This window comes from Hemiscyllium ocellatum, chromosome 12 (genome assembly GCF_020745735.1).
Source record: "Hemiscyllium ocellatum isolate sHemOce1 chromosome 12, sHemOce1.pat.X.cur, whole genome shotgun sequence".
Classification (NCBI taxonomy): Eukaryota; Metazoa; Chordata; class Chondrichthyes; order Orectolobiformes; family Hemiscylliidae; genus Hemiscyllium; species Hemiscyllium ocellatum.
This window is the reverse complement of record NC_083412.1, coordinates 57168743-57457100: the sequence shown is the minus strand read 5'-3', so window position 1 is coordinate 57457100 and position 288358 is coordinate 57168743. Positions and strand designations below refer to the sequence as shown.

The following is a 288358-nucleotide window of genomic DNA, read 5'->3' as shown; positions in this document are numbered from 1 at the left end:
GTATGGGTAATTTAACACGCCCGAAACGTCCAATTTCCTGTTCCTTGGATGCTGCCTGACCTGCTGCGCTTTTCCAGCAACACATTTTCAGCTCTGATCTCTAGCATCTGCAGACCTCACTTTCTCCTCAAGGGTAACTGTTGTAAAGGACAGAAAAAACCTAACAAAGATACAATTCCCTATTCCTAGAACTAAACAAACAATGTGAGATTTTTGGAAATGTTTGTGCCAATCTTTGGCACAATAGTTGCCCCCCAATTATCATAAAGCAAAAGCAAATAAAGATATTGTGGTCCAAAGAGTGCTGAACAGCTTTAGAGAAGCAGAGAGCAATCCTAACAAATGAATCAGTATTTGATATCCCTGAAATCACTAAACCCGTTAAAATGGCAATTGATGCTTGTGGTTTGGGTTGGATTGGGTACAGCTTTATGACAAGAAGATGTACGAGTCATGGAGAAACCAGTAAAGTACTTTTTAAAGAAACTAAATCAACATTAAAAGAAATATTGTATAGTCGAAAAGGAAACCCTGAGACTATTACTGATTATTAAACATTTTAACGTTTATGTACATCATATACAAGGCGACACCTATATCGGCACAATTGTTTTCCGTGGTTTCAGTTACCCGTGGTTTGCTGCAGCCCGAACAGATTATAGGGAACCTTCCGGAACCAGGCACTGCAGGCTGCCAGAAATATAAATTTCCCATTGCAATGAATGGGTTCGCTCCTATCTGACAGAAACAGGGGAACATATTACGGGGAACAAAGAAATGGCAGAAGAGTTGAATTGGTACATCAGAGCTGTGTTCACTGGGGAAGACACAAGCAATCTCCCAGAGGTAACAGTGGCTGAAGGACCTGAACTGAAGGGAATTTATATTTGCCAGGAATTAGTGTTGGAGAGACTGTTAGGTCTGAAGGCTGATAAGTTCCCGGGCCTGATGGTCTACATTCCAGGGTACTGAAGGAGGTGGCTCTAGAAATTGTGGATGAGCTTGTGATTATTTTCCAGAGTTTCATAGATTCAGGATCAGTTCCTGTGGATTGGAGGGTGGCTAATGTTGTCCCACTTTTTAAGAAAGGAGCGAGAGAGAAAGCAGGAAATTATAGACCAGTTAGTCTGACCTCAGTGGTGGGAAAGTTGCTGGAGTCAATTATAAAGGATGAAATTATGACACATCTGGATAGGAGTGACAGGATAGGTCAAAGTCAGCATGGATTTATGAAGGGGAAATCATGCTTGACTAATCTTCTGGAATTTTTTGATGTAACTCTGAAGATGGACAAGGGAGATCCAGTGGATGTAGTCTACCTGGACTTTCAGAAAGCCTTTGATAAAGTCCCACATAAGAGGTTAGTGAGCAAAATTAGGGTGCATGGTATTGGGGGAAAAGTACTGACTTGGATTGAAAATTGATTGGCTGACAGGAAACAAAGAGTCGTGATAAACGGCTCCCTTTCAGAATGGCAGGCGGTGACCAGTGGGGTACCGTAAGGATCAGTGCTGGGACCGCAGCTTTTTACAATATATATTAATGATATAGAAGATGGTATTAATAGTAACATTAGCAAATTTGCTGATAATACAAAGCTGGGTGGCAGGGTGAAATGTGAGGAGGATTTTAGGAGATTACAGGGTGACCTGGACAGGTTAGGTGAGTGGACAGATGCATGGCAGATGCAGTTTAATGTGGATAAATGTATGGTTATCCACTTTGGTGGCAAGAACAAGAAGGCAGATTACTACCTAATTGGAGTCAAGTTAGATAAAGGGGTAGTACAAAGAGATCTGGGTGTTCTTGTACACCAGTCAATGAAGGCAAGCATGCAGGTACAGCAGGTAGTGAAGAAAGCTAATAGCATGCTGGCCTTCATAACAAGAGGGATTGAGTATAGAAGCAAAGAGGTTCTTCTGCAGCTGTACAGGGCCCTGGTGAGACCGCACTTGGAATATTGTGTGCCGTTCTGGTCTCCAAATTTGAGGAAAGACATTCTGGCATTTAAGGAAGTGCAACGTTGGTTTCACAAGGTCAATTCCTGGAATGGCGGGACTATCTTATGTTGAAAGATTGGAGCAACTGAGCTTATATACCCTTGAGTTTAGAAGACTGAGAGGGGATCTGATTGAGATGTATAAGATTATTAAAGGATTGGACACACTGGAGGCAGGAAACATGTTTCTGCTGATGGGTGAGTCCTGAACCTGAGGACACAGTGTAAAAATAAGGGGCAGGCCATCTAGGATAGAGATGAGGAGAAACTTCTTCACTCAGAGAGTGGTGGGTGTGTGGAATGCTCTGCCCAAAAGGCAGTGGAGGCCCAGTCTCTGGATTCGTTTAAGAAAGAGTTGGATAGAGCTCTCAAGGATAGTGGAATCAAGCGTTATGGAGATAAGGCAGGAACAGGATACTGATTGAGGATGATCAGCCATGATCATAATGAATGGTGGTGCAGACTCGGAGGGCAGAATGGCCTACTCCTGCACCTATTGTCTATTGTTTCGGGCTTTCGATGTAAGTCATGGAACGTATCCAAAATGGGTATGGGGCGGGGGGGAAGGTGGGAATACCATACACTATTTGGTGGAGTTTGCCAATTCGATCATTCATTTGCTGAAAAGAATGGTATCTTTGATACCAAACTATAAATAATGTAATGATGTTGGAATAGTTTACAGATGAAGATGGCGTCAATAAACTGCATAAATTTATATAATGACTAGATGATAATAAATACAAGTCTAATGTTTTGTGCTTTACATGGTATATCTTTTCATGGTTACATCATAATGAACCACATTTGTGAGTGATACCTCATTTCCCAATGATGGAAGTATGTTTATATGGGTATATAATGTCAAAACTGGAAGTTATGGAGCTGTTGGATACTTTCTGAACTTTTTAACCATGTGGGCTCTATAAAAAAATGGGTGAACAGTTTAATGTGTGCTGTGGCCCTGTTGTTTACAGAAAGTTAAAAATACTGGAGAATAAGATAAGCAAAACTTTCAGGGAGAAAAGAGATATGGTTGATGGCCGCTAATGTTGGAATACTGGTTTTGGAAAAGTCTTTTCTGATGGTTACCAGCAGCTGTTTCTGGAGTTGACTTCTGTTTTCACAAACCTAGGAAGGAAACCTCTCTCTCACTTTTTCGCTCATTAGAAGCTCTTGGGAATCTGATGAAGTTTCCAAATATTGGCAATTATGACAATTATATAAATAAAATCAAGCTCTAGCTACTTTTCTCATACTTGGATCCAATTTTATTTCAATCCAAAATGAAGATCATCAATGTACAGTTGACAGCAATTTTTTTTTTGCATGAATACCAATGGTCCATAAAATTTCATCAAATCTTATCCTTTGTTTTTAGATCCTTGGTCAACGGGGTGCTTTTCCTTTTTAAAAAATATCAAGTCTGCAGAGTTGTTTTGCTTTTTCTTTTCTGTCCAATAGTGCAACTAGCAGAGTAGTTAAGCTTAATTAGCAACGTATTCTTCCCATTGCAGTTGTAAGAAAGTGAATATCTTAATATTGTTACCAACTTTAACTGAACATATCAGGAAATGTGATCACATGAGCTCTTACCTTTAATTGCCTCTCCCCCAAAGACCTATATAACACATTTACCATCATCCAACTCCATCTTCCCAATGCTTTTCAATGTGCCCCAATTTTGACTTTTTAAAATCCAGTACCCTACCTAGAATGCATCCAACCAGGTCAAATGATTTCAGAGAGCTACCAACCTTTACTGTACCCTCATTTACCTAATTTCTCTACACCCAATATTTTTACAGTGACATTAATGGCATCCTTTTATTTTGTGAAGACAGGTTCATTTAGCATCAAAAGAAATCTGCTTTTGGTTTTGTAACTGGTTTCAACCATTCCTTTGAATATCCTTTCACTATTTGTGGGTTTTTAATACTTTGTTCCTTATGCTTTTTTTGTCCCTCTTATTTTCTTCTTTACTTTTCTGTATTTAATGTATTCTGTTGGTTATCTACTGTTTTCTGGATGTAGGTTTGCTCGCTGAGCTGGAAGGTTCATTTTCAGATGTTTTGTCACCAACTAGGTAACATCTTCAGTGCACTGCTGACGTTTCCTGCTTTCTATTTATATGTTTGGGTTTCTTTGGGTTGGCGATGTCATTTCCTGTCATTTATGTTATTTCATATGGTGATCTCATTTCCTGTTATTTTTCTCAGGGGGCGGTAAATCGGATCCAAATCAATGTGTTTGTTGATAGAGTTCCGGTTGGAATGCCATGCTTCTAGGAATACTTGTAAGTGTTCTCTGTTTGGATTGTCCTAGGATGGATGTGTTGGCCCAGTCGAAATGGTGTCCTTCCTTATCTGTAAGGATACCAATGAGAGAGGGTCATGTCGTTTTGTGGCTAGTTGATGTTAATGTACCCTAGTGGCTAGTTTTTTGCTCGTTTGTCCAATGTTGTGCTTGTTACAGTTCTTGCAAAGTATTTTGTAGATGACATTAGTTCTGCTTCTTGTCTGTATAGTGTCTTTCAAGTTCATTAGCTGTTGTTTTAGTGTGTTGGTGGGTTTGTGGGCTACCATGATGCTAAGGAACCTGAGTAGTCTGGCAGTTATTTCCAAGATGTCTTTGATGTAGGGGAGAGTGGCTAGGATTTCTGGATGCGAGGCGCACTGAATATTTTACTTAGTATGGTGACAAAACATCTGAAAATGAATCTTCCAGCTCAGCAAGCAAACCTACATCCCGAACCTCAACCTGAGCTACATAAATTGTCAAAACTCTCCAATGTCTTCATTTATCATCTAACAGGAAACCCTCAGCAACTCAGGTAGCAAATGTACAATGAGAAACATTGTGCCACTGAAGTCCAGTTATGCTTTATTTCTCCTGCCATTCTTTTATCTGAAGAAAGTAAAGCTATTCCATTTCCTTCTTTATCCTTTCTGAATTGGTTACAATTTACAATGTTTCCTTCATAGTCTTGATTTTCCTGCATCCATCTGGTTTCACCTAACACATGGTTATTCTGTTTCACTGTGAACATTGTGTGCATTGTTTAAACAAACATTAACTATCTTCTGAAAATCCAGTTCGATAACACTAATTGAGGTATTATAAAGAAAATTGATAGTGTGGAAATAGAGGATTTCTGAACAAGAAAACATAATCTTTAGGTTTGTCCATCTGGGATGTGCAATATTTTTCACATAAAAACGGTATTGGAAATCTGAAATTATCTTCCAATAAATTGCGGATGCTGGATCACTTGAATTGTTCAAACTGATGTTAATAGATATTTTGGTTAGGTAAGGAAATATGAGATAACAACAACTTGCTAGTGTAATAAAATGGTTCAATGGTCATCAGAGGAATGGTATCAGGCAAACTCTAACACTGGAGAAAAAGATCTGTGATAGGATGAAGGCTGGGCAGGAATGTACCATAGATCCTCTCTGTTCTTCTTACCTGTGTCCACTGACATAAAAATGCATAAATTTCTATTTCTTTTCAGGTCTGATGAAAGGTCATTAGCTGAAATTTCAAACTTATTTCTCTCCACGGATGCTGCCTGAACTCCTGAGTTTCCCAGCCTTTTTTTTTGTTTTTATTTCAGATTACCAGCATCTGCAGTGTTTTGCTTTTGTAACTTTAGCAAAAAATCTAGTTAAGAAAATATTAACATGGTTGACCTCAAACTGGCCAGAGATGGGTTTTGAGGAGCACCTTAAAGAAATAAAGGGAAATAAGTACAGGAAGGGAAGTCGGACAAAGGGCTAAGTGATATTCTGACGAGACACTGGGTGAGGTCTCCCAGTCTGTTACAGTTCCAGATGGGATACCAAATGTAGTTAAAGAGTCATGATCTCATGCATTCACCGAACAGACTGGAAGGGCTGAGTGGACTCACTTCTAGTTTTTTTTACCCCTGTTCCTCCCCAATCTATTCCACCCCGCTTCTTCTCAATTCACCTTATTTCATTGATAATTCATTCAGCTTTCATCTTACGTTGTTCCTGTTTTGTAAACACCATTCACAGCATCCAATAAATCAAGCAGGCGGGCAAGTGAAATCTTCCTCTGCACCGCAATACCCTCAACCATCATACACAACTGCGCAAGCGCGCCGCGGGCCGCCACATAAAACTTGGCAACCAGTGCGTCATGAGCTGACAGTTGTCTGCGTTGCCAAGGGACTGTTGCTATGCTAACTGATGGCTCGTGCCCGGCAGCTGTTGGGAAGAGAACGGATTTTGAACGCAGCAGTCGAGCGGCAGCCAAAGCGGGAGGCGGGCACACGGGTGGGTGGTCGCTGAGAGAGTAAGGGCAGCGGATGGTGCAGCGAGGTCGCCATGCACAGGTAGGTGATCGCAACACTCTAGCCCTATACTGAAGGGTGTTTAATGCCGCTCACTGCTGACAGATCGAAATTCCAGACTCGCCATTTTCCCTGTTCTCTTTGTGATACCTTCTAATAAACATATTCTGAGATGTTATTACACAACTCCAAAGCAAGTAGGACCTGAATCTGGGCCTCCTGTTTCAAAGATAGGGATGCTACCACTGTACCTCAAGAACCCTACTGTTCTCTTTTTGGGTCTTGCACACTAAATACGCAGCAACTTCATTAATTAATGAATAATCCAAATTATGGATTTTTTTTAAAAAGTACGCAAAACAAATGGGCAAACGATTGTTGTCATCTTGTGGGATATGCATCCATTTTATGTTTATTAATTATGGGTTTATATTTATTAATGGCTGCATCTGAATTCTCAAATGAGGTTTGACTGATTTAAAAAAGAATTGAAAGTCTTCGAAGACAAATACTTATCAACACGTTTGACGAATAAGAACCAATAACTGCGGATGCTGAAAAACAAAAACAGAAATTATTGGAAAAACTCCGCAGGTTTGGCAGCATCTGTTAACATGAAGCAGAGTTAACGTTTCGGATGAAGTGACTCTTTAGTCCTAAAGAAGGGTCATTGGATCTGATACATTAACTCTGCTTTCTCTCCATCGATGCTGCTAGACCTGCTCAGTTTTTTCAGCAGTTTCAGTTTATCAACATATTTGATCGGACATTGCTGTGGGTTGTCATATCAAATTGTGTTATTGAGTTATCTGTGAAGTTTTTTTAAAAATAATTATTTGCATATGATAATTACATAAAACAATTCTTTTCTTTTAAGATAATCCTAAATGGTAATATTCAAATATTGTGTTTAAAACATTGATGCATGACAATGGCCACACCATTTGAAAGTTAGGACATATACGGTATCCCCAATAGGGTTTTCTGACTTAGTTATCACTTTAATATTGAGGAAATGTAGATGAAGTGTAAATCTAGCTGAATACCGCTCTTCTGTTTGTAACTGTAGTTGTATGATTTTGTCTCTTTGCCTTCCCAGGTCAACGTTCCTTCCTGCACAATCATTCTAGTGGGGCTGAAATTTTATTTTTAGGTTATAACATTGTTCCAACCAAGTAGAGGAACAGCATCAGAGTATCATCCCTTTTCAGCATAGTTCAGACTTCTGATTTAAACATTAGTCACAATAATTGGTTTCCATTCCTTTTTACATACTTAATCTTCAGATGTTCATGCACATAACCTCAGTGATACAACCTTTGTTCAGCGCAAATTCTTCTAAAGCTATTGCTGACAGAATCCTCTCCATGTGAAACTTGAACTGTCGACCTTTACATGTTCTCTCTTCATTTCTTAAATTGGAGTACATTTTTAAAAGCAAATTACTGTGGATGCTGGAATCTGAAACAAAAGAGAAAATGCTGGAAAACCTCAGCCGGTCTGGCAGCATCTGTAAGGAAAGAAAAGAGCTGATGTTTTGAGTCTAACGGACCCTTTGTCAAAGGGTCCGTTAGACTCAAAACGTCAGCTCATTTCCCTCCTTACAGACGCTGCCAGACCTGCTGAGATTTTCCAGCATTTTCTCTTTTGGTTACATTTTTAAAAATTGCGTACATAACATGACTTCGCATTTTTTGTGAGATGATGACTAATTTAAGATTTTTGTTTAATTTCATAACCTTTATGGCAACCATTGTTAGTAAAGAAGATTTACAAGGATGCTGCCAGGGTTGGAGGGCTTAAGATATAAGGAGAAGCTGAATAGACTATTTTCTCTGAAGCGTTGGAAGCTGAGGGATGACCTTATAGAGGTTTATAAAATCATGAGGGCATAGATAGGGTAAATAAACAAGGTTTTAACCCTGGGGTAGGGGAGTCCAAAACTAGATGGCAGAGGTTTAAGATGAGAAGGGAAAACAACAATTTCAGACAAGGGTGGTACGTTATTGCAATAAACTGTTATTCAATATTTTATCAGCTTCATCTTTGAGCCAAAGTTGTGTGTTCAGAATATTGAAGAAATAATTTGGACTGATGCGTGAGTACAGTACTGAGGGAATTCTGTATTATCAGCATTGCTGTGTTTCAGTTAGATTTGAACACAGGTCCCTGTGTGTCATTCGCAATGGACAGTAAAAGTTCCAAGGTACTATTCAATGAACAGCAGGTTGATCTCCCAGTCTGGTCAATATTTGACCATCCATCAAGATCGCTAAAACATATGACTTATGTGGGAGCAACTTAGACTGGACTGTACAGAATCCCTGACACGTCTGACTTTGTGGTCAATTCCCTGGAATTTGAATTTACTGATGACAATTCCCTTGCAATTAGACCCCCAAAAAGACCATAAAGTCAGAGAATTCAAAGATTTTTGATGTAGTTGAGCTTAATAGATACCCAGAAAAAATTAAAGGATTTAAAACATACCCTAACAACTGGGTGAGTATTAACCTGAAGTCCCCACTCACCTCTGAGCACACTTCCCCCACCCTTGACACTCCCTTGGATCCCCTAGCAGCTACCCTCTAACCAGTCTACCTCTCCCTCAACCCGTAACCTAACTTCTCCACCTTATCAAACCTGACCCCTTAAGAAATGACACTTTCTCCCACCTGTTCAATTCAGCACTCCAGTCCTTCCTGGATCCCAGTCTCGCATTTCCACCCCAATGGACCCAACAATTCCCAACGCAAACCTACCATCCTCTGCCACCACAGCACCTGCTTTCCCCATTCCTCTCAATCCAACCCCTGGGCTGGTGCAAGCCTTTCTTTCCTCAACCCTGAACCGACCTGTACCCACCTGACAACTCCTTGATGGAATCAACAACTTCTCCACACCCCCATACCAATCTGTTTGCCTCCGGACATGATGACACCTAATTCCCTGCTACCTGGCCTCCTCCCTAGACCCAACACTCTGAATCTGCCTGAAGCACTGATTCACTTACCTGGCACCATTGCATTCTACTCACTGGCACTCTGCCTACATCATCCATCTGGTACCTTACCTCTTACACCTGGCCACCATAGTTACATAGTTAGCCTTTGACAGAGGCCACCAACGTGGCTGGCTGTGCTGTTGGACCCTTGAATTATGGAACATAGCAACTCTTTGCTGCAAACAGGGATGTTGGTTCTAAGAAAATTTTCTTTGCTGAATCGTAAATCGTGAAAAGTTTCATAACAGGAGGCCCCTGTCCAATAGTTTGCAGAAATAGAGTTACTGACCCTGATTGGAATATCTAGGCAATGGTTTTGTTTTATTTTTGTTTTGGAATCTTTTTACGTGAACATTTGCTCATGCATTTGCATACATTGATTATACTTTAACAATAACATGTTCATTGTGAAGCACTTTGTAAGGTCCAGAGGTTATGAAATGTGTTGTATAAATGTAGGTTCCTTCTGTCTTATTATCCCACTTAATTGGATAAAATAGGAGCGTAAATGAACGCAGATTTTTAAAACTGCAATATAGTCTCTTACATTAGTGAATGTGACAGAACTCTGGTATTGCTACACTATATTAGGTACTATAATTTATGGTTTTGAATGGACAAATAGAAGTTAAAACTAAGTCCCCACTCAGAAACTTTTGCTGAGTACATTTTAAAATACCTGATGTCCCTTCCCTGTTAACTAAACCAATTCCTCTGCTATTGTAGGAGTGAACAAATGTTAATGTTACTGTATTTTATGAAGCTTTCACTTTGTGTACACTTTGTTATAAGCATTCTGTTCGAGGTGATAGAAAATACTGACAACGTACAGTTTGACATTTTACATTGTATACCGACTAACTTCATGCCTCTGCAACTGTAGCTATAAGAACAATTGCTACAAGACTGCATCCATGTAAAAGATATTTCAATGTTGTATTAGTTATAATGAACACAAGTATAGGCATGCAACATAATAAATTATTGTGTTTACTTCACTATAGCAACCTCAGTATACTTCTATTAATTACTCCAACCTTGTGCTGAATTTTGGTTTTCAAACATAGCAAAATGTGTAAGCTGGCCATTTTCTGTGCCACAATCTTTCTGTGATGTACAGTCCTTTATTAAATCTTTCAATAAAAATTTCCTATTTGCATCAGTGACTAACTTGATTGAAATTAGCTGCCAGGTATGTACATAAGCAAGATGCTTGTGTAGGAAGACAAAATGCTCTGTGTCAAGATGGTTGATATGGTTGTGTCTTGTGTATACCTTCAACCTTTCTGTTATGATGATGCAATTGGTAACCACAGGAACTAGGGTATGCGATCAGGCATGAGTGTGAGGAACTATGTGACAAGATACTTGTGGTCTAGAAATACTTCAAAAATCGGAAGTACTTTAGAAAATAACCATATAGTTGTCAAGTCCCAGTCCCAACTCTTGTGAAGAATTATCTGGCATATGGAATTGCTCTGATATTTTCCAAAAAAGGGAAAACTGGTCAGATGCTCAATCATGTTTGTTGTCCTTGTTTTAAAGCACATTTATTCTAACTAGAAAATTGGATTAGACTCTATTATGATGCTCTCCAGTTTTATCACCCAACATTTTTCACATCCTGGGTATAAATATGAAGTTGTTTGATTGAAGACAAAATGATAATGACCTACAGAAAAGGTGAAGAGGGAATAAATATTTGGGTAGGAGCAATATTTTCTGTTTATTGCCTATTCCTGTATTTTCTTAAGAAGGTGCTGGTGAGCTCCTTCTTGAACCATTGCAGTCCATGAAGAGTAGGTACATCCATCATGCAGTTAGGAAGAGAATTGGAGAATTTTGACCTAACAGTAGTGAAGAAACAGTGAAATTATTCCAAGTCAGGATGGCATGTGACTTAGATAATTTGAAGGTGAGGGTGCTACCATATATCTATTTAATATCTGGATGTTATCACTTGCAGGTATTGAAGGTTCTGTTGAAGAAGCTGTAGTGAGTAGCTGTGTAATTTGTATATGGGTATATAGTGCTTCTTTGTGTTGGTTGTGAAGGATTGACTGTTGGAACTCATGTTGGGATGCCAATTAAGTTGGCTGCTTTGTCCTAGATTATGTAAAGCTTCTTGCGTGTTGTTGAAGTTTCTGTCATCCAGACATGTAGGGAGGATTCCATCGTACTCCTGACATATGCCTTGCAGGTGGTGAAATGAGTTTGGGGAGTTAGGAGGTGAGTTACTAGCTGCAGAAGTTATAGCCTCTGATTCACTTATGGAGCCACACAGTATTTATATGACTGATCCAGCTCATTTTCTGGTCTTTGAATGTCCAGGGGAAATAGATTCTCTGTCTTGGAGATGATCATGGCATGAGATGCAAATGTTACTTCTGTAGGTCTTGTTGCATATATACATGGTCTGCTGTATTCTTGCTTCTGCAAATATTTGTGCTGGACATGGTGCAAGCATCCACGAACATCCCATCTTTTGACCTTATAATGGAAGAAATCCAATGATAAAGCAGCTCAAGATTGTTGGGTCTGTATTGTAGGAATGGTTCATCAACCAAAGAGTGGCTCTAATTTGACTATGGGAAGTTTCTACAAAAGTCCTTATGTTTACATTGTGAAACATACTTTACTGTGAGGTATTCCTTCTATCTCTCTCTTAGACTGTTCCTTACATTTCCTCAGACTATGAGGAAACTGCATATAACGCTGTTAGATCATCAATCACAGTGTGGTGGTTGTACCACCACATCATCATGGAAGCTATTTTCAGTGTGAAGGTAATGCTTCATCTCCACAAGAACTGTGCACTTGTTACTATCATGAAGAGATACATTTGCAACAGGTAGATATATAAGAAAGAAGTCAAGTTGTTTCCTCTCTTGTTTGTTCCCTCACTACATAATGCAGAACCGTCTAGCAGATATGTTCTTTAAGACACAGGCAGTTCAGTTACACTGGTGCTGTTAACTCATCTTCGGTGTTGTCAGCAACATTAGGTTTTGTCACAAGCCTCCAGATAGTAACAAAGAAATCTTTGTCACATTAACAGGGTTAGGTTTGCCCTTGTTGCCTCTGATGCATATGTTGATTCTGGATAATCTATACAATTTCATTCCTCTCTTTAGCCTTTGTCGTGATTTTGATGCTGCCTGGGCCATTTCATAGGATAATTAGAGTAAACCACATTGCTGTGGATCTAGAATTACATGTGGACCACCCAGGTAAGGATAGCAGATTTCTTTCTCTAAAGGATATCTGTGAACCCAGATGGGATGGTCTCTACCTGAATTGGCCTGGTACCAGTATTCTAGTGAAAAGGATAAATAGGGTGGTCACTAGGACTTTAAACTAGTGAATCATCAGGAAGTATTATGGTAAATAAAAAGGGAAGCAGCAGGTTAACATGTGTGCAAAAGGATTTAATTACATGGCAGACGATAAAAGAAGTAAAAAGAAAGGATGACTGAGGAGATATTATTAGAGATGTTGGAATTGATAAAGAGGGTATAAAAGCTAACATAAGGGCACTTCACCCGAATGTTCGAAGCATTCAAAACAAGATAAATGAGTTAATGGCAAAAATTACCACAAATGAATATGATTTAGTAGCCATTACAGAGACATAGTTACAGGATGGTCATGACTGGGAGTTAAATGTCCAAGGGTATCAGACTATTCAAAAGGACAGACAGGGAAGTAGTGTAGCTTTGATATTTAAGGGTGACATCAGGGCAGTGGTGAGAGATGATATAAGTTCTATGAATTAGATTACTTACAGTGTGGAAACAGGCCCTTCGGCCCAACAAGTCCACACCGACCCGCCAGCCACCCATACCCCTACATTTATACCTTACCTAACACTACAGGCAATTTAGCATGGCCAATTCACCTGACCCGCACATCTTTGGACTGTGGGAGGAAACCGGAGCACCCGGAGGAAACCCACGCAGACACGGGGAGAACGTGCAAACTCCACACAGTCAGTCACCTGATGCGGGAATTGAACCCGGGTCTCAGGCGCTGTGAGGCAGCAGTGCTAACCACTGTGCCACCGTGCTGCCCACGGTGGAGAATAAGGTTGAATTCATTTGGGTGAAAATTGGAAATTCTAAGAAGTCACTGATAAGCGTAGTCTATACGCCACCAAATAATAATGGCACATTGGGGCAGGCAATAAACAAAGAAATAGCTAAGTCCTGTAAAAATGGTACGGCAATTATCACAGGGATTTTAATCTACATATCTAATGGTCGAATTAGGTCGGTCAGGGTAGTCAGAGGAGAAGTTTGTTGCATTCTCCACGATAGTTTTCTTGAACAGTATGTAATGGAACCGACGAGGAAGCAAGCTATCCTAGATTTGGTCCTGTGTAATGAGACAGGAACAAATTAGTGATCCCATAGTTAGAGGTCCTCTTGGAAGGAGTGATCACAGTATTGTTGAATTTAGAATACAGATAAAAATGAAAAGATAAAATCCAACACCAAGGTCTTGTGCTAAAATGAAGGAGACTACAATAGGATGAGAGAGGAGTTGGCTAAAGTAGTGATTAATGATTAGACTTACAGTGTGGAAACAGGCCCTTCGGCCCAACAAGTCCACACCGACCCGCCGAAGCGAAACCCACCCATACCCCTACATTTACCCCTTACCTAACACTACGGGCAATTTAGCATGGCTAATTCACCTGACCCGCACATCTTTGTGACTGTGGGAGGAAACCGGAGCACCCGGAGGAAACCCACGCAGACACGGGGAGAACGTGCAAACTCCACACAGTCAGTCGCCTGAGTCGGGAATTGAACCCGGGTCTACAGGCGCTGTGAGGCAGCAGTGCTAACCACTGTGCCACCGTGCCGCCCACTCTGGAAAGCAAAGACTTTATAGTGGGACAGTTGACAAACAGTGGAGGACTTTCAAAGCAATTTTTCAAAGTGCTCAGCACAAGTATTTACCAGTGAAAAGGAAGGACTTTAGGAAAAGGGGTAATCTGCCGTGGATACCTAAGGAAATAAGGAAGGCTCTCAAATTGAAAGAGAAGGCATACAAAGTAGCCAAGATTAGCGGGAAACTAGGAGTTTGGGAAAACTTTAAATGTCTTCAGAAAGCCATAAAAAAACTTAAAAAGAAAAGTAAGATAGATTATGAGAGTAAACTAGCTCAGAATATAAAGACAGAAAGCAAAAGTTTCTATAAATATATAAAACGAAAAAGAGTGGCTAAAAGTAAACATTGGTCCTTTTGAGAATGAGAAGAGGGATTTAGTAATGGTCTGTGAGGAAATGGCTGAGGCATTGAACAGGTATTTTTTGTCAAGTCTTCACAGTGGAGGACATGAATAATGTCCCAGTATTTGACAAGGAGACAAAGATGAAGACCCGAAAACAATCATTATTATAAAAGAGGTAGGTTAATGGAGCTAAAGGTAGACAAGTCTCCTCACCCTGATGTAATGCATCCCAGATTACTATAAGTGTTTACAGGAGAAATAGCAAATTCCCTTACGGTAATGTTTCAAAATGCGCTGGACTTTGGGGCAGTTCGAGTAGATTGGAAAACAGCAAATGTGACGCCACTGTTTAAAAAACTAAGCTCAACAAAAGATGGGGAATTATAGACCTTTTGCTGAACTTCTGTAGTGGGGAAAATGCTTGAATCTATTATCAAGGAAGAAATAGCAAGATATACTGATAGAAATTGTCCTGTTGGGCAGACACAGCATGGGTTCATGAAGGTACTTAACTAATCTATTGGAATTCCAAGACAACATTATGAGCATAGTGGACAATGGGAACTCAGTGGATGTGGTATATCTAGATTTACGAAAGGCATTTGACAAGATGCCGCACAAAAGGCTGCTGCATAGGATAAAGATGTAAGGCATTACAGGCAATGTATTAGCATGGATAGAGGATTGATTAGCTAACAGGAGTCAAAGAGTAAGGATGAATGAGTGCTTTTCTGGTTGGCGATCAATGACCAGTGGTGTGCCTCAGGGATCAGTGTTGGGATCACAATTATTCACAACTTATGTAGATGATTTGGAGTTGGGGACCACATCTAATATGTCAAAGTTTGCAAAAGATGAGTGGTAGAGTGAAATGTGCAGAGGACTGTGAAGGGACATAGGTAGTTTAAGTGAGTCTGGCAGAAGGAATACAATGTTAATAAATGTGAACTCATCCATTTTGATAGGAATTAACAGTAAAAGGGACTGTTATTTGAATGGTAAAAAATTGCAGCAAGCTGCTGTGCAGAGGGACCTGGGTGTCCTTGTGCATAAAACACAGAAGGTTGACCTGCAGATGTAACATGTAATGAAGGCGGCAAATGGAGTTTTGTCCTTCGTTGCTAAAGGGATTGAGTTTAAAAGCAGGGAGGTTATGTTGCAGCTGTATAGGGTGCTGGTGAGGACACACTTGGAGTACTGCATGCAGTTTTGGTCTCCTTGCTTGAAAAAGAATGCACTGGCACTTGAGGGGTTGTAGAGGAGGTTCACTAGGTTGATTCCGGAGTTCAGGGGGTTGGCTTATGAAGAGAGACTGAGTAGATTGGGATTATATTCATTGGAATTTAGAAGAATGAGGGTGGATCTTACAGAAACATATAAAATAATGAAGAGAACTGATAAGGTAGAAGGAAAGAGGTGGCAGGTGAAACTAGGACAAGAGAGTATTGCCTCAAAGTTAAGGGGAATCATATTTAGGACTGAATTGAGAAGGAACTTCTTCAGTCAGAGGTATGGGAACCTATGGAATTCACTGCCCAGTGAAGTAGTTGAGGCTTCCTCATTAAATGTTTTTAAAGCTAAAATAGATAATTTTTTTAAACAGTAAAGGAATTAAGGGCTATAGTGAGAGATTACAAAAAGATCAGCCATAATCTTATTGAATGGCAGAGCAGGCCTACTCCTGCTCCGAGTTCTTATGTTATTATTTACCGTCAGGAAGTGTGGTGTTGGAAAAGCACAGCTGGTCAAGCAGCATCCAAGAAGAAGGAGATGCGGCATTTCAAGCAGAATCATTCCTGATGAAGAGCATAGGCTGAAAGCGTTGACTGTCCTCCTCGGCTGCTGCCTGATCAGCTGTGCTTTTCCAGCATCTGCAGCCCTCACTTTCCCCCTCTTCTTATTTACCGACAGTTAATTATGGTTTCATGGTCACCATTATTCTAGTTTTTGGTTTGAATTCTACAAGCTCAGTTAGCGTGACAGTTGGTTTGCAATACAGAGTAATGCCAACCGCATGTGTCCAATTCCCGCACAGCTAAGTGTACCATAATGAGCTTCCTTTCTCTGTCTGTCCCTTTATCTGAGGTATGGTGACTCTCTGGTTAAATCATCCCAGTTGATTGACTGTCTGTATCTCTGTCTGTCTGTCTGTCTCTCTCTCCTCCTCTCTAATGAGCTAGCAGCCCCATAGTTCATTAAGCAACATTTCAAAAAAAATCAGTGAAGCACAATCACAGAGACCTCAAATTCAGACCCATTATAATGTAATTAAAGTTTCAAAAATTAAAATTATCATTTCAGCATCACTATCCAAATGAAATTTGTTACTGCAGGTACACAATCCTTTATCTGAAATCCTTGTGGTCAGTTGTTTTTCAGAATTTGGAATTTTTCAGATTGCAGAATAAATGACATTTTCACATTGAAATTTTTAAAAAATTACCTAACACCAGATGCACATGTGAATAGTACAAGTGCTGAGACTGAGTGACATGGTTCAAGTGGGTGTGGAATTGGGTCACCTGTTTGCACGCCAAAATGACGCTCCACGCTCCACACTCCACGAAAATTTGGAATTTGGATCTTTTCGGATTTTGGAATTTTTGATTAAGGATTGTGTACCTGTATTAGCTTTCCTTTTATCCCACTAAAGCACCATTCATGCAAATCACAATAACAACTTGAATTTATGTGACTACTTTGATTTGGAAAGTAGAACATTGTGCTATCTTCTTTGATGGGACCCGTGATGCAGGGTTTGGGGAGGCTAGTGCTGCCACATCTTGTCAACTTCACTGTGGACCTCAATATCTATACTGGTAGATCTTTCCAGGCTGAATATTTCTCAATTTAATATGCATCATTGCATTCAAGATGTCACTAAGGTCCTTTAAGAAAGAATGTCCTTTTCGCTCAGGAGGAATGAGCACTTGACTTTTCCCAGGTAGAGAACTTCCCAATGGCACAAGGGGCTATCAAGCATGCACTTAACTCTGCAGTTGCCACAAGTCCAATGAGTAGATATACTGCAACCACAAAGGGTTCCACTCCTTAAACATATGTGGTATGTGATCATGGATAGATTGCCATAAATCATGTTGCTCTTTCAGTAGTTGCCATGCTTTTACCCTATGTCAGTCAACCATTTCTGCCTCAAACCATCACATTAAACCAAAAGGTAGTTGCTCAAAAATCAGGACTACTGCTGTACATCTGTATAATGACCAAACTTGGATAGCACATCTCCTAATAAGAACCATATTGCTAAAAAAAATCATTAAGAAGCAATCTATTTCTAACAGAATAATTTTTGCTAAGGGATGTGTGACAAAATGAAATTTACACCGCTACAAATACTCTGGAGATGAAATTCCCTGAGGCCGTATTCATCATAGCTAGCAACTTCAACCTGGCCAACCTCAATAGAGTGCTGCCAAAATACCAAAATGTCTCCTGCCTTGCTAGAGGACCGAACATCCTTAACCACTGCTACGCAACCATCAAAGACACCTATTGCTCCATACTCTGTATCCACATTTTTGAAAATCATATCACAACCCTGTTCCACTTCTCAGCTTACAAGCAGAAGCTGAAACGTCTGAATCAACAAAACAGCTTCTTCAGAACTTGGAATCAGTGGACTGGACTATATTCAAGAAGACTGAACAACCTAGACGAGTAGCAAGTGCAGAGGACTGAGTGCCAAAGAAATCAATCTGTGTGTTACCCAACCATAAACCTTGGATGAACCAGAAAATCCATTGTCTACTAAAGACCAGGTGCGCAGCATTCAAGTTGCACGATCAGACTTATATAGAAAATCCAGATATGACCTTCGCAAATCCATCAGAGATGTCAAGAGGCAGTACCAAACCAAGTTAGAGGCCCAAACCAATGATACTGACACCTGCTGCCGGTTGTAAGGCCTACACAACATAACAGGATATTAAATGAAGCAGAGCAAGATAGCAGACAAAAACACATTCTTCCCTGATGTGCTTAATACTTTCTTTGCTCAGTTCACCTGCCCCAGCAGCCCAGATGCACCTGCTCCCTATGTAACCACTGCAGATGACAGATCAGTCTTCCTGAGAGACGTCCTGAGGAAAGCAACTGGCTCAGACAGAGAACTTGGCTGAGAACCATCTGGTGGAGGTATTTGCTGGCACCCTCAACCTCTACTTGCTACAAGCCAAAGTCCCCACCTGCTTTAATAAGGCCACCATCATCCCAGTGCTAAAGAAAACACATGCAAAGTGCCTTAATGACTACTGCCCAGTGGCTTTTAATGTCCATAATCATGAAGTGCTTTGATAGACGGGTCATGGCCCTCATCAAATCTAGGCGCCCAGCCTGGCTTGATCCCCTTCAATTTGCCTACCAGCAAAAAGGTCCACAGCAGGCACCATTACCCTAGCCCTACACTCATCACTGAAACATCTGGATAACAAAGAGCACCTACATCAGGCTCCTACTCATCGATGACTGCTCCGCCTTTGACACCATGATCCCATTTGGACCTAGGTCTTGGCTCTGCCCTCTGTAATTGGATTCTTAACTTCTTGACCCAAGACCACAATCAGTGAAGATAGACAACAGCACTTCTTACATGAAAATCCTCAACACTGGCACTCTACAAGGATGTGATCTCAGCCCTCTACTGTACTCTCTGTACACCCCTGAGCGTGTAGCCACATTCCAAACAAATGCCATCTGCAAGTTTGCTGACAACACCACCGTGCTAGGACAGATATCAAACAACGATTAGTCTGAATACAGGGAGGAGGTAAAGGGCTTGGCATTACGGTGCAGTGATAACAAACCCTCAATGTCAGCAAAACAAAAGAACTGATCATTGACTTCAGGAACAAAGGAGGAAAAGACCCTATCTACGTCAATGGAGCTGAGATGGAAGGGTTGAGAGCGTCAAGTTTTCAGGAGTGACGATAACTAGCAATCTGTCCTGGACCCCTCACATAGATTCGACAGTCAAGAAGGCACAACATGCCTCTTCTTCCTCAGGTTGTATAGAATATTCTGCATGTCCACAAGTACCCCTAACAACGTTTACAGATGCACCATAGAAAGCATTCTATCTGGGTGCATAACGGCCTCGTATTGCAACTGCTCTGCCCAAGACTAAGAAACTACCAAAAGTTGTGTGCACAGCCCAGACCTTCAGGGAAGTCAACCTTCCATTTATGGACTCCATTTACACTTCTCACTGCCACAAGACGACTGCCAAAATCCTAGTAATGCTCTCTTTTGACATCTTCCATCCATCAAGCAGAAAATACAGAAGCTTGAACACACATATTAACAGGTTCAATAACAGCTTCCCTGCCATTATTAGACGACTGAATAGACCTCTCTATTCAAATGATATTGATATTGCTAACATTTATCTTGCTTTGCGCACTACCTCTGCAGCTATAACTATGTACACCTTGCTCTGTCTAAGCACACAATGATCAGTGTATCCTTGTTTGCTATGATTTGCCTGTGTTGTTCGCAAAACAAAACTTTCACTGTACTTACATACATGTGACTACAAATCAAACAAGGTGGTGGTGGGTAAGAGATATTGTGGGAAGCCCTCCGTTACCTGTTGGATTATGTTTTGCAGTTCCAAATGGCACGCTGCATCCTATACAGTACAAGTTGACAATCATGGCAAAATAGGCTTCAGTGACTACCTCAGGAAGAGAAGGAAGGGGGGAGGCTCCCAAGGTGTCATTGAGGCAGATGGGTTGTCTGTGACATTCTAATAATGGCATCAAGTCTCCTTTTAAAAAAAAACCCATAGGTTACAGTTGCTCCACATTCTACCTTATCTTAATGGATTGTCATTGCATATGTTGGTCAAAAGTCTGAATTAAAATACATTTTAGTTGCAAAGCAATTATTGCCAACCAACTTCATCCAAACATCACTTCCAATAATACATGCAGTACTGAGTGTTCACTCTTGTGGTTTCTCTCAGTACTTGCCCTCAGGATATAGCTTTGACTGCCTTTGTGCTTCTGTAAGTGCTTTCTTTTAGTTAAATGTGGCTAAAAGAAGCCCTTTAGATCTAGTTTTGAACTGCACCACCTTGATAGTATCCAGGGCTGATTGGCTGGTGGTCAACAGCAAAGGTACTAATGAAGTGACTTTGGAAGAAGGAATCCTATCTCCCTGACAGAGGACTGGAGAGTTTTGCACCACTGAGTTACAACTGCTGTCTGAGCATCGAGGTTTCAGCAGCAGATGAACTGAGGTTGACCAAGGTGGAAAATATTACACAGATGGAAATATGAAGTCTGGCTGATTATGCAATTATGTGGTTGGGATCTCATCTCTGGATCAAATGGTCTAAGTTTCGAGAGTTTGGAGCTGGAAAAGCACAGCAGGTCAGGCAGTATCCGAGGAGGAGAATTGACTTTTCGGGCATAAGCCCTTCGTCAACACTAAGATTGCAATTTGTTTGATTTAGCCTCTGGTTGAGCAAGGGATAGACTCAGTATCAGGGATAAATGTTTGTGCTGGCAATCAAAGTTGATAGCATGTCTTCCCAGTATTAGTTGGAGGAAATTTCTGTTTGTCCAGTACTAAGTGTTAAACAATCTGATAATTTAGAGACTATGGAGGGTTAGAGTAGTGTAACTGAGGGGAAATCAAGGTGGGTGTCATCTGCATGCATGGAAACTGCCACTTTGCTTCTGTTGAGAAATAGTAAAGTGACCAAAGATAGCTCTTTTGGGCACACCAGATATAATGGTTTAGTAAATACTTTAAAAAAAAATACAAATTGTTTCCTACAACCTTTCCAGTCTCTGATCATAATGCACCTTTATCTTGGAATTGTATGTTAAATTACAGAGCTAGATTATTTGTCCATCAATGCAGCCGTCACATTTTCTTCATTTGAACAATTAGGTCTCATTTTATTTACTCGACAAAGACCTCACAATCAATCACTTTATATTTATATTTCCAAGAAAACATCATCTTATTATCTATAATTTCTTGTGTGAGACTGACTTGAACAGAATGTTTTGCTCAATGTGGAAATGCATATATTACCTGTCATTACATAAAAAACAGGGCATGCTTATTGTGGCAACGCAAAATGTACATAACTATTACGTACAAAAGTTTACATTATTGGGCACACAGGCATCTGGTTTCCCAGGAGCATGCTTCCAATGGAATGCCATGCTTAAAGTGATCAGAGTATCTCAATGGCGTGTGAGATTTTTATACCCTCAGGTTACTTAATGTAATGTACTGATAATATAATAAGCATTCCTCTTAAAGGCACATACTGATCATGAGATATATAACAATTTTCTAATTCTAATAAATTTGGTCAGTTAATAAGATCTTTTAGACACCCCTTCTCACATCTCAAAAACTTCTGTTTATCTTGCCTTATCAGCTCAAATACCTTGCTCAGAGGTGGCTAATGCACGAAATACGCTATTGGAAGAACAGCTAGAGTATGAAAACCTGAGAGCATTAGAGGTGAATGATGTAAAGGTAGCTATAATATTTGGACCTAACCAAACAAAGTGCAGAAAATAATCTAGTCCCTGACTCTTGTGTGTTCAAATGCATCTGCAAGAAACTACTTATTTCTGATTTCAAAGATAGCTGATGCTTAGTTTCTAATTTAGGTCTTTTAGGTTTCTTTAGAAACATCGAAAATAAGAGTAGGAGTAGATTATTTGACCCTTTGAGTCTGATCCACATTCATTATGATAATGGCTGATGATCCAACTCAACAGCCTGTTCCTGCTTTTCTCCTTGAATTGTTTAGCCCCAGTGTTATACGCAACTCCTTCTTGAAATCATACAATGCTTTGGCCTTGAGTGCTTTCTTTGGTAGTGAATTCCATAGGTTCATCACTCTGAGTGAAGAAATTTTCTCCTCTTCTCAGTCCTAAAAGGTTTATCTTGTATCCTTAGACTGTGACCCCTGGTTCTGGATTTTTCAGCCATCAGGAACATATTTCCTGCACCTACCCACTTACCCATTACTCAACTTGTCCAAATCACACTGGAGCATTTCTGCATCAACCTCACAGTTCACCGTCCCACCCCAGCTTTGTGTAATCTGCAAATTTGGAGATGTTACATTGAATTCCCTTTTCTAAATCATTAATATAAATTGTGACTAGCTGGTGTGAATTGTAGTGATTCCAGATCCCTGATACTCCTCTAATAATTACCTGCTGTTTGAAAGAGTCCCTCTTGTTCCTATGCTTTGTTTCCTACCTTCCAAACAGTTTTCTATCCATTTCAATACACTACTTCCAATCCCATTAATCTTACCTGCTAATGTATTATGTGGGACTTTGTCAAAAGTCTTCTGATACTTCAAATAAACCAATCGACTGGGTCCCCTTTTACTAGTTACATCTTTGAAGAATTCCAGTAACGTTGTTGAGTTTGATTTCCCTTTTCTAAATCTATGCTCACTCTGTCTGATCCTGCCACTGTTTTCTAAGTTCTATACTCTTAAAACCTCTGTAATGGACTCAAGCATTTTCCCTACTACTGCTGTCAGGCTGACTAGTCTATAATTCCCAATTTTCTCTCTACCTCCCTTTTTTTAAATAGAAGGATTACATAGCCACTTACCAATCTGTTGGAACTGTTCCAGAGTCTGTAGAATCTTGGAAGATCACTGCAAATGCATTCACTACTTCTAGTGTCACTTCCTTTTGTACTCTGAGGTGTAGGTTATGAGGCCCTGGGGACTTATTAGTCTTCAATATCCTGTGACACGGGCATATTCTGCTCTTATTTCTTCTGTGTTTCTTCTGAACATCTGTTTTGCTCACATCTGAATGATTTTCTTCAGAGTCGGGTCTTCCTTGAATTGTAATAAATCTGACCTAGACTGTTCAGAATTTCTTACTATAATTCCATCCGTATGAATCCTGAGTTGAAGTTACCATTTGTAGAGATCATTCATTAAGTTGTCTATGGATTGCCCTGGAATTTCGTTGACAATTGTCAAAGACTTTCAGTATCTCTTCAAAAAATACCTGTTGCTACTTCTACCTTTTGGTGAACCATAACGTCATCAACTATGTGCCCAATGTGTTTAGAAGTGTTTACTTTGATTCTAACTTAGTATCTAATTTGGAAGCTATTCTACACCCCAGAAATTGTTTTATTCAGGATGTCCAATTTTGTATTCTGTTTGGCCCAACATGTAAGGTGTTGAGAATGCAAGCTTCACCAACCAGCATCTTAACCCTGGCAGTGATTAGGTAACAAAAACTTAATAGTCACTGAAGAAAATTGTATATATCCCTGTAATTATCCCATCCCTTCTATAACTACATTTTTTTTAACTTCCTCCACTTGGATGCGTCTCTGACCCATAGTGCTGTGGGCAATTTTATCATCCCTACAATCCCTGTTCCTGTCCATACAAATTGCAGGACCGCAGATTTATTGGAGAATTGCAAGATTTGAAACTTGCCTATGATACCTTTTTAGATCTCCATGCCAGCTACATTCACTAAAGAACACCTCCTGTTCCTGACTATGGATTAATTTCAAAGTATCTAGACTGAACAGTATGACTGCCCCCAGAGCAAAGTGTATAGGTAACAATTACCTTCTCTGATGCATTGCAGCGTCTAAAGTTTAACAAAGAATAACTTTCACTCTGGGATTGTATTATTTCTTAACACCTAACCTGGAGAGGAAATCTACAGTGACCTCAGCTATTGTTTGGCTTTTTAAAGTAGTCAGAAGTACAAGATTTTATCATTCTAACTCCTTGTAAACTGATGGAAAACACCTTCACAGTAGTTTACTTTCTCAATGCAGTGATGTGTTCAGAATATCACAGTGGTGAGCTGAGATATTTGGTATTTGCCTAACCACAACAGAAAAACAAGTAAATTTTGGAAGCATATCTTCTGTTAAAATCTATACAAAGGCTCTGTCCTCTACCTGTGTGCCAAGAATGAGATTGAAACATTGAGCTTATAAAAGATACAAGCTGCAGAAGACTTTGACGTTCAGCTCAAACTCCTCTTCCTCTCTCCAATCCTCCTCATTTCAATTTCTTCCAATCATACATTGTACTTGTTTTTTTTTCTTAAGCTTAGCTAAAAGACCACCACATCATAATGACTTTTAGTTTTAAACTAGGTGTTATTAGCTCACCACTGGAGGATTTAGGGACATAAAGTAAATCACCTTATCTATTTATAACTAAAGAAACATAAAGATGTAACCTTGAGAAGATTGGAATTGTCCAAGGCTATCTTATGTGACGAGTTACAGCTTTACAATTTATTGACATTCTAGGGATTTGCCTGTATGTAATATGTGAGTGTTTTAGTTTTATGTTTTCATTATGGAGCTAATGTAAACTAGTATCTGAAGGGCTTATGCTCGAAACGTCGAATTCTCTATTCCTGAGATGCTGCCTAACCTGCTGTGCTTTGACCAGCAACACATTTGCAGCTGTGATCTCCAGCATCTGCAGACCTCATTTTTTACTCTGATATAAATTGACTATTTTGCCAGATCTTGATCATTAACAGGAAAAATGTGAAGATATAAGAGAGGGTACAGAAAAGATTGACAATAATAGATTCAGGATGAGGGATTTATGTAGTTTTGGTAGATTAGAGAAACTCAGCTGTTCTTCTTAGGAAAAAGAATAGTGCGAGCAAATTTGATAGATGCTCAAAATGATAAATCTGACCAGAGTAGATGGGGAATTGGGGGGGGGGGGGAGGGGGAGGTGGCAAAAGAACTAAGGACATTATGAGAAACATTGACACAGAGGGTCTAGGCAATGACATTAGTGCCACTGACTCTGTATATTGTAGTGACAAGACATACCGTTGTGAGATTCAGCCATTTCGCAGCCAACTCACAATCTCTATCAAAGAGATCTCAAATGTTGAACTGTTTTTAAGTTCTAATTATAAATCAGTTTTGCATATCTGGCATTAATATTACAAGCCATCTGTACACTTGGTGCGATGACAACTGTTTTCTAACATTTTAGAGCTTTGGTACACAATTCTCTTTGTACAAATATGCTGTGCATTCTTAAGATTCTTCTATTATCAAATGAATCATTTGATCGAGTGGCCACAGCACAGAAGGTAACCATTCAGCCTGTTATGTCCATGCCAACTCTCTGCAAGGTAAAGTCAGCTAGTCCCACTTCCCTGCCTTTTCCAAATAGCCTGTTATTTTTTAGTTTTAGATAACTATCTAATTCCCTTTTCAAAGCCGTAATTGAACCTACCTCAACCAGAGTGTCGCAGCATGCATCCCTTATTCTAATTATTCGCTGCGTCAAAAAAAGTTTCTCATATTGTCTTTAGTTCTCTTGCCATTTGCCTTAAAATTAGTACCCTGTGTTTCTCAATTATTTTGTCCATGGGATCAATTCCACACCTCCCCAGCCCTCCCCACCTCCCCCCCCCGCCCCAATTTACTCTGCTCACATTTTCCATATGGGAAATTTGCCTTTATCAGATGAGGCATAAAATTTAAGAGCAGGAAGGCTATGTTGGGATGATATAAAATGTTCGTTAGGCCACAGGTAGAATATTGTGTGCAGTTCTAAACTCCACAATCACAGAGGGATGTGATTGCAATGGAGAGGATACAAAGGAGGTTTACCAGAATCTTTTCTGAACTGGAGATTTTTAATTATGGAGTTCAGAAAGGCTGCTGTTATTTTCCCTGCAGCAGAAGAGACAGAGTCATGATTGAGATGTACAAAATCATGAAGGGGACATAGATAGGGCAGGTGGGAAGGAACTTTCCCTTTTTGGTAGAGGGATCAATGACCAGTGACTTAGATTTAAGTCTTTAAATGTGCATCCAGAGGAACCGCTTCTGCAGATAATTAGCTATACACAATGTAATATGTTTTGTTGAGATTAAGGGTATGATATGCAATTTGCTGTCATGTGTACTGTACATAACTTCAGTAAGTTGGCCTATATTGGTAGACACACACCTCTCGAAACCCTCTAACTCTTAGAATAAAAATTGCAATATTTAAGTGGTAAATCTTATTCTTACTATTCTTACTTTTAAATCTTAGGAATTCCTAAACAAAAATGAGTGAAGAGAACAGTGTTACTTCACAATTTGAAGAATATGAAGACGACTTTGAGAAAGATCTTGATTGGCTAATCAATGAAGAAACAAAAAATAGTGATGAAGAGCCAGAGGTAATAAATGAAAGCAGTTGTGTACACCATGCTAAATGCTTGTCTTGATACTTATGTGGCGTAACCACTTTCCCAGAGATGTAGACTTAACCTTGGTGTCAAGACATTTAATATATAAAAGGTTTTTTTTTTGTTGATCCAGCATAATAGAATTGACAGATGTGTTGTTGAATAAAACGATAAATATATGAACATCAATTATTCTGGTTTTTCAAAAAAAATAAGCATTTGCAAGAATGCAAAACACAAAAGGAAATGAATGTAGTCAGACATTCCAAACCTTTTTAATTGTGATCAGTTTAAAGTATTGTTTGAAGTAACATTTGTAATCATTTTTCCCATGTGTATTTCCTTAAATTTGGTAATCTCCTTTCAATTTAAAATTATCCTAACTTTCATTTCAAGTAATAGATTTAAATGCTTTGTGCATGTATAATTATACCTTTAAATGAACATTATTGTCTTGATATTCTCTGAGATATCATGTTTCGCCCAAAATCCAAATATGCAAACCTACATGGTGAATCCTATTTGGTGAAATTAACAAGCATCACTACTATAATTCAGTCTTTATCAGAACCTTACAATCGTGGAAATCTAACTTTTTTAAACCTATTTTTGCCATTTACTCTCTATTCCTTTCTTTCCTGCTACTTCCACCCTCTCAAACCTCACCTCCACTGCCCCTCCCAACTTCCACATTTCTACTTTATGCTCTCCCATTGAAGCTCCCTTTTCCTCTAGATCTACCCGCCCCCAGGATCTGTCTGCCCTTTGAATCTGCCGTACTGATCCAGACAGCTGATCAATCCTATTCTGATCCCTTTCTTTTGCTCCCTCTGTCTCTATCCACTGTCTTGAGTCCTATTGCCCTACCTGATTGTAAGTTATCTATATTTATCCTCTCTTTCCCTAGTCCCTTTCCACTAATCCACTCCATCCTCCCTCCCTTGCTCTAATTCCCTTATTTCTATTCTCTCTTTATCTTTTGTTTCCTTTCTCCCTCTGTCGCTCCCTTCTTTCTCTCCTTTGCCTCCCTATCTTACTTCCATTATCTTCTTTCCTTCAGTTATAACTTATTTATGTGTTTTAATAAACTGAACATTTAAGTTATTCAGTATGCCATATTTTAATCCTTTTTTTTCTACTGTTCTTTCCCAGAATGCTTGCTTTCTCTCCTAGCCTTCTTATTACTTTGGTCATTTGGGAAATATAATGCATGCTAGTTTTTTTTGCCAGTGGTTATGAAAAAAATCCAAGCTACTTGTGGTAAATGTTGTTTTCTCAAGGATAGTTTATACAGCTAGCACTAAAACATAATGTCTTTTTTCTAGATAGATGGTAAATTTCCACACTGTCATGATCTTTCTATAAAAAATATTAAGGTTTATTGAGATTCATGCTCTGATTTTCCACAGGTATATGAAGAAAGTGAAAACATTGATGCCAAAATTAATAAAGAGCTGGATGATGAAGAAAGAGAAGAAAATAAAAATTCCATAGATGAGAAACAATCTGCAAGCTTTGTAGAAAAACCATGTGAACGGAACAAAGATTTAATAAACCATGCAGAGATCGCTAGGGGAGAAGAAAATGTTATTGTCAATCAACCTGATCCTATATCAGGATCAGATAGTGAGGGTTCGTTTCATGAATTAAAGCAGGATGATCAGCAAGAAGCAGAAGAGCAAACAGAGGAAGTAAAACGCTATATGGTAGAAAAGATTGAGCAAGCCAACAAGAAGTTGCAGGATGAAGATCCTATAGATCAAAATCGAGAACGCAGATTGAAGTTCAAAGACCATTTGGTTGACTTGGAGGTCCCCCCTATCCATTTACTGGAGACAGAAAAGGGTAATGGAGAGGTCACAGGTCAAATGTCTGAAATGTGCATTTCAAGTGATGCTCAAAAGGTCAATGTTAATCCAGGAAATAAAGGTGATGAAGACAAAATCAAAGACAAAAAGGTGTTGATGGAAAAAGATGGAAAATTTGAACTAGTGAGTTTACAGGATTTTGGGAGTCAAGGTTTATTACCTCAGATTGCTGTAGCATTCAGTGAAAATGAAAGTAAACAATCTCACTGCTGCAATTCAGATAATCCTAAAGGAAACAACTTTTCAAGTAGTCAGACCAGTTTATCTCCAAATGAAATTCTTCATATTCCCAAACCACCAGATGAACCAAAGGATCGAGCAACTTCTGCAGCTAATATAAAGAATGGAGCTCAAAAGATACTACCTAGAAGGGTCCAATCTGCAATAATGTCTCCCAAACCATCTCCCCAACCGAACATCTCAAAGGAAAAGGAGTTGAATTGGCAAACCCAAAAGACAGGTCAACTTAAGACTGAGGTAAGCTTGGTATACTTTAGTTATGTAAACCAAGCTCTTTTGGAACAATTTGTTTTATTTATGTTTGTGAAGATGTGTACCATGTTCAATTAAAATATTATTTGAGGAAATAGAATATTTTGCTTTCTGTGTGGTGACACAGGATTATTAATTATCCAAAAAACACAGAAGTTTACTGTACAGACAAGAACCTTTGCTGTATCTGTGGCGGTTCTTTATGCATGATCAATCCCAAATTACCTTATTACTTTGTTTTCAGTGTCTTGTATCTTTGTATGTCTTGCTGATGTTGATAAATGTTGATTCCATTTTAACTTGAAAGAAAATGTCTGTTTCATCTCTGCAGCAAAGTATTTCATGCTCCAAGAACCATCTGAAAAAGTAGAAAAAATATGTAATGAAAACCAGAATGAACATGAAGGCATCTGACAGACAGTCTATTTAATACACCATGAATATTTGTGTGTTAGAATTTTATAAATGACAGACAAGTTAGATCTTTGTACTTATTTTGAAAAAAAAAGATTACCAAATACAATGATCAAATACATCTCAAGAATATGCCAGCCTTTATTAAAGTAAGGTGTAGAACACTAGTATACTCAAATTCAATATTGAAGAAGGTTTACACTAGAAGATTTGCAAATCACATTTATCATTAATTGACTCCTATACTCAAAAAATCACAAATTAGATAAACATGACAAAGTTTATTCAATCAATCTTACATCATCCATCGAACATGAACCTACATTTTTCTTAAATAATTTCAGATTGTTGCCTTCATGTCCAAGAGGCCACTTGACATATGAATTACTCATTTCAGTGCACCATTTTTTGCAGACAGGATTAAGCTGGAAATGTCTTGTTTGATTTTTCTCCATGTCTAGACTCGATTTCTACAGTATTGCCCAATATTTTTATTTCTGTTTTCATGTGACTAACAGTGTCATTACTCCTTTTAATTTTCATTTTCTGTTCTTCCAAGATCCACACAGCTATTTTCCTGATATTTCTGTTCTTTACACCAATTTCAGCTCTATTGTTATGAGATCATTGTTGTGGTTTCGAATGAGCATCAACATGACATTAGACTTTCCAAGTCATGTTGGTGTTATGTGCACTGAAACCAAGATTTCTGAAATCACTTCACACTGAGAATTCCAAACTTAATATTCTGCTAAACAATTGCTAAGCAGTTTTTCAACTAACTAGGATGTTATCAGTAAAATATAAAATTAACTGTTGCATTTAAAATTTAACCACTCACTGAATAGAACTCTGCATGAATATTCAAATACTCCCATGTCTATTGGCAGGGTGAAATGCAAATCCCTCTGATTCAAATCTATAGTTTAATGCAACACTATTTTATTCAAACTTACTCTTTCACCAGACTTCTGAAACTATGGAACCAATCTTCCTTACCTTCCTCTGACTTAGTTTTGTTCTCACAATATAAGTTTTATAATCAACAATCTGGTTTCAACACCATCTCTTAATTTATCCTTCTTGTTGATTGTGGTATTGGCTTCCATTATATAACTTGGTCTTTCATGTGAGGTTTCAAACTTAAAGAAGTCACTGAGCGAATGCATTTAATGTATCTTAATACAGTCTGAAAATATTATATTAAAGTGTATTTTAGGATAGCTGTGAATACTTAAATATCTCTAAGAAATTGTCCCATGCTTTGGAACCACTGTATCTGTGAGAGGAAGAAAGAGAGTGGAGTTGGTCAGGTGGTTTTGTCAGTGCAGATGGTGATTAACCTCCTGTGCATTGGTTAAGTTTGATCTGTTGTGTAGGTGGGGGTAAGAAAAACTGAAGAAGAGATGCAGAAGAAAGAAGAAAATAAAATGGCTTTTGGGATCTGGCTTCAAAAGAAGAAGCAGCAGCGCCAAGAAGAAAGAAGAATTCAATGTGCGAAGGAACTAGAAAGAAAGAATAGTAAGGTACTGTAGTTAGACATGTTGAACCTATTCTGAAACTTGAACTCCTAGCTCTGCATAACATATCAAGTTACACTGTAACACCATCTCACTTTGATTACAATAGTTACCATAAGCCCCTTTCGCATGTGAAGGGGATGGTATCCATTTTGTTTTGTCTACTTTTGTCAGTAATATTATTACATTGTTTTAATTTCTTTTTAAAACTTTTATGTCTATCTTTTCTCAAAATAATTTTCATTAAGTTTTCTATTTTGTTGCAGTCTATTATAAAGCTTTGCATTATATTAAAGTAAAATCACATTGATAGCTCATACATTTTATGAAATAGCATTTATATGCAGGGTATAACATTTTGAATGTATTATACCTTCCCCTGAGATCTGCAGCATCATGGATTTTAGTCTTTAAACCATTCAATTTGCTTCACTTGCCATCAAGAAACTTGATACTGCAAAGGCTATGGGCCCTGATAATATTCTGGCAATAGTACTGAAGATTTCTGCTCCAGAACTTGCCACCCCCTAGCCAATTATATAGCTATAAACCAGCAACTACTTGAAAATATGACAACTTGCATAGATATGTCCATAAAGATAAAGATAATAACATGGTCCATTAGCACCCCAAGTTGTCTACTCTCTACCATCAGCAAAGCGATGGAGATGTTGTGGACAAAACTATTGAATGGCACTTGCAATGGAATAGCCTGCTCACTGATGCTCAGTTTAGATTTCACCAGGGCCACTTAATTCCTAACATCAATGACCATGTTCAATTATGGAGCTAAGAGTTGAACTCCAGAGGTGAGGTGACTCCCTTTGACAACAAGGCAGCATTTGAACAGGATCATATTGCCCTCACAAAACGAGTCAATTTGCTAATGCTGCTTTTAAACTACATGTGCACAGACAAATAAATTTTGGAGGTGGGGAGGGGGGGGGAGCATACCGTGAGGGGAAAGGGGTTCAGGACTGAAGACAGAAGGGGAAGATCAGAACTCAGGAATACTCCATCCTCTTCCTGGGTCACAGTCTCCCTCTGTTCCCACCCGTCTGTACCTCTCCACCACTACCCCCCTGCCCTCCCAACAGGCTCTCCCGCCGGCCTGCAAAGGGGTGGGGAGGAACAGGACCCAAGTGTACCAGGGAAAGAACTGGAGATGGGAGCCCCAAGATACATCTGCAGGAGTTTCTCAGGGCAGTGTACAAGGCCTAACCATCTTCAATTCCTTCATTAATGGCCTTCCCTCCATTATCAGTCAGAAGTGGGGTTTTTCATTGATGACTGCACAATGCTCAGCACCATTTACAATCTCTCCAACTCTGAAGGAGTCCATATCCATCTACAGGCTTGGGCTGAAAAGTGGTAAGTAACATTCACCTCACACAATTGCTAAGCAATAACCATCTCCAACAAGAGATAATAAAACCATCGTCCATTGACTTTCAATTACATTAGGAGAAAGTGAGGATTGCAGATGCTGGAGATCAGAGCTGAAAATGTGTTGCTGGAAAAGCGCAGCAGATCAGGCAGCATCCAAGGAACAGGAGAAACGACGTTTCGGGCATAAGCCTTCCTGAAGAAGGGCTTATGCCTGAAACGTCGATTCTCCTGTTCCTTGGATGCTGCCTGACCTGCTGCGCTTTTCCAGCAACATGTTTTCAGTTTCAATTACATTACCATTACTAAATTCTCCATTGTCAAATCCTGGGGATTACCATTGCCTAGAAACTGAACTGGACAAGCCATATGAATACTGTGGTTACAAGACCAGGCCAGACCTGTTTCCTCTCCATTATCTACATGAGACCAGCACAGAAGCCTGATACCATCCACGTGATTAAGCCCCCCGTCCTCCATTCATTACCTTGAAGATTCACCTCCTTCACAAGATGCACAATGACAGCAGTATACGACACCTGCAAAGTGCACTGCAAGAACACACCATAGCTACTCTGACAGCACTTTGCGAACACACAACTTCTACCATCTACATGGGCATGTGCAGCAGATGAATGGGAATGCTGTCAGCTGCAAGCTCCCCTCCCAGCCTTACACAATTCTTATTTGAAACTACATCACTATTCCTTCAGTATTGTTGGGTTAAAGTCCTGGAATTCACTTCCAAACAGCACTGTTGGTGCTCCAACAACTTCAGCTGTTCCAACAACTTCAGCTGTTCCATAGCGATGATAATCTGCCTATGACATCGCCACAGGAAATGATATCACCAACCCAAAGAATCCAAAACATATAAATAGAAAGCAGGAATCATCAGCAGTGCTTCATCCGGAAGCTCACTGAAGATGTTACCTAGTATGGTGGCGAAACGTCTGAAAATGAACCTTCCAGCTCAGCGAGCAAATCTACATCCAGAACCTCAATCTGAGCTACAAATCTTCTGAAAACTCCTAACACCTATGGGCACAATATCCTAAAACTGGCCCGAAAATGGGAAACGAATGCCATCCGACAGAATGCCACCCACGAACAGCTGTACTTCCTGCATGATAACAGGGACTACCTAAGTGTCTTAAATACAAACCTCTCCTTAACACCCCACTAGCCAAAAGAATAGCAGAGCAAAACAGCTGCAGAATGAGGCGGTATATGGGACTATGTATGGGCTTAGAGAAATGATTAATGATGCGCACAACAGACTCCGTAAATACAACCGGGAAATTTTGCACCAAAAATCATTACTTCCTCATGCAACAGACCATGAATGGACTGACACAGTACAACAAGCCGTAGATATTAGACAGCGACAAACACAGAAAATAAAGAACAACTAGATCTACAGAAAAAAACTAGACAAACTTACACAAAGTAACAATACTGACAACATAAAAGCATGGATGAAAAACTTATCTGACCGACCCTTATCAGGCACTGAAAAAGCTATCTTAGTCACAGGATTAAATTACAACTTCCAGGATACGGGCAAGAAAGATTTCTTAGCAGCATTCAAAACAACACTGAAAGACACCCAACTCTCAGAAGTAACCCAGCAAACCATCAGACAGACAATTGCACCAACATTAAGCAGAAAAAAGGAAGGCAACACACTCAATACACAAGAAACGAAAGAACTAAAAACACTAAAAAAAATTTAAAAATTGTTATCCTACCTGTAGACAAAGGATGCTTGACAGTCACTTTAATTCAAAGAGACTACATTGAAAAAGTGAATGCACTACTTGCAGATACCAATGCTTACCAAGATGTGGTGATAGACCTGATCCCACAAGTAGAGAACAGAATCACAGCCCTACTCAAAAACCTTCAGAAATCTGGAGAAATAAATAAGATCGATTTCCAAAAAAAAATGAAACCAGATGGATCCAACACACCACGCTTCTATGGATTACCCAAAATCCACAAACCAGGAGACCTCTTTGACCCATTGTCTCGCTACCTGGAGCACCAACTTACAGATTGGCCAAGGAGCTACACTAAAGACTAAAACCCTTAGTAGGAGATTCATGCCACTCCATCCACTCCACCCAAGAATTCCTGAAGACCAAAGACACCAAGAAAGAAGATGATGAAATAATGGTCTCCTTTGATGTAACAGCCCTGTTCACATCAATCAACATCAACCTAGCCGAGAAAACACTGACTACACTATTAGAAGACCCAAAGTCACATACACCAAATACCAGCAACATCACCAGCAAGGACAATCAAGTTAGTGGACCTATGCCTTACCACCCACTTCACCTTCAACAACAAAACCTCAGTCAAACCAACGGAACACCCATGGGATCTCCAATATCGGGGTTCTTAGCAGAGATAGTAATGCAGAGACTCGAAAAAATAGCTCTGCCAACCATCCAACCCAAACTTTAGGTCCACTATGCGCATGACACCTTTGTCATCACTAAACAAAACAAATTAGAGGAAACCTTCAAGACCATCAATAATACCCTTACTGGCATAAAATTCACTAAAGAGGTGGAAAACACCAACAAACTGCTATTCTAGATGTCACAGTTGAGCTAACAGCCAATGGGGAATTTCAAACTAGTGTCTACAGGAAAACAACACATACGGACCAAATATTGAACTAACATAAGAAATCATCCCATCATCCACAAACGAAACTGCATCAGAACATTATTCTAAGGAGCCACCACACACTGCAGCACAGAGGAACTGCACAGAGCAGAGGAAAATCACCTATTCAGTGTATTCAAAAAGAACAGGTACTCAGTGAACACAGTCCACAGATTTCTCAGCAACAAACCCAAACAAGTAGACAAAATGCATCCAGAAACCCTAGCCACTCTCCCCTACATCAAAGACATCTCGGAAATGACTGCCAGACTACTCAGCCCCCTTTGGCATCATGGTAGCCCGCAAACCTACCAACACACGAAAACAGCAGCTAATGAACTTGAAAGACTCTATACTGACAAGCAAAACTAATGTCATTTACAAAATACCGTGCAAGGACTGTAACAACACTACATTGGACAAACAGGCATAATACTAGCCACCAGGATACATGAACATCAACTAGCCACAAAACGACATGACCCTCTCTCACTCGTATCCTTATAAACGAATGAGAAAGGACACCACTTTGACTGGGACAATACATCCTTCCCAGGACAAGCCAAACAGAGACACACACGAAAATTCCTAGATGCATGGCATTCCAACCGGAACTCTATCAACAAACACATTGACTTGGACCCAATTTACCATCCCTGAGAAAAAGAACAGGATAGGAAATGATATCACAGCAGGAAGCAACATCACCAACCCAAAGAAACCCAAACATATAAATAGAAAGCAGGAATCATCAGCAGTGCTTCTTCCCGAGGCTCACTGAAGTTGTTACCTAGTATGGTGATGAAATGTCTTAGAATGAACCGTCCAGCTCAGTGAGCAAACCTACGTCCAGAACCTCAACCTGAGCTACAAATCTTCTCAAAACTCGCTAACTTTACTTTACTCACAATGGATGCAATGGTCAATAACTCAGCTGAGAGATAAAGGGGCAATTCTCTTCAGCAACTCACTATGACACAAAAAATAATCAATGTCATCACAATATTGTATTTCATCAATACCAATCTAATGTGCTGGGAAAAAAAAATTGAGAGTACAAACCAGGAGTAATAAGAAGCAAAGTGACTATTTTGGGGGTTGTTGCAGAATGGGTTTCACAAGGAGAAGCATATCAAGAGGTTCAGAGGGAAAGACAAGGAGGTAGCTTTCAATGATCACCTCTGACCCTCTTCAGCCCCCCACAACTCCAGATTGGACAGATCACGTCCATCTCCAACCCAGCAGGCAAGCCCCTCCATTTGACTAGTCAGGAAGATTGACACTTTTCTCACCTGCTGGGACCACAGTTGATCAGGTGAATGACAGGATGAGGCCCTTAATTTATCGCTTAAGTAATTAAAGGATCATTTAAAGCTCTCCTGCCCAGAACAGTTTCTGAAGTTACAGGAAGGGGGTGGCTGTCTCCCTGGTGGCAACATGCCCAAGCATTTGTCAGAGAGAAAAAAACGGGTCACTGTGTCCAAATTAGGTCAAGTGAAATTGGGACGATATTCAGAACATTCTGGAGTATTAATTACAAGTTGATAAATAAGGTTATTTTTTAAAGGTTAACTTAATATTCACAAACTCATAACATTCACCTGTACCTTTGTTTTAGTTTTTGCCGCTGTTTACCTATTGTTTATATCTATGCTACTTAACTTTGTGATCTGCCTGGATTGCTCGCAAGACAAAGCTTTTCACTGTGCCTCAATATACGTCACGATAAATTCAATTCAGTTCAATTCAATTATACAAACTACCTTTAAAGTTTTGTAGCTATTCATGTTTTCAATATAGTGAATTAAACAAATACACTTTCTTACTATATTTGTAATACTGCAAAATGCATCTTCTCATCAAAATATTTCATGAATTGCCACACAAAAACTGTATTTGCTTATTTCACTTGGAATTGTTCAGACAGTTGTGCAGTTGAGGATCCACATTAGCTAATGTTGGGCTGGATCATTCCTACCTATGCCCCAGTTTATAGTATTAACCAATTTTGAATATCACAGGTATTTCCAAGTTATGGGCTATAAAATGGATTAATGTGGCTACTACACCACAACAACTACTTCTTAAACAAAACACTTCAGTTCGAGAAGAAATTTTAAAAAGATAAAAGGAGGACATTTCTTTAGTAATTTTCTGTGATGCAGAATGCAAATCTTCTTTACTGCCAATAATACAAAAAAGTGCTGTTGAAGTGTATTTCATATCTGATTCTTGCTTTATTCTAAATGCAATGCCTTTAGCAGCTTATTGTGATGCACTAATAACTTGTAATAAAGAATGGTGGACTAAAACTTCTCCATAATATCCTGCTTGATAATCTTTCAAACTTGTCTGTTACTACTGGGAAAATATCAGATGGAATAGAAACACTATCACGGAAAGGAAAATCAATTTCCTGTCAGTCATGGTTAATTTTAACTCTTTCCCTTAGCTATTTGCTGAACCACCAAAACAAGATTCAGATAAAGTATCTTAATGAGAAGGTAGAGCTAAAACAGGAAGAGACAGTTTAAAACAACATATTTATATAATTATTGTACTTCTACAATTACACTCAAACTCTCACAAAAGAAAATCTAGTGTTTTCTATATCTGCTGGGATAATTATGCCACTTTGTGAAACTGCTTATTTTTGTTTTCATAGGAACATCGAGATCCGAATGAAGCCTTCAATCTCTGGCTAAAGAAAAAACGGGAACAGCAAATTAAAGAGCAGCAAATAGAAGCCATGAGAAAAAGGGAACAAGATTACAACTCAAAAGTTCACACAAGGGAAGATTCTGAAAAAGCTTTTAAGCAGTAAGGAAATTTTAATACTAAATTCCATTTTGTGAGAAAGGATTGGTGACTTAAAGTGCAAACAAGTAAAAAGATCGGATGCCACACTCCAGCAACAGTTATGGGTAGTAATTGAATTGACTGTATCAATTGATGGCCTTTGCAAATACCTAAAGGTTTTGGAAATAGAGTTATGGAGATGTAAAGCATGGAAACTTATCCTTTGGTCCAACTCACCCATGCTGGCCACATGTTCTAAATTAATCTTGTCCCATTTGCCAACACTTCCCTCCAAGTCCTTCCAATTTATATACCCATCCAGATGCCTTTTAAATAAAGTAGCTGTACCAGCCTCCACCATTTCCCTTGGCAGTTTATTCTACACACACATCACCCTCTTTATGAAAATGTTGCCCCTTAGGTCCCTTTTAAATCTTTCCCCTCTTACCCCAAACCTATGCCCTCTTGGTTTTGACTCCCCTACCCAGGGGAAAAGACCTTGACTATTCACCCTATCCATGCTCCTCATAATTTTATAAACTACCATGAGGCCACCCCTCAGCCTTTGATGTTCCAGGGAAAATAGCCCCAGCCTATTCAGCCCCTCCCTACAGCTTAAACCCTCCAACCTTGGCAACACCCTTGTAAATCTTTTTCTGAAACCTTTTCATATTTAACAACATCTTTCCTATAGCAGGGAAACCAGAATTGAATGCAGTATTCCAAGACATGGAACATGGAATCCCCACCCCAGGAAAGAGACCTTGCCTATTTACCCGATCCATGCCCCTCCTGATTCTATAAGGTTCTATAAAGTCACCCCTTAGCCTCCGACAATCTAGGGAAAATAGCCCTAACCTATCAGCCTTTCCCTACGAATTCATCCCTCCAACCCTGGCAAGTTCCTTGTAAATCTTTCCTAAACCATTTCAGGTTTCACAACATCCTTCTGATAGGAAGGAGACCTGGATTACACACCAAACTCCAAAAGTGGCTGAACGAATGTCCTGTACAGCTGCAACATGATCTCCTAACTCTCATACTCAGTGTAATGACCAACAAAGGCAAATGTACCAAACACCTTCTTCACTACCCGACCTGCAGCTTCATTTTTGAGGAGCTTATCTTTGTAATTAGTTAAATCATAAAATATGAGAAGCAATATGAGAGGTGTTCGGTTTACAGGTGTAATTGTTTACTTTTAGTTTGCTTAATTCAGCAAGAATTTGATTCCATCATTTTTCTTTCTTTCTTCTGAATCATTGCAGGTGGCTAAAAAGAAAGAAAGCTGAGAAACGGGCAGAACAATTGGCTGCAAAGGAGCGATGCAGGAAGTTTCTGATGGAAGCTAGAAAAGTTAAAAGAATGCAGACTTTACTATGCACCCTTAGTGAATCTAAATCATTTCAGTTTGACAATTATGGTTACAGGTTCTAGAAAATCATGGTTATGACATCTTCTTTTCATGTTTTAATGCCTCATTGCAGAGTTCAAATGAGCAGAAATCTTTCAATGGTTTGCAAACCAGACTTTCAGTACTATGAGTACATCTGAGGAAACTTCCACAATACTATTCTAATGTGTAATTTTAACATGCTTATACATCAGTGTTAACATTTGAAAAACATCTGAGCATTCCACAACACATGATTAGGTTGGAATAAATTATCTGCACAATCTGTAAGCTGTTAATGTTTTCTTCTATGCCAGTTAAAAGATTTTTTTAAAGTATTTATGTTCTTTTTGTTTTAATAGGCTGAAGTATACCAGTGTTAACATTGATACTTTCCACAACAAATCATTGACAGTTGTTAAAAATAAACAAATAATTAGTGTTTGTGCGTGACATGGTGTAGTTCTGTATATGCAAGCAATGAGTTAACTTTCACCCACTCATGTGAGCTAAACCTTTTAAACTTGGGGATATATTGTTTGACTATCAATCAGATAGCATTATTATACCTACAACTCATTTTACAGTTAAGTTTATAAGTTTCTCTCCCCTTTGAATTTTTGCATCCTTTTTAAGTAAAAATGGGTGGATGCCCAACTCTGTTTTCTGGAATTGTTAGTCAACAGTGTTTAGAAGTATCCTGCTGATTTGCTGCTTTCCATTTAGAGATTTCCCAACCTTATATACAGTTCTTCCGTGATTATCTGACTGAAATTGGGAGTTTGTGTCATCATATCTAGTCCAGGGACGCATATTAACGTGTTTTCCCTTCTTCAATTGTATGTAGTTTCTCTGGGGCTTCTGCTCTTCTGGTATAATTTTGAATGAAACTTTATTTCTGCCAAAGTTACACTAATAAGGTGTAAAAGCTTTGAGGAAGTTCCGAGAAATACTATTTTTTTTCTTAAATACCTGTCTTCAGAGCTATTTACCAATAAACCTGCCTTCTTGAATGTCATAGGATTCTTTGGATTTCTTTGAATAGTGCATAATAATTGTTTCAGTTGTACCATGTTTCATTCAGATTCTAAGTAGACAAAATTTTAATAGCAGAAGACTAATCGTAATGAGAACAATACCCAATATAATTTTGTTATACAGCTTTGCGTTATCATTGAAAACTGTACAGAAAAAAATATAACAAGTATGGAATTTGACTGTTCACTTAGAAAGTTTCTTTCAAAAAGGAATTAATGATGCTTGGTCAAGGTTAATGATGCGTCAGTGTTATTGCATTGCTGCTGTATCTACATAAAATTATATGTAGGTGTTGGAGGTAAATGTCATGACTTAGAGGAAAATGTGTAGCTTGTGGACATAAAAATGTTTTCCAAGAATTCAACCAATATTTATGAATATGAAACAATGCATAAAGCTTTGTTATAAAAGAGTTTTGCTTGTGACATATAATGTCATCCAACCAATGTGTTTTTGAATTTTATGTAATATTAAAAATATTCCTACTTTTATCTTTAGGCTTTCTTTTTGGTTCCAACAATAGCTTTCTGACAAACAAACCTGAAATCATTTAAGACATCTTTTGATATTTTTAGGATTGTGACTAGTAATACAAAAGTAAGCTCGTTGGCAAGTCTTTTTGATCCCTGCCCCTCATTGGTGGAAATTAAAAGTATAGTGGAGAACCAAGATCCAAAGTCCAGTTGAGGTCAAAGGGTTGCCTTATTAAATCACAAAAAATCAAACCATTAAATGCCTGGTCATGATTGACCAATCTGTAAGGAATATGAAAGGCAATTGGCCAGCTGCTTGTTCACCATACCAATCCTTATTCAGCATGGTAGCATACTTGCTCATTTTTCTCATTATTATATTTGAGATTGGGGTGGGGAGAAAGGTACCTTGAAGAAGGAGTATCACTAATCATTGAGCTTTACATATAGTTAAAGCATAGAGATGCCAATATGTTCATTGCCCTTACCCTTTATCTGGATGCTGTTCAGGCTGAACTGCACTCGTTTGCATAAGGTAATGGTTCTGAAGTGTTAATGTTGGAGACTGTATTAAGTTCCACGTGATCTGTTAATGTCGTATATACTTGAGAGGAGAATGACACAACATCATAGCATCTAATGGGGTGGGTGAAGGTCTATTTCCCCATGTCTCCCAGTAGTCTTGGGAGCAATGTTTAACTTACTAATCTAACGTACTTAGTTGCTACCATGTATTAAATTACATCTTGCTTAAAACAAGAGCTTTGTCTCTTTAAGACTTAATAGTGGATTTCCTCTATCACTGTAAACTAATTAGGCTCTCAAACGTAGTCAAGAAAAAAGGATGTTGGCAGCAAATTAGGCCAACCACAAACTGGTAATGTTGGCACATAGCAGCAGTGGGCATTATTATTCAATACCACAGGGTAACAATGAGAATTCCAATAGAACCAAGAACTAAGAATTATAGTGGACCCTAGTAGCAGTTCTGGACATTCATGGCCTTTATGGTTTTAAAAACAACTTATGTAGATATTTGGCATCTTTGAAACAATAACCAGGATAATCTTCCAATTATTGATAAGTATGACTTGAGTATTTTGCAGTTTAAGTTAAATAATTTTAGAAGGACTTTCATATTTAAAAGCTCGCTTTACAGCATAAGTAATTGTCCTTTGCAATGTTTTTAATGTGACTAAGAATGTAGTTCTTAACATTCTTGTTCATTGATTATTCTGCAGTAAAAAATATTTTGTTTTAAACCATTAACCTTGTAACTTCGTTCTTTGAATAAACACCTGGGTTTTCAGATTCCAGAGAAAATTCTAAAAACTGGTGTTGACCGAGATCATAACAAAATAGAGACCAGACCTTCGTATTGTACTTTTATCGTAAGGACTAATTAAGGTTTAATACGAGTTTAACAAACTTTTGCTTCTATTCTGGTTGTATCAGCATTGCAAACTAACATTTATAATCTATCACCATTTAAATTATATTAAATTACTTACAGTGTGGAAACAGGCCCTTCAGCCCAACAAGTCCACACCGACCCTCTGAAGAGCAACCCACCCAGACCCATTCCTCTAGTTTACCCCTTCACCTAACATTACGGGCAATTCAGAATGGCCGATTCACCTAACCTGTACATTTTTGGACTGTGGGAGGAAACTGGAGCACCCGAAGGAAACCCACGCAGACACGGGGAGAATGTGCAAACTCCACACAGACAGTTGCCTGAGGTGGGAATTAAACCCGGGTTTCTGGCGCTGTGAGGCAGCAGTGCTAATCACTGTGCCATAAGGTGAGTTCTAGCTGAACCAGACATGACCTACTGACATGGTGGTCCTGATATAAAAAAAATTATGGTTTTTGTCCTTAGGAAAAATGATTGTTGATAAACTGTCTTTAAAGATTGTTTGAATGGCTAGCTGTGTTTTATTATTGTAGGAGACCCATAGGTATTTGATTCTGTCAATTCTCCCTTATGCATTCCATATTTTAAGGAAAGTGTGATCAGTTTACTTTCTCTCTCCTTTGCTACAATAATTCCGTTTCCAAATGTCTTACTACAAATGTCATTGTTCGGTGGTCTTTGGGGTGGGGCGGGGGATAAGGTTTCCAGGTTAAGCTACTCACAAAGGAACACTTCATTAACTGGGAGTCAGGAAAACTTGAAATTGTTAAGGTAAAACATTCCTTGAAGATACTAGCCTCTGTGGAGTTATTTCAGTGGCGATGAGAGAAAAGCACACTACTGAAGAAATGTACTCGCAACAGTTGTCTGTGAATTGTGGTATGCATTTCTGGCATCATGCCATATTTGGTAAGCTTGACTTGTTCAATCCCACTGTTAAAGACTGAGGCCAATATGCGGAAAGAACCTTTTATTTTCCAGGCAAATTACATTGGGGCAGATGAAAAACAATAAGTAATTCTCCTGCAAATTTATGGACCTGCAGCTTTATTGGTTAACTTTCCCTGAGGCAGTAGATACTAAAACATTTCAAAAGTTGATGTATTTAGTTAAGAAATATTACAACACCAAGCCTCCTCTAATTCTGAGATGCCATTCGTTTTACTTGGCAAATTGAGATCCAGGACTTTTGGCAAGGTTAGGATGACTGGCAGAGATATGTGACTCTTATTTAACCCTTAATGAGATGCTAAGAGACTGTTTGTTTGGTATGTGGGATCAGTGATGTAACCAAAAAAACCAGCCGACTAACTGAAACCCAACAGGACTTCAACAGGTACTACAACTATCATTGGAGAATGTGGCAAGTGGAGCATATGATTTGCAGGGTATTCCAATGGTAGTGGACATCCACCCCAGTCCGACTGAGCTTGGGAACACCACTTGAGTGAAGGCAATTGCATAACCTCACTCAGGCCATATCCTGAACAGAGTAACTCTAAATCATTCCACAATCTAATCCTAAAACAAAGCTAGGATTCTGTGTAATCCAAGATGGAGGATGAGAAAGGTTTCTGGGTATAACAGGCTGCTCCTTTTTTGAAGTATTTTAAGTCCTGGAAACTGAGTCCTCGAATTCCATGAGCAGCAATTACTGTTTTATATGCTGTTGCATTGTTTTGGAACTTAGAAGAGGAAAAGTCAAAACAACAACACTTTTAAAACAGAGAGGAACAGATAAAGGTAGCACACGGGTTGTGCGGGGGGGGGGGGGGGGGGGGAGAGAGAGAGACCCACACTGCTAACTGACTTAGCAGTGAACCTGCACATTACTGCCTTTGCTGTTGCAGTCATGTATTGCTGGACATCGGAATGCAACAGTGAAATTCACAACTGATCTTGGGGGAACCTGCTTGGGAGAAGTCACAGCACAGAAACAGTTAAGTGAATAGTTTTAAGTGTGGCCTTGGGTCCTTGCTGTAAGTCTGAAGTAGTGAATAAAGTGGGTTATTTCTTGATTATATGTTTTATTGAGATGTCTCTTGACTGAACTTAAAAATATAAGCCATAAGTATTATATTAGCCTGGAGCAGTGTTCTGTAGAGGAATAAGATTGTGCAATTTTCTGGGTCTGCAGATTGGAAAAAGCAAAAATGACCCTTGGAAGAGTGATATTCTCTTCTTGTCAGATGTGGAAGTTTAGGGAGAGTTTACGTCTTACTGAGGATTATATCTGCAATAAATGCCGTTGGTTACGAATCCTATCAGATCAAATGGAACAGTTGGAGTGACAGTTCGAGGCAATGAGGAATTTACAAGAGCAAGGGGATGTGATTGATTGCAGTTATGAGAAGGGGGAAAGTTGCAGATACAGTCACAGGGTTACCTCTAGGAAAAGTAAGAGAGCTAGGCAGATAGTGCAGGAGTCTTCTGTGGCTATTCACATTTCAAACAAATATGCTGTTTTGGAAAACTCTGGAACCAATGACAGGAAGGGAAAAGTTTGAGATTCTGAAGGAAAAGTACAGAGAGTTAGGCAGGAATTTAAAAAGGAAGTCCTCAAGAGTAGTAATATTGAGATTACTCCCCATGCTACGAGCGAGTGAGGGTAGGAATGAGAGGATAGAGCAGATAAATGCGTGGCTGAGGAGCTGGCGTATGGGAGAAAGATTCACATTTTGGATCGTTGGAACCTCTGCTGGGGTAGAAGTGATCTGTACAAGGACAGATTTACCTAAATTGGAAGAAAACTAATATACTGGTAGGAAGATTTGCAAGAGCCGCTCGGAAGGATTTAAACTAGTAAGGTGGGGGGGTGGGGGCGGGGGGATGGCAGTAGTGGTGGTGGTGGTGTGGGACCCCGGGAGATAGTGAGGATAGAGGTAAATCTGAGACTGGTACAGTTGAGAAAAGAAGTAATTCAGTCAGGGCAGGCAGGGACAAAGCAAAGAACAAGGTAGGACTGATAAATTAAACTGCATTTATTTCAATGCAAGAGGCCAAAGAGGGAAGGCAGATGAACTCAGGACATGGTTAGGAACATGGGACCGGGATATCATAGCAGTGACAAAAACATGGCTCAGGAATGGACAGGACTGGCAGCTTAATGTTCCAGGATACAAATGCTACAGGAAGGACAGAAAGGGAGGCAAGAGAGGAGGGAGAGTGGCGTTTTTAATAAGGGACAGCATTACAGCTGTACTGAGGAACTGGCTAACTGGTCGAAGTCAGAGAGTGGTGGTAGATGGTAAATATTCAGCCTGGAGCCCAGTTACAAGTGGAGTTCCACAGGGATCAGTTCTGGGTCCTCTGCTGTTTGTAATTTTTATTAATGACTTGGAAGAGGGAGTCAAAGGATGGGTGAGTAAATTTGCAGATGATATGAAGATTGGTGGAGTTGTGGATAGTGAGGAGGGCTGTTGTCAGCTGCAAAGGGACTTAGATATGATGCAGAGCTGGGCTGAGGAGTGGCAGATGGAATTCAACCCTGTCAAGTGTGAGGTTGTCCATTTTGGAAGGACAAATAAGAATGCGGAATACAGGGTTAACGGTAGGGTCCTTAGTAAGGTAGAGGAGCAGAGGGATCTTAGGGTCTATGTTCATAGCTCTTTGAAAGTTGCCACTCAGGTGGATAGAGCTTGTAACAAGGCCTATGGTGTATTAGCGTTCATTAGCAGAGGGATTGAATTCAAGAGTCGTGAGGTGATGTTGCAACTATACGGGACCTTGGTAAGGCCACATTTGGAGTACTGTGTGCAGTTCTGGTCGCCTCACTTTAGGAAAGATGTGGAAGCTTTGGAGAGGGTGCAGAGGAGATTTACCAGGATGTTGCATGGAATGGAGAATAGGTCGTACGAGGATAGGTTGAGAATGCTAGGCTTTTTCTCATTGGAACACCGAAGGATGAGGGGTGACTTGATAGAGGTTTATAAGATGATCAGGGGAATAGATAGAGTAGACAGTCAGAGACTTTTTCCCCGCGTACAACAGAGTGTTGCAAGGGGACATAAATTTAAGGTGAAGGGTGGAAGGTATTTGGGGGGGGGGGGATGTCAGGGGTAGGTTCTTTACCCAGAGAGTGGTGGGGGCATGGAATGCGCTGCCTGTGGGAGTGGCAGAGTCAGAATCATTGGTGACCTTTAAGCGGAAATTGGATAGGTACGTGGATAGGTGCTTAATCTAGGATAAATGTTTGGCACAACATCGTGGGCCGAAGGGCCTGTTCTGTGCTGTAATGTTCTATGTTCTATGTTTTATTCCCGGAAATACATCCAAGGAAGCTATTTAGATTGAATTGAGAAATAAGAAATGGATGATCACATTATTGGGATTGTATTATAGCCCCAATAGCCAGCAGGAAATTGAGAAACAAATTTGTAAAGAGATCTCAGTTATTTGTAAGAATAATAGGGTGGTTATACTAGGGGATTTTAACTTTCCAAACATAGACCGGAACTACCATAGTGTTTAGGCTTTAGGTGGAGAGGAATTTGTTAAGCATGTACTAGAAAATTTTCTGATTCATTATGTGGCTGTAGCTACTAGAGAAGGTGCAAAACTTTACCTACTCTTGGAAAATAAGGCAGGGCAGGTGACTGAGGTGTCAGTGGGGGAGCACTTTAGGGGCATAATTCTATTCATTTTAAAATAGTGATGGAAAAAAAAAGACCAGATCTAAAAGTTGAAGTTCTAAATTGGAGAAAGGCCAATTTTGAAGGTATGAGGCAAGAACTTCCAAAAGCTGATTTGGGGCAGATGTTTGCAGGTAGAGGGATGGCTGAAAAATGAGAAGCTTTCATGAATGAGATAATGAGAGTCCAGAGACAGAATATTCCTGTTAGGGTGAAAGGAAAGACTGGTAGGTATAGGGAATGCTGGATGACTAAAGAAATTGAGGGTTTGGTTAAGAAAAAGAAGGAAGCATATGTTAGGAATAGACAGGATAGATTGAGAGAATCATTAGAAGAGTATAAAGGCAGTAGGAGTAAATTAGGAGAGAAATCGGGAAGCAAAAAAGGGGACATGAGATAGCTTTGGCAAATAGAGTTAAGGAGAATATAAAAGGTTTTTACAAATACGTTAAGGACAAAAGGTTAACTAGGGGGAGAATATGGCCCCTCAAAGATCAGCAAGGCGGCCTTTGTGTGGAGCCGCAGGAGATGGGGGAGATACTAAATGAGTATTTTGCATCAGTGTTTACTGTAGAAAAGGACATGGAAGATATAGAATGTGGGAAAATAGATGGTGACGTTGAAAAATGTCGATATTAGAGAGGTCGAAGTGCTGGATGTCTTGAAATGCATAAGTGGATAAATCCCCAAGACCTGATCAGGTGTACCCTTGCACTCTGTGGGAAGCTAGGGATGTGATTGTTGGCCCTTTGCTGAGATATTTGTGTCATCAGAAGTCGTAAGTAAGGTGCCGGAAGACTGGAGGTTGGCTAACATTGTGCCACTATTTAAGTAAGGACAAACCAGGGAACTATCAACTAGTGAGCCTGACATCAAGTTGTTGGAGGGAATTCTGAGGGACAGGAAGTATATTTATTTGGAAAGGCAAGGACTGATCAGGCATAGTCAGCATGGCTTTGTGCAGGGAAATCATGCCTCAAAAACTTGGTTGAATTTTTTGAAGTAACAAAGAGAAATGATGAGGGCAGAGTGGTGGATGTGATCTGTCTGGACTTCAGTAAGGCATTCAACAAGGTTCCCCGTGGGAGGCTAGTTAGCAAGGTTAGATCTCATGGAATTAAGGGAGAACTATCCATTTGCATACAGAACTGGCTCAAAGGTAGAAGACAGATGGTGGTAGTGGAGGGTTTTTGAGGTTGGAGGCCTGTGACCAGTGGAGTGCCACAAGGATCAGTGCTGGGTCCACTATTAAGAAGAGAATGAAATTATTCTGCGATACAGCAGGTACAAGATGCAATCTACTGTGCTTTACACACCACGTGAATCAGCGGCAAAGTTGAAATAACTTGACCCAGTGCTAAAACAGCCCAAGAGGAGATATGAAAAAGAACCTGCCTATGTCCTCAAACTTTGAAGGGGAGAGGTGTAGTGATTGTAATGAGGTCAACTAAGTGGACAACAGAATAAGAGTTCCTTGATTAGGGCTGTCTGGTCCAATCAGGAAGCCTTGTCTGACAAATAAGAACAAGCCTACATTGCCCTTTGATGTGAAGGGCACTGCTTGTCACTGGCCACTCGAGTGTTTTCCTATCTTCCTGGTGGTGGAAATTGAATAAAGATTCATGCACTTTGTGTCTCACACCTGCACACACACACCATGGGTGCTGGGGAAAAAATAAGCATTACCGCAGTTAGGCAGTAGTGTGGGGATTTAAAAAAGAGGCGTCTCAGGGATTCTGTTCACTCTGAAAAGAAAAAAAGGAACAAACATGCATTGCCCTTTGATTGAAGGGCACTGCTCGTCACTGGCCACTCAGGTGTTTCCTTTCTTCCTGGTGGTGGAAATTTGAATAAAGATTTGTGCATCTTGTGTCTCTCACTGTGTCTCACACTTGCACACATACAGTTAGGCGGTAGTGTGGGGGATAAACAAAGAAAAAGAAAACAGGGGTTCTAGACATCCTGTTCAAGAAAGAAAAAAATAAACAAGAATGTCAAGGTTTTGTCCACTCAGCTCTGAGGGAGCTGGATCAATGTGTGCACACCCGTAAGGACTCTCCTCCTTGACTGTGTCTGAGAGGAAGGGGACTGTCCCTGGACCAGCTGCCCCACATCCAGAGAGCTCTGAGAAGAGGGAAGAAAGAAGGAAGAAGAGGAGGAAGGAGGAGGAGGCAAAGACAGAAGGAGGTGAGAGTTCTGAGTCCTGGGACTGCTTTTGGAGATGCAGCCTGGGCCTCATCCAGGTCAAGGGAGTGTTGCTGCTGACCTGGGGCCCGCCTCACTGCTGCTGCCTGGGACTCACCGTGGGCCCCTCCCAGGACCTCCACCACTGCTGCCATTTGCAGCCCACCTCCACCAATGCTGCCTGGGACTCACCTTGGGCCATTTCCCAGGACCTCCACTGCTCCTGCCTTGGGCCCCTCCCAAAGACTGCTGCCACCCTCAACTGGACTCAACACACACAGCTAGTTCCTGGGCCTGCTGCACCCACTGACCCCCACCCTGGGGGGAACCACCACTGCTGCTGCATCTCCTGCAGCAACTATGTCTCTGATAAACCAGGGGTAGGGCAGGAAATGACACAGCTGACCCTGGCCACACCACTGCCTTCCCCCAGTCAATAGTATTCTGAAAAAGGCTGGGGGGGGGGGGGGGGGGGTGCAGGACCTCAGGCCCCATGACCACCAAGGTGGGCGGGGAGGGGAAGGTCTATAAATTCCCCCCGCCTCTCTGGGGAAGTGGTACTGGTCCTTGTAGAGGAGAGATGGTCTGGCAGTATGCTGGTGGTAGTGCCTAATCCACACTCTCTTCTGCTGACATAACTCCTCATGTCCCTGGGAGGACTTTAATAACCACAGGGGCTGTGGTGTGGGTGACAATGGTGAACTCTGCTGGATAGTTGAGTGGTAGAGGGGAGGAAGGTGTTATCCTCATTCCTCTCTCCCAGACTGTTTGTTTTTTCTGGGGGCCTTTGCCCTGCGGGAGGACCTTTTCCCTGAGGAACTAGGTGTTCTGGTGTTGGGAGAAGAGTGGGGCCCTGAGCCTCTGCTGCCTGATGACCTGAACTTGGGGCATTCTGGGTGTGCTGAGGAAGGTACTGCTGGTGACCCTGAAGATGGGGTCACCAGGGGTTTGAGGCCAGTTGGTTGTGCTGGACCAGCTCCCATTCTCTCAGTGGGGGAGAGGTCAGTAACTGAGGGTGACCTCCCGGAGGAGGGTTCAGGATCGGTGGTGAACACTGGGGACGATGTGGAGTCTGTCTCCAGAGACTGAGTCCCAGGTGCACCTCATCCCCCTCGAGGAACTCTGGGAGTTTGTTGAGGAAACTCCGGAGTCGCCGGGATAGAGCCCAACTGGCACTTGACCACTGGAGCTCCTTTGAGAGAGTCTATTGGTCGGCCCTTGCTGCTTGACAGGTGCCTGGGCTTGACGTGAGGGTGAGGGACGTCTGTGCCCCACTCTTGTCCTCCCAGTAAATGTATATAGTTTTTTTAACTGTACCAGTGGTGGTTGCACTATGCTTCTGACATGAAGACAACTATAGCTAGCCTCAACATCAACAGCAGCAGGAAGTCATAGCGCAGATTCCAGACCCCCTTGGTCCTTCAGGACGGGAGGTATGGAGTGTGTTTCCTGCAAGAAAACTACCTCAGGAGATGAAGCCACCTGGCTCCTGGAGTGGCGAAGGGGGGGGGGTCTACATGAATCACCTCACCCGCAGATCTGGTGGGGTGGCTATCTTTGTTGGCCCCACATTTTCAGCCGGAGATCTTTGGGGTCAGGGAGCCTGTGCCAGGCGGTTTGCTTCACCTGACGGTTTGGTTGGTGGATGCGGTGCTTCAGTTGGTGAACGTCTACGCTCCCCTGGCCAGGTTGAGGCAAGCAAGCTTCTTCGGAGAAGTGTCCGCTCATCTCTCCTCCGTTGACCAGTGTGCGTCCTCAGGTGAGATTTTAACTGCATCCTCAAGGACAGGAACCACGGCAATGCCCGCACAGGTTGGGCGATGGGGGACTTGGTCAAGTCCTTCGACCTGGTGGAATCTCCATCCTGACTCCATCGCCCTCACCTTCGTGAGGCCTGGGGTTGGAGCGTCCAGAATTGACCGCCTGTATCTTTTGCGGGTGGGCGTACGCAAAAGATACAGGCGGTATCTTTTTCTGACCACCTCCACGTGGCAGGTGTCATGCACAGACCATCACCTGGTGTGGGTGGAACTCCTTCCGTTCGGCGCCAGGCTCGGCTCCACGCACTGGCACTTTAACAACCTGCAGCTGGAGGACGAGTGGTTCCGGGACTCGTTTTGTCATTTCTGGGCCGGCTGGAGAAAGAAGCAGGGAAGCTTCCCCTCCGAGGCTATGGTGGGATGTGGGCAAGGCTCACGTCCGCGTTTTCTGTCAGAAGTACGTGAGGGGGTCGACAAAGAGGCAGAAATCCAGAATTGGGGAGTTGGAGAGGGATATGCTTGAGTTGGAGTCACGCCTCAGTCAGCCCGACGCGGACCTGGCCCTGCGCAGGGTGTACGAAGACCTGCAGCTCGTTGGGGCTCGGGGCGCATACGTGAGGTCGCGAATCCAGCTCCTCCAGGACCTGGACCGTGGCTCTCCCTTCTACCCACTGGAAAAAAGGCGTGGCATCCGTCAGCGGCTCCTTGTGCTGCTGGCTGACGACTGGTTGCTCGTCTCGGATCTGGAGGGTATCAGGGCCCAAGTCCGAAACTATTATACGGCTCTGTTCTCTCCAGATCCGTCCAGCGAGGATGCTCAGAGTTCTGTGGGAGGACCTGCCGCAGCTTGGCCCGGAGGATGCCAGAAGGCTCGACGCTCCTGTCACTTCAGAGGAGCTGACCGGCGCCCTCGACCAGCTCTGAGGGACAAGTCCCCAGTGCAGGACAGGCTGACTGTGGAGTTCATCAGGGCGTTCTGGGATTCCTGGAGAGCGACTACGCACAGGTCCTGGGGGAGTGTCTAAATGCCGGAGAACTGCCCCTTTCTTGGCGCAGACCTTTTGAAGAACTAGTGTCTGGTCTCCCTCAGCACTGATTACAAAATCTTCACCAGGCTGTGGTCTTCTCGCCTGGCTTCCGTGCTGGCTTACATGGTTCACCCGGACCAGTCCGGAGGATACACAACACGTCCACCTGGTCTGGGACCTGATTCATTTCTGTCAACAGGCTGGTCTGCCGAGCGCCTTCCTGTCTCAACCAGGAGAAGGCATTCGACAGGGTTGATCACAAGTACCTGCTCGAGACTCTGCAGGCATTTGGGTTCGGGACACAGTTCATCGCCCAGATCTGACTTTTGTACACCCCTGCAGGGTGTCTGGTTAAAGTTAGCAGGTCCCTGACAGCGCCCCTTCGCTTAGGGAGAGGAGTGCATCAAGGCTGCCCCCTGTCCAGCCAGCTGTATTCCCTGTGTGTGGAGCCTTTCCTATGCCTCTTGCGGAGGAGGTTGTTGGGGCTGGTTCTGTGTGGTGCGGGCACAAGGGTGGTCCTTTTTGTTGGCGTAGGCAATGTGCTCCTCACTTTCACTGATACGGCTGACCTGGGGAGGATGCACAAGTGCCAGGCCGTGTACTTGGCAGTGTCAAGTGGGCGGCACGGTGGCACAGTGGTTAGCACTGCTGCCTCACAGCGCCGGAGACCTGGGTTCAATTCCCGACTCAGGCGACTGACTGTGGAGTTTGCACGTACTCCCCGTGTCTGCATGGGTTTGCTCCGGTTTCCTCCCACAGTCCAAAGATGTGTAGGTTAAGTGAATTGGCCAGGATAAATTGCCCGTAGTGTTAGGTAAAGGGGTAAATGTAGAAGTATGGGTGGGTTGCGCTTCGGTGGGTCAGTGTGGACTTGTTGGGCCGAAGGGCCTGTTTTCACACTGTAAGTAATCTAATCTAGTCTTCTGCCATGATCAACTGGGCCCAATGTTCCGGCCGACTGGTTGGTCCGTGGCACGTGGACTCACTGCCGGAGGAGTTACGGGGGTTCAGCTGGAGTACCACCCATCTTCTCTACCTGGGGGTCTACCTCAGCCCGGCTGAGGAATCCTGGCCAGCAAACCGGCAGGAGCTGGAGGCCAAAGTTTCAGCTCGCCTAAGCCACTGGACAGGACTGCTCTGAGCCGAGTGCTGGTCATAAACCAGCTGGTGGCAGCCATGCTGTGGTACCGGCTGGTCACTTTGGTCCCTGACATCCAGAGAACGTTGGTCGACTTCTTCTGGGACAAAAAGATGCACTAGGTCGTTGCGCAGGTTCTGAGTCTCCCTATTGAGGAGGGCGGTCAGTTGCTGGTGTGCGTCTGCACCCAGGTTGTGACATTCTGCCTTCAGACCTTGCACCCTTACCTTTACATAGAGCCTCCTCCTAAGTGGTGCGCCCTGGCGACATATTTTTTTCCACCAGGTGCATAACCTCAACTACGACACGCAGCTCCTGTTCGTCGACTGACGATTTGGAGGTAGCCTGTCTTTTACCAGGACCTGATCACTGACTGGAACATGGTCGAATCGTGCCGTGCCTACCCTCCAGCAGGAGTAGCGGCTGTCGTCGGGGAGCCGTTGCTCAGGAATCTGCACCTCTGTACTCACGGGTTCAAGTGGCTGTCGGAGGGGAGGGCCGTGATGGCAAGGGTGACCAGGTCAGGGATGTGCTGGGGGTCTGGCTGGACACTGCCGCAGGCCATAGTGGTGGTAGGCGTCCGGTACATGGCCACCGCCATCCAACTCCTTAAAATGGCGGTGCTCGAACCCGACGTAGTGCACCAGTTGGAAGATGCTCAGCTGTGTGGTGGGATTCAGTCCGTGCTCACCCCAGCCCGGATGGAACTTCACATTGGCCCTAGGGTCCCGTACTTCCCGCGGGAGCCTGTGCCCCACAACCTGAGCCGCCTCCAGAACTTTCATTTTGTCCCTTTTTTAAAGATGTAAAAAGGCGGGCCCTGTATAGACTACTGCTGCACAGCGTCCACCTCTTCTCCCTCACCCACCATCCGGATATGCCTTGGCATACCCATTCCCCACGGGGTGGTGGGGATCCCCAGTGAAGGGCTCTCTGTGCAGGAGTCCTCCCCCTTTCTCTCAGATCTGGGGTAGAGGGTGCTGCACGCAGCAGTCCCCTGCAACTGCAGATTGCGGTGGTTCACAGACTCTCAGCCCAACTGCTTGTTCTGTGGAGTCTGTGGACTACGTGTATATGGGGTATGGGCGTTTGCACTCCCTTTTTGATTTTCTTAAAAACCTCCCCTCCTCTGCTTTTGGTTGCACTTCAGTCCCATGCTCCTGATCTTCGGGCACCCGATACAGAGGGAGGGTTGGTCTGAAGACTTCCTTGTGGGTCTGCTCCTGGGCCTGGCCAAAAACAGTTCCGTGAAGGGGGGTAGTTAGGGCCGACTGCCTGCCCCTCTTCCATGGTTACGTTAGAGCCCAGGTGTCCTTGGAGAAGGAGCACATGGTCTCCACCAACACCCTGGAGTTGTTCAAGGAGAGGTGGGTGCCGCAGGGAGTGGAGTGCATTATTTCCCCCTCCAATTCTATTTTGATTTAATCCCTACCCTCCCCTTCACTGTTTGATCACACAGCATTGCCCTTTGATATGAAGGGCACTGCTGGTGACTGGCCACTCCACTGTTTCCTTTTTTCCTGGTGGTAGAAATTTGAATGAAGATGTGTGCACCTTGTCTTTCACTATCTCACACCTGCACACACATGGGTGCTGGGGAAAAAAAAACACTACTGCAGTTAGGTGGTAGTGGGGGGGAGGTAAAAGAAATAAAAACAGGAGTTTTAGACATCCTGTTCAAGAAAGAAAACAATTAACAAATGTCAGAGGTTTTGTTTGCTGAGGGAGCTGGACCAGTGTGCATGCAAGGACTCTCCTCAAAAAAAAGCCTCCATTGGCCTTTTGATGTGAACTGCTTCTCACAGGCCACTTAAGTGTTTCTTCCTGGAGGTGGAAATTTGAATAAAGATTCATGCACCTTCTGTCTTTCACTGTGTCTCACACCTGCGTGCGCACACAGCATGGGTGCTAGGGGACAAAAATAAGCACTACTGCAGTAAGGCAGTAGTGTAGGGGTAGAAAAAAAAGTGTCAGACGTCTTGATACTAACAGCTGTTTTTGAGGAAGGTAGATAAGTGTCAAGGACTTTCCACATGTGAAAATAAAACAAGCCTCAAGGCATCCTGTTCACTCACAGCTGGCTCTGAGATAGCTGGGATCAATATCAAGGACTCTCCCCGTTAAATAAAGGGTGACTTGGTTACGGGATACCAGCACTTACTGAGTTGTTTCAAATAAGATTCGAGATTGATTGGTGTTATTTGGAACAGTTTTTTAAAAAAGGCTTTTAAGCAAATACTTTGAATAAACACCAGATTAGCCATTCTAAGCAATCTTTCTAGACTGTAAAAGACTACTCTCTCATTTCCTCTTTCTTTCACTACATTCTTTTATAATCTTCCTTTGCAAGTACATGTGAAAATACTTTTTAAAATTGTGACAGTCTCTGCCACAATGGCCACCTGCATGCTTTAATAACCTGTGTGAAAAGAATTCGATTTTTCTCGATAGGCGTGTTAATCATTAGTCTGAGAACTTCAAGTCTTTGTTCTTTTAGTGTGTAATACAACATTCCATTCAATTAAACTAAAGAATGGATGAACAAATTTTACAGTTGTATCAAATACAGAATGATATATTGCTTTAAAAATTGAACACACCGACTTGTACAATACTTCATGGGTGACAAAGTGGTTCATGCTGATCTAATTGGATATTTCATCAATACTTGATCAGATAGTCACACTCAACTCTGCACTACATCAAGAAATAGAAAATTCTGCTTATACACTCATAAATACACATTAAAGCAGAAACAAGTGGCAGTACAAATACACTCATTATCATAATTGAATGAAACTTGAGGTAAAGATTCAGGCAGTTTACACAATGAGAGAACTTAGTGATGAATACATCACTGTGCTTCTTAGACCAATATATAACATGCACATTTTTCTCAAAAATATATGCAATATGAAAATAAAACCTTTGAATATATAATGACTGCTTCAAGTTATTGCCAGTTTTAAATAGTCAACAAGAAACAGTAGTAATTGTGTATAATCTGTTCATGCCAATGTAACCTTTTCATTAAAACTAGGTCACAACACTATTAACTCTCCTGTGCATTGGTTGCAACAATTAAAGGTGATATTTTCATATCTAGTATATGGATGGAATCGTCCTATGCTGTCTTTTTTAGAAAGAAGCAATGACGGTGAAGTATCACAAAATGGTACATCTGTCATTCCTTTGCTGCACAGTGTAGGATCCAATATGTTTAAAACCTGCAAATACAAGGAAAAGAATGAGTACTTAACATGCCAAGTCAGCTGTTGGCAGTTCTTACTGAAGCAGTAATGACTGCAAAGTAACATTCAGTTTATTCCAATAGTCAAAGCACAAGGTAACACAAACTTGCAGTCTGCAACAGTAAATAAACAAATTGTTGTAATTTATTTCCACATTAAAAATGTCTTTGTTTAAAAAACTAAATACTTGGTTTAATTAACACTTGGATAGTTCACTGTATCTAGCTTGATATCTGCACTAAACATAACTGACTTATGTTTTTATTATGAATCCATTGTACATTTTGCAAGAAAATTTTGGTTTCACACTTGTCAACCAAGTTTGAACTAGGTCTTTCATGAGCAGCCTCATAGGTCTTACAGTGAGAACTGATTCTAAAGAAAGGGCACTAGACTTGAAATGTCAGCTGTTTTGTCTGCAAAGATGCTGCCAGACCTGCTGAGTTTTTCCAGCAATTTCTTTTTTAAAAAAAGAGAATCAGAATAAATGTGTCATATTGAAGTTGGCAAACTGTAACTAGTTTAACTAACAGGGAACAGTGTTGGGACATGGAACATTTACAATCTATATTAAGAACTGAGATGAAGGGACCAATTGTATTGTATCATTAGCATATTTGGCTCCATAGATGGTAGAAAGCATGTGGTGAGGAGTACAGATGAGTCTGCAACAGGATGTACAAAAAGTTTGAGTTGGTAAAAAGCTGGCAGATGGGAATATAATGTGGGAAAACGTGAGGTTCGTCCTGGTCTTTAGCAGAAAGGACAGAGGAGCAGAATGGTATCGAAGTGGAAAGACACAGAAGGCTGCAGTACAGCAGGATCTGGGTCTCATGAATTTAAAAAAAGGACAGCCTGCAGGGAAAGGAGGTAATTAGAAAGACAAACCAAAAGAGAGTCTTTATTGAAAGCGGGAAGTGGAGTATAAGAGTAGGAAAGAGTCTTGCTAATACCATACAGGGCACTGATGAGACTGCACCGGGAGTACTATTTTTGTCTCTTTATTTAAGAGAAGATTGGAGGCTGATTCCTGGAATGAAGTGGTTGTTTTAAAAATTATGGATCTCCCAGTTAAGACCAAGATAAATAGAATACTTTTCTCTTAACAGGCTTATTCTGGTTTTGAATTATCTGTTATAAAACAAGCAGTGGAAGCTGGATGATTATCCAATTCAGCTTTAAATATATTTAGAGCTTTTATTGACAAGTTGGTGAGGTGGGGTTATGAATGACACACAGGAAAGTGAAGTTAAGATTTCTGTCAGATCTTCCTAAATGGCACAATAGGCTTACTTCTAATGCTCTTATTTCTCACTCTTACAACATGTTATGTTCCCTTTGGTGTTCCTGGTGTTCAATCCAGGAAGCAGTGAAGTCAGTCTTAATCAGATAATTAAGTACTCCAAAATAAGGTACTGAATAGATTGTATTAGATAATACAATAAAATTAGAACATTATTAAAATAGTGGGAGGAGATTCAAATGTGATAGTCAAACAACTAATTTTAATAATGACTTCTGAAGGGGTAAAATTTTCATGACTGTCAATTTGTCAATTTACATGACCATTACAATATCCATATCAAAGCTTATGTTAGCACATAGGAGTAAGCAATGTTGCTCCTCTTGGCACTGTTTAACTTTTAATGTCGCTAAGTTTTAGGACCCTAAATGTCAATGGACATCATGACATTCGTATTAACTTGAACAGTACTGCATTACCTCCTCCCAACCCCAGTATTTCTCCCCTTTCTTCATCCTCTTATCCAGCCATGAACTGTTCTTTCCCCTCAATCTTCCTCCCTATCTCTGACCCCGCCCCCCCCCCTTCAGCCCACTCTCTTTTGTCCATCCCATCCTCCTCTAACCCCCTATCTCCTTTAGCATTCCCTGGCCTTCTTTTCCCTCCCCATCATCCACCACCCCCCTTCCTGAAGGAATCGTATAGTACCTTTTCAGCCATCTTTTCAGCTGGTGTTTTGCAGAATTCAATCTGTTGGTTGGTCTTTTGGGCATTACTTGTGCTCAGTTTTCCAAGAAGTTGAGAATTAATAGCCTCTGCTAACTTAAGGTTGACAGAAGCAAGTTCCACAGTGGTACGTGGTTGTGCATTGGGATAATATGTTTGTTGTCGGCCCCATTGCAGAGATACCAAGAGCTCCTTGAGGAATCTGTGAAGTATAATGAAAATGAGTAATTTCATACCCAGTCCTGTGCAGGACTAAGAAAAAAGCATACAGCTTGTATAGATAAGTAGTAATGCTTCCCACCCTGTATCGAGAGAAAGAGAGCGAGAGAATATCCAGGATGGCCTCTCTTACTCCGCACCCCCTTTCTGATCTCCCACTCCGGTGCCCGATATCCTCCCCTGCCAATTCTCTCGTCCCAGATTCTGATCTCCCCTACTCCGCATCATTTAAAGTAGTGCGCAGCATGCATGCATTGGTGTTAGCAAATGTAGTCTGTAGAAACGTACTTTGTATCTCGAATGTTTTATGCAATGAAGTACTCTACAATTTATTTTGATAGAAATCACAAGCTATTGGCCTAGTGGTATTATTGCTAGTCTATTAATCCAGAAACCCAGATAATGTTTTAGGGAATTTTGGGTTCAAATCTCACTACAGCAGATGGTGGAATTTGAATGAACTTAAAAATCCGGAATTAAGGGTATAATGGTGATCATGAAACTGCTGTCAATTATCAGAAAAACCCATCTGGTTCACTAATGTCTTTTATAGAAGGGAACTCTCATCCTGCTCTAGCCTACGTGTGATTCCAGACCCACAGCAATTTGGGTGATTCTTAATTGACTTTGCGGGAATTAGGGATGGGCAATAATTACTGGCTTAGCCAGCAACACCCATATCCGGTGAATGAATAAAAAAAATTATCAACATCCATCCTTTCCCTTCCAGTGTTCAAGTTTAAACATCTCACTTTCTTTTGACTGCTGAATCAATAATTACCAATGCATAGTGTAGAATCTACCTAACTTTAGGATTTTTCATTTACAACCACTGTAGCATCTTTCCAAATCTAGAGGGGAGAAAAAAAAACTGCTGCATTAGGTTTATGAACCATCACCCCTGAGGAGATATGTTATCCAAGCTTTGCTGCTTGGATGCAATGGTGGCCAAGAGAAGGAAGAGGAGTCATTTTAATCAAAGTGGGCCTCCTTTTCATTTCTTATTTTGGTATAACTCTTGACCCAGATTTTGTAGGAAGAACGATGGTGAGACAGTCAGTGTTCATCACTAAGGGTAAATCAGACAGCAACATCTGGGTATTGCACATGCACAATTAAAGTTCAGAAGGTAAGAAATTTATGTCAAGTTGCCCTGTTTTTCCACAAGTTTTGCTGCACTGGTACCTTGCTGACAGATAGACATACATGAAAGGCGAGGTACTTACCCAGTAGATGCTCCCTTATATGTTAGGAAACATTAGGGTCTGTCCAGCTCTCTGCACTGACCTATCACAATTACCTCTCACCTGCATCCACCTATCACCAACCCACCTACCATCCCCACATTTATGTCTCAGCCCCATGTCCTCTGCATATTCCTGATGAAGGACTTTTTGCTTGAAACGTTGATTCTCCTGCTCCTTGGATGCTGGTTGACCTGTTGTGCTTTTCCAACACCACACGTTTTCATTCTCATTCAAGTGTAAGTGCAAGTGTAAACAGTATGACTTAAGCTACATTGCGACAAATTAGTTTAGGAGTGGTTTTAATGACAGTTTGGACCCAATATCAGTTTAAAGGTTGACAGTGTATTGCATAGTAGATAAAATTTGATCTTACTGAACCAGATGGAAACATACCCATGGGATTCAACCATATCCTGACGAAATTGCTCACGCTCACTGAGAAGATCTTGTATTGCACTTTGGGTTTCCCTGACATGACGCTGCATTGATGTTCGAACATGGGCTAGTTCCTCTGTCATCACTCTGCATAGAAGGAAGGTTAAAATAAATGAATTTTGGCAATTACTGTTAAGAATGTATAATTTTTATGCATCACAGAAATGCCTACAATTATAAAATGAGAAAATATAAGAAAGCCTTAACAAGGGCCAAGAATCACATTTTATAGTATCTATAAAATACATGTTAAAAGAATTTAAACTGCACTATACATGTTTTGGTAAAATAAAATTGAAACACTTAACCAACACCAAAATACTGGCTAAAATCTATTAAAAACTAGTAAGTGCACAATTTCAAATTAGCATTCAAAAATTGGTAAATTTCAGTGAAGTAAATTTTAAGTATATAAGTTTTTGCACCGATGATATTCTAGTGATTTAAATTTGTCTCAGCAACTAAAACCAATGTATATAAAAGTCTAGGTTGTAGACATTTATCTGGTTTCTTTTATATATTAGACAGAACATGCAGCACAGAATGAGCAAATCAGTCCACGCCAACATTTTTGATTTAATAAAACCTTCTACAATCCTTCAACTCGAGTAATGCATCTAGTTCTGGACACCACATTTTAGGAAGGATGTGCAGATATTAGAAAGATGACAGAACAGATTCACAAGTATTGGTCCAAGGAGGAGGAACTTCAATAATACAGAAAGATTACTGCAGGTTATTTTCCTTGAAAGTTGAAAGATTTGATGAAGCATCACACGCAGACTGAAGTAAAGTTATTGTGGGGAAGCCAGCAGAGAAAAAAAACTAAATGAGGAGTTGAGGCCACAACCACATCAATGATCCAAGTGGTGGCACAGTCTTGAAAAGTCAAATGGCTTACTTGTGTTCCTAAATTCTATATTCCTTCGACAGAGGCTTGTGGCAATAAAATTAATCTTTTACAGAAAAGGAAAGATTTACATGGCTACATAGAAAAGGGAAGGGGCTGGCACTAGGTGAATAACTGCACCAACGTTGATGTAACAAGCCAAATGGCTTCCTCTTGTAATCATTCTTTGTTCCCATTCTTAACCTAACTTTATAATTATAACCCGAGCTCTGTTCTCCCTAGTAATAGTTATTTCTTAAATGTATCTATACAATTCATCTTAGCTGCTCCTTGTGGTAGCAGGTTTCACACACAAATTGAGTTTCTTTTGAATCCCATTTTAACTTCTTGAATCTCAGGCTGCACATCTTTGTGGCAACCAGATTCCAAATGTGGTCAGGGTTTCCTTATTCTTTGTCTTTCAATTCTGTCTTTTTAGAAACAAATTGAGTATTTGATTTAAATTTGCTATGGCCTTACTGTCTCAACTTTTAGATGGCAAGTGCATTTATAGTTTCAAATCAATTTGACTTTTCCCCCCCATATCAATTGGATTCTTATTTCCAAGTTGTATATGACCTAATTTCCTCATCACTGTAATGTTAAAATTCTGGGGGTTTCCTGTACTGAAACTTATGTGCCAAATAAAAACAGAGTCCCTGGGTTTGTTAATGCCTTCTTAAAATTTATTACAATCTTCTTTACTCTAGTCTGCAACCCCACCATACTATTAGGTGAAATGTTACAAAGTCTGAATCCCATACATAAACCGTTAATGTAAATTTTGACAAATAGTGGCCAATGTCCCAATTCCCACTTAAAACAGTCTAAATAATTAACTATCAACCCTTTCTGAAATAATTAACTGGAATTATTTATCTGGATACCCAGGATTCCTTTGGAATTATCATGAGAGACAGAGACTTGTGATCTTAGAAAATATATTATTTCATTTTTTAATATATGTAAACTTTGTTGCATAGATTTACAAAAAGTGATGAAACATTTAAATACAAGTTTCAGATACAAGAATTTGCCACATACATGAAAAGGGCCTGTAGTGCAGAATGACACTAGCATTATCTGTTATCACCACTTCACATCTGTATACAATACTAACAATAACAGTCTTCCCTATTGTTATATGTGGAAATAAACACATAGAATTAGAAAGTGTTAGTAAATTTATAAGCAGAAAGACATTGTCTAAAATGAACAGTCTTTTCACACAAATAGTTGTAAAAGTAGACAACCTGCTTGCAAGGAACTTGCTGCGCCATACATCACATTGTATAGTCATCCGCTCCAGCTGCTCAGAGAGTTGAGCTAGATTTTGATTCAAAGTCTCATTTTCCAGGATTAATTGATTTTTTTCACGTGCCAAGCGCTCAAAGTGATACTGAAGGTCATTGCCAACAGAAGCTACAAGTAACTTTTTGAGTTCACGATTTATCTGAAATAGATTTTTAAAAAGTGCGGTTAAATATATTTAAGTTTTTTTATACACATAAAATCTACCAATTACTGTTAATTCTGCAGAGTTCAGCTGGATTCTACCTACTATTTGGGTATCATGCTTGAAGACTGTGGAAGGTTGGCAAGATGGCTTAGAAAGGTGCAAATAATGTTTGCATTACCTTCCAGATACCATGCTATCAGCAAGAATGATGGCATTGGCCCTCTCATTCAGAACCGAGTTTAGTCAGTCTCTGCTGACATTTAACCAACAGTGGGAGTGAAGCATGGTGCTCAGCCAGGTAGAATGATTACCAGATTAACTCTAGTGACTTCCTGCATGCAGACCTGATAGACAGCCTGATGCCACTTGACCTCAACAACTCCTTACTTTCCTGACTGGTCCTTCACTCCATTACCTGGTTGAAAGCATGCAGATCCATTAAAGTGACTGTCTCCTCCAGCTGTAGCCCTAGTAATGGCCACACTCCTAATAGCAATGCTGAGTTGCTAAGCTTCTGGCTGGATTCCATTAACCATTACCTCCTATTTCCATTCCTGGTGCTAAGACCGCTGCTCCCATCAATAAATCTAGTCCTTTTTTTGTTACAGATTTCAATATAAATACCCATTTCATAAGAGAAAAGCAACCCTGCTGAAATGATTTGTTGATTTTCTCACTAATATTTGAAGAATGCCACTTCGGTCCTCAAGTTTACTCAGTCAAAAGCACGATGTGAAAAAGTAGTATGAAGACTTAAAATTTAAATTGTGTGCACAAAGTTGAGGGAGTGCATAATTGTTCTTTCATTCCATCTATAGTTTTCTTTTGCTTGAGTGTGACTGATTTTAGTTGATACATTCAAACCACTTGAGATGATGGTTTGCATTATATTGTTTTTCTGTTAAGCAATCTGCAAGTTATTCAACCCATAACGTGATGCAAATATGATATAAAAACTAAAAATACTGGGAACACTCAGCATCTGTGCAGTGAAACAAACGTACGATAGGTCAACGATACGGATACTATCGGAATTGCTGTGTGTTTTCAGCAACTTACTTTTATAAACATCTCATTTGTGATCACAATGTATATTTTTCCCTTCTCTACACAGCCCAAGCTCACCACACCAATTGTTTCTCTCTCATTTCGCAATTCAAATGTTTAGCTTGTTTTTTTCTGCTCACAGGTGAATACTGATGTTCAGTTTATTTCCAGCAACTTTAACTTATAGTTAACAGCCAGATGTGAACACAAGATGAGAACATGGTTTTCAAGTTACTATAAAACAACAATAACTTTTAAGTGGTCTCACCTCAGTCTGTACCCGGATTTGGCTGGCCAACCCTTCTTTATCCTGTAGGAGTTTTCTTTCTGAACTTTGAGTTTTTTCAATGGAGACTTTTAGTTCTGTCAGTTCTCTCTTGAGTTCAGCAGTGTTTTCTGGCTGACTTGACAACTCACATTTATGAGAACCTGCAGAGTCATTTAACTTTGTATTCTTTGTGGGAACTTCATGAATTAAAGCAGCTTTGGGTACTAAGATTTTTATTGCTTCTACCTCAACTGCTTGGTCAGGCTGAACCGTCCCAAGCTGAAGAACACCAGGCTTAGTAACAATTTGAGAAGAACTGGATACTATATTAGCTCGTGGAATGGGATGACATTTTTTATTTACTACTGTGGTATTCTCGATAGGCTTGGCTGGTTCTTCTGTTTCCATTCCATCTCCAGGTCCACGGACAGGTTGTATTTGAACTAAAATGTGAGAAAGAAAAGGCTATGAATACAAAATTAACAAATTTAGCTTTGGTGGCTCATGATATTACTCTAGTTTAGATAATATTGTGGTATTGGTCTATGCAAGCTACAGTGGTAATTGTCTATGCAAGGTGAAACTTTATAGATTTGAAATGCTATGGATAAGAAATCATTAGGGCCTAATATCTTTTGAGTTAGTAAGAATGCTACTAAAGATTAAAATTGTTATTTGAATCACAGTAGTCTATTTCCTAAATTATACTATTTGTTTTTGAGTATCACACAGGTTAACGTAGAATGCTAAGAAATAATTGAAGCAAACAGTTTGAGTCTACAATGGAAAAACAAGTCACCCATATAGTGAACAGTAAAAGAATTGTTACTGACGAAACTGTCCCAACCATTAAGTAACAGAATTGTAACATACTTAATACAACCATGTTGAACAGATATTGCCCAACTCACTTTTTCCTCCTGTCACAGACTTCCTACCACTGATCTTCCAAATGCTCGGAACATTCTTTCTTTCCTGCCAACTTCTTCTAGTCCACCTTCTTTCCCATTCCTCATCCTCCCTAAACCCTACTACTATGTTTAAAGATAACTCTGAGCCACAAATTAATAATGAAAATATATTATTCAAGAAACTACGTTTGCAGCTCAAAGGCTGCACCTTATGGGATTGAATTCAGGCAAACTTCTGAGTTGACTTGATTGCGCCCTGGAGTAACCAGTTCTAAAATTGGATAAACTTCAGAAAATTCTTTATGCACTTAGGTTAATTTTTGTACTTTCTTGTTTGAAAGCGTTCACGCTTTGTGACCAAAAGAGCACAGTCATACGACAGGGACCATCTGCATCAATTGCAGCTGATGCACCTACATTCTTTTGATCTCGGCAACTCGTGACTTGTATAAAAATAAATCTGATTTGGAAAGATTTTAAATTAATTAAATAAAATACCTTTAGTCTCCATCCTGATGACTGATGTCAACTTTCCAACAAAGTTTTGAATTTTAGTTCAGTCACTAATTTTCATCTAGAAAAAAAAAATTAGAATTACTTTGCTGAACCTGTTGCCAGGTCAGTACATACAATGGCTTATTAAATCATTCTAAGTAGTCTGAAGTGACTGCAACTATGGGACAAATTTTTAAAGACTGTATATTACATGATTCATAACTAGTCCTTGTTCATTTATAATTAAAGACATTAAATTACAGTTTTAGTTTCTAGCCTTTTAGAACATAGAAAAGTACAGCACAGAACAGGCCCTTTGGCCCACGATGTTGTGCCGAGGATTAATCCTAATGTGAAATATAGTAACTTAACCTACGCACCCCTCAACTCACTGCTAACCATGTGCTCTTTTCCACCAAAATTATGCTATTGTTCTTTTATTATTTGAATAGATTAGATTATCATAATTTGTGTAAATCAGTTATATTACACTGACTTAAATCATCTCTAATTCATTGCGGACGCATAACATGTCAAATGTTTGGATTGGAGAAAAGGACAAGAAACATTTGTTACATCTTTAAAAAGGATTAGTAGGATTGGATCAAATACATAAATCTTTTAAGATTGGAAGGTGATTATAAAGTTTAAAAATGTGAATGAGATCATTTGCCTATAATTAGTATAGCCTTTATTGTCACATATACTCATGTACGGAAGTATTGGAGTGCAGTGAAAAGTTTACAATATCACCCCATATGGCGCCACCCTAGATACAAAATACCCAGGTACAGATCAAAGATACAATTTACAGAAATAACAGGAAAAAGTTTCATTACTTACAATTTTTCATAATATAAATTGATGTACAGAGAGCAAAAAGCAACAATTGACTGCCTTACTCAAACATTAGTTTAGCCATAATTAGAACATTGTGCCCTCATTTGAAAAATCCTAAATTAGGGAGAATGTCAAAGCAATTAGGAGGGTACAGAAATTATGACGATACCAGAGTGTTATGAGAATTATGATTAAAGATCACAATCTGAAATGCTGTTTTCTCTCTTCACAGATGTTGCCAGATTTGATGGGAATTCCCAACATATTCTGCTTTTATTTCAGTTTTTCAACCATAAAATATAGAAACAGAAGTAGATTAGATTACTTACAATGTGGAAACAGGCCCTACGGCCCAACAAGTCCACACCGACCCGCCGAAGCGCAACCCACCCATTCCCCTTAGTGGGCGGCACGGTGGCACAGTGGTCAGCACTGCTGCCTCACAGCGCCAGAGACCCGGATTCAATTCCCGCCTCAGGCGACTGACTGTGTGGAGTTTGCACATTCTCCCCGTATCTGCGTGGGTTTCCTCCGGGTGCTCCGGTTTCCTCCCACAGTCCAAAGATGCGCAGGTCAGGTGGATTGGCCATGCTAAATTGCCCGTAGTGTTAGGTAAAGGGGTAAATGTAGGGGAATGGGTGGGTTGCGCTTCGGCGGGTCGATGTGGACTTATTGTGCCGAAGAGCCTGTTTCCACACTGTAAGTAATCTAATCTAATCTAATTAAGTAGGCCAACCAGCCCATTAAGTCTGCTCTGCCATCCGATCATGGCTGATATATATCTTGATCCCACTCAACTTCTGCTTTATCATGGTATCAGAATTGAGATGCTTACATTTAAGATGACATCAGAGGAATTGTGGTGGTCTTAAAATATAGGTTGAAGATCTAATGTTGTTTTTCAAACTTATAAGGTATCTTCACCAAGCAATTGGGAGAATCTTTTCAGCTGTATAATTTGGTACTTAAGAAACATGAGTTTATCACAAACAAAATAAGTTTTTTGATTAAAAATATTGCTTAGAAATGAAATGCTTTAGTAGACATAGCTGTGGATATAGAATCCACAAGTTTCTTTTAAGAGGAAGCAAATAAAGATGTGAAAGATGAGACTGGATAGATAGCTTTTTCAGAGAACTGGGAGAACACAATGGAATTTTAAAAAAAAGCTTTAATATATAGTTCCAAAATACTCAGGACTGAAAATTGTTTTATAAAAAGCAGCACAACAGAACTGGAGTCATAGAGATGTACAGCATGGAAACAGATCCTTCGGTCTAATTTGTCCATGCCGACCAGATATCCCAACCTAATCTAGTCCCACATGCCATCATCTTATCCCTTCAAACCCTTCCTATTCATATACCTATTCAAATGCCTTTTAAATGTTGTAATTGTACCAGCCTCCACCACTTCCTCTGGCAGCTCATTCCATGCACATACCACCCTATGCATGAAAAAGTTGCCCCTTAGGTCTCTTTTATATCTTTCCCCTCTCAACCTAAACCTATGCCCTCTAGTTCTGGACTCACCCACCCCAAGGAAAAGACTGTCTCTTTATCTTATCCATGCCCTTCATAACTTTGTAAATCTCTATAAGGTCACCCCATAGCCTCCGACGCTCCAGGGTAAACAGCCCCAGCCTGTTAAGCCTCTCCTGATAGCTCAAAACTTCCAACCATGGCAACATTCTTGTAGATCTTTTCTGAACCCTTTCAAGTTTCACAACATCTTTCCGATAGGAAAGAGATTAGAGTTGCATGCAATATTCCAACAGTGGCCTAACCAATGTCCTGTACAGCTGCAACATGACCTCCCAACTCCTGTACTCAATACGCTGACCAATAAAGGAAAGCATACCAAATGCCTTCTTCATTATCCTACTTACCTGCAACTCCACGTCCAAGGAACTATGAACTTGCACTCCAAGGTCTCTTTGTTCAGCAACATTCCCTAGCCCCTTACCATTAAATAAGTGTATAAGTCCTGCAAAGATTTGCTTTCCCAAAATGCAGCACCTTGCATTTACCTGAATTAAACTCCATCTGCCAATTCCCACCCCATTGGCTGATTTGATCAAGATCCTGTTTACATCCGAGGTAACCTTCTTTGCTGTCCACTACACCTCCAATTTTGGTGTCATCTGCAAACTTACTAACTATATCTCTTATACTCGCATCCAAATCATTTATATAAATGACAAAAAGTAGAGGATCCAGCACCAATCCTTCTGGCACTCACTGGTCACAGGTCCTCAGTCTGAAAAACAACCCTCCACCCTCTGCATTCTACCTTTGAGCCAGTTCTGTATCCAAATGGCTAGTTCTCCCTGTATTCCATGAAATCTAACCTTGCTAACCAGTCTCCCATGGGGAACCTTGTTGAATGCCTTACTAAAGTTCATGTAGATCCACATCTACCACTCTGCCCTCATCAATCCTCTTTGTTATTCCTTCAAAAAACTCAATCAAGTTTGTGAGACACGTTTCCCACGCACAAAGCCATGTTGACTATCCCTAATCAGTCCTTGCCTTTCCAAATATCTGTAAATCCTGTCCCTCAGGATTTCCTCCAACAACTTGCCTGCCACTGACATCAGGCTCACAAGTCTATAGTTCTCTGGCTTGTCCTTACACCCTTCTTAAACAGTGACACCACGTTAGCTAATCTCCAGTCTTCTGGAACCTCACCTGTGACTATCGATGATACACACATCTCAGCAAGAGGCCCAGCAATCACTTGCCTAGCTTCCCACAGAGTTCTAGGGTACACCTGATCAGGTCCAGGGATTTAGGTGTTACATTGTAAAATTTAAAAAGCAGACTAATTATTTAATAAGAGTGGTTTTCAGCAACTTGGAGATTGTGAGGACTGCAGATGCTGGAAAGTCAGAGTCGATAAAGCTGGAAAAGTACAAAAGACCAAGCAGCAGAGGAGCAGAAGAATTGATGTTTCGGGCAGTCCCTTGAAGACTCAAGAGTATCTCTCAAACAATAAGTCAACCAGCCATCTTCCCCTAGCTTCAACTGTGTAATAGAGATATTGCGAGGACTGCTGTGGCTCAAGGAAAGATCTGCCACCGCAACTTTTTGAGGACAACTAATGTAGCTTTGCTATTCTGCCACAATTCTAAAATTAACAGAAATAAAATCATTAAAAAGTACTGTTACATCTCTCAACTGGTATAAATTACTGTAGAACGTGATTGAATAGTTCAATCATGTTACAGGGCTGAAACATTTAGAAGAAAATAACATTTGATCTTTATAACCACACCTGATAGGAGGAGGAGGAAATCAACCCAGCCAAAACTGCAATCAAGAATTTTTATTTCAATATAATATAAAAGACTGAAGTGTTCCACAAAATGACCAATTCACATCTGCTCTTTTAAACATAACAGCAATTATATAACAAGCTTGAAGCAGTGTTTTACCTTTTTATTAGACTATTGCATTTTTTCAGAGAACAGCTGTTGACAATAATTCTGTAATTATTATTTATACCTATCATTTGCTTGTCCTTGATTTACCATTTCATTTTTGCTTTTTTTTACTTAATATTTCCTGCCTTCCACCCCCAAAAAAGACCTATTTCCCTCCATTTCCACCCCATAAACATCCTCTATTTGCTTAAAACCTGCTTCATTTCTATCTTTCCTAGTTCTAATGAAAAGTTAAAACATCAGATGAGCTTGCTTCTTTGCCACAAATGCTGTCAGAGTTAAGAATCTCTTAAGGGAGATAAGAGGTTGTTTCCTTTGTAGAAGAGTCTAGGACGAGATAGCGTAATCTCAGCGAAAGAAGTTGCCCATTTAAGTTAGAGATAGGGAGGACCTTGTTTTTTTCTGAGGGTGAAATTATTTATCTAGAGGGAGGTCAACACTGGATCATTAAGAATATCCAAGGCTAATAAGACGGATTTCTAACTATAACGGGATTGAAGGCTGTGGGTATAAGGTAGGAAAGTGAAACTGAGGACGATTAGATCAGTTATGATCTCACTGAACGACAGAGCTGACTTCATTTGCCGAAAGACCTACTTATGTGGCTGCTTTTCACGGTTATATGGAACTTGAGTGCATCCATCATTGTCCATTTTCAATGTAAACTTCCAACATATTATTTGCTATTGTCTGAATTTATTTTGCCAGTTGTGGACAACTCAAAATAACAAAAAAAAGTTAAATAAGAAAGCAAATCCACTGGGGTCGTGAGCCCAATACTACAGTTAACACGGCGGCGTCAGTGAAATTTCCCACCAGCTTAATTTGGATTTTACTCGAACACTGGAGCGATTGACAAAACTGGATTCAAACACGAAAAACTTTTAAGAGTAGTACAAGTGCCAGACATCACTCACCCACAGTCACCATTATCTTCCTGCGTGGCTGTTTCAGCCCACCTGACAACACCGAGACGCAACTTCCGGTGACCTTTGACCCACTCCCCAAATAACCACTTCGATATATAAAAAAGAGAAATTATTGTCCTCTTGCAGTCCTGTGCAATCGTAGACATGAGAAATAAAATGTGTTGCTCTGCTTTAAATTAAAAAAAAGCAAGAAGGTGGATTGACATCCTGTGCTCGAGGGCCGTTGCTATGGGCCGTTCAGCTCAACAGAACCAGCGCGAGCGGCGGAGCTGGTGGCGCTGATTGAGGGCTTGTCAAGATGGTGAGAGCTGGCTCCTTGTGGACATCCTCAGATAGGGGATGTTTCCCTTAAATGTAGATGTAAACTATCCTCCAGGTGACCCCTCAGAAATCTGGCAGGTCATCTGAGCGTTGCGCGTTTACCCTGGGCTCGTTTTAATTCATTTCCTATTTGCTCGTCAAAAACAAAACAAACTATGCGAATACAACGTTACGGCTCTTTTTCTTTTGAAGACAAAAAAAGGGATTAGGAGGGAGAACAGCCATCGATTTACAGCAGCACCGTGAGAATTTACAAAAGGGTATCGACATTATATCCCCTGTTTTGGAAATGGGATGGCTTAGGTCCTTGGGATTGTTCGTTTATTTTTGCGGTTTATTTTGCTTAACCGTGTCAGGGGAAAATCATTTGTGAAGTTCACGTTAATTGACACTTTGGGAGCAGTCGACTTCACGGTCGTTAAATATGCATTTTAAATACTTGGTAAACTGCAAAGATTCCACAACCCCTATTAAAATACCGTATTTTGAATTCCAAAACAGCAGAGGTCATTTCTGCATCATCTTCGCCTTTTCTCTCCTCCTTCAACTTACTGTGAAATGTGATATTTCATCAAAACTATAACATAGAAACAAAATTTTGTCTTATGGACTCTGCAATTGTGTGTTCTCAGCCCATTTATCCAGTCTGTTTTCCCCATCCGTTTAGTTTAAAATATTTTGCTGTTTGCAATTTTTGAGAAGATTTGTAGCCCAGGTTGATGAAGTATGTAAGTTAGCTTGCTGAGCTGGAAGGTTTGTTTTCAGACATTTCATCACCATGACTAGGTAACATCATCAGTGAGGGTCTCCAGTGAAGCTAGTGTATGTCCCACCTCTCTATTTATTGGTCTTGATTTCTTAAGGAGGGAGGTGGGAGGTGATGTCATTTCTGGTTCTTTTGTTCAGGGGAAGATAGATGGGATCTAAGTGGATGTGTTTATTGATAGAGTTCTGATTAGAATGCCATGCCTCTATGAATTCTCATGTGTGTCTTTGTTTTGCCTGTCCTAGTATGTGCATGTTGTCCCAGTCAAAGCGGTGTCCTTCTTTGTCTGTCGGTATGTATGAAAGCTAGTGATAGTGGGTTGTGTCTTTTGATGGCTAGTTGGTGGCAGGTTTCCTGCTTGTTTGTTTGATGTAGCTTTTTTTTTACAGTTCTTGCATGGTATTTTATAAATGACATTAGTTTTGCTGGTAGTATCTAATAGATCCTTCAGGTTCATTAGTCACTGTTTAAGTGTGTTGGTAGGTTTGTGGGCTACCGTGATGTCAAGGCATCTGAGTAGTCTGGAAGTCATTTCTGATATGTCTTTGATGTAATAAAATGTGGCCATAGTTTTTAGTTGCATCGTGTTTGCCTGTTTGGGATTGTTTCTGAGAAAATCGGCAGATTGAGTTTATTGGGTACCTGTTTTTCTTGAAACTGTTGTATAAATATTTTTCTTCTGCTGTTTGTAGTCCTTAGTTGCTGCAGTGTGATGTAGTTTATTGAAATACATTGTGAGAGTGTTGGATGATTGCTTCTGAAGTTAAGTCTTTGTTGCTTTTCTTTAGATGTTGGTTTGAAGTTCTCCGTTAACTGTATGTTCAACTGTCACGTCTTGGAATGGGAGACTGTTGTCATTCTCCTCCTCCTCTTTTGTGCATTTAATGCCTGTCAGGATATTGTTGATGGTGTTGTACGTTTCTTCTAATTAGTTCCGTTAAGTGATGACAAAGGTGTCATCCACGTAGCAGACTCAAAGTTTGGGTTGGATAGAAGGGAGGACAGCTTGTTCATGTCTCTGCATTACTGCTTCTGCTATGAGACCTGATATTGGTGAACCCATGGGTGTTCCTTTGACTTGTTTGTAGGTTTTGTTATTGAATGTGAAGTGGGTGTTGAGGCACAGGTCCACTAGCTTGAGGATATTGTCTTTGCTGATGAGGTTAGTGCTGTCTGGTGTTTGTGGTCCTGGTTTTCCTAGCAGTGATGCCAGTGTTTCCTTGGCCAGGTTGATGTCAATCGATGTGAAAAGGGCTGTAACGTCAAAGGAAAATATTATTTCGCACTCTTCTATCTTTTCACAATAATTAACATCGATCAGGCCAAAGAAACACTGGCATCACTACTAGGAAAATTAGGACCACAAATACCAGACAGCACCAACTTCAACAAAGACAACATCCTCAAGCCAGTGGACCTGTGCCTCACTACTCACTTCACATTCAATAACAACCTATGAGCAAGACAACGGAACACCCATGGGAGCACAACTTTCAGGTTTTATAGCGGAAGCAGTAATGCAGAGATTTGAACAAGCTTCCCTCCCATTTATCCAACCCAAACTTTGGGTCCACTACTTGGATGACACCTTTGTCATTACAAAATGGAACAAATTGGAGGAAACATACAACATAATCAACAATATCCTGACAGACATAAAATTCACAAGAGGAGGAGAACAACAACAGACTCCCATTCCTAGCCGTGACAGTTGAACGTACTGTTAACAGAGGGCTTTAAACCAGTGTCTACAGACCAAGACTTAACTTCAGAAGCAATCATCCCAACACTCACAAACAGAGCTGCATCAAGGCATTATTTCAGTGAGCAACATCTCATTGCAACACCCAAGAACTACAAACAGCAGAAGAAAAATATCCATACGTTTTCAAGAAAAAAGGGTACCCAATGAGCACAATCCGAAAAGACCACTCCCTCCGTGACTCCCTCGTCAGGTCCACACCCCCCACCAACCCAACCTCCTGGCACCTTCCCCTGCAACCGCAAGAAATGCAAAACTTGCGCCCACACCTCCTCCCTTACTTCTCTCCAAGGCCTTAAGGGACCCTTTTATATCCGCCACAAATTCACCTGCACCTCCACACACATCATCTATTGCATCCGCTGCACCCGATGTGGCCTCCTCTATATTGGGGAGACAGGCCGTCTACTTGCGGAATGTTTCAGAGAACACCTCTGGGACACTCGGACCAACCAACCCAACCACCCTGTGGCTCAACAGTTCAACTCTCCCTCCCACTCCATCAAGGACATGCAGGTCCTTGGACTCCTCCATCGCCAGACCATAACAACATGATGGTTGGAGGAAGAGCGCCTCATCTTCCGCCTAGGAACCCTCCAACCACAAGGGATGAACTCCGATTTCTCCAGTTTCCTCATTTCCCCTCCCCCCACCTTGTCTCAGTCAAATCCCTCGAACTCAGCACCGTCTTCCTGACCTCTCTGCCCCCACCCCACTCCGGCCTATCACCCTCAGCTTGACCTCCTTCCACCTATCGCACCTCCAACGCCCCTCCCCCAAGTCCCTCCTCCCTACCTTTTATCTTAGCCTGCTGGACACACTTTCCTCATTCCTGAAGAAGGACTTATACCTGAAACGTCGATTCTCCTGTTCCTTGGATGCTGCCTGACCTGCTGCGCTTTTCCAGCGACACATTTTCAGCAATGAGCACAATCCGCCAATTCTGCAGAAACAAACCCAAACAAGTAGACACAACGCAACCAAAACCCACAGCCTCATTACCTTACATCAAAGACATATCAGAAATCATTTCCAGACTACTCAGACTCCTTGGTATCATGTTAGCCCACAAACCTACCAACACACTCAAACAGCGACTAATAAACCTAAAGGATCCATTCAGTGCTACCAGCAAAGTGAATGTCATTTACAAAATACTATGCAAGAACTGTAAAAAAACACTACTTGGAACAAACAAGCAGAAAACCTGCCACCAGGATATACGAACACCAACTAGCCACCAAAAGACCCAGCTCACTATCACTAGTTTCCATACATACAGACAAAGAAGGACACCACTTTGACTGGGACAACTCACACATCCTAGGACAGGTGAAACAAAGACACACACGAAAATTCTTAGAGACATTGATTCTAACCAGAACTCCATCAATAAACGCATCCACTTAGATCCCATCTACCTTCCCTTGAAAAAAACAACTGGAAATGACATCACCCACCTTAAGAAACTATGACTGATAAATAGAGAGGCGGGACATAACACCAGCACTTCACCGGAGACTCTCACTAAAGATGTCACCTAGTCATGGTGATGAAATGTCTGAAAACAAACCTTCCAGCTCAGTGAACTGACTTGCACAAATTTTGCTGTTATTCAGAAAAGTTCTTTCCAGCAATTCAGATTTTTTTCCAATAATTTTGTTCAAATTTCAAATCTCCTCACTTTCCATTCCACGCTAATCTCCTTCCTTTCTATAATAGCTCAGTTAATGTGAGAAATGCCATGTGAGTTGTGCTAGTTAAGATATAACTGTGCATGTAGATTTCAGTTGTTTATCTCTTACTTTGGATGTTTGCTATTATTTAGAGTTAACTTTGAAATCAAATATATTTGGGGATTGGCATTACCTTATCTGGATTTCCTATCAATATGACACTTTGCTTGCTTAGCAAGACTTTACAGCCTCTATGTCTCAATACTGAATTTGAGAAATTCAGAACCTGACCACAGTGTGTCCTCCATTTTTTTTCTTCCACTATCCCACTCCCTCAGCCTTTCTTGTTTCCTTTGCTCTTAATGGAGAACCATTTGCTCCTTTTCATACATTTTTCTCTTTCACGACCATCTAACAACTGTTTGACTCTTGCACTGAGCCTCGATCCCATCTGTTCTCTTTGCCTCCCTGCCTCTGTCAAAAGTATTTTAAAAAAAGACATTTGCTAACCCCTCTCAATTCTGAAGAAGAGCCATACTTGACTCAATGATAATTCTGTTGTTCTCTGTCCATAGATCCTGCCAGACCTGCTGGTTCACCAGCAGTGTTTGCTATAGTACACTAGATTTTGTCTCGCCACTTCCTTGTATAATTGAAACATAACCTCTCTACTTTTCTATTCAATTCCCTTTTGCAGTAAATTGTAATATTCTGTTAGCTTGTCTAGTTATTTGTTGTAACAACATATTAGTATTTTGTGACTCATGGACCATGATATCCACATCCTTCTGCAACTCTGAACTCTGTACTTTCTCACCATTTTAGGTTTTATTAGTTCTTCCTGCTAAGATGGACTAAAGCCGCATAGTATATTGTTGCATCCTCACAGGAGTGACAGAAAAGTTGATTACTTGTCACAACAGTCTGCAACAGATGTGGGAGAATAATGTCCCTGGTTATGGGAGGTAGAGCAGATGTTTGCATGATTTCATTGTCAGGTTAAAGTTGGGCTCCTCCATGCTCCTTGGCACAGATAGAAAGCTGTTTGGCATGCCAATTAATGCTGCCACTATCTTGGTGTGTATGCCCATTCAACAGCCTTCTGAGTGCTGTCCCATTTAAAGTTTTCATCTGACTCTGATGCAGCAATACTCTCTACAATCTTGCCTCTGAGTTGAACCCATCCTGAGTTGCAGCCCACACCAGTGACTCATTATGTGCTAATCCTGACTCTATATTAACTTCTAGGGTAAATTCAGTGAGTGTCAGGTGAAGCAATATGGTTTTTCATCACTTTGTGCTGTTGCTCTTTTTCTTACTCTTTGAACTGCTGTGGCACCAGTTTTTGTTTGCTTGAAAGAAAAAAAAACAGAAAAGGAAGGTACTTGTGAAAGAGTGGATAAGTGGGTGAACTGAGGGGTGCATGTTTACACCATCAGCATCTTATTCCAGCCTACCAGATATCAGAAAGAGTTGAGAAGAGGTGTAAAAGGCAGAATGATGCTGTCATACTCAATGTTTTCGAGGACTTGCCATGACCCCACAGTATCTTCTAAATCCACAACCCGACCATCTAGAAGAATATATGCAACAGAGGCATGAGAGCACCACTGCCTGCAAGTTTCCTTCTAAGTCACACACCATTGTGTAACTATATCGCTGTTCCTTTTTTTTTGATGCTAGGTAAAAATCTTGGACTCCCTAATAGCATTGTGAGTGTACCTAACCATCATGGACTAAGAAGGTGATTCATCATCACCTTCTGTAGGACATTCCGGGAAGGACCACAAATGTTGGCCTAGCCAGTGACACTCCCCTTTTGTGAAAAAATAAAACAATTAGGTGCAGTACTGACTGGATTTAGTGGACAGTTACTGGAAAATGGAATAGGCTTTGGTTGGGAGAAAGTAACATTTCGTGCAAAGAGAAGGCTGAGTAGATTTAAGGCTGATAGTTGTGGGTGGATGCTTTGAAACAGGGGATAATGATATGAAGGGACCAATACCTGAGAAGAGTGAACTAGTTGTAATGTCAAAAAGAATAAGGTATAATAGGGAGAGTTGAATAATCAACTCTTTTTTTTGTAAAAAGAGCAAGCGTTAGGTCATAGATGAGTTGAGCTTGAAGGCAGGAGACAAACTAAATTAAAATGAGAGAATAAAGTCTGGAATACAGTAGTAAAAGTGCTACAATTTTACATAGTTATTGAGAAAGGAGAACTGTTCCAGAGGCAACTGAGCCATTCGTCTTTGTTTTGATAACAGTGGAGTTTTGGATTAAGAGGGTAGATGATGATGAGAAAGGAATTAAGGCTGTTGCTAGCAGTCAAGAAAGTCTAAGGATATTTTTACTGCCTTGCATAGTTGTAGATTAGTAGTTATTTTTTAAAGAGGACTGTGGCAAGTAACATTTGTGCCACACATGACGGGCATCGACCACCTCCAATAAGAGACAATTGAACCACCACCTCTTGATGTTAGTGGCGTTATCATCACTGGATCCTCTACTATCAACATCATTGACCAGAAACTCAACTGGACCCACCATATAAATGCTGTGGCACCAAGAGCAGATCAGAGGTTAGGAATAATGTGGTGAGTAACTCACCACCTAACTCCCTAAGTCCTGCCTGCCATCTACAAGGTACGGGTTAGCACTGTGATGGACTAATTCCCACTTGCTGGGATGAGTGCTGCTCCAACGATGCTAAAGCAGCTTGACACCAGCCAGGAGAAAGCAGTTCACTTGATTGGCACTAGATCTACAAGCATCCATTCAAGCGTGAGACCCCCTCGTGTATACAGGTCCAGTGCTGGTCGGAGGAGGCAGAGATCAACTGCGGTGCTGTCTGGAATCAGCTGATTGGGCCATGTTCAAACAGTCCGCAGGTACCTTGGACGAGTATGCCACCACATACAGACTTGATCAGCAAGTGTGTGTGGAGGACTGCATACCAAGGAAATCAATCCAGGTGTTCCCCAACAGGAACCACTGATGAATCAGGACATACAGAACCTGCTAAAAACCACACATGAGGCCTTCAGATCAGGAGACCCACTCAAGTATAAGGAATCCAAGTATGACCTTCGCAGAGCCTTACGACAGCCAAGGACCAATACCAATCCAAACTAGAGACACAGACAGACACTCAGCGACTATGGCAAGGACTGAATGATATCACAGGTTCTAAAATTTATTTGGTTCTGCTCCTGCTATTTCTGGTTGTCGCTTCTGGTTATTCATTGTAGTGGCCATATATTGAATCTAGGTCTTTATGTTTGTTGATGGATCCGTGGATGAGTGCTATTCTTCTAGAAATTTTCTGGCTGTCCTCTGTTTGTCTTGTTCAATGATTGTTATGTTGTCTCAGTCGCATTTGTGGTCCTTGACATATGTGTGTATGGTAACTAGGGACAGCTGGTCGTGGCGTTTAGTGGCTAGTTGGTGTTTGTGGATGCAGATTGCTAGTTGTCTGCCAGTTTATCCTATATCGTATTTCTTGCAGTCTTTGCATGGAATGTTGTAAACTACATTTTGTCTTGTACATGATTGATATAGGGTCTTTTATCAGGGTGAGTCTTTGAGTGTGGCTGTCCGATTATGGGCTGTCATGAATCCCAGTGGTCAGAGAGGTCTGGCTGTCAGTTCAGGTACTTTTTTTTATGTAAGGTAGCATTGCTAGTGAGTTAGGTCGTGGCATGTCCTCATTGCGTTGTTTGTCTGTTAGGCATTTATGGATGAAGTTGCAGGAATAACTTGGTGGACACGCTGTAAAGGCGTTGTTCTTCCTTCCTTAGGTCAGGAGTGCTGCAGTGTGTTGTAGTTCTTTTGATCAGGATCCTAATGCAGTTTCTCGTGTGTTCAGGTTGCTGTAGGACCTGATTGGTGTAAGTATGTGGCTTTCCTGTACACTTTTTGTGGTGGATTCACCGTTCTGTGTTCTTTCTATTATCACATCCAGGAATGGAAGCAGATTGTTGGTTTCCTCCTCTCTCGTAAATCTGATCCCTGTGAGGATAGTGTTGATCGTCAGGTGTGTGTACTCAATTTTTGTTCTCTTAATGATAACAAAAGTGTCGTCCACATATCTGATCCAGAGTTTGGATTGGATTTGTGGGAGAAATGTTTGTTCCAGTCTTTGCATCACCCCTTCTGCTCTGAACCCTGAGATAGGTGAGCCCATAGGTGTTCTATTGATCTGTTCATATATTTGATTGTGAATGTGAAGTGTGTCATCAAACATAGGTCTAGTACCTATGCAATTCTTGTTGATAGGTTTCCTGTTGTGTTGTCTGTTCTGCTTGCCCAGGAGGTTGGCTATTGTCTCTCTGGCTAGAGTTTTGTCAATTGAAATGAACAGTGCCGTTACATCAAATGAGACCATTGCTTCGTCCTTGACTGTGTTTATGTTCTTGATGTTGTCTAGGAATTCCTGTGATGATTATATAGAGTGTTTGGATCCGCTGATAAGATATTTTAGTTTTTGTTGAAATTCTTTTGCCAGTTTATGCATTGGAGTTCCAGGGAGTGCTACTATGGTTCTAAGTGGTATGTCTAGTTTGTGTACTTTGGATAGTCTGTAAAATCTAGGAGTGTTGTTGCTTTCTGGTTTCATCGTTTGTAGGTCAATCCTGGTTATTAGTTCGCTTTTTTTGTAGGTTCTGTGGTCTATTGTTTAATATATTGGTTAACTGTGATGTGGGGTCACACTCCCTCTGTAGGTGGATGTTGATATGTGCAAGTAGTTTCTCTGCTTTCTGATTATATTCGGTCTTGTTCATGATAACAGTTATTCTGCCCTTGTCCACTGGTACTATGATTATGTTCTTCTCATTTTTGAGTGTTTTAGGGCTTCTCTCCCTTTGGTATTAAGGTTGTTCATTTGTATTTTCTTTATTAGTAAAGGTACAATTTTTTTTTTAATTTCAAAAATATATTCATAAAATATTTTGATGATCTGTACAATTGGTCATGCCATACATACGTAACCATTCCATTTCTTGGCATACAGAGACAGAGTAATCATTCATATATACAGGTCTGTACGATTACTATCCACATATTTAGCAGGGGGGTCAGCGGAGCCCCCTTACTGCGTCGGACCTCTGTGCTTAGGCAGGCAGACTATACACGGTGATCTTTCCCCACCACGCTTTGGCAGCAGCTGTCCCAAGCTTCAACGCGTCCCTCAACACGTAGTCCTGGACCTTGGAATGTGCCAGTCTGCAATACTCAGTCAGGGCCAACTCCTTCAGCTGGAAGATCAACAGGTTTCGGACCATCCAGAGAGCGTCCTTTACTGAGTTGATGATCCTCCAGGCACAGTTGATGTTCGTCTTGGTGTGTGTCCCGGGGAACAGACCGTAGAGCACGGAGTCCCACATCACGGCGCTGCTCGGGACGAACCTTGACAAACACCACTGCATTCCTCTCCAGACTTCTGCATAGGCACATTCCAGAAGGAGGTGTGTGACAGTCTCGTCCCCCCGCAGCCGCTTCAAGGGCAGCGTGCATAAAGGATCTCACAGGCAGAGCCCTTCTCACCACCAACCAAGCCATGTCTTGGTGCTTGTTGGAAATTACTTTGACAGTCTGCTCAGGGAACTGCTCGATCAGATCCGCCCTCTCCTTTTCCTGAAGAGTCTCAAGGACACTATGTGTTGACCACTTCATGATGGACTTGTGGTCAAAGGTGTTTTTCTTCACAAACTTCTCCACGAAGGACAGGTGATACAGAACAGTCCAACTACTTGGAGCGTTCCGTGGCAGCAAGGCCAGGCCCATCCTTCGCAACACTGGGGACAGGTAGAACCTCAGTACGTAGTGACACTTGGTGTTTGTGTACCGGGGATCCACGCACAGCTTGATGCAGCCATACACTAAGGTGGCCATCAGGGTGAGGGTGGCATTGGGTGTATTGTTTCCCCCGTTGCCCAGATCTTTATTAGTAGAGGTACAATTGTTTAGTCTGACTGCTTATTGTGCCTCTTAGTCTGTTAGTTCTGAACATACATTCTAGTGCAGCTAGGATGTCTGTTATTTTTGCGTCCCTGTGATTGTAGTTGAGTCACTTGGCTAGTACGACTTTTTCATTGTCTGTAAGCTTTTTATCCAGTGTCTGTGATGTTGACTTCTCTGCTGTTGGTTAGCTTAGTCATTTTGTCTTATAGTGGCTGTTCTCTTTCTGTATGTGGTTTTGTTCTGTCCCATGGTGATGGCCTGTTTGGTTATTTTTGAAACTAATGATTTTTGGTGCGCAGTTTCTTGTTTGTACCTGCGTAGTCTGCTGTCTGCTGTGTGTGTCTGTAATCATAACCTGGATAATCCTGAGACCATTTTGCCTGACTGTTTCCCTGGCTTGTGGGTTGTTGATTGTTGATCTGTATTTGATTCACTCGACATCCATGTAGGAATTGGAGTTGTTCATAGGTAGCGCTTAGGTAGTTGGCACGGGATTCCCATTTCCTTTCTTAAATGTCTGCAAATCAACTTCCCAGCTCGGCAACCATACCCACAACTATGACACTGGCATCCAGGCTACAAATCACCCCTCTAATCTTAAATCTGTGCCCACCCAAGGAAAAAGACCTTGGCTATTCACTCTATCCGTGCACTCTATTTTATAAATCTCTCTGAGGTCACCCCCTTAGCCTCCGCTCCAGGAAAAAAGCCCCAGCCTATTCAGCCTCTCCCTATAACTCAAACTCTACAGTCCTGACAATATCCTTGTAAATCTTTTCTGCACCCTCTTAAATTTAACAACATTTTTCCTGTAGAAGGGCAACCAGAATTCATTGATTGCTGTAGCAGGCTCCAGGGGCAAAATGCTTTTGCTGTTGTTTTGTATGTTCATATGTAGACACAGATTCAGATTGCAAATATTTTGAGGAGTATGACAAAGGAGAACTTGTCATTATACATACCTCAAAGCTCAAAACTTTAACTTGTTTGTGGTTTGCTAATGCGTGAACTACTGTGTAGATTCTGTGCAATTTTCATTTAATAAAACTCTCCAGTGCCCTGGGATTTCATGTCCTTCCTGTGACCACAATCATTTGGAATCTCCTGTCAAAAAATAAATTACTATGAATCTTTTCGTTGTTCTTACTTGTTGTAATTTCTTGCTCAAACCATTCATGTTCTTTTCACTTTTCCCAATCTCTGCCTTTATCTTGGTTTTCTCAACTATCAAAAGCTATATTTATTTTTAACTTTGAACTTATTATCACCATTGCAATATTTGTCCCTGGTTATTGTTTCATAGAAGACCAGAAAGGACAGCATATTAAATATTTGAATGTGGGATTTGATGGGACTTGAACTGCTTCTCATATTGGTAAATTTTACAGCTGATTTGGTTGATGGTGCAGTAGTTTGTCGTGCTATGTAGCTGTTAAATTATTAAAATGTTTTTAAGTTCACATAACAAGTATGTCTAACAATTTTGAAATTCTGTTTTAATTTATTTATAAGTTGAATAATTCAGCAAACTTTATGGTAGGGTTGAAGAATTCATTGGGTATTAGGGGAAGGATAGTGTAAGAGAGAAACATTTGAATTCAAGGCTTGAAATTCCAATATGGTAGTAGCTTTTGTACTTGTTTATGTGTAGAATCTGGCAGTTGTATTTTCAAAATTTAAATCACAGTTTCACTATATTGTCAGTATAAATTGATACAGAATTAGTATTTTTAGATAAAAGACATATTGTTGTTAATACTAGGATACATAATAAATTAAGCACTTGGCTCCGATTCCTCAGCTCTCAACATTTCTCTGTTTTCTATGATATTACTTGATGCTGTTTGTTTGGTATGAGCTCCTAAGGTCTACCACTTCTCCTTTTCAATCTCTCGTGCTTGCAGTTCCTGCTCTTTTCATTGAGCTGCTGCACAATGCTGCGACTCCATTTGAACCACAAATATTAATGAAGCATTGTATGAAGTTACCTTGACCTGGCCGTACTTGCAAAAACAAGACAATCACCAAGAATTCTGGAATGATGTAGCACAGAGGCTACCCAACCCGTTGTGCATGTGAAGGCTTGTAATATTCTACAATTTATTTTCCAAGTATTTATCCAATCCTCTTTCTAAAGAAATCTCTTCCACCACCCCTTCAGACGACACATTTTAAAAGAAATGGAGAATATTACCATAATATTAAAAATTGTATTAATGTTACAGATAATCTCCGAGGTTCAGCATCACTAGTTGATTCTGATGCAGACTTTGATGTTGGATTGAAGTTTGCCTGCTGAGCTAAAAAGTGAAGTTTTAGACGTTTCAATACCCTAACATTTTCAGTGGACCTCATGCGAAGCAATGCTTTCTATTTATATGTTTGGGTTTCTTTGGGTTGGTGATGTCGTTTCCTCTGGTGATGTTATTTCCTGTGGTGAAGTCACTTCCTGTTCCTTTTCTCAGGGGGTGGTAGATGGGGTCTAACTCGATGTGTTTATTGATAGAGTTCCAACTGGAATGCCATGTTTCTAGGAATTCTCGTGCATGTCTTTGTTTGGCTTGTCCTAGGATGAATATATTGTCCCAGTTGAAGTGGTGTCCTTCTTCCGCAACTACACTGGCACCACCCCCCACCTTTTCCTCCGCTACATCGATTACTGTATCAGCGCTGCCTCGTGCTCCCACGAGGAGGTTGAACAGTTCATCAACTTTACCAACACCTTCCATCCCGACCTCAAATTCACCTGGACTGTCTCAGACTCCTCCCTCCCCTTCCTAGACCTTTCCATTTCTATCTCGGGCGACCGACTCAACACAGACATCTACTATAAATCGACTGACTCCCTCAGCTACCTGGACTACACCTCCTCCCACCCTGCCCCCTGTAAAAGCTCCATCCCATATTCCCAATTCCTTCGTCTCCCCCGCATCTGCTCCCAGGATGACCAGTTCCAATACTGTACAGCCCAGATGGCCTCCTTCTTCAAGGACCGCAGATTCCTCCCAGACGTGATCGACGATGCCCTCCACCACATCTCCTCCACTTCCCGCTCCTCCGACCTTGAGCCCCGCCCCTCCAACCGCCACCAAGACAGAACCCCACTGGTTCTCACCTACCACCCCACCAACCTCCGTATACAGCGTATCATCCGCCGTCATTTCCGCCAACTCCAAACAGACCCCACCACCAGGGATATATTTCCCTCCCCTCCCCTATTAGCGTTCCGCAAAGACCACTCCCTCGTCAGGTCCACACCCCCCACCAACCCAACCTCCACTCCCGGCACCTTCCCCTGCAACCGCAGGAAATGCAAAACTTGCGCCCACACCTCCTCCCTTACTTCCCTCCAAGGCCCCAAGGGATCCTTCCATATCCGCCACAAATTCACCTGTACCTCCACACACATCATCTATTGCATCCGCTGCACCCGATGTGGCCTCCTCTGTATTGGGGAGTCGGGCCGCTTACTTGCGGAACGCTTCAGAGAACACCTCAGGGACGCCCGGACCAACCAACCCAACCACCCCGTGGCTCAACACTTTAACTCTCCCTCCCACTCCACCGAGGACATGCAGGTCCTTGGACTCCTCCACCGGCAAAACATAACAACACGACGGCTGGAGGAGGAGCGCCTTATCTTCCGCCTGGGAACCCTCCAACCACAAGGGATGAACTCCGATTTCTCCAGTTTCCTCATTTCCCCTCCCCCCACCTTGTCTCAGTCAGTTCCCTCAACTCAGCACCGCCCTCCTAACCTGCAATCTTCTTCCTGACCTCTCCGCCCCCACCCCACTCCGGCCTATCACCCTCACCTTGACCTCCTTCCACCTATCACATCTCCATCCCCCCTCCCCCAAGTCCCTCCTCCCTACCTTTTATCTTAGCCTGCTTGGCACACTCTCCTCATTCCTGATGAAGGGCTTATGCCCGAAACGTCGAATTTCCTATTCCTTGGATGCTGCCTAACCTGCTGTGCTTTAACCAGCAACACATTTTCAACTGTGAATCTCCAGCATCTGCAGACCTCATTTTTTATGGAACAGTGACCTAGATCCGGTGTAGGTCAGAAGGTGTGTAATTACAGACTACTGTTTGTTAATGGAATGATTTTTAAATACTTTTGGCTTTATGACAACCAATGTAAATACATTAAGTTTTTTTGAGTTCAGAAACAAGTTTTAGTAATGTATAGAATTTAGTTTGTTTCCTTTTGTGTCGTAACCTTTCTTTTATTATAAAGAACATCTGCAGCCTTGTGTGTTTCGATGACTAACCACACATTAATCAACTGAAAATTAAATATATGATAATATAAGCCAGGTTTAATTGCGATATTACTTGTCCAGTTCTAATCTCAGCTGGGATCATAGCAGTAACAAGAAATGAATGAAAGTGCTGAATATTCCAGTGCTCTCAGAAGTGGAACATGCAAAGGAATAACCTATTCCCTCATGATCAATTTGTGTGGTACCTGGGTGACTCTGCTCCTAACGTCATTACAGAGTTTGTAAAACCATGAAAAAAAGAGTTGAACTCCACAGAGATAAAGTGACAGTGACAGCCAATAACATCAAGGCAGCAGTTTACCAAATGTGGGATAAAGGGGTCCATGCAAAATTAGTCAATATGAATCATAGAAAACTTTTCGAATCATAGGGGGTCAATCATTGCAGCCTATGACATCACTGCAGGAGTTCCTCCAGTTAGTGACCTGGCCCAAGCTATCTTCAGCTTTTCTTTCACTTGCGTTCATGAGCATTGCTAGCTGGTTAGCATATATGTCCTATCCCTAGTTACAGCGGTGAGCTGTCTTCTTGAACCGCTGCAGTTCATGTGCGTTGGGTAGACCCATGATGCTGGTAAGGAGGGAATTCCAGGATTTTGGTTCAGCAACAGTGAAGGAATGGTGATATATTTCCAAGTCAGCATGCTGAGTGGCTTGGAGGAGAATTTGCAGGTTGTGATGTTCCCATGTATCTGCTGCCCTTATGTTTGATCAATTATGAGGTCAGAAGTAGGTATTCTCACTGGTGGCACAATATTCAGCATGATTTGCAAGTTCTTTGACCCTGAAAAAGCTCATATTCATAGACAGCAAGACCCAAACAAAATCTAGGCTACGACAAGGATTGTTGCTGAGGTGTCACATGAATACTTTGCATCTGTCTTTACCAAAGAGGATGCTGTTACCAAGGCCATAGTGACAGAGCAGAAACCTCTGTCACTAGAAGGGTTGAAAATTAATAAGGAAGAAGTCCTGGGCTCAGTGAAGGAAGAGTGAGCCAGGTGTCATTGAAGGGAATGGTCCGTTTGAAATGCCAAAAGAGGAAGGGAGGATATGTTTGATTGTGGAATGGAGAATAGTGATATGTTAATTGTAGAAACTGGTGAAGGGAATGGGACAACGATATTCCATCCAGCACAGTAATTCTCACAGGATTCTCAAGAGACTTTTTTCATTCAAGTTTTCTTGAGGTAAACATTTGCTTAAAAAGTATACTGATTCACTTATGTATTCTGTTCTTGCTGTCACTTGTGGTGTTAATATTTTCTGTTTTGTTATCTTACTCTTTACCACCATTCCTGCCCCTTGCCTTTGCCCATTTTATCTTTTAGGATCATGAAGAACAGTTTTCCTTTATAGCAGAATGGTACGATGCAAGTGCTAGCCTAATTCGGCGCTACTTATTTTTCTTTTATCCAAAGGATGGATCTATTGAAATGGTAAGAGTTTTGTTTTACTTTTCAGCTTTTATGTTGTATAAATCTTAAATTGCATTAGATTGAAAACAAGCCTCTGCTTTTGTTCGGTTTAGCTGAAGATAGCAGAACTTTAACTGGTATCAATATGCAAGCGAGTGAAATATAGAAACAACATATCCACATAGACATAGAATTCAATATCCCATGTATTGTGGAAACCTCATTTTTAGTACCCCTATTATTTATAATTCTGATTATCTGCCAACTAGAATATTGTCTGGTCAAAATCTAATGCAAAAGGTCATTTAATTTATAGATTCTCTGTATTTCATTTTTTTCTTTTATTTTATCTCCATTTCTTATTCAAATATAACAGCATTTAAATGTTTTACTTATTCATTGTATTAATTCCCAAGTTTAGGGACCTGTGATTATTTCCGAGTAAAAAGTGAGGTCTGCAGATGCTGGAGATCAGAGCTGAAAATGTGTTGCTGGTTAAAGCACAACAGGTTAGGCAGCATCCAGGGAACAGGAAACTCGATGTTTCGGGCCAGAGCCCTTCATCAGGAATGAAGAGAGGGTGCCAGGCAGGCTAAGATAAAAGGTAGGGAGGAGGGACTTGGGGGAGGGGCGATGGAGATGTGATAGGTGGAAGGAGGTCAAGGTGAAGGTGATAGGCCGGAGTGGGGTGGGGGCGGAGAGGTCAGGAAGAAGATTGCAGGTTAGGAGGGCGGTGCTGAGTTCAAGGGAATCGACTGAGACAAGGTGGGGGGAGGGGAAATGAGGAAACTGGAGAAATCCGAGTTCATCCCTTGTGGCTGGAGGGTTCCCAGGCGGAAGATGAGGCGCTCTTCCTCCAACCGTCGTGTTGTTATGTTCTAGCGATGGAGGAGTCCAAGGACCTGCATGTCTTCGGTGGAGTGGGAGGGAGAGTTAAAGTGTTGAGCCACGGGGTGGTTGGGTTGGTTGGTTCGGGCGTCCCAGAGGAGTTCCCTGAAGTGTTCTGCAAGTAGGCGGCCTGTCGCCCCAATATAGAGGAGGCCACATCGGGTGCAGCGGATGCAATAGATGATGTGTGTGGAGGTGCAGGTGAATTTATGTCGGATATGGAAGGATCCCTTGGGACCTTGGAGTGAAGTAAGGGAGGAGGTGTGGGCGCAAGTTTTGCATTTCCTGCGGTTGCAGGGGAAGGTGCCGGGAGTGGAGGTTGGGTTGGTGGAGGGGTGTGGACCTGACGAGGGAGTCACGAAGGGAGTGGTCTTTGCGGAACGCTGATAGGGGAGGGGAGGGAAATATATCCCTGGTGGTGGGGTCCGTTTGGAGTTGGCGGAAATGACGGCGGATGATACGCTGTATACGGAGGTTGGTGGGGTGGAAGGTGAGAATCAGTGGGGTTCTGTCTTGGTGGCGGTTGGAGGGGCGGGGCTCAAGGTCGGAGGAGCGGGAAGTGGAGGAGATGTGGTGGAGGGCATCGTCGATCACGTCTGGGGGGAGTCTGCAGTCCTTGAAGAAGGAGGCCATCTGGGCTGTGCGGTATTGGAACTGGTCCTCCTGGGAGCAGATGTGGCGGAGATGAAGGAATTGGGAATATGGGATGGAGTGTTTACAGGGGACAGGGTGGGAGGAGGTGTAGTCCAGGTAGCTGTGGGAGTCAGTCGGTTTATAATAGATGTCTGTGTTGAGTCGGCCGCCCGAGATAGAAATGGAAAGGTCTAGGAAGGGGAGGGAGGAGTCTGAGACAGTCCAGGTGAATTTGAGGTCGGGATGGAAGGTGTTGGTAAAGTTGATGAACTGTTCAACCTCCGCGTGGGAGCAAGAGGCAGCGCTGATACAGTCATTGATGTAGCGGAGGAAAAGGTGGGGGGTGGTGCCAGTGTAGTTGCGGAAGATGGACTGTTCCACATATCCTACAAAGAGACAGGCATAGCTGGGGCCCATGCGGGTGCCCATGGCAACTCCTTTAGTTTGGAGGAAGTGGGAGGATTGGAAAGAGAAGTTATTCAGGGTGAGGACCAGTTCAGTCAGTCGAAGGAGGGTGTCAGTGGAAGGGTACTGGTTGGTGCGGCGGGAAAGGAAGAAGCGGAGGGCTTTGAGTCCTTCGTGATGGGGGATTGAGGTCTACAGGGACTGGATGTCCATCGTGAAGATAAGGCGTTGGGGACCGGGGAAGCGAAAATCATGGAGGAGATGGAGGGCGTGTGTGGTGTCCCGAACGTAGGTGGGGAGTTCTTGGACTAAAGGGGACAGAACCGTGTCGAGGTACGCGGAGATGAGTTTGGTGGGGCAGGAGCAGGCTGAGACAATGGGTCGGCCGGGGCAGTCAGGTTTGTGGATTTTGGGCAGGAGGTAGAAACGGGCGGTGCGGGGTTGTGGGACTATGAGTTGGAGGCGGTGGATGGGAGATCCCCTGAGGTGATGAGGTTATGGATGGTCTGGGAGATGATGGTTTGGTGGTGGGAGGTGGGGTCATGATCAAGGGGGCAATAGGAGGAGGCGTCCACGAGCTGGCGTTTGGCCTCAGCAGTATAAAGGTCGGTGCGCCAAACTACTACCGCGCCTCCCTTGTCTGCCGGTTTGATGGTGAGGTTGGGTTTGGTGCGGAGGGAGTGGAGGGCTGCACGTTCTGAGGGTGAGAGGTTGGAGTGGGTGAGAGGAGTGGACAGGTCGAGTCGGTTAATGTCGCGGCGGCAGTTGGCTATAAATAGAAGACTCCCGCCCACCCTCTGACGACCCCTTCTCCCGCCTCCAACACACCCCATCCACCTGGACACCCGGTGCTGGCCTCTTACCCGCCCTCGATACATTAACCGACTTGACCTGTCCACCCCTCTCACCCACTCCAACCTCTCACCCTCAGAACGTGCAGCCCTCCACTCCCTCCACTCCAACCCCAACCTCACCATCAAACCGGCAGGAAAGGGAGGCGCGGTAGTAGTTTGGTGCACCGACCTTTATACCGCTGAGGCCAAACGCCAGCTCACGGACGCCTCCTCCTATTGCCCCCTTGACCATGACCCCACCTCCCACCACCGAACCATCATCTCCCAGACCATCCATAACTTCATCACCTCAGGGGATCTCCCATCCACCGCCTCCAACTCATAGTCCCACAACCCCGCACCTCCCGTTTCTACCTCCTGCCCAAAATCCACAAACCTGACTGCCCCGGCCGACCCATTGTCTCAGCCTCCTCCTGCCCCACCGAACTCATCTCCGCATGCCTCGACATGGTTCTGTCCCCTTTAGTCCAAGATCTCCCCACCTACGTTCGTGACACCACCCACGCCCTCCATCTCCTCCATGATTTTCGCTTCCCCGGTCCCCAATGCCTTATCTTCACGATGGACATCCAGTCCCTGTAGACCTCAAGCCCCATCACGAAGGACTCAAAGCCCTCCGCTTCTTCCTTTCCCGCCGCACCAACCAGTACCCTTCCACTGACACCCTCCTTCGACTGACTGAACTGGTCCTCACCCTGAATAACTTCTCTTTCCAATCCTCCCACTTCCTCCAAACTAAAGGAGTTGCCATGGGCACCCGCATGGGCCCCAGCTATGCCTGTCTCTTTGTAGGATATGTGGAACAGTCCATCTTCCGCAACTACACTGGCACCACCCCCCACCTTTTCCTCCGCTACGTCGATGACTGTATCAGCGCTGCCTCTTGCTCCCACGCGGAGGTCGAACAGTTCATCAACTTTACCAACACCTTCCATCCCGACCTCAAATTCACCTGGACTGTCTCAGACTCCTCCCTCCCCTTCCTAGACCTTTCCATTTCTATCTCGGGCGGCCGACTCAACACAGACATCTACTATAAACCGACTGACTCCCACAGCTACCTGGACTACACCTCCTCCCACCCTGCCCCCTGTAAAAACTCCATCCCATATTCCCAATTCCTTCGTCTCCGCCGCATCTGCTCCCAGGATGACCAGTTCCAATACCGTACAGCCCAGATGGCCTCCTTCTTCAAGGACCGCAGATTCCTCCCAGACGTGATCGACGATGTCCTCCACCACATCTCCTCCACTTCCCGCCCCTCCAACCGCCACCAAGACAGAACCCCACTGGTTCTCACCTACCACCCCACCAACCCGTATACAGCGTATCATCCGCCGTCATTTCCGCCAACTCCAAACGGACCCCACCACCAGGGATATATTTCCCTCCCCTCCTCTATCAGCGTTCCGCAAAGACCACTCCCTTCGTGACTCCCTCATCATGTCCACACCCCCCACCAACCCAACCTCCACTCCCGGCACCTTCCCCTGCAACCGCAGGAAATGCAAAACTTGCGCCCACACCTCCTCCCTTACTTCCCTCCAAGGCCCCAAGGGATCCTTCCATATCCGCCACAAATTCACCTGCACCTCCACACACATCATCTATTGCATCCGCTGCACCTGATGTGGCCTCCTCTATATTGGGGAGACGGGCCGCCTACTTGCAGAACGCTTCAGGGAACTCCTCTGGGACGCCCGAACCAACCAACCCAACCACCCCGTGGCTCAACACTTTTAACTCTCCCTCCCACTCCACCGAAGACATGCAGGTCCTTGGACTCCTCCATCGCCAGAACATAACAACACGACGGTTGGAGGAAGAGCGCCTCATCTTCCGCCTGGGAACCCTCCAGCCACAAGGGATGAACTCGGATTTCTCCAGTTTCCTCATTTTCCCTCCCCCCACCTTGTCTCGGTCGATTCCCTTGAACTCAGCACCGCCCTCCTAACCTGCAATCCTCTTCCTGACCTCTCCGCCCCCACCCCACTCCGGCCTATCACCTTCACCTTGACCTCCTTCCACCTATCACATCTCCATCGCCCCTCCCCCAAGTCCCTCCTCCCTACCTTTTATCTTAGCCTGCCTGGCACCCTCTCTTCATTCCTGATGAAGGGCTCTGGCCCGAAACGTTGAATTTCCTGTTCCTTGGATGCTGCCTAACCTGCTGTGCTTTAACCAGCAACACATTTTCAGCTCACCTGTGATTATTTGTCAATTTAATTATCCTTTTGGGGTTCTTCAGTATGTAATGATTGAACGAGGTTCTAGCACATGTAACAGAAGTCTGAAACTGAATTTTTAATAAATGCTCGATTCCTGATCACTATTGCCATGTTCCCAAGGAGTTAGTTTGTTTGAAATCAACAGTTGACTGCCTCCTGTAACTGATTTGAAAATCTGAATTTATGCTTATTTTTTGCATTATTCTGTCTGGCTGTGAGGATCACTATTGACTTAAACCATTACAGCTTACACTCTAAGTAGATACAAGGGATCTCATCAACATAAGATGAGAAACAATACATGATTTTGTTTTAAAAAAATGAAAAGCATTTGCTTTAAATAGTTTTGAGCTTAGTAGACCTGAGAATTAACAAGATTACTATGCACCTAGAATTGATACCAAAATTTTAGACTTTCTTTACACTAAGGATGGAACAGAAGTTCTGTGATTCTAGGGATTATAATCGCCACCTTGCTCCACTAAAAATTAAGTTATGTAGGATTTTAGAACTGGAATCAATTTCTATCCAAAAAATTACTTATACATTGTTGCCTAAGGTTTGAAATTACCTAGTTTCCAACCTTCTGCCTTGATTAATTTTATAGTTTAATCAAAATTTGTGTTACTTTAGTAAAACGTTTAAAAAATACTTACTACGTAAACAAAGGGTTTACTAATTTTATACAGAGATGGTCCTCTACTCAGTGAGATGTGAATGGAACAGTTTAGTACATCAGTTGAAGATATGTTAAATTTTGCAAGATAAAATTATCCAAAATATTGCTGCCTTAAATGTAAATAAAACCTGAGATGAGGCAACTGAGTTCTACTGTTTGATGTTACTTTAAAGTTATCCCATGAGCAATGTTTGACTATATGATCAATTAAGTATGAATTTTTCACTCACCCATTTTCTTCATAACTACAAAGTTGATCTTCGATCAACTTGGTGAAATGTTGCCTTTATGTACAGATGGTGCAAGGAGCTTAATTTAGTCTGTTAAAAGGATGAATCAGATAATCCTCTATTAATCCCTAAAAATGGGATGATGCAAATAGACTTTGAAATTGGATTTTCAATACAAGTCATTGCCATTGTGTCATTACCAACTGCAAAAGATACAATTAACTAAATCAGCATTATAGAGTTATAAAGTCATTACTGCATGAAGGCCATTTTTCGTTGAAATCATGCCGGCTGTCTGGGTATTAATTCAGATTAGAGTGGTGCTGGGAAAGCACAGCAGGTTAGGCAGCGACCGAGAAGCAGGAAAATCGATGTTTCGGGCAACAGCCCTTCGATGAAGGGCTTTTGCCCGAAATGTCGATTTTCCTGCTCATCAGATGCTGCCTGACCTGTTGTGCTTTTCCAGCACTACTCTAATCTAAACTCTGGTTTCCAGCATCTGCAGTCCTCACCTCTGCCTGGGTATTAATTCTAAGTTCAGTTTTCCCACTGATTTCTATAGCCCTGCAAGTATATTTCCCTGCAGTGTCTATTCAATTTTCATCTCAAATCAATTATTATCTCCCTCTACCATCCTTATAGCAAACAAGTTCCAAATTATTACTATTTGTGTGTTTTTTTTCCAAGAGGTTTAGCCTTCCCTCCCCACTTTCTTGTATTTCTTACCCAAAACCTATATTTATATCCCTTACTTCGTGTACCATCATTAGTTGCAATATCAACTTTGAGCATAGAATGTCTTTTAGTTTCCTCTCATGTTGACAGATGCAACAAATAACGATTTTCACTACACATCTAAAATACTGAGACCATTGCTATGTTGTTTGGTACTGTTATACATTTGGTGGTGGTAGACTGTCATTGCCACAATAAAAATTATCCTCAATAAAAACAGACGTTGCTAGAAAAGCTCAGCAGGTCTGGTAGCATGAGTGAACGTATCTGAGGAAGGGTCACTGGACCAGAAACATTAACTTTGATTTCTCTTCACAGATGCTGCCTGCCCTGCTGAGCTACTCCAGCAACGTCTGTTTTTGTTACTGATTTACAGCATCTGAAGTTCTTTCCGTTTTTACTAAGAAATCATCCTGTTGTGCATATACATATAAATGTACAAATTAGGAGCAGGAGTAGGTCATTTGGCCCTTGAAACCTCTCCACTGATCTGATTGTGGTCTCCACTCTGCTTTACTGCCTTCTCTTGATACCCTTTCACTCCATTGTTAGTCAAGAATTTATCTACTTCTACCCTGCCTCCACTACTTTCTTGGCTAGTGTCCCACAAACTCAAGACCATTGGCAACAAGTCTCTGACTCTTCATTTAATATATCTTTCCTCCAATCCTCTTGATGTTCATGACTCATTATTGCTGATAAAGCTAGCATATGTTGTCCATTCTCCTTAAGGAGACCGTTTGGAGTATAATTCTTGAACTACTGAAGTCCATCTGATGCATATATCTCTATAGTGATGTTATTAGTTGCTTCACGTTGGTCAACTTGGTCATCTGTGTGTTTGTCTATTTCTGAACCCTGTTACTTATGGTGTTGTCAGTATCACATGGACACAGTAGGCACTAGTTTTGCTTAATCATATCCATCAGAATTCCCCTCTACCCTTGCACTAATTGATTGCTCACTTTATCTTTGGGTTCTTAGACTTGTGTGCTATGCTGAGCCAATACCTCTGAAAATTGAATGGCTATAATGTGGCAGTTGAGACCATTTCTGGAATACTGCAGTAAGCATTTTGCTACTTTTAACCACCAAGCCAATTCATTCCCATGGGGCTGGGTGTGTTGAAACTTGGAATTGGAAGTCAGTCAAAACAGCAGCAAGACAGTGAGGAAGTAATAACATCTGTATTGTAAAAATGACAGGTGGCAGAACAAGTTTGTCTTTCAGTGTTGAGCCCGTCCAAGTTGGCTAGTGAATCTATTTTTTTACATTGGAATGCAAATTCAACTGATTATACCAAGGTTAATTTCATCATACTCAGCATTCTGCATGTTTTGTCTACTGTGGACTTAAGCTGCTTCCAAACCAATGAAACAATACCTGGTCTGCTTTCCAAAATATTAAAACAATTCATGCGTTTTGGTAACAGAGAGCCAGTCCAGATCACAAGGGAGTGTTATTGTTGCATTCCGGATCCCACTACTGCACAAGTAGGCGTTAACTTCAATTTATTGAAAGAAAGCAGACATCCATATTCTTAAGGGAATGACTGTCGCCAGTGAATTAATGTAGGAGCCTGTGGCAGGCTGGCAGCTTGTGGGAATTTTTTTTCGTAATGTGAACACTTTGTGCTCTTTTGTGGAAAGTGTTGTAATTTTGTGTGTGATGTTATTTTAACCTTCTTTTCGGGGTTTGTTTTATTTTGTGAATAAATATGTTGATATCCAATTTTGACATTTTACAGTATGATATCAAGAACCGCCGTACCTTTCTGAAACGGACAAAATATGAACAATTGCGGCAAGAAGACTTGTTTGTTGACAGTGTAATTACTGTGTATGCTCGTCAGCTCCATTTAGTAGGCTATGGAGACCAATACACAGCTCTCAAACTGGGAAATAAGAAACAAAAGTAAGAATTTAGTTTCACGTTATATTCAGAGTTCACACTAATGACTGAAGGTGTAATTGGATCAAATTAGTATTAAAATGCCATTCAGACACATAAGATTCTTTAATTGTGAAAATCCTATCCCACAGTAATATGATGGTAAAGCTGATCAAATTTTGACTGGATAGTTCGTCTATAAAATGGTCACGTATTTGAATGAATCCATCATTTTGTTTTTTTTTCATTTCCTGTGCTTGAATTGGATCAGTCTTTGCATATAGTTCAGCTGATTTTTATTGCTTTAGTCAAATTAATGTATTAGTAATTTGCTGTAAATTCAAAGAAACTCTCCCTAGCTGTCTGTTGTGAACTTTGAGTTATAAATATAAATGGTGCATTGTTTATGTACTCGAGAGAGAGAGAGAGAGAGAGAGAAAGAGAGACTTGGTGAAAATCTAATCCTGGTTTGTTAAAGTTGAGGCATAAAGGTTGTCTTTGATGTAATGGGGCTGTCTTAGAATGAGCAGTCAAGTTTATTATAGTGAGGAAGCAGGGAGGGAAGGTGGATGTCCATAAGTTTACTTTTGTAGTTAACAGTGAACTGGTTTAGTACAATCCTTCAAAGAGGCAGTAGATTGGATATATGCTGAAAAATGGTCATGCAATAGTCTTGGAAGTTGTAGATTCACAGAATCCCTACAGTGTGGAAACAGGCCATTCGGCTCAACAAGGCCACATGGACCCTCCGAAAAGTAACCCACACAGACCAATTCCCCCTATCCAATTACTCTACATATACCCCTGACTAATGCACCTAACCAACACATCTCTGAACACTATGAGCAATTTAGCATGGTCAGTTCACCTAACCTGCACATCTTTGGACTGTGGGAGGAAACCGTAGCACCCAGACGAAACCCACGCAGACACAGGGAGAATGTGCAAACTCCATACAAGATGGTCGCCTGGTGTTGAAATTGTACCCCGGTCCCTGATGCTTTGAGGCAGCAGTGCTGACCACTGAGCCACCGTGCACCTATGGAGTGAGAAATAGTTTTGCCAGATGTCTCTGGAATTGACTATAGGTCTGTTTATGCCCATACCTTTAGGAACAGGATGATATTTAGTGCATAGACATCTAATCTGCCTATCCCTGGGTGAGAAGATATGACCCAATGGGTTTTCCCTATTCTCTATGGAAAAACATAACTAAACTTTTATACATATTTAAAACCCCTCTCATCTATAACGAACGGCTATGTTCAGCCTGACAAAAGTAGAGCATTTCCTCTTCCCTCTTCCTCTTCTTCCTTTTCTCTTACTGCCGACCCATTCTCTTTCTTCCTCTTGTGCTCTTGCTCTCACTCTCTTAAGGTAGCCAGCACCCCCTCAAGATAGACAGCCTTTGTAAATGCACAGGTGGGAGCAGGATGTAATTTGAGGAAATTTGCAGCCTAATAATTTAGCAACAGTGAAAGAATCGAAAGGGATGCTGATGAGGTAGAGTTGGGTGCCATCAGTAACATTAAAATTAATGCTACCATTTTCATTTTATTAAATCATCGAGTTTGGAGTCTTGAAGCACTGAGAATGTAATTAAACGATTTGTTAGCACAGACATTTCCCTGCGTTCCTCTTCTCAGTTCTTTTCTATTATCAATTGGTTCCTGTTTCAGATATTTTCCAATCAAGTTGTTTAGAGATGTTCTTTCTCATTGTGGAGCAGGTGTGACTTGAACCCTGATTCTCCTGGTTCAGTGCTCGGAGCACTATCATTGTAATAGTAAAGCCCCTTGGTCCCTGTTTCTTTTCTCTTCTATCCTTTTCTTTTGCCTTTTTTTCTATTAAAACCCACCACCAATCTTTCTAATCACCAAATCAAAGAACTCACCTCTTAATGTTTTTAATCAGACAAGTTATGACATACTTTTGGTGGGGGTAAAAAGTGAACCTGGGCCTTCTGACTCAGGGCTAGGGACTGTGCCACTGTGCTGCAAGACCCTTTTGAGAAGTAAAGCATCATCCTTGTCACTAACTACCCAACAGTTTAAAAAAAAAAGGGAGCATACTAAAATAAGAACGGAATAAAATTGAAATGGTGTTGGAGGGGGAATATAATGCACCACACACAAACATCAAATGCAAATAAAGGTATATTCTCTGCAACATGTGGCCAAGCTTCCATTTCTCTCAGTTTATATTACAAAACAAAGGGTCATTACATTTTTATATTTCTAGCAATACAAATAGATTATAATGCATTTTGGGTCTGCAGTCTTTGAAGAAAGAAAAGATGGATTAACCCTTCAATTTCAGCATTTATTTTTCTAAACCAGATATCATCTACCTTCTGCACATAGATCCATTTTTATTTGATTCATTCCCTTGCGCCTGTCAGAATTGAAACATAAAACCTAAATTTGTGGAAAACATTTTGTTGTTACTGGCACTAGCAAAATGGCAAATTACATTTTTCCCCAATAATCTAGAATTGGGATTTCTTCTATATTACTCACTTTGGTCAAAGTTCACAATGTTAATGGCCTAGATATTGAACAATCTTTTTGCTCTTTATTTCTCTTCCAGGACACTAGGTATAATAAAGCCAGGTTCTGATCTTAAATTTGGAAAATTGGTTGACCGGCTGTACAGCTCAGGACTTGTAATATCCAAGGCAAAAATGATAGACCTGACAAGGTAAATAATTCACTAGTTTTTTAAATTCATGCTGTTAAGCTTTCTTGATCTGTTGAATTTCAAAACCTTCTTTGTAAAGCAACGCCTCTACATTGAGAACTGCAACCTTATCTGGGATGGAAAAAAAAATCAACAGTTTAAGTGCCACTGTTTAGCAGTCAAGGAATAGGCTGTGCCTCCTCACATCTATGGATTTGTGTGTATGACATAGCATGTCCTGCTAGTCACAAGGATGCATTCCTGGAGAACATTACAACGATTTTTGCAACTAGTGAATGTAGCAGACTGCACGTTCACAGTTTGCAATTCTTGTGCTGTACAGTCTATGATGCATGTGCAGTACATCTTTACTCCAAAAAATATTTATTTTTTCTTTAAAATCATACAAGACACCCATTACTTTCTGGGTGAAAATCAGTTCTTCTCATGTCCTGTCTAATAATAGCCACCTTAAGTCTGTGGCCCCTTGTAATTGACCTCTCCACAAGTAGAAACAGGCTTTTTCTTTCCACTTATCAAAGCCCCTTATTAATTGCAGGGATATAAGAAAAAGCCAGAGGTTGTTAGGTGTCTGCATTTCAATGCCCAGTTTAGTTGTTCAGTCAGAAACTCTCAGTTCATTTAAAAGGAACATAGATCTACAGCTGACATTTATTTCTCTGACATAAATCTATAAAGCTATTCCTGATGAAGGGCTTTTGCCCGAAATGTCGCTTTTCCTGCTCCTCAGATGCTGACTGACCTGCTGTGCTTTTCCAGCACAGCTCTAATCTAGACTCTGGTTTCCAGCATCTGCAGTCCTTGTTTTTACCATAAATCTATACTGTCCATTCCTAATTATAGTCTGGGCACTTGGAAATATGCATAATGTCCTTAATGATTTAATTCTAGTACCTTCCCCATGACACACATCAAGCTAACTAGTATGTAAGTTTCCTGTGTTTTGTTTTGCTTACACACACACACACACACACACACACACACACACACACACACACACACACACACACACACACACACTATTTATTCTTCCAGTCGGGCATTTCCTTATTGTTTATTATGATGTATCTTCTATTAACACTTATATTCTGTCTAATAACAAACCTGCTACTTATCCCTGCTGACCTTACTTAAGTTTAAAATACTAGTCTTAGACTCATTCTTCTCCCATTTCAAACTGGATCACTCATTGTGTTTGCTGTTGTCTAGAATACTTTTGATTTTGAGATCATTTAATGAATCAAAGTTAAAAATCAGACAACACCAGGTTATACCAACCCAGATCCAACAGGGTTAATTGGAAGCACTAGCTTTCGGAGCGCTGCTCCTTCATCAGATGGTTGTGGAGTATACTGTTGTTAGACACAGAATTTATAGCAAAAGTTTACAGTGTGATGTAACTGACATTATAATTGAAAAACACCTTGATTATTTGTTAAGTCTCTCATCTGTTAGAATGACCATGTTAGTTTCACTTATTATGAGAGAGAGAAGATAGAAACAACTGCTGAGGGACGTGTTAGGAAACACAGAAACAGGGAATTCTGGCCATGATCTTGACATTTATATCCTCAAACTAGCTAGCCAATCCTGGTGTCAGGAGGAGAATGGAAGAATGTGCTGGAGTAGTCGCAGTTGCAATGGCAAATGAGTGCCAGATTAGTGAGGGTTACATTCAGCCTGAAACATACAATCTTTTCAGCACAGCAGGAAATTACCTGTTTTTTGTCTCTGACCTTGGTCCTTCCATTCTGAATTAAAGAATGTTTATTACATTTACAACAGCTGAAAATGTGTTGCTGGTTAAAGCACAGTAGGTTAGGCAGTATCCAAGGAACAGGAAATTCGACGTTTCGGGCATAAGCCCTTCATCAGGAATGTACATTTACAACACCAAAGAATTAACGGACCTGCTAGTTAACATACAAATAGTTTAATTTTACCAGTCAGGAGCAACAGTCATTTCAACTTCAGAGTACCAAAGAAGATTTCAACAAAGATACAGCTCTGATTTGTCCATTCCCCAACATTGTCATGGAACTGGCAATGTGGGTGAGGAAAAAAGATCCAACCTAGTCAATTACTGCACTCGTCAGTTTACTTTCAATGATGTGCAAAGTAATTGTAGGGCCATTGAAAGTACTATCAAGCACCGCTTGCTCAATGTTAACCTGCTCACTGACTGTGAATTGAGTTCTGGCATGGCAACACAGCTCAAAACCTTTTTATGTCTTTGTCTAAGCATGGACAAAAGAACTGAACTCCAGATGTGAGGTAGGAGTGACTGCCCTTGATGTCAAGGCCGCATTTGGCTCAGCACGGAATCTTAGTTAAACTGGAGTTATTTGTAAATTGGGGAAATTGTTTCAATGGTTGGAGTCATACCTGGTACAAAAAGGAAGATGGTTATGGTTGTTGATGGTCAATTATCTTGGTCTCGGGGTGCCTCTGCAAGGGCTGACTTTTTTTTCATCAATCATGGAACGTAGGCATCGCTGGCTGGGAGAAAGTGAGGACTACAGATGCTGGAGAGTTAGAGTTGATAAAGTGTGGTGCTGGAAAAAGCACAGCAGGCCAGACAGCATTTAAGAAGCAAGAAAGTGAATGTTATATGCATAACCCTTCTTCAGGACTGGGAAGGGGGCTGAGAAATAAATAGGGGGTGGAGGGGGAGGCTAGGGGAAAGGTAGGTGGCTTGTTGATAGGTGTGCAAAGGTGGGAGGTGATGGTGATAGGTTAGTAGGAAGTGTAGAGCGGGTAGATGGGAAGGAAGATGGACAGTTAAGTCAGGTCAAGAGGGTGGATCAGAGTTGGAGGGTTGGATCTGGGATAGGAGGGTGGGGGAGGGGATTTTGTGATTTCAGAGTTTTACTTGGCCAATTACCCAGCATCCCTTGCTATTTGGTCAAGTTAGCAATCTATCTGCCCTCCACCATATTGACACGAGTCCTCTGATGCCCTCCACCATATTGACAATTTCCAGTTCCTTGATCCTAACTGCCTCCTGTTCACCATGGATGTCCAATTCCTCCATACCTCCATTTCCCATCAGGATGGTCTGAGAGCTCTCGGCTTCTTCCTTGACCAGGGGCCTAAACAATCCCCATTCACCACTGCTCTCCTCTGCCTGGCCGAACTTGTTCACTCTTGATTCCTTACATTGTGGAAACAGGCCCTTCGGCCCAACAAGTTCACACCGACCCTCCAAAGAGTAATCCATCCAGACCCATTTCCCTCTGACTAATGAACACTATGGGCAATTTGGCATTGCCAATTCACCTGACCTGCACATCTTTGGATTGTGGGAGGAAGCCAGAGTGCCAGGAGATATGTGCACTCCACACAGACAGTTGCCCGAGGCAGGAATCGAACCCAGGTCCCTGGTGCTGTGAGGCAACAGTGCTAACCACTGAGCCGCTGTGTTGTCCCACCACTGAACAATTTCTCCTTCTAATTAACTCACATCTACCAAGTCAAAATGGGCATCCGCTTTATGGGGTATGTGGAATGATCCTTGTTCCAGTCTTACACTGCCCCCCTCGCACTACTCTTTTCTTGAAGCATCGAGAACTGCTTTGGTGCTGCTTCATGCTCCCACCAGGACCTTGAAAACTTCATTCAATTTCTATCCCTCTATAACCTTCACATCCTCCATTTCCGATACTTCCCTTCCTTTCCTTGACCTCTCTTTCTTTTTTTTGGGGGGAATGAAGTGTCCACTGCCATTAACTACAAAGCCACTGACTCCTATAGATACCTTCAGTACAGCTTGTCACACTCCACATCCTGTAAGGACTCCATCTCATTCTCCCAGTTCCTTCGCTTACTTTGCATCTGTTCAAATGATGGCACCTTTCAAAACAACACTGTTTACATGGCTTGCTTCTTCAGTGACTGTGGTTTGCCACCCACTGTGGTTGACTAGTCAGATGTGGTTGAGGGCCCTATCACCCGTACTTCTACCCTAGACCCTTCCCATCACTCACACCAGTGTGATTGGGTTTCCGCTGTCCTCACTTTTCATCTCACCAGCTTCTGCAATCGAATGATCATTCTCCGCCATTTCACACAACTCCAGGAGAATACTGCCACCGCTGAACACATTTTGCCCTCACTCTTCCTGTGTGCATTTCATCAGGATTATTCCCTCCAAACATCCTAGTCCGTTCCACAACTACCAAAATCCCCCACCACCCCAACCCCACATGGCACCTTGCCATGTAACCATAGAAGGTGCAAAATTTGCATCTTTGCCTTCTCCCTGCTCTCCATTCAAGGGCCTAAACATTTTTTAACCTGTACCTTGTATTTGCTGCACCCAATGTGGCCTACGTTACATTGGAGAAATCAAACGCAGACTGGGTCATTGTTTTGTGGAACACCTCCAGTCTGTGTGCAAGCAGGTGTCTGACCTTCCTGTAGCCAGTCATTTTATCATGCATCCTGCTTGCATGCCCACATGTCTGTTCACAGCATGCTGCAGTGATCTAGTGAATCACAGCACAAACTGGAGGAACAACATTTCATTTTCAGACTTGCCACTTTATAGCCTTCAGACTTTATTGAGTTCAACAGCTTTCCAATTGTGAACCATTTCTTCCCTTTCTTTTATCATGTTATCATGTCCTCTTTCCTGTCTCCCTTTCCCCATCCCTGTGTCAGTCCTTTAAGTCTGGTAGGAGAGCCACCATTGTTCTGTCAACCTCACATTCTAGTCACTTTATCTGAACTATTACTATCATTTCTGCACCAGCACCCTAAATATACTAACCATGCCCCCTCCATTCCCCCAAATTATAGCATAAATTCTGTCCCCTCCACACTTACTTCATTATCTAAACCCAAAATGTTAGCTTACTGTCTCTCCATGGATACTGTCTGACCCACTGTGATCTCCAGGATTTGTTGTTTTCAGTACAGAATCCAGCATCTGCAGTAATTTGCTCCTAGCAATCTATCTGTAGCGGGCTGTCGTGAATTCCTTATGAAGTGTGATGACTTGGTCCTGTGAAGTGTCATTAAATATTTTACTGTGCTAAAGGCCTGATATAAATGCAAGTTTTTGCGAAGTAACATGATTCCATTGATTTTATTTACTGATGTTGACCAGTCTTGCCCAACGATATTCAATGTTAATTTTTTAATCAATAGCAGTCTTCAAAAAGTAAAGACAATAGATTTCTCCAAAGAAATTCTTCCTTTATAAGGTATTGTTCCCGTATTGCTGGGAAAGTACAGCAAGTCAGGCAGTATCCGTGGAGCAGAAGAATCGACCTTTCGGGCATAAACCGTTCATCAGGAATGGTCCTGTGTCCGAAAAGTCAATTCTTCTGCTCCTCGGCTGCTGCCTGACCTGCTGTGCTTTTCCAGCAACACACTCTCGACTCTGACCTCCAGCATCTGCGGTCCTCACTTTCTCTTAGTTGTTCCTGTATTGTTGTCATTGCTGGAAAATGGGAGCTTTCAAGAAAGATAGAAATGATTCATTGTCTATCATCAAAACTTAGTTTGCAATATTGCTGCAATATTGCATAATTGCAGTTTACTAAAAAGTGATAAATGTCGTGTAAATTCAATGTGTTTGAATCCATAACATACAAAAAATTTTACATTAAAACAATTTGCTAGATCTTAATATTTTAATGGTAGCCATGATGTGGAGATGCCGGTGTTGGACTGGGGTGGACAGTTACAAATCACACAGAGATGAAGGAGCGTGCTCCAAAAACTTGTACTTCCAAATAAACCTGTTTGTCTATAACTTGGTGTTGAGTGATTTTTAACTTACTATTTTAAGTCATATGTCTACATTTAGTCAAACAAATTGAGATAAAATGAACAAACAATTCACATGAGATTGTAGATTTTGTCTTTGTAATGATTGGTTGAAGTTATTCAATAACTTTTCTGCTGAAACTAAATTGAATGTATCAAATTATTCAGTAAGGATTGTTAAAAGGTGATAATGGGATTTTCTTTCTCTTTCAGCGATCTTCTTAGGTATTTAACTTGTGGTCCTGCTATTGCACTGGAAATTATGGGAGATGAGGCTGTTTTTTCATGGAGGAAACTAATTGGATCTCCAGATTCTGGGAGAGCAGAAAGTGAAGCCAGAATTCGGGCTCTTTATGGAATTGACAATGCCAATACTCATGGTTCTGAATGTGCTGCAACTGCAGCTCGAGTAAGCATTTTTATATGAGATTGTGAGGTTGAGAGATAACTGTGTTCTGAGGCCAATTTATTTAGTTAATAAAGGCTTAAAACCTGAATGCTTCAGTTAAAATGCTTGAAGAAATACTGGTCTAGTTACTTAATGGTTGAACTTGAAGAACATAGAACAAGAAAAACCTATCTTGTCGTTGATCTTAATCTAAAACTTTGTTTTGAAAATATTTGCTTACTGATTTGATATTTCCAATTTGAACCATTTATTCCTCCTGAAAATTGATAGGGAACTACTTAATTATATCTTTCAGTATTTAACTCTTAGACTGGAAGATGTAAAATTATTTTTTTTTAATTGAGCCCCATCGTTACAAATCCCACTTGAGCTTACTGTTGACCATTGCAAAAAAATTTTGATAATCTGAAGGTAAGGCTGGGCCCACACTTATATGGACTGTAGGGGTCAGGACTTAGAGAACATAACAGGTGGATTTAGTATAAGTGGGAAAATAATAAAGACTAAATTAGGGTTGCAGAGCTCACACATGAATGTATGGAGTGTGGGAAGTTAGATTGGTGAACTGCAGGAGCAGCTAGCTTTGTGGAAATAATACGGATGATAAAAATGACCTGGCTCAGAACAGGAATGAATGCTAAATATTCCTGGATACAATATTTTTTTTAGAAAAGATGGAAAAGGAAGAATGGTAACAGGATTAATGAAAGAGGAATTTGCAAAGCTGGAGAGAGAGGATGACCTAGAGAGTCCAGGACAAAATCCATTTACTAGATCTAAGAAGCAAAAATAGGTACAATCAAATTGCTCTGTGTAGTTTCTAGGCTACCAAATAGTGAGAAAGATGTCGATGAACAAATTTTCAAGGAATTTTATAGAGTAGTTATAAAGTTGGACTTTAATTTTCTGAATATAGTCAGGAATAGTAGTAGTACAAAAGGTCTAGAGGATGAAGAATTCTTAGAATGTGTTCAGAAAAATGTTTGAAAACATACTGTTGTCGATGTGAAAGGAGACATTTTTGGCTTGTTTTTTAGGAATGAGGTAGGCAAAGTGAATCAAGTGCCAGTCGAGCAACATTCTCAAAGCTGTTAATTATTGTATTATAGATTTTGGGTTGGATATGACAAAAGTACAATCTTAAAGTAAGAATAATTAACTCATTATTAAGTTATAAGAAAGCCAGTGGGGTAAGAATGGTTCTGGCACAAAAAGGTTTGAATCTAAGATTATCTCAAGAATTTGGCTCATTTTAAAGAAGAGGGAGTCTAAGCATAGCAAAGGAAAGTTAGGGCAAACAGATCCAGAGCTATCTTGGTGATAAATAGGCATGCATTTTCTGTTTAATGGCAGGTGTCAGTTTGTAGAACAATTGAGAAGGTTCAGAGGGAAGCTGACAAAGAAAATAAGAGAAGGAAAGAAAGAGTGCAGGAGGTTTGGAAATATCCTGTGGAGATAAAACTGCTGATATTGATCACTTGCATGAGTTAATTAACCCTCTCTGGCACTATTGTCTGTCCTTCATTCCAGACTTTGGGAGTTTACCTCCTGGAGATTTGCTCCTGCTCCCTTCTGAGAATAATTCTTGAGGGTCTTCTGGTCTCCTGCTGCCCATCTCAAACATCAATGCCAGTTTTATTAATTTTGGTTTCTTCTGTCTGCTTAGTTTGTTCACTTTTCAAAGATTTATGGCTGCTCCTTTTTTTGTTGAGGTATTAATGCTAACATCCAAATCACTTATACAAATGATGAAAAGTAATGAACCCAGCACCGATCCTTGTGGCACTCCACTGGTCACAGGCCTCCAGTCTGAAAAACAACCCTTCACCACCACCCTCTGTCTTTGACCTTTGAGCTATTTGTGTATCCAAATGGCTAGTTCTCCCTGTATTCCATGAGATCTAACCTTGCTAACCAGTCTCCCATGGGGAACCATATCGAACGCCTTACTGAAGTCCATATAGATTACGTCCACCATTCTGCCCTCATCAATCTTCTTTGTTACTTCCTCAAAAAACTCAATCAAGTTTGTGAACGTGATTTCCCATGCACAAAGCTATGCTGACTATCCCTAATAAGCCCTTGCCTTTCCAAATACATGTACATCCTGTCCCTCAGGATTCCCTCCAACAACTTGCCCACCAGTAATATCAGGCTCACTGGTCTATAGTTCCCTGGCTTGTCCTTACCATCTTTCTTAAACAGTGGCACCACATCAGTCATACATTAACTTGTGTTTTTAGCACCTTGTTGTCTAGCTAAGAGATTGGCTTGTTGGTGTAATATTAATTGACCAAGGTTATTCAATGTGTATTATTCCCTGATTTGCCTTTTCCAAATGCAGCACCTCACATTTATCTAAATTAAACTGCATTTGCCTACTGGTCCATCTAATCAAGATCCAGTTGTGCTCTGATGTTACCTTATGTACTGTCCACTGCACTTCCAATTTTGGTCTCATCTGCAAACTTACTAGCTACACTTTCTGTGTTCACATCCAAATCATTTTACATAAATTACCTTACACAGGTTTATAAAATCATGAGGAGCATGAATAGGGTAAATAGGTAAGGATTTTTTCCCTGGGGTGAGGGAGTTCATAACTTAGGGGGCGTAGGTTGAGGGTGAGAGGAGAAAGATTTAAAGGGACCTAAGGGGCAACTTTTGCAGACAGAGGGTGGTGTGTGTATGGAATAAACTGCCAGAGGAAGTGGTGGATGTTGGTACAATTACAACATTTAACAGGCATCTGGTTAGGTATATGAATATGGAGGGGTTAGAGGAACATGGGCCAATTGCTGGCAAATGGGACTAGATTAATTTGGGATATCTGGTTGGCATAGACAAGTTGGACTGAGTTGTACATGTCTATGACAGTATAAATGCAGAACTGACAGGAATCTTTGAAAATGGTAATAAAGCAGTTAATCAAGAAGATGGGATGCTGAGATTCATAAATAGTAACATAGTTAAAAAAGCCAAAATGTTACTCCAAACCTACATAAAACACTAATTCAATACTGTGCAAATGTACGTGAAAGCTATGGAGGCAATACAAAGAGACGTGCTGGAAATTGTTTCAGGGATGTGAAATTATTATTATGTGGATGGACAGAAAAGATTGGATTGTTTTCCATGGAGCTTACAAGGCAAAATGGAAATTTTATAGAAGTGTTTAAAATCATAAAGTGTTTAGGTGAAGGAACAAAAGAGCAACTGCTTTCAATAGTTGAAGGCTTTATGATTGGTACTCACAATTTTAATGTGAGTGGCAGGGGAGATAACAGGATTGTTATTGCTCTAGTAATCCATGCTAATATTATGGGGACGTGGGTTCAAATCCTACCATGGCAGCTGGTAGAATTTGAATTCAATTCAATCTCTTTTTACTCACTTATGAGATGTGGGCATCTCTGCATGGTTAGCATTTAGTTCCCCTTGAGAAGGTGACAGTGAGCTTCCTTCTTGAACTGCTGCAGTTTTACGCTGTAAGTAGATTGGGAATTCCAGGATTTTGACTAACGATACTGAAGGAACAGTGAAATATTACAAGTCAGGATGAAGAGTGGCTTGGTGGCGAACCTGCAAGTCTTGGTGTTCCCATGTTTGGCTGATCTTGTCCTTGTCCTTGTAGATGGTAGTGGCTGTGGGTTTGGAAGGTGCTGAATAAGCAGCTTTAGTGTATTTATGCAGAACAAACTGCTGCTACTGAGTGTTGATGGTGGAGGGAATGGATGCTTGCAGATGTGGTGCCAGTCAAGCAAGCTGGATGGTGTTGAGATTCTTGAGTGTTGTTGGAGCTGCACCCATCATATTCCTGACTTGTGCATTGTAGATGAAGAGAAGGCTTTGGGGAGTCAGGAGGTGGGTTACTTGCTGCAGTATTCCTCGCCTCTGACCTGCTGTTGTAGCCACTGTATTTATATGGTGAGACCAGTTGAGTTTCTGGTCATTGCTAACCCCCAGGATGTTGATAGTGAGGAATTGAATGATGGTGAAACCATTGAATGTGAGAAGGCAGTGGTTAGATTGTGGCACTTGTGTGGCACAAATGTTACTTGCCACTTTTCAGTCCAAGCCTAGATGTCGTTCTGGTTATGGATTTAGAGACTAATCTCAATATAGTGACCACAAAACTATTGTTGGTTTGTTGTAAAAACCCATCTGATTCATTAATGTCCATTGGTAAAGGAAATATTTTAGCTACATTTGACTCCAAATCCGCAACATTATGGTGGACTCTTAAGTGGCTTCTGAAATGGTCTAGAAGCCAATGAGTCCAAGGGCAATTAGGGATAGGCAGCAAATACAGGCATTACTGCCAATGCTCATTCCATGAAAGAATAAAATAAAACAAAAACATGAAGGAAAACTTGTAATCGTGACAAATGACTAAAACTTCTTATACATTGAGGGGGAATGACGGATTCAGATTTTAATAGCCTTTAAAAAGGGATTTGGTAAATATTTGAGGGGAAGGAGTTGTATGGATACGTTTGAGAAAATGGGGGTTTATGGTTAACCATATTCTTTTCAAAAAAATTGGCAGGGATTTTATGGGCTGAATGGCTTTCTTCTGTTCTGCACTGGTTCTTTGCATATGAGATTCCCCCACATGCCCCCACCCAGTCCAGAAATATTTGCCTTGAGATAGCTCTCGCTATTTATGTTCTGGAAAGCCAGGTCAACAAACAGATTAACAAGGATATCCTTTTTGCGAACAACATAAGATCTTAAAAAATACATTTTTGACTGGCTGTTCCATCCTTTTTTCACCAGCAAACCTTTGGCTTTATCTTTCAGACAGAGAGTGTTCCCTCCATATGAATAAAACTAGTCATACTTGAAATTTAATCTTTCCAATTTTTATAGATGTTTTATAGCTAATAAGTTATTAGGTCCAAAATAATAATTAATTTTTGCTTTTCAGGAAACACACTATTGCCTTGGTACTGACATGTACAGACCTGCAAGATTGAAAGTTCAACGCTTAATTTGTGCTAAACGATGTCATTTCAGCTGGCATAGGGTTGAAGCTAGTACAACTACCTTCTGTAGGCAGAAGAGGCGAGTCAGGACTTTAGAAAATAGAACAAATTAACCACTCAGCTGTTCTTGAAGCATTTCTGAGGAGAGAAACAGATTGTGTTTCAGATTGATTATCTTTTGTCAGAACTTGGTTTTATTTAAGATTTCGGGATTGACTGCACTTTGTTTCTGTATTAGAAATACAGAATGGATCTGTTCAGTTCATTTTGTATTCTTGTTTTTATAGGAACTAGAGATTTTTTTCCCATCGCTTGGTAAAGGGCCATCAAATACAGCAAAATGTATTGATTGCACCTTATGCATTATCAAACCTCATGCTATTGCTGAAGGTAAGCTTCAGATTTGTCATTGTAAAGGAAAGCATTCCTTTTTATCAGAAGGAAATTAAAATGTAGTTCATTTCTTAGCATTAACATACAAACTCACAACCTTTAGTTTTCTTTGATCATCTTTCCATAGATTTACTTCCAATTACTGTTTGAATATAATCATTACAGTTTCCTTAGACATTGTATGTTTGATCATTTTATGTGCATGATTTCATCAGTTTTCATTTTAGAAAACAAAGTGCTTGCATGGTATACTGTTTGCAATAAAAGTTTGTTGTTTCATTTAAAATCATTCATAATTGAGTATGAAGAACAGAAGGCAAACAGGGAAGGGCAATAAATGGTAACCTAGCCAACAACACCCTCATTGCAAAACACATTTAAAAAAGAAAGCTGAAATATGCTGAAAATGTGAATTAGGATAATTTAAATTAACTAAATTTAAAATAAATTTTAAAGAAGACTGAAGATACGTGTTACAAGTGAAGGATTGGAAAGAATACATATTAAGGGATAATTTTATATTACTTGTCGCAGTTTTAATTTTGTACTTTAGATGAACAGATTGTTTTAAGTGGAGGGATATGTCCCTCTTCTTTTTTTGTACATAAGAAGCATGTCTGCTTTGTGAAACTTCTACTTATGTAAGTGCCACAAAAACTGATTTTCAAAAATATTTTTGTTTCGTGCCTTTAATGCAGAATAAAGGGCCAAGCTGTTTCACATGGATATGATAAAACTAAATTAATATTAAACCACTCTTAGATATCAAGGAACAAAATTTCTGTATCAAAGTTTTGTGTTCCTTTTGAAATTCTAAGAGCAAATTCCTTTAATCAGATGACCTCTTTTCTGTTTGCTTATATTTGCTAGATTACTTTTCTAGTCCAAGAAATATTGCTAACGGCTATCAATTTTTAAATAGTGAGAAACAAGTTAAGAAAGAATAGAGGTTTGTGGGTCAAAAATCATCAAACTCTTAGTACACAGATAAAACATGAGCTAAGTGACTAACTGAACATTAATATTACCTCAAGGGAAATAACGTGCAAAGGAGTCATTTATTCTATGATTGGGTAAAGCTGTGGTAGAATGTATTGAAGTATACAATTTTCTGTGCATGCATCTTGGGACTGTGCATTGACTTTGGAACGTGTGCAGCACAAACTCTTTAGAATGTTACTGAGTTTAAAGGTATTTTGTTTTGTGGACAGGTTGCATCGATTAGTCTTGTGAAGTATCCCAAATTATTAAAATAATTTGTGGGATAGATAGGGGGAAAACTACTTTCTGTTGTGGGAAAGGTCTAGAATATCCCTCTTCTCTTCATCAAGAAGCCCTGTGAGATAATCTTCACAGCAAGACAAGCCCACAAAAAATACAGAGAGCAGCAGCTACCTTCTTTGGTCTCACAGAAACCTTCAATCCTGTTAACTGAGAGGGACATGAAAAATCCTCTGAAAATTTGGTTACGCACAGAAATTCAACAGCATCTTCTGTCTGCCTAATTGTAACATACAAATCATGATCCTCGTGAACCGAACCAACACAGACTCAATTTGAGTGTAAGCAGGAATTGTGCAAGACTGTTGTCTCTCCTGTGCTCACTTCTGTATGCCGCACCATAACACTCCACTCCTCCATACAGCTGACTGTGAAAGCAGACAACAACAATGAAATTCATCATCATATCCAGTGAGCCAGCACAGCATGTAGGCAGCTGAGGAGCATGCTGTATTGATGTGAAAGATCTCAAACCTGGCACCAAGCTTAAGAAGTACAGGGCCACAATGTTACCTGCCCTCTTGTGTCTATTGTGGATATGTCAATGTACAACTGAAATTTCAAAACTTTTAAGAAATACCACCAACAGTACAGCTGCAGAATCCTGTGAATTCAGTGGCAGGATAGGTGCTCCGAGACTTTCTCAGGCTAACACCCTCAGCGTCAAGGCGCAGCATCAATGACATTGGACAGGCCCGATCATATGCATATCTGACACAAGATTCCTGAAATAAACTTTCTATTTTGAGATTTATGGAAGCAAGTTATTACCAGTCCTCCAAAGCTTCTCTCAAAAAACACATTTCACTGACTCATGTGAAACTCTTGCTCAAGAGTTGGAGAAATTGGAGAAATTCCCCAAATTGGAGAAGAAACATCCATGAAGGTGCCATATATTTCAAGCGTCTCTGATAAATCTAACCCAGTGCAAACAGTGGAAGTAGCATGCAAAAACTCCCACCAACCTGCCTCTTCGAACACCATCTGTCCAACAGGTGCAGCGTATATGGATTTAGTCACTTCCACAACTTGAGAGTATGAAGAGATGAAATAGAAGCAGAAGTAGATCATTTGACCACTCATGCTCTGCAATTCTGTAAGATCATGGCTGATCATAGAGTCGTAGAGATGTACAGCATGGAAATAGACCCTTTGATCCAACTTGTTACCAGTACTTGGCCCATATCCCTCTAAATCCTTCCTATTCCTATACCTATCTAGACGCCTTTTAAATGTTGTAATTGTGCCATTACTACTTACTCTGACAGTTCATTCCATACACACACCATCTTCCTCATGCAAAAGTTGCCCTTTAGGTCCCTTTTTGACTTTATTCCTCCTCACCCTAAACCAATGCCTTCTAGTTCTGGACTCGCCCATCCCAGGAAAAAGGTTTTGAATTCCATTTTCTCATTTAATGTTTTTTGATTTCATTGCCTAAAAGAATCTATCCATCTTTGACTAAAAATATTCAATGATCACCTTGTCTACCATCTTCAGAGGCAGAAAGTTTCAAAGTCGTACAACCCTGTGGAAAAAAAAGCTCCTTATCTCTAGCCTAAAAAGATGAGCCTTAATTTTAAAACAAAAACCCCTAGTTATCTAGGCATCTACCGTGTCACGACCTTCAAGATAGGTACTTCACTGAAGGTACCTATCACTCTTCTAAACTCCATTTGAAACAATCTAAGCCTGTCCATGCTATCCTCCAAATACAATACACTCATTCCAATCTAGTAAATCTTCTCTTAACTGTCTCCAACATATTTACAACGTCCAAGGAAATAGATGAAAAGTGCACATAGTAATTGAGATGTGGTTTCACTGATTTTCCTAAATGACCGAAGCATAACATCCTTTTAATGTGTGATTCCTCCAATAACAAGTGTTAGTATCCCATTGGCCTTCTTGATTATGTGCTCTACCTTGCACACCAACTTTGTGACTCATGTACAGGAATACCTAAATCTGCCTGTACCTTTTGATTTCTGTAGTCATTCTACTTTGGAGAAATGTTCTGGTTTTTCATTCTTCCTGCCAAAATGAATAACTTCACCTTTTCTCTCATTGTACTTCATCAGCCAGATTTGGCCCACTTGCTTTCACCTATTTATATCTTGCTACAATCTCATGTTGTTTTCAACACATTCTTTCCTATCTACCTTTTAGTTCTTCTAAAAAAAAATTAGCTTCCATCTGATGTTACCCTTATTTAAGTAACTGACCTAAATTGCAAAATGTTGGGGCCTCAGCACAGACCCCTGTGGACTTCATGCATTCTGGCGATCAAGTAATGACTCAATTATATAAATATATTTTCTGTTTTCTGCCTGGCAGCCAGGCAATTTTCCACTTTGATGCCCTTAGAGCTTTTATTTTGCAATAACCATTAAAGTGGCACCTTGTCAAATATCTGGAAATTGAAGTCCAGTCAGTCTACCAGCTCCCCCTTATCTACAGTGTGTTATTTCTTCAAAGGAACCTAATAAATTAACATGGCTCCCTTTGACAAGACAATGTTGGCTGTTTATCTTGAAGTTGTCTAAATGAGCACTTAAAACATCTAATTGTTTTTAATACTTTACCCATGACAGGCATCAAGCTACCTGACCCTATTGTTTCCTTTTTTTAATGCTTCCCTCCCTTCTTGAATATTTTCTAATTTCCAGTCCAATGGAACCTTTTCCCGATTCTAGAGAATTTTGGAAAACTAACACTAAGTCTGCTCCCTCACTGGCCACCTTTTTTAAGACCCTAGTATAGAGTTCATCTGGTCCTGCAGACTTGTCAACATATGGTTTTGCTTAGTACTGTTTCCCTGGTAATTATAATTTCGCTAAGTTCCTCTCTCCCTTCTACCTCTTGATTTACATGAAATAGAGGAATATCTTACATTCTCTATTATAAAGACAATACAGAAGAAGGCAATCCTCAGTCCCAAGAGATTATCATAGAGGAAGATTGCTAAGTTACCGCATTCCACCCCATTACAGTATAGTCCATCATAATCAGAGTTAGTGATGTGCAGAATGCTAAAGATTCAGCTTTCTATCCTACCAAAGAAGTTGACTCCACTTTTATACCCATTGAGCTATAAAAATGTATGTAGGAGGGAAGAGTCCAACTGTGCACAGCAGGTCACACTCTATAACAGGCACCGACAAGCAATTTTGTTAATGCATTGGGCCAAGGAAAGCATGTGGATGCAGGATCTTAATAGGAAGGATATGGTCATTCAAATGATCCTCTATTGTTTGTACAGCAGGGGGTGTTCACAAAGGAAATTTGTTTGATTGAAGACCAGTCTTCCATCACCGCTTAATTGGAACCAATCCAATGAGAAATGTCTTAACAAAGGGAACTTTTGTACGTCACATTATCAAACGGCATCACTAAGTCAAAAGAGAAAATGCTGGACAATCTCAGCAGGTCTGTAAGGAGAGAAAAGAGCTGACGTTTCAAGTCTAACTGACCCTTTGTCAAAGCTAAAAAGGCATCAATAAGTCATCATCTTCCAAGAGCTCTACCAATCATCCATCTTTCAACAGAATAAGATCTCCAATCAGCCTGAACTTATGAAGTCAGAGAATTATGGAAAGATGGAGTAATGGGAAATTTAATTATCTGGAGAAATGCATATTATAAATAATATTTTAAATGCTTGGGGGTATTGGGGATACAGGGAAATTGAATAAGTGTGTTGTAAGGGTCTGAAATTGTCAATATTGAGCACTTTGATGATGTCATATGGATCTGGTAGGAGAGCAGCTTAGGATCTACCATCCAAGTCCTCCTACTCATCTCTGTAACAATATCAGTACTGGAAATTGTAATTAATTGATAACATGTATTTAAAAAGACATAGTTTCTTGCAAGAGACTCTTGTCACTTGACTATCAAATGATTTTTCCTCCCCACACTTGACCATATAGGCCCTATGGATCCTTACCATAAAAGAGGATGGTGGCAGCAAACCTACCCTATGGTGAACAATAGTGCAGACAGCGTCATATGACAAGGTGATCAATGGGGAGGACAACTGTGTGGTTCTAAACAGTTCTGTTTGACTTAACACAAATTCCCACCTAATGTTTGTTTCAATTCTTTAACAATTAGTCTGACTTTCTTGGTTGTTTTGGGAGTTTGGATCCATTCTTAAAAAGTCATTATTTGTTCAGATATTTAACTTTTTGCTTGTGATTTATTTAAATTCTGCTTTATCCTGACTGCTTTGAGGCTATTTATGAAATCTAAGTCTGAAACATTTTCAGAGTGATGGCTAGGCCAATTTTGTTTGCAAATAATGCTAAAAGGTTAAAAATAAACACAGCTGTGTAAGCATTTTGCCTGTGTTATAGCTTAGGTGTAAACTGTTAATTTTCTGTTACATGGGCTAGCTAAGTTTAATTATTATGAAAAAAAAACTGCTGTTTGTGTGGTTAAAGCTGAAGTGAAAATCTACCTTTGCTTTTATTTTGCCTCCTAAAGACCAGAAAGATTATGGGTGCACATTTAATAAAATCATTGGCTGGATTAAGCAGGTTTCTGCTCTTTTTCTGAGCACACAACCAACTTATCCAAATAGCTGCAGAAGTGAAACTACTGTGTGTTGGAGGAAGATAGTTTACTTGTGTGATCTGAAACATGGAAGCTGGAAAGTTTTTAGAATGAAAAGGATGATGGAAACCTCATATATAATGTAGGTCTTCTTAGTCAACCCTCATAATAACTTTAGCATAGTTCACCTCATGTTATAGCAACTGACCCAACAGCGTTCTTCAGTTTAAATCCTTCTCTAATTGCCTGGGAAATTCCCAGTGACATTGGTAGGTCTCCTGACTGAAACATTAATCCTGGCTGCTTAACTGTTCATTTAACTTGTACTATGGAGGATCACGAGATTCAAAGTGGGAGTTTCACATTGTAAGTTGAGTATTACTGAGATGCATTTACCACTTCAGATTATTTTCTCCTTGCTGATCTGCTATCCCACAATATTTTTGCCCAGTAGCATTTTGATGTTCCATCAACTTGTGGCAGTCAGCTCACCATATATGCCTCCTGATACTAACTGCTAAAATGGGAGATTGTTACAAATTCACTCCATTCTAAGGTGAATTGGACTTGAGGCACATGACTAAAGTTGAGCAATAATATGCTGCATTATGGCAATAACTCTGTTGAAGAATGTTTTTAGTAGTAGTAAATAATCACTATACAATATCCAGTTGTGAGTTAGCAACTATATCATTCCAACAAATTTTCACTTCCTTGAATGGGAGCCTTTTCTATCTTTAATGGGGCTAGGCTCCAGTTTTCTTCAACAATGTTTTTCTTGCAGGATTCTAATGTCCACCTGATCAAAATCTCCCAGCTGTTGAAGAACATTAATTTAACATGCATCTGTGGCCTAGTTGCCATTTGGTGAGTGACAAGTTTGTTGGACAATATTCTACTAGGCTACAAGGAATGATAATGCTTGAGTGACAAAACATGCTTCTGGCTCTTTTATCAAGAGTAGAAATGGTTGTTCTGAGCAATTCTTTCTTCTGAGAGGAGAATATGAGTAAAATAAAATCTCCCTCCCACTTGTATTTCTTACCCTGACAACTGGAATGCACACAATTGGCCAAGGCCTTGTGACTAGTCAATTACCACTCCTTCCAAATCTCAGCACAACTGCAATGCAACCCTCAATGACATCTGAAGAAGACTAGGGCTTTGGCCCATCCTCTTCATCTGAAAAGACTGAATGAATAAGTTTAGACTTTTCTCCATTTATCAGTTTGATTTTGAGCTTACTGGGATATCTAGTGGATAAAAATTGGAAATTAATGGCCACAACATTGTAGTTACTGTAATCTTCATTTTTATGTGGTCTTTTAGTCTTGGCCTTCTACTTCTGCAAAGATTGCTGTGCTTACATTAGTGGCTAACTGAGTTGGTCAGCTGGATTTTTTTTATTCTGGATGTATGTTTGCTCGCTGAGCTGGAAGGTTCATTTTCAGACATTTCATCACCATATTAGGTAACATCTTCAGTGATGAAGAAGGGCTTATGCCCAAAACGTTGAATCTCCTGTTCCTTGGATGCTGCCTGACCTGCTGCGCTTTTACAGCAACACATTTTCAGCTCTGATCTCCAGCATCTGCAGACCTCACTTTCTCCTTGAACATCTTCAGTGAGCCTCTGGACGAAGCCTTCTTTATTATAAACCCATTTTTATTCATTGACAGAAGTGGCCTCACTGGCTCAGCCAACATTTATTTTACATCCCTAATTGCTCTTGAAAAGATAGTGGTGAACTGCCTTTTGAACCATTGTAGTTTATGTGATAGGTAGTCCCATATTGATATTTGGTTGGAATTTCTAGGAATGTGACAAAGGCTTGAAAAAGTGTTCCTTTCATAAAAAAAAAACAGAATATGATGGAAAATTGAGTAGGTCAAGCAGCATCTTTGAAGAAAGAAACTAAGTTCATATTTTAAGCCGATAACCTATCTGGTTTCTCCCATGACCTTTGAGGCTCTCCACTTTTAAATTTGTCATTTGAAGAAATTCCAGTCTCGGAGTGCACTGATGGCATTGGTAACTGATCAGTTTTTTTTGTAAATCTATTTATTAGCAAATTTTTTTAACTTTACAAACATATAAAATTATTGAAAAATACAATTGATAACAAATATCAGTATAATAAAAAGAAAAAAAATACAAATTACAATACAACATATCTACGAACTACTAAGCTACTGTATAATACAAAACAAACCATAACACTGTGCAAAGCAACACCAGTAAATAGGTAGATAACTAATGGATCAAAAAAAGAAAGAAAAGCAAAAAATAAAATAAAAATATAAAATACAGAGATCAGTTTTGTTTTAACTGCTGAAGAAGTGCCAGATCATATAATTCACAAGAAAATTAAGACATTTAGTGGTCAGGAGGAAGCAAATAATCTAATTGTTCAAATTAGACAGATTAGACATAATTGTCCACCACCACTCAAAGTTTTGTCTGTGGATTCGCTTGGCTCTGGCAATTGCATGTTGCTTCCCTGTTTGCCACATAAGTAGTCCTCTATTATAGCTGCATCATATTGAAACCTAATTTAGGTATATTAGTGCTGCTTCTGCTATGCTCCTCTTCAATCTTTGTGAACTAAGGTTGGTTTCCCAGCTTAATAGTAATGATGGAAAGGTGGATCTGCTGGCACATGACAGTAAAGATTGTGATTAAATTCAGTTGTATTGTTGCTGATAACCACCATGCCTAATGAATTAGCAAGTTTTGAGAAGATTTGTAGCTCAGGTTGAGGCTCTGGAAATAGGTTTGCTTGCGGAGCTGGAAGGTTTGTTTTCAGATGTTTCATCACCATACTAGGTAACATCTTCAGTGAGCCTCTGAATGAAGCACCAGCAGTGTAGCCCACTTTCTATTTATATGTTTGAGTTGCCATGGGTTGGTGATGCTGTGGTGACATAATTTCCTATGGTGATGTCATTTCCTGTTCTTTTTCTCAAAGGGCGGTAAGTGGGATCCAACCCCAAGAAAAAGAACAGGAAATTACACCACCATGGGAAATGATGTCACTTCAGGAAATGACATCACCAATCCAAGAAATCTCAAACACATAAATAGAAAGTGTGCTACACCACTGCTGCTTCATTTGTAGGCTCACTGAAGATGTTACCTAGTGTGGTGATGAAACATCTGAAAATGAACCTTCCAGGTCAGCGAGCCAACCTACATCCGTGCCTAATGAATGCCCAGTTGTGAGTTGTTTGATATGTTCAGTGTCTGTCCCATTTAGCACTGTACCACACAACATGGTGGAGTGCATTCTCAATGTGAAGATGGAGCTTTGCCTCCACGATCTCTGCGAGGTGGTCACTCTAATAATGGGTAAAATCAATGACTGCAGATGCTGGAGATCAGATTCTGGATTAGTGGTGCTGGAAAACCACAGCAGTTCAGGCAGCATCTGAGGAGCAGTAAAATCAACGTTTTGGGCAAAAAGCCCTTCATCAGGAATACAGGCAGAGTGCCTGAAGGGTGGAGAGATAAATGAGAGGAGAGTGGGAGATTACAATAGGTGAGTGGGGAGGGTGGGGGAAGGTAGCAAAGAGTACAATGGGTGGATGGTGCTGGGATGAAGGTGACAGGTCAGGGAGGAGGGTGGAGCGGATAGGTGGAAAAGAAGATAGGCAGGTAGGACAAGTCATGGGGATAGTGCTGAGCTGGAAGTTTGGAACTGGGGTGGGGTGAGGGAAGGGGAAATGAGGAAACTGTTGAAGTCCACATTGATGCTTTGGGGTTGAAGTATTCCGAGGTGGAAGATGAGGCGTTCTTCCTCCAGGTGTCGGGTGGTGAGGGTGGCCCAGGACCTCCATGTCCTCGGCAGAGTGGGAGGGGGAGTTGAAATGTTGGACCACGGGGCGGTGTGGTTGGTTGGTCCTCCAGACCAAAGGGGTAGCCATGGGCATCCGTATGGCCCCCAGCTATGCCTGTCTCTTTGTTGGCTGTATAGAACAGTCCATCTCCCCACCTCTTCCTCCGCTACATTGATGACAGCATTGCCGCCACCTCGTGCTCCCGCGAGGAAGTTGAGTAATTCATCAACTTCACCAACACATTCCACCTTGACCTTCAATTTACCTGGACAATCTCTGACACCCCCTCCCCTTCCTGAATCTCTCCATCTCCATTAATGATGCCTGACTTGACAATGACATTTTTTACAATCCCACAGATACTTGGATTACATCTTTTCCCACCCTACCTCCTGCAAGAATGCCATCCCATATTCCCAATTCCTCCGCCTCAGCTGTATCTGCTCCCAGGTGGACCAGTTCCACCACAGAACACACCAGATGGCCTCCTTCTTTAGAGACCGCAATTTCCCTTCCCACGTGGTTAAAGATGCCCTCCAACGCATCTCGTCCACATCCCGCACCTCCGCCTTTAGACCCCACCCCTCCAACCGTAACAAGGACAGAACCCCCATAGTGCCCACCTTCCACCCTACCAACCTTCACATAAACCAAATCATCTGCCGACATTTCCGTCACCTCCAAATGGACCCCACCACCAGGGATATATTTCCCTCCCCACCCCTTTCCGCCTTCCGCAAAGACTGTTCCCTCCGTGACTACCTGGTCAGGTCCACACCCCCCTACAACCCACCCTCCCATCCTGGCACCTTCCCCTGCCACGGCAGGAATTGCAAAACCTGCGCCCACACCTCCTCCCTCACATTCATGCAAAGCCCTAAAGGAGCCTTCCACATCTGTCAAAGTTTCACCTGCACATCCACCAATATTATTTATTGTATCCATTGCTCCCGATGAGGTCTCCTCTACATTGGGGAGACAGGACGCCACCTAGCAGAGCGCTTTAGGAAACATAATTGGGACACCTGCACCAATCAACCACACCGCCCTGTGGCCCAACATTTCAACTTCTCCTCCCACTCTGCCAAGGCCATGGAGGTCCTGGGCCTCCTTCACCGCTCCTCCCTCACCACCCAACGCCTGGATGAAGAACACTTCATCTTCCGCCTCGGAATACTTCAACCCCAGAGCATCAATTTGGACTTCAACAGTTTCCTCATTTCCCCTTCCCCCACCTCACCCCAGTTCCAAACTTCCAGCTCAGCACTATCCCCATGATTTGTCCTACCTTCCTGTCTTCTTTTCCACTTCACCCTCCTCTCTGACCTATCACCTTCATCCCACCCCCACTCACCTATTGTACTCTATGTTACTTTATCCCTACTCCCACCCTCCTCTCATTTATTTCTCCACCCTTCAGGCACTCTGCCTGTATTCCTGATGAAGGGCTTTTTGCCCAAAATGTCAATTTTACTGCTCCTCGGATGCTGTCTGAACTGCTGTGGTTTTCCAGCACCACTAATCCAGAATCACTCCAATAATGCAAAAATGGACCAATGCATATGTGACAGGTATATTAATAAAGTAGGTTTCTGCTCTTGGTTCGCTCACTATCTGCCACACACCGTGTGACAGCTATGTCTGTTAGTACTCTGTCGGTAATAGCGAGCACCTCTTTGTGGTGAACATTGAAATATCCCACCCAGAGTATTTTTGTATTCTTACCAGTCAGATGATGGTCATCATGGAATACTGATTCAACAGCTGAGACATACAGGAAATTTCCTTGCCCATGTTTAACCTGATGCAAGTGTTGAGAACTCTTAAGGCCAAAGTCTTTCCTGACAACATAGTGATGATCGTATGTGGAACAGAGTCATACTCATGGAATCATACCTTGCAGCCCATTTCAGACTGTTGGTTGATTAGTCTGTAGGACAGCTGTCCCAATTTTGGTACAGACCGCCACTTGATAGTCAGGAAATGCATGCAGGATCAATAGGTTGAGTTTTAAAAGGTGGTACAGTTTTAAAAGATGATAACACTGGTTTCATTCTTTTGCAACAATTGAGTGGCTTGCTAGGCTACTTCAGGCTATTAAAAAATCACCTACATTTTGATGGGTTTGGAATCACATGTAAGCGCAAGCAAGTAAGGGGAACAGATTTCCTTCCCTTTAGTGCTTAGTGAACCAAATTAGCTTTTATAACAATGGTTGTGGAAGGCCCATCATGAAGTAAGTGTGCCAGTTGTGATGGGGAACTACTTTCAGATGCAGCAAGGTTGGCGGCCTCGTGTGAAAGATTTGAGGATGTATCTGATAACTGATCCTTCAAGGGAACATATGGATCCAGGAAAAAGGTTTAAATGCATCCACCTTCTGAATCTGCCAGGCCCTCACTGGCAGCTTTCTAGAACATTCCCCCATACTCATTCACTTGGGGGCAGGCACAGGTCACTTCTTTACATTTCCTAATACAGAGGGTGAAAGCATTGCCATCCTGAAGGATTCTCTCCCAGTTCCTTGAAGACAAATGGAGTTTGGAAATGGATGTAGGTTTTCTCGCTGAGCTGGAAGGTTCGTTTTTAGATATTTTGCCACCAGACTAGGTAAGATCATCAGTGAGTCTCTGGATGAAGCATTGGTGGTTTTGCCCGCTTTCTATTTGTGTTTGGGTTTCCCTGAGTTGGTGATGTCATTTCCTGTTCTTTTTCTCAGGGGGTGGTAAATGGGATTCAAGTCAGTGTGTTTATTGACAGCATTCCACTTGGAATGCCATGCTTCTAGGAATTCTCATGCATGTCTCTATTTGGCTTGTCCTAGGATGCATGTGTTGTCCTAGTCAAAGTGGTGTCCTACCTCATCTGTATGTCTTTTTTGGCACATCAATGTTCATGTATCCTGGTGGCTAGTTTTCTGCCTGTTGGACCAATGTAGTGTTTGTTACAGTTCTTGCAAGGTATTTCGTAAATGACATTAGTTTTGCTTGTTGTCTGCAGAAGGTCTTTCAAGTTCACCAGCTGTCCAATAGGTTTGATGAGGTCCACTCAGCCACATGGTGGGAATCTCTCCCGAAACTTGACTCAATCAGCACTTTGCATAACAAAAACAATAAGATCAAGACAATACCGTAATCATTTGATGTATGTACCTCTTCCAGTCATGTCAGTCCTGATTCACAGATCTCCTCCACCTCCTTTTCATTTTGGTATAACACTCCTTAATACAAAATGTCGTGGATATTTAGTTCCCAATTGTGGTCACCCTGCAGCCATATCTTTCTAATGCCAATGCATCATATCCATTTCCCTCAGTGTATACATTAAATTCCTCAATCATGAGAATAAAACACCCATTCTGATGGAGTGCCTTTCATTCAGCTTTGTAAACCATTATTCCCTGCCCAAATACCAGCTCATCCAGTCAGCTCCCAGCCCTGTCTACCGAAAGCATTTCAAGAGGCATTTTTGTGAGATTATAACAGGGTGGGAGGAGGTGTGAGAGGAAGCAATTGCTTGATTTCTTCAGATAAACACCAAACCTAATGGTGGCATTCAAAAAGTTTGAGACTGCAACCTCACTGACCTATGTAAAGTATCAGCCCACCTCTTTCCTTGTCTCATTTATATATGGGCAGATTTTGTTATGAGAATCAGACTTTTAAGACCTGAATTCTTCCACCTGATCCAAATCTGTCCTTTTAAACTTTAAAAATTCAGCAAATTTCAGCTACATTGGAAATAATAAAGCCTTTTAGCTGACCCTTCTGGTAAATAAGTAATAGATTATTATTTTTCTTACAACATGCTACAAAATTTATTTAGCTTGTGTTATCTTTGGATATAATAATTAAAGGATAGATTTAATTCCATGCATCAGGATTGACCCATTTTAGCGGAGTTTCTTTCCTGTAATCTAGATGATCATTTTCTAGTTTATCATTATAATTATGTACTTGCAGGGTCATTGGTAGTCATGGTATAGCTAATTGGACAGAAACAAGACATACTGTGCATTTGTGAAAGCAACACTATTCTTAGCTAATAGACTAATCATCACAGCATTGATCAACTAAATGTCAGGAAGATCTAAATAGCTGTGCTTGATATTAAAACAATATTCAACTGAGCATGACAGTTAGGAGCCATACAAAACTGAGATTTTAAAAAAGTCGGTAGGTACCCTCAGTCGTTGGAATCATAACTGGCACATAGAAAATGGTCAGGTTACTGGAAGACAATTGTTGCATTCGTAGGACAGTGCCTGAAGACAGTTTGGCCCAGGCAGTGCCCTGAAGAAATCCTGCTGCAATATTTTGTGGCTGAGATGACTGATCTCCATGGACAGTTTTCACCCTGATTCTCACTGACCTCACTTTTACTAGCACCGCTTAGTGCCGCACTTGGTCAAATGTTGCCTTGATCTCATGACTGGTTGGGACTTCAGCTTTTTGTTTTCCACGTTTGAACCAAAGTTCTGAAGAGGTCTGGAACCAAATAGTCAGGTGGAACCCCAATTGTGCATCATTGAAATGGTTTTTGGATGATTAATGCTGCTTAATAATGTTTCTGATGATTTCAGCCATCACCTTGTCAATAATTCAGAGTAGACTAATGGAGCAGACTTGGTTGAAGCAGCACTTTATGAATAGGACATATCTGGGCACTTTGCCACTTTGTTAGATAGATACCAGCTTCTGGCTATACTAGTATAGCTTGGGTAGGAGTGTGTCAAACTTCAGCCGAAAAGTCTTTAGCACTATAACTGGAATGTTAATAGCTCTTGGACTCTGCTTTTCACTGTTCTCAGTTGTCACTTGCCTGGAGTGAGGTGAGTCAAATTGGTTGAAGGCTGGCTTCTATGATGGTGTGGACATTGGGATGAGGTTGAGATGTAACATCCTCATGGCTGAAAATGATGGTGGTACTTCAGCCTTATATTTGCACTGATGTTCTTTATTACAGGGGTACTTAATTGGTGTAAACCATTCTAGACTGTCCAGTGGTAGTGAAAGGAACTATAAAAATGCATGTCTGTCTTTTTTAATTGTTAGACAGACAAGCAGAAGGCTGGAAGAACACAGCAAGCCAGGCATTATCAGAAGGTGGAGAAATCCAATGTTTCGGGTGTAACCCTTCTTCACGACTGGGGGTGGATGTAAGGGGAGCAGCGGATAAAGTTTGGGGGGGTGGGTTGGATTTGGGTGGTGAGTTAGGGATAGCTGAACACAGGTAAAGGGTACGACCTGATTGGTCGATGGGAGTAGCAAATCCAGTTGGTAGCTGGAAGGATGGGTTGATGAGCAGAATGGAAGGAAGGGAAAGGGGCTGGGAAGGGAGGTTATTTGAAATTGGAGAACTCTATGTTCAGTCCTCCAGACTGTAGGCTGCCCAGGTGGAAGATGATGTATTATTCCTTCAATTTGCTCTCTGACCGACTGTGGCAATGGAGGAGGCCAAGGAGGGTCATGTGAGAAGGGGAATTAAAATGGGTAGTGACTGAGTGGTCAGGTCATCCCCTGCAGGCTTGGCTGAGATGCTCAGCAAAACGTGCCCTGAGTTTACGTTTGGTTTCCCCGATGTAGAGAAGACCACATCGGGACCACCAGATATAGTATACTAGGTTGGAAGAGCAGGATGAAGGGCTTTTGCCTGAAATGTCGATTTTCCTGCTCCCCGGATGCTGCCTGACGTGCTGTGCTTTTCCAGCACCTCTCTAATCTGGATGAGAATGAGGTGAACTGTTGCTTGGGGCCCTGGATGGAAGTGAGAGGGGTGGTGTGCTGACCGCTTTTACATCTTTTGCAGTTGCAAGGGAAGTTACCTAGGGGTTTGCTTAGGGGGTGCAGGGAGTGGCACAAACCAAGGATTGGCGAAGGGGATGGTCCTTGCGGAAGTCAGAGAGGGATGGGGAAGATGCTCTTGGTGGGGTCTAAATGGATTTGGCGGAAGTGTTTAAGGATCGTATGTTGTATGCAGAATCTGGTAGCGTCGTAGGTGAGGACAAAAGGGACCCTGTCTTCATTGCATTTGGGGGGGCATGAGGGGGTGTAGAGCAGTGGAGCGGGGAATGGAGGAAGTATGGTGAGGGTAGTGTCAACACACGTGTAGAATGTGATTTCACCAAAGACAACTTAGCTCAAAGCTTTATAGAGCTAGTCATATTCATAACACCTATTAAACTCTTCATAAAAGGTTTTCTAGAAAAACCACAAGAATATACCATTGACACCTTGGTGAAAGAAAGATGCAAGTTTGAAACAAATGTAGTTGGCCAATAATATTTTCAGTTGATTGAATCAGAATAGCTAATGGCAGAATGTCCAGATCTTGTAAAGTTGTGGCTTGAATCACCTATCAAAACAGTGCCCAGCATTACTTTGAAATATGCAAACTGTTCTGCCAAAGTTAAACATCACACAACACCAGGTTATAGTCCAACAGGTTTAATTGGAAGCATACTAGCTTTCGGAGCGACGCTCCTTCATCAGGTGATAGTGGAGGGCTCGATCGTAACACAGAATTTATAGCAAAAATTTGCAGTGTGATGTAACTGAAATTATACATTGAAAAATTGGTTATCTGTTAAGCCTTTCATCTGTTAGAATACAGTGATAGTTTCACTTCTTTCATGTGTAAATCACAAATCTTTTTTTTAAGTTGCATTCTCGGGTTAGCTGTTAACAATGGTGATAGCTAGACAATATGTTGAAGGTGTTAGCCCCCTGTGTTCTCTGTCTATGACCTGATGTTTAGATTGATTCCAATCTAAAAAGTGAGATAACAGAGTTTTACATAAATTCATGCAGTTTTTGAGCTCAGAGTTCTACATGAATGTATGCAGTTTTTGAGCAAAGTGCAATATAACTTTGCAAGTACAAATTCACCCCACAAAATATGTGTGTGTATGTGGGTCTTTGTCTGTGTGTATGTGTGTCCGTCTGGGGTGGGGGTTGTGTGTGTGTGTGTGTGTGGTGAGTGCAGAGTGTCTTAAGTCTGTGAGAGGGTGTGTGTGTGTGTGTGTGTGTGTGTGTGTGTAGTGCAATGGTGATCACCTGTAATATGACATGAACCCAAGGTCCCAGTGGATACCGAATGCCTTCCCTATGGATACCGAACTTAGCTATCAGCCTCTGCTCGGCCACTTTCCTCTGTTGCCTGTCCCGAAGTCCACCTTGGAGGATGGTCACCCGAAGGTCCGAGGCTGAATGTCCTGGACCACTGAAGTGTTCCCCAGCAGGGAGGGAACCCTCCTGTCTGTTGATTGTTGTGCGGTGCCCATTCATCCGTTGTCATAGCCTTTGCTCAGTTTCCCCAATGTACCATGCCACCGGGCATCCTTGCCTGCAACGTACAAGGTAGACAACGTTGGCGGAGTCACATGAGTACCTGCCATGTACAAGGTGGGAGATGTTCCCACACGTAATAGTGGTATCTATGTCCACAAGACGGCCTCCTTCTTCAAAGACCGCAATTTCCCCTCAGACATGGTTGACGATGCTCTCCACCACATCTCCTCCACTTCCTGCTCCTCCGCCCTTGAACCCCATCCTCCAATTGTTACCAGGACAGAACCCCACTGATCCTCACCTCCCACCCCACCAACCTCCAGATACATTGTATCATTCTTCGTCATTTCCGCCACCTCCAAACCGACCCCACCACCAAGGATATATTTCCTTCCCCTCCCCTATCAGCGTTCCGGAAAGACCACTCCCTCCGCGATTCCCTCGTCCGGTCCACACCTCCCACCAACCCAACCTCCACTCCCGGCACCTTCCCCTTCAACCGCAAGAAATGCAAAACTTGCACCCACACCTCCCCCTTCACTTCCCTCCAAGGCCCCAAGGGATCCTTCCATATCCGTCACAAATTCACCTGCACCTCCACACACATCATTTACTGCATCTGCTCTACCCGATGTGGCCTCCTCTACATTGGGGAGACAGGCCACCTACTTGTGGAATGTTTCAGAGAATATCTCTGGGACACCCGCACCAACCAACCCTACCGCCCCGTGACTCAACACTTCAGCTCCCCCTCCCACTCCCATGGCAACGCGACGCCTGGAGAAAGAGCGCCTCATCTTTCGCCTAGGAACCCTCCAACCACAAGGGATGAATACAGATTTCTCCAGCTTCCTCATTTCCTCTCCCCCCCACCTTATCTCCGTCCCAACCCTCGGACTCAGCACCGCCCTCTTGACCTATAATCTTCTTCCCAACCTCTCCACCCCCACCCCCTCTCCTGCCTACCACCCTCACCTTAACCTCCTTTCACCTATCACATTCCTAACTCCCCTCCCCTAAGTTCCTCCTCCCTATCTTTTATCTTAGCCTGCTTGGCACACCTCCCTCATTCCTGAAGAAGGGCTTATGCCCGAGACGTCGATTCTCCTGCTCCTTGGATGCTGCCTGACTTGCTGCGCTTTTCCAGCAACACATTTTTCAAATCTTTTCTGAACCCTTTCCAGTTTCACAACATCCTTCCAATCGGACTGAGAGCAAAATTGCACACACTATTCCAAAAATGGCCTAACCAATGTCCTATAGAGCCGCAGTATGACCTCCCGACCCCTATACTCAATGTCCAATAAAGAAAACCATACCAAACACCTTCTTTGCTATCATATCTATACCTGCGATTCCAATTTCAATGAACTATGAATCTGCATTCCAAGGTCTTTCTGTTCAGTAACAGTCCCAAGAGCTTACCATTAAGTCCTGCCCTGACTTATCTTTCCAAAATGCAGCCCCTCGCATATTAAATTAAACTCAATCTGCCTATTGGTCCATCTGATCAAGGTCCCATTACACTCTGAGGTAACCTTCTTCGCTGTCTACTACACCTCCAATTTTGGTGTCATCTGCAAACTTACCAACAATACCTCCTGTGTTCACATCCAAATCATTTGTACAAATGATGAAAAGCAGTGGGTCCAGCATCAATTCTTGTGGCACACCACTGGTTACATGCTACCAGTCTGAAAAGCAATCCTCCATCAACACCCTTTGTTTTCTACCTTTGAGGCAGTTCTGTATCCAATTGACTAGTTCTCTTTGTATTCCTTGTGATCTAACCTTGCTAACGGGTCTACCATGAGGAACCTTGTTGAACGCCTTACTGAAGTTCTCGTAGATCATGTCCACCGCTCTGCCCTTATCAATCCTCTTCAGTATTTCTTCAAAAAACTCAATCAAGTTAGTGAGACATGGTTTCCCTTGCACAAAGCCATGTTGACTATCCGTAATTGGCCCTTACCTTTCCAAATACATTTAAATCCTGTCCGTCAGGATTCCCTCCAACAATTTGCCCACTACCAATGTTAGGCTCACTGGTCTATAGTTCCCTGGCTTGTCCTAGATTAGAGTGGTGCTGGAAAAGCACCTGCAGTCCTTGTTTTGACCTGGCTTGTCCTTACCGTCCTTCTTAAACAGTGACACCACGTTAGCCAACATCCAGTCTTCAAGCACCTCACTTGTGACAATTGATGATACAAGAACCTTGTATTTTAAATACACTCAATAACTTGACTTTCACAGTCCTCACCGGCAATGAGATCCACTGATTAACCACCTTCTGGCTGAAGAAATTTCTCCTCGACTCTGTTCTAAATGGTCATCACTTCAGTGTGAGGCTGTGCCCTCGGTTCCAAATCTTTTCTATTAGTGGAAGCATCATCTTCATGTCCACTCAGATCCCCTGCATCCTTCTGAACTCCATCGAGTACAAACCTAGAGTCCTCAACTGCTCCTCAAATGACAAGCCCTTCATCTTTGCAATCATTTTTGTTAACCTTCTTTGGGCGCCCACCCCTCCCTAGTGCCAGCACATCCATGCTTAGATATGGAGATCAAATAATGTCTGACCAGAGCCTTGTACAGCCTCAGCAGTATAGTCTACTCTTGTATTCTAGCCCTCCTGAAATGCATATTAACACTGCACTTGCTGTCCTAACTGCCAACCCAGCCTGCATGTTAATCTTAAAAGAATCCAGAAATTGGATATCCAATTCCCTTTGTGCTTTGGATTTCTGGAGCCTTTCCCTGTAGTCTAAACCTCTATTCTTCCTACCAAAGTGCATAACCACATACCTTCCCACTTTGTAATGCATCTGCCATTTCTTTGCTCACTCTCCTAGTCTATCCCAAGTCCTCCTTCCCTGTATCGTCAATACTACATGTCCCTCTATCTATCTTTGTGTCATCTGCAAACTTAGCAACAATGCCTTCAGTTCCTCCAAATTGTTAATGTATAACCTGACCACACAATCCCTTGTGGAACTCGAGTAGTCACTGGCTGCCATTCTCTTTATCCCTTCTCCATGCCTTTTGTGAGTCAGCCAACCCTCTATCCATGTCAGTACCTTGGCCTAAACACTATGTCCTGTGTGGTACCTTGTCAAAGACTTCTGGAAATCCAAATGTATCATGCGCACTGGCTCTCTTTTGTCTAACTTACTTGTTATCTGCTGAAAGAATCCTAATAGATTTGTCAAGCATGACCTCCACTTGATGAAGCTGCATAGACTCAGCTTTGTTTTACTGTGCACTTCTAAGTACTCCGCAATCTCATCCTTAGTAATGTATTCTTAAATTCTTACCAACAACTGAGGCCAGGCTAACCAGCCTATCGTTTCATGCCTTCTGGTTCAAAGAACATAGAATGTTACAGCGCAGTAAAGGCCCTTCGGCCCTCTGTTGCGCCAACCTGTGAAATTAATCTGATGCCCATTTAACCTACACCATCCTATTATTATCCATATGTATGGCCAATGCCTATTTAAATGTCTAACTGTCGGCGAATCTACTACTGTTGCAGGCAGGCCATTCCATGCCCCAGCTACTCTGAGTAAAGAAACTATCCCTGATATCTATCCTAAATCTATTACCCCTCAATTTAAAGCTATGTCCCCTTGTGTTAGCTTTCACCATCAGAGGGAAAAGGCTGTCACTGTCCACCCTATCTAACCCTCTGATTATCTTATAAGTCTCAATTAAGTCACCTCTCAACATCCTTCTCTCCGATGAAAACAACCTCCGTTCCCTTAGCCTTTCCTCATAGGACTTTCCTCCCATTCCAGGCAACGTCTAGTGAATCTCCTCTGAACCCTTTCTAAAGCTTCCACATTCTTCCTATAGAAGGGTGCCAGAACTGTACGCAAGACTCCAGGTGCGGCCTTACTAGTGTCTTGTACAGCTGCAGCATGACGTCATGACTCTGAAACTCAATCCCTCGACCAATAAACACCAACACACCATATGCCTTCTTAACAACCCTATCAACCTGGGTGGCAATTTTCAGGAATTTATGCACCTGGACATCGAGATCTCTCCGTTCATCTACACAGCCAGGTATTTTACCATTAGCCCAGTACTCTTCATTCCTGTTACTTCTGAAGTGAACTACTTTTCATATTAAACTCCATTTGCCACTTCTCAGCCCATCTTATCTATGCCCCTTTGTAACCCACAACATCCTTCAGCACTATCCACAACTCTGCCTAGCTTCGTGTCATCCGCAAATTCACTAACCCATCCTTCTACACCCACATCCTGATCATTTATAAAAATGACAAACAGCAGTGGCCCCAAAATTGATCCTTGCGGCACACCATTGGAAACTGAGCTCCTGGATGAATATTTCCCATCAACCACCACCCTGTCTTTTTTCAGCTAGCTAATTTCTGATCCAAACCGCTAAATCACCTTCAATCTCGAAACTCCATATTTTGTGCAATAGCCTACTGTGTGGAACCTTATCAAACGCCTTGCTCAAATCCTTATATACCACACCAACTACTTTGCCTTCATCCATCTGTTTTGTCACCTTCTCGAAGAACTCAACAAGGTTAGTTAGGCATGAACTACCCTTCGCAAAACTGTGTTGACTATCTCTAATCGAATTATTCCTTTCCAAATGATTATAAATCCTATCTATTATAACCTTTTCCAACATCTTACCCACAACCGAAGTAAGGCTCATTGGCCTATAATTACTAGAAATGTCCCGACTCACCTTCTTAAATAAGGGAACAACATTTGCTATCCTCCAGTCTTCTGCCATACGCCTGTTAACAATGATGACATAAAGATCAAAGCTAAAGGCTCTGCAATCTCCTCCCTGGCTTCACAGAGAATCTGAGGATAAATCTCAACTGACCCAGTGGTCTTATCTATTTTCAGATCTTCCAAAATTGCTAAAACCTCTTGTTTGTCAACCGCAATGCCAGCTTATCTAGTAACCTGTATTCTCACTAACATTGCCCTTTTCTAATGAGAATACTGATGAAAAGTATTCATTAAGCACTTCCCCTTTGTCCTCAGATACCACACACGTTTTGCCACTGTAGTCTTTGTTGGTCCTAACCTGACTGTAGTCATTCGTTTATTCCTGATATACCTATAGAAGGCCTTAGGGTTTTCCTTGATCCTATTCGAAAACTTCTCATGTCCCTTCCTGGCTCTTCTTAGCCCTCTCTTTAGATCTTTTCTGGCTAATTTATAACTCAAGCCCCCTAACTGAGCCCCCTATCTCCTATATTTACCCGAGTAATACAACTTACCTACACATCCCTGAACACTATAGGCAATTTAGCATGACCAATTCACCTAATCTGCACGTTTTTGGGTGAAGGAAACCGGAGCATCTGGAGGAAACCCACGCAGACACGGGGAGAATGTGCAAACTCCACACAGACAGTTGCCTAAGGCTGGAATCGAACCTGGGTTCGGTCTCTGGTGCAAAGTCCTCATCCTCACATAAATCGTCTTCTTTCTCTTGACAAAAGCTTCAACTTCTTTAGTAAACCATGGCTCCCTCTATCGACAACTACTTTCCTGCCTGATAGGTAGATACTTATCAAAGACCCGCAGTAGCTGTTCCTTGAATAATCTCCACGTTCAAGTGTGTCCATCCCCTGCAATTTCCTTCCCCATCTTATGCATCCTAAATTTTGCCTAATCACATCATTATTGCCTTTCCCCCAGTTATATCTCTTTCCCTGTGGTATATACCTATCCCTGTCCATTGCTTTTGTGAACATAACCGAATTGTGATCACTATCACCAAAGTGCTCACCTACCTCCAAATCTAACACCTGGCTTTATTCATTCCCCAGTACTAAATCCAATATGGCTTTGCCCCTTGTTGGCCTGTCTACATACAATGTCAGAAAACCCTCCTGCACACATTGGATTAAAACTGACCCATCAAAACTACTCGAACTATAGTGTTCTCAGTCACTATTGGGGAAGTTAAAGTTGCTCATATCAACTACCCTGTTACTCTAGCTCCAATCGTGATTCATCTTTGCTATTTTTTCCTCTACATCCCGGGAACAATTCGGAAGCCTACAGAAAGCTCCCAACAGGGTAACCTCTCCTTTCCTGTTTCTAACCTCAGCCCAAACTACCTCAGTGGATTAGCCCTCAAACATCATCTCAGCTGCTGTAATACAACCCTTGATTAATAATGCCAAACCCCCACCCCCCATCGTTTACCATCTTCTCTGTTCTTACTGAAACAGCTAAATCTCAGAATCTGCAACAACCATTCCTGTCCCTCCCCAGGCCATGCCTCTGAAATGGCTGCAACATTGAAATCCCAGGTACCAACCCATGCTGCAAGTTCACCCACCTTATTCCAGATGCTCCTGGCATTAAAGTACAGACATTTCAAACCAACATTCTGATTGTCGGTGCCCTCTTGCGACCTTGTAAACCTACCCCTGACCTCACTACCTTCAACCTTCTTTACACTGGAACTACAATTCAGGTTCCCGTTCCCCCTGCTGCATTAGCTTTAAACCCCTCCCCCACCCTGAACAGCATTAGCAAATTCCCCCCCTCAGGATATTGGTACCACTCTGGTTCAGAAGACCATCCTGTTTGTAGAAGTCCCACCTTTTCCAGAAAGAGATCCAACTATCCAAGAATCCAAAACCCTCCCTTCTGCAACATTCCTGATGCCATGTATTCAGCTGCACTCTCTCCCTATTCCTTACTTTACTAGCACATGGCACAGGCAACAAACCAGAGATAACAACTCTGTTTGTTCTAGCTGTAAGCTTCCACCCTAGCTCCTTGAATTTCTACCTTAGATCCCTATCTTTCTTCCTACCTATGTTGTGGTGCCTATGTGTTCCCCCTCTCCCTCAAGGATCTCAAAAATACAATCAGAAACATCATGAACCCTGGCACCTGGGAGAAAACACACCAATCATGAGTCTCTCTTTCCCACAAAACCTCCTATCTGTCCCCTAACTATGGAGTCCCCAGTGACTAAAGCTCTACTCCTCTTCACCCTTCCCCTCTGAGCAACAGGGACAGACTTTGCACCAGAGACCGAACCCAGGTTCGATTCCAGCCTTAGGCAACTGTCTGTGTGGAGTTTGCACATTCTCCCCGTGTCTGCGTGGGTTTCCTCCAGATGCTCCGGTTTCCTTCACCCAAAAACGTGCAGATTAGGTGAATTGGTCTTGCTAAATTGCCTATAGTGTTCAGGGATGTGTAGGTAAGTTGTATTACTCGGGTAAATATAGGAGAGGGGAATAGGTCTGGGTGGGTTACTCATCGGAGGGTCAGTGTGCACCTTTTGGATCGAAGGGCCTGTTTCCATAATGTAGGGATTCTATGAATGTATAATTCTATATATGTATATCTTTGGATTGTGGGAGAAAACTGGAGCTCCACATGAAAATCGCACAGACACTGAGAGTGTGCAAACTCCACACAGAAAGTCATCTGAGGCTAGAATTGAACCCGGAACCCTGGCAAAGTGAGGCAGCAGAGCAAATCACTGAGCCATCATGCAGCCCCTTGTTGACACTAAATGGACCGTATGCTTGTTTTATGTAGTGTAACTACACAAGTTTGAGGGAACCTAATTGCATACCTTCCAAAAATAATTTTGGAGCAGAAGCTACACTGCAAAAGAGCAGAAGTTTGAAGATCATGCCAACTGATCCCATATCTCCAGAAAGTTACACCAAAGTATCAAATGATCATACATATTTAATTTGCATTTACTGGGACAACGTTTCAGTTACAGTAGGCATATTAGGTTATAGCAAAAGCAAGACAGTGTCAGGGTTAGCTTGTGTAATATTTGAATATTTTCCTGTGTCATAGGTATAAGTCCCGACTTCTGATCAACTCACAGCAATTAAGTACTCAAAATATGTCACCATTTCTTTATTTCAACACCACAGAATCTATTTCTGATTATCCACTTCATTTTTTTCTTCTTAGCCTGTTTCCTCATTGTATTTGGCTCAGATTTCAATACTTCACTTAGCTAACAATTAATAAAAAGTTTTTTATATATATATATATTTTAAATTGTTCTCACTAGTGTGATTTAAATTTTTGTTTATGCCATGTGAATTTGCTGTATCTTTAGAGTCTTATTTTCTGCATTGCAGCAGATAACTTACAGATTCCCTCAACAGAAGCACAGCAATGGAAAATCACAGCACTCTTTATCTCTGGCAGCTTGGCATGCTGATCAACCACTGACTGGAATAAGGGAACAGCTGTTGCTAGGCAATGGGAATGATGTATCCTAGCAACAGGCATACTTACAATGGAAACATAAGAAACACGTAGCGATCTTAGACATGTGGCTGGTTCCTGAGAGACAGCTTAATGCTTAACTGATATGAAATGAGAGATCTAAAACACTAATAAGTGGAAAATAGTGAAATAAACTATTTGTAGCATACACCTACATAGAAGCAGCCTTGAAATGCAGTAATTTCTATGAGAAGATTGAGTTCTTTTATTTTCTGAATGTTTTGTTGCAGAATACAATGGTGTTACTATTTAATTGTTGTTTTTCACTTTGTTTTTATAGCCAAATTAATATATAGATTAAAAAGGTTGTGTTGGAAATTTGAATTAACATTAGAAAATGAAGGAAGTCAGTCAATATCTGAAAGAGAAACACACAGGTGAATATTTTCAGTGGAACTATCCTACTTGAAACATTAGCCCATCTTTCAGATGGATATTGATGCACATCTCTAAGATGTTTTGATTTAGTTGAAACTAGCATTGTGTTGAGGAATGGTTATGTCCTGTTGGATCCAAGAACTGTAGCAAAATCTGCAGCAGAACCACTTATACGAAGCATTACTTTACCGTGTAGTCATTGAGTTATAGAAGGAGATTTGTGACGAGGACTTTTATGTTCTGCTGTAATAGATAAAGAGATACTGAGGTCATGTTGTGTCAACACTGCCATATATGGTCTCTGTTTGAGTATCCGAGGCATGAAATTTGAGAACAGGGCGCAGTGGCTAGTTCAGGAAGTAACACCAAGTAAATGAAAATAATTATAAAGTAGATATAGAATGGAGAAGAAAAGTATTGCAATTTATAGAAACAAAAAGGAACAATTTTGGAAAAGAAAGGTTGCAAACTGATTGGATTAGACTTCACTAAAGCCGCGCAGAACTACTTTAGAATAATCACATTATTTTTTGGTGTGTCTGATGGAATTCCACCTGTCATTTTAATTTAGGTCAGTGTTCACACAGTTCATCCATTTTTAAATGTTTTCTGGCCAGTCATTTTCTGCTTTCAGTTTGGTAGTGGTCAGGGATCAGTTAACACAGTTTGCTGGATAGTTGGTTTGTAATGTAGAGTGACACCAGTAATATGCATTCAAAACCTGCAGTGACAGAGATCACCATGAAGGACTATCCTGCTCAACTTATCCTCTTGCCTGAGGATTAAATCACCACCAGTAATCTCTGTCTAATGAGGGAACACCCTTTAAGAAGGCAAATGGAATATTGTCCTTCATTGCTAGCGGGATGGATTTTAAAAATAGTGAAGTTATGCTGCAGCTGTATAGGGTACAGGTGAGGCTACATTAGAGGATGAGAGGATTGGCTTATGAGGGGAGATGGAGTAGACTGGGAATATACTCATTGGAATTCAGAAGAATGAGGTGGGATCTTATAAAAACATACAAAATTATGAAGGGAATAGATAAGATAGAAGCAGAGAGGTTGTTTCTACTGGCGGGTGAAACTCAAAGTAGGGGGTATAGCCTCAAAATAAGGGGAGTAGATCTAGGACTGAGTTGAGGAGGAACTTTTTCACCCAAAGGGTTGCGAATCTGTATAATTCTCTGCCTAGTTGAGGCTCCCTTGTTGAATATTTTAAGGCAAAGAGAGATTTTTGACTAGTAAAGGAATTAAGGGTTCTGGTGAGCAGCAGGTAAGTGGAGCTGAGTCTATGAAAAGATCTTATTGAATGGCAGAGCAGGCTCAATGGGTCAGATGGCCCACTCCTGCTCATATTTCTTATGTTTTTTACTCAGAGGACTTTAATGTTCTTTAGTAATAGATAAAAAGATACTCAGGTCATGTTGCATCCACACTGCCATATATAGTCTATTTGAATATCTGAGGAAAGGAATTCTGCTCCTATTTCTTATATTTTTTTGTGGTGCTCCAAAAACTAGTGCTTCAAATTAAACCTGTTGGACTTTAACCTGGTGGTGTGTGATTTTTAACTTTGTACACCCCCGTCCAACACTGGCATTTCCAAATCAAGACTAGTTTCAAGTTACAACTGCTCTTCCTGCTGTAGGTTATCAGGTCTCATCATGATGTGTAATATCAGAGTTAATTTGAAGAGAGAGAGAGAGAGAGAGAGGATTACTGTCTCTTTTGGAAGTAGTTATTAGAGATTCCATGTACAATTGGATACACTTCAAATTTTCCATGCTGTGTCCCATGCCTTGATAAGCTCACACTTGTAAAAGAAAAATGTGTACAATGCACAATTCTGGGTTTTACTTTGTTGACATGTTTAAAAATCAATTCAGGATCCCCTGTTCTGATCCTTGAGGATTGTTTTCAGTATATCTGTTTCATTTTTAGTTCTGAAGTATACATTTCTCTGGTTATCTCCCTTTGCTGAGAGAGTTGTTGTTGATTCAAACCAAGAGTTAAATATGTAATCTAAGCTGCGATCTCAGTACGTTATTAAAAGAGCACAGTCTTAAAATCTGTCTTTGCTGATTCTCACGATTCCACTTCCTCTAAAGCTTGTTTAATTTTTTATTTGAAGGTAATTGTAAGAAAACATATTTCTTACAATTAATATTACAATAATATATATAAACATATATATTATCTGCAATTTTCTTTTGACTTTACTGTTCTTAGTTTAGGTAATGTCAAGGCAGCATCACAAAGGGAAATTCCAAATTCATTGTAAAGTCAGTACATTGGATAAGAAGACATAAATTATACCATACTTCTTTTTAAATAATGTGTGTTACCTGATTTGGTATGAGTAGTGCAATCTGCCTTGATAAGTTATGAAATGAACAGCATCTATATAGTGCTCCCTTCTTCAATCCGCTTAGTTATTGCACTGTCTGCTGCCTCTAACCACCCATATCCCATTACTCCAAAACATAACTGATTGATTAGTCCCCTGCACAGCAGCACTGCTCCTTTGTTCCCAGTTGTCCTCTGTCCTAGTATTTCCATACTATCAGGCCATCCTTTCCCACTGCGAAACCTCAATATATCTCATGCATTTTCAACTCCAAATACTTCATGTGACATTTTTCCTCCTAATGTGGACTCTGATCTCGATATTTCTACATTGCAACACTCTTCCCAATCTATTGCACCCATTTCATTTCTTCTAGGCTTTCAACTACTCTGCCAACACTACCAAAATAAATAATGCATAAAGCATTTAATTAGTACCTTTTAAAATGTCAAATGACAATGAAACTATTTGGCCCGGTCTGGGACCCAGTCCTTACATGAGTCGCAATCTGGCATATAGCACTAATAACTTGCAATTTATAGAACATCCTCAATCACTTTGTGCTTTCCAGACATTTAAAAAAAAAGTTACATTCAGAAGGGTGGCCAAATGCTTGGTCAATGAGATGGAGAATTAAGAGTAGACAGGGAGATGGGAAATTTCAGAATGTGGTCCCTGGATGGCTGAAAGTATATAAACAGTGTTGAAATGAAGGAAATCGGAAAGTGTACAAGAGGCTGGAATCTGAAGTACTGAGAATGAAATGGTGTTGTGACAAATGGGAGCACAAGTTGAAGAACTGATAAATATTGCAGAAATAGGAAGGAGCAAGACAGCAAAAAAACTTTAAAAATTTTTTATTGAATTTCTACAAAATTAGAGTATGAGGAGCAGATTTTTGAGATGAGGTGGCATTTACAGAATAAGATAAATTATCTCTCCTTCCATGCTCCTGAATGATACTCACTTCTTTGTTCCACCTCAAAGTCTCTGGGTTGGTACTTCCTTTCTTCTGTTCAAATACTTCCTTGACATCCATCCTTCTTGACTGTGCTATTACTGTATCTTTGCAAACCAGTTTCCAACTTCATCTAGACTCAAAAAAAACCTTTTTAAAAATTGATCATAATGAGCATTAAAAAAAATTATTTTAATTACACATTCAGTGCTTAATGTGGGTATATCAAGATCAATATCCTTATCATAGAGATGGTCAACTTCTCAGAAGACTTGCTTTACTGTATTGTAAGCTTATAATTTTGGATTACATGCATTCACACAGAAAATGAGTATAGGAGCATGAACAAAGTAAATATATGAGAAAGCAACTAAAACCTAGGAAGGGTCACTGGACCCAAATGTTAACTCTGATTTCTCTCCACAGATGCTGCCAGACCTGCTGAGCATTTTCAGCAACTTCTGTTTTGTGTCTGATTTTCAGCATCTGCAGTTATTTTGGTTTTTAAAATCTACAAATATTTGAGATCTAAAAACATGTTTTATGTGACTGAGTGATTAAGGGAGACCGATCAGTTAATGTTTACATCTTAGTCACTTCAATTTCACTTTATTCTAGATCAAGTTGTTCCTTAACAAATTAATATTTTTGGTTCTAATACCAGTTCAGGGAATTTGGGATAAATCAAAACTGCTTTTTGCCATTATAGTCAAACTAAAAAAGTGAGAGTCCATGTCCATCTTCAGCTGAAGTGAAGTGCAAAGATCAGACAGCTATGAGAATGAGACAGTATGCACAGTAGAACAGTAAAATTCTGTATTTGTACTCTATATGATACACTTGTTTTGAGCCTCACATTCATCAAATCAGTCTCATTGGCTGTGTTTATTACTCAGCAAGCTCCAAAACAATGGTGCTCATTGTTTTATTTCCTGATAATGGATATTAACACATCTAACACATGATTTTCAAATTTGTACAGACAATGCATGTGAGTTATGCATTCATAACTAACCTTGGCAACAGTTCCAGGGTTTAAAAGGGAAAGAAAACAGAAAACTTTTGTTGGTCTATTGTTAAATTGAAAACTTGTTCATGGTTTTATAAATCTGTGTAATAACTGAAAACTTGAACAAGATCTGATGTGCTGTTTCTTCACTGATGTGGAGATATGAGAATAATTCAAGTTGCTTCAAATTAATGCCAGGTCAGGGATTTTTTTGACGTATTGGGCTTATTTGTGTATATTTCAACAACAAAGCAAGGAATGAAAGAATCTGGACTGACCTAAGACATAACAGCTGAAAAATCTAGAACAAAAAGGTTGTTAAAACATATACTGAAAAGTTGTTCATTTAAAGCTGCGTTATCCATGGGTGCAGCACGTTTCCTGAATTTCCTTCCCAGTAGATTTGAGATTTTGGGTCTTTGTGCAAACTCATCAATTTTATTTTCTGTCTTAATGTCCTGTATATTTCTAGCATTTTCTCTTTTGGTTAAAGATTGTAAGACTTTGATTATGTAGAATTGACCCTGTATTACAAGTGGTGTACAATCGATTATGTAACCAATTGGAAAGTGAGTTTTAGGATTGTACTGGTCAGCACATAGAATATACATGATTTTGGTTAGAGTCATGGAGTCATAGAAATGTATAGCATGGAAACAGACCCTTCGGGGTCCAACCCGTCCATGCCGATCAGATATCCCAACCCAATCTAGTCCCATCTGCCAGCACCCGGCCCATATCCCTCCAAACCCTTCCTATTCATATACCCATCCAAAAGCCTTTTAAGTGTTGCAATTGTACCAGCCTCCACCACTTCCTCTGGCAGCTCATTCCATACACGTAACATCCTCTCTGTTGCCCCTTAGGTCTCTTTTATATCTTTCCCCTCTCACCCTAAACCTCTTGTTCTGCACTCCCCCACCCCAGGGACAAGACTTTGTCTATTTATCCTATCCATGCCCCTCATAATTTCATAAACCTCTATAAGGCCACCCCTTAGCTTCCGACGCTCCAGGGAAAACAGCCCCAGCCTGTTCAGCCTCTCCCTATAGCTCAAATCCTCCAACCCTGGCAACACCCTTGTAGATCTTTTCTGAATCCTTTCAAGTTTCACAACATCTTTCTGATAGGAAGGAATCCAGAATTGCACGCAATATTCCAACAATGGCCAAACCAATGTCCTGTACAGCCGCAAAATGACCTCCCAACTCCTGTACTCAATACTCTGACCAATAAGAGAAAGCATACCAAACGTCGTCTTCACGATCCTATCTACCTGCGACTCCACTTTCAAGGAGCTATGAACCTGCACTCCAAGATCTCTATTCAGCAACACTCCCTAGGACCTTACTACTAAATGTATAAGTCTTGCTAAGATTTGCTTTCCCAAAATGCAGCACCTCGCATTTATCCGAATTAAACTCTATCTGCCACTTCTCAGCCCATTGGCCCATCTGGTCAAGACCCTGTTATAATCTGAAGTAACCTTCTTTGCTGTCCACTACACCTCCAATTTTGGTGTCATCTGCAAACTTACTAACTGTACCTCTTATGCTCACATCCAAATCATTTATGTAAATGAAGAACATTTGAATTCATAGATTCTTGCTGACCAGATATCCAAACTAATCTAGTCCCATTTGCCAGCACTCTTTGGCCCATATCCCTCTAAACCCTTCCTATTCGTATACTCATCCAGATGTGTTTTAAATGCTGCAATTGTAGCAGCCTCTACCACTTCCTAAGGCAGCTCATTCCATAAACGCATCACCCTCTGCGTGAAAAAAGTTGCCCCTTAAGTTCCTTATTATCTTGTCCCCCGACTCTAAACTTATGCCCTGTAGTTCTGGATTCCCTCATCCCAGGGAAAAGACTTTGTCTATTTATCCTGTCCATGCTCCTCATGATTTATATCACCTCTCAGCCTCCAACACTCCAGGGAAAACAGCCCTAGCATATTCAGCCTCTCCTTATAGCTCAAACCCTCCAACTCTGGCAACATCCCTACAAATCTTTTCTGAACCCTCAAGTTTCACAACATCCAATAGGAATGAGAACAGAATTGCACAGAATATTCCAAAAGTAGTCTCACCAATGTCCTGTATAGCCGCCACATGACCTCCCAACTCCTATACTCAATGCTCTGACCAATACAGGAAAGTATGCCAAACACCTTTCTGGTAATATTCCAATTTTCTTTCCATCTATAATATTAATATCTCTGCAACTAGAAGGTTGGTTACACAATATGTATATGTAAGTCATTGCAGTATGTTATGTAGCTGACTTCCCAGAGAAGTTAGAAATAAAGAGTTAATCTTTCTTCTCAGTATGTAGTGCCACCACATACAGGTGCTATTAATACTTGATGCACTTAAAATCTGTCAGTTGAATGGCAACACGTAAAGCTGCGCCTCTACATATAAAAAAAATTATTCAGACTTGCATTTAAAAGAATTTAGCATATTTTAGAAACTGGTTTAACAACTGAAGGATTTGAAGTGCTTCTTTAAATATAAGCCTATAATAAGTTAAATCTGTCAATCCAAAAGGTGGTTTTGAGATTTAGATCATAGAAGTGTGGAAACGTGCCATTTGACCCAACAAGTTCACATCAACCCGTCGAAGAGTATCTCACCCAGACCAATTCCCCACACTATTACTCTGTTTCCCTAACTAATGCACCTAACCTTCACATCCCTGAACACTATGGGTAATTTAGCTGGCCAATTCACCTAACCTGCACATCTTTGGACAATGGGAGGAAACCCAGGCAGGGACAGGGAGAATGTGCAGACTCCACACAGAAAGTCACCTGAGGCTGAAATAGAACCTGGGTCCCTGGCGCCGTGAAGCAGCAGTGCTAATCACTGAGCCACTGTGCTATCCAAATGGATTGTAGGGAGCTGAGCCGCATCTTGTGGACATACATTTAATCAGGTGATTGGGAACTCCGTCAACTTTCCATCTCCCCTCTAATTAAGTCCCTAGCAGGAAGGTTCATGGGTGGCCCACCTGATTGAAACCCTTAAATGGGAAATGAGTGCCCACTTAAGGGTCTCATATGACAGCCGATGGGTTTACATGGATATATTTTTACAACCGTACAAATTAGGAGCAAGAGTGGATTGCTTGGTCCCTTGACCCTAGTGTGTCATGCAGTAAGATCATGTCTGATCTGGTTTTAACCACCACTGCATATACTTGGATATCCCCATTAATCTTTCATCCCATTCCGTCCCCTTTCATCAACCTATCTCTGCCTTAAAGCTATTTAAAGATTCTGCATCTACTGGTTTTGAGGAAGAGTGCTCCAAACAATCAGAACAACACGTACCTACACTGGATCCCCTAATGATCCCTCCACAAGAGGAAATGAACATTTGACATCCACATCATCAAGCTGGACGTTTCTAAAGTCAACATGTTACTATGGCCTATCCGTGTTGGAGTAAAGATTGATTCTTGTATCCTGAGCACTTTTTGTTGAATATGCTCAAATGTTATATATAAGCCTATGTAAAATCATTTTGAATTCTTGCACTAGGCTCATTAATTTGCATAATGCTAATTACCATTCTCTTTGATACTTTCTTACTGCTCTTTTTAGTTATCTTCTACACTTCTTGTATTTCTAAGAGTATATTATTCTCGCAATTATGCCTGATTTGTCAATCTTGTTTATCCTGTAAACTCTCAATCCAGAGCAGCTCTGCCTTTGATGGATATATTAAGACCATAAGAAATAGGAGTGGAAGTAAGGCCATTCAGCCCATCAAGTCCATGGCTGATAGGCATTTCCATGCCACTTACCAGCACTCTCCCCGAATCCCTTAATTCCTTCGAGATTAAGAATTTATCAGTTTCTGCCTTGAAGACATTTAATGTCCTGGTCTCCACTGTGCTCCGTGGCAGTGAATTCCACAGGCCCAGCACTCTCTGGCTGACGAAATGTCTCCTCATTTCCGTTCTAAATTGACCCCCTCTAAATCTAAGGCTGTGCCCACGAGTACAAGTATCCCCACCCTACAGAAACAATTTCCCAGAGTCCACCCTTTCTAAGCCATGCCTTATCTTGTAAGTTTCTATTAGATCTCTCCTCAACCTTCTGAACTCTAACGAATACAATCCCAGGATCCTCAGCTGTTCATTGTATGTTAGTCCTACCATTCCAGGGATCATCCTTGTGAATCTACGCTGGACACACTCCAGTGTCAGTATGTCCTTCCTAGGTGAGGGGCCCAAAACTGGACATAGTATTCCAAATGGGGCCTAACCAGAGCTTTATAAAGTCTCAGTAGCACATCACTGCTTTTGCATTCCTCCCCTCTTAAAAATAAATGACAACACATTTGCTTTCTTAACCATGGACTCGACCTGCAAGTCAACCTTTAGAGAATCCTATACTAGCGCTCCCAGATCCCTTTGTAGTTTGGTTTATGAATTTTCCCACAGTTTAAAGAATAGTCCATGCCTGTATTCTTTTTTTCAAAGTGCAAGACCTCGCATTTGCTCACATTGAATTTCATCAGCCATTTCTTGGACCATTCTCCTAAACTGTCAAATCTTTCTGTAGCCTCCCCATCTCCTTAGAACTACCTGCCTGTCCACCTAACTTCATATCATCTGCGAACTTTGCCAGAATGCCCCCAGTCTCTTCATCCAGATCATTTATTTATAAAGTGAACAGTTGGGGCCCTAACACTGAACCGTGAGGGATGCCAGTTGTCACCAGGTGCCATTCCGCAAAAGAACCTTTTATCCCAACTCTCTGCCTTCTATCAGACAGCCAATCCTTAATCCATGTCAGTAGTTCACCTCAAACACCGTGGGCCCTCACCTTACTTAGCAGCTTCCCGTGAGGCACCTTATCAAAGGCCTTTTGGAAGTCTAGATAGATAACATCCACTGCGTTTCCCTGGTCTAACCTACTTGTTACCTCTTCAAAAAATTCTAGCAGGTTTGTCAGGCATGACCTCCCCTTACTAAATCCATGCTGACTTGTCCTAATCCAACCCTGCATTTCCAAGGATTTAGAAATCTCATCCTTAACGATGGATTCTAGAATTTTACCTATAACCGAGGTTAGGCTAATTTTCCATCTTTTGTCTTGATCCTTTCTTGAACAAAGGGGTTACAACAGCGATTTTCCAATCAATGGGACTTTCCCTGACTCCAGTGATTTTGAAAGACTACAACCAACGCCTCTGCTATTTCTTCAGTCACCTCCCTCAGAACTCTAGGATATAGCCCATCTGGGCCAGGAGATTTATCAGTTTTAGACCTTTTAGCTTATCAAATACTTTCTCCTTTGTAATGGCCAGTAATGTCAACTCTGCCCCTTGACTCTCCTTAATTGTTGGGATAATATTCATGTCTTCCACTGTGAAGACTGACACAAAGTATTTATTAAGTTCTTCAGCTATTTCTTTATCTCACATCACTAGCCTTCCTGCATCAATTTTGCCTCGCATTTGTTTCTTATATTGAAAGAAACTTTTACTATCATTTCTAATATTACTGACTAACTTTCCTTCACATTTGATCCTCTCCTTCCTATTTCTCTTTGTTATCCTCTTTTGTTTTTCTAGTCTTCCGAATTTTCTGATTTCCCAGTGCTCTTGGCCACTTTATAGGCTCTCTCTGTTCATGTGATACATTTCCTGAGTTCCTTCATCAGCCATGGATGTCTAATTCACGCCCCGCACCCCCCCCCCCGATAATCTTTCTTTTCTTTGGGATGAACCTCTGTACTGTGTCCTCAATTACACCCAGAAACTCCTGCCATTGTTGCTGTACTGTCTTCCCCACTAGGCTCTGCTTCCAGTCAATCTTCATCAGTTCCTCTCTCTTGCCCCTGTAATTACCTTTATTTAACTGGAACACCATTACATCCGATTTTGCCTTCTCTCTTTCAAACTGCAGACTGAACTCTACCATATTCTGATCGCTGCCTCCTAATTATTCCCTGACTTTAAGATCCTTTATAAAGTCTGGCTCGTTACATAGCACTAAGTCCAGAATAGCCTGCTCCCTTGTGGGCTCCATCACAAGCTGTTTCACAAAGCCATCCTGTAAGCATTCCATGAATTCCCTTTTTTTAGATCCATCGGCAACATAATTCACCCAGTCCATTTGCATATTGAAGCCCCCATGATCACTGTGACCTTACCTTTCTGACATGCCGTATCTATTTCCTGGTTCACCTTGCGCCCCTGGTCCTGACCACTGCTGGGAGGTCTGTACATTACTCCATTTATAGTTTTTTTGCCTTTGTCGTTCCTCAACTCCACCCACACAGACTCTGCTTCATCTGACCCTATTCATGTAATGCCATAGATTTAATTGCATTCTTAACTAACAGGGCCCACCTCCCTGTTTTTTCAATAGGCTGTAAATCCTTGGATGTTTAATTGCCAGTCCTGAACCCCCTGCAACCACATCTCTGTGATGCTTACCACATCGTAATCATTTATGATGCTGCTAATTCATCTACTTTCAGGTAAAGCACTTTAATGTTAATTTTCTTATTCTCATGATTTTCATCACCTCTACCTTCCTTTGTACTTCATTCCTAGTCTGTCTTGAACTTAAACCATGCATGCATTCTAACCTGCTGCTTATCTTTCTACTTAACTCCATACTCCCTGTTGCTTTCCCTTTCCCTTTCCCTTCCTCCTAGACTCACAAGTTTAAAGTCTAGTGACCACCCTATTTATCCTTTTTGCCATCGGTACAGATTGCCCCTGTTCCAAAACTGATGCCAATGTCTCATGAAATGGAAATCCTCTTTCCTACACCAATCTCTTAGCCACGGGTTTACTTCCCTAATTTACTTATCCCTATGCCAAATAGCACGTGGCTCGGGCAGTAATTCAGAGATTATGACCCTCGAGGACCTGTTCTTCAATTTCTTTTCTAGTGTTTGATATTCCCCAAACAGGTCCTCCTTCCTAGCCTTGCCTATGTTGTTTGTGCCAGCATAGACCACAACAACTGGTTCCTCCCCCTCCTGCTCCAATATCCTATCAAGCCATTCGGAGATGTCCTGCACCCTGGCACCGGGCAGGCAACGTACCATGCGGGACTCCCGTACCGGCTTGCAAAGGACACTATCTTTTCCCCTAATTATAAAATCCCCTATAACAACTACTCGTCTTTTTGCTCCCCACTCTTGAATGGCCTTCTGCATTGTAGTGCCGAGGTCAGCTGGCTCATTCTGTCCACAGCTCTTTTCCTCATCCATGCAGGGAGCAAAAATCTCATACCTGTTGGACAAGGTCGACTGCTTAAAGCTCCTCCACTCTTGAGCTCAGAATCCCCCTACCTACCTCACTTACAGTCACACCCTGATTACTGACTGAATTTGAATTACTTAATCTGCCAGGTGTGACTGCCTCCTGAAACAAAGTGTTCAGGTAACTCTTCCCCCTCCTGGATGTGCCACAGTGTTTGAAGCTTAGATTCCAGATCAACAATTCTGATCTGGAGTTCTTCCAGCAACCAACACTTGCTGCGGATGTGGTCACTGCTGTCCACAATGGGATCAGCCAGCTCCCACATCATACAGCTACAGCACATCACCTGTCCAGCCATCCCTGCTTATGTAATTAATTTATACAAATTTATGAGTTAAATTATTGTTTGTACTTCTCTATGGTCTTATTCAACAAACCAATAGTAAACTTTTAAACAATCACACAAAACACAAGAAATATCAATTGAAATGCCTTACCTTTGTAACACACAAGAGTTTTTTTTTGGTTAGAGGAGGAGGGCGGATGGGAGACACTACACGTGTAGTGTCTTGGGATATATTGCTTTTACTGAGTTGAAATGTGTTTAATTTGAGCCACTTATAAGTACAAAAAAATTCACATGGGTTAACTATTTTGACTGGCGTTTTTTTCCAAGCACTTAATGGTAGGATGATTCTTCAATCCTGTAAGCAAGTTATACCTCCAGCTTTTAGTATGTGTTTGGAGGTTATTTAGCTTTGGGGTGGTTCTTTGCTAGTTTAAAATCACCAGTGCTCATGGTTTACAATGTAAATAATCTGAGGCATTCTTTGCAACTGAAGAATGGATGATGTGAATAACGCAGTGAGAAGAGCGTTATTGTGAGATTGGTGCTGTAATAAGTCATACAATTAAACTCAAATAACAACCTTGACTTCTCACCTATCTTACACCCTACTGAGTGTCCTTAGTGAAAAAACAGTGTTTGATGATGGGCAACAGGGCATGTTCTAGTGTCAATGAATGCAGTCAAATTGAAAATAATTTTCATTTCTGACCAATGACCATGTTCATACATAACCAACTTCATAAATAATTTTTAAAATTCAGATGCTGAATCAAAGAAGTAAGGCATGTCAAAAATGGTTGCTACTTAATTCAAAGAATAACTGAGGCAAGAAGACTTCAAATTTGATTCTTAGTCTGAGTTCGTTAATCTCTACTGTTTTGGCATTGGGGATATTTCAACACTCTTACTCATTATAGGTAGTGATGTGAAAATAAGCTGATCACTGTCAAGAATCCCTGCCGGAAGTCTACGTATGTCAACATGAGAGAGGAAAGATAAAAGAGAGAAGAGAAAAATGAACACTCAAGATAAATGAAACTTTATTATGCAACCTTAATAACCTTCAGTTGTGTTAAAGATTATATTTATACCTTCAGTACTCATGGCCGAGAAAGTATCTCCTTTGGTTCTTTGTTATCCAGTGATGACTTTGTATTAACAGTAGGATAGGATGGCTTTAGGCTCAGCTGTGATACTTTTTAATATGAAATTGCTTGTGAAGTTCTCTGTGTTCACTCTGTTGAGCATTGTGTCCTATGAAGCAATGTGAGTGAACAGTTTGAGGAGGAGAAGAGAACGTTACTGGATGTTGTCATTTTAAGAGCTCAATTTGCAAATGAGCCAAGTACCTAGATATTATCACGTGCCTGCAGGTTCTCTGGAGATTATTCTGTCCTATATACTGTTTTAATTGTAAATAAATTCACCAGAGATAGTCAAGTAAGAGAAGTCCTTGTACCTTGTTAGTCATATTTGGCTAACAAACAATGTTATTATGTTTGCAGTGTCAAAAGATTTTCTGATTAAGTAATTGTCAAATGTGCTCCTTAAATGTTTATTAAATAAAATTAATTTAGTAATATTTCCATGGAATATTCTGAGAATTTTGTCATTTATAATTTTGCAATTTTTCTAGGTCTGGCTGGAAAGATTTTAGATGCCATTGAAGAACGTGGATTTAAATTTACCGCATTTCAATTGGTAAGATGATTAATAATTTTTGTACAAAAGCTGTGTGTAACAGTAATTTTGCGTGCAAAATTGTACAAGCTACACTTAGTTGCGAGATTTTTTTGGAAATTAATGCCAGGAACTTCTGGACCTAAAGTGGCACCTGAACCATTGCTTTACAAACTCAATTGTGATTTCGTGATCCTCCATGTTCCTTGGTAGATTTCATCTGTTTGGATGCAGTAGTCTGTGAATTGAGGAGAATTCCTCAATTGAGGAGAAAGTGAGGACTGCAGATGCTGGAGATCAGAGCTGAAAATGTGTTGCTGGAAAAGCGCAGCAGGTCAGGCATGGCCCGAAACATCATTTCTCCTGCTCCTTGGATGCTGCCTGACCTGCTGTGCTTTTCCAGCAACACATTTTCAGCAATGGCTATATTGAGCCAGGAGTTGCTAGCCCATATCCCCATACCATCATCCTCTGAATTTTTTTTGGAAAAGGAACGGTAGAAACATAAAAGGTAGGAGCAGGAGTAGGTCGTTGGTCCTTTGAGCCTACTGTGCCAGTTCGGACAATCACAACTGAACATCCAACTATGTAGCCTCTTCCTGCTTTCTCCCCATACCCTTTTATCCCTTTAGCCCAAAAAGTGTGAGGTGCTGCATTTTGGGAAGGCAATTTAGGACAGGACTTATACACTTAATGGTAAGGTCCTGGAGAGTGTTGCTGAACAAAGAGACCTTGAAGGGCAGGTTCATGGTTCCTTGAAAGTTGAGTCCCAGGTCAAGAAGGCATATGGTATGCTTGCCTTTATTGATTGCATTGAGCATAGGAGTTGAGAGGTCATGTTGCATCTGTACAGGACATTGGTTAGGCCACTTTTGGAATACTGTATGCAATTGTGGTCTCCTTGCCACTTGTGTAACTTGAAAGGCTTCAGGAGAGATTTGCAAGGATATTGCCAGGGTTGGAGGATTTGAGTTACGGAGAGACACTGAATAAGGTGGGGTTATTTTCCCTGGAGTGTCGGAGGCTGAGGGGTGACGTTATAGAGGTTTATAAAATCATGAGGGACATGGTTGGGATGAATAGCCAAGGTCTTTTCCTGGGATAGGGGAGTCCAGAACTAGAAGGCATAGGTTTAGGATGAGAGAGGATGGATGTAAAAGGGACCTAAGGAGCAACTTTTTCATACTGAGGGTTGTGCGTGTATGGAATGAGTTACCAGAGGAAGTGATGGAGGCTGGTAGAATCACAACATTTAAAAGGCGTCTGGATGGTATGTGAATAGGAAGGGTTTAGAGGGACATGGACCAAATGCTGGCAAATGGGACTGGATTAATTTAGGATATTTGGACCAAAGGGTCTGTTTCCATGCTGTACAGTTCTATGACAATATTGTACTCCTTATTAAAAACAATTCAATGTTTTGGACTTAGCTGCTTTCTGTCACAGAGAATGCTACAGGCTCCCTGCTCTCTGGGTGAAAATGTTTCTCCTCACTTCAATCCCAAAAGGCCTACCCCATATGCCTTTCCTAAAAAAGGATTATACCCAAAATGACATCTTCTCCACCTCCTGTTCTTCCAGCCTCCTGCTTGTCTACTTTGGATTCCAGCATCTGCAATTTTTCTGTCTCTACCCCATATCCTTAGCCTGTGACTATATTTAAATGCCACGTGATGGAAGTATTGTGGCAGCTACCTAGGAATCCAGGTTGATCAGTTTTTGTGATCATATACATATTGATAAGGTTGTGATTGTCAGAGTCCTGAAAATAGAGTGTGGAGGGATAAGACCCTGTATTTGGGCAAAACTGGCCTTTGAAGAGAATCCCACTACACACTAATTTTGACCATTATCCAATTTCTCATCTACATGTTGCTCCTCAGTGTCGTCATTCAGAAACAGTTTCCACTGGTACATTGATGATGCCCAACTCCTACCTCATTTACCAGCTCTTTTCCTGTCTCCAATGATAGTGATCTGTTGTGCTATTTGTCCAACATCCATTGTTTAAAAAGATTCCTCCAATTTAACGTTTGCAAAATTAAAGCTACTATTTCTGTAACAATCTCCATTTCCTACCCACTGATTCCCTCTCTCCCTCAGCTGTTTTCTGAAGATGAATGACATAATTCACAACTTTGACGTTTTATTTGGTCCTGAGATGAACTTCCGACTATATATCTGCTTCATTGTCAAGACCAACTGTTTCTACCTTTGTACTTCCACCTGTCTTTGACCTGCCTTGGCTCTTCTGCTGAGACCCACACATATATCTTTGCTGCCTGTGGACTTGATTATTAGCATGCTCTCTTACTGACCTTCCATTTTCAACCCTTCATAAACACAAACTCATCAAAACCTTGGATGTGTTCTAATTCGCACAAAGTCTAATTTGTCTATCACACCTGTCCATGCTGACATACATTGAATTTCAGTCACACAATGTCTCAGTTTTAAAGTTTTGATCCTTGCTTTAAAATTACTTCAGAATCTCAACCTTATAATTCCCCCCCGGTCTACAACCCTCTGAGATTTTGGCAATCATCCACTTCTGGTTTCTTGCTCAAACCCAGTTTCAGTCAGCTTCCTATTCAAACTTTCTAGAATTCTTTCCATAATTTCTTTACCTCTCTCTTCTCTTTTTAAGAGGTTCCCTGAAAGTTAGATCATTCACCACCTGTCTTTTCAATATTGCTATCTGTCAAACTATTTGTTAATGTCTGTGTGAAGGAGATTGGGATGTTAATGACCTTTCATAAATATGTATTTACTGCAATTTGGAACTACGTATCAGAAGTACTTGCGATTTATAATTGTAAATGAACAACTTGTTTTGAATAAAAACTGAAAGAACTGTAGATGCTGCTCTGAAGAAGTGTCACCAGACCCGAAACATTAACTTTGATTTCTCTTCACAGATGTTGCCAGTCCCACTGAGCTTTTCCAGCAACTTCTGGAGTTGTTTTTAATATTTGTCTCTATAGCTCAGGAGCAATAGCAAAATACGGATGAGATGTTTGAAGCTCCAAATAACGTATAGGTGTCTTGATGATGGAGTAGATAAGTGGTTAAAAGCTCACTTCAGCATCACCTAAAATGTCAAAGTTATGAACAATCTAATTGAGCTCTAGACAGTAGACAGGGAAGAGAAATTGTGTCAGTAATTTTGGAATAGAATTTATTGAAGGAAAGACTTTTTTAGGATTGAGTTGCAAAAAGAGAGATGAGTGTGGAGACCATGAACCTTCCTGCATTTTCCCATTTTGCTGACCCAATGATGGACAAGTGTATAACTAGTTTCCAATGTTTGGACTCATAATTGGCATTCTTTTGCCTAAAATGTTTTGTGTATATTTAGTTTATTTGTGAATACACAGTTAATAGATGCTCAAGTTCTGAAATTTTGATATCATTGAGTCATACACCATTTAGTTGTTTTCGGCCTTTTATGGCGAAAGTACAGTTTGGATGATAGATGGCTACGGCTGAAGTACTACTGAGTGTTAATGAGATCTCATAGCAAAACTAAAATTGTGGTAAGCTCACTGATATTTTGTCCTGAAAGATGCATGAATTTTCCTGCTGTAGTTCAATTCTTAAAGTTCTGTGTCTTTTCTAATATTGCAGTGAAAAGTTCTGCTTATTTTGTTAGAAAGATATTTTGTGTATTTAGTTTCCATATCGAAGTAACATAATTATGTTTACACATTGTTTTATTTACCACTGTCTGAGATCTCAGAATCCGATTTTATTTATCTGATGCGTAGAGCAGAAGGAAACTCATTTAGTTTGGGAGTATGAGAGGCAGAATGCTTGATAGAGTCAGGAGCAGGAGGAGAATCCAAAGTCAAATGTAGGGGCAATAGTCAATTGATATGCATAAGCAAGGATCTGGAAATTCATTAAAGGATGAAAAGAAATAAAAGCTATTTAGTAGTTTATGATCAATAATATGATTAACGTGTGAAATTAATAAATGTCAAGCAAGAGCTGCAGCAGGCTGGTCGTTGGGATGTTCAAATATTAATTGGAACTGGAAAATCCTTTGGGAATGAGTCACATGATCAGAATCAGGCCATTATAGGAATAAATATAGCATATTTACATAAGAATGTAAGAACTAGGAGCAGGAGTAGGCCGTCTAGTCCTTCGAGTCTGCACCATAATTCAATAAGATTCATGGCTGATCTTTTCATGGCCTCTGCTCCATTACCCACTCTCCCACCATAACCCTCCATACCTTTACTGGTCAAAAAATTGTCTGTCTTAGCTTTATAACATTTACTAAAAAAGCCTCAACCACTTCATTAGGCAGAGAATTCCATAGAATCACAACCCTCTAGGTGAAGAAGTTCCTTCTTGATTCAGACCTAAATTTTCTCACCCTAAATTTGAGGATATGCCTATTGTCCTAGTTTCACTCGCCAGTAGAAACATCCTCTCTACTTCTATCTGATCTATTCCCTTCATAATTTTCTGTTTCTATAAGAGCCCCATTCTTCTAAATTCCCATGAATATAATCCCAGTTTACTTAGTCACTCCTCATAAGCCAACACCCTCAACTCCAGAATCAACCTAGTGAACCTAATCTACACCCCTTCTAGTGCCAGTACATCCTTTCTCAAGTAAGAAGACTAAAACTGCACACAGTACTCCAGGTGTGCCCCACCAACACTCTATACAGCTGCAACATAATCCAGACAGAGAATAAGGTTACCTCAGAGTACAACAGGATCTTGATCACTTGGGCCAATGGGCTAAAGAGTGGCAGGTGGAGTTTAATTTGGATAAATGTGAGGTACTACATTTTGGAAAAGCAAATCAGGGCAGGAGGATTCTTGAATTTTGAGAAGATTTATAGGTCGGGTTGAGGTTTTGGATGTAGGTTTGCTCACTGACCTGGATGGCTCATTTCCAGATGTTTCATTACCCTACTAGGTAACATCTTCAGTGGGCCTCAGGTGAAGCAATGCTGAAAAAATCTGCTTTCTATTTATATGTTTGTGTTTCTTTGGGTTGGGTATGGCATTTCCAGTGGTGATGTCATTTCCTGTGGTGAAGTCACTCCCTGTTCCTTTTCTCAGAGGTTGGTAGATGGAGTCTAACTTGATGTGTTTGTTGATAGAGTTCCGGTTGGAATGCCATGCTTCTAGGAATTCTCGTGTGTGTCTTTGTTGGGCTTGTCAGAGGATGGATGTGTTGTCCCAGTCGAAGTGGTGTCTTTCCTCATCCATATGTGAGGATACTAGTGAGAGAGGGTCATGTCTTTTTGTGACTAGTTGGTGTTCATGTATCCTGGTGGCTAGTTTGTCCAATGTAGTGTTTGTTACAGTCCTTGCTCGGTATTTTGTAAGTGACATTAGTTTTGCTTGTTGTCTGTATAGGGTCTTTCAAGTTCATTAGCTGCTGTTTTAGTGTGTTGGTGGGTTTGTGGGCTACCATGATCCAAGGAGTCTGAATAGACTGGCAGTCATTTCTGAGATGTCTTTGATGTAGGGAAGAGTGGCTAGGGTTTCTGGACGTGTTTTTTCTACTAGTTTGGGTTTGTTGCTGAGAAATCGGCAGACTGTGTTCATTGGGTACCCATTCATTTCGAATGCAGTCACCCCGACACCCACAAATGAAGCTGCATCAAAACATTATTTCAATGAGCCAACACACACTGCAGCACAGAGGAACTACACAGAGCAGAGGAATATTACCTATACCATGTATTCAAAAAGAATGCCAGACTACTCAGACCGGTTGACATCATGGTAGCCCACAAACCCACCAACACACTAAAACAGCAGCTAACGAACTTGAAAGACCCTATACAGACAACAAGCAAAACTAATGTCATTTACAAAATACCATGTAAGGATTGTAACAAACAGTACATTGGACAAACAGGCAAAAAGGATACATGAACACCAACTAGTCACAAAAAGACATAACCCTCTCTCACTAGTATCCTCACATATGGATGAGAAAGGACACCACTTCGACTTGGACAACACATCCATCCTAGGACAAGCCCAACAAAGACACACACGAGAATTCCTAGAAGCGTGGCATTCCAACCGGAACTCTATCAACAAACACATCAAGTTAGACTCCATCTACCACCCCCTGAGAAAAGGAACAGGGAGTGACTTCACCACAGGAGATGACATCACCAACCCAAAGAAATCCAAACATATACATAGAAAGCAGGAATTTTCAGCAGTGTTCGCCTGAGGCCCACTGAAGATGTTACCTAGTAGGGTAACGAAACATCTGGAAATGAGCCTTCCAGGTCAGCAAGCGAACCTACATCCAGGAGGATTCACAGTCGTGAAGAAAGTGTTTGGTATGCTTGCCATTATTGTTCAATGCATTGAGTATAGGGCAAATCAGAGCAGGACTTATACACTTAATGATAAGGTCTTGGGGTGTGTTGCTGAACAAAGAGACCTTGGGGTGCAGGTTCATAGTTTCTTGAAAGTAGAGTCACAGGTAGATAGGATAGTGAAGAATGTGTTTGGTATGCTTTCCTTCATCGGTCAGAGCATTGAGTATAAGAGTTAGGAGGTCATATTGCAGCTGTACAGGACTTTAGTTAGGCTATTTTTGGAATATTGCGTGCAATTTTGGTTTCCTTCCCATCGGAAGGACGTTGTGAAACTTGAAAGTGTTCAGAAAAGATTTACAAGGATGTTGCCTGGTTTGGAGGATTTGAGCTATAGGGAGAGGCTGAATAGGCAGGGGCTGTTTTCCCTGGAGTATCAGAGGCTGAGGGATTACCTTATAGAAATTTATAAAATCATGAGGGTCATAGATAGAATAAATAGACAAAGTCTTTTCCCTGGTATGGGGGAGTCCAGAACTAGAGGGCATAGGTTTACGGTGAGAGGGAAAAGATATAAAAGGGACCTGAGGGACAATGTTTTTTACACAGAGGGTATTGCATGTATGGAATGTGCTGCCAGAGGAAGTGTTGGAGGCTGGTACAATTACCCATCCAGATGCCATTTAAATATTATATGTGAATAGGAAGGGTTTAAAGGGATATGGAGCAAGTGCTGGCTAATGGGGCTAGATTAGGTTGGGATATCTGGTTGGCATAGGCGAGTTGGATCAAGAGGCCTGTTTCCAAGATGTACATCTCTATAACTTTCTATGACTTTCTGCTTTGAAACTCAATCCCTTTTGCAATGAAGGACAAAATTCCATTTGTCTTCTGAATTACCTGTTATGCCTGCAGACCAACTTTCTGTGATTCATGCAGAAGGACACCCAGCTCCCTTTGCTCAGCAGTGTGCTGCAATTTCTTACCATTCAAGTAACAGACCTTTTTACTGTTATTCCTACCGAACTGGATAACTTCACATCTATTAGTACTTTACTCCATCTGCCAGACCTTTGACCACTTTCTTTGCAAAGTTTCATCGTCCTTTGCACACTTTGCTCTACCATTCAATTTAGTGTCATCCGCAAACTTTGACACACTACTTGTGGTCACCAACTCCAAATCATCTGTATAAATTGTGAATAATTGTGGTCCCAACACTCATCCCTGAGGCACACCACTAGTCACTGATTGCCAACTCGAATAGCAATCATTTATTCTCAGTCTTTGTTTCCTCTTCCTTAAGCACACTCTATCCATGTTAATACATTGCTTGTAATGCTTTGCATCTTTATTCTTATGCAGTAGCCTTTTGTGTGGCACCTTGTCAAATGCCTTTTGGAAATAGATGCAAACGGAATAGCAGAAAACACATGATAGACTGAGAGAGAAATCACAAGATGTTTTGAGCTACATATTTAGAAGGCTTAGGAGAGGCAATGGCCTAATGGTACTGTTGCTGGAATTGTTAATCCAGAGACTCAGGAATGTTCTGGGAACCTGAGTTTGAATCACGCCATGGCAGATGATGCAGTTTGAATTCAACTTAAGAAACTAAAATCTGGAATTAAGAATCTAATGATGACCATAAATCCACTGTTGGTTGTCAGGAAAAACCCATCTGGTTCACTAATGCCCTTTGGGGAAGGAAACTGCAACCCTTACCTGGTCTGGCCTACTTGTCACTGCAGGCCTATGTGGTTGATTCTCAATTGGCCTCTAGGCAATTAGGATTGGGCAATAAATACCAGCCTAGCCAGTGATGCCCACATCCCAAAAGTGAATATAAAAAAAAGCCCAATAATAGGATCAGGGATCAATAACCCATGCATGTTAAAGTAATACAGGCAGTAACAGGCATAATGCTGCCTGCTCATTTCATGATAGTAATCAGGGCTAAACACTGTCTCAAGTGACAGCATACTAAGCAGACAGCCTAGTTTTATGAGTGGCAAGCAATAATTAAAGCCAGTCTGTACCTCTTAAAGAGGAGAGTTGTTCTGGCTTGTTAAGTTGGCTGGGAAACTCAGTAGCAGAAGGAAGCACATGCAATGGTGCAGGAAGCCAGAGAGAGATGCATCAAAAATGACCAGTAACTAGTTCAGTACTGACACTGTTGAGGTTGTGAATGTCAGTATCCATCCTCAAAGGATGAGGCAGGTGAAGTTTGTTGGTGGGTAACTCTGTGCCGTACTTGGTGCTGCCACTTCAATTTAGTAACAGTGCTAGAGTTATAGCATCACACAGTATGGAAACAGAGTTTCCATTCCAACTAGTCCATGCTGACCATGTATTCAACAAACTAGTCCCACTTGCCTGTGTTTGGCACATATCCCTCCAAACCCTTCCTATTCATGTACTTTTTAGAGTCATAGAGATGTCCAGCACGGAACCAGACCCTTCGGTCCAACTCGTTCAAACCGACCAGATCTCCTGAATTAATCTAGTCCCATTTGCCAGCGCTTAGCCCATATCCCTCTAAACTCTTCCTATTCATATACCCATCCAGATGCCTTTTAAATGTTGTAATTATACTAGCCTCCTTCATTTCCCCTGGTAGCTTATTCTATACAAGCACCCTCTGCGTGAAAAAGTTGCACTTCAGGTCTCTTTTAAATCTTGCCCCTCTCACCCTAAATATATGTCCTCTAGTTCTGAATTCCCCCACCCCAGAGAAAAGACCTATTTGCCCTATCCATGCACCTTGTGATTTTATAAACCTCTATAAGGTCACCCCTCAGCCTCCGTGTTCTAGAGAAAACAGTCTTTTAAATGTGTAACTCTACCTGCAGCCACCACTTTCACTGGCAGTTCATTCCACAAATGAACCACTCTCTATGTAAAAATGTTGCCCCACATTTCCTTTTTTAAATCTTTCTCCTCCCATATATCTAACAACAATGGATATCTAATAAGGACGAGTCAAAATACAGAAGGGAGATAAAGGGCTTGGTGTTGTGTTTTAGTGACAACAACCTCACTTTTAATGTTGGCAAAAGTAAAGAACTGATCATTGACTTCAGACAGAAATATGGAGAACACACACCCCCATTTGCATCAACAGAACTGAGGTTGAGAGGGTGGAGAGCGACAAGTTCCATGAAGTGACTATAACCAACAACCTGTCCTGGACTTCCCTCATAAATGCGATGGTCAAGAAGGCACAATAATGCCTCTTCTTCCTCAGGCAGCTCAGAAAATTTGGTATATCCATAAAGACCCTCACCAACTTCTACAGATAAGACCATAAGGCATAGGAGCAGAAAGCAGGCCATTCAGCCCATTGAGTCTGCTCTGCCATTCAATCATCGCTGATATGTTTCTCAACACTATTCTCCTGCTTTCTCCCCTTAACCCTTGATCCCCTTGACAATCAAAAACCTATTTATCTCTGACTTAAATATACTCAATGACCTGAACTCCACAGCCTTCTGTGGCAGTGAATTCTGTAGATTCACCACTCTCTGGGTGAAGAAGTTTAAGAACATTACCTGGGTGACTGGATTAGTAGACTGGTGACCGTACAACTAGGCCAATGACTCTCCTCCTGATGCACCATTGAAAGCACCTTGGCCGGGTGTATAACAGCCTGGTATTGCAATTGTAAGAAACTACAGAAGGTGATGTGCATAGCCCAGACCATCATGGAAAGCCGTGATGACTTGAATTCCATGGCTCACTGCTGCAGAAAGACTGCCAACATTATTAAAGACTCATCACGCCCCGTTAATGATCTCCTACAACCTTTTCCATCTGTCAGAAGAGTCAGAAACCTGAACACAAGCACTAGCAGGTTCAGGAACAGCTTTCCAGCTGTTATTAGACTGATGAGCCGATTCTAGCCCTCAAATAATGCGGATCTTGCTAAAGTTGATCTTGCCTAGCAGATGTCCTGTGCAATGTAACCTCTGTGCCTCGAAGTCTTTTTTATCTGTACATCCTTGACCTGTCTGTACTGTTCACAGACAAAGCTTTTCACTACTTTGGTACACGTGATAGTAAATAAAATCAATCAGCTCAATCAATCAAAATCAATTATCTTATAAATATGCACTCTAGGGAAAAGGCCCTTGCCATTTACCTTCTCTATGCCCCTCATGATTGTATGAACATCGATAAGGTCACCCCTGAACCTTCTACACACCAATGAAAAATGTCTCAGCCTATCTTTACAACTCAAACCTTCCATTCCTGGCAACATTATGGTAAATATTTTCTGAACTGTCTCCAATTTAATAATATCCTTCCTATACTAGGATGACCAGAACTGTACGCAGTACTCCAATAAAGGCCTCACCAACCTGAAATGACATCCCAGTTTCTTATTCAAAAGTCTGAGCAATGAAAGCAATCAAAACTGCCTAAATTTAAAATAACAAATCAACTAGTTAATGACGACTGACCTTAAGGGGTATGTTTTCAATTAAAGACAAAAAGGAATATAGTTTTATTGAAAATATACTGGCCATCTGGCCTTCTGAGACTCATATCACTGAATTACTGCTGGATCCAGAAGTGAAAGGAACAAAGACTCCTGCATAAGGTGTAAATATGCAGATTAAATTGTGGTCAGCATCAACTTGCATCTGCACCATGCTGACTGGAAGATCTATGCCATAAATTTTACTTTTCAAATGTAGAGAAGAAAAAGCAAAAATTTTTCAAATGCTGGAAATCTAAAACACAAATATAAAATATTTAAGGTATTACAACTCAGTTAACTTCTATGGATAAGTGAGAAATATCAGCTTTTTAGACTGCCTGCAAAATAAGACATACAGCTATTTTAATAGGGTCACTACAAATGGCCTTAGTGACATTGAGTAAAGGGTGCACCTGACATACACTGATTACTAGATATATCAATTAGAATCAAAACCTTTAAGGAAATAATGAATTTATGAATAGTTAGAGCCATACCCCGCAAAAGATGAAAAATTGAGGATTGGGAAACCCAGAAACCCAGTCATAAACAAATAAATGAGCAGGAAATTGAACATATCTCTCAAAACTTAGGAACAAAATTCTGATCAGATATTAATCCTATTGAATTGCAATCCTGATTTGTTTCTATCTTAACAGAACTTATTTTCATGTGAAGCTGTTTTGAAAGATCTGTTATTTCTATTGGTGACATTAATTAACTTGAGACCTTCCTTTTTAGATTATTTAATGGTAAGGATGTACTAAAATCAGTTGTCATAAAAATGGTTTATCATTTTGAAATATATAAAACCATATTTTCAAATGAAAATGATGTAAAGAATTGCCTCCTTCTCGTGGTGTCATTATTAGCTCACACTTGCAGTAACTTTGCAGGCAAAACACTTTGAATTGAAGAGTATACAGAATTAAATCTAGTGCAGTACCTGCACTGAGATTCTGGGCCATAGTTTATTAGCTGTTACCAGTATCCAAATGCCATGAACTTTGATGTTCAGATGATTATTATTTATGGTAACAAGTTATTGTAGATTGGAAGGTTACAGTACAAGAATCTGTCCTGAATATATTTAGCTTCTATTATCACTAAATGGAATAGATAAGTATTTGAACAAGAAGCATATAGCTCCTTTATGTGCTCTATAAATTGGGAATAAATGAATAAACTGGAAACTGTGGAAATTAAACGAGTGATTTACAAGTGTTTTTTTCAAATAATTTTTTTATTTCTAATTTTTACTCCCACTGGAAAGCCTTTGGCTAAATTATGCTTCTAAGTAATAAATTCAGAGGAAGAAAGTTAAATGTTAAAGTTTTTTTGTAAAATAAAATGTTAGTTCCAACTTTAGCAGTTAGTTAAGCCTATATAAATTCCACATGCAGGAGAAATTTGGTTAATGGTGGCCCCCGTTAATCATGAGTTATTAGTTTGTTGATGCAAGTTAAACCAGGAATATTAATTCAAAACTAAGAAACTAGGGCATGATGATATGATTTAAATGAATGCAAAGAAATTTCTTCAATTCTGTCTGCCACATTATTTAAAGTGATGACTAGAGTTATCCAAAACATGTGATTGTTAAATGGGAGAATTAGAGTTTTCCATGGGTTACATAACTTTCTTTTGCATATGTGTGAAAGTTAAAAGTTCAAAGTGTGACTTTGACCCATTATTTGAATTAACTAGTAGTTGGTGAGAAGCAACTGCTACTGTGACATCAAATGCAAACATTCAATTCTTTTGCTTCCACTGTAAGATTAATCTGCAATATCATATCCAAGATTCTCATGAGAAAAGTAAAATTGAAGCCAGAGAAGAAAACAACTTGCACTCGTATGGCACTTTATGTGATCACAAAATGTGTTTAATACAACCTTTTAAAGTCATTGAAGCACTTTTGAAGTATAGTCATAGTTAGTGTAGATGTGATGCAGTGGACCATTTGTTTTAGGTGACAACTTTCCACTCTTCCTGAAAATAGTGCTAAGGTATTTTTTGCATCCTCCAGAGCTGGCCTTGATTTGTTGTCTGATGGAAAGCTGGAATCTCTGATATCCTCAGTATCGCACAATGCATTTGGCTTGATCTTTATGATCAAGACCTGGAGCTTATGATTCAGAGGCAAAAACACTATAAACTGAACCACAGCTGGCACTCGCTGATGGAATGTGTAAAGTTTGTATGTGTTTTGCTGCCACTATGTATGAGAGAAAAAAAATTTTTTTGAATAACATAAGTTTAGACTTTGTGTATCTAAAATATTAAAATTGTTCATGAGCACCAAGGTACAATCAAAAAACACTTGATTGAGCAGGGAAGGAAAATCCTTTGCTATTTGTAGCACATATACAGTATAAAATTGAATGTAATATTGCTCAACATTGTTTTCAGAAAAGCTTTCTGCTTATCTTTTGGATTCCTTCTGTTGAGAATTACCGAACAACAACGTCCATTCCTGTAGCATTGCTAACACTTAAAAAGCTAATCAAAGAGAGACAGTTTTTCAGTTGTTTCAATTTTTTTGAAGACATATCAAAAATGATAAATGATGGAATGGGCTAAAGAATTTATTTGTTGTGGTTCTGTTCGCCGAGCTGGAAGTTTTTGCTGCAAACGTTTCGTTCCCTGGCTAGGGAACATCGTCAGTGCTATTGGAGCCTCCTGTGAAGCGCTGCTTTGATGTTTCTTCCGGTATTTATAGTGGTTTGTTCTTGCCGCTACAAAAATTTATTTGTATGAACTTCCAGAATGCATGTGATGAAGAGCCTCAAAAGAAACTTAGTTAAATTTGAAACATGTGGAAATGAAGTTAGTTACTAAACTGGTTAGAAAAGTAGGTAAAAACAATGACTGCAGATGCTGGAAACCAGATTCTGGATCAGTGGTGCTGGAAGAGCACAGCAGTTCAGGCATCTCCAACGAGCAGCGAAATCGACGATTCGGGCAAAAGCCCTTCATCAGGAATAAAGGCAGTGAGCCGGATTCTTATAGAGAGAGGAGGAAAACTTTTTCAAGGCAGGCATCCTTGCAAGAGGATTCGCAGTAGGGTTAAAATCAACGAGGTAAAAACAATGATTGCAGATGCTGGAAACCAGATTCTGGATCAGTGGTGCTGGAAGAGCACAGCAGTTAACTGAATGGCAGGAGGCAGACAGTTGAGGTAACGGCATTCAATTTGTAGAATGTGATTCATGTTTGCAAGGGAATTGTGTTAATAACTTAGACGATGGGTTGGAAAGTTACATTTCCGGTTTTGCTGACAGCGCATAGGTAAGCAACGTTCTAAGCAGTAACATGAATGAAAACATAAAATTGCACAGAAATTGATCGAATAAGTGAGCCGGCAAAAAGCTGTGGCAAATGGATTTCTGTGTCGAACATTATTTGAATCGCAAAAAGACAGATTTTATAATTTGTTTACATGGTGAAAAATTAAAAGCAGTGAAGAGAATTAGAAGGCCATCAACATATATCGTTAGTATTTCATGGCCAGGTGCAGAAAAACATTAAGGCAATTACTAGAATACTGGACCATAACATAACGGAATACAAGTCATGTTGCAGTTATACAAAGATTTAGTGAGACCACATCTCAGACACTGTGTTCAGTTTCACCATTGCATGTTTGGAAGGATATATTGACTTTTCACAGAGGCTATTTACCAGATTCACACTCCAACTCCCAAAGATTAGATTACAAAGAGAAATCACTCAAACTAGAATTAAAATCTCTTAATTGACAAAGTTAAGGAGCAATTTTATCAAAGATATTGTTATGATCCCATAGAGTTAGGTAACTTTGGAAAACAAAAATGAACTTCCGGTGACTAACAGAAATAAAAGACACAATGTCCTATTTCGGCCATTTGCTGTGGTAAAAAAGAGCAAAAATCAACATGAAATAAACATTATTAACAAATGATAATATCTCGTATGAAGGAAAAGGTGCTTCTGGATGAAATAACTAACACGTTCAAAGAAGTTTAGAGCTCCTTTTACTGTACACTGTGCTTCTAGCAGATATAAAATGTGTTGCTGGAAAAGCGCAGCAGGTCAGGCAGCATCCAAGGCGCAGGAGAATCGACGTTTCGGGCATACGCCCTTCTTCAGGAAGGGCTTATGCCCGAAACGTCGATTCTCCTGCTCATTGGATGCTGCCTGACCTGCTGCACTTTTCCAGCAACACATTTTTCAGCTCTGATCTCCAGCATCTGCAGTCCTCACTCTCTTCTAGCAGATATATACCATTACAATATCCTGTTCCAAGTTAAGCCCAGCTTTCCAGCATGCTCTCTTTTTCTTGCCATGTCAATTCAGATCTTTTTTGTGTTCTTTGAAAATCATCTCATTTTGCCTGAGTGAACTGACTATCACCAGCAAAAGACCATTTTATTGCCTTCCTGTTTCTTAATGTAAGGAAATGTCCCCTCAGTAGTGTTGTACTTTCAAAATTATTTCCTGTATTTTAAAGATCCAGGGGTAGCAAACAGTATGTGGAAACTTTTATCTTTTTAGGAGTGAAAATCGAAAAAAATCTTCACTGATGATATTAATTTTGAACACTACTCTGGAACTGACAGTTCAGACTGAGTCAGTTATTAACTCTAAATCTGAGATTAAATAATTTTCTTTTAAAAAAATCTGTGAGCAACATGCAATAAAGGTTATGAGCTAGGCCAATTAACTGTGATCTCATGAAATGAATGAACAGGCTTGAACTGCTTCTAAAAAAAATCTGTTGAGTCAATGCTGCTGCACATCTTCGAGGACAGAAGTGGACTCCTGATGGGGAATTGGAAAAGCAGCTTGACTGAGAGTATCAAAATCATATTCATGGACTCTGCAAGATGCCGGTGACTCTGTAGAACTGCCAAGGATGGTTCTGCCAAACAAAGCCAAGGCATATTGCTGTCCCTGGCCAGGAATTATTAGTTCAAATTCCTACAGAACACGTATTTGTTAATATTTGGAAATGGGAAGGAAGCCAAAGGAAAAAGGAGCGAGCAAACAGCAACAGGGAGCACACTCCCCTGCAGCCCCGGGCATACCAGAGACCACGGCAGCAGCAGCCTCTCCTGAAATCCACCTCCCCACACACATACACACCCCGGACCTGACAGACTCTCAGGAATTGTTAGAGGTGATGGAAAGATTTACCTTGAAGATTGGAGCTGGAATTGAGGAGATTCGTGCCCAGAGCCAATCCATCATGTCCATGCTGCAGAAACAGGAGATCCAGGGCCTAGTGGAGTGGCTGGAGGAGGTGGAGGGTTGAACCAAGGCCTCAGAAGCAGCAATGGAGTCCTCATCTGGTGGGATCCAGGTGCTGGAGAGGTGCAGGCCTTACGACACCAGGTCAACGACATCAAAAATCGAGGTTGGAGGATGAATCTTCGGATTGTCGGGCTCCCGAAGGGTGAAGAAGGTAGGCAGCCAGTCAGCTTCTTTGAAAGCTGGCTGTCGCAGTTCCTAGGCCTTCAAATCGCCAGCTGCAGATTGAAAGGGCCTGTTAGATCGCAGTGCACAGGTCTGGGCTAGTACAGTACCCCCGCCCGATCCTAGTACACTTCCATTCATACAAGGGCAAGCAAAATGTAATGGAAGCCTCCAGACTACTGGGAAAAGACCCATGGGGTCAAAAATATTGTTTTTCCAGGATTTCTTGGTACCTTTAAATGAAAAGAGGAAGTCCTTCAATGGATTTAAAAAGAGGCTGAGGAACCTGTGTATCCAGTACTCCATGAGGTACCCCGCATTGCTCCGTGTCAGCCGCAAGGACTCAGTTTGTACGTTTGACTTGGCAGATAAAGCTAAAACCTTTGTAGACAATTTACAATAGATGGACTGGCCTGAAGAATACAGTTAATGTTCATCCTGTTTTCCTTCTTTCCCTGTGTTTTCCTTTATCGCTTCCTAATAATTTAAAGAAAAAACTTGGAATATGTTGTTCCTATTTTCTTATAACTGGATTTGTTTTGGGAAATTTTGTGGATGTCTTTTGTTCTCGCTGTTTAAGTCACAAGTAGGGGTGACATGAAGCTCGGGATGGGCGGAGTGCTCATCCTAACTTTGTCTTTTTTTTGTTGATTTAAGGATCATCTCCTTGTTTTTTTCGCCTAAGGCACAGTCCAGGCTTGAAGAAGCTGTGAAGGAGAGAATGGGTAGGGTGAGTGCCCCTTTAGGCAGAGGGCAGAGTCTTCCATTCAAGGTTTTATAGTTGTTTCTTTGTAGTTTTTGGTAGTAATATTTGTTTGTAGTTATTACAGACTAGTTTTTGTGTATATAGTTCTTCAACTTTATGAGTCTTTATTTACTTGTGATTGGCGCATTGTAAGCAGTGTTCTCCCTTCCAAGGGTTCAAGGGTCTCTGAAAGGGGATATGGCTAAGTGTCATGTTAAATGGTGCACCTGGAACATCAAGGGATGTCATTCGCCTGTTAAAAGGAAACAAGTGCTTTCTAGCCTTAAGAGGGAAAGGGTTGATATCACCTTGTTGAAGGAAATCCATCTTGATGATGGGGAATACCTGAAGCTACAACAGGGGGGTTATGACCAGATTTCCTTTACATCCTTTACTATTAAAAGTAGCGGAGTGGCAGTACTTATCCAGAAAAATCTTCTGTTCACATTATTAGAGCAGGTGAAAGATGAGCAGGGGTGATTTTATACCACTTAAGGCCCTGATACATGGGGAGGAATACGGCATTTTAAATGTCTACTGTCCTCCGGCGCATCGCTTCAAATCTTTGATTAGTGTCTTCTCTAAGGTGAGTGCCTTCGGAACACGGCACATTATTATTGGGGGTGTGTGTGGATTTCAATTGTCTTTTGGATCCAACAGTGCACAGGGTGCCTAATGGGCCCCCAACTCTTCACAGGCGAAGCAGGTGACTGACTTATGTAAGGAGTTGGGGCTGGTGGACATTTGGACATGTCTTCAATCTACCGGCAGGGACTTCACCTTTTTCTCAAAACCACATAAATGTCACACGAGGATTGATCTATTTCTGGTTCTCTCCACCCTTCTAGAATTGATTATAGTTTGTAAAATTGGGAACATAGCTATTTCTGATCATGCGGCCGTGTATTTGGAGGTTAAGGCCAAGATTGAGGGGCTAGGTTTTTGGCACTGGCATCTGGATCCTTTTCTCCTTTCTATAAGGTCATCCCTCAGCCTCTGATGCTCCAGGAAAAAACAGCCCCAGCCTATTCAGCCTCTCCCTGTAGCTCAAATCCTCCAACCCTGGCAACATCCTTGTAAATCTTTTCTGAACCCATTCAAGTTTCACAACATCCTTCCAATAGGAAGGAGACCAGAATTGCACACAATATTCCAAAAGTGGCCTAACCAACGTCCTGTACAGCTGCAATTTGACCTCCCAACTCCTGTACTCAATACTCTGACCAATAAAGAAAGCATACCAAATGCCTTCCTCACTACACTATCTATCTGCGACTCCACTTTCAAGGAGCTATGAATCTGCACTCCAGGGTCTCTTTGTTCAGCTACACTCTCTCGGACCTTACCATTAAGTGTATAAGTCCTGCTAAGATTTGTTTTCCCAAAATGCAGCACCTCACATTTATCTAAATTAAATTCCATCTGTCACTCCTCAGCCCACTGGCCCATCTGATCAAGATCACATTGTAATTTGAGGGAACCTTCTTTACTGTCCACTACACTTCCAATTTTGGTGTGATCTGCAAACTTACTAACTATACCACTATGTTCATATCCAAATAATTTATATAAATGATGATAAGTAGTGGATCCAACACCGATCCTTGTGGCACTCCTCTGGTCACAGGCCTTCAATCTGAAAAACAATCTCCACCACCACCCTCTGTCTTCTACCTTCGCACCAGTTCTTTATCCAAATGGCCAGTTCTCCCTATATTCCATGAGATCTAACCTTGCTAACCAGTCTCCAATGGGGAACCTTGTTGAACGCCTCATTGAAGTCCATATACATCACATCTACCACTCTGACCTCATCAATCTTCTTTGTTACTTCTTCAAAAAACTCAATCAAGTTTGTGAGACATGATTTCTCACACGCAAAGCCGCGTTGACTATCCCTAATCAGTCCTTGCCTTTCCAAATACCTGTAAATTCTGTCCCTCAGGATGGCCTCCAACAACTTGCCCAACACCATCGCCGTGCTCACCAGTTCCCTGGCTTGTGCTTACCATCTTTCTTAAATAATGGTACCAGGTTAGCCAAACTCCAGTCTTCTGCCACTTGCCCTGTGACTATCGATGATACAAATATCTCAGCAAGGGCACATCAATCACTTCCCTAGCTTCCCTCAGAGTTCTAGGGTACACCTGATCAGATCCTGGAGATTTATCCACCTTTATGTATTTTAAGACATTCATTATTACCTCCTCTGTAATATGGACATTTTTCAAGATGTCACCATCTATTTCCCCAATTTTTATATTTTTCATATCCTTCTCCACAGTAATCATTGATGCAAAATACTCAGTTAGTGTCTCCCCCATGTCCTGCGGCTCCACACGAAGGCTGCCTTGCTGATCTTTGAGGGGCCCTATTCTCTTCCTAGTTACCCTTTTGTCCTTAATGTATTTGTAAAAACCCCTTGGATTCTCTTTAACCCTATTTGCCAAAGCTATCTCATGTCTCCTTTTTGCCCTCCTGATTTCCCTCTTAAGTGTACACCTACTGCCTTTATACTCTTCTAATGATTCTCTCTATCTATCCTGTCTATACCTGACATATGCTTCCTTCTTTTTCTGAACCAAACCCTCAATTTTTCTAGTCATCCAGCATTCCCTACACCTACCAGCCTTTCCTTTCACCCTAATAGGAATATACTGTCTCTGGATTCTCGTTATCTCATTTCTGAAGGCTTCTCATTTTCCAGTCATCCCTTTACTTGAGAACATCTGCTCCCAGTCTGCTTTTGAGTTCTTGCCTAATACTGTCAAAATTGGTCTTTCTCCAATTTAGAACTTCAATTTTTAGATCTGGTCTATCCATTTCCATCACTATTTTAAAACTAATAGAATTATGGTCGCTGGCCCCAAAGTGCTCCCCCACTGACACCTCAGTCACCTCCTCTGCCTTATTTCCCAAGAGTAGGTCAAGTTTTGCATCTTCTCTAGTAGGTACATTCACAGACTGACTCAGAAAATTTTCTTGTACATTCTTAAATTCCTCTCCACCTAAACCCTTAACACTTTGGCAGTCCCAATTTGGAAAGTTAAAATCCCCTACCATAACCATCCTATTGTTCTTACAGATAACTAAGATCTCCTTACAAATTTGTTTCTGAATTTTCCTCTGACTATTAGGGGATCTATAATACAATCCCAATTAGGTGATCATTCCTTTCTTATTTCTCAGTTCCATCTAAATAATTTCCCTGGATGTATATCCGGGAATATCCTCCCTCAGTACAGCTATAATGCTATCCCGTATCAAAAATGCCAAACTCCCTCCTCTGTTGCCTCCTTTCTATCCTTTCTGTCGCATTTGTATCCAGAAACATTAAGCTGCCAATTTTGTCCATCCCTGAGGCATGTTTCTGTAATTGCTATGATACCCTAGTTCTGTGTTCCTCACCAAGCCTTGAATTCATCAGCCTTCCCTGTTTGGTCTCTTGCATTGAAATACATGCAGTTTAATTATCGATCCTACCTTGTTCTCTGCTTTGTTCCTGCCTGCCCTGAGTGTTTGACTTGCTTCTTTTCTCAATTGTACCAGTATGATCTCTTTCTGTAGTGTCTCCCTGCCACACACACACAACCCGCCCCTTTATGCGTTTAAATTCTCCAGAGCAGCTCGAGCAAATCTCTCTGCCAATATATTAATCCCCTTACAATTCAGGTACAATCCATCCTTCTTGTACAGATCAGTTTGACCCCAGATGAGATTCCAGTGATCCGAAAACACGAATCCTTCTCCCATATGCCAGTTCCTCAGCCACGCATTCATCTGCTCTATCCTCCTGTTCCTACCCTCTCTAGCTTGTAGCACTGGGAGTGCTCCAGATATTACTACATTTGAGGACCTCCTTTTAAAGTTTCTGCCTAACTTTCTATATTCTCCCTTCAGAATCTCATCCTTCTCCCTTGCTATGTCATTGGTACCAGTGTATACAGTGACCTCATGATGGTCCCTCTCCCCTTTGAGAACATTCTGCACCCTCTTTGAGGCATCCTGGATCCTGGCACCAGGGAGGCATGACACCATCCTGATTTTTCACATCTGGCCGCAGAAACGTCCATCTGTGTCTCTGACTCGAGAGTCTGTTAATACAATAAATCGCTTGGAACATAACACACCCCTCATCACATTAGAGCCTGTCTTGATACCAGAAACTTGGTTGTTTATACTACATTCCCTTGAAAGTCCATCATCCCCACATTTTCCAAAACAGCATACATATTTGAAATGAGGATAGTCACAGAAGACTCCTGTACTACCTGCCTACCTTCTCTACTTGACTGTATCTGCAGTTTTCTCCCTTTCTATTACTGCAATCCATTGCATCCCTAAGCTCTTGTAAATTCCTCATTGCCTCTAACTATCGCTCCAACTGATCCATTCGATCTGACAAGATTCGTAACCAACAGCATTTATTGCAGATATATTCCTCAGGAACCCATAAACACTCTCAAAACTCCCACATCTGACAAGAAGAGGATATCACACTCCTTCCAATCTACAGACCCCGAAAATAGTACTGTCTTATTGCTCTATAAAACACTACTCCAGGCTAACTTAATACTTATGGCTTGTTTTTTAAAAATTTAATCGAGACAGATCCCAATAAAAACATATAATCAAGAAAGAACCCACTCTTCTCGCTATTGCTGATTTTAGCAAGGCTATACTTTAAAACTATTCACTTATATGTTTCTGTGCTGTGACCACTCCCAAACAGGTTCCTCCAAGATCAGTTGTGAATTTTACTATTTTTGAATTTTTCGGAGACACACTCCAATGTCCAGCGATACATCAATTCAAACAGCAAAGGCAGTAACTGTGCAGAATCACTGCTAGGTCAGTTAGCAGTGTAGGCTTTTTTCTCTCTCTGAAATGAACACATAATTTATACAATTAGTATCAACTTAGACAAATTCAACAAAGGAGGATAGAAAAAGGAATATCCAGCTTCTTCCAACAATATGTGCCACAATATATGCACTCCTCAGCATATCCAACAGTCAGGAAATATGCTGGAAGAAATGGAAAATTGGATTTTAAAACACAGACCAGGTAGAGTACAAATTCTGGAAAAACTTCTCTTTGACCTCTTTAGATGATCAAAAGCCCAGGAGACTACTCAGGCCTTAAGTAATATAATTTAATCGTTTCGTCTGAGGTGTTTTCCGCTCCAGCCAGAAGCAAATGCAGTTCTCACTTGCGTAAATTCATGGAATCCGTATTCACTGAGTAGATTTGTCATCAGTTCCTGAGTCCACTATTCTACCAGCTAACTTAGTCTGGCTTTATGTAATTTAAGATTATAATGTATGGTCTCTGATCAGTTTTGTTCAATAAAAGTCTGTTGAAGTTTTGCACTGTTGGAAATAATGTTTTTCAAGTAGATACAAAACGAACTTCGGTGATAAACATTTTTCTCTTATTTCCACAGTTCAATCTAGACCAAGCCAATGCAGAAGAGTTCCTTGAAGTGTATAAAGGAGTTGTTTCTGAATACAATGTAAGTAAAAGTTGGTAAAGGTGGTGAAAGAATATTAAAAGTACTTAAACAGGCAAAGAAGGAGGAGTGTTTCAGTAAAAACAATACAAAATGCATGAGGTTTTATTTTTGACTGAACCACAAAATGATGTTTGTCTGTACATTTTTCCAGCTTTTTTTTCATTTCTTTTCTAAAAGACTGCTTTTATGTCGTTTGTTTCTCAGTGATATATCATTTTAAGCCTCTGCTGAAATGGTGGAGAAAGAAATTACAGACACTTCTCACCAAGTTTTTGTGGTCTAATAATAAGGAATTGTATGGAGTGAATTGATATTATTACAAATTAACTTAGGAAAATTCCATTCTCCTACTTGGACAAACTTTACGCAGGTGCCATCTTCAGTTGCAAGGTTTTGACTTGGCAGCATATAAAATAACTATTTCTTAGGTAACCTTTGAGTACTCTTTGACAATCATTTTACTCAGCCAGTCCCAATTTATTGGGAAATGATTGGATTCCAGTTATTTTGTAATCATGAATGTTTAGATGTTTATTGCATTATTTTATTCTTATCTATTTCTTTACCGCTATTTGCTGGCAAACAATCAAGAACATTTATAAACAGAGCATTTTCTTATATTTTCTTATATTCAAGTTAATATTAAATTGATTTAATCTACTTGATACACGATAGATTTTTTTGTCATCAGTTATAATTTATTATAATTATGGATTAAAATACATAAAAAGAGGTAAAGCCACATCTTTCCTTAGAATCATTGCTTACTGCGAAAAAAAACTCATACTTAGCTTTCTTCAATGTGAAGAAAAAGTTGTTCTTTTTCATTATGTGGCATATTGTCTGTTATCTGATTAAGCTAGGGCAGGTGAATGTATGGCACATTTTTTGGGAATATAATCTGATTCAGTTATACATTCTTTTGTAATTGAGAGTGTTGTTGCTGTGATTCTTTTAAACTCATGGAAGAGTATAAATGTTCATGGCACCACTTTTCATTCGGTGCTTTATGGAGGCTTTTCATCTTGAACACATCAGGACAATTCACAAGAATACTATGTTAAGAGGAAAACAACGGTGTGAAAGGATATTGCTGAATTTATTTGGAAATTGGACTCTGACTGGTAAAAGCATTCTAGTGAGAATGCACCTGTTCATGCTGATGGACAGTTAACTGTCATGCTTTGTTTATATTTTAAACCAGACAGGTTAACAGATCACAGCATTACTCTGAGAACTGAACCAGCTGTCATTTATTTTGTTAAGCTGAAACAGGTGCAGTCTGTATACATGTCCTTTCTGTCTGCAAAGCACAGAGAGCTCTGTGTGTTAATACATATAGCTTGCAGTACATGCAAGTATACCAAACTGATACTGACTGATGACTCTAAACTGATGGTCAACATAATTCTTCACACACTCAAGATTACACAGCAAATTAGTTCTAATTGTGCAAATGGACACATTGGATGTGGTGTGTGTTCTGCAAGTGCCGGCTGGGGATGGTCAGTACTTTGTTTATTGTGAACAGCTGAAAGGATATGTTGTTTCATATGATTAGCCAATCTTTGGGACATACTCAACATTGAACTAGCACTAAAATTAATATACCCCGTTATTAATTTGTATGATAGACAAAATATCTTTTTGGTTTGATGGCATTGCCCTGTTAGCATAGAATTCATGTTTCTTCTGCACAATAGCAGAATGAAACAGCTAGCTTCACATGTTGTTCAAACTTTTGAAAGACTTTGCCTTTCTATGTTGGCCTTCGGACCAATCGTGAGTTTATTTCTCACTGTATATTGCACAATCTGATCAGGATAGCCATTATCATGCAGAATATCTTTGATACACTCTACTTCAATATCAAGTTTGCACAGTTATCAAGTGGCTTGTGTCCTATTTACAAGGTTGCTGATGAAGCTAAACTTGCAGAAACTGTAGGAATCTTATTGTGTAAATTAACCAGTGAATATAGGTTCGTAGTGGACTAAGAGTAGAGAACCCTGGCCAGTTTCCTAATGAGGGCATCAAGAAAATGGATCTTATTTGACTTCCATTTCAAACATGAATTTGGAGTTCTGTATGGACATGTTATGAAATTCTTAAATGTTGAACTGAATTCAGACATTGTAAATTATAATAAATATTTTATTTACATATTAGAAATCTGCAAGGGTTAGAGATTGTTTGTTATTTCAGCAAAGACATATTTCTCACCTCATAGAATCTAACAAAGATGCTTGAGAGAGTGAGGTCTAGTGGAGAAGCCATGGCAATACCATCTATTTGGACATACGTGATGTTGTTAAAACTGCACTCAACTGCACAATTTGTTGAATTCATAAGTTTAAGAAATACTGATTCATACAATGCACACAAGATCACCATGATTTTGAGCTTCAGTGCAGATGTCAATGGCTTCTTCAAATGGTACTTTGCTGAATAGGCCAGCAATGTCACATGAGCACATAGATTGCTATTGATACGCATGTTCTGCATGTGCTTTATAAATTTAAAGGAATCCTTAATTGTAACTGGAATTCCTGCTTAAAATTGTTTATAGCAATTCACCCAGCATTTGGCCAGCTCATGTTGTGCAAGATCAGTTATAAGGAAGGTAAGTTGCACATTAACTCTGTACAGACCTATTATGTAGAGATGATTTGGAGTTGGGGACCACATGTAGTGTGTCAAAGTTTGCAGATGGCATTAAGATGAGTGATAATGCAAAGTGTGCAGAGGACTGTGAAACTTTGCAGAGGAACATAGGTACATTGAGTGAGTGGGCATAGTCTAGCAGATGGAATACAATGTTAATAAATGTGAAGTCATCCATTTCGATAAAAGTAACAGTAAAAAGGATTATTACTTGAATGGTAAAAAGGTGCAGCATGCTGCTTTGGAGAGGGATCTGGGTGTCTTTGTACATGAATCACAGAAGGTTGATCTGCAGGTACAATGAGTAATTAGGAAAACAAATGGAATTTTGTTCTTCATTGCTAAAGGGATTGACTTTAAAAGCAGGGAGGTTATGTTGCAGATGCACAGTGTGCTGGTGAGGCCACACCTGGCGTACTGTGTGCAGTTTTGGTCTCCTTACTTGAGAAAGGATGTACTGGCACTGGAGGGTGTGTAGAGGAGGTTCACTAAGTTGATTCCAGAGTTGAGGGGTTTGGCTTATGATGAGAGATCGAGTAAACTGGGATTATATTCATTGGAATTCAGAAGAATGGTGGTAGGGGGAGGAATCTTATAGAAACGTAAAATATGAAGGGAATAAATGAGATAGAAGTAGAGAGGATGTTTCCTCTTTCAGGTGAAACTAGGACAAGAGGACATAGATTCAAGATTAGAGGGAGTAGATTTAGGACTGAATTGAGAAGGAACTTCTTCACCCAGAGGGTTGTAAAGCTATGGAATTCCTTGCCCAGTGAAGTAGTTGACCCTACTTCAGTAAACGTTTTATAGCTAAGATAGATTTTTTTTTTAACAATATAAGAATTAAGGGATACGGTTAGAGCATGGGTAAGTGGACTTAAGTCCACAAAAAGATCAGCCATGATCTTACTGAATGGTGGAGCAAGCTTGAAGGGCCAGGCGGCCTACTCTTGCTTCTAGTTCTTATGTTCTTATGTATATTACCATGTACTACACAAATGTACCTCCCAGATCAGCAGTAGGTGGCAGGATCTGTGGAGCAATTTCACAAGTGGAAACGGAATGCTAAAATTTGAATACTGTAAATTCAAACTCAGAAAGTGGTTTATTCAATTCTACCCCTCTGGAATCAATCCATGCTGGTGGTCTTGCGTCACCTGTGCTGTGATGCCTGGATTTATCACATTACATATACATCATAATACTAAAATTCACATTAGAACTATCCTGTACTTCTTTTTGTCTTTGCTTCATTAGACAGCGAACCAACAGATATAATAAAAATGTGTACATTAGGTGTGAATGTAACTTCGAGTAAAGATGTTTATGGATAAACACATATCAAGATGCCTTGATCCAAACCTTTCTGTTATTGCGCAAACAGCAAATTAATTACCTTGCCTACATTTTCAATATTGAAATTCATATAAGAACATGAAGTTGCTGTAACAAGATATTAGTCACCTTTTGAAAATCATCAGAAAAAAATTAGGGCTGGTGCAATCAAGTTGAAGTCAATTTTTGATGGTGTGAAAGTCATAATTACTATCAAAAACCTTGATATGCTGAGGGGTGTCTCATTTGTCAGGGACTTAAGTTATGGAGATGTGATTTTTCTTAAACCTCTATCACTGATCTTTCTTCACTAGCTTCACCTATCAGTATAGGACCAATATTATAGTTGGCTGCCACCACTGAGCTAACTTGCTCTTAAAGGGAAGATGCATTGAAGCAAAGGCAGATGTTGGTGTCACAATCCTCTCTTCGTCAATTGCAACAAATGCTTTCTTTTTACTTTATTAGCATGTAGCTATCACACTTCAATTAAACTGTAATTTAAGGAGTTCAAATGAGGGAGCCAAAATACAATACTGAAAGCAAGAATTACAGATGCTGGAGATCCGAAACAAAAAACAGAAAACAGAAGTTGATGGTGAAATTCAGCAACATATGTAGGAAGAAAACATTCTTCACCAGACTCAAATGTTAACTCTGCATTCCTCACATAGATGCTGCCAGACTTGCTGTGTTTCGCCAGCAATTTTTGTTTTTGGGTTAAAATGCAAGGTTTTCTTGAGTGAAAGGAAGAGGAATTTTATTACCTACTGCTCTGAAACAAAATGCAATATTAAGTAGACACAAACACAAGTAATTGTAATTTAAAATTACTTTGTGTTTGTGTCTATTTAATGTTGCATTTTGTTTCAGAGCAGTAGGTAATAAAATGCCTCTCCCTTTCCCTCAAGGTAAACACCTCAGGTGATACCAAGGAATGGTTGGAGATACTGGATACTGCAAAGGCTGCGGGCCCTGACAACATCCTGGCAATAGTACTGAAGACTTGTGCTCCAGAACTTCCCACTCCCCTAGCCAAGCTGATGCAGTATAATTACAACACTGGAATCTACCCTACAATGTGGAAAATTGCCCAAGTATGTCCTGTATATAAAAAGCAGGCAAATTCAACCTGGTCAATTACCAACTCATCAGTTTACACTTGATCATCAGTAAAGTGACAGAAGAGGTCATCAACGATGCTATCAAACAGCAGCTGCTCAGCAATAACCTGCTCATTGACACCTAGTTTGGGTTCTGCCAGGGCAGCTCAACTCCTGACCTGATTATATCCTTGGTTCACATATGGACAAAAGAGAGAAATTCCAGAGGTGAGGTGAGAGTGACAGCCTTGATATCAAGGCGACATTCGACCGAGTATGGCATCAAATAGCAAAACTAGAATCATTAGGAATCTGGGGGCAAATTCTCCAGTGGTTAGAGTCCTACCTGACACAGAGGAAAATAGTCATGGTTGTTGGAGGTCAGTCAACTTAACTCCAGGACATCTCTGCAGAAGTTCCTCACAGTCATGTCCTAGCCCAACCATCTTCAGTTGCTTCATCAGTGACCTTCCTTCCATCATAAGGTCAGAAGTGGGGATGTTTGGCAATGATTGCAATCAATGTTCCGTACCAATAGCGACTCCTCAGATACTGAAGCAGTCCATGTCCAAATGCAACAAGATCTGGACAATATTCAGGCTTGAGCTGACAAGTAGCAAATAACATTTGAATGACACAAATGCCAGGCTATGACCATCATCAACAAGAGACGATCTAACCACTGCCCCTTAACATTCAACGGTGTTACCATCACTGAATTCCCTACTACCAACATCCTGGAGGGGATCATTGACCAGAAATTCAAATGGATTCGGCTCATGAATCGCTGCAAGAGCAGGTCAGAGGCTAGGAATGCTATGGCGAGTAACACAACTCCTGATGTATAAACATAATGAGTGGGCGCCTGATTTCATCCTGTAAAATTCTATGGGTGGAATCTTTAAAGGGGCCTGAGTGATATGGGCTACAGTGGGATATGTGGTAGCATCAGGTGAGATGTATAATGAGGCTCATCTCAACAATCAGGCCATCTTGCTCCATCTATTTTGCTTTTCCAAACTGACATGACAAGATTTATGCTTGGCAGGAGGTGAGATATCTATTGGCAATCATTAGCGATTTTAAACACCTTGCTAATGTCACAATTCATTTTGTACATATCTTTTTAAACACATTTCAAATCTATTGCAATCTGTTCTTTGTTTAGCTGCTTTAAGTCATTGTTTATATTCTCTCTCTTTTTCTGGTTTGCTCCTCACCTTTTGCAGCATGATACACTTTTTTTCAATTCGATTTTATCTTTTACTACCTTAGTTAGCCACGAATGGTGCATCCTTCCTTTGGATTCTTTCCTACTCACTGAAGTGAACCTTTTCTGAATAATTCTATGTATCTCCTTCAATGTGCGCCACTATATTTCAACTGACCTATCCTATAACTTAATTTTGCAGTTCCCTTTAGCCAGCTCTGTTTTCATACCCCCCAATTGTATTTAAATTTAAAATGCTAATATCAGCTTCACCCTTCTTTCCCTCAAACTGAATAATATATTCAAACCTATCATGATCTCTGCTCCTAGTGGCATCTTCACAATAAGGTAATTAACTTATCTCACTTAACATTACCAGATCTAATAAAATCTAGTGGGCACTAGAAAATGCTGATGTAAGAAACTGTCCCAAAAACACCAGGTGAAGTCATCATCCAGGCTATCATTGTTAATCTGATTAGTTCAATCTATATGTAATTAAAATCTGCCGTGATAAATGCCATATCTTCTTACAAGCCCACTTTTTTTTAGTATACTCTTCTTACAATGTGATAATTACTTACATAGCTCTTCCACAAGAAACTTCTTACATTTGCTGTCTTTCATCTCCAGCAAAACTGATTCTATATACTGGTTTACAGAATTAATATCTATTGTACCAATGTTCTCATTAATTAGCAGAGCTACCCCTCCACCTTTTGTAGTTTCCTATCCTTCCTAAATTTATTGTATCCTTGGATATTCAGGCTACAGTCATTCTGCACTTCTGTCTGTCTAATGGCTAGCAGAACACAAATTAATTCAAATTGCACTGTAAATTAATCTGCTTTATTACAAATGTTGCAGACATTCATATATAGAGAGTCTAGTTTTGTCTTTTTACAACTTTTGTAATCTTTAGCCCAGTGCACTTTTAGATTTGTATACTTTGTCCCTTCCTGTCACAATGTGATAATCCTTTACCTTTTTGCAGCCTGCCTTCTGTTTGGTTCTCTGCTCAACTTATTACATCTTCCCAAACTTAATTTCTCACCCCACACTATGTAACTTAAAGCTCTCTCTGATATCAGGGTTTTATGACTTACCAGAATATTGGTTCCAGCGCAGTTCAGATGAATATTATCCAAATGGTAGAGTTCTCAGTCTCCCAAGTACAGATACCTGTCCCCCATAAACCAAAGCCTGTTGTTCCCACGGAGATCTTTGAGCCATGCATTTAATAATCTATTCTTACCTACACTAATTTGCTTGTGATTCAGGTAGTAATCCTAAGATTCTTGGCTTTGAAGTTTTGCTTTTAAATTTAGCCCTAACCCATCATGCTTCCTTAGCCATCATGCTTCCTACAACACAGGATTTGTAGAACCAAGCCAGATCTTCACTAAAGAGGCTTGATACACTATGACTGGAGCAGAATGAGAACCTATTACTACTAGTAGTAAGCCACTATGAATCCATCAACAGAAACTTCCAAGCTTCCATCTTCCTTTTTATAAACTTGAGAGAAAACCTGTCCGGGGTGGCATGGTGGCTCAGTGGTTAGCACTGCTGCCTCACAGCGCTAGGGATTCAGGTTCAAATCCAGCCTCTGGTGACTGTCTGTATGGAGTTTGCATATTCTGCCTGTGTGGGTTTCCTCCGGGTGCTCCAGTTTCCTCCCACTCTGAAGACCTGCAGGTCAGGTGAATTGGCCATGCTAAATTACCCATAGTGTTAGGTACATTAATCAGAGGGAAATGGTTCTGGGTGGGCTATTCTTCGGAGGGTCAGTGTGGACTTGTTGGGCCAAAGGGTCTGTTTCCACACTGTAGGGAATCCAATCTAATCTTATTTGTTTTTAGGAATCTTAGCACTTGATGCCTGTTCTCTTTAAAACATATCCACTTGTGGACTGCTAGAGGTGGAAAACAGGGGAAACATCCTACAGTCTCTCTCCAATTAATTATACAGTAGTGTAGGATCTGCTTTAAAAATATAGGCTAGGTATTTTAATATGTTCTGCTTGGATATACTGGGGATGTGGTGGTATTGGCGTGGGATGGGGGTGGGCTGTGATGTTGGTTCAGGTTACATAAGTTGGCTACATAACTGGAGTGTACTGGAGAATCAATCCCATGGCATGTGTTCACTTCCCATACGGCTGTGGTTGTTCATATAGGCCATGTCTCCTCACCATACCTCTGTGTTTGTGGAGTGAACCCAAGCTATACATAACCATAACTCTAATCAAGAGAATGCTGGTGTTCCTTTGTGGATTGTGACTCCTCACCCATGTGAGTGCTCAAAACTCATCAGTCTATTGCTTTGCAGTGATTCTCAATTTCATATGTGTTTTCACAAGTGATTAATAGTATTTTGTAAATGTCATTATTTCATTGAACATTTTGTCCCAAATGTTTGTAAATTTATTTTTCAAGGTCACCAGTATATAGGTACAGAAAAAACGAAGTTGGGGGGGGTGAACAAAACAGAAGATTTTATCAGTTTTTGCACTGATTCTACAGTTTAGTTTTTTTCTGTTGCTTATTTTCTCTAAGTAGTTAATACTACAATATCACTGACTTCATCTGTGTGAACTGAAATCAACCTGTTCTTGCCTGGGGTTTCACGTACTCTCAATTTGGAAATAATTATTATTAGTCTGATTTTAAGCCTAAAAATGACTGATCTTCAATTGGAAATTGTTTAAATTGACAATTGTTCAATTTTCCATCTAACATTTGCAATTATCTGTGAAGTAATTAGGCTGTAATATGGACGGGATTGTCACAATCTTTTCATTCATTCACTCCTGAGTTTGTTTGTTTGTTTGTTTTCTCTTTCATGAGATTTTTTTCCAGAAGACAGATTATTGGCTCATTGTCTTCCAATGTTTCGTACGATCTGTTTTCTTGCATTTGTAATTATAGTGACTTGCTATTGGTTTGCATTCAGAGGGACAGGATAAAGAAGTAATTCCTAAGTTTGACTCAGCTGGAACAGGAATTAAACCTGCATCTGTCTAACCGTGTTAATCTCAGTTTACCTAATCCCAATACCTGTACTTTTTGTGTTTCTTTTACAGGGTATGGTAAATGAACTAATTTCAGGCCCTTGTCTCGCACTTGAATTCCAAGGAACTGACATTCAGAAAACGTTTAGAGAATGCTGTGGACCATCAGATCCTGTAAGTCAAAAGTTATTGAATAGATTGCTGAACTTTACTATACCATAGCAAGTTTATAATATATTTTTGCCATATCATTCAATGTCATGTTTTTTAGCCTCACTATCTTATATTTTGCATTTTTGAGGTTTACATTTCAAATGTCTGATCTAAACAGTCATTCAGTGAGTATTCGTTTCCATATTGAAAAGCATTCATTTTATAATCATGATTGATGGTATGATCATATTCAGTTTAAAATGAAAGGTAAGGCCTTGTATTTAAATTGGTATTCTTCAATCAAGCTTCAGTCCACTACAAACTCATCTGCCATGATTTTCCTTTTGCAACTGAAAAGGTCGGATTTATAAAAGTACTATACCAGTAAAGGTCAGGAGATAGTAGAGTTACTTGCTGAATTGTGCCTGAAGATCATTTTAATTGGATTGTGTTTTGTGTAATCTGCTTGGAGCAAGCGGATAGTGAAGGCAATTTTACGGCTTAAAAGGTTTTGATACAATGAGGCTGCTATAATTTAGCAATCTCACTTTTCTGAATAAGCTGTACAAAAAAAACTTACCCAGGGAACAGGGAGAGGTTAAATTGGCAGTGAGGTCACCTGTGACACTTATGTACCTCCTGGTGGCTCAGTCATTCATCAGGAAGAATGTTATGTAAATGTAAACTGTGAATTTAAAAGGAGCAAAGATGAGCAGTGTGGTAACTCAACATGTTGGAACATCTTTGTAAGTCTGATTCTGCATATACAATGTTATTTAATGCAGGCATGGAGGGTCTTGACCATCAAAGAGACCTCTGCACCACCTCCTTTTGGTAAGCACATAAGCTAAAATGTAACAGGGCTTTAGCTGCATCAAGTAATGCAGCAATGGAAATCCTATACCCCAAAAACAGCCAGCTATCAGTGGCTGGCAGTTATATATTGCAGGATCAGAAGGGACAATAACTGCTACCAGCCAGAGGCCCAAAATCATCAAGGAATTCCAGGGCAAAGATAAGTGAGGACAGGATTATAAGGCCAGGAGTTGTTAGCAGCAGGACGCCCTCTCTTCCCTAATTCCTCCTATCTTCCTGTTGCTGGGTCTTCGATCAGAGCATGAGTGCCTTTGTGCAAGGGACAACTACTCTGCACCGAGTCTGTTTTTAGATTTCTACAAGACCCCCATGTTGAATATCAGCAGTGATGGGTAAAGGCCTAAATACAATTGACAAAGATCATGAGGTTATCCTTGAGCTGTCCTGCTCTATACTTATTTGGAGAAAAGTTGGAACAATGGTGCGGCTCTGCTTTCTAATCTCCTACCTGCTGAAATCTTATCTTCAAGTGTAAAATTGTTTTGGAGCATGGAATTAAATTTGCCCATAATGTGGTGATTGGAGCTGTGCCACCTTGACACACTGCAGGAAAAAGATAAGTTGCACCAGCTAAATGTGGAGTGATATATGTTCTCGGAGATGAAAGTGAGATTTGGAAATTGGGGCTTTGTAGAAGTTCATCGCTAGCACCTAAGCCTATGACCTCCACTGAAAAGATCGTAGGATGTCCTTCTTTTCCCTTCACGGGATTATGTGTAGTCTGTACCCATACTATACCATCTTCAATGGGGCCACAGTTTTAATTATATTGTTAATTCTTCCCTCTCCTATTCTACCTGAAATATAAAGCCTTGCATGTGAATACCCCCATAAACCCTGATGTAATGGCTCCATAGTATGAGAGTCATTCCTGACGAAGGGCTTATGCTCGAAACGTCGAATTCTCTATTCCTGAGATGCTGCCTGGCCTGCTGTGCTTTGACCAGCAACACATTTTCAGCCATAGTATGAGAAGCAAAGACCTTCCCTGTTTGAAATCATTGATAGGCATATAACAGAATCCTTTGTTAAGTATACAGTGCTTAAAGATGTGTTATTTCTATCAAAAATTGTATTTCAGTATTTGTGGACATTCAAAGTTTGCCAACCACTTCCTGATTTCCAAATTATGCAGGTAACATACTATTTCCTATGGCTTAACTTCTGTCTGATGCAGTTCTAGGGTAAATGGCAGAATTTCTGAAACAGTAGCTTTGTGTCTCACTTTCAATCCATGTCATGCATGCACACTTAGACAGCACATTTTAGAATGGTATTAAAACTCAAATGGGATGGGTGCACTGGAAATCAAGCTGTACTACTCCACAAGCTGCACCAAAAATGTAAATATTTTATTTGATCAAAATTTTGGAGAATTTTTTTGTATTATCATCCAGGATAAAAGAAATATTCTCTAGAATTCTGTAATAAATTAAAAAATAACTTGTTTATTGGAAGCAAACATACTCTTACAGTATCTGATAAATCTGTTTAGCAACTAAGCCACAATGTGGAATTAAACTACATCCCATAAACCCAAACACTCATGCTTACATGACAATTCAGCCCTGCAGAAATTAGACATCTTGCACTTCAATCTCTGAGATTAAAATATTGACAGCCATAGAATTAATGGGGTCATCAAATCAGACTTTAGATGAGAGTCAGGAAGTAATCCTGATATTTGACCTAATTGAGTTTCAACTATATTTCAGTAAAGAAAGAGATATCCTAGTAGTTGGTTCTGCTTTAGTATTTTTTTCTCATTTTGGTTAGGAGAGACAGAGAGAAATTGAGGACTGCAGATGCTGGAGATCAGAGTCAAGAGTGTTGGGAAAGCAGGTCAGGCAGCATCTGAGGAGCAGGCGAATCGACGCTTCGAGCATAAGCCCTTCATTAGGATTTTCATCAGGTTTCCCGATGAAGGGCTTATGCCCAAAATGTTGATTAGCCTGCTCCTTGGATGCTGCCTGACCTGCTGTGCTTTCCCAGCAACACACTCAACAGGAGACACAGAGCCTGGCTTTCTGCTGCAAGCTTCTTGAGGTCTTTTCTTACACTAACACACATAGTTATACTTGAAAATTAACACGTTCAGTCCAGCGGCTTTTAGGCAAACTTCAAGACAGATGCTCTTTCAAACTAGTTTAAAAGTCATATTAAAGTCATATAACCTCGTATCTCTCTGAAAGGCTTTGCTTGCCTTCTCTGCATAAAAGGTCATTTGACCTTTTTTTTAAACTAAGTGAAGCACAGCGCGCTTTAATATTTTTGACTTTTCGGTTTCAAGAAGATCCTCCTCAGTCTGGAAACTATATCTTAGGTAAATGATATGCTATCGCTACTATCAATATACTACTTGTGCTGCTTTCAAATAGGAATTTATTTTAAAAGGATTAATTGTTGAACACAAACTTGAAGAAATAGAAGTCAAGGAAGGCAGTCAGAAAAAAATAGTGGTTGCTATATATTAATTCTTTCTTGTGACCCAGTTGCCTATATGTTTGTGATATTTGATGCATTTTCCTCTGGTTAGGAAATCACGTGTAGCTGTGGCTCCTGTTGCAACCTGCTGACCACAGATGTAATGAGTTTCTTGAGTTGAGAAATGGACAACTTCATTGTTGAGGAAAATCCAACACTTTGTCTCATTTTACTTGTTATTTGAATCACATAGCAATTTTGCCATGAGGGTTGGTATAAAGCTTTACTTATTTGCTCCATTTCTGAAGGAAATAATGGCCATCAAGCAAATATGAATAGGAAAATCAGGTGAATGGGTCACAATTCATATTCCTTTTATCGTTGTTTTCTAAACCACCAGTACCTTTTTATAGTAATATATTTGGATGAGCAGTAATCCAAATATCCAAATATGATGAATACTTGTTTACAATATAGTTTTGTAGTATTTTAATGAACATGTGTGCAATAGATCATGAACAAACAATTATTTAAATTAGACCAGCACTATTCCTTGAAAAACTTTGTTTTTGATATTTATTACCCACTATTCACGTATAGTATGATGTTATTATCTGGCATGTTTGGCACATAATATTTTGTGTTTTAAGTATTCAATTGCATTTGACCTGTGTACACGGAAATACTTGAAATGAATAAGAATGACAAAAAATTGATGCTTTTGTGCACTAAACACACTGTTAATATTGAGAACTGTGGCTTAAGATATGTGAAGAGAAAAAGACTGGTGAAGATTAACGTAGGCGCCTTGCAGTTACTTTCAGGTGAATCCATAATGGACAGCAAAGAATTGGCAGGTCAGTTGAACAAACACTTCGGATCTGTCTTCATTAAGGAGGACACAAACAACTTTGTGGAAATGCTTGGGACAGAGGATCAAACGTAAAGGAGGAAATAAAGGAACTCCTTATTATTGGGGAAATTGGTGGGATTAAAACCAATAAACGTTCCCGGGGCCTGATGCTTCGTGTTCCAGAGTACTTAAGGAAGTGGCACTAGAAATAATGGATGCATTTTGGTGATCATTTTTCAGGATTCTCTAGACTCTGGAGGGGTTCCAATGGACTGGAGGGTAGCTAATCTGACCCCACTTGGTAAAAAAAGGAGGAAGAGAGAAAATGGGGAATTTAGGCCAATTAGCCTGACATCAGTTGTGGGGAAAATGCAGGAGTCAAGATTAGAGTGGTGCTGGAAAAGCACAGCAGGTCAGGCAGCATCCAAGGAGCAGGAAAATCGCAATTCTTGATGAAGGGTTCCTGCCTGAAATGTCGATTTTCCTGCTCCTTGGATGTTGCCTGACCTGCTGTGCTTTTCCAGCACCACTCTAATCTTGACTCTAATCTCCAGCATCTGCAGTCCTCACTTTCACCTGGGAAAATGCAGGAGTCAGTTATTAAGGATGTAATAACTGAGCATTTGGAAAGCAGTGACAAAATCAGGCCTAGTCAGCATGGATTCACTAAAAGGAAATCATGATTGACAAACCTTCTGAAATTTTTTGAGAGGTGGAGTGGTTAAGGGTGAATCAGTAGGTGTTGTGTATCTGGACTTCCAAAAGATTCCATACAAGAGATTAGCAAGGAATATGGTATTGGAGTAATGTATTGACATGACTGGAGAACTGTTTGGTAGACAGGAAGCAGAAAGTTGGAATAAACAGGTCCTTTTCACAGTGGCAGGCAGTGATGACTGTGGTGCACAGGGTTCAGTGTTGGGACCCCAGCTGACTGCAATATCTCCAAATTTGCAGATGACACTAAGCTGAGTGGCAGTGTGTGCTTTGAGGAGGATGTTAAGAAGCTGTAGGATTAAATGGTCAGACTGGCTGAGTGGGCAGTACTTGACAAATGCAATACAATGTGGGTAGATGTGAGGTTATCCGTTATGGTTGTAAAAACAGGAAGGCAGATTCTTATCTGTATAGTGGCAATTTAGCAAAAGGGTGAGGTTCAGTGAGACCAAGGTGTCATGCTGGAACAGTCACTGAAAGTTGGCATGCAGGGGCAGCAGGTGATGAGGAAACCTAATGGCATGCTGGTCTTCATTGCCAAAGAATTTGAATTTTGTGGTAAGGAAATGCTGCTGCATTTATGCTGGGCCTTGGTGAGGCCACACCTTGAGTTTTGTGTTCAGTTTTGGTCTCCTAGTCTGAGGAAAGCCATTCCTGCTGTTGAGAGAGTGCAGCAAAGTTTCACCAACTGGCTTGTACTTGCTGGAAATTAGAAGAATTGGGAGGAGTGGGAAATGTAAAAACCCCTGATGGAACTGGACAGGCTACATGCAGGAAAAATATTCCTGATGCTGGGGAAGTCCAGAACTAGGAGTTACAATCTAAGAATAACAGGTAAGCCATTCAGGACTAAGATGATGAAGAATCTCTTCATTCAGAGAATTATGAACCTGTGGAAATCCCTCCCATAGAAAGCTGTTGGGAGCTAGTTCATAAGATATACTCAAGAGGGAGTTGGATGTGGCTCTTGCAGCTAAAGGGGTCAAAGATTATGGAGAGAAAGCAGAATTAGGATACTGAGATTGCACGATCAGGCCTGATCATATGGAATGGTAGTGCAGGCTCAAAGGGCCAAATGACCAATCCACCTATTTTCTATGTTTCTATGTTTTTAAACCTTGCCCAGAATTCTGCCTCGCTGCCTGCCAAAGCAGCTTATTTTTAATGTTTTGACAATTGTCTCATTAAAAGGCACAAGCCAGCAGTTGGAGTCTATACATGCCTATTAGCATTCAATGAATGTTGGTTATAAAAGTCAAATATTAACTCAAATGCTTTCTTGTAACATTAAATAGTTCTTGAACTATGATTTTTTTCAAAAAAGAAAGCTATTATTCTAATTGATCATTCAATCTTCCTTTATTCTAAGGTGTATGTTTCACCTTCAAAAAAGATTAACAATATGAGGCCATCTACTATGGATAAGTGGACTTCTCTTGACTGTAATGAAATGAAAGCCAATTGATTAACCTGGTTTCCAGTTTACACTGGTACTTTTCATATTTTAGACCAGAAGTAAGTTTTCATTAATGAGCAAATGCTGGTACAATGGCATTGTTGTACTATCAACCTCAGTAATGATTAAGCCTTATGCTAACCAACTCCTCAGAAGATTCTGACAGTGAAAACTGAAACAATTCTCACAATCATAACTAAGTTCATCTGAATATACATTCCTGAGCTTTCATGAAAGCTCAAGTGCTGACTTTATGCAAAATTTGTGGTTATTTCCAGGCAGTTTTGATACAGAACCATCAGTCAGAATTTTGGAGATTGGTGTGGCTGATGCCATCAGCTGAAGCCCAAATGTTATTGTTTAAAAAAACTGTCATGTTGCTTAATGAATGTGCACCTATTTCACCAAGTATTTTAATATTTCTTTTTAATTCATTCAACCCTTAAGTTTATACTTCACAAAAACATTGCCAGTAACTAGTGCAGGTCAGAAAGTGTGCAAGTACAAAAAGGCAACGGGAAGGAAATCTAAAACTATGACAAATCTGCACCTATTGTATAATTATTTGAATGACCTCTGAATTTAAAAACTGTATTGGCACATTGTTCCAATTGGAACAATTAGCCCTTGTTCTAAATGGACGTTCTATTATCTTAGATTGACAGGATTTGTATTTTCACGGGGATTCTCAAATTGTTCACTTGAACTTTCAGTGATCTACAGAATCCAAGGGAAATAAAGTAAACTGTGTTACAGTTTCTGCAGAATCTCCAGGAATTCTCTGCTGCAGTTAAAATAGACAATTGGGAGAACCCTTGTGGGCATTTAAAACACAATATTTTCGTAATCATCAGATGTTAAAAGCTATTCCTCTTTCTTGAAGATTTCAAACCCGCTAAACATCATTGAGGCACTTAACGATTGCTCTTAAAGTTTTTAACATCTATTTCCAGATGGCATAACCTACATTTTCATAATGGTTTCACTCCACAAATGAAGGTTAACTGAGCAAAACCCAACACAATTTTGTAGAGAACTGACATGCGTAATTAAGTTTTTCGTTGGTGGCTACTCCTGGTTTGATTATTTGCATATGTAAATGAGGCCCTAATGGGGATGCATATATAAATAGGGACTTTAATGGAAGTTTGCTGTTTTTTCTCTATCTACCTGGCTAATTATGAGGTCATCAATGTCAAATCTATAGGGAAATGGGTGTAATCCTGCAACGTGGCCCCAAGTCTTGAGTGACTTTAAAGAATGCAAATTAAGAATTATTTGTTAATGATTTTATTTTTCATTTCTTCTTTGTGACAACTGTTGGGCCACTGACATTTTTGTCTAAACCTGATTCCCCTGTACTAATTTATTGATAGGCAAAGGAAGGTCCACCAAAAGGATGCAAGCCAAATCAACCTTCTTCTAAATCAACCATGTTCATGGAATGAGGTCATTACTGGCAATGCCAGCATTTAGAGTCATAGAGGTGTACAGCAAGGAAACAGACACTTTGGCCCAACACGTCCAAGCTGATCAGATATCCCAACCAAAGCTAATCCCTTTTGCTAGAACATAGAACATAGAACATAGAACATAGAAGGATACAGCACAGTACAGGCCCTTCGGCCCTCGATGTTGCGCCGACCGAATCCTACCTAACCTATACTAGCCCAATAACTTCCAAATGCCTATCCAATGCCCGCTTAAATGACCATAAAGAAGGAGAGTTCACCACTGATACGGGCAGGGCATTCCATGAACTCACAACCCGCTGTGTGAAGAATCTACCCCTAACATCTGTCCTATACCTACCACCCCTTAATTTAAAGCTATGTCCCCTAGTAACACCTGACTCCATTAGCGGTAAAAGGTTCTTAGTATCTACCCTATCTAAACCCCTAATCATCTTATACACTTCTATCAGATCTCCCCTAAACCTTCTCTTCTCCAATGAGAACAGCCCCAAGTGCCTCAGCCTTTCCTCATAAGATTTTCCTACCATTCCAGGCAACATCCTGATAAACCTCCTCTGCACTCGTTCTAAAGCTTCCACATCCTTCCTATAGTATGGCGACCAAAACTGCACACAATACTCCAGATGAGGCCGCACCAGAGTCTTATACAACTGCAACATGACCTCAGGACTCCGGAACTCAATTCCTCTGCCAATAAAGCCCAGTACACCATATGCCTTCCTCACAGCACTATTTACCTGGGTGGCAACTTTCAGAGATCTGTGTACATGGACACCAAGATCCCTCTGCTCATCCACACTACCAAGTAGCCTACCATTAGCCCAGTAATCCATCATCTTGTTATTCCTACCAAAGTGAACGACTTCGCACTTAGCTACATTGAATTCCATTTGCCACATTTCCGCCCAGCTCTGCAACTTATCTATATCCCGCTGTAACCTACCACTTCCTTCCTCACTATCCACAACTCCACCGACTTTTGTGTCATCCGCAAACTTGCTTACCCAGCTTTCAAGTCCTTCCTCTAGATCATTTATAAAGATAACAAAAAGCAATGGTCCCAAAACAGATCCTTGTGGTACACCGCTAGTAACTGCACTCCAAGATGAACATAATCCATCAACTACTACCCTCTGTCTCCTTCCAGCCAGCCAATTCCTAATCCAAACCTCTAATGTATCCTCAATGCCATACCTCCGAAGTTTTAGCATTAGCCTACCATGGGGAACCTTATCGAACGCCTTACTAAAATCCATATACACAACATCTACTGCTTTACCCTCATCCACTTCCTTGGTCACCTTCTCAAAGAACTCAATAAGGTTTGTGAGGCACGACCTGCCCTTCACAAAACCATGCTGGCTATCCCTGATCACGTTATTCCTACCCAGATGTTCATAAATCTTATCCCTTACCATTCTCTCTAAGACTTTGCCCACCACTGAAGTCAGACTCACTGGCCTATAGTTGCTAGGGCTATCCCTACTCCCTTTCTTGAACAATGGGACCACATTCGCTATCCTCCAGTCCTCTGGTACTATTCCTGTTGACAACGACGACATAAAAATCCAGGCCAATGGCTCTGCTATCTCCTCCCTAGCTTCCCATAGGATCCTGGGGTAAATGCCATCAGGCCCAGGAGACTTATCTATATTCATCCTTTCCAATATTCCCAAAACCTCTTCCCTGCATATTTCCAGGGCATCCATTCTAATTATTTGTGATTCCATATTCACATCAGCAACAGTGTCCTGTTCCTGAGTGAATACTGAGGAAAAGTACTGATTTAATGTCTCTCCAATCTCCTCCGCCTCCACACACAACTTCCCACTACTATCCTTGACTGGACCGATACCTACCCTAGTCATCCTTTTATTCTTGACATACCTATAGAAAGCCTTTGGGTTTTCCCTAATCCTACCAGCTAAAGACTTTTCATGTCCCCTTCTCGCTTCTCTTAGCTCCCTCTTTAGCTCCTTCCTGGCTACCTTATAACACTCAATCGCCCCTACTGAACCTTCACGCCTCATCTTTACATATGCCGCCTTCTTCCCTTTCACAAGGGACTCCAATTCCTTACTAAACCACGGCTGCCTCACAAGGCCCTTTACACCATGCCTGACTGGTACATACCTATCGAGGACACGCAGTAGCTGCTCCTTGAACACTCCCCACATCTCATTAGTGTTCTTCCCTTGAAGCCTGTTTTTCCAATCCACACATCCTAAGTCATGCCTCACTGCATCATAATTTCCTTGCCCCCAGCTATAGCTCTTGCCCTGCGGCACACGATTATCCCTCTCCATCACTAAAGTAAAAGTCACCGAGTTGTGGTCACTGTCCCCGAAGTGCTCACCTACCTCCAAGTCTAACACCTGGCCTGGTTCATTACCTAGAACCAAATCCAATATAGCCTCCCCTCTTGTTGGCCTGTCGACATATTGTGTCAGGAAACCCTCCTGCACACATTGTACAAACACCGACCCATCTAATGAACTCGAGCTATAGCTCTCCCAGTCAATATCTGGGAAGTTAAAGTCCCCCATAACAACCACCCTGCTACCTTCACTCTTTTCCTGAATCATCCTCGCAATATTATCCTCTACTTCTCTAGGACTATTAGGAGGCCTGTAGAAAACACCTAACAGGGTGACCTCACCTTTCCTATTTCTAACCTCAGCCCAAACTACCTCAGATGGCAAGTCCTCTTCCATCGTCCATTCCACTGCTGTGATACTGTCTTTGACAAGTAATGCCACACCTCCCCCTTTTTTACCCCCATGTCTGATCCTACTAAAACATTTGAACCCTGGAACGTGCAACAGCCATTCTTGTCCCTGTTCTACCCACGTCTCTGTAATGGCCACAACATCGAAGTCCCAGGTACCAACCCACGCTGCAAGTTCACCTACCTTATTCCTTATACTTCTGGCATTGAAGTATACACACTTCAATCCACCTTTCTGGTTACAGGCACCCTCCTTAGAGATCGCTGCATTATTCCTAACCTCCCTACACTCAAGGTCCTGTACCCTAAAGCTACAGTCCTGGTTCCCATGCCCCCGCGGAGTTAGTTTAAACCCTCCCAAAGAGCACTAGCAAACCTCCCCCCAAGGATACTGGTGCCCCTCAGGTTCAAGTGTAGACCATCCTTTTTATAGAGGTCCCACCTTCCCCAGAAAGGACCCCAGTTATCCAGAAACCGGAATCCCTCCCTCCTGCACCATCCCTGTAGCCACGCATTTAACTGCTCTCTCTCCCTGTTCCTCGACTCTCTATCACGTGGCACGGGTAACAAACCAGAGACTACAACTCTGTTTGTTCTAACTCTGAGCTTCCAACCTAGCTCCCTGAAAGCCTGCCTTACATCCTCACCCTTCTTCCTACCTATATCGTTGGTGCCAACGTGGACCACGATCTGGGGCTGCTCCCCCTCCCCCTTAAGGACCCGGAAAACACGATCAGCGACATCACGTACCCTTGCACCTGGGAGGCAACATACCAAACGTGAGTCCCTGTCGCCCCCACAAAACCGTCTGTCTGTACCCCTCACTATCGAGTCCCCAAGAACAATTGCTCTACCTTTCTCCACCCTACCCTTCTGAGCAACGGGGCCAGGCTCCGTGCCAGAGGCCTGAACCTCGTTGCTTACCCCTGGTAAGTCATCCCCCCCACAAGTATCCAAAACGGTATACTTGTTCTTGAGGGGAATGACCGCAGGGGGTCCCTGCACTGTCTTCCTCCTCCCACTCCCCCTCACTGTCACCCATCTATCTTGAACTTTCGGAGTAACTACTTGCCTATAGCTCCGATCTATGACCTCCTCTGCCTCCCGAATGATCCGCAGTTCATCCAACTCCAGCTCCAGTTCCCTAACACGGGTTTGGAGGAGCTGGAGATGGGTGCACTTCTTGCAAGCACTTGGCCCATCTCCCCCTAAACCCTTCCTATTCATATACCCATCCAGATGCCTTTTAAATGCTGTAATTGCACCAGCCTCCACCACTTCCTCTGGTAGCTCATTCCACAAACGCACCACCCTCTTTTTGAAAAAGTTGCCCCCTAGGTTTCTTTTATATATTTCCCCTTTCACCTTAAACTTATGTCTTCTAGTTCTAGACTTCCCACCCCAGGGAAAAGACGTTATCTATTCATCTTATCCATGTCCCTCATGATTTTATAAACCTTTATAAGGCCACCCCTTAGCCTCCGATGCTCCAGGGAGAACAGCTCCAGCCTATTCAGCCTCTCCCCATAGCTCAAATCCTCCAACCCTGGCAATATCCTTGTAAATCTTTTCTGAGCCCTTTCAAGTTTCACAACATCCTTCCGATTCTTCCTTACACCATCCTTCCTTACACCAGAATTTCACAAAATGCTCCAAAAGTGGCCTAACCAATGTCCTGTACAGCCACAACATGACCTCCCACCTCCTATACTCAATGCTCTGACCAATAAAAGAAAGCATACCAATCATCTTTTTCACTATATTTTTCCATCCCTACTTTCTTTGACAAGATGATGTTGAGTCATTTTTTGAAGTGCTGTTAACCATGAATATACTCCTATAATATTGTTAATGAAGGAATTATTAGATTTTGACCCAATGATAGTGATGGAATGGGAATATATTTCCAAGTCAGGATCTTGGATGACTTGGGGGGGAAAACTTGCAAGTTATGGTGTTCTCACCTGCCAGCTACCTTTGTTTGTCTAGGCAGTAGAGGTTGCAGGTTTGGAAAACAGTATTGAAGGAGGTTGTTGCAGTTTTGCACATTGCTGTTACTGTCCACCTGAATTTAAGGTGGCTGACTTGGTTCTGATCAAGCTTTGTCTAAAAATGGTCTTTCTTTCTGTCTTGAAAGTTCTGTCTTTGCTCTGGATTACACCTTGGGTTTTGCTGAAGTTGCAAGAATCCAGGCAAGTGGGGAGTATTCCATTACATTTCATTGATTTATGGCATAATGATGGAAGGATTTTGAAGAATCAGATAGTCCATGACAAATAGCAGAACATTTAACCTCTGCCTCACTTCTGTAGTCAGAGTATTTTTGTGGTTGTCTGGTTAAGTTTGTGGTAAATAGTGATACTAAAGGGACAAAAAACTGGCAAAACCCCAGGTCTTGTGGACCTTCATCCAACATTTCTTTAAAAAATAACTACAGAGATAGTAAGAAGAACCAGTAGGTGGGCTGGTAAGAAAAGTGACTTTTTTATTTAAAGACATGTAAGTTGTACTCAACATTTACAAACAGACTTTGGGTGGTGTTGTGCGAGGCACAAAGGAAGTTAACTTGCAGATATAAACAGTTTAAAAGGTAAATGGCATGTTGGTATTTATGACAAGAGATTGAATGATTAAGGAAGTTTTGCTGAAAAACACACATTTTGTCAAAGTTTTTCATCATGCACTCATCAGAACATTCAGTGCTGGTTTGATGCCAAATATCGAGGCCATATGTCCAAAAATGGTGGATCATATCAGGCAGCATATCTCATTGGCAGTTTGCAGCAAGCAAGGTACTGACTAATTTATGCTTGCAAACTTACAGTATAGTGGCCAATATTTGATGTGATTCTGTAATTGCACAACATTTTTTGAATAATCCTGAGTATGCAATGAATTATGCTGGCAACCAATTTAGTACTGTCGGTTGAGGTTACATATTTGCATGTACAAGAAGCTACATATATTAATGCACAGCACCCTGTTCTTACCTGTCAGAAAGAGTGTATGCATACATGGTATCTGTTTCAGATTAACAAACTAAGTGATAGCCATTTGATTCATAATCCTGAATGTGTGAAGAATTGGTTCATTACTCAGTCAGCCCTGCCTTCTGCACTTGCATGATGGCCATCATTCTGGGTGGCATCATCCTTTTCTTTTCATTTAACCAATTGTCACTATTCTTAAATAGCAGGAGCAAGATGTCACAGCTTTCAACTGATCTATTGGATATGGGAATGCTTAGGGAATCCAGGGAATTGAGAAGGGGATCTTGTAGGAATTGCTTTGGGATGTGGTGCTTGTTGTGGGAGTAGAATGCTTCTTCTGCTGTTTAATGTGTGTAACCTTGACATAGGTACAGTTGCAAGTTATTTGCAATACTAAAATGTTTTACCCACTCCAGAGAGCATCACAGTGCTGAATGAGAAATGAAACCCAGTGTCTGCCTCTTCTAAAACATCACCATCCTCCTCCAAAAAATCCCTTCAATCATAGAGTTAGAGACGTACAGCATGGCAACAGACCCTTTGAGTCCAATTTGTCAATGCCAACCAGATGTCCTAAATTAATCTCGCTCCGTTTGCCAGCATTTAGCCTATATTCCTCTTAAACCCATCCAGATCCACTACCTCCTCTGGCAGCTCATTCCATACGTGCACCACCCTTTGTGAAAAAATTGCACCTTAGGTCCCTTTTAAATCTTTACCCTCTCATCTTAAACTTAAGCCCTCTAGTTTTGGACTGCCCCCATCCTGGGGAAAAGACCTTGGTTATTCGCCCTAACCATGCCTCTCATGATTTTATAAACTGCTATGTAGTCACCCCTCCGACACTCCAGGGAAAATAACCCCAGCCTAATCAGCCTAATCAGCCTCACCCTGTAAAACTTGTAAATCTTTTCTGAACCATTTCAACTCTGGTGCTCAGTACTCAGCATCAACAACTGCCAATTTCCAGACACGATCCGCTTCATCCTCACCCACAACATTTATCATCCACAGACTTTTGCTCCCAAGAACGCTGAGCTGCCTAATGTCGTGATAATGTTTGAAGCACTGTAACCAGCCCAATGATACACTGTGATACACCCAACACCACTTCAAGGTTACAGCCACTTGATCGGCGAATCATTGCAATTATGAGCAAATATTGCCACCGTAACAAGTTGCATGCCGTCCTGGGTGAAGACAATACTGACAACAGACTACAGGAAATCATTAAGACAATCACAGTCAACGATGCTCTATTCATGGTTGCTGAATCTTGGGACTGCATTAAGCCATCAACAGTTGCCGACCGTTGGTACAATAGTTTGTGTGCCAGTGAAGCAGACACCCATCCAGAACAAAGCATAACTACTGACATCACTGACAATTGCAGACAGCTGGGTTTAGGAGACTTTGCAGAGACGAGACTGATGCTTGGGTGAACTGTGACACCGAAATTGGAACAGAGACACTCACCAATGATCAAATAGTCAACGTAGTCACAGAGGAACAGCAGGAATGTATGAATGGTATGGATAGCAAGGAAAATCTGATACTGGCACCACCTCCAATCCTCGTTAATGAAGTTATTGACAGTTTGCGACTTTTCATGGAGTGGTACGAAGCACAAGATGAGGTTGATGCTGTTAAAATGATGCATTCTCGTCATGTTACTGTTCACAAAAACAAAGAGATAGCACTTCCTCAAGCAACAGCGACGGGATAATTTATTTGGAAATAATAACCAGCCTCCATTCAATGAATTCTTTTTATTGTACAGGCCCAGAAAAAGTGACCTGAGTTGTAAAATGTCATGAATTTTTAAGCAATATGCAGTGTTTGTTCAGGTTTTAGTGATCAAATGAAATAAAAAGCATGCTTTTTAATGCAATTATGCGCAGTGCAGTTTCTTTTGTTTAATGTCAAATCAATTTACCGAATAATCAATGATCCAAATGAAAACCTGCCAGCCTAAGGACTTCGGATAATCGAGGTTCCCTGTAATAATATTCTGTTCCAATAAAACACATTAAAATGATATGAACTTAGTTTCAAAACCATACAGCGGCTGACATTTTCAGTGCCTGTCTTCTTTTGGGGTCATTGTCTTTCTTTTTACTGTGAAGATGTTTCATATGACAAAGATATCTTTGATAGAGAGTGTTTCAATCTTTTGGGTCTCTCTCTCTCTCTCTCTCTCGATGGCAGTTACTCTCTGATTTTCAAAATGCCTGCCTTTTTTTATATCCCCAAAATCGGATTGTCTCATTGGTTCAATGTTGGCAAAACAATAAATTCAAACTCAATTGGGTTTTAGTATCCTTGGGCTTAATTTAAACTGGTTAAATTCAAATTGTTGTCAAAATAGCAACCAACTCAGGTATTCATTTCATAGCCGAATGTTATATATTTTTAATTTTCCACTATGCTCTGAGACTGTTATCTAGTCATATGATATTGGTGCTTGTAAGGTCTCAGTGCAGAACAGCATTCACTCTCTTTTAAAGGTACAGTACACCTCTTCAAATTCATAACAGTGCCTCTAGCCTACCATCACTCCACTCACAGTATTTGTATGATTTTTGATCTCTCTGCCTACAAATTCTGTGCCTGTGTGATTCTTTTCACTTCACCTGATGAAGGAGCAGCACTCTGAAAGCTCGTGATTTCAAATAAACCTGTTGAACTATAACCTGGTATCATATGAGTTCTGACCTTGTCTACCCCAGTCCAACACCAGCAACTTCACCTGATTTTGAAGGCCTCTCACTTTCCAACCTTACCTTTACCTGTGAATAGCCACCCACAATCAACATTTGAAAGTTCTTGCCTAATACTGTTAAAATTTGGCCTTCCTCCTAAATAGAAATTTAACTTTTAGATCAAGTCTATCCTTTTCCATAACTGTAACTTTTCCATAATTTCTATAAGAGACTTGCTTTACATCTTGGTCCTCCACAATCCTGGGTGTCCTTTGAGCAGCAACCATGGAATCCTCTGTGGAACTGTTGAGTATAAGAAGTGGAATTTCAGCCTGAGATCTTAATTGAAACATAACCCTTGCTGCTGGTGACCTTGTCAATGCCTAAAAGGCATTAGATTCAGTAGGCTTTACCAAAAGTATCTTTTGCTGGCTCTCCAGCCAGTAGGCAAGAAATCCTCCTCTCCCTGCCTCAACCGAATTTTGCATCCTGTGTGGATAAAATAGATTTATGGTTGTTTGCTGTATAATTCACAATTCTGTCATCATTTATACTGCTAGTATCTGATGGGCAACAGGAAATGTGCCAAAAGGAAAATAGCAAAGAAGAAAAGATGTCACCTTTTGTTTCATAGTTACCAGACTTTGAGATCAGTTCATTGAAGTTCACTTCACTAAACATCCATACTTTGTCCAATTCATTGACAGTCTCCCAATCCTTTTCATAGTCTTTACTGTCACTATATTTTGGTTTATCTTTCTGTGTTTTAAGATGCAGTGGTGATGCTACAGAATACATTTCACTGTATTTTGTAACAAAATACATGTGACAATAAATAAAGCAAATATTCAAGCCTTCCTTCTGTTCAATCTTATAGGTCTTGCCTTCACTTTGTTCTCTTTCTTTAGGTACAATGCCCGGAAAAGGTGTCGATACATGGTTGTGCTGTCTTTTGCAGATGGCTGACCAAAAATCTTTCCTCTTCATATTGCCTGTGTATCAGAAGAATTTACAGGTTGTTCATCAAGTTATTTGGCCATGCTATGAGGGCATCTTTAGTGGCCACAGGTCCTGAATAGGGCTTTAATTTAGAGATTTTGGCTTAGATCCATGGGCACCGCCCATTGCACCACAAAATGTCCTTCCTCGCTTCAATATGAATATAGTATCATGAAATTCAAACCGAAAGTAAATTTATCTAATATTACCTAATATTATCTAATATCTAATTCTACCTCTGCAATTAAAGAAGAAAAATGACAAACAATAATTCACTCTTGTACAAGTCCTTACTATTTGTTTTGTTTGTTCCTCACATTCTTAGGTTTTCCTGGTGGCTAGCTATTGAAAGTTGAATGCTGCAGAGCTTCCATGAATTGCATTTCAGATGGTATTTGTAGGTGACCTTGAGTAGCTATGAGATTTGGGGTCTCGGTCTGCAGCATGTCAACATGAACCTTGGCTGTGAAGAATAAGCTCTGTGACACTAACAGGACCACTGGTGGAATAAGTGGTAAAGGATTAGTCATCTTGAAATAAACAGCAGGTGCATCTCCGATGATATCTTAGCCAGATCAGTGAGGTTGTGCCTCAGCATCCTAGAACCCTGATAATGCAGGAAAAAACTTATAGTATAACAGTACAAATGATCAGTGGCCCCTAAAACAGACAACCTTATGAGCTGCCATGACATCTGAGAACTGTCAGGTGAGATTCCATGACAGTAAGCATAATTATGTTGATTGAATTGACCACATTGTCTCTGTAGGGTGGAATGGTTGATGAGCACTGTGTGAAGCTTTGGCACAACTTGGGACTGAGCTCCTACTTGTTATGCAACGTATATTTGAATTTTCAGAAGGTGCTTGTTAAGGTACCACATGTTAAGCTACTTAACAAGTTGAGCCCATGGTGTTGGAGATAATATATTACCATGAATAGAAGATTGGCTAATTAATAGAAGATGAGTTATGATAAGGGAGTATTTTCAGGATGGCCACCTTTAGTTAGTGAACTACAGGATTTACTGCTGGTACCATAATTATTTGCAATATATATTAATGACTGGGATGAGGAAAGTGAGCGTACTGTAGAAAAGTTTGTGCATGACCCAATACTAGGTGGAATGCAAGTGCTGAGGGTGGCAGAGACTGGAGAGAGATATAGACTGGTTAAGTAAGTGGGCTAAATCTTGGCAGGTGGAATTTAATGTGGGGAAAATGTGAAGTTTTATACTTAACAGGAAGAACAGAAAAGCTGCAAGTTATTTAAAGGAAAAAGACTGCAGAAAGCTATTGCACAGAGGTATTGGGAGTCCTTGTGAATAAATCATAAGAAGGTAGCATACAAGTTTAGCAGGTAATAAGGATAGCAAATGTAATGTTAGCTTTTATTTCAAATGGAATAAAGTATGCAAATAGGGAGGTTTTACTAAAATTATGTAAAGCATTAGTTAGACCACAGCTGAACTACTGTGAACAATTTTGGACTACTTATATAAGGAAAGCTAGACTGGCATTGGAGGCAATACAGAGAAGGTTCACTAGGGGACTCTAAATATGGAAGTACTGTCTTTTGAGCAGGTTGGGCCTGTTATTTATTTGAGTTTAGAAGAATAAGAAGTGACCTGATTGAAACATACAAGATGCTTTGTGGACGTGATAGATTATTACCAGTAAATTAATTTCCTGTTGTGGGATAGTCTAGGACCAAGATTATAATCTCAGAATAAGAGGCCTCCCATTTAAGACAAAGCGAAGGAGGAATTTCTTCTCTCAGAGGGTAGTGAATCTGTGGGTGATAGAGAATATTCAAGACTGAGGTAGAAAGTTTCTTTTAATAAGGGAATTGAAAGTTCTGAGGGAAAGCAGGAAACTGGGGTTGGGGATGATCACATCAACCATGAATGGCAGAACAGACTTGATGACCTGAATAGCCTACTTCTGCTCCTACATCTTACAGCCTTACGCTCTTATGGATACTGTTCAGACAATAATGCCTGTACTGATCATTTTAGCTTAGTTGAGTTGAAGATTATCAGTCAGATCAAGTGATGCTGCAAAATTGGAACGCAGGCTTTCTGTCCTGCCACTCACCAAGATATCTCCACATCAATGGCCTGGACAGAGTGGATGTTTCCATCGGTAGGAGAGACTAGGGGACCCTAGGGCTCAGTCTTAGAGTAAAGGGATGACCTGTTAGAATAGAGATAAGAATAAACTTCGGAAGCTGGAGAGTGGTGAATCTATGGAATTCATTTCCACAGAAGGCTGTGGAGGCCGTGTCATTGAATATATTTAAGATGGAGATAGATAGGTTCTTGATTGTCAAGGGGATCAAGGGTTATGGGGAGAAAGTGGAATAATGGGATTAAGAAACTTAGCCATGATTCAATGGCAGAACAGACTCGATGGTCTGAATGGCCTAATTTCTGCTCCTCTGTTTTATGGTCTATCACCCTGCCTCAATATGTAAGCTTTCATGTGAGACCAGATTTGCGTTAAGTACAAACACACGATTTAACAGTTGGTTTCTGGCATTAGTTATTCAAGCAACATTAATGGTTTTCATTTATAGACCTCAGAAGAAATCTTATTTGATGCTAAGAAAATATGCTGCACAAATATTGGGTTTAAAAATTTATTGTTACAGAAAGAATATTCAAGGATTGACTGTTCAATGCAACAATTGTTAGTTAAAAAAGGTGGGTGTGAAACGCGCAGTTGTCATTACAATTAACAATGTTTTATGTCATGTGATAACAGGCATCACATGTTTGGGTGACTAAATTGTCATTTTCTAAATAATCTCCTTTAAAGTTACAAAGGCCAATTGTCTGAGAAAGTCAGTTTGTTATTCACAGTACTGCACTTGCAGCATTGTGATATTGTACTCTTCATTTCCAGTAGAGCAGCTTAATGTAATGTAAATATGTTTGAGTTGCATAGTTTACATCTTTCCAGCTATTCTTATTAAATGTGAAGCACATTGTATCAACTGGCATTAAGTTTTTTTTTAATGAATTCCTAGATTCTTCAGAACAAAGTTGATTCAACAATTGTGTGCTCTGTCCTGGCTCAAAATCTTTGCATAGATACTTTGATTTTTGTTTAGAAAGTTGTGTCATGATATCACCCCATAAACTGACAATTCTGATAAACTGTCACCAATCAAACCTGAAGCATGCCAGATAACACTAGTTTTGCTGGACAAATTGTTTGCTATAACACATGTTTTGTTAATGCGAATTCACTATAACATGATTGACAAATTGGGGACACTGTTACTAACTTGCGAACTTTTAATGCATGTATTGGTTATAATGTGATACTGGCTCCATTAGTTTAAATGGCGCTGCTATTACATGATCTTCTTATAACATGGGATTGCATAAGGATGGAATTTTCAAATTATAGCAGAACCAACTGTAGTTTAGATGCTTTGATTGATTATCTTCCATGGTTGGAGAGCCATTTCATTTTTAAACTTTTGGCATTGTTGACATAATCTGTCGAGTAAAATGAAGTTAATATAGTCAATGATGGTATAAGTTTGTGCTGTGTGTTGGTTGGAATGAAATTGATATTTTGGCCCTTTAGCATGTTTATTGCTTTAAGAAATGAGCCACAGATGATCTACAGCAATATAGTCTTCCTGTTCTGTTTTACATAATTTCTTTCTTCAAATTTATTATTTTTCTAATTATTTAATTCTTTCAAAGGTTGAAGACAGATGTAAGAAGGCTATTTAATTTGCAGCATGCAACTGTATGAGGTTTAAAATTAACAACATTTGAATGACACTAGATAGTAGCTTCCACACGCTGCATCGTATAGAGTAGTTACTAGGTACAAAATATACCGTGTGAAAGGCAGTTAACTTTATGTTAGTTAGATTGTTTTAAAAAAATGTAAATATGGACCGAGATAATAAAAACCGAGATAATAAAATAGATTGAACTTTCCACGGAGTACCTAGTTCTGGACTGCAAAAGAGAAATTTTATCTGTGAAGAGCTTCCAAGCAGGATAATTAAGGTATAAGCAGGTTTTGGTGTTGGAACCCTGAGAGGTTTACTGGTTGCATATCCATAACATTAATCTTTCATCAGACTGCTGCTCAGCCAAAACCAACAAAAAGAGGCAGATGGCTAGTTACCATCCCACAGAAATTGAACAGCTCAGAGACAGCCTGCAGGTACTCACTTAGTAGTATTTGACATTTCCATGCCTCTCATAATTTTATATACTTCTATCAAGTTGCCGTCATCCTCCAACGCTGTAGCAAAAATAATCCATGTTTGTCGAACCTTTTCGTATAGCTAATGCAATCCAATCCAGGCAATATTTAGTAAACCGCTTCTGCACCCTCACCAGAGCTTCCCCATCCTTCCTACAGTGCAGCAACCAGAACTGCACACAATACTCGAAACGTGATCTGACCGAAGTCTTACATAATTGCAACTGACTTGTCAACTTTTAATTGAATTGAATTGAACGTGTACCGAGGCACAGTGAAAAGCTTCGTCTTGCGAGCAATACAGACAGATCACATAGTTAACTAGCATAGATAGTAACTAATAGGTAAACAGCAGCAAAAACAAAAACACCGCTCTCTGTATCTGTCTCCGATCTTGAATGGTACTGTTGCCATAAGAGGTAGTGATACATCTAGACAGAATGCTCTCGATGGCGCACCTATAAAAATTGGCAAGGGTATTTGCCGTCATGCCAAATTTGCTCAGCTGCCTGAGGAAGAAGAAATGTTGTTGGGCCTTTGTAACCAGTGCATCCACATGAAGAGCCCAAGAAAGCTTGTTGTGGATGACCACTCCCAGGAGCTTGACACTCTCCACTCGTTCCACCTCTGTGCTGTTAATGTGTAGGGGGGCATAAGTAACATTCTGCCAAAAGTCAATAATGAGTTCGTTGGCTTTGCTGGTATTGAGATCTAGGTTGTTCTCAGTTCACCATTTTTCCAGGTCTTCCACCTTCCATCTGTAGTCCGTTTTGTCGCTGTCTGATGTTTGACCGACTATGGTGGTGTCATCAGCGAACTTGTAAATGGCATTAGTATTTGGCGACGCAATCATGGGTATAGAGTGAGTATTGTAGGAAGCTGGAGAGTTCCCCAGTGTGAGTGTTGGTGAGGATGAAATACTGTCCCCAGTTTTCACTGATTGTAGCCTGTGGGTCAGGAAACTGAGGATCCAGTTGCAGAGAGGGGGGCTTAGTCCGAGAACACTAAGTTTAGTAATCAGTCTCGAGGGGATAATAGTGTTGAAGGCTGAACTGAGTTCTTCGGAGGAGAGAAGGACAATAATATGGCATCTGACGTGGATCTATTGGTCCGATAAGCACATTGGAGTGGGTCAAGTGTAGTGGGGAGGCTGGCATTGGTTAATGCCATGACCAGCCTTTCAAAGCACTTCATGACCACTGAAGTTATTAAGGCCACTGGGTGGTAGACATTGAGACATGCTGCATGAACCTTCTTAGGCACAGGGATGATGTTGGCCCTCTTGAAACAGGCAGGGACAGTGGCCTGCTGCAGAGAGAAGTTGATGTTTGAGAAGACCTCTGCCAGTTGACCTGCGCATGTTCTGAGTGCATGGTCTGGTATTCCATCTGATCCCATCGCTTTCCTTGGATTGACCCAAAGAAAAACTGATCTGAACTCTGATGCAGTGACTGTCGGGATAGGTTCATCAGGACTTGGCGGAATAGGTTTACCTCTCTGCCAAAATTATGCTCAAAGCGAGTATAGAAAACGTTAAGGTGATCTGGGAGGGATCTGTGCTATCTTGCACAGTCCCTTTTTAGAACCTGTGATGTCATTCAGTCCCTGCCTTAGTCATGAGGTATCTGTCTGGGTCTCTAGTTTGGATTGGTGTTGGTCTTTGGCTGTCTTAATGGCTGTGTGAAGGTCATACTTGGATTCCTTATATTTGAGTGGGTCTCCTGATCTGAAGGCCTCATGCCTGGTGTTTAGCAGGTTTTGTATGTCCTGATTCATGCAGGGTTTCCTGTTGGGGAACACCCGGATTGACTTCCTCGGTATGCAGTCCTCCACACACGCTTGCTGATAAAGTCTGTGATGGTGGTGGCGTACTTGTCCAAGATACCTGTAGACTGTTTGAACAGGGTCCAATCAGCCAATTCCAGATTGCACCAGAGTTGATCCTCCACCTCCTCTGAACAGCACTGGACCCGAGGGGGTCTCCTGCTTGAGCTTTTGTCTGTAAGCTGGGAGAAGAAACATAGCATTGTGGTTGGAGTTTCCAAAATGAGGGCGGGGGGATGGAGCATCCTTCACAGTGGTTCCTTCACGGTTTTATACTTAAGACCCTGACCAATTAAGGCAAGCGCTCCATATGCTTTCTTTATCATGTTACCCATATGTGTTGCTACATTCAGGCAACTGTAGACTTGCACCCCAATTCCCTCTGAATATCAATGCTGCTAATGATCTGGCCATTTATAGTATATTTTGCTCTTGCATTTCACCTCCCAAATACATCACCTAACATTTGTCCAGATTAAACTACATTAGCCATTGCTCCGCCTAACTTTGCAGCTGATCTTCATACCACTGCATCTTTTGAAATCCTTTCTCACTATTTGCAAATTTACTAATAAGACCACCACCTTGTGATCTGTCTTTGCATCCTTTTTGGCCTCAGGTGAGGTTCCAGAGGACTGGAGAATGACCAATTTTGTTCTTTTGCTTAAGAAGGGAATTACAGGCCAATAAGCCTGATTTTGGTGATGGGGAAGCTGTAGGAGAAGATTCTGAGAGACAGCATTTATTCACATTTGAAAGTGAATGGATTTATTAGTGATAGGCAGCATGGCTTTGTGTGGGGAAGGTCATGTCTCACCAACTTGATAGAGTTTTTTGAGGCAAGAATAATTGATGAGGGAAGGCAGTGGATGTCATCTACATGGACTTCAGTAAGGCATTTGATAAGGTACGTCATGGCAAGCTAGTACAAAAGGTAGAATCTCATGTGATCTAGAGTGTGCTGGCTAGATGGATACAGAACTGGCTTGGTCATAGAAGACAGAGAGTAGAGGTGGAAGTGTGCTGTTTGGAATGGAGATCAGTAACTAATGGTGTTCTGCAGGGATTAGTGCTGGGACTTCTGTTATTTGTAATATTTAAAAATGATCTGGAGGAAAATGTAGATAGTGTGATTAGTAAGTTTGCAGATGACACCAAAACTGGTGGAGTTGCAGATAGTGAGGATGATTGTCAAAGGATACAGATGGATATAGATAGTTTGCAAACTTGCCCAGAGAAATGGCAGATGGAATTTCATTCATTTTGAAAGATCAAATGCAGGTGTAAATTATACCATAAATGGCAGAACTCTTTGGACCATGGAGATGCAGGGGGGCCTGGGCATACAGGTCAACACTCCCTGAAAGTGTTAACACAGGCAAAAAAGGCAGTCAAGAAGGCATACAGCAGGCTTTCCTTCCTCAGCCAGGGCATCGAATACAAAAGTTGGCAAGTTATGTTACAGCTGTACAAAACTTTATTTCAGCCATATTTGGAATATTGCATGCAGTTCTGGTTGCCACACTACCAGAAGGATGTGGATGCTTTGGAGAGGGTGCAGAGAAGGTTTACCAGGATTTGCCTGGTCTGGTTTAGTTATTAGATTACTTACAGTGTGGAAACAGGCCCTTTGGGCCAACAGGTCCACACCAACACCAACCACCCAGACCCATTCCCCCACATTTACCCCTTCATCCAACACTATGGGCAATTTAGCATGGCTAATTCACCTAACCTGCACATTTTTGGATTGTGGGAGGAAACCGGAGCACCCGGAGGAAACCCACACAGACACGGGGAGAATGTGCGAACTCCACACAGAGAGTCACCTGAGGTGGGAATGGAACCCAGGTCTCTGGTGCTGTGAGGCAGCAGTGCTAACCACTGTGCCACCATGCCACCCTTAAAGGAGAGATTGAATAAATTCTGATGGTTTTCACTGGAAAAACAGAAGCTGATGGACAACCTGATAGAGGTCTACAAAATTATGAGAGGCATAGATAGGGTGAAATAATCAGAGGCTTTTCCCAGAGTGGAAAAGTCAGCGAGAAGACGGCACAGGTTTAAAGTGAGAGGGGGAAAGTTTAGGAGAGAAGTGCAGGGAAAATTTTTCATACAGAGGGTGGTGAGGGCCTGGAATGCACTGCCAGTGGAGATGGTGGGAGCAGACGTGTTAGCAGCATTAAAGGCATATCTTGGTAGACACATGAATGTTAGGCGAACAGAGGAATAGAAACTGCGTATTGCCAATAGGTAGCAGATCTAAATAATGATTTAGGAATTAACACAAGCTTGGTGGGCCAACTGTTGTATTGTATTGTATTGTATTATATTTTCATCCAAATAATTTATATATATTATAAACAGCATAGGCCCTGGTACTAATCATTGCAGAACACTATTGTATGTCTCCAAGACAGCAGAGGAGTAGCAGCACAGCATGCAGGCTTCTACCCAGAGTCAATCTGCTCTGTTCACTTTTACTTTTCTTTCTTCCTTCACACCATAATTTTTCTTATTTTATCTACTAGAAGAGTATAAAGAAAGTAGGAGTATACTTAAAAGGGAAATCAGGAGGGCAAAATGGGGACATGAGATAGCTTTGGCAAATAGAATTCAGGAGAATCCAAAGGGTTTTTTCAAATATATTAAGGACAAAAGGGTAACTATGGAGAGAATAGGGCCCCTCAAAGATAAGCAAGGCAGCCTTTGTGTGGAGCCACAGAAAATGGGAGAGATACTAAATGAATATTTTGCATCCATATTTACTGTGGAAAAAGATATGCAACATATAGTCTGTAGGGAAATAGATGTTGCAAAATGTCCAGATTACAGAGGAGTAAGTGCTGGATGTCTTGAAACGGTTAAAGATGGATAAATCCCCAGGACCTGATCAAGTGTACCCGAGAACTCTGTGGGAAGCTAGAGAAGTGATTGCTGGGCCTCTTGCTGAGATATCTGTATCATCAATAGTCACAGGTGAGGTGCCGGAAGACTGGAGGTTGGCAAACGTGGTGCCACTGTTTAAGAAAGGTGGTAAAGACAAGCCAGGGAACTAGAGAATGGTGAGCCTGACCTCAGTGGTGGGCAAATTGTTGAAGGGAATCCTGAGGGACAGGATGTACATGTATTTGGAAAGGAGAAAGTGAAGACTGCAGATGCTGGAGATCAGAGCTGAAAAATGTGTTGCTGGAAAAGCGCAGCAGGTCAGGCAGCATCCAAGGAGCAGGAGAATCGATGTTTCGGGCATAAGCCCTTCTTCAGGAATCCTGAAGAAGGGCTTATGCCCGAAACATCGATTCTCCTGCTCCTTGGATGTATTTGGAAAGGCAAGGACTGATTAGGGATAGTCAACATGGCTTTGTGCATGGAAAATCATGTCTCACAAACTTGATTGAGTTTTTTGAAGAAGTAACAAAGAAGATTGATGAGGGCAGAGCAGTAGATGTGATCTATATGGACTTCAGTAAGGCGTTCGACAAGGTTCCCCATTGGAGACTGATTAGCAAGGTTAGATCTCATGGAATACAGGGAGAGCTAGCCATTTGGATAGAGGAGAAAGTGAGGTCTGCAGATGCTGGAGATCAGAGCTGAAAATGTGTTGCTGGAAAAGCGCAGCAGGTCAGGCAGCATCCAAGGATCAGGAAATTCGACGTTTCGGGCATAAGCCCTTCATCAGGAATGAGGAAAGTGTGTCCAGCAGGCTAAGATAAAAGGTAGGGAGGAGGGACTTGGGGGAGGGGTGATGGAGATGTGATAGGTGGAAGGAGGTCAAGGTGAGGGTGATAGGCCAGAGTGGGGTGGGGGCAGAGAGGTCAGGAAGAAGGTTGCAGGTTAGGAAGGCGGTGTTGAGTTCGAGGATAGAGAACTGGCTCAAAGGTAGAAGACAGAGGGTGGTGGTGGAGGGTTGTTTTTCAGATTGGAGGCCTGTGACCAGTGGAGTGCCACAAGGATCAGTGCTGAACCCTCTACTTTTTGTCATTTACATAAATGATTTGGTGGCGCACATAAGAGGTACAGTTAGTAAGTTTGCAGATGACACCAAAATTGGAGGTGTAGTGGACAGTGAAGAAGGTTACCTCAGATTACAACAGGATCTGGACCAGATGGGCGAATGGGCTGAGAAGTGGCAGATGGAGTTTAATTCGGATAAATGCAAGGTGCTGCATTTTGGGAAAGCAAATCTTAGCAGGACTTATACACTTAATGGTTAGGTCCTAGGGAGTGTTGCTGAACAAAGAGACCTTGGAGTGGAGGTTCATAGCTCCTTGAAAGTGGAGTCGCAGGTAGATAGGATAGTGAAGAAGGCATTTGGTATGCTTTCCTTTATTGGTCAGAGTATTGAGTACAGGAGTTGGGAGGTCATGTTGAGGGCACTGTTGGAATATTGCGTGCAATTCTGGTCTCCTTCCAATCAGAAAGATGTTGTGAAACTTGAAAGGGTTCAGAAAAGATTTACAAGGATGTTACCGGGGTTGGAGGATCTGATCTACAGGGAGAGGCTGAACAGGCTGGGACTGTTTTCCCTAGAGCATCGGAGGCTGAGGGGTGACTTTATAGAGGTTTACATGGGATTGTATTCATTGGAGTTTAGACGATTGAGGGGAGACTTAATATAAACTTACAAGATAATACATGGCTTGGAAAGGGTGAACGCTAGGAAATTGTTTCAATTAGGCGAGGAGACTAGGACCCGTGGACACAGCCTTAGAATTAGAGGGGGTCAATTCAGAACAGAAATGCGGAGACATTCCTTCAACCAGAGAGTGGTGGGTCTGTGGAATTCATTGCTGCAGAGTGCAGTGGAGGCTGGGACGCTAAATGTCTTCAAGGCAGAGATTGATAGATTCTTGATGTCATGAGGAATTAAGGGCTACGGGGAGAATGCTGGTAAGTGGAGTTGAAATGCCCATCAGCCATGATTGAATGGCAGAGTGGATTTGATGGACCGAATGTCCTTACTTCTACTCCTATGTCTTATGGTCTTACAAAATTATGAGGGGCATGGATAGGATAAATAGGACTCCAGAACTAGAGGGCATAGGTTTAGGGTGAGAGGGGAAAGATATAAAAGAGACCTAAGGGGCAACTTTTTCACGCAGAGGGTGGTACGTGTATGGAATGAGCTGCCAGAGGATGTGGTAGAGGTTGGTACAATTGCAATATTTAAGAGGCATTTGGATGGGTATATGAATAGGAAGGGTTTAGAGAGATATGGGCCAGATGCTGGCAGGTGGGACTAGATTGGGTTGGGATATCTAGTCAGCATGGACAGGTTAGACCAAAGGATCTGTTTCCATGCTGTACATCTCTATGACTCTATTTACCTCCTATGGCAAGATCGAACCAGTGTGTGCTACAGTGAGAGAATATGGAGTAACTTGAGCCAGCATGGAAGAACGAGAGAGTGAGACCAACATAGAGGAGAGGGAGCCTAGCGAAGGAGGTCCCCTGGCATCTGCAATGGTGCCCAAATTTCCCAGCTTCTTGGGGAGATCGATCCAGCACAGAGAAGATCGAACCCTGCGTGGCTAAGCTCTTAAGAAGGACTGCAATGTTGAACTTTTAACTTTATTTCTTTAATTTTATGCTTTATACCAAGAAGCGCTTTATCATTGAATTTTTAACTATATTTCCTTATTTTTCTACTTTGGCCCTAAGATTTTGTACCAAGGTACATTGATACCTAGGCACCTAAGGTGGCGCCAGGAATGGTGACATTGCGCATTTGTAGAACAAAGAACAATACAGCACAAGAACAGGCCCTTGGGCCTTCCAAGTCTGTGCCAACACATTTCCATGCTAAAACAGTCCTCATTTACAGGATCCATATCCCTCTATCCCCTTGCTATACATGTATTCGTCCAGGTGCTTCTTGAATACTGCTGTTGTATCTGCTTCCACCACTACCTCTGGCAACACATTCTATGTGCACACCACTGCTTGTGTGAAAAACTTGCATCACACATCTCCTTTAAAGCCCACAACCCTCCCTGTACCTTGAACTTGTGTTCCTTAGTAATTGACTACTCTACCTGAGGAAAAAGCCTCATACTTTCAATTCTCTTCATGCCATTTGATTTATAAACTTCTATTGGGTCACCCCTCAATCTCCTGCATTCCAGTGGAAACAAACACAGTCTATCAATCTTTCTTCATGGCTAAAATCACCCATACCGGGCAACATCCTGACAAGTCTTTTCTGTAGCTTTTCCTTCTGGTGTGTGATAACCAGACCTGTACAGAGTATTCTAAGTGTGGCCTAATTAAAGTTTTATAAGGCTGCAGCATAACTTGCCTATCCTTATACTGAATGCCCCCTGCAATGAAGGCAAGTATGTTATTGGCCTTTTTTTAAGCTATCTTATCTACCTGGACTTCCACCTTCAGTGATTTGTGGACCTGCACACCCACATCCCTCCGCAAATCTATACTCCTAAGGATCCTGCTATTCGCTGTATAATTTCCATCTGTACTTGACCTCCCAAAATGCATAACCTCATATTTGTCCCAATTAAACTCCATCTGCCATTTTTCTGCCCGTGCATTCCAACTGATCTATATCCTGCTGTATCCTCTGACAATCCTCCTCACTATCTGCAACTCCACCAATCTTTGTATCATCCTCAAATTTATTAATTAGACCAGCCACCTTTTCCTCCAAATTATTCATGTGGGCCACTAACAGCAGAGGTCCCAGCTCTTGGGGAATAAGGCAGGGTAGGCAACTGAGTTGTCAGTGGGGAAACACTTTGGAGCAAGTGACCTTAATCTTATGTGTTTTTAAAATAGTGGTGGAAAAGGATAGACTGGATCTAAGAGTTAAAGTTCTAAATTTTGACGGTATTAGGCAAGATTTCAAAAATTGATTGGAGGCAGATATCCACAAGTAAAGGGACAACTGGAAAGTGGGAAGCCTTCAAAGATGAGATAATAAGAGTCCAGAGACTGTATGTTCCTGTGACGGACAAGGCTGGTAGGTGTAGGGAATGCCTGATGACTGGAGAAATTGAGGTTTTGATTTTTTAAAGTATATGTCAAATATACACAGTAGGAATCGAGTGAATCTCTCGAACAAAGACAGTGGGTGTATACATAAGAACCAGGAAGACAAAAAGGGGACATGAGCAAGCTTTGGCAATTAGCATTAAGGAGAATCCAAAGGGTTTCGACAATTACATCAAGGACAAAAGGGTAACCAGGGAGGGTATGTGGTCCTTTAATGATCAGCAAGGCCACCTATTTGTGGAGCTGCAGGAGATGGGAGAAAATGCTAATGAAATATTCTGCATCAGTGTTTACTATGGAGAAGGATATGGAAGATAGAGAACTTGGAGAAATAAATAGCGACATCTTGAAAAATGTCCATGTTACAGAAGAGGAGGTACAGAATATCTTAAAACGCATAAAGGTGGATAAGTGCCTAGGATTAGATTTTTTTTTTAGATTAGATTTACAGTGTGGAAACAGGCCCTTCGGCCCAACAAGTCCACACCGACCCGCCGAAGCGAAACCCACCCATACCCCTACATTTACCCCTTACCTAACACTACGGACAATTTAGCATGGCCAATTCACCTGACCCGCACATCTTTGGACTGTGGGAGGAAACCGGAGTACCCGGAGGAAACCCACGCTGACACGGGGAGAACGTGCAAACTCCACACAGTCAGTCGCCTGAGTCGGGAATTGAACCCGGGTCTTCAGGCGCTGTGAGGCAGCAGTGCTAACCACTGTGCCACCGTGCCGCCCACTAATCAACTGATCAACTTTACCTTAGAACTCTGTGGGAAGCTAGGGAAGTGATTGCTGGGCCTCTTGCTGAGATATTTATATCACTGATAGCCACAGGTGAGGTGCCAGAAGACTGGAGGTTGGCTAACATGGTGCCACTATTTAAGAAAGGTGGTAAGGAAAAGCCAGTGAACTATAGACCAGTGAGCCTGACATTGGTGGTGGGCAAATTGTTGGAGGGAATCCTGAGGGACAGGATTAACACGTATTTGGAAAGGCAAGGACTAATTAGGGATAGGAGAAAGTGAAGACTGCAGATGCTAGAGATCAGAGTCAAAGAGTGTGGTGCTGGAAAGGCACAGCCAGTCAGGCAGCAACCGAGGAGCAGGAGACTTGATGTTTCGAGCATAAGCTCTTTATCAGGAATCCACAATACTGACGAAGAGCTTATGCTCAAAACATCAACTCTTTTGCTCCTCAGATGCTGCCTGACTAGCTGTGCTTTTCCAGCAGGACACTTTTTGACACTAGTTATGGATAGTTAGCATGGCTATGTGCCTGGCAAGTCGTGATCACTAACTTGATTGAGTTTTTTTGAAGAAGTAACGAAGAGGATTGAGGAGGGCGTGATCCATATGGACTTCAGTAAGGTGTTTGAAAAGGTTCCTCATGGTAGACTAGTTAACAAGATTAGATGACTTGGAATACAGGGAGAATTAGCCATTTGGATACAGAACTGGTTCTAGGATAAAAGACAGAGTGATGATGGAGGGTTGCTTTTCAGATTGCAGGTCTGTGACCAGCGGTGTGCTAGAAGGATCAGTGCTGGCTCAACTGTTTTGTCATTTTATTAAATGATTTGAATGTGAATGTAGGAGAATGGTTAGTAAGTTTTCAGGTGACACTAAAATTGGAGATGTAGTGGATGGTGAGATGTTACTTCAGAATACAATGGGACCTTGATCAGATGGGCTAATGGACTGAGGAGTGGCAGATGGAGTTTAATTTAAGAAATGTGAGGTGCATTTTGGAAAAGCAAGTCAGGGCAGGACTTATACGCTTAATGGTAAGGTCCTGGGGACTGTTGCTGAACAAAGAGACCTTTGAGTGCAGGTTCATAGCTCCTTGAAAGTGGAGTTGCAGCAGACAACATAGTGAAGAAGGCCTTTGGTATGTGCGCCTTTATTGGTCAGTGCATTGAGTATGAGTTGGGAGGTCATGTGGCTGTACATGACATTGATTAGGTCACTTTTGGAATCCTGCGTGCACTTCTGGTCTCCCTGCCATAGGAAGGGTGTTGTGAAACTTGAAAGGGTTCACAAAAGATTTAAGGATGTTGCCAGGGTTGAGCTAAAGGGAGGGGCTGTATAGGCTGGAGCTATTTTTCCTGGACCATCGAAAGCTGAGGGGTAACTTCAGAAGTTTAGAAAATCATGAGGGACATGGATAGGATGATTGGTCATGGTCTTTTCCCCAGGGTTGGGGAGCCAAAACTTTGAGGGCAAAGGTCTAAGGTGAAAAAAAGATTTAAAAGGACGTAAGGGGCAATTTTTTCATGCAGTTGGTGGTGCATGTATGGAATGAGCTGCCAGAGGAAGTGGTGGAGGCTGGTACAATTGCAACATTTAAAAAGCTTCTGGATGGGTATATGTATAGGAAGGGTTTAGAGGGATATAGGCCAAGTGCTGGAGATGGGACTAGATTTAGAATATCTGGTTGGCATGGATTAAAGGGTCTGTTTCCATGCTGTAAGGCTCTATGACTCACTGATTCCTGTGGAACAACACTAGTCACAACCCTCCATTCCAAAAAGCATCTTTCCATTGCTACCCTCTGTCTCCTAAGATTAAGCCAGTTCTGTATCCACGTTGCCAGCTCACCCTTGATACCATGTGACTTCACCTTTTGTACCAGTCTGCCATAAAGGGCCTTGTCAAAGGCTTTAATGAACTTTGTGTTGACAACATCAACCGCTTTTCCCTCAGTCATCTTCGGTGCCTCCTCAAGAAACGCGAACAAGCTAGTGAGGCACGATCTTGCCCTTTATTCACAGTATTCTTGTATTCCTGTACTTGTGTATAAGTGACAACAAAATTGAATTCTAATTCTAATTGGTCACAAACCTCTATTCAGAAAACCACCCCACTACTCCTACCCTGTGTCTTCTTTGACCAGGCCAATTTTGAATCCAACTTGCCAACTCACCATTAAGAAATCAACTAGGCAAAAGTAAGGACTGCAGATGCTGGAAACCAGAGTTTAGATTGGAGTGGTACTGGAAAGTACAGCAGGTCAGGCAGCATCGAGGAGCAGGAAAATTGAAAAACAGGAAAATCCTGATGAAGGGCTTTTGCCTGAAACATCGATTTTCCTGGTTCTCGGATGCTGCCTGACCTGCTATACTTTCCAGTACCACTCTAATCTTAACTCACCATGGATCCATTGCAGTTTGATCTTCTGGACCTTGTTTGAGAGACCTTGTCAAATGCTTTAGTAAAGCCAATGTAGGCAGCATCCACCACCTTACCCTCATTAATCATCTTCTTCACTTCCCTCAAAAAAATTCAATCATGTTTGAGAGTCAAGACTTCCCTGCATAAAGCCAGAAGTCAATTTTTCTCCAAATGCAAGTAAACCCCTGTTCTTAAGAATCTTTGTCAATAATTTCCTGATTTATTTCTGTTGCACTTAGAGTCATAGAGAGCATGGAAACAGACCCTTTGGTCCAACTAATCCATGCCGAACAGATAACCTAACCTAATCTAGTCCCATTTGCCAGCACTTGGTTCATATCCCTCTAAACCCTTCCTATTTGTATATCCATCCAGATGTCTTTGCTTGAATTAAGAAACAATGTTGAGTACTCTCCAGTCTTCTAGGACCTTCCCTGTGGCTAAAGATGTTACAAAGATTTCTGTCAAGGCCCTAGCCTTGCTTTGTTACTTGAAACCAACTAGCAATCCATTCTCATATTTAAACTTATTCATTAATCTTGAGAAGATTTGTATCTCAGGTTATAGATGAAGTCATGGATTCATTTGCTGAACTGGTGTGTATTTCTTCAAATGTTTGTTGCCTTGCTAGACAACAGTGCATCTTTGAGAAGGTGTTGGTGGTCTGTTCCGTCTGGTATTTATAGTCTCTGTTTGTATGTACGGGGTCCAGAGTTGAGAGTGTGGTGCTGGAAAAGCACAGCAGGTCAGGCAGCGTCTGAGGAGCAGGAGATTCAATGCTTCGGGCATAATCCCTTCATCAGGAATTCCTGATTGCGACTCTGTTCTCCAGCATCTGCAGTCCCTGCTTTCTCCTAGTATAGGGGGTCCAGTTCAATGTGTCTATTGATAAGAGTGGTTGGAGTGCCAGGCTTCGAGGAATTCTTTGGCGTGTCTCTGTTTTGCCTGAGCTAGGATGGTTACATTGTCCCAGTTGAATTTGTCCTTTGTTGTCTGTGTGGTTGAAAATGAGAGCGTGCTGGTCGTGTATGGTAGTGGCAAGCTGATGTTCATGCACTTGTGTGGTCAGTTTTATTCCTGTTTGTCCTATGTAGTATTTTTCACTGTCTTTGCATGGTATCTTGTAGATAACTAACCCTTATCAAAGATGCACTGATGATGTCACCTAGAGAGGTGACAAAACATTTGCAGAAAAACACACCTGCTCAGCAAATGAATCCACGACTTTATTCATTAATCTATAAGGACATCTCATTGCCAGTCTTCTTGAAAGTTGCAGTGTATTACATCTATTGCATTTCTATTATCTATTCTCTGTTAGCTTCTTGAACGATTCAATAAGATCAGTCAAGCAAGATTTCCCCTGTGAAATTAGTGATTATATTTTTATTTTATTGATGTTCTTCTATTCCATTACTTTTTCTACTACATTTGTTGGTCTACTGATCTATAATTTCTTGACGTTTTCTGCCTGTTTTTTAAATATAGGAATTACATTACCTATCTGTTTTCCTTCTTCCCTTTTCAAATATTCAAGTAATGTCTCTGCTATTTCTTCCCTAAATTCTTTTGAAATGCTTAGAAGCAGAAGCAGTAGTTTTAACTCATTGTAAGTTGTGTTAAATAAAATTTTTATATCATTGCTAAGTCTATTCCTTCCCATACTGGTTACCAAAGGTTAATATTTGTTATTTGAGAGTCAGTTTCAATAGCTTGCTGATAAAATACTTTGGACAAAGAACATGTTTAAACTATTCATGAAAGCAGTGTTCTGTTCCTTGTCTAAAGGTTATTCTGGAAATGGGTGCCTACATATACTATAAATTTGGGAGAAATTAAAATTGTGCCTAAAACTGATGTTAAATGGCAGAGTGGTAGCTGTGCATTCTCGTCTTTGCTGGTCTGAAGTCTCATTCAAATTTGATTTCTCACATCACCCCTGCTCCTCTTACTTTAGTACCTGTGTACTTTTAGTATCCCACACCTAAAGGCACCTGAAAGATAACTAGACTACCACAGATAAACCTTCTAACCTGTGAGGAAAAAAAGAATCAACACACAGCTGGTATGTATTTATTTGGATAACAATGGAACCAAATGTTTTATCAATATTTAGGTGAGTGCATATTCATCTGCACAGCATGTACACCTTGCTTTAATGACTATTGATTTTTTTCAAAGCAATTGTAATGCAGCCGAGTGTTTGTAATCTAGTGAGATAAAATATCAAAATCAGTGTTCTTTTTCTAGTTGAAAATTCAGCTGAAAAATTGTAATCCAATGCTGATGACAGCAAATATATAACTTATAAATACACAACATAAAAACAAAATGTTGTGAAACATTGAAAACTGAAACTGGACTGAGAAAAAATAATTAGCATTTCATCAGAACTTTGATTAAAGGGCATCGACCTGAAACTTTAACTCTTTCTCCCTCTCAGAGATGCAGCCTGACCTGCTGAGTATTTCCAGCATTATGTTTTATATGCTAGTTTTATATGCTAGTTTTATATGGAAAAAAATGAGTTTGAATAATCAGGGAAGCAAAGGTTGATAGGGCTGTAGGATTGCTTAGGAACTATTACCTGAGAGACTTGTCATTTTGAATGAATAGAAGTTAGATTATAGTCAGGTATCAACAATGTAAACAAATGTCAATTTTGGCACAGTGCATTACAAATCTTTGTTCAGAAAGATAACTTTTATTTATTAATAAACAAGCTTACCTCAGCAGATATGCTACAATTTTACAATATTTTGATCTCTGCTTTATTACTGAAGCTCACCACTTTGCCCAAAAGTCCTACATTGTACTGTTCTCTAAATTGGCTGTCCAAGTAAACTTTAGATGACGTATCAAATCTATAAATGTTGGCAGTCTTCTCCACCTTTAGGAAGTATGTAATTCAATTAATATTGTCACGACATGGGGTGAACCCTTCTGTTAATTAAACCAAACACCCAGAAAAGCTTACCTCACCTCATAATCTGTTAAAATATGAGAGGCAGAGAACTCCCAAATTCTATTATTTAAAGAAAATAATATCAATTTATTCTTTAAGTCCATAAGTGAACATTAAACAATAACTATAAACCCGTCTTTCTCTTAACTGCTAATTACCTGCCTCCAACTCTATAAACAGTACACTGTTTCAATAAAACACTTATTAATATTACATCAACTTAATTTCAAAACCGTTGTCTTCGGTGTCTTTCTTTTTCCGGCTGAAGATTTCCCTGGGTCGTCTTCTTTCTTTTTACTGCGAATATGTTTCATGTGAAAAGGTACTTGTGATAAAAAATGTTTCCTAATTCCATGGGTCTCTCTGGCGGTTGCTCAGTCTCCAATTTTCAAAATGTCCGCATTTTATACCCCAACATTGAATCGACTCATTGGTTCAATGTTGGCAAAACCATAAATTCAAACGCTAATTGGGTTTTAGTATCCTGGGGCATAATTTAAACTGGTTAAATTCAAATTGTTGTCAAACAGCAACCAACTGAGGTATCCATTTCACTGTCAAATGTTATATATTTCCAATTTTCCAGTACACTTAGACTGCCATCTAGTCAAAACACAGGTGCTTGTAAGCTCTCAGTGCAAAACAGCATTCAATCTCTCTTAAAGGTAGAGTATATGCCTTCAAATTAATAACAATATAAAAAACCAAATTTGATAATGCAGTGCAAAACTAATTACAGGATTCACAAGCTAAATGACAAGTATGAAAAAGATTCATTTTAGAATATTATTTCCAGCGTGACACCTTAGTTTCCCTATCACAATGTGCAATGCCATTTGACTAATTCCAAAATAACATCTCTACTGCTTTAACAACTCCCTCACAACATTCTGGCAATAATCCTGAAGACTGTGATCCAGACCATGCTGCACCCCTAGCCAATACAGTTCCAGTGTAGCTACAATGCCACTACATAGAAATTTGCTGGCAGTCCTGCACGTAAAAAGCAGAACAAATCCAGCTCAATTGCCATCCTATCAGTCTACTCTCAGCCTTTAGTAAAGTGATGGAAGAGGTCATCAAAAGTGCTATCAAGCAGCATGAGCAATAACCTGCTCACTAATGCTCTGATTAAGAGCTTATGCTCGAACCATCTACTCTCCTGTTCCTCGGATGCTGCCTGACCAGCTGTGCTTTTCCAGCACCACACTCTTCAATTGAGATCGAGGACAACAGAGCACTGAATCCTCATCTGAGAGTTGATCTGTGCAGACAATGCAGCACCAGCAGAGAAACATCGAAAATAGTTGCGGGAGAACGCTATTCGGCCCTTCGAGCCAGCGCCACCATTCGATATGATCATAGGCTGATTAGGCAACCTCAGTATCCCATTCCTTGTTCTCCCCATACCACTTGATTCCCTTTAGCCGAGGAAGTCATCTTTCACAATCTGCCCAAAACTGCACACAATGCTTACGGTGTGGCCTCACTGAGGCCCTGTATAACTGCAGCAAACCAAACCTACTCCTAAACTTGAATCCTCTTGCCATTAGCCTTCCTCATCACCTGCATGTCAACCTTCAGTGATTGTTCCACCATAACACCCAGGGTCTCAGTGCACTTCATCCTTTTCCTTAACTACCACCATTCTGATAATAATCTGCCTTCGTGTTTTTGCAACCTCATATTTATCAACATTATATTGCGTTTGTCAAGTATTTGCTCACTCAGCAAGCCTACCCAAGTCACCCCTCTGCCTCTTAACATCCTCAGAGCACATACTGCCACTCAGCTTAGTGTCATCTGCAAATTTGGAGATATTGCATTCCTTTGTCCAAATCGTTAATGTATGCTGTGAACAGCTGGGGTTCCAGCACTGGACCCTGACTTGTCACTGCCTGCCACTGTGAAAAGGCCCTGTCCATTCCAACTCTCTGCTTCCTGCCTGCCGACCAGTTCTGTAACCATATCAATACATTACTCCAGTACCATGAGCTTTAATTTTCCTAACTAATCTTTTGTGTGGAACCTTGTCAAAAGCAATTAATATTAATGGATATCTTTAGTAACAAACACTCTCTTGTGCCTATAAAGGATTTAATTTGACTATCAGCATTAGGAAGACACATTTTATGGTGCAAAATGTTATCGTAATACTATCAAGTGATTCTGGTGGTTTTAATAATCCTACATACTTGGCTCCACAATCACCAAAAGTCTATCATTTGTCACTGAAATCAATACCTGTAATGCAAAAAAAACTGCAGCTGTCATGCCTATGTTAAGTAAATATGTGTGTAACAACAGCAATCTGATTTATAAGTTTGAATTCAGAGTGTATCAAGCCTTTGTCCTTGGCATATCCTCCACAGTGGTGAGACCCAAACAATATATGTTAGACAGGATGAAAGGCTAAACAGTTTCCACCTTCACTGACATGGACATATTTTCAGTATCTCATGACAGGACATGGTCATCTCAGAGAAGAGATGGATTAGACTAGTCTAGTTAGAATATGCTGTATGCTAAGCCAACAAAGTTAAGCTGGCACAGACATGTTCAAAATATGGATGACAGCTGTTTACCCAAAGATCTTCTGAACAGTGAAATACCCACTAAATTAGAACCTCCTGGGCTATCACACATGTACTACATGCATCATTGTCCACATTGGAACTAACGACATTGGAAGGGAAAAGATTGAGACTCGGAAGGGAGATTACAGAGAGTTAGGCAGAAATTTAAAAAGGAGGTCCTCAAGGGTAGTAATATCTGGATTACTCCCAGTGCTATGAGCTAGTGAGGGCAGGAATAGGAGGATAGAGCAGATGAATGCATAACTGAGGAGCTGGTGTATGGGAGAAGGATTCACATTTTTGGATCATCGGAATCTCTTTTGGGGTAGAAGTGACCTGTACACGAAGGACGGATTGCACCTAAATTGGAAGGGAACTAATGTACTGGCAGGGAAATTTGCTAGAACTGCTTGGGAGGATTTAAACTAACAAGGTGGGGGTTGGGACCCAAGGAGATAGTGAGGAAAGAGATCGATCTGAGACGGGTACAGCTGAGAACAGAAGTGAGTCAAACAGTCAGGGCAGACAGGGACAAGGTAGGACTAATAAATTGAACTGCATTTATTCAATTCAAGGGGCCTAACAGAGAAGGCAGATGAACTCGGGGCATGGTTAGTAACATGAGATTGGGATATCATAGCAATTATGGAAACAGGCTCAGGGGTGGGCAGGACTGGCAGCTTAATGTTCCAGGATACAAATGCTACAGGAAGGATAGAAAGGGAGGCAAGAGAGGAGGGGGAGTAGCATTTTTGATAAGGAATAGCATTACAGCTGTGCTGAGGGAGGATATTCCTGGAAATTATTTGGGTGGAACTGAGAAATAAGAAAGGGATGATCACCTTATTGGGATTGTATTATAGACCCCCCAATAGTCAGAGGGAAATTGAAAAACAAACTTGTAAGGAGATCTCAGCTATCTGTAAGAATAATAGGGTAGTTATGGTAGGGGATTTTAACTTTGCAAACATCGACTGGGACTGCCATAGTGTTAAAGGTTTAGATGGAGAGGAATTTCTTAAGTGTGTACAAGACAATTTTCTGATTCAGTATGTGGATGTAGCTACTAGAGAAGGTGCAAAACTTGACCTACTCTTTGGAAATAAGGCAGGGCAGGTGGCTGAGGGGTCAGTGGGAGAGCACTTTGGGGCCAGTGATAATAATTCTATTCGTTTTAAAATAGAGTTGGATAAGGATAGACCAGATCTAAACGTTGAACTTCTAAATTGGAGAAAGGCCAATTTTGATGGTATTAGGCAAGAACTTTTGAAAGCTGATTGGAGGCAGATGTTCGCAGGTAAAGGGATGGCTGGAAAATGGGAAGCCTTCAGAAATGAAATAACGAGAATCCAGAGAAAGTATATTCCTGTCAGGGTGAAAGGGAAGGCTGGTAGGTATAGGGAATGCTGGATGACTAAAGAAATTGAGGGTTTGGTTAAGAAAAAGAAGGAAGCATACATTAGGTATAGACAGGATAGATCGAGTGAATCCTTAGAAGAGTATAAAGAAAGTAGGAGTATACTTAAGAGGGAAATCAGGAGGGCAAAATGGGGACATGAGATAGCTTTGGCAAATAGAATTAAGGAGAATCCAAAGGGTTTTTACAAATATATTAAGGACAAAAGTGTAACTAGGGAGAGAATAGGGCCCCTCACAGATAAGCAAGGCGGCCTTTGTGTGGAGCCACAGAAAATGGGAGAGATACTAAATGAATATTTTGCATCAGTATTTACTGTGGAAAAGGATTTGGGAGATAGATGGTGACATCTTGCAAAATGTCCAGACTACAGAGGAGTAAGTGCTGGATGTCTTGAAACGGTTAAAGATGGATAAATCCCCAGGACCTGATCAGGTGTACCCGAGAACTCTGTGGGAAGCCAGAGAAGTGATTGTTGGGCCTCTTGCTGAGATATTTGTATCATCGATAGTCACAGGTGAAGTGCCGGATGACTGGAGGTTGGCAAACGTGGTGCCACTGTTTAAGAAGGGTGGTAAAGACAAGCCAGGTAACTATAGACCGGTGAGCCTGACCTCAGTGGTGGCCAAATTGTTGGAGGGAATCCAGAGGTACAGGATGTACATGTATTTGGAAAGGCAAGGACTGATTTGGGATAGTCAAATGGCATTGTGCATGGGAAATCATGTCTCACAAACTTGATTGAGCTTTTTGAAGAAGTAAAAAAGAGGTTTGATGAGGGCAGAGCAGTAGATGTGATCTATTTGGACTTCAGTAAGGTGTTCGACAGGGTTCCCCATGGGAGACTGATTAGCAAGGTTAGATCTCATGGAATACAGAGAGAACTAGCCATTTGGATACAGAACTGGCTCAAAGGTAGAAGACAGAGAGTGGGTGGAGGGTTGTTTTTCAGATTGGAGGCCTGTGACCAGTGGAGTGCCACAAGGATCGGTGCTGGGCCCTCTACTTTTTGCCATTTACACAAATGATTTGGTGGCGAGCATAAGAGGTACAGTTAGTAAGTTTGCAGATGACACCAAAATTGGAGGTGTAGTGGACAGCGAAGAGGGTTACCTCAGATTACAACAGGATCTGGACCAGATGGGCCAATGGGCTGAGAAGTGGCAGATGGAGTTTAATTAGGATAAATGTGAGGTACTGCATTTTGGGAAAGCAAATCTTAGCAGGACTTATACACTTAATGGTAAAGTCCTAGGGAGTGTAGCTGAACAAAGATACCTTGGAGTGCAGGTTCATAGCTCCTTGAAAGTGAAGTCACAGGTAGATAGGATAGTGAAGAAGGTGTTTGGTATGCTTTCCTTTATTGGTCAAAGTATTGAGTACAGGAGTTGGGAGGTCATGTTGCGGCTGTACAGGACATTGTTTCGGCCACGGTTGGAATATTGCGTGCAATTCTGGTCTCCTTCCTATTGGAAAGATGTTGTGAAACTTGAAAGGGTTCAGAAAAGATTTACAAGGATGTTGCTAGCGTTGGAGGATCTGATCTACAGGGAGAGGCTGAACAGGCTTGGACTGATTTCCCTGGAGCGTTGGAGGCTGAGGGGTGACCTTATAGAGGTTTACGAAATTATGAGGGGCATAGATAGGATAAATAGACAAAATCTTTTCCCTGGGGTTGGGGAGTCCAGAGCTAGAGGGCATAGGTTTAGGGTGAGAGGGGAAAGATATAAAAGAGACCTAAGGGGCAACATTTTCACGCAGAGGATGGTACGTGTATGGAATGAGCTGCCGGAGGATGTGGTGGAGGCTGGTACAATTGCAACATTTTAAGAGGCATTTGGATGGGTATATGAATAGGAAGGGTTTGGAGGGATATGGGCAGGGTGCTGACAGGTGAGACTAGATTGGGTTGAGATAACTGGTCGGCATGGACGGGTTGGACCGAAAGGTCTGTTTCCATGCTGTACATCTCTATGACTCTATGTGGCCCATCGAGTCTGCTCCACTATTCATTGAGATCATGGATGATCTGGTAATCTTCAAATCCATTTTTGTGCCTTTTCCCAATAACCCTTAATTCGCTTATGTATCTACTGCAGCGTTGAATATGCTGAACCCATCCCTGCTGTAAAGAATTCAACAGATTAATTACCTCCAAGTGAAGAAATGTTTGTTGTAAATAGGAGATCCCTTATTCAACATTATGTCCTCTGGTAGCAGATTCTTTCATGACAGGAAGCAGTTTATCCAAATCTAAATTCTCAAGTCCCCTAGAAATCTTGAATGTTTCAATAAAGATAGCTCTGAGTCTTCTTAACTACAATGTGTATAGTCGCAACCTGCTTGGTCTCTCCTCACAAGGCAATCCCTCCTTATCCAGAATCAAACTAGATTGATTGCGACTGCCTTCAATACCAGCATATCTTCCTTTAGATAAGGGGATCAAAAATATATTCTAGCTATGATTTGACTAGTGGCTTGTATAGTTTTGGCAAGACCTCCCTGTTTTTATGCTCTGTTTTCCATGAAATAAACACCAACATTCCATTTGCCTTCCATATTACCTGCTGAACTTAGTATGCTCACTTTTTGTGATGCAGGCCTACAAGCAAGATAAAAAAGAGCAAAGATTGACAACTGGAAGCAGTCATCAATAGCTGTTACCTCTAGAAGATGTTTGGAATGGTTTTCAAAGAGGTGACGAGAAATAAAAGGCTCAACTTGCCATGAGGAAGGACCAAAGAAGAGAGAGATCAGAAATGTTTGCATTATTTCTGCCTATGTCTTTCTCTGCAACAAAGAGTTCCATGTCAGAATAGGGCAATTAAGTCACACTAAGTGATGTTTAAGTATTAACCATCACTACAAGCCATTGCTATCATACTCAGTAGGCTGCCAGTCTGCAAATGTTATGGACTTGTCTTGTTCCTAACCTCCATGTTGTTCACTTACTGAGTATATTTAATCAATGACTCCCTCCTTGAATTGACCATTTCTACCCTTTCCTACAGGGATGGTATGTATGATTAAAATAGACCTACATGAAACAAAACTGAAAAATGTTAACTTTTTTTAATTGGCATGAAAATCATATTATCAGGCATATTAACAATAAATAAACAAGATAAATGTATACATTGTTTATTTTAAAATATTGAGTAGTTAAGCTTAATGCTAAATGTTTAAATTATGTAAATGAGTAGATCCCATTTTGTGTAACATGCTACTTCACTTGTTTACTTGATGGGAGATATTGTGATCATCAAAGCTGAATCTTAATTGGGATTCAGATTAACCATGTGAATGATTTAATTATTCACTTGTTTTATCTGATGAGTAAAAGCTCCTTGTTAGTGACGATCATAGTAAAGGTCATTCATTAATCACTTTTCCTCTCTCTCTCTCTCTCTCCATGAAAACCTGACCAGAATTTTTAGTAGCCTATTATACATTTTACATTTAGGTATTCTCAATAACACACTTCTATTTTAAATATGTTTTACCAAGTATAAAAATGCACATATCTGAATCTCAGTAAGATACTCTTCCCAATAAATACTTCAATGCTCATGTTTTTATAATTTTTTTTCTAGTATCTTATCCAATACAGTCATTTATTGTTGATCTTGTAATACTTAATTAAACTAGTAGGTCTAAAGTAAATCAACTCAATTTTGTAATATTGAATTGCACTTACAGCTTGTTTTGAAGTAGACATGTAGTTACTCTGCCAGCCATTTTTTGTAACGCACCTACAACTATTGTTATAGAAAATACATGCATTGATTGTAAATGACATTCAGTAGGTCTGTGGAAGAATTGGGTTTAGTGGGCCAAATCCTGCAACTAATTCTTGTAGATATTTTCTAACCAACCTGTTCAGAGACTATATAAGACACCTCTGGAAAAGATGGTACTTGAACTTGGGTCCCAGAGATAGAGACATTACAACTGACCATAAAAGCCCCAACTTTTTAGATCAAACTGTTCAAACATGTTATTCCTGTAGCAGGTGGAACAGAACCCAGGTCTTCTGGCTCATAGGTTAGGATACTGCCCCTGGACCACAAGACCCCAAATTGTAATTCATATTTGATTGTAAATAAAGCTTTTTTTTAAACAACCTACTCTGACATGTTATGACCAACCTCTCAACCTAGTGAGGGTTGAACCCACCCCTGCTGGCTCAGAGAAAGGGATGCTACTACTGCTTTACAAGAATCCCAGTAACTCAGTGTATTTTTCTATCTGCTCTTACTTTATTAATATTAGCTCCAAATTTCTATTTGCCAAACTTCATCTTCAACACTGTCACACCCCTTCCTGCCACCCCTGCAAACAAACAAGCCATCTGCCATAGTGGTTCACTGCTGATGATTCACCAGCATTTTATTTAAGAGAGCCTACTAGGCTGAGAACATGGATGAACAGCACATCTGCTCTGTCTTATATCAAAATCTCTACTCCATAGGGTCATGGGAAAAGTACAAAAACTAGCTAGCCAATTATTTACCTTACAATGTAGAGTATCTCTTCTAATACTACAAAGCTGACTCAGACGTTGTACAGATTATTGAAGAAAACCGATTATTGAAGCTCCTTCAAGATAGCGTTTCAGTTAAGAGAAATGTTGAAAATGCTATAGTCAGTGCTTGAAAAAAATCATATTGATATTGCATATAAGAAGCCAGTAACCTGGGTAGAACACTTCCAGACCTATTGTCAACAATCTGTGACAGTGTACTTATAACTAATGAAGGTATGTTTCCTGTGCATCGTGCAGTTGATTCTCTGTTTCCTTCAAGATTAGTTGTCTGAACTGTTCCCTCGGCCAGCAGGAAAATTTTATTTCCAATAAAGAAGTTCCAGGAAACTAAAATTGAAATCAATCCACTCCAATTTTAGCCATAGCATCTGTGCACTCCTTACTTCTGCGTATAAGATCTTTTATAGACAAGCAGAAGGCTGGAGGAACACAGCAAGCCAGGTAGCATCAGGAGGTGGAGAAGTCAGTGTTTCGGGTATAACTTAAGATCTATTAACCATCAAGTCTGCTGGGAATTTATACAGGCTGGTTAAGTAAAAATTCACTTTAAAGCCAATCTCCACTTGATAGCTTACTAACGATAATCCATTTTTCTACTTTTTCTCTCCATGTACTCTAAATCTATCTATTCACTCACTCCTTCTTCATGTCCCCCACCACCCATCACCAGCATAATACCATCTTATTCTAGCTGCTGTCAGGACTTTCACTCTGTTTTCTCTGCACACCTGCTCAGTCTCTGTTTTTGTGTGGTTGAAATATAAGATTAATTCATTCATCCATATCAGCAATGAATTACCCTCCCATATGTTTCAGGGTAATACTGGAAAGCCATCCAACATAGTACAATATTAGCTGCCAGTTCATTTGTCAATCTGTTCTGCCATACAAAATGATACAGCTCCAAATGCCTGACAGTATTTACTATATGCATATCTTATAAAAGTAGAGGCCATGAGGTATCCTCGTGCTATGCAGTAAAGACTAAGTGTCTCTAAACCTTTCAGTCAGCAATGTTTTGCTCCTCATGTTTTATCTTATCCCACATACAAAATGTTTAATAATAAATAAAAGGAAATACAGTGGATGCTGGAGGTCTGAAACAGAGGAAATACTGGAGAAACTCAGCATTCTGGCAGCATCTATGGAGATAGAGAAACAGAGTTGATGTTTCGAGTCCAGTATGACTCTTCTTCAGAACAAAATGGATTACTATGGTTTGTCGTCTCTAATTCCATATAAATGCAATCTTGCACAAGGGTTATGCTCCGTAAGACCAGAAGGAAGCCATTGAGGTATTTTTTGTGCCCTCACTTCGGTAAGGCAATTTAAAATTGCTGGCATGGTGCCTCAGTGGTTAGCACTGCTGCCTCACGGCGCCAGGGACCCGGGTTCAGTTCCAGCTTTGGGTGACTGATTGTGTGTAGTTTGCACATTCTCCCTGTGTCTGCATGGGTTTTCTCTGGGTGCTCTGATTTCTTCCCATAATTCAAGATGTGCAGATTAGGTGAATTGGCTGTGCTAAATTGTCCGTAGTGATCAGGGATGCGTCAGTTCGATGCATTAGGGATAAATGTAGGGGAATAGATCTGGGAGGGTCGGTGTGGACTTGTTGGGCCGAAGGGCCTGTTTCTACACTGTAGGGATTCTAATTCTAAAACTGCTCTGGCTTCCCCGCCCTCGTCCTACAGCCCTGAAACCTCATCTGCTTCCAATATTTATATAATATTCCTGCAAAAGATGCAATAATCTTTTCATGCAGTTATGATGGCAAAGCATTACAAGAATCAAATAGCCACATCATGGTTTAAACTGAGTTTAATTCATTGCAAAAAGGACAGTTTGATCTGTGAATAAATAAGAGTTGGATATGTAGGCATAGGGATGTTCTTTTAATGGGTAAATTTAATCAACTAAATATATTTTACAACCTGTGTTGGAAAACATAATCATGGCATCAAGAAGATCGTGAGAGGTCGTGCTTATCTTGACCTGTTATTTGTTAACAGCCTAAGTGTTGTGCAGGAAATGGAAATTATTGCAATTATGCTAAAACATGTTAACACAATCTGGTAGGTGATGTGATTAACATGTTTTTAGAATGAAGTATATAATCGTTAACATTCCCAATGACTCCATGATAGACCTAGTTGATTTTGATTTTCATTCTTGATGTTTTAAAGTCAATGTCAGGCTGGCATTTGTTCCCATTCCAACTGTCTTGAGAACCACTGCTGATGTTTAACCCAACTGAATGGCCATACTTAAGATTCAGCCACGTTGTGTGGGATTTGAATCTTGCATAGACTGTAAAAGGTCAGATGATTTCCTTCCCTAAACAATTATTTTGTATCCATGGATTTTACAGTAATTAATTGTTTCGGGTCATTTTTATTGATACTTGCTTTTCCTGTAAACAGAATCATAAAATACTAAAGAGAAGAACATTCAGTCTATCATGAAAATAGTAATGATTTTCACTTTCAATTCTAACAGTAACTTTCCAGAATGATTACTTCCTCAAGATTCTAAATATTCACAATGAAAAACATGAACAACTTGTCCACCTGAAATCAAGATACAATAAATAAAATCAATGGCTTTGATGTTATTTAGACGGTAATTCTAAAAAAAACTGAAATGAAGCAAAGTAAATCATTGTCCAGGGATGGATTATATGGTAAAGAGCTGAGAGAGACAAAGATAGCCAAAGTCTGTTTCCATGCTGTACATCTCTATGACTATGACTAAGGAACACTGAGTTGTTATAGTACTGGACACTGGAGGGACAGTAGCAAATTGGGATCAAACAAGCATGTGCCCAATTTTCCAACTATGATAAAACAAATACAGGCAATATAAATTTACTTGATCCTGCTCGTAGAAGTGGAGAGATGGGGAAAATGGTGCACTCTAGGTTCTTTCTGAATAAATGCATTAAGATGGGAGTAATAAGATTCTTCAGTAATAATCTTACAATTTTGTAGCATTTGTAATATATATTCAATATAGTGTAGAAAAGTATATATTTATGGATTATGAGAATTAGAAAAATGGAATTGTTTTGACATTACTTGGTTCAAGAAGAATTTATCTTGTGATTTCTTTTAAAAGAAAATCAAGACTTGAGAACTGTGGGTTATTTATTGTTTACTGGGAAAACAAATGATTTCGGAAAAGGAGACAACTCAAAGCTTTTAGGAAGCGATAAAAGAATTATTTTATAACCTTAATGAAAATGAAACATACTTGGAGAGAAATTAGCGAGTTTTGAGAAGATTTGTAGTTCAGATTGAGGTTGTGGATGTATGTTTGCTCATTGAGATAGCAGGTTCGTTTTCAGACATTTCATCACCATACTAGGTAGCAGCATCAGTGAGCCTCTGGATGAAGCACTGGTGGTATAGCCTGCTTACTATTTATATGTTTGAGTTTCCTTGGGTTGTTGATGTCATTTCTTGTGCTGGTCATTTCCTGTGGTGAAGTTATTTCCTTTCTTTTTCTGAGTATGGTAAATGGGATCCAAGTCAATGTGTTTGTTGATAGAGTTCCGGTTGGAATGCCATGCTTCTAGGAATTCTCGTGTGTGTTTCTGTTTGGCCTCACCTAGGATGGATGTGTTGTCCCAGTCGAAGTAGTGTAAGGATACTAGTGAGAGTGGGTCATGGATTCCAAAATGTCTATCATCCAAACACATTAACTTGGATCCCATTTACCACCACCTGACATTACCATAGGAAATTACATCACCACAGGAAATGACATCAACAACGCAAGGAAACCCAAACTTATAAATAGAAAGCGGGCTATACCACCAGTGCTTCACCTAGATGCTCATTGAAGATGTTACTTAGTATGGTGACAAAACGCCTGAAAATGAACCTTCCAGCTTGGAGAGAAATGCTAAGATCTGTGCCAGCATCAACTTGCAATAGTCCCTATTTTTGATTTACCACAGACTTTGGAATTGTTGGCTGTTGGGGAGGGAAAACATGACCCTTTCTGCCTCTCCCAAGTAAGTAAACAATAACCTTTAAAAGAAAACCAATAGAAGAGTTATCTCAGTGAAATTTTTGTTGTGAAACTGAGGATATTCCAGAAATCAGTATCTCTGATCTCCTCAAACTCTGAAATCCAAGGAACTGAATCTAACTGATCTTCCAACTGAAGTGAGGACTTTCTATCACTCTGTAGCCAACAACTTGATCACATCAGTGGAAAGCCAAAAGATTTGCAAAACTCATCTCATTCTAACTTTTAATTTTGGACTTTTGCATGTGGAATGAACTGCCAGATGAAATGGTAGCTGCAAATGCAGTTCAGCATTTAAAATACATTTGCATAAGTACATGAATATGAAAGGTTTAGAGGGATATGGCAAAGCGCAGGCAAGCAGGACTAGTTTAGTTTGAGAAACTTCCTTGGTATGGACAAGTTGGACCAAAGAGTCTGTTTCCATGCTGTATGACACTCTGTACCAGGGTGTTGTTTGTGTTTCTCATTTTTCTTCCCACCCATTGTACATCTACAGAACTGTGTATATCTTGTCTCTGTATGACCACAGTACTCAAACACCAGAGAGAAATTTCTTTCTCAATCACCACCTAAATGTATGACTTTCAATTATTGGTCTTTCGTGAGAGTTTGATAGACATTTTCTTGATTAGGCACACAACTGAGCTCTAATATTTTTAGCTTCAAATAACCCATTCAAGGTTCTATACAAACATTTCTGCTCTGGCACTTTCAGCTAAATATTTTTCAAAGGAATTACCAAACTTTTCTGAACTCACTTCTTTCTCTAGAAGAAACTGCATCATATAGATGTAACATCTAACTTCAATCAGGATTTGTGAACTGAAACCAAAAGCTTTCAAAGCTATGGTCTATTTCAATAAACCAAAAAAGAAATCCCTAAAGTTCTAACTCCAGCAAGCTGTTCTTCATTGTTTACTCTGAATGCTTGTAAACCACTCTGTGAACAAATCATGAGCCGGGTGTGCACTCCCTTATGGATTTTAATGAATGGCTGAAACCCATCAAATTGTCTTCCACCTGAAGCTGACCAGGTGCCTAATCTCTAGCTGCTTCTTCAATCAGCTCGAGGGGTGTAAGTGATCTGCTTACCCGATTATGCTACTATGTCTATACTAGAAAGAGAATCCAGTGAGATGAAAGTCTCCGAGCTGGTGGAGGGTGCAATTGAAAGCCTTGCTTGTGCATTTTCTGAGGGTTCAGTGAGTTCCTCCTTAGATATAGAGGTTGTGTCAGCAATGTTGTTGTTTGAAGCAACTGGGTCTCACTCATATCTGCACAACAGAAATAATCATTTGTGAAAATGGGAAATATTGTTCAGAATAACAGTGAATTTTACTATTGTTAATGGGAGAGCAGCACAGCACTCAGTTGGCTGGACCTGAAGCTGGTGGCTTTTTCACAAGTTTGGTCACCTTTTTCCCAGCATCTTATCATCAGAAGAAGTGGGGAGCTTAATGTCCACCATACCATGGCTGGTCTTTAGCTTCTTTTCCCAATTAGGAAAGATTTTTTTCCAGGAATGCCAGAAAGGGTGGAGTTGAATATGTTAGTAGACTGAGGATACAGGTGGTGAGGTGTCCTCTGAATGAATAGACAAGTCAGAAAGGCTCAGTAATTTGGAAGGATGAGGTGGGTGAAAGGCATTGATAGATATGCTGTGTGCAATAAGAGTTGCAATCCATGAGAGGTGTGTGCAGAGGCAATTAGTGGTGGTAGACATGTCATTAATTTTCTGGCACTATTGGGCAATTCTTTTATCCTAAGACACTTCAGTGATCTGGCTGACTGGTGACATTAGCTTATCAACCACTGTCAACCATCACTTCCAGGTAACAAAGAAACAGGCTGACAACAATGGCACTGCAGAATATGAAGGGCATTCCTGGCTTGTATAGTGTTATATGCTTTGGCTTAAATGTGGTACTAGCAGCATAAATGTTGCAAAAATTAGCAGTAGCAAGGACTGCACTTGATCCTGCCATGCAGTTGCAAGAACTAGGTGTGTGAAACCTATTTGCACAATTTAGTGAACTTAAAAGTAGATGATTGTATGAGTAACAGTGACATCTCATGGCAGATCACCTTCCATGAATCATACTGAAGATGGGTAAAGTTCACCGAAGATGACTCTGGCTCAGGAACTGTTGCTGCAGTAGAGAAACTACTATAATTTAGCTAAAAGATGTGGTAACTGATAACTGGACTTCAATAAAATATTGGCCAGTCAACATGGATTCAGTAATTAGTGTTTGACGAGCCTTAGTCTGTTTTGAAAGATGTAACTAGTAGAAAATGGAGAAACCAGTAGACAGCATGGGATTTTCAGAAGCCTTTTGATAAAAGGTCCCAGAGGTCAGTAAACAAATTTGGATTTTTTGATTAAAAAAAAAGAGTAAACCCAATGGAATAGGGAGAGTAGAAATAAAAAAGTCTATTAGTCTATGCAGACTTAAGTATTAAAAACAGGATATGGAAAGAGTGAGAAAATGACATTGAGGTGAACTCAGTCTCCAGTGCCATTCAAAGAAGCGGCCTGTTCCTATATGCCATCCTTCAAGGTATAAATTGGTTGAGTTATTTGTGGGGAAACAGCAGCAAGAAATACACTTTTTCAAATGAAGCCATTCCTAGTGTAAAACTTGATCCATAATAATGTTCATTAAGATAAAGATGCACTGAAGAATGAAATAATATTTAGTCTTTTTCTGGGGTACCATTAATAGATTCTCAATTCCAATTTAATCACCCTGCACACAGTGTCACCATGACTGGATTTATACTCAAAATGCAAGAATGTTTATTATTTCAGTTCTTTAATTCAAAGTTTAAAACATTGTCACCAGTGCCTTCCTACTGGCATTATTTTTTAAATAATTGAAAAAATTTCTCCTTTTTCCTATTAATTATGCTGTGGTTTAAATTCAATTTTCATGAGTTAGAGTAGTAAATATGGCTTTTGGATCTTCATACTAGGAAATTGCTCGCCATCTACGACCTTGCAGTTTGCGTGCCCTTTTTGGCAAGAACAAAGTTCAGAATGCAGTACATTGCACTGACCTCCCCGAAGATGGAGTTCTGGAGGTGAGCAAAAGTTTTAATTAGCAAATTAGCTCTGAGTAAACAGTAGAGGATCTACAGGCCAGATATAAGTGTGGCCCAGTGGTGGTGTCCCTTTCCCTAGAAGCAGCAGTAGCCTAGGATCAAGACAACCTGTAATATGTAACAGGTAAGTGGATTAGAAAATATTTACCTTTAAGTATTCCAGATGCTGTATAGTGTGAGGAAGAAGGTGTTTCTAGTTTTAGCTCATATAGATGCATGAAAGTGGAGTCTGCAATGACAGCCAGTTGCTGGTTCCTTTGGGTTCAGGTGTACAGCTGACATTTAGGTCTCAATGCGAATTGACTGAACTGTAGTTCTCAATCAAGTCACACAATGATAATGACTTCCAAGTATACATTATGCATATTAAAACTCAAGCTATTTATTTTAGGTGCAGTACTTTTTCAAGATCTTGGACAGTTGAAACATGGCTTGAACATCAATGGATTTCTTCATTTCAAGAAATCAATCTCAAGAATATAGGTTCATGAGTTTTATTTTTTTGTTGCTTTGAATCATGTGGAGTACTGTTCTCCCAACAAGTTTACAGATGTTACATTGCATTTGCATTTTACACCATGAACACCATCCTACTGCATTGGTTTAAAATAAAGATTATGATTTTACCAGTGACTTTGGTATCTTTTATACATTAAACTTTGCAGAAAAATTTTACAACTGCATAAATATAAAATCTTCCATGAAAAATGGTTAAAACATTCACAGACACCACCGTGTGATGGCTCCAGCAAACAACTTTAATCACAATAGCTTGACAGCCCGACCCAGATCTCAACATAGATTGAAGATTAAACAGAACTAAAAGGAAGTGTAATAAAACCCATCACCCTACACTTAACATTGCCAAAAGAAAATGCAATTTCTTCTCCCTCCCCCTACACAATTCAGAGTGCAGTATATTCATACACATGGGCATAACAAGTAAAATAGAGTACCATGGCAATTTTCAGAGTATTTACAACTTGGAAAGCAAAGCTTGCTTTGAAACTGCAACATGGTTTGAAGGACCAGTGAATGCACTACAGTACTGTACACTCAAACTCACACAAGGCACAAGGCAGCAATATCTAAAGGGACAGAAACAATGACTGCTACACATTAGTGGAATTATAATTTACAATAATGGACATACCCATGGCTCAAGTAGTATCATTTACAGTAGAATAAATATGTACTACTATTGCTTTTATGTTACATACCTAAGTAAATGCAGAAAGCTAGTGTAAAGCATATAGATTAAGTGTAGGTCCCATATGTATGACAGTTTGTTCAAGACTAAATTTGAAATAAAGGGGCAAGTTCTATTTTGCAATTATCAGCTTTTGACCTCAATTTTTACTTCAAAACGTCCCTGAGAGCGGTCCTTGTCACTATATTTAATATTTTCACCATACACTTTACACTCAATGCGCACTTCCACATTCTGCGAGATATTGTGGAACTGAATAGCAACTAAAGGCTGGAGGTATTTTGGCTGTAGACGCTTGCCATAGTATGGGTAGTACTGCAAAGGAAAGCCAGCATATCCTGCCATACCAAAGTATTCCACAGATCCAATTTTATCTCTGTCTTCTTCTTTCTAAAAGAAGAAGAAAAAAAAAAGTTAATCACATTTCATACTTGAGGAGGTGCCAGTGTTAGATTGGGGTGGACAAAGTTAAAAATTAATAATCAGGTTTAGTACAACAGGTTTATTTGGAAGTACAATACAGCTTTCAGAGCACTGCTCCTTCATCAGGTAGCTAGTGGGCAGGATCTGTGTCTTGTGATCCTGCCTCATTAGCTACCTGACAAAGGAGCAACACTCCGAAAGCTAGTACTTCCAACTAAACCTGCTGGAATATAACCTGGTGTTGAAATTTTTAACATTTCAAATAACCCAACTAAAAAGTTGAACATGGTAAGATAGGATACAAGCAAGAACTTGAGTTCATTTGTGGGAATATGGTTGCATTGAAAGTCTGGAAGTAACAAAAACACAAGTTAAAGCTGAGTCAAGAGTGCAGACAGTTATTCTCTTTGTCCCCTCTTGTTAGGAACTTCAGAAAAAAGCCATTTGTTCCCATTCATTTGCCAGTAGTGAAATGTAGTGCACTGTTAAAATCTTCAGTCACCAGATTAAGATCCTTGACAGTCATTTTTTAAAAATAAAATGGTACTACCCTAGTTAAAGTTGTAAGATAGCCATTGCCAAAATGATTTGTTGAAATCTACTGACTGCACTTCATTTCATGATAGAGTTCATGATGCTGTATTGCTACCCACAAAATTTCAGTTGTTCCCAACAGACTAATTACAGCTTTCAAAAACAAAAAGCTCCTTGCTTTGGTTCAAGTTAGCTTAATAGTAGCTAAATTCAACCATGACAGGGTTCATGAACAGATTCCTTGAGTTCACACCACTACAAAGTATCCAGATTTGGAATTTAGTTTGTGGAATTGGTCACACAAGTGACTGTTCCAAGGTACTCATTGCAGTATCCATCAGCCACTCTGTCATCACCTTGCATAATTTTAAAACCTACAATTTTTAAAAGCAGGAGTAACAATGCCAAGCATCACAAATGCAAAGCAAAGAACAGGCCCTTGTGAAACTGTTAGAAAACTAGTTAGTAACACAATAATCCATTTATTTAAATTCAAGAACACGACATAAGAGCTCTTATTTGATCTAAAAAAGACCAAGCAATTCAAAAACAAAAACATAGCAAAATGAGAGATTAGGACAGTTAGACTACTTTTGTCCAGAATGCCTTAGAATTCTATGGCACCTATGTGTGCTTCTACTAGAGATTAACAATAAGACTGTCATTACTACAAGAGAACCTCAAAAAGCAATATTGCTGGCTTACGTAAAATGACATTTAACAAAAATGGAAGACTTTGTGCACCTGTGTTGTGGAGGACAAAGCATATCAAAAGGAGATATAATCCACTCAAGTAAAAAAACTGGCTCAAAAGGTGGTAGTGGAGTGTTCTTTTTCAGACTGGAGGCCTGTGACCAATGGAGTGCCACAAGGAGCAGTGCTGGGCCCACTACTTTTCATCACTACTAAGGTTAGTTAGTAAGTTTGCAGATGACACCAAAATTGGAGGTATAGTGGAGAGCAAAGAAGGTTATCTCAGATTACAACAGGATCTTGATCAGATGGGCCAAAGGGTCGACAAGCTGCATTTTGGGAAAACAAATCTTAGCAGGACTTATACACTTAAATGATAAGGTCCTAGGGAGTGTTGCTGAACAAAGAGACCTTGGAGTGCAGGTTCATAACTCCCTGAAAGTGGAGTCGCAGGTAGAAAGGATAGTGAAGGCAGCATTTGGTATGCTTTCCTTTTATTGGTCAGAGTATGGAGTATCAGAGTTTGGAGGTCATGTTGTGGCTGTACAGGACATTGGTTAGGCCACGGTTGGAATATTCTATGCAGTTCTGGTCTCCTTCCTTTCTGAAGGATGTTGTGAAACTTGAAAGGGTTCAGAAAAGATTTACAAGGGTGTTGCCAGGGTTGGAGGATTTGAGCTATAGGGAGCGGCTTAACAGGCTAGGGCTGTTTTCCCTGGGAATACCAGAGGCTGAGATTTACAAAATCATGAGGGGCATGGAAAGGATAAACACACAGTCTTTTCCCTGGGGTTGGAGTGTCCTGACCTAGAAGGCCTAGGTTTAGGGTCAGAGGGGAAGATATAAAAGAGACCTAAGGGGGCAACCTTTTCATGCAGAGGGTGGTATGTGATGGAATGAGCTGCCAGAGGAAGTGGCTGGTACAATTGCAACATTTAAGAGGCATTTGGATGGGTATATGAATAGGAAGGGTTTGGAGGGATATGGGCCAGGTGCTGGTAGGTGGGACTAGACTGGGTTAGGATATCTGGTCTGTTTCTGTGTTGTACAAAATTATGACACTATAACTTACAAATGCACATTTAAGTCAATGTTCTGAACGAGACTAGCCACACTAATAGAGCAGTTCAAAATGCAGCTCAGAGGCTAGTAGTTCTGCAACAAATAACTCACCACCTGTCTCTCAAGCAAGGCAGAAGTCAGGAGTGTGTTGGAATACTCCCCACTTGCCTGGATGAATGAAGGTCCAACAAATCAATATTTAGGACAATGAAACCTACTAAATCAGTATTCACTACCTTGAACATTCACTTCCTTCAGAGAGCAACAGGGTATTCCATTTCACAGGATGCACTGCAATAATTCAACAAAGCTCATTCAGTTAAAACCTTCCAAAAACTTACATAGCTTAAGACGTCATGGCTAGATGAATGGGAACACCACCAGCTGTATCCTCTCCAAATCCCACACACCACCCGAACAAACTGGATCACTGCTTCTTCATTGTGCATAGTTCAAAATGCTGGTCAAAACTTAAGACCACTATGGGTGTCCCTAAACCAAGGGCTGCTGAGGTTCATCATTTTTGCTAGGCAATTAGGGATGGGCAAGAATGCTGGCTTGGTCAGTAATGCCCTAATTCCTTGAATGAATAAAACATTTAAATATCTGGTCTTTGTAAAAAGCTCTAAGTGCTTTACAGCCAATAAAGTAACTTTGAGTTTACTACGTCACAAAAGTTACTACAATGTGATTTTGAGCATACAAGAGATGTTAGTAAGTACAGACCAGGACAAAGATGATAATTCTCCTGCTGTTCTTTGAAATACCATAAGAGCTTTCAAATCAAAACAAGCAGCAACAGATGCATACCAGAACTTCAAGATCATGTTGGGCCAGAAGAATCGGTGTAGTAGTCATCACTAAGGAAAGGGGCTGGGGAAGCTGAAGGAAGGGTTTGAAGGTGGATTAGTCACCTGAATCAGATGGACTACACGCCAGGGTTTGAAAGAGATAGCAGAGGAGATTGTGATTGGTGATCTTTCAGTTATCACAAGTCAGAGGATCATAGAGTACTAGAAAATGGTAAATGTAACACCCCTGTTTAAGAAGGAGGGAAGCAGACGACAGTTAGCCTGACCTCAGTCATTGGTAAAATTTTAAGAGACCACTAAGAATTAGAGTTCAGAGAAATGCATGGATTAAAATAGGACATGTCAACTCAGTTTCATCAAGAGATCATACCAAACAAATTTGTTAAAATTCTTGAGGTTAGACAAAAGAAAGACAGTGGATATGATCTGTTTGAATTTCCAGAAGGTTTTGGCAGAGCTGTTAAAGAAACCATGGTGTTAGGGACAAGATTCTGGCATAGATAGAGGACTGGTTGACTGGCAGGAGGTAGAGTGGGAATAAAGGGGTCTTTTGTTTTCAAGATAGCAGCAAGTGACTGGTACAGTCCCACAAGGGTCAGTGTTGGGATGACAACTATTCACATTATGCAGTAAAGAATTGGACAAAGGAACTAATGGTGTTGTGTTGTCTGCAAACTTAGCAACAAAGCCACTTGGAGGGACTGGTAGTATTGAGGAAACAGGGAGGCTGCAGAATTGTTGGACAGGCTAGGAGGGAGACTAGAAGGAATACAATGGGGGAAAAGCAAGAAGTTATGCACTTTTGTAGGAAACATAAATGCCTAGACTATATCACGAAAACCTTTGGAAATCTGAAACAAAGACGACTTGGGAGTGCTAGTTCTGGATTCTCTTGAGGTTAACATGCAACATTTATGTTAATTTTAAGGCGGCTAGAATACAAAAGGCAGTAATGTACTGCTGAGGTTGTAGAAGGTTGTATTTGGAATATTGTGCACAATTTTGGGACCTGTACCTAAGAAGGAGATAGAGGAGCTTGAAGAGAATGATCCTGGGTACAAAGGGCTCGTCATTGAAGTGTGATTGAAAACTCTATCTGTACACTATGGAGTTTAGATGGATGAGGAGAGATCTCATTGAAACCTTCAGAACGCAGACCAGAGGAGTGAATGTGGAGATGTTTCCACTAGGCGAGACTAGGATCCAATGTCAGAGTGAAGGAGCAACCCTTTAGAATGGAGAAGGGAGGAAGAATTTCTTTAGCCAGGTGGTGAATCTTGGAACTCATACTACAGAAGGCTGTGGAGGCCAAGTCATTGTGACCATTTAAGACGGACAGATATGGGGTCAAGAGTTATTGGGTGAAAGGAGTAAAATGATGTTTTTCCAACCCTAGTCAAATGGCAGAGCAGACTCGATGGGCAGAATGGTTTAACTGATCTTTTCGCTCAAGATTTTACGATTTCAGTTTAATGTCTGTAATCTGACAGTTCTGTCTGTAATGCACTGACATACCAGTTTGTTTTCAAGTCTGAAAGTTGGACTCGAACCATGGCCTTATTATTTAGAAAGGTATAGCAAACTTTTTTTAGATAATAAATATTTTGCTTCTCTTGCTCATTCAAGGCTTCTTTTTTAAAAAAAGTGATCTAGTTACCAAATTTAGAAGCAAAATCCTCTAAATGAAAGAAAGGTTAAAGTCCCTCATCAGGAACCTGATTAAACCAATATACCATTCAATGCTAAAACTGTTGACATGTTTTTTTTTTAAGAACAGACACTAGTCCAAAGCAGAAATTTCAACTGTTCAAGGAGTTAAAAAAATGTATTCTTTCATTCAAAACAGCAACTGGTGATCCAAAGCACATAATATCAGAATGACCTTAAAATTAATAAACCTATTTCAAAAGGAATGTCAGCTAAAGTACAGAATGATGAAATTGAATGAATGATAATAACAGTTACCTAAAGATATCCTTAGATGTTCACTAATAAAATGGGAAGCTATTAGCCTCATCCCGCTTCAAAACAAAAACTCTTACCTTTGCTGTGCAATGAATTGGAAGAACAAATGGATTATAATTTGCCTGCAACTCTTCAGGAAGATCACTGTTATTCTTTGGAGGCTAAAAGGAAAGAATTCAACAACCAGTGAAACCCACAATTATTTAGAAAATTAAATTGTGTGTTCCTCCAAAAACAAGAGCACAATAAATATGCAGCACAAATTAGTGTTTGGGTGCTATGACACCTCTGAAGCAGGTGGGATTTCAATCGAGGCTTTCTGGCTCAGAAGTAGTACCGTAAAAGTCCCCAAAAAATAAACTATACTTCTATAAATTGAAAGGATGAATTTTGCTATAAAAGTAATGGTGCTGCATTGATGCATGAAATTGTTACTGAATAAATTGCCCAACTACTTCCGGAAGCTGAGATAGACAAATACAAATCTCCAAAACTTTACTGATTTACTCTATACATTGCAACATTATTCTTTAGAACTAGCTGAAATTGCACATTAATTGCCTATCGCCGGAGAAAAATGAGGATAAGTAACAATTGCTGACCTGATCAGACATTCACCTCAAAAATATCAAAATAAAAGCCTTTAACAATAGTTAACAGCAATCATCATCCCTGGCTAAAAAAGATAAGCTATTCAATTGCAATCCTGCATGTATCTAAATTGAGATTTATTCTGAGAGACTTATTAAAAGTCTCAACTGTAGTTGCCCTCAATCCAAATCTTTTGTTCCCTCGATTTCTTTCTGTATGCAAATCACCTGTTTTTCCATAGTCTTTAAATCTCAATTGAGGAGGTTGACCATCAGTTGAATTATTCACCTCGGGCTCATATTGCCTTCTTACAAGGCAAGTGTCGAGAAATTAAGCTGGGGTGCAGGGAGTCATTGAACATTTGACATCAGATGCTCCATTCCAGCAAGATCTGCACTGACATAGCAGCAATAAAAATAAACCCCTTCAATAACAAGGGGCTAGAATAAAAGTGGTTAGTAATATCTTTTACAACACTGAACTGCATCATAAAGTTTAATTTCTTGTATCACCAAACCAGACTGACTTGACTTTTAAAAAACTTGGCACCATTGACAAGTCCAACTGTGATTTGCTGGCTACCACAAATATGGGACTGTATCCTAACTGACTGTTGCAGTGCTTGGTTCTTGGAATGCTGAAAATCAAGCCAAATTTGTATCTTACCCAAACATTACTAAACTAACTTTGAAGTAGTCTCACCTTGGGATAGAAGTTAATAATCCTGTTGAGCTTGGCTATAATGCAGGGTCTGCCTTCTGAATAGCCGTAATTAGGATCATCCAGTCCAGAACAATTCTTAAGCCATGTGCGGTAAAATGGGCACACTTTCTTCTGTCCACTTGATCCGTCTAATGAACCTCTCTCAATATAGTCTGCTGGAGATGCTAAAGTCCAGGTTATTAGATTTTAGTAACAGTACTTAATTTCAAAGTCAATTCAAACCCCCCAAACATTTTACTGAAGTAAACAAAACATTTCATGAGGATATGCTATAAAAAGCGTCACTAAAGTGGAGGATAAAAATGCAGATGTTAGCTTCATGGACTTCCAAAGGGCATTTCATAAAATACTGTCCTAAAAGGCTCATTGAATTGAAAGCATATTATTGAACTGGTTAGAAACTAGGTTGAGTGGCAGTACCCAATGAACAGTACTGGAAAGGCATCATGTACTCAAGTCTTAGTGAGACAGATTATGGAACAGAAAACCAAATTCAAATTTTCTCCTGACGTACAGTTGGCCATGTTAGCAATAACATTAGAAAAAAAAAGTATGATTAAACTATGTGAATTTCAATGTAACCAATGCAAGATCATCCACTTTGGCTTAAAAAGCCTTGAACTTACCTAGGACAAAGAAGATCGAAAGTGACTTGGTTGTCTAGAAACATTGATCAAGATGTCATGGAAATGTACAATGTGAATAGAGTATTTAAAAAACCAGAATCCAATATTAAAACTAATTTCAATTATGCAAAACACTGGTGAGACAATAGTTGGGAGTATTGAGCTGTCAGACACCTTTAAAAAAATGAACATCCTGGTATTGGATTGAGTGCAATACAGGTTTACTGGAATTCTCTCTAGCCTACAATGTTTAAATGATAAGATATTACAAACTAGGGTTTTATTCCTTGGAATTTAAAATATGGCATTAAATTTGTATTAAATCAAAGTAGAATAGGCAGGATAAGTACAGAAGCTCATCCCATTGGTTCACATTTAGGACTAGGAAGTACAACAGCCACTCAGACAACAACTCACCAGGACAAAAGGACCCGATACCCAGCATGAGCAAAACCAATGTAGGGTACAAAATCCCATGCAAGATCTGCTCAAAACACTACATAGGACAAACAGGAAGACAGCTAACGATCCGTATCCATGAACACCAACTAGCCACGAAACGACAACCAGCTATCCTTCGTACCCACACATGCAGATGACAGGCAACTTGAGTTCGACTGGGACAACACTACTATTACAGGACAAGCCAAACAGAACAGCCAGGGAATTCCTAGAGGCAACACACAAGATACTTTCCTGGAAATATGACACCAAGATAGATAAATGTAGTTAGGTCTCAGTTATTCATGATCTCACAATGGTGAAAACAATTTGAGGGACAAAAAAAAAAGAGCCCATTTGTTCCATGTACGTTTTCAATTCATCATCAACACCACCCCCTACCCCAACCCAAACACACACTAACAAGCCTAACTTCAAGCTGTAAGCATACATGATAAACTGGTGCCAAAAAACAGGAGTGGTATTCTAAATGCAATTTGTATTTAAACATTCTTCCAGTCCCATACAGCTGCGCAAAATATCACCAGACCAGTTTCCTCTTTTCAGAGTTTACTTTAGTATTCTCTGAAGGATTCACAAAGGACTTGTTTATTGATCCCTTAAAGCTTCAAGGGCAACACTACAACAATTTCAATGATGGCAAAAAAAAGATGAACGATCCACAGCAAGAATAATTAGCTGAGGGAGAGCTGATTTCAATGGAGCAAGAATAAGCTGGACAGTATAATGGAAGCAAATGATAAAGGTGTCAAGTAGGAAAGACAACTGAAATTCAGGCTGAATATAGAAGGCTCAAAAGGGTGGTGAAAAGCAGCTAACAAGTGGGATTATGAAAATGCACCAACAGCTAACCAAAGGAAAACCCCATGGCATAGCAAATAGGGGTTGTAAAAAAGTACTGTAGGGCTGAGTAGGGAACCAAAAAGGAGATTTACACACAAACAGGGAACATGGCTGGATGCAAGTGAAATATCTTGCTTTTTTTAAAGAATCAAAACTGCAGATTCTATCCAGGCCATGACAACAAGTAGCAAAAAGGAGGAAACAAGAGTTTTAAATCGAAAATGACATTGTAAAATAGTCTATCCATAAATTTAACGTCACCACAGCTGGATGAAATGCATGCATTATTTAAGGAAGCAAAATGCAGAAATACAGAGGCACTGGCCAATAATTTTTCAGTCTGCCTTAAGAAATGGGTGATGCCAGAGGACTGAAAATTGTTTAAAAAGGCTGTAAAAATGAGCCCAACAATTAAGACTAGTCAGTTCAACTTCAGTCTGGGGACAGTTGCAGTGATAATAATTTTGATTGGAATTAAGAGCCATGCGGACAATTATGAATTCAAGGACAGCCACAGGTTTCTTAAGGGAAAATCATGTTTAACTTGGGGCTTTCTGAAAAGGTAATATGGTTGTCAGGATCATTAGAAACAAGCACAATAGGAGTAGGCCATTTGAGTCTCAATCCTGCTCCACCATTCAATAAGATAGTGGCTAATCCAATATTCCTTATATCCACTTTATAGCCCTTTCCTTAAACTTTGGATTCTTCTACTACTGAAGGCTCTATCTCAGTCTTAAATACATACAAGGATTCTGCTCCTACAGCTTTGTGGCAAGCACCACCAAATCAACCCTGAAGAAATTCCTCATCTCAGTCTTAAATTAGTACTGGTTTATCCTGGACAACACCCTCGGATCCTAGACTTTCCAAATGAGGAGAAACAGCCTCGGTGTTTACTCTGTCAAATCATAAGAATCCTATGTACTTCAATGAGATCACCTCTCATTCTTTGAAATTCCAATGAATCCCATTCGGTTTAACTTTTGCTCAGAGGATAATCCCTCCATACCAGGGATCATAGCAGTGAATCTTTTCTGAACTGCCTCCAATATAGATCATCTTTCCTCAAATAAATGTGATATGTGTCCATAAGGTGCTTCACAACAAAATTAGAGTTAGAGTTCAATTTAAAAAAAAGGCCATTAGCAACATGGATACACAACTAACCAAGGTGACACAGGAAACAGTAACAACAAATGGGCATCTTTCAGATTGGGGGAGGGGGCACGATTGTATGATATGCCCAGGTTTCAGTGTTGTATCTTATCTTTTCCACATTTATCATAGTTATAGTTACACAGCACAGAAACAGTCTGCTTGGTATCTTAAACCGATCTAGATCTAGTCCCAGTCAAAACCCTCTAAACTCTTGCTATTCATGTATTAAAGCAGATGTTTTTTAAAATGTTGAAATGGTACCCACCCCACCGCTTACCTTGGCAGCTCATTCCATGCATGCACTGCCCAGCAAGAAAAAAATTGCTCCTCAAAACCTTTTCTATTTTAATGTCTTTTTTATAGCAGAAAGACCAGAATTGAATGTAATACTCTAAAAGTGGTCTCACTAATGTCCTGTAGGAATATAGGGTGCCACGTGACACCCCAATTCCTATACTCAATGCAATAACCAATAAAGGCAAACATGCCAAATGCCTTCTTCACAACTCCTTTCAAGGAACTATGCACCTGCACCCCTAGGTTTTCATTCAGCAAGATTTTTTGTTTTAAAAAGTATTTAGGTTCCAGTATGCAAGTACAATTTCAAAGTTTGCTAACAGAAAATTTGGAAGAATTGCAAACCAAGGTGAAGTTGGCACATGAAGCTCGTTGGAGTAGTGCACAGTAATGCATTTTTGGTAGGAATAATATGGAGGAACTACAAAATAGTGTATAAAGTGCAGGAAGAGAGATTTGGGTGTGTGCGCGCATGCATAAGTCATTAAAGGTGGCAGGTCAGTTAGAAACAGTTAAAAGCATACAGTCTCAAGGCTTTAATAGGGATAATGCAAGGGGATTATTCTGAATTATTGTAGTGTTCTGGGTATTACACATTGGAGAGTGCAAAGATGTTTATAAGAATGGCTACAAGGATGAGGAGCTTCAATTATGTGCATGTACTGAAGAAGTCATTTTTACTGAGAGAGAAAGCAAAGATTACTTTTGATGTAAAATTTTCAAAATCATGAGTACTCCAAACAGTTTGTTCCTACAAAAAAAAGGATCAAAAACAAACAAAAGACAGAAGAAGCAAATGTGACATTATGAAAACCTTGAGTATTTAGGGTCTGGAATGGTCTTGACGTTTGGCTAGAGATGTTCAATTCAAGAGTTCAGAGGATGTGCTTTCTATTGAACTAAAATCACTTATGTGCAGAAATGCAAGAAAGAATAGAAGAATGGCGCAAAGCGATGAAGCTCATCCAGACAGATGCACATAAGAAGCCAAATGACATCCTTCTGCATCGTAACAATTGAAACTGAATAAGCTACCTATAGTTAATAGGAGTTTAAAAATCAAGAGTGGTTCATGAAACTGGACTATATTTAGCATTCACTTTGTGGCACCCAACCCCTTTTCAATTCAGGATATCAAAAGATATAACTAATACATTATTTTGATGAAAGAGATAGTGAATGTTTACTATAAAGTAAACTTCATAAACCTTTAGTCCCAGTAATAAAAGTTTAGAAAGACAAGTTTCTATATTGAATCAATTTTAGTTGCTAATTCTTGATAATTGGCATAGGCAAACCATCAAACAAGCTGAACTTAACACATCAATTCTTGACAGTGTACTAAGCCACTAAGAAGCATGTTCAAAAAAATTATAACCACAAAGCAGAAGAATTTGAAATTAGTGTACAAATCATTCCACAGTATTTGATGAAAAAAAAAGATACTCTACAAATGGAGAATCACCATTGGTTGCTAACAGTTTCCAGTACTCCATTAAAAGTTCAAAATAAAGAACTTGCAGATTTTACATCACAAAGATTGAACATCAATTAAATGGACTGTTAAACAGGACTACTTAACAGCACAAGGTAGATTTTAATGGCACCTTTCACATTCCTGAAATGTCAATCAAATTCTTAAACTACATTCCCTTGCCCTTCAGCTAATTAGATATTGACAGATTTTTAAAATGCAAAGGTACTCAGTTTGTTTTCTTACTATGTCTTCAGTTCTATGTTCCTCTTTTTATACTTAAATAGGGAACAGCAGAATTTATTCACACTAAATTATTTCTTAATTTATTGAGGAATACTTTGCTCAAAGTACATCTACACAGGACAGAGAAGACGAAGCACTCGAATTCACAATCACAAGTGGAGATGAAAGACTTGGCAAATACTTTGCAAAACACTTACATTCTCCTGCAAAAATAACTGAGCTTCAGGTTACCTGCCACTCCAACACCATATTCCCTGGCCATCTGTCTTAGGCTTGCAGCAGTGCTCCAGCAAAGCTCAATGCAAGCTGAAAAAAACAGTATCTCATTTTGCATTTAGGCAGTCTACAGCCTTCAGGACTCAATAGTGAGTTCAATACTTCAGGACCTGAGCACCTTCTCCACTGCCCTTAGCCCAACTCATACATCTTGTCATCACTTGGGCTGCTTTCACAACCTACCCATTGTCAGCTACTAAAGATCCCCTTTAGCAGCTGATTCTCCCATGCTGACCATTACCCGTTCTGCCTAACTGATGTGTCTCTGGGTTCCACCTCCACCTATTGTTTACTCTTTCCCCAGCTTCAGCATGTCTACCAACCTCTTCCTAGCTACAATCAGTTCCGAAGGAAACTGGACCCAAACATTCACTGCTTTCTCTCCAGATGCTGTCAGACTTGGAGTTTCTCCAGCAATTAGTTTTTCTTTGATTTCCAGCATCTGCTAATGTTTTTTTTAATTATTTACTTGAATGCTTCAATAATCACACAGAGACACACTACAGTCATTGTCTTCACAAGAGGTCCATAAATACCAGGCACATAAACAACTCCATGTTTTAGTAGAAAGGAGCACAGCCAAACTGCAAAGTGGCCCAAGAGCCACAGAACTCAACAACTGTTAAAGAAAATTGCATAACAGAGCACTTGCTTTGTTTACTATGAAGTTGAAAGTCGATTTAAATTAGGCCAGGAAACTAATGATTGTATTCATGATGTTTTCTAGCCACCTAATTGCTGCTCTGTAAATTAACTGATACAGTTAGGATTTTAGCCTCTAACATTGCCAGGATAGGCTAATTTCCAAAAGAAGTATACAGACTTCAACAAACATTAAAAAATAATATGCAGATGTTGTTTAAAGGAACAGACCACAGCACATCTGAAACAGATTTCAAAACCATTAGTTCTTGTTTGTGCACAAGTCACAATTTCAAATATGCAGCTGATAAAACTTAAACACTGAACATATGAAAGTTATGATATATTTCAGTAGAACATAGGCTAGGGGAATAGGCATATATGGGATACATAATGTAATACATTTTGGTAGAAACCTTGATAAACCAGTCTGAGGTCAGCTACAGTGTTGTACCCAATTCAGAGTACTAAACTTCAGGAGTGATGTGATTTTTGTTTGAAAGGAATACTCAAGACCGTTTCATGAATGGAAGCAAGGATTGAGTGATTTCAATTACATGGATAACTTCACAAAGCTGCAGTTATTTTTCTAAGAGGTCAGAGGCTAGGGATTGTGCAGCAACTACCTTCTAATTCCCAAAGCTTGTCCACGATCCACACTTCCAAGTCAGGACTGTGGCTGAATACTCCATACTCGCCTGAATGAGTGCAGATCCAACAGCACTTAAGAAGCTTGACAACATCCAGCACAAAATGGTCCACTTGACTGGTCAAAGATATTCACTCCCTTCCCCACTGAAACTCCGTACAGGTTGCTATTGTCTATAAGATGCACTGCAGAAATTCACTAAAGTATCCTTAAACAAATCCATAACCACTTCCACCCAGAGTGATAAGGGCAGCAGATAAAGAAAATACCACCTGCAAGCTCCCGTCCAAGCCACTCACCATCCAGACTTGGAAATTTATCACTATTCCTTCAGTGTCATCAGGACAAAGTCCTGGAATTCCCTACCCAATTACATTGTGAACTTAAATATGCCAAATAGACTGCAAATGTCCAAGGCAGCTGCTCACCACCATCTTCAAGATCAATTAGGATGGACAATAAATGTTGGCCCAGCCAACACTACTGAGCCAATACCACCCATATCCCAAAAAGAAATTTATAAAATAGTTGAACAGGCCAAAAAGAGACAATTGGACAGTTCTTCATGAAGTACCTAGACAGAAGGGAGAAATTGTTCTCATGATCTAAGGCTTAAGAAGCAAGAGGATATAAATTTATGGTGACTGCTTAAGATGTGAAAGAACTCCTCCCTTCACCAACCTACCCCAAAATGAGTAAAAACAATTATTTCAAAAGTTTGGCCATTTAAGCTGTGGCAAGACACCAGTACGCTGCCAGAGATTAATCCATGGCTTTTGCAATGCAAATAAATCAGCACATTCTTTGGTTGACAAAGGCTGAACAAAACTCAACAGTGACACCATGTGGGTGATTGTCAAACTACATGCTTAAATACATCTGGCGTGTAAATGAAGGAACAGATTAATAAGAGATTTGTACTTCAAGTTGAGGGATTTAAAAACCAACCTGTTTGGACACACTAGCTGAATAACTTGGATATTCTGCCCAAAAGTTTGGGAGTCTACCACTGTGCCACGAGAATCCCTTCATTAGGTGTAAATTTAGTGCCACCGCCTCCTTCCACTAAGTAATTAACTGTTCTACTGAATTTAGTTAACAATTTTTGAATTAGTGACCATTTCAACAGTTTGAATGTATTCTGGTACATTGCATTGAGGGAGTACTACATTGTTGGCATCACTGTTCTTGCATATATGAAAGGTTAAAGCCTAACTGATTCAGCTAAGCATTCATGCACCCATTTACAAAATCTAAGGGGGACATCCTTTGGCTCTATCTTAATCAAACTCTTAACACTACAACTAACTAGATATACCAGTCACTACCATTCATAAAATTTCATGTTTGCAATTCAAATAAAAATAATTTTAATTGCTTGGCTATAGAATTCTGTTGCTATTAGGACTTGATATTTCAATTTGTTGTGGAAAATATAACATTGCTCCTCAAAAAAGGTATGAACGTTGCAGTTTATGACGAGGCGTAGGCTGAACAACAATGTGTGTGTGTGTGTGTGTGTGTGTGTGTGTGTGTGTGTGTGTGTGTGTGTGTGTGTGTGTGTGTGTGTGTACACGTACACACACACACACACACGAGTGATCTCAGACTTACAAAATGTTAACAGGACCATACAGAGTAATGCAAGGAGTTCATGATGGGTGCATCCAGAACCAGCCGGAGTATTTGGGATAGTATTAGTATTGACTTGGGACATTCCTTCACCCAAAGAAAGGTGAGTCCGTGTAATTCATTACCAAGAAAGTTGTTGATGCCAAAACATTGAATGTGTTCAAGAGGCAGTTAGACATAGAACTTGGGGCGAATAGGATCAAAAGGTACTGGTGATAAAGCAGAATTGGCTATTGAGTTGGATAACAAGTCATAATCATGATGAATGGCGAAGCAGGCCAGAAGGTCCAAATGGTTTCCACCTGCTTTATGTTTTCAAGAGGATTTCCTCTTTTCCCCTCCATTATACATTATATTGTACCCACTCATTTAATTATGCAAACTTTGCATCCTCCCAGAACTTTCATTCCTACCCAAATTTATTCTTTCAATGTTTGCCACAGTACATGCAGTCCCTTCATCCAAGATATTAACATAAATCACGAATAATTGCTACCCCAGTGATTCCTGTGATATTCCACTTGTCTCCACCCTAAAGTGACCTATTCATCCCAACTGTTGCCTGTCAATTAGCCAGTCCTCTATCCATGTTAGTTTATCATTGCATTTTCTTATACATTAGTTTATCACATTATAACATACTTTCCAAAAGGTGTTTTATCTACTAAGTACTGCTTTTTATCTTACACTAAAACAGAGATAATTCACAAAAAATAGCAAACGGGAAACACTCATTCATACTGAGAAAGGGTGGACTGATTAGTTGGCACATGATTGGTGGGAGACATTGCCACTGGGAATGCAACAGCTAAATGTCAATTGAGTTAACTGCCAAGTTTTGTTTAAATTTTAAACCAGGCAAGTTGACCGAGTTTGGTCAAGAAAATATCCTGAAAAAGAAAAGGAACCCATGAAAAATCACTTATTTAATTCAGTCAAAACAATCTGAGCATACCCATGCTCCTTTTGTCTACAAAGGACAGGGGTCTCACATTTTAACATAAACAGGTTCCGATGCACCACAATTGATTCTGACAATCCTAAATTGGTTTTCCACCATAACTATACACTCATTTAGCAAGTCACATTTATTTGACCAATTTTCAGATTTGCAAGTGGAAAGTTTTGAGATAGCTTGATTTCTGTCCATCTCCTGTTAAAATTACAGTTGTTACAATTGAGAATCTACAATCTGATGGGACTTTCCAGCATGTAGGGAACTTCAGAAGACTATATAACACATCCACAATTTCTGTAGCCAGTAGCCAATCTTTTTAGCCCCTAGCATAGCAGTCTTATTAGCTTTAAGTTCCATTAGCATTCTTTTAACTTCTTCCTGTAATGTACACTTCAAGTTCCTCCCGTCATTTTGTCTCAATTTTTAATTCTTAGGATGCACTGTGTCTCTTCCGCAAAGACATTACTATATATGTATCCAAAGCTTGTGCTATGCGCACAAGTCATGCTTACCAGAGCAATTTACCTAAACTTACCATCACAGGGCTTAAAAATAGAGTTGTCTTGCTGACTGGATTCATTGTAAAGTTCCACAAATTTCCTTAAACTGGTCACAAAGCTTTCGTAAGACTCTGGGTTTGACACACTAAATGAGATTTCGGTTTTTGCTGAATATGGTGTATGAGATAGCCCTAAGAAAAATGAAATTTAAAAGTTTGAAAATATAAGTTATACATGTATTTTTGGTGATTAATTAGTAACATGTAAGATTACTGTATTTAGTAAATCATTATCTTTGTATCTTAATGAAATTGTAATGCAAACACTGAACTGATGAAATGATTTAACATGCCCCCTCAAACAAAAAGCATCCACCAATATTAGAAACATCCGAGCCCATAATCAGCAGGTTTCCAGACCAAATGGTAATAACTGTTGCAAACAAAGTAAACCACTTGCAATGAACTATTCAACCAGTTCACTCCAATTCACCATGTAAGAACCCATCCATGGAAACAAATACATGGAGAGGTATTAAATGATATTACCCAACGTTTGTACAAAAATAATTGTTATTTGCATGCTAGAGTACAACTCTGCTTATGTGCATCAAGAAAAAAAAAGATACTTTACAAAAGCAGGTTAATGCAATATAGCTTAACTAGCATGAGCATAATCTATCCTGCATCACATTTACAATTAAATCTAAAAGCCTGTGTGGGGTTTGCATATTCTCCCCATGTCTGCGTGGGTTTCCTCCAGGTGCTCCGGTTTCCTTCCACAGTCCAAAAATGTGCAGGCCAGGTGAATTGGCCATGCTAAATTGCCCGTAGTGTTAGGTGCAGGGGTAAATGTAGGGGAGTGGGTCTGGGTGGGTGCGCTTCGGTGGGTCGGTGTGGACTTGTTGGGCTGAAGGGCCTGTTTCCACACTAAGTAAGCTAATCTAAAAGTACAAACAGTTTACAAATAAAGCTCTACGTGGTCTTTGATAATAACCAGAATATACAACAATTTAACATGATTAAGCTAAACTACTTTGCATCAATGTCTGAATCTGAATTAATTCCTTCTAAAATAAAGATTCATTATTCAATTGACCCTTACGTAATTTTTTAAACGTAAAATAAATATCACAATTAAACTCCGTGGAAGAGTGCGTGGGAGGTTACCGTGTATGCATACTGAAACGACCTTCAGTTGCCTGCAGCTTTAGTGGCACTATGACACGCAGGCTTTTCCATTGCGCCTCATTCGGGCAAGTGGATAACAACAAATCGGGAAGCACTGAGTACGAAGTAATTTATACTTTGAAAGTCAAATTACACTTCCCCGAACAGTTACCAAACACAGCCCTGTCCGTAATACTCAAAATTGCAAAACATTATACCTGGAGGTGCAATTCTGTCCTGATATTTCGGTTCGAAATCACTAATAGTGAGCAGCAACACTTGAATTGTTCCGATGAAGATCCCAGCAAGGCACCCATAAAAGATCAAGTAGAACAAGAATATCTTGACTACAGGAAAAAACAACACATAATTACTGGTTTTATTCAAGTCGAATACCAGTAACCGTTCGGATTTTGTATTTCAAATATCTTAATCATGATATTGTTTGCTCATTATTATAATAATAAAACAAATAATAATAACAATGTCATAACGTGATGCAATTTCAAAGCTTGGGCAAAAAGAGGCTGTTATTGGGAAGGGATATGACTCAGAATGGGAGGGGTGCTTTTCTAGCAACGGGCCATGCTGATAAAATGTCCTCCAGAGTTTCAAACAGCGAGGCTCAGTTGACACTTTAGGCAAGGTCCTTCGGAAAATTTCCACCCGATGACGAGAAGGGAGTGTTCAGTCAGAGGAGGAGGAGACTTTGGGCCAATAATTCATTGGTAATGAACTTACATACTCGTGATAAGATTGTGTAATGTTTATTGGTGCGGAGAAGGTTGAAAATCGATGTAAAAGCCCGATATCAAACAGATTTTGTGAAACAGACGACCTCTCAAATTGGTGATTCCGCAACCATAAGCAGGATTTTGTTTGCCAGTAACAAAAGCTCCTGGTGGCTAAGTTTAAAAGCTAAAACTAACCAAATTGATCATGATCATGAACCTAGATGACCAGTATTTCGGAGGGACGACACCACACAGGTGAAGTTGAAATGTACACAGGGCTGTCTGGGTACATAAGATAACCACCGGTTGCTAAGAGACGCAAGAACTCGGACCATTTTCCTCGCCATTTATTTCCCTTTTCAACTCTCAACCTCCACTTCGGCCTTATTTATTCGCTCATCACAAGGGAATTCCCTGGATCCGATCATTTAACAGTATTTGTTTTAAGTTCTCAGACGTAACCAAGCGATATAAACGGGGTACACAGTGTCGAGCAACTCGACAGCGTGCTGCAAAGCGCACCACCTTGAATAACCTTGGACTGCGGAAATCGTGCCTTCAAACTTCTGGTTTCCCCACACCCATGCTTTCCTCCTACACTATCACATGTCAACCCCAAAAACTGAAGCAAAGATCACCGAACGTTATAATGTAAAATATTCAGAAAACTTCTGCATCACTCTCACAGTAGAAAATGAATGCCCAGTCACGCACGAAGGCAACGTCCTTCACATTGACTTTTTTTTAAAAAAAACACACACACACCGAATCACGCACATCACATGAAGGCGGAAGCTGGTGCCATTTACCCGCTCGCTTTCTGGCACTCAGGCGCGCACCATTTTACAACCAATCTTTTGTTTCAAGATATTTCCTTTGAAAAAAAAATCGATCCGAGTCGTCCTCGCGTTTAAAAACAAACAAACGGCGAATAAAATTTCCAGATTATCCTCTCGGAACAATTCCGCAGGGGGGGTGGGGTTGGAAAGGACCGATCACTTTTCTCTTACAAATAAGAGGGAAGGGGGTGAAAGACATCGATCACTTACACCAACTGCTACCGGTCCGGCCTAGAAATTGTTTTTTCTCGGAATCCCAGAGGAATTTCTTCCAGTCTCCATCGGCCTCCTTGGTCTTTGCCCGTGCCATGTTGCCTCGAGGAACGGAGGGTGGTCGAAGAGTTGCTGAAACTTGGCTTCCCTTAGAGCAGGTCCTCGCTCGCGGAAGCGGCGCGCGCCCTCTCAGCCGTTACTCTTCAAAAACCAAAGGACGGTTGGAAGCTGCTCACCCTCGAGGCGTCCCTCCCACAGGAGGAGGAATGGAAAGCGTGGAAGTGGTGTGCGATGGAGAGCGAGAGAGGAGGAGGGGGGGGGGGAAAGAAGGAGACTGTTGAGAGGTAGAGTGAAGCCTAAAACCTCGGTAAGATTTTTGATTTGAATTTTTTTTCCGTTTGCGGTTTTTCTTAAAATATATATATTTTTTATCCCAGGCTTCTTTTAATCTCGGGTGAACAATAGCCGAGGAGGAAGGGACAGGGGTGGGGAGGGTGGGGGGAAAAGAAAAAGGGTGAAGGGAAGCGGTAATAAGGAGCTCCAGATATAAGGAGTTCGGCCGAAGGTAAACGACTCACTGACTGTGGATTTTATCGGTAGCCGCTCCGCCTTGCCTAGTTAATAAGTTATTGCAAGGCACCAGCCAATAGACCACGGGCCTCTGTTGTGACATCATACTGATCCCGCCCACCCGTCGGTGTTGGGGGTGGGGAAGCCAAGAGCGCGGCTTCGGACTGCAGTACCGAGTGACACTTGAGCAAAATGCTGATTTACTGCATTCTTCACACACCAAACGTTGTGGAGAATATTTGATTTGGTGGTGGGGTGAAGCGGCATGTTCCGCATTTAGACCTGTCAGACTGTACCGCGTCGATAGGAACACAGCACCAGAACCATTCCTGTCAATTACAGTGTTTTATGGGCCAAAGAAACTGTAAATCAGAGATCCTGTCAACACAATTCCATGCTGCTCTTCAGTGGACGAATGGAAAACAAAGACGTGATTTAAATGTCTCTTCAACACCGTCGCTGACGATAGTCGGAGGGGCTTCACAAAATTGTGTTACACTACACTGTGCCTCGAAAGGTTTTAAAATTTAGTTTCGGTGTCCCCTTTCCGCTTCACCTTTATACCCCCAGCAAGGATAATGTAATTTCATGGCCGCTATGCTTTGATGAGCTGCTTTATGATACTCTATTTCAGCCTGAGGACAATTAATAAAGTGAACACATATCTTGCAGATCCGTGCACTGACAAACTAAAATTAAATGCTGACTTTAGTTACCGTTAATTTTAATTATCAGCGATTTCGGTGTAACTTAAAATAACCTGAATGGGGAAAATGAACCTCTCAAAACTAAAATATGAGCCTTCATCGACCTCTAATTCTGTTGGCCGTGAAAAATTAGCAGACCAGCAAGCGGAACTCCGTTGAACATCAAGAATATGTTATAAAATCTCCTGTTGAGAAAGCAGGGTTTTTAAAAATCGTTCTGGTCTGCGGATCTCCTGCCCTTTAGTGTTTGTCCTTCAAGAACTTGCAGACCGGAGCACGTGATTGGTGCTGCTTCCGGAAATGAGAGGGAACAAAATCCTGCCAAAAAATAGATTCATGTTCACGTTCGACACCCGGTTCCATTGAAGGGCTGTGTTAAAAAAAAAATTGGACTGATGGGTCCGATCCAGTGCAGATCATTTTAATCAACCCGTTCATGAAATGTTATGACATTTTTTGGGGCAGGTGGGAACTGAACCTAGACCTTTTGGCCCAAAGATACGGATTCCGACATGTCCTTAAAGTAATATTGAAGACATCAGATCTTGCCTTCCGCTTTGCCCTTCAAGTTGTAGCTACCATAAAATATCCGATGGCGAGAAGAATGGTAAGTTACGCAGAAAGAATAGTGCAGTAAAATCGTTTGAAATAGACTTCCAACTTGGGCTGCAGCAAAAGAAATTGCACAGTTCTCACAGAAATGCTAAACCCAAAGTTACACAGAGTTCTGTTTCCATTAAAACTGATACAATTTGAGTTGAGTTACAAATAATTACCAGAAGGCCTCCATATTGCAAATCAAATATAAATTTATCTCAGGGGCGAGATGCAGTGGCATTATTCTGATCTCTGGACAAAAAGATCTGGGTTCAAGTCCCATCTGCTTTTGTGGTGTGTCGGAACATGTCTGGATGTGTTGATTAAAAGTGAAATGTCTATAAATGCGTTCTAGGTGCTCTTGTGAGACAATATTAGTGCCTCTACCTCTGAGCTAGGAAGCCCCACCTGCTGCAGAGGTGTCTAATAACAGGTTGATTAGAAAATACCGACAAATGGTCAGGAGATTTTAAAGCATGTAGCATCGTGATCCTATAACGTTTGTATATATTTACAAAAAATAACAACATATGGACACAGATGGCACAGTTATATTGCCTGTGTTTCAAAATTCCAATGGCGATGATAAAAGGAATAAAAGAACAGTTACAGTTAAAACAAAAGCTTAGTTCTAATTTAATTACAAAGTTTATGATATGGTCTATTTCGTATAGACTCTATGATTGAAAATTTCAGCATAAACTCCCCTTAGTTATGTCAACACAGGCTCAGTCCTTCACCCATTTCATATTTATTATTAACACACTGCTAATAAGATTATTAGCACACTGTTGGTACAGCATGTATTGATGGGAGTGGGTGATAAAGTGGTGAAACCAGGGCATAGCTTTCATCATTTACAAGCAACTGGAGATGGCATTGTGATTGCATTCTTGCTTCATGTCTATCCAGCTAAGTCTAATACCTGTAGTGACACGTGAAAGTTAGTTCAGTAGATTGACCTAATAATTTAAGAGGTCAAAATAAGTGAAATCTGGGTGCAAGAACATATAGATTTGTAGAAATCAGGTTTATCTATATTGTTTGGTTAGATTTACCAGACATGCATTGACTATTCCATACAAAAACAGACAGCATTTAATATTATAGTATTATCCTTAAATATCATGTTAAATTATATAAATGATGTGCACAATTTTCCATATGTTGTGATTGATATGCTAGAGATGCTGTGCATTTGGAAAAAAAATGCTGTGTTTTTCATCAGTTGCACAAACACATCGAATAATTATAACTTCAAGGACACTGCAAGGTGAATTTTAAGTATAAAATCCATGCATTCACTGTTTTGCTCTACATTTTGCAACTACATGAGGGTATTTGCTAAATTACAAGAGTACCTCTTCTAAAGGGTCTTCCTGTAGCCCTACAGTTGTCATTTTTAAAAATGATATGGATTAGGAAGAAATCAACTTAACGCTCCATTAATTTTAGCAGACAGAAGGCTATATGAGTCATGAATTAGGCTCACTGCTGCACCCAATTCTCAATATGACCTCTAGCTGTACGAAGGTTTGTGCCAGAAATGCAAAGTCAACCCCTTTAACACGGTACAATATGTTATGATTAGGATTGCGAACAACACCATCTAAGAGTGGGCAGTTAATTATCAGGCAAATTAAACAGTTTGTATTCTATGCTTTGCAGTTTTTATTCTCCTCAAAGGTGAGTACCTTCAGAGTCCATCATTCTAACACAGCACCAAATGCTTAGATCATCTATAAGGTTCAACAGGAAAGTTTGAAATGTTAACCAAACAGCAAACCTGTATTTATATAGCACCTTCAATAGAGTAAAATGTTCCAAGGCACTCCAGAGGAGCTGCTAAGAAAATTTGACTTCAAGACAGCCATGTTAGGCAATGATCAAACAAATAATCAAAAGTTTAAATCAAAAAGGTAGACCCTATGGAGTTGATAAGAGAAGTACAAAGCTTACGTTTAGAATTTCAGAGTGTAAGACTTTGACAGCTGAAAGAACAACCTCTAGTGATGGAAAAATTAAAATTAGGAATGCAAGGAGGCCAGAATTGTAGGTTGTATATTGTAGAGAGGTTTGAAGGAAGTTATAGAGTTAGGGAAGTCTAAGGTCATGGAGAAATTCAAGAATAAGAAAAATAATTTAAGATATTTAAAATAATTTTTAAATTAGGTGCCAATGTCCATCATCAAGGTCCAAAGGTTGAATGATGCTTGGTACAACTTAAGAGAGGCAGGCATCAGAGTTGAGAATACCCTCAAGTTTACAGAGGGTGGCAGATGGGTGGCCAGCCAGGCGTATGTTGTAATAATAATTTCTAAAGGTAACAAAATCATGGATAAGGATTCCAGCAGCAGCCAGACTGAGGCATGGCAGAGTTGGGCAATGTTACAATGATGGAAATTGGTCATCTGAGTTATGGTGTGGATATGTGACCAGAAGGTTGGGAACCATTTGGGTCAGCCTCACACAGTTCCCACGGGAGGATGGAGTCTGTGGATAGGGAACAGAATTTGTGTAATGTGGAGAAAATTGTATTACATTTTGAACACTTGTGAAAATATTGACATCTAAGTTGGACAATCTGTTAACATATTATAAACTGTATCAGTGTTGATATTTCATATCCATTCAATATTTCCTGATTATTTTCAACAGCTTGCCTGTTCTACTTTGTCATTTAATTTTTGTGGGTTTCCCAACTAACCGTGTCTTATTTTGTCATGTTCTTCCAATCCCACAAATTTAATAGCTCTCATTAAAAAAACATCCTTTTCAATGGAGTTCTTGATCTAACATTTATGATTACAGTTTCAATCAAGATGGCTTTCAACTTCATGCTTGAGAAAAATGATCAATTCTCAACACAGCCACTAGATGGTGGAACTTGCTGTAATGGGATTCTTTGTAACGAACTAGGGGGGGTGGTGGAATTGCTGCAACATTTTTTTAAGATTAGAATCCCTACAGTGTGGAAATAGGCCCTTCGGCCCAACAAGTCCACACTGACCCTCTGAAGAGTAGCCCATCCAGACTCATTTCCCTACCCTGTATTTACCCTGACTAATGAACCTAACCTAGATGTTCCCGAACACGATGGGCAATTTAGCACAGCACATCTTCGGATTGTGGGAAGAAACTGGAGCACCCTGACAAAACCCTGCAGACACGGAGCGAATGTGCAAACTCCACACAGACAGTTGAGCAAGGTTGGAATTGAACCTGGATCACTGGTGCTGTGAGGCAGTAATGCTAACCACTGAGTCACTGTGCTGGCCCAATTATGTCCCACAAAGAACATTTTCTTCAGATGGTCATGCAGCAGTTTTCAAATGCAATTATTGGTTATTGAATTATCTACAATCAAAGTAGTCTTCCCTAGAGGAAGATCATTGAAAGAAAATATTGGTGGGGAATCAAAATTAAGTAAAATCAAATTTGCTTATTACAACAGAGTGTGGTTGTCTCTGTTAAAATAAGAACTAATTGCCCAACCCTAGTTGCCCTAAATGAGGTCTTGAGTCATCGAGATGTACAGCATGGAAACAGACTCCATGGTCCAACCCGACCAGATATTCTACCCAATCTAGTCCCACCTGTCAGCACCCAGCCCATATTCCTCCAAACCCTTCCTATTCATATACCCATCCAAATGCCTCTTAAATATTCCAATTGTACCAGCCTCCATCACTTCCTCTGGCAGCTCGTTCCATACTCGTACCACCCTCTGTGTGAAAAAGTTGCCCCTTAGGTCTCTTTTATATCTTTCCCCTCTCCTATGCCCTCTAGTTCTGGACTCCCCAACCCCAGGGAAAAGACTTTGCTTATTTACCCTATCCATGACCCTCATAATTTTGTAAACCTCTATAAGGTCACCCCTCAGCCTCCGACGCTCCAGGGAAAACAGCCCTAGCCTGTTCAGCCTCTCCCTATAGCTCAAACCCTCCAACCCTGGCAACATCCTTATAAATCCTTTCTGAACCCTTTCAAGTTTCACAACATCTTTCCGATAGAGATAGTGGTGGTGAGCCACCTTCTTGACTATGGAGTGGCTGGCTGGGTCATTTCAGAGGACGGTTAAGACTCAACCATATTTCTGTGGATCACGAGTCATGTAAGCCAATCCAGCTAAGAACAGCAAATTTCTTTCTGTAAGAGGCATTAGTAGATAAGATTTTTTAAACAACAATCCAGTAACTATATGGTCGCCATTACTGTTAATAGCTTTTATTCCAGACTCATTTAATTAAACTGAGATTGGGATGTGAGTTAATCCCACCAGGTCATTAGTCGAGTAACATAACCAATATGCCTCGGCACAGATCTTCAACAGCTTCTTCGCTGACTTTCCTTCTATCGTAAGGTCAGAAGTGGGCTGTTTACTGGCCGTTATGCATTGTTTAGCTCCATTCACAATTCCTCAGACAATTAAACAGTCAATGTCTACATGTAAGAACATGGGGCAAAACTTTAGCATGGGTAGATGACTGAAAAATGTGTTGTTGGAAAAGCGCAGCAGGTCAGGCAGCATCAAAGGAGCAGGAGAATTGACGTTTCGGGCATCAGCCCTTCTTCAGGAATGAGGAGGGTGTGCCAAGCAGGCTAAGATAAAAGGTAGGGAGGAGGGACTTGGGGGAGGGGTGTTGGGAACGCGATAGGTGGAAGGAGGTTAAGGTGAGGGTGATGTACGATGCCTGGAGGAAGAGTGTCTCATCTTCCCCTTAGGAACCCTCCAACCACAAGGGATGAATGCAGATTTCTCCACCTTCCTCATTTCCCCTCCCCCCACCTTTTCTCAGTCCCAACCCTCGGACTCAGCACCGCCTTCTTGACCCGCAATCTTCTTCCCGACCTCTCCGCGCCCAACCCCTCTCTGGCCTATCACCCTCACCTTAACCTCCTTCCACCTATCGCATTCCCAATGCCCCTCCCCAAGTCCCTCCTCCCTACCTTTTATCTTAGCTTGCTTGGCACACCCTCCTCATTCCTGAAGAAGGGCTTATGCCTGAAACGTCGATTCTCCTGCTTCTTTGATGCTGCCTGACCTGCTGCCTTTTTCCAACAACACATTCTTCAGCTCTGATCTCCAGCATCTGCAGTCCTCACTTTCTCCATGGGCAGATGACTGACATTCACAATACATTAGTGCCAAGCAGTGACCATCTTCAATATGAGTCCATAAGAAATTGTTGAGATTACATTCTAATGGAGGGAGAGAATTGCTGAGTACAGTTTACACGAGTGCTGAGGTTCTGCTCATACATTGGGAGCTGAAGAGCTGCCCGTGAGCTTGATGAAACTCTTTTTGTTATTTAACAAGTCCTTTGAGTACTGCTATTGGCACTGTACCTTTGAACTACTTCCAGCCAGACGTACTTTATGCAGGCCTTGTTACTCCCTACTTGGCTTCATTGCTTCCTCTCTATCATATAGGGTCTGAAAAATAGAGGGAGGATAATCTGGGTTGTCCTCACTTACCAATGTACCTCCACAATTTTTTCCATTATTCTAGAAGATAAAACATCAAAGCAGGATTGGAAGCTCATTTTGAAAGGCCTCAGGGGTTGCTCTGAAAATTGTGTATACCCTGTGAGCAACTGTCCAATCCCTGAAGCAATAACAAAAACAGCCCACCAGTCAAAAAAAAAGAAACTTTTGAGTTAAAGTTGTCCAATCTCGTCATGAACAATGTTATAAAAGCTTGCCATCTGCCCATTCCTCGCCTGGGTGATTTGCAGCCTGAGTTAAAATTGGATCAATTTTGGTAATTCTCATTATAAGTTCTATCTCCACACCAAACTCTTAAAAAATCATTTGATTGGTGCATTCAGGATGTTGAGTGTTTTCCATAGAGCCAAAAGTTTTGAGGGTCCTAATTCTGCTGTCATCACTCCTATTTCTTTGGTCAACTGTCTGCAAATATGAATCATTTTAAAAAAAAGCTTTGTTTCCATTTTGAAATGCCTACCTTACCAGGTAACATTTAAAATCGTAAAGACTTTCTGCAACTTTATCTTAGTAAACTTTTGATTAAAAACCATTTCTAATCTTTCATTACAGCTACAAAAAATATTTCTTAAAAGTACATCTTTAAATTCAAGATGGTAACAGACCAGTTAAAATATCAATAACAGTTATAGTGTCATACAGTATGGAAACAGACCCTTCGGTCCACCATTTGCCCGAAATGCCGATTTTGCTGCTCGTTGGATGCTGCCTGAACTGCTGTGCTCTTCCAGCACCACTGATCCAGAATCTGGTTTCCAGCATCTGCATCATTGTTTTTACCTTCGGTCAACTATTCCAAGCTGACCATGTTCCTAAACTAAAATAGTCCACTTGCCTGTGTTTGGCCCATATCCCTTCAAACCATGCCTATTCACATCACATGTCTTTTAAACATTGTAACTATACCTGCATCCACCACTTCTTTTGACAATTCAATCTATAAACTAACCACTGTTTGGGTAAAAACGTTGCCCCGCATATCCTTTTGAAATATTTCTCCTCTCACCTTACAAATATGCCTCCTAGTTTTGAACTCCCTCATCATAGGGAAAGGACCTTTTCTATTCTTATTATCTATGCTTCCCATGATTTTATAAACTTCTACAGGCCATCCCTCAACCTCCTATGCTCCAAGGAAAAATGTCTCAGCCTATCCAGCCTCTCCTTGTAACTCAAACCCTCCATTCCTGGCAACATCCTAGTAAATCTCTTCTGAATCCATTCTGTTTAAAAATATCCTCCCAGAACAGGATGACCAGAACTGTACTCCAGAAGACGCCTCACCAACATCCTGCAGAACCTCAATATGATGTCCCAACTCCTATACTCAAAGGTGTGAGCAATGAAGGTAAGCACACTAAACACCTTCTTAACCACCCTGTCTTCCTGTGACACAAATTTCAAAGAATTATCTACCTGAATCCCTAGGCCTCTCCTTTCTACCAGCGCCCTACTTTTCATTGTTTAAGTGCTGTCCTCGTTTGTTTTACTAAAATGCAATACCTTGCATTTGTCTATATGAAACTCCACCTGCCATCCTTAGCCCTTTGACCAACTTGGTCAAGATCCCTTTGTAATTTTAGATAATCTTCTTCAATGTCCACTATACCACAAATTTTGGTGTTGTCTGCAAACTTACTAACCATGCCGTCTATATTCTGATCCAAATCATTTATATAAATGACTAAGAAAAGGGAACCCTGTGGAACACTGCTGGTACAGTCCTCCAGTCCAAAAACCAACTTTTCACCACACTTCTCTGCCTCTCACCATAAAGCTAATTTTGTATCCATTTTGTAAGCTCACCCTGAATCCACTGTGATTAGATTAGACTTACAGTGTGGAAACAGGCCCTTCGGCCCAACAAGTCCACACCGACCCGCCGAAGCGAAACCCACCCATACCCCTACCCCTACATTTACCCCTTACCTAACACTACGGGCAATTTAGCATGGCCAATTCACCTGACTTGCACATCTTTGGACTGTGGGAGGAAACCGGAGCACCCGGAGAAAACCCACGCAGACACGGGGAGAACGTGCAAACTCCACACAGTCAGTCGCCTGAGTCGGGAATTGAACCCGGGTCTACAGGCGCTGTGAGGCAGCAGTGCTAACCACTGTGCCACCGTGTCGCCCGTGATCTAACTTTACTAATTCAAATCAAATAGTGTGGTGCTGGAAAAGCACAGCCGATCAGACAGCATCCGAGGAGCAGGAGAGTCAATGTTCCGAGCATAAGCTCGTCGTCAGGAATGTGCTCCTTGGATGCTGCCTGACCACCGGTGCTTTTCCAGCACCACACTATTTGACTCTGATCTCCAGCATCTGCAGTCCCCACTTTCTCCTACTTCACTAATTTAGTCTACCATGCAGAACCTTATCAAAGGCTTTACAAAGTCCAAGTAAACAATGGCTACTGCTCTTTCCTCATTAATCTTTTTGGTTAATGGTATGAAGTCAGTGATTTGTATTTCTAATGTATGTACTTGTTTAGGATTGACTTTGTGGATGGTTGGTTGTTAATTGTAGATATGTAAACATTTGAGGCAGCTGCTTCTCCTCCTCTGTTTGCTTCCTAGCAATCCATATCAGATTCCATATTTGCTTCTAATATTGTTTTTATGATGTTTTTGTAATACATAGTTTGTGATATAATAATGGGTAAGTGGATTTAAGGTGCAGGTTAGCCCTGATCTATCTGAGTTGTGAACAGGCTTAAGAGGCCAAATGGTTCACTCCCATTTCTGCACTTCTGTGATTGAATATGTTTTATTTAAAGAACAAATGATGCACAATATCTGTGAGAAAGAATCCATTGTAAGGAACAACCCAAACTCCTATCCTGTGAAAACCACAGATATCTTGCAGTGAGATAAAGCAAAATTAATACATTAGTGACTGAATTCGTACAGTGACAAACATATAAAGAACCAGGCAGTCACAAGCTTTCACCCCCTTCTTTATTTCTCTAATCCAATGTGTGTAATGAAAATTGAATACGATAGAAAGGGAAGCAGAAGAGGAGGGGAAAGTGGCATTTTTGATGAAGGGAAAACTACTGTTGTAGGTAGAGAAGGTATTTCTGAAAAATCATCCCGTGAAAATTAATGGGCTGAAATTAGAAATAGCTGAAAATGTGTTGCTGGAAAAGCGCAGCAGGTCAGGCAGCATCCAAAGAGCAGGAGAATCGACGTTTCGGGCATGAGCCTTCTTCAGGAATTATTCCTGAAGAAGAGCTCATGCCCGAAACGTCAATTCTCCTGCTCTTTAGATGCTGCATGACGTGCTTCGCTTTTCCAGCAACACATTTTCAGCTCTGATCTCCAGCATCTGCAGTCCTCACCTTCTCCTCTGAAATTAGAAATAGGAATTGAATGATCACCTTGATGGGATTGCAATGTGCCCTCCCCCCGCCCCTGCCGCCAATAGAGGGAAATTCAGGAACAAATAATTAGAGAGATCTCAGATATATAGAAGAATAATAAGGTTTTAACAGTAGGTGATTTTAATTTTCCAAACATCGACTGGGACTGCCATAGTGTTAAGTGTTTGGATGGTGAAAAATTTTGTTAAATGTGTTCCAGAAAATTTTCAGTACGTAAATCGTCCTACAGGAAAGGGAGCAAAACTTGGCCTTCTCTTGGGTAATAAGGCAAGGCAAGTGAATGAAGTGATAGTAGGGAAACAGTTGGGTTTAGTGATCATAATTCTATTTGTTTTAAAATAGTTATGCAAGAGGATAAGCCTTCATTAAAGTTAAAGATTTTAACTGGAGTTTCAATGGTATGAGACAAGAACAAGATTGGAGTCAACTGTTCGCAGGTGAAGGAACATCTGATAGGCAGGAGGTTTTCAAAATTGTGATAACAAGAGTTCAGAATCATTATGCTCCTTTTAGAGGCAGAATTAGAGAACAGTGGATGAATAAAGCTATGATGTGAAGGTGCTGGTGTTGGACTGGGGTGGACAAAGTTAAAAATCACACAACCCCAGGTTATAGTCCAACAGGTTTATTTGGAATCACTTGCTTTTGAAGCACTGCTTCTTCATCAGGTGGTTGTGGAGCAGAATCAGAAGACACATACTCTATAGCAACAGGACTGCAATGTCATGTTAATGTAATATTAAACAAATTTAGCTTATGTCTTTCACCTTTTAGAATGACCATGTTAGTTTCAGTTCCTTCATATGTAAATCCCAGAACTTTTTTAAAGTTACATCTTTTTATTTCAAAAATATATTTTATTCATAAAATAATTTGATGGTCTATACAGTTGGTCATGCCATACATACATAAACATTTGCATACTGAGATCAGAATTTATCATTTGTATATACAAGTCTGTACATTTATCAATCATATGTCCATATATTTAGCTGAGGCATCAGCAGAGCCCAAAAGTCTGCTTGGGCCCCCTGTTCTTCTTAGACAGGCAGATGTTACACGGCGGTCTTTCCCCACCGCGCCTTGGCAGCAACTGCCCCAAGCTTCAGCATGTCCCTCAACACATAGTCCTGGACCTTGGAATGTGCCAGTTTGCAACACTCAGTCCGGGTCAACTCCTCCAGCTGGAAGATCAACAGGATTCGGACAGCCCAGAGAGCGTCCTTCACCGAGTTGATTATCCTCCAGGCACAGTTGATGTTTGTCTCGGTGTGCATCCTGGGGAACAGACCGTAGAGCATGGAGTCCCGCGTCACGGCACTGCTCGGGATGAACCTCGACAAACACCACTGCATTCCTCTCCAAACTTCTTCTGCATAGACACATTCCAGAAGGAGGTGTGTGACAGTCTCGTCCCTCCCACATCCGCTTCGAGAGCAACATGCGGTGCGGCTGAGAATCCGCGTGTGCATAAAGGATCTCACAAGCAGAGCCCTTCTCACCACCAGCCAAGCCATGTCTTGGTGCTTGTTGGAAAGTTCTAGCGATAAGGCATTCTGCCAAATGGCTTTGACAGTCTGCTCAGGGAACCGCTCGATAGGATCTGCCCTCTCCTTTTCCCGAAGGGTCTCAAGGACACTACGTGCTGACACCTTTGACCACAAGTCCATCAGGAAGTGGTTTTTCTTCATAAATTTCTTCACGAAGGACAGGTGATACGGAATGGTCCAACTATCGGAGCATTCCGTGGCATCGAGGCCCATCCTTCGCAACACCGGGGACAAGTAGAACCTCAGTCCGTAGTGACACTTGGTGTTTGCGTACCGGGGATCCACACACAGCTTGGTGCAGCCACACACAAAGGTGGCCATCAGGGTGAGAGTGGCATTGGGTGTGTTTTTTCCCCTGTTTCCCAGATCTTTATACATTGAGTCCCTTCGGACCATCTTTGACCTCCATATAAATTGGAAGATGGTCCGGGTGACTGCAGCGGCACAGGTTCTGGGAATAGGCCAGACCTGTGCCACGTATAATAGCAATGACAGTGCCTCACACCTGATGACCAGGTTTTTTCCCGCAATGGAGAGCGACTGTAGCTTCCATCTGCCCAGTTTCTGCCTCACTTTGCCGATACGCTCCTCCCAAGACTTGGTGCATGCACTAGCCTCCCCGAACCAAATACCCAGCACATTCAGGTGGTCGGTCCTGACGGTGAAGGGAATCGAGGATTGCTCGGCCCAGTTCCCGAAGAGCATGGCCTCGCTCTTGCCTCGGTTTACCTTGGCCCCGAGACCCGTTCGAACTGGTCACATATGCACATGAGTCTGTGCACGGACAGTGGATCCGAGCAGAAAACAGTGAAATCATCCATGTACAGGGAGGCCTTAACCTGCAGGCGCCCGCTGCCAGAAATAGTCACCCCTCTCAGGCTCGCATCCTTCCTGATGGACTCGGCAAATGGCTCTGTGCAGCACACAAACAAGGCAGGAGAGAGAGGGCAGCCCTGCCTGACTCCAGATCTGACTGGGAAGCTATCTGATTCCCACCCATTGATTGAGACTGCACAGACAATGTTGGTGTAGAGCAGTCTGATCCAATTGCAGATTCTCTCCCCAAAGCCCATTTTGGAGAGAACATCTCTCATATATATGTGTGATATCCTGTCAAAGGCTTTCTCCTGGTCCAGGCTGACCAGGCAGGTATCCAACCCTCTGTCCTGCATGTAGGCAATCGTATCCCTGAGGAGTGCGAGACTCTCAGCGATCTTCCCGCCCGGTACAGCACAGGTTTGGTCAGGGGGAATCACTGACCCCAGAGCAGACCTGACCTGGTTGGCGATAACCTTTGACAGCATTTTGTAATCCGCATTCAATAGTGAGATTGGTCTCCAATTTCTGAGTTCCTCCCTCTCCCCCTTCCGCTTGTAGATAGGGTGATGATGCCTTTCCTCATGGATTCACTCATTGTACATGCCCAAAGCATACTGACATACACCTCCAGCAAGTCCTGGCCAATCAAGTCCCACAGAGCCGAATAGAGCTTGACCGGTAAGTCGTCGTTTCCTGGAGTTTTATTCTTTTTGAAGGACTCCAAGGCCTTGGTCAGCTCGTCCAGAGATAGCAGCTGGTCCAGCCCCTCCCGTGTTCTGTCGTCTAAGACCTCTGTGATAGAGGACAGGAATGACTTGGAGGCCGTGCTGTCGGTCGGCTTCGTGTCATACAGATTGGCGTAGAAGGATTTGCTAATCCTCATGACGTCAGCCTGAGATGACGTTATCGAGCCATCTTCTTCCTTCAGGCTGCTGAGCACAGAGCTCTCTTTCTGCACCTTCTGGAAGAAGAAACGTGAGCACATCTCGTCCTGCTCCACTGAGTGGACCCTGGACCGGAAGATTATCTTGGAGGCCTCTGAGGCAAAGAGCGAGGCTTGCTGGCCCTTCACCTCCTTGAGGTCCTCTGTGACATCGACCCCCATCGTCTGCAGCAGGAGCAGGTTCTGCATACTTTCCTGAAGCTGGGACAGTTTTGCCCGCCTCTCTCTCGCCTCCTGAACAACTTTTGAGGATGAAGAACCTCTTGATGTTCCCTTTTACCGTTTCCCACCAGTGTGCTGGGGACTCAAAGAGGGGCTTCACGGTTCTCCAACCTGCGTAGTCCCTCTTGAGCTCCTCAATGTTTCCCGGGGTCAACAGCTTTGTGTTCAGCTTCCACGTTCCCTTACCAGCCCGCTGCTCGTCCTGTAGGTGACAGTCGGCCAGCAGGAGGCAGTGGCCAGAGAAGAACACCGGCTTGATCTCGATGGATCTGACCGAGAGCGTTCGGGACACAAACAGTTAATCTATCCTTGAGCAGATAGACCCATCTGCCCGTGACCAGGTGTGTCTACGTGCTGAAGACATCGTGCAGCTTGGCATCTTTTACTGTTTCCATCAGGGCTTTGGATGTGGCATCCAGTTTACTGTCTCCCCCACCAGATCATCCATCTGCATCAATGATACAGTTGAAGTCTCCGGCCAGAATGACTGACCTGGACATAGCCAGCAACAGTGGAAGCTGCTGCAGGACGGCCAATTGTTCACTCTTACCCACTGGGGCGTACACATTAATCAGTCTCAGGGGAGCATTCATGTACATGACGTCGGTGACGAGGAGACACCCACCCACCACCTCCTTAACCTCAGATATGGTGAAGTTGCCTCCTCGCAAAAGGATACCCAGGCTGGAGGCGCGACTATCGTTGACCCTGACAAAACTGACAGCCCATGGGTCCACAAGCTTGACCATCTCCTGTAGCTGCTGAGGTGCGGTATCCCACACTCCTGCAGAAACAGGACGTCAGCTTTAACGTTGGCCAGGAAGGCCATCATAGAAACAATTTGATGCTACGCACATTGATACTGGCGATTTTTATCCACATTTTACCAGTTTACGAGGTTACCAGAGTCCATTTGCTGCTGGTCTTGCCTGTCTGGGGTAGCTGTGTGCATCCCCATGGTGACGGCAAACTGCTGGATCTTCCCAGGGCTGAGGGAGCTGTCCGGCTCCACGCTGGGGTAATTTCCCCCTCTGGTGTCTTCAGGTCAGGCCCAGGGTCTGCACAGTCCAGTTCGCTGTCCAACAGCCGGGCTGTCACAGGACCGCTGCTCCCAGTTATCTGGAGCTGTGGGCCAGTGTGTACCTCTTAGTTCTCACCGGGTGGGGGTTTTTTACCCATCCCTCAGAGGGATCGCCTTTTCCTGTTTGGGCAGTGTTGCCCTCCTTTCTCCCCGTGGCGCTCTGTCTCTTCCTCTGGTGACGACCATCCTTCCGCCTGTCCTCACCGTCGGAAGAGCTGCCTGTATCCTCGTCCTGTCGGTGACGCTTTGGGGGCCTAGCGAGGTTTCCTCTTCCTGCTTTTGACAGTAATCCAATCCTCTGCCTCCTTTGTTCCTTCCTCTTCCATTTCCTCCGTCTGTCTTGAAGGAGCTTGGATCGGCTGCTGCACCTCCCCACTGTCTGCCGTATGCTACGCTACAGCCTGCCCTTCCTTCTGGGTGCGTCCAGACACCATACCCGTGCTGTTTTGAGGTACCTTGCTGCTCTTAGGCGGTCCATGTCTCTGGCCATCTGTGCATAGGTGGTGGCCCCTTGTCTTGGGCAGGCCTTGTACATGTGGCCCACCTCTCCACACAGATTACAGTTCTTGGCCTCTTTACATTCCTTGGTCGGGTGGCCTTCCTGCTTGCAATTTCGACAGACAGTCACCTTACAGTCCGCCGCCATGTGGCCTGACCTCCCGCAGGTTCGGCACACTTTCGGCTGCCCTGCATATGTCAGGTACCCTCTGCTTCCTCCGATGGCAAAGCTGGAGGGTGGGTGGAGGATGTTCCCACTGGCATCGACCCTCAGGGTTACCCTGACCTGTCGTTTGCTGGTCCAGATCCCGAAAGGATCGACCACATCGGTACTTTCTCCTTTGACCTGGACATATCTTCTCAGGAAGGTCGGAACATCCGCTGCTGGGATGTGGGGATCGTACATATGGTTTGTAACAACCCGACTCCTCTGCGCAGGAAGCACACACAACAGGACCGCCGGCAAGATGGAGAACAGAGGTTCCCCTTCCTTCTCCTTGAAGACCTTCAGGAGCTGCTCGCAATTCTTTACGCTCCTGAAGGTCACATCAAAATAGCCTGCCGCAGGGAAATCCTGCAGGCAGTACATGTCCGCTGCTTCGAACCCACAGCACTCCAGTAAAACCTTCTTGTCAAACACCTATCGACCTGTGTACGCTCCTCCACCTTCTTCACAGTCACCCTGATTGTGTTGCGAATGCTCTGGTCTGGGCTGCGAACGGCTGCTGAGGCCATAGCTCTGAAGTTGGCTGGTACCTGAATTGGCGTTAGGCCAAAGCCAGCATAAAGATCCGCCAATGCCCCTATTTCATTAATTGTCCAAATTATATCCTATAAACTGGCACAAACTGACAAACAATATTTGCAATTATCCAACTCTTTGCTAATGTAACTGTTCTTCGAACATTTGTGTCTCAGCAGATATGGAAAGAATCCTATTGCAGGGCTTTTCCTGGAAAAAACACGAGAAAGTTCACCTACCCTCAATTTCACACTCTGACAAGCATCATTATCGAACTGTCCATTTTGAGGGGCATGATTTGTGAGATTGAGGGCAGCGCATCAGGGATACATCAAGTAGATGTAAGCAGGAACAAATTAAGGCTGTGGAAGAAGAAGGCACAGCATCAGAACAGAGATGAAATTGGTTTCACTTACAGCTACAAAGACTAGACATCCTAATCTTCGGAGTCTAGTTTGGAAAAGAAGATACATAGCTTATTAGCAGCTGTTAGACTCAGTGAAGCATGTTTCAAGGAATCACAGGCACATGCAATCTCTGCATTCACATGTATGTATGCTAAGTCATAGCAGAAAAAACACGACTAAATTATTTGGAGAAAACATAGTTTTATTGCTTGTTTAAAAACAGGAGCTAACTGGTGGCTGTATTTTGTCAGTAATGGCTAATTAAGAGGAAGGCCACACCCCATCATTCAGTTGTGGAAGACATGGACATGAAAAAATAAGAATGCTGTGTAATCAAAGAAGTATCTTTGCATCTTCTGACACACCACCATCAGCACAGATACTGGCACTGTGGATGCTGTAAAGGATCATTTGGAGGTGGACTCTGCATGTTGTGAGACATTTGGCTGCAACCAAGGACAGGACAAGGATGACATAGGTACCAACTTGCCAGAGGGTAAGACTGCATATGTGTTTCGCAACAGACGATGCAGATAAGGATACGGTCGTACAAAAGAAGGGAATAATACTTGTAATGCTAGAGCATTGCCAGATATTCATGCAAGGTCACCTTGTTGCTGTGAAGGTTCAGGCTGCTGCTATCATTACTGCAGGTCTTCAAAGCGTTTCACAGAGTGCCACAGCAGCTGTGACCTGTTCTCTCAGAGATTGCTAAGATTGGTAATGCACCACTCGTGGAGCACAAACCTGGGATTGAATCTAGGTGAAACAGCATATATGCTCCCACCCTGCCACTCCAACTGTGACTTTGCCTTAGCCACAAACTGCAACTGCTAAAATGGAAGCCAAAAACCAGTCTTCCAAAAGCAGAACTGCTCAGATCATCCTGCAAAGGCACCAATACTCTTCACCACTGACAGTCAACAGCTTCCAGCCTTCCTATACCCATTAAGGTGGCAGTGTATAGGAGCTCCGAGACAGGAAGGAATGCACAAGAATGCTCTGTTGGCATTTGAATGTGATATGACAAAGCTTATTTTATGGTGGTTTTGATTTTAACATGTTCCCGTGAGAAAGTTGATGTGGACAGTAGCAGAGGGAGGCTAAGCTAAATGGAAGATTTGGAACGAAAGCTTGAGATACTGGAAATACTCAGCAAGTCTGGCTGCTTCTGTGGAGAGAGAAAAACAGAGATAATATTTCCGGTCAATGACCCATTTTTACAACTGAGGGATTTTAAAAGTGTTCATTAGTACCAGGTTCACTTGAGACAGATTAGTCAGACCAGAAAAGCATTGTGTACAACAAACACAAAATAGCATATAGGTGCTGGAAATCTAAGATAAGAACAAAAAAATACTCAGCATGTCAGGCACATCTGTAGCTTGCAGGGCTTTTCCTGGAAAAAAACACCAGAAAGTTTACCTCGCCTCAACTTCACACTCTGACCAGCATTATTATTGAACTGTCCATTCTGAGGAGTGTAGTTTGTGAGATTGAGGGCAGTGCACTGAGGATATATTAAATATATGTATGAATGTTTTAGGATGAAGAAGAATACTTCAAGTTAATGATTTGGCATCAGAACAAGAGCAAGTAGAGATTTAAGAGTTTTTAGACGAATGTAGGAGGGAGAAGGAGAATCAAAGGTCAGGTGATAGTTGGAGGCAATGGAAAATTAACCATGTCACAGTGGCTCAATGGTTAGCCCTAATGCCACAAAGTACCAGGCACCCGAGTTCGATTCCAGCTCCAGGTGACTGTCTTTGTGGAGTTGGCACATTCACCCTGTGACTACATGGATTTCCTCTAAGTGCTCCCATAGAGGAAAGATGTACAAGTTAGGTGGATTGGTCATGCAAAATTGACCATAATGTTCAAGGATTAGCCATGGAAAATGCTGGGTTACAGGGAGAAGGTAGGGGGGGAGGCGATGCTCTTGGTGTGGACCTGATGGGCCGAATGGCCTACTCCCTCACTAGGGATTCTATAAAAACAGTCCAGGATGCAACAGCTAAAAGAGTGGTAATTGGTATAATAAATAAAAACAAAATTTGTTATTAAATGAAGCCTGAATTAATGCATAAAGCAATCTGAAAGCAACATAATGCGATTAATAAAAGAAACAAGCCAAAGATCAACCTAGCAAAACAGATGAAATAAAGGAAGAAGGACAGGTACAAAAACCAAGATGGAAGCAGAAATTATGATCTAATGTTGTTGGAACTCAGTGTTTAGTTCAGAAGGCTGAGTCAAAAGGTAATGTGCTAGTCCTTGAGCTTCATTGGAACACTGGATAGAAGGGTCAGCATCAACATTGCTTCTAAGCTGAAAATGTGTTGCTGGAAAAGCGCATCAGGTCAGGCAGCATCCAAGGAACAGGAGATTCGACGTTTCGGGCATAAGCCCTTCTTCAGGAATGGGGCTTATGCCTGAAACGTCGAATCTCCTGTTCCTTGGATGCTGCCTGACCTAATGCGCTTTTCCAGCAACACATTTTCAGCTCTGATCTCCAGCATCTGCAGACCTTACTTTCTCCTCAAAGATTGCTTCTAAGCTGCATTGTTGTGCTAATGTTCTGCGCAATGCAATTAGTGTTTGCATGCTGATTGTGGCATTCTCTTCCACTTCCAGAAGGCCTCTGAGGCCTGCACAGCCAGTAAGAAAATTAAAGGGAGGACTATATTGCCAACAAGAGGAAGCTTGAGGTCATGCTTGCAGACAAAATGGAAGTGTTCAGCAATGCAGTCACCTGCTCTATGTTTTAGTCTCCCCAGTATAGTAGTGAAGCGCAAGTAAATCGCTATTTCACCTGGAAGGAGTGTTTGGAGTGGTGTAGGCTTCTTCCACTTCTCTACCATTGTTTGTGCAGCTGGTGGTAAAGGCAAACCTTCTTGTGGCAAGGCTTACAGATATAGCAGTATACAATAAATTTTGATAAGCTTTATGTCCTCTACTCCTCAGGGAAGTCCAACATTGGTTATAAACACATCAGTGGTCTCTTCTCACAAATCTTTTTGTTGCAATATAGTTTTCATTAGACTAATGGTGGCTCAGTGGCTAGCACTGCTGCCTCGCAGCACCAGGGACCCAGGTTCGATTCCAGCCTTAGATACCTGTCTGTGTGGAGTTTGCACATTCTCCCCATGTCTGCGTGGGTTTCCTCCCAAAGTCCAAAGATGTGCAGGTCAGGTGAATTTGTCATGCTAAAATTCCCCTCGTGTTAGGTGTGTTAATCAGGAGTAAATATAGGGTAGGGAAATGGGTTTGGGTGGGTTACTCTTTGAAGGGTCGGTATGGACTTTTTGGGCCGAAGGGCCTGTTTCCATACTGTAGGGAATCTAATGTGCCCAAATGTAAACACGCTGTACATCTTTGTCATGATGATCATTGGATATCTTGTTTTAATTTATTAATTGTGTGTAAAACCCAGTGTTCATTGCCCATGCCTGATTGCCTTTTAAGGTATAGCCTTACCTTCTTAAACTGCCCAGTCTATATAGTGAAGTTACTCCCAGTTTAACTCTCTTGTCGTGGTTTGGTGCAAATGATAGACTTTCTAAACTGTTTCGGAAGGAAATGAAAAGTCACTGACATAGCTATGAGTCTGGATTTTATATAGGTTAGACCAGGTAGGGACATCAGATTTCCTTGCCTAAAAGTAATTAAGGTACCGCATAATCATTACATAGTTGCATGGTCATCACTACTGCCACTGCTTTTTACCCCAGATTTTATTTTATTTACTGAATTTTTAAAATTTCCCAGCTGCCACGATGTCAGTTGAACACTTGGCTCAGATCATGGCTATATTTAACCACAGTGCTACCACACTCACTTGCCAACCAGCTATCACTCAATGGTCATTGAACTACAGATGGTACTGTAGCAAACTGCCACAACACAAAGCCATCATGCCTGCTGTAAGGTGGCAGAGCTAATTGAACAGCAAAGAGCCATGTGTGGTCATTACCAGCTAGTAATTCAGACAATCAAATCCTTCCGTGATGAGGTAAATCCTCAACATGTCGCATTCATACAACAATAGCAAATGCTGTCAGTACAAGCCTCACTATATTTACTTGTATCTGACAACAGAGAATTAATTGTATACAACTTTATTATAAAACACAGCATTGTTGACTTCCTTAACTCAACACTGGTCAGTGAGATGTAAATATTATAGGTATCCTACATTCTGACCAGGCAAGAACCAGGCATGATGCATAAATCCTTTGGGCTAGAGTAACCTTCACAGCCACTGGCAATAAACTGCTGCAATATCAAAGAGAACCAGTTGGCATTCTGTTTTTCTCTGAATTTCAGATTGGCTCATTGTTTCCCGATCACCCTGGATGGATATGGTCCTGTGCTGAGAACCTTACTTACCTGTTTCTCCACCACCCCACCCCAACCCCTCTCTTTTTCAACAGCTTATTTGTTCTGTACTGCCTTTGCTCATTATCATTGTCATACTAAAGGCCAAGGTGAAATGCAAACTACAGTATCAATATCCAGGAGGTCATGGCCTATGCAAAAGGACACAATCATTTAGAAATAATTCTCTGTTGTCAGATACAAGTAAATATAGTGAGGATTGTACTGACAGCATTTGCTATTGTTGTGTGAATGCAATATGTTGATGATTTACCTCAACTCGGAAGGATTTGATTGTCTGAATTACTAGCTGGTAATGACCACACATGGATCTTTGCTATTCAATTAGCTCTGCCACCTTACAGCAGGCATGATGGCTTTGTGTTGTGGCAGTTTGCTACAGTACCATCTGTAGTTCAGTACCATCTGTAGTTCAGAATGTCCCATACCACTTCTTTTGAACTTCAACCATAATGGAAAGCAACAAAAAGAAGAGCCAGTAGGACTCAAACAGCAACTAACAGGAAAATAGTTTATAATGATATTTAAATATCACTGATGAGGACATTCTTCCAGCTTCTGAGCAAAGGTGAGATTAAGAGAATGCATTAGCTGGACCATTGATTTCCAAAATTGCAGTGCTCCTCAAATCAGTATTATATGCTGGTTGTTGTCATTACCTGCCTTTTTTGCTTACTTCTGATGGACATTCCCCATCCTCATTAATAGGGAGGCAAAGTGATATTAATGTGGGGCAAAGTGGCACTGACTGCAGTAAACAAAAGGTGCTGTGCGTCTAGATTTTGTGGTCTCTCCTTTTCAATCAGATTAGTAATAAAAATTATATTAAAAGTCTCCTATACAGCAGCAATAGCATCTACCAATCCAGCACTAATTTCTTATTCTAGACAGGTATCAGTGCAGTGGTGACATGTTATTATATATTCGAGGTGAGAGCTAACTCTCCACAAGTTAAGATGTGCAAATTGAGGCTTTCCCTAACACATTTCTTAATGGTGTCACGCTTTGCTTTGGCTCATCAATGTGCCAGTTGTTGTATTACCTGGCATCTGCAGCTGACTGAATCTCAAAGACAAAGAGTTCTTCTGGGGGAGTCAATGAAAACAAGATCGCCATCTCTCTGCAGTATGATTTGTGTTGAGAGGGGTGTTGCTAATTCCATTGTAGATTACATCATGTATCATTACTGGAAGAGCCTTTAGTGATGCAGTTCTACTTTAGAAGGTATGAAGGTGTCTGTATGAATTTTAAAAAGCACATTAGTTCTCAGAATTCATTTTTCCAATGCAATGCTCTGCTTCTATCAATTTAATTTAAAAATTGAGTTTTTTTTGGATATGCAAGATTAATATATGCCATATTTAAAGTACCTACAATTCTTTGCTTAAAACCCTTTACAGTCCAAAACGTTCCTTGCACATTGATTACATTTTAACACAGGCAGACCACCCCTAGTGTCCATGTTTATGCTTTCTCATGCTTTACTTCAATTTCCTATCTTTTAATATGTACACAATGGAATTTTCTGAACATTAAATGTGAATTCTCAAGTGCAATGCTGTTCATCTTCACAATAAACTTATCTAAGAAAGGGCAAATTCTTGAGATGAATATCGGTTTAGAAACAATTTTAAAAAGCTAGGAGCAGCAATTTTGCAGAAGCAGCAAAAGCCCCACTGCCAGTGTCAAAAGTTGACTCTGCTTGGGAGATGGGATCCAGGGCCACACTTTGCATGTGGCACCAAATTATTGGCTGCTAACACAACTGCCCATCCTATTAAGGACAATGGTCTGCCCCAGCAGCTATCTGCCCAGTCACAGGGCTGGCCACTTGGCAACTTCAGCAGCGCCATCTCTCAATGTGTCTGTTACTAGAGCCACACCTGAAGAATGGTGCCCTGCGCCCCTTGAAGTCAACTAAGTGAGGTTAGGGGCCTGCTAGAGCCAGGGAGGTAGACCATGTCAAAGGTTGGTGTTTGCTGAGGTGAGGCTGTATTGTTGTCATTAGGTGGTTATTGTTATCTAGACCCCACACTGCTTGCTCAATTGAGTGTTAGCAAAGAAGATACACCCCTCTCGGAGTCCACTGAGAGAAAGTCAGAATGTAGCTGGCTATTCTCCCAAGAAATAGGCCCAAATTATGTGAGCTAAATGACCATGAATGCGAAATGGCCTTTAATTAGACAATTAAGTAGCTCAAATGGGATACTGGTGGGCAGTGAATCTGATTCTTTTCTTTCCGGTGGCAGAATTGCATGGTGGAAGGAGGATTTCACCACTCCCAGATGTGTTGTGGCACTATTTTGCCAAACTATTCTGCCTCCCAACCTACTTTCTAGGATACATAAAATTCTGGTCAAGCATTAAAACTCTATGGGGATTTCAACAATCTCTTTTCAGAACTCTAGCAGAAGAGTCATATTCTCATCCTGCAGGTTCTAATGAGGTCTCCAATATGAATTATGGCAGGAAACTGAGGCCGCATGGTGGCTCAGTGGTTAGCACTGCTGCCTCACAGCACCAGGGTCCCAGGTTTGATTCCAGCATCAGGTAACTGTCTGTGTGGAGTTTGCACATTCTCCCCGTGTCTGTGTGGGTTTCCTCTGGGTGCTCCGGTTTCCTCCCACAGTCCAAAGATGTGCAGGTCAGGTGAATTGGCCATGTTAAATTGCCCATAGTGTAAGATGCATTAGTCAGAGGGAAATGGGTCTGGGGGCGGGGGGGTTACTCTTCCAAGGGTAGGTGTGGGCTTGTTGGGCCGAAGGACCTGTTTCCACACTGTAGGGGATCTAATTTAAAATCTAATCGAACTACTGCAGTATTTCTGGGTTCAAATATTTGTTTGTTAGGTTAATGCTTCATCTGATAAACTTTGATCTTTGCTGTTGGTGTTGAGTAGTTGATCTCATTCAGAGTAGCAGTAGGGACGTGAAAGGTCTCCTCATTGTCCTCAGTTTAGATATTCAGCAAGTATTTCCAGTTACGTCTACTATCCATTGATGCACAAATATGAAGTAAGAACATACTCTGACAAAGTTGTGATACTTATCTTTCTTATAGCCTGCTTTTAAAAGTTACTTCTCCATAGGAAATGGACGTTGTTGGCTCAGCTATCTTTTGTAGCTCATCTCTAATTGCCTTTTAGTAGGTAGTGGCAATCTGCCTCCTTCAACTGCTGCAGTCCTTGGAGTGAATGGATGTCCATGATGCTGTCGGGTGACAAAGAGAGAGTGAGAGAAGACGTCCTAGAATATTTAAGGAAGTAGCTACAGGGATTTTGAATACACTGGATTAAATCTTTCAGGAATCCTTATTCTGGAAGAGTCGCAGAGGACTGGAAAATTGCCAATTTAACACCTTTATTTAGTGAGGTGAAGAAGACAAAATAAAACAGGTATAAAATAACTATAGCTCAATCAGTTCAACATATGAAGTATATGAAATGTATTTGGGTTTTCAAAAGGATCAGTGCTAGGTGTTGTTTGTCATTTATATAAATAATTTGGATGAGAATATAGAAACCATGTAGAGTAAGTTTACAAATGACACCAAAATTGATGGTTTAGTAGACAGTGAGGAAGATTATCAAAGATTACAAACAGATCTTGATCAATTAGATCAATGGGCCGAGGATGCTACTAGAGAAGGTGCAAAACTTGACCTACTCTTGGGAAATAAGGCAGGGCAGGTGACTGAGGTGTCAGTGGGCGACCATAATTCTATTCATTTTAAATAGTGATGGAAAAGGATAGACCAGAATTTAAAACTTGAAGTTCAAAAGTGGAGAAAGGCCAATTTTGACAGTATTAGGCAAGAACTTTCGAAAGCTGATTGGAGGCAGATGTTCGCAGGTAAAGGGACGGCTGGAAAATGGGAAGCCTACAGAAATGAGATAACGAGAATCTAGAGAAAGTATATTCCTGTCAGGGTGAAAGGGAAGGCTGGTAGGTATATAGGAATGCTGTATGACTAAAGAAATTGAGGGTTTGTTTAAGAAAAAGAAGGAAACATATGTCAGGTGTAGACAGGATAGATCGAGTGAATCCTTAGAGTATAAAGAAAGTAGGAGTATACTTAAGAGGGAAATCAGGAGGGCAAAACGGGGACATGAGATAGCTTTGGCAAATAGAATTAAGGAGAATCCAAATGGTTTTCACAAATATATTAAGGACAAAAGGGTAACTAGGGAGAGAATAGGGCCCCTCAAAGATCAGCAAAGTGGCCTTTGTGTGGAGCTGCAGAAGATGGGGGAGATACTAAATGAATATTTTGCATTAGTATTTACTGTGGAAAAGGATATGGGAGATATAGACTGTAGGGAAATTGATGGTGACATCTTGCAAAATGTCCATATTACAGAGGAGAAGGTGCTGGATGTCTTGAAATAGGTAAAGGTGGATAAATCCCCAGGACCTGATCAGGTGTACCTGAGAACTCTGTGGGAAGCTAGAGAAGTGATTGCTGGGCCTCTTGCTGAGATATTTGTATCATCGATACTCACAGGTGAGATGCCGGAAGACTGGAGCTTGGCAAACGTGGTGCCACTGTTTAAGGAGGGCGGTAAAGACAAGCCAGGGAACAATAGACCGGTGAGCCTGACCTCGATGGTGGGCAAGTTGTTGGAGGGAATCTTGAGGGACAGGATGTACATGTATTTGGAAAGGCAAGGACTGATTCGGGATAGTCAGCATGGCTTTGTGCGTGGGAAATCATGTCTAACAAACTTGATTGAGTTTTTTGAAGAAGTAACAAAGAAGATTGATGAGGGCAGAGCAGTAGATGTGATCTATATGGACTTCAGTAAGTCATTCGGCAAGGTTCCCCATGGGAGACTGATTAGCAAGGTTAGATCTCATGGAATAGAGGAAGAACTAGCCATTTGGAAACAGAACTGGCTCAAAGGTAGAATACAGAGGGTGGTGGTGGAGGTTTGTTTTCAGACTGGAGGCCTGTGACCAGTGGAGTGCCACAAGGATCGGTGTTGGACCCTCTACTTTTTGTCATTTACTTAAATGATTTGGATGCAAGCATAAGAGTTACAGTTAGTAAATTTGCAGATGACACCAAAATTGGCAGTGTAGAGGACAGCAAAGAGGGTTACCTCAGATTACAACAGGATCTGGACCAGATGGGCCAATAGGCTGAGAAGTGGCAGATGGAGTTTAATTCAGATAAATGCGAGGTGCTGCATTTTGGGAAAGCAAATCTTAGCAGGACTAATATACTTAATGGTAAGGCCCTAGGGAGTGTTGCTGAACAAAGAGACCTTGGAGTGCCGGGTCATAGCTCCTTGAAAGTGGAGTCGCAGGTAGATAGGATAGTGAAGAAGGCGTTTTGTATGCTTTCCTTTATTGGTCAAAGTATTGAGTACAGGAGTTGGGAGGTCATGTTGCAGCTGTACAGGACATTGGTTAGGTCACTATTGGAATATTGCGTGCAATTCTGGTCTTCTTCCTATCGGAAAGATGCTGTGAAACTTGAAAGGGTTCAGAAAAGATTTACAAGGACGTTGCCAGAGTTGGAGGATTTGAGCTATAGGGAGAGGCTGAACAAGCTGGGGCTGTTTTCCCTGGAGAGTCGGAGGCTGAGGGGTGACCTTATAGAGGTTTACAAAATTATGAGGGGCATAGATAGGATAAATAGACAAAGTCTTTTCCCTGGGGTCGGACAGTCCAGAACAAGAGGGCATAGGTTTAGGGTGAGAGGGGAAAGATATAAAAGAGACCTAAGGGGCACTTTTTCTGTAGCCAGCAATAAAAAAGCAGAATGTTGAGTTGCTTCCCTGATGCCAGGATCAACGATGTCTCAGAGAGGATGCAGAATGTTCTCACGGGGGAGAGGGGCCAGCAAGACGTCGTTGTTCACATTAGGATCAACAACTTAGGAAGGGAAAAGGTTGAGATTCTGAAGGGAGATTACAGAGAGTTAGGTAGAAATTTAAATAGGAGGTCCTCGAGAGTAGTAATATCTGGATTACTCCCAGTGCTACATGCTCATGAGGGCTGGAATAGGAGGATAGAGCAGATGAATGCATGGCTGAGGAGCTGGTGTATGGGAGAAGGATTCGCGTTTTTGGATCATCGGAATCTCTTTTGGTGTCGAAGTGACCTGTACCAGAAGGACGGATTGCACAAAAATTGGAAGGAGACTAATACTGGCAGGGAAATTTGCTAGAGCTCCTCTGGAGGACTTAAACTAGTAAGGTGGGGCGGGGGGGGGGAACCCAGGGAGATAGTGAGGAAAGAGATCAAGCTGAGACTGGTACAGTTGAGAACAGAAGCGACTCAAACAGTCAGGGCGGGCAGGGACAAGTTAGGACTAACAAATTAAACTGCATTTATTTCTATGCAAGGGGCCTAACAGGGAAGGCAGATGAACTCAGGACATGGTTAGGAATATGTGACTGTGATATCATAGCAAAGTATGAGGGGCATGGATAGGGTAAATAGGCAAAGTCTTTTCTTTGGTGTCATGGAATCCAGAATTAGAGGGCATAGGTTTAGGGTGAGAGGGGAAATGTATAAAAGAGATCCAAGGGGCAACTTTTTCACACAGAGGGTGGTACATGTATGGAATGAGCTGCCAGAGGAAGTGGTGGAGGCTGGTACAGTTGCAACATTTAAGAGGCATTTGGATCGGTATTTGAATAGGAAGGATTTGGAGGGATATGGGGTGGGTGCTGGCACGTGGGACTAGATTGAATTGGGATGGACGTGTTGGACCGAAGGGTCTGGTTCCATACTGTATATCTCTATGACTCTAATCTTTTCTGTCTCATGTCCCTCTGAACGTGCATATTCATGTGCACATCTAAATGTCTATTAAACACCCCTATCCTATCTGCTTCTACCGCCACCCCGGCAGCGTGTTTCAGATGCCTACTACACTATGTAAAAAAATCTTGCCCCTTACATCTCCTTTGAACTTTCCCTCCTCACCTTAAATACATGTCCCCTAGTTTTTAAAAGACATTTTGACAGTTACATGAATAGGAAAGATTTAGAGGGATGTGGACCAAATACAGGCAGATGTGATTAGTTTTAGTTTGGGAAAATTGGTCATCATGGAAGGGTCATTGTATGACTCTATGACTCCATATCTACAAAATTATATGGATAGGCTAAGTGAGTGGGGAAGAACATAGATGATAAAGTATGGGAAAATGTGAACTTATTTACTTTGGTCTGAAGAATAAAATGACAAAATATTATGTAAAGAGTCAGACACTGCTTAATGCTGCAGTATGGTGCCATCTCGGTGTTTTCATGCATGAACCATAAAACATTAGTATTAAGGTATAGCAAGAAGTTAGGAAGGCAAATGGAATATTCGGCTTTACATGAGGGGATGGAATGTAAAAGTAGAGAAGATGATGAGACTGCCGCTGGAGTATTTTGTATGGTTTCTGTTTCCTTATTTTAAGGAGGGATATATTTGATTTGGAGGTAGTTCAATGAATGTTCACTGATTCCTGGATGAAGGAGTTTCCTTATGAGAAAGTCTGAGCTGTTTGGGCTCATGTACGTTCGAATTTAGAAGAATGAAAGGTGATCATATTGAAACATAAAGTTCTGAGTAGAAAATTGTTATTAGAAGGTGGTTGATAACCGATCTTTGTGTAAAGGAATATCTCTTTCTTTGTGCTGAGAATTGTTGGTAGACAGATGCCCTTCTGTACTATTTGTTCATTTGACTCATGCAACTTTCAGAGCAGTGATTTACCTAGATCAGAGGCAGAAATCTTTGTAGAATTATGAGTATACTTGGCTTCTATCCAAACAATTCTAAAACTGGCAGTACAGTAATAATATGACTCAGATAGCTTTCAGAGTAGTGCTTTATCTAGATCAGAGGCAGAAATCCCAATAGAGTTGTGAATATAATGAGCCTCTAAACAAGTAATTCTCTGTGTGCTATCTAAGATATTAGAACATTAACAATAAAAGGAATTCTACCCCACATTGGTATAAGGATTGCACTGGAGATTTCATAGAGTAGTATTACATTTTACTTAACATTATGTAAATGAAGATGTCATGTATGATCTGACCTCAGTTTTAATTGGGATTACTTAATTTTCTGTTAAAATATATGTACAAATTGTTTTATTGATTTATGCCTTCTATAGAGATGCAGCTCTATTAGTAGGGAAAGTAACAAAGCACTGATGAATTCAAAAGGTTTCCCAGCATATTGTTTCGGGTTGAAATGTCAGGGCTGAATTAGTTCCTGGTGGCTATTGACGATCCTGACTTGCACATCGAGTCATGGAACCATAGAGTAATGGAGGTTTAACAGCATGGAAATAATTATATAAAGCATTGTGTCTACACTGGTTATCAAATATCCATCTATTCTATTCGAATCCCATTTATAGCACTTGTCCCATAGTTTGAAAAGTATGGTGTTTCAAGTGTTCATCCAAATACTTCTTAAATGCCTTAAGGGTTCTCACCTTTATCAGCCTTTCCAGCATGTGGGTTGCCCACACCGTCTGCATGAGAAAGGTTTTCCTCAAATCTCCTCTTAATCTCGTGCTCCTTGCCTTAAAACTGTGCCATCTGGTTCTTGAAATGTCTACTAAAGGGAAAGTTTCTTCCTCTCTACCCTGCCTATGCCCCTCAGAACTTTGTACACCTCAGTTAGATTACCCTCAGCCTTTCCTGCTCTAAGCCTTTCATAACTGAAGTGCTCCAGCACAGGCAACATCACGGTCAATCTCTTGTGCACCCTCCCTCGCACAATCATATCCTTTATATAGTGAGTAACCATCTTTAAAATGTTGTTATGATAATTATTTCAAGCAGGCCTCATTCAAAGGATAACTTGAACAGAGAAAACATATTGAATAGACAAGATTAGAATCATGAGAGAATTATTGATCCTTGATGTTGTGGGTTATTTTGCCCAAATCCATATTGAGGATAAAATTAGTGACCCGAACACAACTATTATATGTAATTGAATTTGGTGCTATATCTTTTGAATTTATATGCTGGCTTTTCAAGTTTATGATTTTTGAAACTTTCTAAGGGATCAATGTATCTGCATTACAACATGATTCTGAAGTGCTTAAACCTTTTTGTCGACTATATGCTATGGTCATTAAGTCCCCAATTTTATATTAATTGAAGAATATCCCTGTAATGGATTTGAAATATGTATAAAGTTCAAATGTTGAGTGCCATTGTCATGTTCCCAGCAGATATTATTCTTGAACAAGTCAAATCCCAAACTGAATCTGGCTTGGTAGATCATACTTTAGTTTTTGTTGTGATTTAACAAAAAGAAGTTTATTACACAAGAGAAATGAAGAAAAAATGGAATAAACCAAGCTATTTACACATAACACAAATTTACAGATTTTGGAACACACAATTATAACATAATCCCAATAATCCCGGAAGCACCCCTTTACAGTACTCATGCTAGAGCGAATTCCGTCTCTATCATCCCAATAGGACTTACTCAAACTTTGGCTGCAACTTACATTCTTGAGAATCTGATAGCCTCTTTCTGGAGTCTTTCTACAAATTACCTTAAACTTTCTCAGCTTCACAGAAACCCTTCAGGGTTTAAACCAAATAATCATGGTTATTAATAATTCTAAAACAGCTTCTTCCTTTCTCAGGAGCAACTGCTTTATACGTCCAGCTTCAGCTAAAATCCCGACAGAACTTCCCAAATTGAAACTGAAAGACAGCCCCTCTTCTTTCCAAGCAACAATTGTTTCTCCTGATCAAAAGAAATCAATCCTTGACCTTCCAAACTGAAACCTAATACAGAACTATTTACCTTGTTCCAAATAAAATTCTCTGAATGTAAAAAAAAATGTACACTCCAGTAAATCAGTAACACTGTTTTTTAAAAGAAATCACCAAGACTAAAGATATACTTACAAGTTAAGCATTAAGCCCCTTTAGACACAGAGAAAATTAGTTCAAATTTAAAAATCTAAGCTTAAACATAAATGGCATGATGGCTCAGTGGTTAGCACTGCTGCCTCACAATGCCAGAGACCAAGGTTCAGCTCCACCGTCATGCAACTATCTGTGTGGACTTTCTCCCACAGTGCAAAGATGGCAGGGTAATTGGATTGGCCATGCTAAATTGCCCATAGTGTCCAGAGATGTGCAGGCTACGTGGATCAGCCATAGGAAATGTGGGGTTACAGAGATGGAGGGGCAGGGAGGGGTGGTGGTTTGGATGGGATGTCTTTGGAGGGTTGGTGTGGACATGTTGAGCTGAATGACCGGCTTCTATACTAAATCACACACTTTGCATCACAACATAAGTTGCTGGCAATGCTAATTCCCTTCAAGTTAGTTGTCAAAGTTATTTCTATTTTTGTTGTTCAAATTCCTGCTTGGTTACTTTTGTAATCACTGTGCATCAGTATTATATTGTTATGAGAAAGAAAATTTCTGAAACTCAGCAGGTCCTTAAAAATTGTTTTTGCCCTTTTACCCATGGAATATCGGGAATAACATTATCTGTTGCTTTGAGAAGTGCCTTGTGGACACACTTCACCATTTGGAACATCTGAATGAAGAGGAACAGACGAATCACATAACAGGTATGAATGCACCTCAAGAAATCAACAAGACTTCAGGACAACAGAATACTGATCTCATGGCTACATTGATTAATCAACTATATCAATATGTTTGGAGTCAAAAAGTATTATGGAAGCTACACACAAAACACTACAGAACCAATGAATATTTAATCGAGCACAATGTGGATTTTAAAGACTGTGCAACACTTGCCACATTTCCACCTCACTATGACAAGAAAATTGTTAGAAATTAGTTATGTGACTTTAATACACCTGCAAGTTGTTTTCAAGTTGCTTTGCTGTAAGATCAAAAGAGCCTAAGGGAATTTTGCAGTCAGAGCCAAGTAAATGGTAAACCGTATTATATTTGTTTTCCCTCATTGATTTATCATGTCTTTTTAAAAAATTTTTCATTATTTTAACAAATGCTTTCTGCGTCTATTCTGTATTTCATTAATACAATTTATAATTTACAAGCATAGTCTCAACTGTAATTTAAATTGCATAGTTATAAATTTTTCACAAATATTTCATTGTTTATACAGAGTTGGTTGTCTAAATCAGGCTTAAAGCCATTGATTTCAAAAGCTTTTTCTTGTTTAAGTACCCTCATAATATACAACGCTAGTTGTGTGATTGTGTCTCGGTTTATAACTATAGTTATCCATTATTTGAGCTTTTGATTTCAATTGATCAAACAAGGAATTCTTAAATGAGCACAAGGCATTTTCTTACATGAATGATCTTCTGTAGAATCTTCTCCCCTGAAATCAGTTCTAGAATTATATTTACAGAAGGTTGTTAAAACTTTGCCTTTTTGTCTTCCTCGCTAAATAGAGGTTGTTGATGCAAGAGGATAGAAAAATTAAAAACATTTGGATCAGCAAATCCCAAATTTTATTCAACAGTGACAGCAACTTGTGCACACTAATTGGTTTAGCAAAGGAATAAGATAACTTGGTTGACAGCTTCATTCCAGGCAGTTGGAATCTGTGTTTGTACCAAAGGATGCTCTCCTTCCCCAAAAAGACCCTTGCATGCCAAAGAGATAAATATTGGCTACATTGGCTGAATCTTACATTTTTTGATGGCTAAGTCCAATTTGCATTGAATTTTTGGAGTGTTATCGCTGTAAGGCATAGCAAATTCTCTCATCCTATCCTATAAAATTGTTTTGTTAATTAACCACCACCCACCTATGGCATATCCTATGCACACTTTCCTTCCTGTTTTACTGTGTGCCTTACCAGAAACATCTCACCACCCAGCAGATATCCCATTTATGGGATGCTACTAGATAGGAAGAGTTAATTAGTAATAGGTACTGTATCTATTATTTCATTAAGTTTTCCAATAGCTATGTTAGTGCAAATTTCTCTTTCTTCTGTTTGTATTTTAACTACAGTGTTTAAATAAATTGTGTTTTGCTTAATGTTGAGTAGCTTGACCAATTGCATCACATCCCGAACATGCTAGATTACTTACAGTGTGGAAACAGGCCCTTCGGCCCAACAAGTCCACACCGACCTGCAACCCACCCAGACCCATTACCCTACACTACAGGCAATTTAGCATGGCCAATTCACCTAACCCGCACATTTTTGGATTGTAGGAGGAAACCGGAGCACCCGGAGGAAACCCATGCCGACATGTGGAGAATGTGCAAACTCCACACAGGGAGTTGCCTGAGGCGGGAATTGAACCCGGGTCTCTGGCGCTGTGAGGCAACAGTGCTAACCACTGTGCCGCCCATACATGCATTTCACATCTACCTTTAAAATAAGAAAAGGTTAGAGTCTAGTATATTTTCTTAAAATATTTTGAAGGGGTCTGGTCTGATCCATAACACATTGCAGGAGAAAGAGAGCCCTCACATGAGGGCAGAAAGAATTGGGATGGCTGCTGTCAGTTCCTCAGCGCTTATGTAGTGAGAATTCTGACCACCCTGAGCAGGATCAGGAGTTGTATCATAGACTGCCCTTAACTTGCTGTTTAGAGATTCACTAAGTGAAGGCTATCTCCCTTGACAACTATAAGAAGTTTCCTGGTGTTGTGTCAGTGCTAGATGGTGAGGTAAGACAGCAATAATAGGAGCTTCATATCTCTGGTTGAGGGATCAAAGTGCAAAAAATGCAAGGTATAATGGTGCTACCATTGATGCTGTGCGCAAACAGGTAGCAAACAAGCCCAGAGGTGTATCCTGATCAAGTCTATGAGCTAGGTGCATGTCCTTGCTGCACCATAACAATGATAGTTTGTGGTAGCGAAGTGGGAGTTATAGCCATTGACACAAAGTAACATCCAGGAGCCACTGCAAAGCTGGAATCAATGGGTATCAGGAGGCAAACTCTCCACTAATTGGAGACATGGAGCCCAGAGTGGAGCAGCAGGCAGACTGGGACCCAGTGCGGTTAGCCTATCACAGATGGCTGTCAGTGGCTTGCAAGCCCGATTGTGGTTAGCCCAGCATGGTGGAAAACATGGACCGACTGCAGGCTATAGAAAGATTGTAATGTTTGTTTCTCTTTACTTCTTTTTAACTTCATTTCTTTATTTTCCTAACTCATACTATGAGGAACTGTAATGTAGAACTTATGGCTTTTTCCTTTATTTCTCTATTTTTGTACCTAATCTATTTTAGTTCCTGAGATTTGTACCTAGCGATATTATCCTGAGGAACTCGTGCATCTCAGGAGCTCCTAAGATGGCACCATGTGCAGCGGCACTGTACACTATTCACTGTACTCCTGTATATTTGTACTTGAGTACGTGACAACAAAACCTAATGGTAATTCTGCTTGGCACATAGGAAAGTGGTTGCATGTGTTGGACGTTAGTCATCTCAACTGAAGGACATCCCCTGCAGGGATTCCTCAGGGGAGTATCCTAGGCCCAACCATCTTCAGCTGCTTCAT

At 40.9% G+C, this 288358-nt stretch overlaps 4 protein-coding genes across 8 annotated transcripts; 2 read left to right on the top strand and 2 right to left on the bottom strand.

The window, feature by feature from the left end:
• Positions 1–6273: 6273 nt before the first annotated feature.
• Positions 6274–39382, top strand: ccdc181 (coiled-coil domain containing 181). The gene is made up of 6 exons (XM_060833064.1): positions 6274–6362; positions 26649–26778; positions 28197–29132; positions 30941–31087; positions 37812–37966; positions 39214–39382. Exons 2-6 carry the CDS (start codon positions 26665–26667, stop codon positions 39380–39382), a joined length of 1521 nt encoding a protein of 506 aa, XP_060689047.1. The 5' UTR covers positions 6274–6362; positions 26649–26664.
• A 16171-nt stretch (positions 39383–55553) lies between these two features.
• blzf1 (basic leucine zipper nuclear factor 1) lies at positions 55554–70474 on the bottom strand. The gene is made up of 7 exons (XM_060833576.1): positions 70400–70474; positions 65201–65276; positions 63792–64234; positions 62271–62470; positions 60087–60215; positions 58210–58429; positions 55554–56234 (listed from the first exon to the last, which is right to left on the bottom strand). The coding sequence occupies exons 2-7, from the start codon at positions 65211–65213 to the stop codon at positions 56049–56051; spliced, it is 1191 nt and encodes a 396-aa protein (XP_060689559.1). The 5' UTR covers positions 65214–65276; positions 70400–70474; the 3' UTR covers positions 55554–56048.
• nme7 (NME/NM23 family member 7) lies at positions 70464–233343 on the top strand. 5 transcript variants are annotated; one of them, XM_060833577.1, is made up of 12 exons: positions 70464–70712; positions 86517–86624; positions 95003–95169; positions 97735–97845; positions 103834–104029; positions 109305–109407; positions 148577–148641; positions 171063–171131; positions 180529–180630; positions 182567–182620; positions 232594–232701; positions 233114–233343. In XM_060833577.1, exons 1-12 carry the CDS (start codon positions 70710–70712, stop codon positions 233144–233146), a joined length of 1119 nt encoding a protein of 372 aa, XP_060689560.1. In that variant the 5' UTR covers positions 70464–70709; the 3' UTR covers positions 233147–233343. The 5 variants fall into 5 exon arrangements, with proteins under 5 accessions (XP_060689560.1, XP_060689564.1, XP_060689563.1 ...); XM_060833579.1 differs by lacking the exon at positions 70464–70712 and adding an exon at positions 70927–70992; XM_060833578.1 differs by lacking the exon at positions 182567–182620 and having other exon boundaries at positions 70466–70712; positions 233114–233342.
• On the bottom strand, positions 233203–254057 carry LOC132821067 (sodium/potassium-transporting ATPase subunit beta-1-like). The gene is made up of 6 exons (XM_060833582.1): positions 253454–254057; positions 251889–252017; positions 250537–250692; positions 240715–240899; positions 239499–239582; positions 233203–234322 (listed from the first exon to the last, which is right to left on the bottom strand). Exons 1-6 carry the CDS (start codon positions 253551–253553, stop codon positions 234059–234061), a joined length of 918 nt encoding a protein of 305 aa, XP_060689565.1. The 5' UTR covers positions 253554–254057; the 3' UTR covers positions 233203–234058.
• Between the last annotated feature and the right edge of the window lie 34301 nt (positions 254058–288358).

Coding starts and splice junctions, on each gene's coding strand:
- ccdc181 (XM_060833064.1), top strand. CDS start 26,665: ATGAGTGAAGAGAACAGTGTTACTTCACAATTTGAAGAATATGAAGAC. Junction 26,779..28,196: donor ATAGTGATGAAGAGCCAGAG/GTAATAAATGAA, acceptor GATTTTCCACAG/GTATATGAAGAAAGTGAAAA. Junction 29,133..30,940: donor CAGGTCAACTTAAGACTGAG/GTAAGCTTGGTA, acceptor TCTGTTGTGTAG/GTGGGGGTAAGAAAAACTGA.
- blzf1 (XM_060833576.1), bottom strand. Junction 62,471..63,791: donor AAATCCGGGTACAGACTGAG/GTGAGACCACTT, acceptor AATCTATTTCAG/ATAAATCGTGAACTCAAAAA. Junction 60,216..62,270: donor AGCAAGTTCCTTGCAAGCAG/GTTGTCTACTTT, acceptor CCTTCTATGCAG/AGTGATGACAGAGGAACTAG.
- nme7 (XM_060833577.1), top strand. Junction 97,846..103,833: donor AAAATGATAGACCTGACAAG/GTAAATAATTCA, acceptor TTTCTCTTTCAG/CGATCTTCTTAGGTATTTAA. Junction 182,621..232,593: donor CTGATTTCCAAATTATGCAG/GTAACATACTAT, acceptor TCTTCATACTAG/GAAATTGCTCGCCATCTACG.
- LOC132821067 (XM_060833582.1), bottom strand. CDS start 253,553: ATGGCACGGGCAAAGACCAAGGAGGCCGATGGAGACTGGAAGAAATTC. Junction 252,018..253,453: donor CCGGACCGGTAGCAGTTGGT/GTAAGTGATCGA, acceptor TTTTTCCTGTAG/TCAAGATATTCTTGTTCTAC. Junction 239,583..240,714: donor TTATTAACTTCTATCCCAAG/GTGAGACTACTT, acceptor CTTTCCTTTTAG/CCTCCAAAGAATAACAGTGA.